The following is a 288,358-nucleotide window of genomic DNA, read 5'->3' as shown; positions in this document are numbered from 1 at the left end:
AGTTTCCACGGAGATTGGTTCCAGGACCCCTGGGGAATACCAAAATCCAAGGATGCTCAAGGCCCTTGTATAAAATGGTGTAGTATTTGCACATAACCTGTGCACATCCTCCAGTAAACTTCAAATAATCTCTAGCTTACTTGTAATACCTAATACAATATAAATGCTATGTAAATTGTTACCAGCTTGCAGCGAATTCAAGTTTTGCTTTGGGGAATTTTCTGGAATTTTTCTTTCAAATATTTTGGATCTGTGGCTGGATGAACCTATGGATATGGAACCCAAGGATCCAGAGGGCCAACTGTATACAGTTGCCTGAAGATCTGAACTTTGGCTCCAGAGATGACCTTCTAGGGAGGCCTATCTGAGGAGAAATCTGCTGAGTCCACAAGAGGCATCCCCACGGCTCTCACCTCCAGGCCCAGGTCCTGCTTTGCTGTGTGCCCCTGTTGCCCTGCAAAAAGAAGAAATCATTTTCCCTGATCCTGTATATGTTTAAGTAAACGTTGGACAAAGATCGAAGTCAATAGGTGTCTGAAAAAAAAATTGAAAATTGGGGCTTCCCTGGTGGCGCAGTGGTTGAGAGTCCGCCTGCCGATGCAGGGGACGCGGGTTCGTGCCCCGGTCCGGGAAGATCCCACATGGCGTGGAGCGGCTGGGCCCGTGAGCCATGGCTGCTGAGCCTGCGCGTCTGGAGCCTGTACTCCACAACGGGAGAGGCCACAACAGTGAGAGGCCCGCGTACCGCAAAAAAAAAAAAGAAGTAAAAAATTGAAAATTAATAAATGAACCCAAGGAAGGAAAGGCACCCTCAGATTTTGAATTTCTGAAATTTCAAATGCATGTTGTTGACAGAGATGAACATTGGAGACAGAATTTTAAACCTCACAGCAATGCTTTTACTAGGTAGGCGATGCACATGACCAAAGAATCAAGTATATAATCAGTTATTTCTGGAGTATATTTCTGTTCAATTTATTAGTTAGTTTTATAAAACTCTGATAAACATAAAGGGGTACTCACTGAATATTCTGCAGCTTGAATTCTGCATACACACTGTTGACAAAAAAAAAAAAAAAAGCACAACGTGAGAGTTGCGAGTTAGGTTTTATTTGGGGCAAAATGAGGACTGCAGCCCAGGAGACAGCATTTCAGATAGCTCCGAGAAACTGCTCCGAAGAGGCAGGGGGGAAGGTCAGTATATATGTGATTTTGGTGAAGGGGGAGTACATGCAATCGAGCACATATTCTTTTTGCAGAAGGTTTCTGTCAGTCACAAGTAACAGTCATCACCATGAAGGATTTTAGTGTTTTTCTAGATATGAGGAAAAACAAGAATTGGGCTCATAAAATTGGCACCTGAAAATATCTCTCTGAAGACCTGCTCTGCCAGTTTCTCCCAGAGCACAGAATGCCTCATTTCAGCTCTCCACCCTGAAGTCCTTTCAGGGGGTGTTGAAAATCAGCAGCTGCAGCAGCACATAACTAAATCCTTGTAGAGGTAGCTGGCGAGTGCCAATGGCAAGGGCCAATCTGTAGTTGACAACACACACATACACATACAGACACATATGCTTCTCTTTTTCCCTCCTTTTAAGCATATTTTTCTCTCCCTCTCTCACTCTCCCATACTCTGGTCCCCTGACCCTCTCACACACATATCTCTCCCCAACCTTGAACTCTGACAGATTCCCTGTTTCGCTACCAGCCACCACGAACTGGACCACCCCTCTCAGAGTATAAGTTATGAAGAGGGCTAAAATGTCATCATCATGACTTAGACAAGCAGAAGTTTTCCATTTCTATTTCAGTTGGGTATCGTGTGTTTAGTGGTAGTTTTCTTGTACTGGTTTTCTTTTGCCATCGACACCACAAGAAGTTGGCGTTCCCTCCATAGTCCTACCCTAGATTCCATTTCTTAACTTTATGCATCACTCGTTCCAGAAAATCTCATTTACTTTCGTGGCGTCAACTACCATCTAGGCCTAATAAGCCAAGTCTCTCTCTTCATACCTCTTTTCTGAGTTCCAGAACTATTTCTAAACCCATCTAATTAGGTATCTCCATGTGGAGCTGTACAATTTTGATGGGTCCAAACAGAATTCATTTTTCATCCCCTCTCCCAACTCACCCCTTCCTAAACCCATGCCAGCTCTCGCATTCTTGATATTAGTTCACTGGAGGAGAGAGGTCTTTTAAAGTAAAGGACTGATGGAAAGTCAAAATAACCCTGGTCCCAGAATTCTATTGCTTTAACAGAAGTTCTTCATCCTCATACAAGAAGGGGAGATTTGGGACTTTTTAACCAGAGAGTTGGTCTTATTAAACACTTTCAATAGCAGACTGTGTGGATCACCATGCAAAAGCACCCACCATGCTGACTGAAAAAAAAAATCCTTTGGACTGCCAAATTCGGCTTGATCCCTCTCTTTCTTTCTCTTATGTTTCTGCTTGGTCTATGAATTTCAGCAGGCCAGTAGAGTCAAGTGAGAGCCTACCTAAAATGTGAAAACAAAAAATAAAGTTTCACTGAGGACTTCAAACCCCTTTAGCCCAAAGTTAGGACTCTTTAAAAAAAAAAAAAAATCCTGTCTGTTATCCCACTCTGTTCATCTAAAAAGCAGGTGCTCATTTGTAAGTATCTGTGTTCTCCACCAAACACCTTCTAGGCAGGCACACAAGGAGAGCTTGGGTTTGAATGTCACAGCCTGGTTTGATAAGACACATCTAGCCTGTTAATTGGTCTCTAGGCTTTATTCATCTATCTCTTAGCACTAAACTTGCTGCTCCTGAAGTGGAGACACAGAAAATTCTCAAGAGCTGGTGAGTAGCTTTATCAGGACTTGTAGCATTCTGTCAGTGTCTATGGTACTCAGCTGAAGAGGACCAAACTCTGGTAGAAGAGAATAGCATGGCAGGGAGAATTTCTTTTTCCCCATCTGTTATGAACTGAATGTTTGTGACCCGCTGCCAAATTCATATGTTAAAATCCTAACCCTCAATGTGACAGTATTAGGAGGTGGGGCCTTTGGGAAGTGATCTTATAGAAGAGACTCCAGAGAGCTTTCTTAGCCCTTACCCTCATTTGAGGACATAGGAAAACAACGGTCATTTCTGACCCAGGAAGTAGGCTCTCATCAGATACCAAATAGATAGCAAATCTGCCTATGCCTCCATCTTGAACTTCCCAGCCACCAGAATTGAGAGGAATAAACGTTGTTTTAGCCACCCAGTCTGTGGTATTTTTGTTATACCGGCCCAAACTGACTAAGACACTGCCCAAAGATACCACTTGGCTCAGAGACATAGAAAGTAAATTTTTAAGTTATTACCACTTCATCTGAAAATAATAAATGAATCTCAAATGTCCAGTAGTCACTGGAGTAGGCAAAGAAAGTACCACACTATATGGTTTAACTTTCTAAACTATAAAATGTCTGATGCAGTGTTTGACACAGAGCAGATACTCACTAAATGTTCTGCTCCTTTCTATCCCCCCCTTCCTTCTCTGTTCCCTCCTTTTCCTTCCCTTTCCACCTGTTTCTATTACTACCTTGCTGTACATGACTAAAAGGCAGAAAATAGGCCGAAGCCAAATGACTTTAGCTCAGTAAGATGAGAAGTCCTATTCAAGACATGAATACTTAGAAGACTTCAAACTCTTCTAAAGAAGTGTTGGAAGGCTAAGGGGAGGAACACAGTTTCTTGGCCAGGCAGCCTTTTACGCATCCTGCAGGAGAAACTATTTCTGTATCTCATGTAGATGCCACTCCCCAAATCTGAAGACCCTAAAATCTCTGTTTTTCCTTCAGCAGATGGAATGGCCTTACATCAGGTGAGAAGAATGACTAAATGCCAAACAAAGCCTGAGCAAAGGGCTTCCCTGGTGGCGCAGCGGTTGAGAGTCCGCCTGCCGATGCAGGGCACACGGGTTCGTGCCCCGGTCCGGGAAGATCCCACATGCCGTGGAGGGGCTGGGCCCGTGAGCCATGGCCGCTGAGCCTGCGCGTCCCGAGCCTGTGCTCCGCAACAGGAGAGGCCACAACAGTGAGAGGCCCGTGTACTGCAAAAAAAAAAAAGCCTGAGCAAAAGACGAAGTGGGAAAAACTTACATTTCGCATTTTTACCTCTCCTCTTACAATGCTAATCCTACAATGCCTAATCCTGGGAGTCTATCCTGCACCCTTTGCTTTCCATAAAATAAGAACTATCCTTTCTTCGTTATTCTTTAAGACCACTGATGTCTGTCACAATACTACTGCCTTACATCAATATAAAGCTTTGGTGTTTGACCAGGGTTATAACTGATAATTACCACTCTTGGGCTTCACAACTCTGCAAAACAAGGAAAGCGATTGCCCCCATTTTGCAAATAGATAAAGTGAAGCTCAGGGCTTCTTCAAGGTCATATGGCCATAAAGTAAAAAATAACGTAAGGGAGCCTTCCTATCTGCCTCCACTGAGACGACAGCACTAAAGGAGCTTTGTTTGGAAGGGTCTCTATTGCACCATAAAGAATGGAACATGATTCCAACATGAAAGTTCTACTCTCTTGACTGTCATCTTTTCTAGGACTTTCTGGTTGACCTTCTCAGTTTATCTCTACAGCATTAATACAGTGAATTTTTAAAAATTTAAAAATTGCTCCAAAAATAAACTACCCTAAGAATTATGTTGGGTACTTGGGTTTGTTTCACTGAAACGTCTTCTCAAGTTTCTTATGATGCTCACGCGTAGACTCTACTACCTGAAGAAGTTTACAGGAGAGATCAAATGAATCCAGTGGCTATTCAAATGAAATGAAGGAACTTACCTGTCCCCTACCCCTCTTTTATCTCAACAACCTAGATTTGGTAGTTGGTGTCGAACAAACTCATAAACACTGATGTATAAAGGTCTTTAACATACTCGACTTTAAATTACTCAAATAAGGACTAGAAATTACTAGAAAGCAGGTCGTTCCATTTACAACTTCGGAGCTAAGGGAACATGTGTAATCTCTATCCATATATAAATTAGTATTTCCCACGCAGCTCCTGTGTGATAGCTGTCACAGGGCTGTCCCAGGCTGTCACTCCAGAGCCTGTGGATTTAAAAAATGGAAGCAAAGATGGGAAGAAGGAGGAGAAAGGAAGAGAGGGAGGGAGGGAAGAAGGAAGGAAGGAAGGGAGGAAGGGAGGGAGGGAGGGAGGGAGGGAGGGAGGGAGGAAGGAAGGAAAGGGAAAAAGAAAGAAATCTTTAGTCTTTATCTAAATACTCAGTATTGAATAAGGCATTTTGAGAACTCGATAGCAGAGTCAAATCGCCTTTTTGAGTCTCGAAGTAAATTATCAGCCTGGTACAGACCTAGGCTAAGACAGATATAGCATTTAACTTCACGGGTGGCTATAATTTCTGGATCTGCGAAAGAGTGATTCCTACTTAGTATATTCCGAAAAGGACATGGAGTTTCTTAAAGGCCCTGTATAGATCAATTCACAGTCACACTCAGATAGTTTGACTGTGACTCCCAAATGTCTGAGTTTCATTTTCTCCCTGTTAAAGATGAAGCCACTGACAGCCATTTTTTATGGACATTTCCAGCTAAAGACTTCTTTTGGTGAGTTAAAATTTGAAGAGCATGAAAGAGAAATTATTCTGATTTATGATGACTTCCAATCAGGACCAATTAAGAGAAAATGAACCAGGGAAATTGGAGTGGGGAAGGGAAATAAGATCCTGGAAAGTGAAAGTATTTAAACCTAAGTTTTCTTGCCTTTGCTATCCCCTGGGTAGAATTAAGCAAAGGCAGCCTCAGGATCAGGGTCCTTGTGCCCCCAGGCCTCACCCACATTCGGCTGTTTCACCTCTAATCTTGCTCTAGGCACAGACAGCTTCACCCGGAATTCAGCTACACCTGTGCTACCCTTTACCCAGGAGTCTATCAGACATACAGAAATGCTTGTCCTTTATTACGACATTCAAGTATTAACGTAAGCGAATTCTTCTAATAGTACCTCGTGCTCCAACTTATTTCTGACTTGGTTCCCACCTAAACACCTTCTGGCTTCAAGCTGAAAATCCAAGCCCTCAAATTTTACCCATTTTTTAAAAGTATTTATGTCAGTACTCAGATCTGAGCACAAGGGGCCACAGTACTGGGTCAGGGCTTTAGAGGGTCCCCATAGCACACTGCGTTCATACACAAGAACGCACATACCCACACATACATACACAAACACACGCACATTTATTAAGGACTGCATGGGCGCTTCTGTCTCTCGGGATATGGCGCTGGCATGGGACAACTTGTATTTTAATCATCCACCCTCGTGACCAACGCTGTTAAGACCCCAGAGGAACACTCTTCATCTCCTGCCCACAACTTCTGCACAAAAGGTGACTTCACTCAATTACTGTAAAAGTTCGTGGGTTGTGCCACTGCTGATGAATGGACGCTGCTTTAGAGCACGGAGGAGATTCCAGTGGCCAAAGTACTTAAGAGATGAGGCAAATTAATTAGCCTGTCAAATCCTTCCTCTGAGGGAATGTGAATGCGACAGATTATTGAATAACAAAGTATCGTTTCCCAGTAATGCTGTTTTGGGGTGTTTTCTTTTTGTTTTTTGGGGTTTTTTTTTTTTGCTTTTGTGTTCCAATTCATGGTTCCAGAGGTATTCACACATTAGTACAATATGTGCAACCACTGCACCTGGTAGCTGAGAAACATTCTATAATCTTAAATGTTCACATTACTCTTACATCTGTGTGTATATAATTTGGATATATAAATACAAATATATACATACACACACACATACACACACACACACACACACACACACACTCAGATTTCTCAACCTTGGAACTGTTTACATCTGGGATAGGATAATTCTTTCCTTTTGTTGCTGTGGTTCCTCCTGTTGCAGAGGGCCGGTGCTTTTCTGTGCGTTGTAACCTACTTAGCAGCATCTCAAGCTTCTCTCCACTAGATGCTAATAGTTTCTCTCCCCAGAAACACTTGTGAGAACCAAAAATATCTCCAGAAATTGCCAGATCTCCCCACATGAGAAGCACTAGGCTTGACATTACCTGTGAAACATGACATGGTTTCACTACATTGGTAACCTGATGGGTATTGAACTCTAGAATTGTGCATTGTTCTATCTTTATAAAAACATTTAATACGATTGAATTAAATGTTTTAAAATTTAATTTAAAATGTCAGCTCTCTTAAATTACATTTAAAATTTTGATATTTATTCACTATATTCTGTATTTTACTTTTTTTTTTTTTTTTTTGCAGTACGCGGGCCTCTCACTGTTGTGGCCTCTCCTGTTGCAGAGCACAGGCTCTGGACGCACAGGCTCAGCAGCCATGGCTCACGGGCCCAGCCACTCCGCGGCATGTGGGATCTTCCCGGACCGGGGCATGAACCCGTGTCCCCTGCATCGGCAGGCGGACTCTCAACCACTGCGCCACCAGGGAAGCCTTGTATTTTACTTTTTAACAGACTACCTTGAATGTTTAACAGACTAGTTTGAATATTTTAGGAGAATATAAAGCCTATATGAAAAGAAATTTTAATTTTTGGTTTTACATTCACCTTAGCTTACATCTTTTGATAAAAAAATATACTGGGCTTAGCTCTTGTAGGGTTTGTAGAGATGCCACAAATGTGACTGCCTAGTGACCTAAACAAAGAGAAAAGCATTATTTGTTTCAAAATCACAAAATGCCTATCAGAAAATAAAAACTACTAGTTGCTCAGGAAAAATGTACCTTTTCTAGAAACCGGAACCTGAGAAGAATCCATTCTCAATTTTTGGAGCTGAAAATCATCTGTTGTGTATAGACTGCAATTAGCATTTGTAGCCAGAGGTTTTCTACACCAAACATTAACTAAGAAGTTCTTTCACATTATGGTTTCCCTTCGTAGGATGCACTGGAGCCAACGGTGCAGCTGTTCTCACCCCTGCTTACTGTCACCACTACTCAAATTTCCCAGCTGGTTTCAGGGAGAGGGGATGATGAGGGGCAGCTGGACCAGTACTAATGTAATCTTTAGTTGGCAAAAATGCACCTCGACTGACACCATTGCAGTCACCAGGTGATTGCAATGGCAGTACAAGCACCATCCCCACCCCTTCTCCATCTTCCCCGGGTTCCGAGCACAGAAAATGACCTCTAGGTCAGCTTCTGGATGTTAACTGGCATCTTATCACTGAACAAATGATGTTACAGCTGAAAATTACAGAGGGAGGCATCACGGTTTACATATTTCAACTCACACGTTTTTGCTCAATAAAATTAAATGCTTCTGTTATCTCTACAGCAAATGTCACAAAATAGCAAACTCAGTGCAGGAAGGACAATGTGTATTACATCGTCCAATAGGAACCACTCTTTTATAACCGATTAAACTCATTGCAGTTGAATATTCTAACAATTGTCACCAGTGCACATTTCAAGTTACCACCTCAGTACAATTTGTTTACAATTATCAGGGTTACAAATGGCCTTCCAAATACATCCTGGGGAGGTCTGACAAAGTTTTCTGTCAAGTATGTACTGGCCCAGCAGGGCAATTTTCAATCGGGCCCCAGAATACTACAGGAGGTCGATTTCCAAGTTACAACAAGTATCTGACCTATACATGCTTTTTATGTGATGTGTGAGTTGTCAATTCCACACTGGACCACCTCCTCTAAGGCTACTTACTATAACTATTGTTTCTTCCAGCTGTGAAACAATTTTAAAGGCACTCACTGATCTTTGATAAATTTTAAAAACCCTCCCCTCTAAAACAAAAAAACAAACCAAAAACCCACCTGTTTCTGAAGGCTTGATATTACGCAGAAATTATTTTCGGAGTGGCTATAATTCTCCATCTGCTTCCCCTAACTAAGCCTAGTTTCTCTACTGTCCTGGTTGTATTTAATAACCTTTCATATTTAGTGAGTGCTCATTCTTGCCAGGCACTGTCTTAGGTGCTTTGCTTCACACACAGTACGTCAGTTTATGTGCAGGACAATGCTATGAAATTATCTCCATTTTACAGATAAGGAAACTGAAGCTTGAGTGAATGACCTGAAGAATTTGTCCCCGTTAACCCAAATAAGATAAAGATCTAGGATTCAAACTCAGGTTTGTCTGAACACAGATACTACATCTTTAACGATTATGCGCCTAACAATTGTGCTATAATTTAATATTGCACATGCATGTTTTGCTGAGTTAATCAGATTTGTATATGTGTATTACACGTATACATATACACACATGCATACACATATTTGTACTGTATTTCATGTATATAATAAGTTAAATAGACTTTTGGGACTAGCCAAAGAACCTTTCAACCATGCTCATTTTAATTTTTTAAATAAGGTGTATTGGGTTTCCCAATTTAAATTTAATATCTCCTCATTAGGGAAATTTGGGGATATGCACAAAAGAAGAGAAAAGAAAAAAATCATCCAAATTCTTATGTTTAAAGCTGAATACTTTCTAATATTTTGTTAATCATAAATTACAACATTTTGGTTAGGAAAACATTCTATGGGAATGCACATTTTAAATGTTAAAGGCATGATCTTATAACATTTTGGATATCAAGTTTAGCCAACACAGGAGTCAAAGAGACATAGGTTCAAATCCCAAAGCTACCACTTACTGGCTGGTGACCTTAGGAAGCGGTTTGACCTCTTGAGCCTGAGTTTCCTTGTATGTAAAATAAGAAGAAGAATTATTCCTATCCCACTGGGATGTCCTGAAAGTTGAAGGGGACTTGGCAAACACTTAGTGCTCCAGAGAAGATGGTGGCAGTGGACGTGCCATAATTTTCTTCTTCTTTCTGAATCGCTACATTAAAACAGATAAGACAATTAGGTAGTAAACCAAAAATCCATGGTCAACATTTACTGTGAAACTAGCTGACTAGGTTTCTTTAGAAACCTCAAAATATCAGCCAGGGAGGACAAATCACCAGTCACAGGACCAGAGTGGCACCAGCATCTAGGCAGCAGAAAACAGAGAGAAGCAAAGACAAAGCACCACGGACCCACTTGGGAACGGCCACTGAAACCAGGAGGGCTGTATGCAATCCAGCAATGGGCAAGTGCAAGGGGGCTCTCGGTAGAAACTGGGACAAGAAGAATTGATCACTTATGAGATTTCTTCTAGGACAGGGGTCCCTTTCAGGAAAGGGCCCAGCACTAAGGAGAAACTTCTGGAATGTAATGAAAATTGAACAGAATTGGCCCAATTGAGACAAAGGAAAGAAAAGATCCAGATAAAAGTGGAGGTGGAGGGCTTCCCTGGTGGTGCAGTGGTTGAGAGTCCGCCTGCCAATGCAGGGGACACGGGTTCGTGCCCCGGTCCGGGAAGATCCCACATGCCGCAGAGCGGCTGGGCCCGTGAGCCATGGCCGCTGAGCCTGTGCGTTCGGAGCCTGTGCTCTGCGGCGGGAGAGGCCACATTGGTGAGAGGCCCGCGTACCGCAAAAAAAAAAAAAAAAAGTGGAGGTGGAGAACAGAACCAAGAAGTCTTGGAAAACAGCAGAAGAGGGGATTCTCTGAAGTTAGAAAAGCTAGCCTGAATTAGGCCTCTAAAATTTCAGAAAACTGATTTCACATAAAAATGAGCTGCAGAAAACAAAGTCAAGTCCTATGCAAAGTTATTATATGATAAAAGAGAATAGAAAGCAGAATAACATCACTATAGATAATAAAAGCATATCAGAAAGACAGGGACAGATCAAAACTGTAACCTATTTCAAATAAACTAAAAGACATTAAGAAAATGATACAAGATGTAAAAGAACAGTATAGTCAGAATTAGAAAAACTCAGAAATGAGGTGACAGAGCGTAGGAAAGAATTATAAATAAATGAAAAGACATTTCTGGAACAAAGACTAAACTGGAAGGAACACAAAAGCAAATAAGCACAAAATACACCTTAAGAAAATAGCAGGTGAAAAGAAGGAAGGTTTTAAAAACCACAAAGAAATAAAGAGATAAGGATTAAAGAGAAAGTAACAAAGGAATATAGGCAAAGCAGATTCAAATTACACAATATAAGAATCCCTGAGGAAATAAACCAAAGCAAGAGAGAGAACAAATGCCAAAAACAATAATTTAAGAAAACCTTCCTGAAATTAAAAAAGAAAATTGAAATTATATATTGAAAGAACACACCACACATCCGAGAATATCAACTCAGAATGACCAACACCAAGGCATATTCTAATAAAGTCATTGGATTTTAAAGAAAATTAATTATTTGAGCATCTAGGGGAAAAGGGCAAGTGATTTATAAGGGAAAAAATTAAGTTACCATAAGACTTTATGACAGCAATGCTTTATGACAGGAAAAAAAAATAGAGTGACCTAATTAACATACTCAAGGAAAGAAGTGTCTAAAGGAAATATAAAGAAGATAATTTTTATTTAGCAAAACTGACTTTCAGACATAATGAGCATACACAAACTGTTATCAACCTGTAAAAACTCAAGGAATATTACTCCCATGAGCCTGCCTGAGGAATATTCTAGAAATGAGCTTCAGAGAACCAAAATCACTAGAGACATAGACACAAGGACTGATGGTGAGAACTAAATATATAAAACATATAGTTATTATAGAACTATAAGCAAATGAGCATTAAAAGGGGAAAGTAGAGTATTAATGGCTATACGATTAGGCAATATAGATATAGTACAGCTATAAAAATTAATGGGAGATGGGGAAAGTTCATGCAACAAAATTTGTGGTTATTTTCAATGATCATATTGCCAGTGGTAGCATTAATATCATTTGTGTATATACTATCGGAATTGAGTAATGATGATGAGTAATGATGCAATATTCTGATTCTATCATTCCCTGTGTCCTTGAGAACTAGGATTTTGGTATGGAAGAAAGGAAATAGAGGGACTCCCCTGGTGGTTCAGTGGTAAAGAATCTGCCTTCCAATGTAGGTGACACAGGTTCAATCCCTGGTCCGGGAACTAAGATCCCACATGCCATGGGGCAAATAAGCCCGCGTGCCACAACTATTGAGCTCTCATGCCTCAACGAGAGAGCCCGCGTGCCACAAACTACAGAGCCCACGTGCTCTGGAGCCCACGCGCCACAACTAGAGAAGAGAAAACCCGCACACCACAACTAAAGCTCGAGCAGACCGCGCACCATAACGAAAAAGATCCCACATGCCTCAACAGAGATCCTGTGTGTTGCAACTAAGACCAGACGCAGCCAAAAAAAAAATAAGGAAAATAAACAAATTAAATAAATATTTTTTTAAAAAAGAAAGTAAATAGAGATGCAATACAGAAGAAGTTAAGTAAAAAGCCCTGTCTTCCTGAATTTAAATTCGAACTATTAGTATGAACTCATAAAGTAATGTGTCCAGTGAAGAAGCCTTGAAACAATAATCATCCCAAGCAAAGAGATTGTGGTTTTGAAATATCATTTTCCCTGAAAAAATGTCCAAAGCTTCTTAGAGAAGTAGCTATTTCCATATCTGGGGCCAGAAATGTACAAGATAAGCCTGGAAAATCTTGACACACCCAATAGCAAAGAACTTACCTAAGAGTCATGTAAAGAAGACTCAGAGGCCAACTTGAAGAGGCCCCCGCTAGCCAAATACAGGACAATTTGAGCTTCAATAAAGATATCTGAATGGATAGAATGGGGATTGAAATCCCTTCACTTGCAGAAGGGATCAAACACAAGTCTGGTCAAGTGTGGATCCAGCTGCCAATTTTTAGGGAATACAGAAGAGAGAAGAAAACGATAAGGTGAAAAATCCAGACTATGGGAAGCTGCAGATCAAATGCCCCAAGTTCTTCAACAGATACTGTGTGAGGAAAAGAAAGGGATGGAGGGGGAAATTGCAGATTCAAAGAAATTTGAATTTTTAAAAGCAGGCAAGACAAAAGTACAGTGTCTGGGGATGCACACTTTTTGGTAAAACTCTAAAGAAGTGCAAAGAGGTGATTATTATAGAATCTGGGTAGCAGTTACTTTGGAGAGAAGGAGGAGAGTTGAGATTGGGGTGGGGTACACAGAGGGGCTGCTGGAGTAGCAGCCCAGAAGACTTCTATTTCTAAACCTGAGGAGGGGGTTACACACATACACACAGTTCACTACTCTTTGCTTTTCTGTGTGATTTTCTGTATCCGTGTTATATTTTACAATAGAAATGTCCACCAACTAATAAGTGCTAAATAAATATTAGCTATACTTAAAATTAAACTGAAAACATCTTTAAATGTCCTAACATCATAATAAACAGCCAAGTGGTGGAAAACAGACTCAAAATCAAGACATTCTGAGAAAGTCTCAAGAAATACCTAGATTTGGCTTGAATCTTGGGAACTGGACTCTAGGGAAGATATGAAATCGAAGAGTTTTGTTTTCTTCCTGGGTTGGAAGGGGAAGTTGACTATCCTTCAGGATTAGAGCTCTCAAAAGGAGGAAAAAATTAACTCTAAGTGCTGGGAACAACAGGAACAAAAGGGGAATAACCTTAGGAACAACGGAAATAATCAGGCAAAACCAAGCAAGGTGCGTGTTGGCGCTGCGAGGCACGGACACGTAGCATCCAGCAGATGCGCGCTGCAGGTGTGAGGATGTGACCTCCTCTACGTGACAGGACAAAGACACTTGTTCTGACCCACGCAAGCCAAGCCAGGCCCCCTTGATTCTCTGGTTCCCATTTTTAGTATTTTGGAACACGCAGGTGCCTAGCACTGAGCTGGAACCAAGACCCTCAGTCTAACGCTCCTTGGAACGCTTTAGCGCTTAGAAGACTGCCCTCTTGTCTATCTAGAAACAGTAAGTGACATAGAATGTCTCAGGTCAGTCTCCACAGCAGGACGACCCAGAAACCGAGAGCTGCATGCATGAGGTTTACAGAGAGTGCCCACAGGGACCACCATCCGTGAGGGAGTGAAGGAGAAGAATGGGGCAGAGAAGAGACTGGAGTTGTGATGCAGGCAAAATACAGACTACAGACAATCCCACAGAAAGCTCTGGAGTTGGGCTAGCTATTCAGACTTGTCTCACCTTGAGGTAAGGGGCATATGGGACTTCACTCCCACCACGACACCAGCACCCCTACCACCCCTACCATTAACCACTCACTGGATGTAGGCTGCTCCTGGGGAAGCGGTGTGACCTTAGGCTAAGTAGCTCTGTCTTCCTTTGAGGGCAATTCCCTGACAGTCCCTCAGGTAAGAGCTGTTAGTCACCAATATCTCCAGGTGCAAGGACAGGAGTGCCTCCGTCCTAAGGAGGATAGGGACGGAGCACCACCTCACTTCTCTTCAGTCAACCCGTGAACCATGCATACTGTGTCTCTACAAGCTTGCATTTCATCTGGCCCCTTCAGTGCCTTTTGGCCTTATGTTCAGAAGAAGAGTTTTGCCTTAAAGTTCCAAAGATGCCTGGGAATTTGGCCTTCAAAGAATTTTCTTTGCATACTGACCTTCAAGTGAAGACTGACAGTGCATTCCTAGGACCACAGCATTCTCATCCACTCATACAACCAATACTTATTGAATGCTTTCTGGGTGCCAAGTCCTGGGAGCTAAGCAGGAGGACCACAGTGGTGAATAGAATAGAGTCGCCTTTGGGCTAAAGCTACCTGTCATTCAGTGTTGTTCAATTCTGCATAATGATGATGCTCTGCATCTGTGCACAGTAATCCTTCATGTTACTTCCCTTCTGTGCTTGACTGCTACAGAAGATAATTATGTCATTCTTGAAAATTCCATGACAAGATTCTTCTGAGACATTTCTTCCCAGAGCTAAGTGGAGTCTTTGACTTGATGTCTATTTGAGACAGTAGGCAGATGAATTAGGCAGGAGCTTAAGACAGCAATTCAGGAGAGCGTTCCTGACACCTTTATAATGATCAAGTTTCACTCTTTGGGACAGTTGAAAAAAAATCACCACCTGTGTTTGTAATCATCTGATATTATTCACTTTCTTGCATAAATGCATAGAATATATGTTAGGATATAATTCTCTATGATCTTTCTGTAGGTTTAAAGCCTAAATCTAATACTTGGGCAATGGAACATATTTCTCACTTTGTAATATTATTACTTCAGATTGCATTATATTCTAATTATTTGCATACACATCACTTTCCTTTCAGCCTTTTTCAATATCCTGCCCTATTAATTAATTCTTCTTCCCATTTGTTACTTCAATCATTTGCTCTTCACAAATGCATCCGTCTCAGCCAATAAATATTAAACATACTCAAATTTCCTTCACCTTAAAAAAATCCTCCTCAACTTATCTTTCTCCTGAATGTGTTGCTTTCTCTCTTCTCTTCCTTCTGCAGTCAACTAACATTCTTGAATGAGCAGTCTGTACTTAGTGTCTCCATTCATTCACTTTCTGTTTATTTCTCAGTCCTTTGGTATCTGGATATCACCAGAACCACTCATCTGGAACTCCTCTTGGTAAGGTCTCTGGTCACCAGTGACTTTTCTCTGCTGTGATAGAAAACTCTATGTATCAACTTGCCTGGGCAATGGAGGGGGGGCTGAGATATTTGATTAAACATTATTCTTGGCGTGTCTTGGGAGGATGCTTCTAGACAGAATCAACACTTGAATTGGGAGATTGAGCAAAGCAGATTGCCCTCCCCAGTGTGGGAGGGCAACATCCAATCCATTGAAGGCCTGATTAGGACAAAAAGGCTGAATAAGTAAGAAGTCCCTCTCTCTGCTTGACTATCTTTGAACCAGGGCATCTGTCTTCTCCTGCCTTCGGACTCAGACTGGACTAGACCCTCAGCTCTCCTGAGTCTCCTGCTTGCCAAGCGTAGATCTTGGTACTTCTCACTCTCCATAACTGCATCAACCAATTCCTATACACACACACACACACACACACACACACACACACACACACTGTTTGTTCTGTGTTTCTGGTGAACCGCAACTAATACAATCACTAGGTCCAACTTAGTTCTGCTTCACATCCTTATGGCATATGAAGTCATTCACCAAACTCTTCCTCTTCAAACTCTTTCCTCTCTTAGTATTGTCATGCCCCTTTCTTTTACTTCTTATCTTATCTTTCTGACTCCAATTCATTGGCTCTCCTCCTCTCAAATGTTCACTAAAGTTGATATTTTAAAGTGATTCCTTTTTCTTTTTCCGTACTCTGTTCCCCAGTGGAATATTATTTCAACTTCAACTACTGTGTATTTGCTTTGTCTTCCAAGTCTTCACCTTTGTAAGTATTCATCCTTCTGATCCATACACCTTCTCCCTGTCATCTAGGAGGTGTTTCTCTCTGGATGCCTGCATGCACTTCAGACTTAACGCATTCAAGAGTAAGCACATTGCTTTGTGACCACCTAGAGGGGAGGGATAGGGAGGGTGGGGAGGGAGGGAGATGCAAGAGGGGGGAGATATGGGGATATATGTATATGTATAGCTGATTCACTTTGTTACAAAGCAGAAACTAACACTCCATTGTAAAGCAATTATACTCCAATAAAGATGTTAAAAAAAAAAGAGGAAGCACATTATTCCCATCATTATCATTATCATCACCATCATCATCATCATCATCACCATCACCATCCCAGTCATCCAAAACACAAAGTGACTTCAACCCTTCTTTACCAGTACCCTACATTCAGCGATTACCAAATCCTTACTATTTTACCCAACTGGCATCATTTAGATTCATCCCCTCCTCCCCACTCTTCTGCTTTATTTCTCATCCTTTATGACAATGACCTCCCACCTCCTGCGTCACAACACTGCCAACAGAGGTGTTATTCTAAACAAAGACAAGATAGTATCCCTCCTCTGCTTAAATGTCTTCTAAGGTTCCCCACAGTCAAAAGAACAAAACGTACGTTCTGACTCCAACGTGCTTTCCAGCTTATCTCTCACTTCACCCCACCAGACACCCCACATGCAGCCAAACCCGGTACTCATGGCTGTTGCTCTTTCACGGCGACTCCACCATCCCTCTGCCAACTTGTTCTCCATCTGGTGAATTTCTACTCATCCTTCAAGGTCCTCACTAAAATGTCACTTTATCTGAACAGATTTTCTCAACACCTTCAGGTATAATCAGTCACTGCTTCCTTTAACTACCCGTATACTGGACACCCTCTCTGGCTTTTTGTCATGATTGAGTTACATGTTAGTGTCCCCCACGTTATTAGGAACTCCTCCAGAGTAGGGACTGCATTGTATTCACCTTTTTATCTCCAGTCTTAATGTGGTCCCTTGAAGATGGGAAGGACTCCATAAGTGTGCTAAATATTAATGTGTTAAGCATGTTAAAATGAATTAAACTTGAAGACACAGAACTGCAATATGATGGTAATATCTATGAAATTTACATACTTTAACACAGCAAGTTCACATCTAAGAACTTATCCTAAATAATCTTACTTGTACACAAATATGGAACCAAAACGATGTTTGAGTTTTTAATTTGTTTATTTCTCTAATAAACAAACTGGATGGTCCCTGTTATCTTTAGTCACTGCACTTCCTCTAATTTAGAGAATATATTTTGTATAGAAAAAGGGTTTCCAGCATGACCTAATTTTCATTTTCCAAACTCAAAAAGAAACAAAACAAACCAAAACTCTACTTCTGGAAAAAAGGTTAGGTATTTATTTAGGTAACGTATGGCTTTTAGTTCTTCAATACACAGAGATTTTTAGGAATAGGTGATTCTTAGAAACTGATGAATAAGCACTTAAAGACGTATTGTTGAGGGAACTCTACTCAGTACTCTGTAATGACCTCTATGGGAAAAGAATCTAAAACAGAGTGGATATATTTATAGGTATAACTGATTCACTCTGCTGTACAGCAGAAACTAACACCACATTGTAAATCAACTATATGCCAATAAAAATTTAAAAAAAAAATAGTAAACATTCAGAAAATACTTACTGAATAGATTATCTTTCCAGAAACAAACAAACAAACAAAAAAGGTGTAATATTGATCCTTTCTGACAATGGCCTCTTACTCTACCTTCCCACCTCCTGTCCTTCCCTTCTCTAGTCACAATATCCTTAGTTTGACATCCTGATTTGGCCTGTGTATTTGTTGGAAGACAGTACTTGTTCTCTTTGATAAGAAGCCAACATTCATATGATTTTGTAAAAATGAGGTACAAGAGGCGACCTGCCATTGTTCTGTGATACCACTTCACTAGAGCAAGTTGGCAGAAGAGCTGCAGGCTGGGGCCCCTTAGGGAGCCCCTCCACACCCATGAGGGAGAGATGGAAGGCCTGGAGGAGTGGACGAGCTGGGAATTCTGGTGGACTAACTTCTTGGTGGACTGTGGGCACAGGTGGCTGCTTCCCCTCTTCCAGCTGTCATCTAACTATAGAGAAAGGGATCAGCACAGACTCTCCTAAGAGTTCCTAGAACAATCCTCTTTCCCCTTCTGGCCCAGGTGACTGCCATGGGCTATTTCTAAATCTTCTTGAACTGGAGTCAGGTTAAACTGTGTATCAACCCCAATCTCTCCTGGCACCACTACCAGGAACACTTAACTGCAGGCCCAGCCTGTGGCAGAGACCACACGCGCCACACCCTCTGCATGCCCTGGTCATAGTGGTAGTAAGGGTGGTATTTAGCTCTGCCGTCATCAGCTACTTCCAGAAGACTATGTGAGGAGACTAGCCTTAGGCTCATTTAATAGAAAATTAGTCCACATTTGCAAATGGATTTCTGTTGAAGAGAAGGGAAATTCTTCTGAAGGATTTATTTTAGAATAGTGTTAATTAATCCCTGAAGCTAGACACGTGTGTTGTTTCCTTCTGTTCCTGAGAAAGCCTCCCTCAAGGCACCAGCACTTTCCTCCCAGCTCCGAGGTTCAAATGCTCAATGAAGCCTGCGGAGTTGCATGCTGGCCACCACCTTGGGGCAGAGCCCACAGAAGTGGCCTCTCTACTTTTCTCGAGCAGCTTAGCAGGTCTCCCCAATATGGACAGAAATATATATAGGGGCAAGACAGGATGCAGATAGAACAGTTTAGGAATTCCAGAACTTGATAAAACTGAACAATTTTATGGGCTCCGAATGAATCAATACACATATACATAACTTCAATTCTCTTTTTCCTTTATCCCATGGAATTAGGGGAGTAGGTCCTGTAATTACAGAAGGTACAATATTTCAGAGTCCTGGCCTTAGGGATAAGTGCCCAAATTTCCCTTGTCTTTCACAACTGGAAGTCACAGTAGAAATATTAAACTGCACTTTGGCTGGGGCGCTTCTTTAGGGAAGGAGAGAGAAGCGAAGAATCCATGAACATAGCCATTTGCATGAAAAGAAGAGAGGCGAGAATATGATGAAAACTTAGGAAGACAAAAGAATCAGTTCTTGCAACCAATATTATTTGCAAGTCAAGAAAAAAAGGAAGTGGCCAGGGAGTTAGATTGTGAAAGATGAACAGGTACCAAGGCAAGGAGGGCCTTTGGGACACAGAGACTAGCATGAGGGAAGGTGGAAAAGGGTGAATGAGCAAGTACAGTTCAGGGAACTTGGAGCGTGGATGTTGGTGAATAGGGATGGTCACCTGAGATGAGGCTGGAGAGAGCAGGGACCTGGACACTTGGGACCCTTTTGCCAGAGTGAAGACTCGGGAGATGGGAACTCAGGTCAACACCACCACCATGCACTGAGACGTAACCAGTAGTTACAGGAGTTTAAGGCTAGAGGAATAACATGTGCTGTAGTGGACTTGCTGAGAGCCACGTCCTCACAAGGGGGTGTATGAAAACCCACCTCTTCACTGCAAACCCACCTCTTCACTGCCCTAGGACCAGCCTCGTGTTCCGAGGTTCCGGGCCCAGCGCTGACATTTATTCACTACCTGAGCAAGTCGCCTCATCTCTCTGAAACTCTTCATCCTTTCAAGCGGAGATATTTATAGCGATTTCACAGGGTTATTGTGACAATTAAATGATTCTATAATGTAGGTAAAAGCATATAACACAGTGCCGGTGTATAAATACTCAGTAAATGCTGTTTTTTCCCCTTTCTTCTTTTCCCTTTGCTTCTACATTTTCATGTTACCATAACCCTACTGAAATGAATTTCCACCCCTCCTCCCCTCGTTAGTCAAATCTTACTTGACTTGTTTATTTGTTGTTTCATTAGTCCATTCATTCAGCAAGGGTTATTAAGTGCTTGTCACGTACCAAGAAATGTGACAGGGGTTAAAGATGAACATGGCAGTGCCTACTCTATCAGAAAGGAGAAATAAATAAATACACAAAGGCAATGTAAAAATAATATGAAATCTTCCTTGACTACTCCAGTTGTAAGTGATCAATCATTTGTCTGACTCTTCATGCCGCTTTCATCACTTATGGCAACACTACCTTGTAATGCAGTTCATTTTTCAAGTGGCCGTGATTCATCTCCCCAACCAGATGTAAGTTCCATAAGGACGGGAACCATATCTCATCATTGTAGTTCCTTCGGTGTCTTGATCATAAGAATTTAATAAATACATGTTAATGCTTGTAATGAGATGGAGAGGCAGAAGCTTATTCATTCACACACTTACAGTTAAATTCCTATCACTAATACACTCACACTCTGTTCCCCCTTTTTTTGGTCTCATCATGGAATTGACATGAAAGGAAGCAAGGCACGCATTAGCATTATAAGGTTTCATTCCAGGTACTGATGTGTTCTCTCCCATTCCCTACAAACGGTCCCCTTACTAAACTTTAACCCTTCTCAAGCCTTCAGCACCACCCATGACCTCCTTATATTCTGCAGATGGGTGATCTAGCTTTTCTTTCCCAGAAAAAGTAAAGTGTATTGAATGAACATTTCTCAAATGGTCTCCCCCCACCCCCGTTCCTTATCAATCTACGTATTTACATCCCCATCTATTTCTCTCCCTCCCCCGTCCTCTCGTCATTCTTTCTTACCATTGCACTCTTCATCTCTTCTCCGAATCTGATTTTCTCCCAACTTCAGATGAATCTTGCTTCCTCTCTTATTCCTCCCCGTCCCACAACAAGTCCCCAGTATTTTAAGCCTTTCACTGCTGGCTCCTTCCTCCAAGCAAATAAGCATGTTCCAGGGTGTCTAATTAACTAAAGAGGAAGAAGGGGAACAGAGGAGGGAGAGGAAGATGAAGCAAAGGAAAACCATTCCCTGACTGATTCCCTCCACTAACCGCCTTATCTCTGTTCTGCATTCACAGCCAGGCTTATTTTGGGTAGAGACAGCATGTTTAGTGACTTCTCCCAAAATTACAAAATGAATATAGTCTCAATGCAGAAGTCTTAGAAAACGTGTTGTAAGCATTTCTTATGTCTGTATATTCCTTTCAATATAAATTTAATGGTAGTATTTTTTATATGACTGAACCATAAATTACTTAACCAATGCCTTATAATTGAACATTAAAGTTGTTTCCAATTTTGTATCATTATAAATAATGCTGTGATCAGTATTGGTATATGTACATTTTTGTGCTTATCTCAGATAAGTTCCTTAGGAACACAATACGATTTCTTGGCCAGAGACCACATTTTGGAGGGTTTAATAGATTCACAGCTAACCTGTTTTGAAAGGGTAAACTTAGCATGTACACTTCTTTCCCTGACATTCACTCCTTTTCTTTTTTAAACTAACCATGTAACCCTTTATTTACTTATTTATTCATTTGTTTGTTTGTTTTTATTGAAGTATAGTTGATTTACAATGTTGTGTTAGTCTCTGGTGTACAGAAAAGTGACTCAGTTATACATATATATATATATATATATATATATATATATATTGTTTTTCATATTATTTTCCATTATGGTTTGTTACAAGATACTGAATATAGTTCCCTGTGCTATACAGTAGGACCCTGTTGTTTATCTATGTTATATGTAGTAGTTTGTATCTGCTAATCTCAAACCCCTAATTTATCCCTCCTTTCCCCTTTGGTAACCATAAGCATAAATTTGTTTTCTATGTTTGTGAGTCTGTTTCTATTTTGTAAATAAGTTCATTTGTATCACTTTTTAGTTGCCCCATGTAAGTGATATCATATATTTGTCTTTGTCTAACTTACTTCACTTAGTATGATAATCTCTAGGTCCATCCATGTTGCTGCAAATGGCATTATTTCATTCTTTTTTATGGCTGAGTAGTATTCCATTGTATATATGTACCACATCTCCTTTATCCATTCATCTGTCAATGGACATTTAGGGTGCTTCCATGACACTCATTTTTCAATCCACTGAAGTCTAGCTTCCACTTCCATCACATTATTGGATTTTTTTGAATTGTCCTGTCCAATTCCTACATTGGTCTCCCTAACCCCTCTAAAGCCTTTGGCACCATTGACAACCACTCCCCAATCCCATGAAATTTTCTCCTCCCCTGATTTCTGTCACATCACTGTCCCTTGGTTTCTTTCTTGCCTTTCTGTGCCCCTACCCCCTAATTCAGTTTTTCGACATTGCCTACGCTTCCCATTAAAATTGTTCTTCTGCCCTTACCCTCTTTTCAGTGTATTTGACCTTCCTGGTCAATCTTATCAACTCACATAGTAAACTACTATATAAAAACAGATAACTCCAAAGTCTCTACCTCCAGTTTAGAAAGGCCTCTTCTTACCTCTAGACCAGTATATCCAACCACCATTGGATGTTGCCTATAGAATAGACAAACTCAATATTTCCAAAATTGAACTCATTATCTTTCCCCCAAATTTGTTCCTTTGCCAGTATTTTATATCTCAGTTATGAGAACTCTTAGTTGCCCAAACTGGAGATCTTGGGGCCATATCCACTTCTAGTTATTTACCAAACCCTATCCCTTTTCTTTTTTCTTTTTCTTTTTTTTTTTTTTGCGGTATGCGGGCCTCTCACTGCTGTGGCCTCTCCGGTTGCGGAGCACAGGCTCCACGTGTGCAGGCCTAGCGGCCATGGCTCACGGGCCCAGCCGCTCCGCGGCATGTGGGATCTTCCCGGACAGGGGCACGAACCCATGTCCCCTGCATCCGCAGGCGGACTCTCAACCACTGCGTCACCAGGGAAGCCCCTCCCCTTTCTTTTTAGAGTTCTCCTTTCCTCTGAACGGTGCCTGTCATAACTTATAATACCTTCATTTATATAGCACTTTACACTTTGATATATGATTGGCCTTTTTGTTTACATTTTTCTATAAACTGTTTTTCTGTGGCCTTTGGGTCTATGTCATGTCCACACTAGGAACTGGGTGTGTATCATAAACACAAAAATCCTTTTAAGTATGAGGAAGGACAGAAAATAATAAATTATGTGTTTACACTCAGTAAAATCTTGTTGGCTTGAATACATGAATGGATGAATGAGTGAAGACATTACTGCTCCTTAGTAAAATTCTGAAATTGGAAGTACATCCTTGGGTCCTGCTTTCTTTTTCTGCATCCCTTCTATTATTCCTTCCTTTCCCAACGTCCTCAGGCCTTTCATGTTGACCAGTCTCTTTCGTGAAAGAGAAGAAATGATCTGATAGTGGTACCTCTCCTAGGAATATTTGCATGTTGAGAGGTCAATGCGATCACACAATTTCACAAAAACAAATCAGTGACAAGGGGATTTAGTGTTTATCGTCCACTAGACAGAAACCATGGACGTAGGTTCATCCTCTGTGTCGCCAACTCAGCGACAGGGGTTGTGCTCTGAAAGTTGGTGGAGAGGAAGCCTCTCCCTAAGGGCTAACAACGAAGCCACATTCACTTTGTCTAAACTGCCCCTGTGGTACATGGTTTTGATGTCAATAAGCCACATATCCCAACCTCAGAAATTCTTTACAGTCCTTTCTTCAATAGTTTAAAGGAGAAAGAAAAAAATTTCAGACATGCTAATTCTGTGCACAGCTCTTGCATTAAGTCATTAAAATCCCTCCTTAAAGCTTTTCAGGTACTTAACTGGATTTAAAAGAAAAGTGTAGGACAGTTTGTATTTCAAGAATTATATTATACTCAGTGGGCTTAGTCCATGTTTTTTATTTTTTCTAAACTCGAAATAGCTCCCAGCTCTATGTGGAGAATAATAGTAATGCTAGCAGGCACAGCAGTCTCCCATTTTTTCAGGCCGCAGGATTCCTCGTTACACACAGCTAAGATAATGTTCTGCATGGATACACTGGGTGCTCCCCAAACATCAAGGCATTTATGCAATATGTCGTTTCACTGGTGAGGAAAGAGAAATTTCAGGGTGGGATCAGGGCAGCAAGAGACTTGGAAGTGCTACGACATTATTTCACAAACTGTATATCTCCATCCAAAGATATTTCATACTGTAGACACTATCAATTTCACCCCACTGTTTTTTTAGCATCTGCTAAAATGTATTTGCTTTTATCCCTATGACGACATTAGCACGAGGAACTGAAGTGTTCCCATTCTGCTACGTAGCAAAGCTTCATTCCCCTGGCACCTACACCTGCCACTGTTGCTTTCTGAACCTTCAATACCCAACAAACGATGTAACTGAAGGCTTCATCTCCGTTATCCCCACCACCAGGGTGTGGTATGACGAAGGTAAATACAACTCTGCTTCTCCTCCTCCCTTGTATTTCTTCTCAGAGGTATCCCTTCCAGTACCTCATTCGCTTACCTGTGCAATACTTATTGAGCACCAATTGTGTACAAGAAATTTATATTCTTCACTACGATTCAATTCTCTGACAGGGCCTTTTTGGTGTGTGCTGGTGTTGGTGGTGGCTGGGAGATTCTAAGAGGTAGTCAAGAATGTCTACCAAACTCTTGGGAGTTTGGGATTGACATGTACACACTGCTACATTTAAAACAGATAACCAACAAGGACCTACTGTATAGCACTGGGAACTTTGCTCAATACTCTGTAATAACCTAAATGGGAAAAGAATTTGAAAAAGAAAAGATACATGTACATGTATAACTGAATCACTTTGCTGTACACCTGAAACTAACATAGCATTGTTAATCAACTATAGTCCATTATACAATTTTTTAAAAAAAAAGTATGTCATAGAGATATCCACTTCTAGCCAAGATGAATAACAGTGACCAGACTTAGCCTCCTGCCTGAAACAACTAAAAAAAAGACAAAATATATTTTAAAAAGAGGTTTTCAAGAAATTGGACACCAGAAAATTAAAGGTAACCATCACTGAGAGACAAGAAAGAAATGAGGTGAGCCTAACAATTGTCCCAGTTTCCTAGTTGGGGAGAGTTCCCAGGTTGTAGCGCAGAAGAGGAGACCCCAGGTAGAACCCTGAGGTGCGCCTGAGTTGAGGAAAGGAAGCTGGAAGTCCACATAGGCCAAGGCAGCTAGAATTCACAAAGAAGGGTAACCAGAGAGGAGAGAGCTGCAGACAGAGCTCTGAAGATCTACAGTGGATCGCCCTGGAGTATAAAAGAATTATACCCCATAATGGAATTCTGCCCAGAAATGACACAGGTGACAGGATTAGTAATAGACCAGAACATTGAAGCAGTTATGACAACTGTATTTCCTATGTTCACTATGACGAAAGATTGAACATGTTAAGCAGAAACATGAAAATATATAAAAAATGCAAATCAAACTTCTGGACGTGAAAACTATAATCCCTGAGATGAAAAATGTACCATATGGGGATGATAATAGATCAGATGCTGTAGCTGAAAACAGTACTGAATTTTCAGACAAAGAACTGGAAACTATCCAAAAAGAAACACAGAAAGAAAAAAGACTGGAAAAAAAGGAGCAGATCTTCCATGAGTTGTGGAACGTCTTCAGGTGGCTTAATATACATGTAATTGGTATCCATGAAAGAGACGGGGCAGATAAAATACTTAAGGGTATAATGATCAAATTTTTTCCTAATTAGATGAAAACTATAAACCCACAAGTCTTAGAATCTCAACAAACCCCAAGCACAATACCCATGAAGAAAACTACACCAAGGAACATCACAATTGGGATGCTTAAAACCAGTCATAAAAAGAAAAAAATTTAAAGCAGCCAGAGGAAAAAAAGACACGTTATGTACAGAAGAGCAAAGATAAGGAGGATAACAGACTTCTCACTGGAAATAAGACATGAGAAGACAGTGGAGCTGCCAAGTTTAAGGTACTGGAAGAATGAAACCGTCAACCTACAATTTTATATCCTGTAAAAATGTACTTCAAAAATGAAGGCAAATATTTTTTAAATGCAAAAGCTGAAATAATATTTTAGAAACTATGTGGATAATATAAAAACTTTTTTCTTATTATACAATGCTCCCTAAGAGATCATTTGCATTTAAAACAAAAATAAGAAAAATGTATTGAACAGATTTTAAACATCATTAGTAGTTCAGGAAATGCAAATTAAAACCACAATGAAATACCATTACACACCTATTAAAATCTCTAAAATTAAAAATACTGATGGTAATCTGCTGTAGAAAAAAATTAAATTTTAAAAAATACTAATGGTGTAGAGCAACTGTAACCCTTATGCACTGCTGGCAGGAACGTAAAATGGTACAACCACTTTGAAGAACAGTTTAGCCATTCCTTAAGAAGTTAAACATACACCTACCAGCCATTTCATTTCTAGGTATTACTTAAGATATATGAAAGCCTAAGTCCACAGAAGTACTTGTACACAAATGTTCACTGCAGCTTTATTTGTAATTGTCAGTAACTGGAAACAGTTCAAATGTCTAACGACAAATGAATGGATAAACAAGTTGGTATATCCATATGATGGAATTCTACTCAGCAGTACAAGAAATGAACTACTGATACATGCAACAACATGGATGAATATCAAAATAATTATGTTGAGAAAAAGAAGTCAGACAAAAAATAGTACATATATGTAAACTGCTAGAAAATACAAACTAATCCATATTGGTAGAAAGCAGATAAATGGTTGTTTGGAGACTGAATGGGGTGGGAAGGGGATTCCACAGGTATTACGTATGCTAAATTGCACTACTTTAAAGTTAAACTATATGCTTTATATATATGAAGCTTATTGTGCCAATTATACTTCTATAAAGCTGTTTGTGAAATATAAAAGAATGGCATTTAAGACATGGAAACAACCCAAGTGCCCATCATCAGACGACTGGTTTAAGAAGATGTGAGATATATATATATATGATGAAATATTACTTAGCCATAAAAAAGAATGAAATATTGCCATATGCAGCCACATGGATTGACCTAGAGGTTATCATACTAAGTAAAGTAAGTCAGACAGGGAAAGACAAATATCATATGATATCACTTATATGTGAAATCTAAAATATGACACAAATGAACTTATTTACAAAACAGAAACAGACACACAGACATAGAAAACAAATTTATGGCTATCAAAAGGGAAAGGGAGGGGTGGAGGGATAAATTAGGAGTATGAAATTAACAGATACAAACTACTATACATAAAATAGATAAGCAACAAGGATTTACTGTATAGTACAGGGAATTACGTTCAGTATTTTGTAATAACCTATAATGGAAAATCATCTGAAAAAAATATACATGTATAACTGAATCACTTTGTTGTACACCTGAAACTAACACAATACTGTAAATCAACTATACTTCAATTAAATATATACAATTAAATATATAAAATATATATTTAATGCCATTCTCTTATACATACACGTATATACATACATATATATATATACATATAAAAGAATGGCACCAAATATAAATTTATTGGCAGGGATTTTTTCTTTTTGGTCCATCTTAGCTGTGGTTTTCCAACCATAGATGAATGGCTGACACTTACTATATACTTATTAAATATTTTTTGAATCCAAAATACTAGAACTGGCATGTGGTTACAGTTGTCACATATATCTGTGCCATGTTGCTTTTCCACAGATGCCCATTCTATTAAGATATGCCCTTGCTGTAAATTTTTCCTAGCCAAGCTAGTGGCATTCTATCATTTAAAAAAGCTTTAAGCTTAGCAGTACTTTTTTGATTCTTTTCACTTGGTTACTGGGGATTCTTAAATACTGGATTTTTAAAATATCACATGGACCCTTATTTGCTTCAAACTTGGAAACAACGCTTAGGGCTGGCAGAGATAGCTAGCTGTCCACCAAATATTTATGATTCCCTTCCATAATGTAGAGCAATTGTTGGGAAGGGGCTGCCCTGTCAAAGAGTACATTTCTCAGCCTCAGGCCCCAGTAAATAATTTGTGTGGCCTGGTGTAAAATAAAAATGCTGACCCCACTTTTAAAAAATTATCAATAATTTCAAGATAATGATAACAGAGCATTAAACCCAGCACGGCACCCTTCTAGGCATGAGGCCCTGCGCTGCACAGGTCATTAGCCTGTGAAGCTATACCTGCTCAGCCCCCATTGCATCTGGAGAAGGGGATAAAGAAGGGTGTGATTAGTTCTTGTCAACGGAACGTGAGCAGAAGTGGTAGATATCACTTCAAGCCAAGATCGTTAAGAAACACGTGTGTCTTCTCCATCCTCTCTCTTCCACCAGCTGAATATCACTGGTCAGAGTGAGCTCGGATGCCTGGGTTGTGCATGTCAGAGCCTCCATGGTCCCAGATCTCAGAATAACTGTGTTCCACGGATCCTGCTTTCCCCACCCTCCACTTCAGCTGGTACCAAACACAAAGTTTGGATGTTACTTAAGTAAAAAATAAATGTTTGATATCATAAGCCCCTAAGACTTGGGAGTTTCCTGTTATGGCAGCCAGCAATACCTTAACTAATATAAGAGTTGAGGAGATAAAACTCTGAGCTGAAATCCCTTAAGACAGGCAGAGGAGTCCACTGTTCTGCTCATACTAAGTCTCAACCTCCAATTCTCCTCTCTGTTCCATGCCTGCTTTGAACATATGTTAGGTTCTTAAAGCACATTCATCCATTCATTATTTCAACAGATAGTTTTGAAGCACCTCCCATGTGCCAGCTACTGGGTACTAGGGATTCAGCAATGCACAAGACAGATGAAGTCCCTACCCTCATGAAATGTACATTCAAGTGAAAGACGCTGTTGAATAAGTGAATGAAAGAAGAGATGAATATATCAGAAGAAAAATAAACAGCACCCAGGTCAGAGTGGATGGTTTTACTTCCCAGAAACTGTCGTGATACATAAGAATCACCATAACATCAGTTAAGACCATCTTACACCACCGTAGGAGCTTAGCAGTACTTTTTTGATTCATAACCCCCTATGGGTAGCAAATGCCCCAATATATGAATGAGTTCTAAACCATCATCCAGGAAACCTGCAACCACCCATGATAGGAGAGAAGTAGTAGAAAGTGGGGAGAATTATTGATTCTCTTCCTAATCCAAAGTTAAAAGCTTAGAGAAATACCAACTGAGAAATAGCCATTTTTGCCCATAAACCAGATTCCATTCTGCCTGGCAGTACCATTACCTTTGGAAGATAAGCACATACTCTCTTAGCATAAAAAATACATAGTATTTTGGATCTTGTTGTAAAAATCTTACAGAAATAGCTACAACACAACTGTATAATAATGAACTTACAGCAGTATGACAACCATATATGGTACAGCAGGCTTTCAAATTCAACATCTGAAGCAATAATTTTTAATTACTGTAATTTTTTTTACATCTAAGCAATTTTAACAGCAAAATATTTTTTAATTAGTCACATGCAGAAACTATACAAATTAGCTTAAGCCCCCATTTCCCCAAACTCAAGAGATTTCTGAAGGCCTTGCCCAAACTCAGACATGGCCTTTGATGTAAGTCCAGCCTTTTACTTTCCCTTTTCTCACACTGAAAAATCAGTCCCTTCAACCCCAGCAGAAATAAACTACTCTCGAATGTTAATTATCTACTCTGTCTTTTTACTTCTTTAAGCACAGGCATATACAAAATATGCAGCTCAGTGATCTGTCTCAATGGGAACATACCCACATAAGCACTTCCCAAGTTAAGGAGTAGAATAGTCCTAGACCTCAATCCACTTCTGTCCCTTCCCAATCATAATCCTTTCAGTCCTTCCCAGAGGCAACCTACATCCTGATGTCTAACACCATAAATTGGTTTTGTCTATTTTTGAAATTTATATAAATGGAATCATACCATATGTATTTTTTGCTCTCCTGACTTCTTATTTTGAAAACTTTTTAAGCCTAGAGACAAGTTATGACTGTATTTTTAAAAATCCATATATCATTAACCTAGATTTACTAGCTGTAAATATTTGACCACACTTGCTCAATCTACCTCTCTCTCTTTTGATAGATGCAGGATTGGTAGATAGATGATAGACAGATAAATGAATTATTAAGAAGTAAATTACAAATTATGGACATGACACCTCATTTTTAAATACTTCACCATGCATGTCCTAAGAATAAAGCCATTCAATTACATAACCATAATATAATCACACTTAAGAAAATTAACAATTCCATAATATCTAATATCCAGCCCATATTTACTTTTCCTCAATTATGCAAAAAATGACTTTTATAAATTCATTTTCTATGCAGTAGTCAATCAATTCTCTCTTATTACATTTGGTTGTTAACTGTCTCTTTAGTCTCTTTTAATCCAGTACCTAAGCCCACTCTTTTGCCCTCCATGACCTTTCCTTTTAAGACAGTCTAGACAAATTTGCCTTTAAAGCAACACACACTCTGAATTTGTCTGTTTCTCTATGGTGTCCCTTAACTTGTGCCTCCATCCCCTGTATTTCCTCTACTCTACAGATTAGGTCTAGCGGCTTCATGAATTTGGGTGAAATATTTTTGGCAAGAATACTTTATAGAAGTCTAGCCTATGTTTACATCTCTCCAATACACTTTCATATTCACTCTTCTCATATAAATTCCTTCCCAATCCTCTGTGGCTCCTTCCAAGAAGAGTAGCAATTAAGCCAGGAAACCTACAGTAAAACTGAAGAGGTTCGCAGAAAGTATGGAAGAAAATCTTGTCAATATATGTATAGCATTTAACTTAGAGGGCTGCAGCATCTTTTTTTTTTTTCATTGAGGTTTTAGTTCCCCGACTCTCATAATGGAAAAACGGAGTCTTAAATTTCATGTAAGAAGGACAGCTTTCTCTGTTTTCTTACTATTTTAGAGAGAGGTAGCCAAGTCTGATTTTGCAGTTACCATTTATTAAAGACAAATATTTAACAGTGCATTTCATGTCTATCAGCATCAAAAAAAGGCAGAAAAAGAGAAGTGAAATAAAATTAGAGAATTAAGAGGTGAACAAAAATAGTATAGAGAAGTGACTTTCAAGCTTTTTAGACCATGACTTACAACCAAGTATACACGAGAATATATAAAATGAAAAAAAGTCATAAAACCATACATAAAACCCTCATACGTGTGAAGAAACCCTGACACTTTATATCCTAGTCTCTCATTAATTTTTTAAAAAGAAAAGAATCTGTGTTTTATCCCTAAAATTTTTATAACCCCCCAATGGTGCATGCCCAGGAGTTGGGGGAAGAATGCATTAGGCTAGCTAGTCGAAGTGGTTAGCAAAGAAATAAGGAGGAATTGGAGTACGAGTAATAGTCCACCTCAGTAGAGCATTATATTTTAATTATTCAAATCAATGTTTTCCTTCAGTTTAGCATCTTATAAAAAGCAACTAGAGTCAAAAGACTTGAGTTTGAATTCTCGCCTAATTATTTTCAGCTACCTTGAGCGTGTCCCTTGGACTTTGGGGGATTGGAGTCCTCTGCTGTGAAATGGACATGATATCAACAAGTAAAAGTTAAAGGAGAAAGGGATGTGAAAGAACTTGGCACAAAGCAACAAGTGAAAGCTGTGTTATGGTTCTAGGAAGTTAGCTCTAAAGCCATAGTACTACAACCACCCTTTCCTTGAAGAAATCAGAGCACGTAAATCATGTGAGCTTTCAGAATTATTTTCAAGTGTGCCCCTTTGCCCTGATAAACCATCACTTCTGGTGTTTCAGACTATTTGGAGAAGAGTAAGTTAGACAGTGAAAAGCACTGGGCAAAAAAGGTCTCCGTATATAACTAAATCCTCCCTGACTGACAAGATTTTTGGATCAAGAAATGATGGAAATTGGCACAAATGACCAGCTCAAATGATGTGAATTTCCTGCGATGAAAACAGTAATTGAAAACCAGTAAAATGGTTTAAGTTTGTGCTGGTTTATTCCTCTAAGCGGATGTGTCTCGCTTATCATTTGTTTTAATTATTCCTGATGTGTTGCCTATCACATCACAAGCTCCTTCAAAGGGAAAGGAATAAGCAGTTGTCATAACAACAAAGCTCTTCATTACCCTGGGAACCTTGGACAGCTTTATTTAAAATGAAGGAGAAAAAAGAAGCCTAACCAATTAGCTTTATCAGTCTGATTCATGTTCTTAAACTGATAACAGTGTTTCCTGAAGAACTTACAATTTGATGGGGAATGTGTCATGAATATTTATGGTAACATAAAACTCAGAAAAAAATTGGCTAGCTAATTATCACTTGGAAGGTGCTTCTGGTCAAATTTCTGCCCAGTGATCCATTTGATTTTTTTTTAAATGACTTTTATTAAACAAATCGAAGAATTAGTGGGACTTTTGCCAACATATATCCACTGGTTCAAGAACAGCAATGAGACCTATTTAGGTTTAAACTTTAAAGCCCAGGCTTCACCCTCAGCTAATGTGATTTGTGTTAAGTTTGCATTGTTACACCAGAAATGTTCTCACCTGCCTTCCACCCTTCCTTCTCTGTGCCAGAGATACAGAGGAATTCCCCAGAGAGTTTTAATTCCGCCCTTCTCCGCAAAATTAAAAAAGCAGATGTTTTCTTCTGGCTTCAGCAGATAAGACTGAGAAGTAATTATTGTTCTGGTCCCAAATCCCACAGGTGTTTTCATTCCTACCCTGTGACCACAGGAAAAATAAACAGTAAACCTAAGAAGGTCTAGGTGGGGCACTCTTCAAGTTCAGACTTGAAGCCAAATGTCTGACTATCTCGTGCAAGTGAAAAACTATGCAGAAGTAGGCAAACTTTGTCTGCAAAGAACTAGACATTAAATATTTTTTGCTTTATGGGACCTAAGGTTTCTGCTGTCACTACTCAACGTCGCCATGCTTGAGTGAAGCAGTCTTAGACAATAAGTAAACCAGTGGGTTTGGCCTGATTTGGTCCTGCCATTGTTTGTTGACTCAAAAGGGTTCCCAAGAAATTAGATATCAACCACCAAAGGAACAGTGCGTAAGTTCTTCAAATAAACAGCGGTGAACACTTGGAAAGCATGTTCACAAAGTTGTTTTCACATACATTATTTCATTTAATCCTGAAATGAGGATTACTCTAAGAGGCAGGCATATCATTTTTTTATCTTACACATGAGAAAACTAGTCCTGGGGTGCTCAGGTAACCTCCTTGCTTTTCAAACAGCTGGTCTCTTTTAATGATCTTTCTACCACACACCCAACTGTCCTGTAAACAGTGCACTTCATATAGATCAAACAGAAAGAAGTAGGAATGATAACAATTTCTAATTCTTATCATTATTCTATGGATAAATGTACTTAGCGCTCAAGTGAGTGAAAAAAAAAAAATCCATCAACACTCCTCAAGCTCTGCTGAGTCCCCCCAGTACTAACTCAAGCATTAGGCCAAGCTGTGAGTGACCAGAAAGCCAGAAAATTCTGTGTTCTGGGTCCCAGGATCAGAATTTAACCACATAGGCCTGGTTTGCTCTAAACTACCTACCTTCACAAACTGAAACCAAGAAGGACTTCATCGATTGTTTGGGGTCAAAAAAGGAAATCTACCAGAAAGAGCCCACACTGAGTCAAATGCAGGAGCATTTATTCATCAGGATTGGGACATTACCTTAAACTCCACATAGAGGAGAGATTCTTTTTTACCAAAGGTTGTGCAGGCAACTATTACTTAATTGTGACAATGATACAGAGTCAGGATATTGCATTAGGAAACACAGATGCACCATCTGTTAAAGAAAAATGATTTAACTGATTTTTTTCCTAGACTTTAGCCTTGTAAATGTTAACTGTACATGGTTCAGCTCAAAAAAGAGTATCCATGAAAAACACTGCCCACAGTGCACCTGTAAGTCATATCTTCCATATCCAATTCATTTCAGTTCTACAAGCACTTACTGAAGGTCTAAGTGTCAGGCATTAGCAAAATAATCTCTGCCTTCAAGGATTTCATACTGTTAGCAGGAAGAATAAAACACATATATAAATGAATAAGACACAAGGAACACTTTGGTGTAGGAAAGGGTTTACTATTACATGGATCCAGAGGATAAAAAAGAGATCTGGAGAAAAAGAAGGAATATTTCATAAAGAAGAGGATCAGGGGAAGTTTCAGAGTGAATTGGAGAGAAAAAAGGGAAGACGGCTGTCCATGAACTGGTGTGAACAAAGACACAAGGGCAGAAAATTGAATTGGAGGTTGGGAGTTAGTTGGTTTAGAGTTTGCCATAGCGGTTAAAACCAAAAGTTCAAGGACCAAGATGCCACTGGCTGAAGGCTTTCCCCGCCCACCCTGGCTCTGCTCTCTCTTTCGGGACCTGGCCAAGGACAGGGCGCCGTCATGGAGTTGACATCCCCATAACAAGGACGGAAAGGTTTGACACGAGGAGCCTGATAAAAGAAATGTTCGCATACTGAGATATAGGGAAGTCATTCTGGCTCATACATGCGTTAACTTGAATTTTATGCTAACTAAGATAGCCTGTTGGTGGCCTATCAAACACACATTATACCTCTGCTTTAATTATTAAAGAAAAAGGGCACATTGACCAGAAGTAAAGAATGTCCATGTTAAAAGTAAAGACTAAATGCCCTCTTCCTGGGACACCAATGCTGGTCCTCCTTTGACGATAAGACTCCCTTCCCAGATGCCACAGCCATGCTGACTCACTGTGTATGTTGTTTTGTGTTGCTTTTTTTTTTTTTGAAAACTTGAAGAAATGTAACCCTGACTTGTTTGTTTGTTTAATAAATTTATTTATTTATTTTTGGCTGCATTGGGTCTTCATTGCAGTGCACAGGCTTCTCATTGCGGTGGCTTTTCTTGTTGCGGAGCACAGGCTCTAGAGCGCAGGCTCAGTAGTTGTGGCGCACAGGCTTAGTTGCTCCCTGGCATGTGGGATCTTCCCGGATCAGGGCTCAAACCCGTGTCCCCTGCATTGGTAGGTGGATTCTTAACCACTACACCACCAGGGAAGTCCTAACCCTCACTTGTTTAATGTTCTTTGTTCTGACAAGATATAAAACCGTGCTGAAAACCCTGCTTCTCCAGAGCGGTTTCTCAGACTAATCTGGGAAGGGGGCTTCCAGGATAGTCCTCAGTTTGGCTCATATAAAACTCTTTTCTATTCTTATTATTGATTGTTTATTGATTATTTTCGTTGACAAGCCCAAGAGCCAGGACATCTCCTTAAGGCTGTTGGCCAATCTGTACAGGCTTCTGGACAAACTGACTCCACCTTCAACCAGGTTGGCCTGAAGAGGCTGTTTGTGTGTCGCACCCACCAGCCGCCTCTGTCCCTTTACCAGATGATCCGGAAGATGAAGTGTCCTGGCCAGGACACTGCGGGCAGGCGGCCGCACCAGAGCCACATCCCCAAGGCCAGGGGCAAGATCCTCCCCCTTGACCAGCTGGCCCTGGACGCCCCCCTCCCAAGGGCTGTGGCCCTGTCCTCCTCTCCAGTCCTTGAAACGGCCGACAGGTGTCCAGGCATCTCGGTAAGGCCCCAGGAACCCCACACGGCCACATATGCTCCAAGGGCCCAAAGGCCAACAGGCCAGCCGTGGCTACAAAAACTAACTCCAGATCCTGCATTGTTATGAAGAAGATTTCAGATGCTGAAAAAAGAAAAAAAAAAAAATGATGAAAGCCCAAGGACCATATTTAGCCTGGAAACTGTTGATTCTCTTTTGGAGTTTACATAGTATTTTTTTTTTAAAAATCAATTCCCACTTTCAAAAGTTGGAAATTTCACATAAGAGTTAGACTTCGGGCTCCTCTTAAAGAACTGGAAGAGCTAGCAACCAGGAATTGTGCAGAGGCTCACCCTCAGACAGGTGTGTCCTTTCCCATGTGTCTGGTCCCCTCCAGATCCACTGTATCTACTTATGTTACCTACACGGCCTGCGTAGACATCTGAAGGGCAAAAACTAGTCAAGAAGAAACATATGAGATATTTTCTAAGAACCTGAAAGAATTTCTTTCTGATTAGGAAGGTGCTTAAAATTATTCTGTTCACTTCACGAAGAAGTAACCAACTATTAAGTTATAAGTCATGAATTAATGAAACAGGAAAAATAGGTTGAGTCATCTATACTGTGGAGCAGCCTGGAATAGATAACTGAGTTGCCTATAAGCTGAAAATTGTTCATTTGATTCAATAAACAATGGTCAGCAGTGGGAGGTTTTTGTACAGATGGAGCTAATTTTGACTTTTTCAAAAGATGTTAATTCTAAAATAAATTTTTTCATGTTTAAGCTTTGTTTCAGCGGCTAAACAGGTTATTTTGTGACTGTGTTGAAAATAAATGTACTGTGAGGTACACTTATGTTTTGATTTATAATTTGCTTGACCTCATCTTGAATCATTTGTGCTATAACTTTTTTTCAGTGCTCTACATGAATTTCAAAACACTTCCCCTAAAATCAAGCATATGTGGAATCACAATCATTAACATACTTTAGTTTTACAAGTTGTGTGTTTGCCCATAACTTTCCTTTTCTTTATACCACTTATAGGCAATTATTTCCAAACAGAAAACAATTCATGCCGAATATATTCTAAAGTGCATTTATAAGTAAAAGGCAATCATTTCTGAGATATATGTTTTCTAAAATTCTTTGCATTTGCTGTTGACTTTTTTTGCAGTTCACTATAAAATGCCAGTTGACTACATAAGGAATTTAAAGTGATTTCTTTTGTAACATTTATATATGCAGAGTCAGCCTTTTGAGTAAACAGTATCTCCAACAAGGACTATTTTTATCCTATATTTAAAACATTCGTGTTTTCCTTATATACTGGTATAATAATTTCAGTAATTTATGGCTTACAATAGAGTTATCTTTTTTTAAGTGAACCAGATAATTTTAACACCTTCCTGTTGATCATTAAATTAGCTCAAGCTCTCTCATCTTTCCTAAGAAACTATGTCACTGAATGCGCACGTCTCACCCTTCAGCCTCGTTTGCTTGTTTTTCATTTCTTTCTGCATTCTATTACCTCTCCTCTCCCACTTGGGTTATTGGCAAAGGCTAAGTCTAGCAACAACTACTAGTTATCCATCAGCTAAGGTTATTTTTCATTTCTGTTGCCTCTAGAACCATTTGTTTTTAGAACTATAGTCTCTTTAGCTCATTACAACTGAGTTTGAATTTGACACTTGTATGTGAATTGCACGTATTTTTATTTCCCGGATAGGGCCTGCCTGATGACAAATTTTAAAATAATCTCATTTTCAAGGCAAGGGATCTTAAGCCAACAAAAGCTTATCCTTGACAAGAGAACAGAGAGAGAAGACTATAATTGTTTTGATAATCATTGGGTTTCTGTATGAGATGCTCACATGTGTGCACAGATTTAGGTGGTGACTGTACCAGGCACACCTCATAAATCAATCTGGCAGGTCCTCATAACCACTTGTGCTTTTCACATCGGAATTTCGTACGTTTTTCAACGTCTTCCTTGTGCTGAAATCCCGAGATCATGTGTATTATTCCAAAAGTGTTTCACCAAGGAGATGTCAACAGACTTGCCTGTTTCCCTTGACGCATAATGTGATTTCTTTGTTTAGTCTAAAGTCATATTCTTTCTTTTCTGCACCCCCTCGCATTCCATGTTCATATGAATTTGTCACCAGTTATAACCCCAGTCCATTTAGCATTACCAAGTTTTTCCTCCTACTTGAATATCTGTGTTTCATTGCACATTTTCCAAATACAATAGCTCCATTTATCAAAACATCACTACTTGGAATAATTCTCTGTATATCATTAGTGGGCAAATTTTCTGTTCATATTTTATGCTCATCCACACTCTAGTAGGAATTTGGGGGTGATTTCGAGGAGCCCCTCTAACAAATAATTGCATCAAATTCCAAAAATATAACTGCTACTGAATTTCCTTTATGTGGACGTCTGGATCTCTAACTTCTTCCAGCTTAAGGTTTTAAGTTCATCTAGCATCACTGGAATTAGATGATTTCTACATCTTCATGATCTATAGAGTAAAGCCATCTCTGTGTTCAAGAAGGAATCCGAGACTCTAAATTACTTACAACAGAGATTGACGGTGCGATATGCTAGGTTTGTAAGGACTATCACTGATCACATATTATAAACAGCTTTGGTACATATCTTACAATAATGTCTTGCGTTGCCATTCAAGTCTTATATTTAACTTTTTATGTCTTGTCTCCTCAAATAGATTCTAAATGCTTGAGAACATGGTGTGTGTGTGTGTGTACATGTGAGGGTGCTTCTTGGGATTTTCCACAGCTTCTAGCAACATACAGTGTACATAACAGAGGCTTAGAAATACATGAAGAAAGAAGGAAGGGGGGAAAGGGGATGGAAAGAGGCGATGGGAATCAGAGCCCTTGAATAATACAAGGATGGGAAAAGCAGGGGGTCCAGGGATTACTGATCATATTACCAAGTCACCTGTCACTAAAATTTCAATAGGGAAGAGAAGAGGTAGATTGCGAGAGGTAGACCAATCATATACTGCTTATGCTCTTTGGAAGAAAAAAATCAGTGATACTGTAGAGAAAAGGAAAATTCGCAGCTTTGAAAGAGGCTGGACCAAACATGAAATATAAAGGGTGGCTGGATAGCAATAGCTGGATATTCAGCACATTCTCGACAGTCACTCAAGTACACAGCAGGGACTCAGCACACGTTTAGGATCCATTAACAGTAACATCTCACCATTTCTGTGAACTTAGCCGTATGCCAGTCACGGTGCAAAGGGTTTTATGTGAATTATCTATCGTGAAAAACTCATGAAATTTATATAAACAGGTAATCAATTCATTTTATATAAACACTTATTTAATGTATGTGACTCCCCTTATCGGATTCTTGCTACAGCTCTATATTGTAAACACCCTTCTAATCTCCATGTGTACGTTTATGCAGATGAGGAAACTGAAGTTACAAATGAGGAGTGACTGACCCAAGCTTTTACAACTCGCAAGTAAGTGGCTGGGCAGAGTTCAAACCCAGGTGCTCTAACTGCAGAGCCTGAAATCAGGCATGACACGTGATCTCCCGGGAGTCTGTCACTTAAGTAACGTGCTTTATCAAAACAGAACGATGCACTTCTGTTTGCACATTCTTAGCCATGCTAGGCACCGTAATACTAACTAATAGTTGGGTCCTACATATGACTGTACCCGAAAGGTAGCCTCGGGACTTCATTAAGAGATTTCTGGGGAATGCCTGAATTCATACACAGGAATGAGAGCTATATACATTGTGCTATTCTTAGGCCTAATTATGGACAACAAATTATAAACACTATATGGTGGAGATAACATACCAATTCCTCTTAGGAACCTTAAGCTCGTATGAGCAAAAGAATAGCTTCTGGTCTTGAATCTTCTTCACCGTGTGTTGCCCCAGTTCTACACTCTTGTGCTGTGGGATTGTCTTTTTTGTTTTGAGGTCTCTAGGATCAATTCTCAGTCTTTTCATTTGCAGCTGCCTGTAGTTCTCTTAAGTGTCCCCTTTCTGAGTTTTCTGGCAGGCTTTCCTCCCCTCCAGTAGGTAGAGTTTTTTTTTGTTTTTTTTTGGTTTTTTTTCTGCAGTACGCAGGCCTCTCACGGTTGTGGCCTCTCCTGTTGCGGAGCACAGGCTCCGGACGCGCAGGCTCAGCAGCCATGGCTCATGGGCCCAGCCACTCCGCGGCATGTGGGATCTTCCCAGACCAGAGCACGAACCCGCGTCCCCTGCATCGGCAGGCGGACTCTCAACCACTGCACCACCAGGGAAGCCCCAGTAGGTAGAGTTTTAGGCACTCGCCCTCTTCACTTGTTTCTGGCTCAGAGTAGTCTGTCCTGCTACAGCTCTCACAGCCAGTTCCTGTCTCTTTGGCAGACAGGATCAGAGTGTGTAGATTTTAAAGTCCACTGCCGTTGGCATCAGGAATGGCTTCCTGCTCTGAAAACATCTTTCCCAGTGTCCTGTGCCACCCTATTCTCTGTCAGTCTACACATCCTGCTGGGGGCAGTGGCTCAGAGACATTCTCTTCCGTTGCTTCATACCCAGCATTGTGTGAGCTCCTTATCTACTTTAGAATCTACCCTTCACACCCTCAAATCCCCTCCTTGTGTTCCTTAGGACCAGCCTTTATCACTGGCCCATGTCAGTGCTCTTTGTTCCTTTTCCATCCTTTGAGATTTCCCAGTCCTGTGGTCCCGGGCCAGAGAAGAAGCCTTAGATAAGCCTCAATTCCAATCCGTGACACACCAGACTGTCAATCTCTCCTGTGAAAAATTCAACAATTCTGCCGTGGTTCCAGTCCTTTCATTTACATTGAGACCATCTTTCATCAATCTTTCAGGTGTTAGTGAGAAAAAAAATGAAATGCCCCAAATGCTTTCTTCTGAAATGTGAGAATCTTTGCGATCTGAGCTAAAGAAGCTGTAACTTCAGCCACTCAACAGGTATTTTTTTATGTACCAGAAAAATGGCAGTGAATAACACAAGCAAGGGCTCTGCTCTCATAGAATTTACATTCTATGACTTTGTCATTAGTTAATATTTATCAACTACATTTGATAGGGAAGACATATGTTAGGTGTGTAGAGCAGCCAATACATGACATCCCTCTTTCCCAGTTGAATTCAGAACCAATTTAGAGACAGAAGAGATAGACAGATGGAGATCAAACCAACAGCTTTATTACTGTTAAAGCTGATTGGAGAATGTGGCTTTAGATCTGCCTTTATCGGTGAATTTAAAAGATTCTTTATTCATGGGATAGTTTGACAGCTGCAGGCCACTTCCTCCTAGAAACAGAGCCTTTACCACATGGCTGAGGGTGGATGGGAATTCATGAATCCTGTGGACAAGTTCACTCTGAAAAAGAAAAGTCCAGAATGTGTTGAGTCCGGCTCGTTCAGTTTCTTCTCTTGAACTCACCAATTGGAGAGCTGAAGCGAGAGGCTAGGAGTATCATTCTAGCAGAAATCTCATCACATGGAAAAGGAGACCAGAGTGCTGGTTAAACAAACAATAAATGAGACTCTGAAAGAAAGTAGAGTCAGGGAAAACTTATGTGTCCTTGGAACACTTTACTGAGATTTACTGAGACTTTGGATGGTCTCTAAGAGTCACGGGTCCACGAGTTCATTAACACTGATTTGGAGAGCCTGTGCCATGGAATGATTTCTGTAAATGGTCCTAATACTAACGGTGAGTTTCATTTTGAAAGCAAAAATTGCAGGTGAGGCAAAGATGTAGAGTTGCAAAGCTTTCCATTTGCATCTGAATGAAAATAAGCAGTCATTTAAAGTACAGCCTATAGAACAGAGAAGAGTAATTGTGACAGTAATTGGAGGAAATATTTTTAATGAAGCATTACATGTAGAGACAAGTTGTTTGAAGAAGCCTATCACTGGAAATTCGGTATCGCCTTCTTGCAGGCTTCTTAAAGGTTAGGATTTATTAAACTATTTTCCAACAGAATCTAAGGAGAAACAAATGGTTTTCAACCATAACAACTAAAGTAATCACCAATAAGACCTCAAGTTACGTTGGATGATGACTCTCTCGCTCTGAAGGCTGCTGCAAACACAATCTTATTCGAAAGCTGTTGCTTGTTTCTAAGAGATCAGGTCACACTGTTGAGTCTCCCAATTTATTTAAATCTGTTATTTTATTTCAAGTGCTAATTGTCTCTCACAACAAACAGAGACTCCTCTCAGCTGCAATTATTGGCACTACAATAGATAAACAGGGAAGCCTGAATGCGGAGCCAGAAGAGTTGCCTTGGTTACAAACCTGCGATGCTTTTGGTTATTACAGTTCTAGCCACGTTTTGAAATTTCCTAAAACACCCCAAGAGCAAAGTGTTGCATTCTTTTTTTTTTTTCTTCTTTGTGGCCCATCTGAGTTAGTTTTAATCAATATGGAGGCCTAGTCTTACATGGGTATTTGTACGAGTCCTCTTCAATAAATAACCATACAAAACAAAGCTTTCATTTAGAACATTTGGATATATGTGTTCATCCACTTTCAGAATAATGAGAAGGAATCAGAATTATCGTTTCATGCTAGAGAAGCATATTATTATCTTTCCTGTATCCACAATTATACAATGCAGCCATTACACTGCATTATCCTCTCATCTCTCTCTTTTTAAAAGCAAAGAGAAAAATAAATCACCTTACAGCCCATCACTGTTCAAGTCCCTAAACGGTATTTTCCCTCTTGAGTGCAGACTGGGTAGGGCTAGTGGGGCAGGCCAAAAGGTCTCTGCTAGTAATTGTTTTGTTTTCATGCTTCCCATTTATTTAAGAAACTGAGCTGTTTTTTTGTGTGGTTTTTTTTTTTTTTTTTTTGACGGTACGCGGGCCTCACTGTTGTGGCCTCTCCCGTTGCAGAGCACAGGCTCCGGACGCGCAGGCTCAGGGGCCACGGCTCAGGGGCCCAGCCGCTCCGCGGCATGTGGGATCTTCCCGGACCGGAGCACGAACCCGCGTCCCCTGCATCGGCAGGCAGACTCTCAACCACTGCGCCACCAGGGAAGCCCCAAGAAATTGAGATTCTGAAAGTTAGGATGATTATTCGGATAATGATCTATTAATATAACTAACGGCTTAAAAAGAACATAAGAAAATCCATGCTGTCCTTCCTAGCTAGCTCATACTAGGTCCAATGGACCTCCTGTCCATTGTTGTTTAGCAGTCTGTATTAGTGGCTAGTATGAGCTCTCCCTTTGCTCATGCATGAATCCTGGTTACAGGAGGTATTTTTGTTTATTTCCAAAATATCAAGTGAGTCACCAGATGACTTACCTTTCACCCACCTCAATAAAGATATTCAGAAGTACAAATGACAACTACCACTTATTAAGGACTTAATACATGTTAAACCTTGTACTAGAACTTTTAACAAATGTATTATCTAATCATTACAAACATCCTATCACGCAGAAATTATTATCCTTATTTATAGATAAGGAAACTAAAGCTCACAATATGACTGAAAGAGATTTTTTTTTTTTAATCCAAAAATGTTTTTACTAACAGTGTAAACTGGAATGCTTTAGAGTCGGGATACTGGGCTAAAATCCTAGCTCTGCCGCTTGGGGCTGTGTGATTATTTCCAAGTTACTTAACTCATATCTGTCATAGACATTTTTATCTATAAAGTGGGTAAAATAAGAGAAATAGGGTTCTGCTCAGAACTAAGTGAGTTAATACATTAAAGCCCTTAAAACATTGCCAGGAACATTGTAATTATCCAATGTTACCTCTTTAAATTTTTGGAATATTGTATAATTTCCCAAGGTGATGATGTTTTAATGTTTCAATTATATTACTATCGTTATTTCTTATATGTACAATAAGTTTAATCATTTTTATCAGAGTCACTGAAGATTACAAAGTATCAGCGTGGGTATAAAGTATTTCTACACCGTGCTTAGCTGGATAAGCAATACAGATTTTAAATATAAGTGTATATTATTGTTTTGTTATTTATAGATTTACTATTTACCATTAGCTTTAACCTTTCTTTGTTACTATTATTATCTAGAGGCATCAAAGCTGATACTGTACAAAACTGTCACAAGGATGCCTTTCTATTCCACTGTCCACCCTCCTGTAATTTCATTCATGCTCCCCTCTAATACCACTAGAATCTATCTATTTAGGTTTTCTTCTCCATCAAAACCTGTTTTAAAATCTTTCCATTCATAATGGTTATTAAACTACTATCTCCCAGATGTAAATCCAACCCTCTATATTATGAGATGCTAAGACTAGGACTTGGCAACACTGTTTATCCTTCGTCTGTTACGCATAACCAATAGAGGGCAGGAGAGAGAGAGACAGGAGAGATGGAACATGGACTTGCTTTTTATATGCCAGGTGTTCATGTGTTGCCGGCAATAGCCTAGTGGACCCAGTCCCCAGCCTTCTTCATCACTCCCAGATACCTGAGAGGTGAAGCTGGGAATTTCTCCCACTCAAGTGTCTGAGTCCTGCATCCATGGGGCCACTGCTCTGACTTCTATGTACCAGATGCTGCTAGATAGCTACCCGTACCAAGAAGTCTGAATTCCAACTCTGCATGGCCTCCTCCCTAAGCTTGTAGATTTAGATAACTCCAACCTCTTCCTTTTGTTCCTAAGGGGACTACTTCCTACACTTACTATCTTGGTGTAACATAAACATTCACCCTTTGCTTTTTCATTCTTCCAACATTTGCTTAAGCAATTCTTTATCTTAAACTCTGTCTATTGAAACACCTAATGTGGTTTCTAATTTCCTGTCTGGACGCTAACTGACCCCAAAATGCTATAAATAACTATTCAAAATGTTATATTCTTGGAAGTTTTGGAAATATATCAAGAAGGAAGAGAGAAGAAGAATTTTAGGTATCTATCAGTAGGTAGTAAAGACTTTTGTGGGGTTAGAAAAAGAGACGTTTTCCCTGCCCCTTTCCCCAAATAATTATACTCTACCAAGGCAGCCAGTTCTGCCCATAGGCAGGAGAAATTCTCTTACTTGGGGGAGAATCAGACTTTTTGTTCTGTTCAAGCCTTCAAACTATTGAATGAGACCCACCCATAGTAGGGACGGCAATCTGCTTTATTCAGTCTACCAATATAAATGTTAATCTCATCCAAAAACATCCTCATAGAAATACCCAGAATAATGTTTCACCAAATACCTGGGCACCCCATGACCCAGTCAAGTTGATACATAAAGTTAACTATCACATTTGCTAACAAAATAAGTGACCAGTTGAGATTTCATCGACAGTCAACTCAAATAGCTGTAACTGAGGAACTCTGGGGTAATTCAGTGTTCATCAGAGCTTCCTCCTTCCATCCTGCCCCTGTTTTGTGAACTGCATGTGTCTTTCCTGTTTGGGATTTTTGCCCTGTCGGCCAGAGCTTCCTGTATCTTTCTTGGCCGCTGGGATGGCTCTTCAGTCCTTGGGTCTCTACGGACCATGAGTGCAAGTCAGTACCAAAGCACTGAGAAAACGTATAAGGAACCAAGAAATATCTTGGGAAGAATGGACTAAATAAGGAGGTATAAGGCCCCCCAGGTTATCTTAAAAAATTATCTATATTTTCTTTTAAATGGACAGTGAATTTTAAATGTGTATGATCTTTTCCTAAGAGCTATACTAATCCAGTTAGGGTACTTCTCGAAAAAAATTAGACCAGGAATCAGCAAGATGGACTTCCTCTTCATTAGGAGTTTTCGATGACTCTTCCCTTTGTTAATTATGTCAACAGCAAGTAAAACACAGGGTCTAGTAGCACACGAAATTTTAAATTATTCAGAGACTGATTATATGGCTTGGGAATTACTGTATCTCTTTTCATATCTCACATTTCCCACAGCCATTAGCATCTCCAATAGGAGTGTGTATTTGAGGACTGAAATTCATAAAACGGGATCTTTTCAATCTGAAAGAGATTTTTAAAGGCTAACCATGCCTACTCCCTAACTATGCAGTGAGCCAATTGTCTTAAGAAGGGAAGGTAAATTGCCAAGGCATGTGAATAAATTAGTGGAAGGGATTAAAATTAGGCAATTTGTTACTTGTAAACTGACTTGCTTACACCTCTAAGGTGCTTCAAGAGAAGACTATGACAATAGAAATGAGAGTAAGGAATATGGAAGGATTCTAATTTTCTGTCTTATTCCTTCTTCTATGGAAAATTGGAAATTGACTTTAATGGATTGCTTCTGCTCCTGGAAGAGACATGTAATGTGTCCTAATCCAGGGTCTCAGACCTAACATATATGTGTGTGTATGTGTGTGTGCGTGTGTATAATTTGTTTATGTTTATATTTATATATATAAAATACAAAATTATACTATGTATCTATAATACATATAATATTTGTGTAATATATTACACACACACACACACACACACACACACACACTGTTGGTCTTTATCTTTGAAAATGCTAATGTCAACAGTTTTATTTTCCTTGCTTATGATTACTGCAGAAAAGACTGAAGAATCCCCAGCTGGCCTGCCACACAGACACTTGTATGAAACGGCCTTTTCAGAGCAGTGATGTCCCTTGACTCCAGCACTGTCACTGACTGAAGCCGATGTCACTTAGTCTGTTTTCAACCACAGTGCCTGCAACACCCAGCAAGCCAGCAGGCCCATAACGGGGGCTTCCTAGGAAGGCTGTAGGAACCGGGAACATAACCTCTCAATTCACCCTGGCCATGCCTGTTATGCTTCAGATGTGCTCAAGGACAAGAAAATGAAAGAAGGAACAGAGAATAGGGCAGGAGGTCCACAATGAAGGTATTTGTGCTTCTAAGAAGAGTTGGAAATTAACACTGCAATAGGTACACTGAATCTGAGTGGCTTTCTTTCCAGGTACAAGTATTAAAAATCATTACCCTGATTAAACTTTGTCCATGGCTACCCATAGCCTCCAAGCAGAATGCTGAACAAGGTCCTTTGTGATTTTTACCTCTGACAATTTATCCAGTCATTTCTCACTGCATTTGCCCAGCCCTACCCTCCTACCTCAAAACCCTGAATTGTGTAAGAGAATGACACTTCAACACTTGCCGTACCTTTCACCTTCCCATACATTTGCACATGCTAATACCTTTGCTTGGGACATTATTTTACTCTCCACCACTTGCTACTGCAGCCTGCCATTCCCACCTCCAATACTCTCTCTGGCAGGAAGCTTTCCTCCCGCTGCTTTGTTGTAGGGGGTCTGCAGTGGCCAGTCTTTACAGTGGCCGCTGATTATAGTACCTCCTGCTATTCACACTCGTGCGGTCTCCTCCTAAATTAAGTAAGCTTGACCTGTGTAACCTATAGGAAATTGTCAAATATGTGATTTTTTTATTGAAATATAGTTGATTTACGTGTTGTATTAATTTCTGCTGTACAGCAAAGTGACTCAGGTATATATATATATACACATTCTTTGTTTTAAACATTCCTTTCCGTTATGGTTTATCAAAGGATACTGATCCCTGTGCTATACAATAGGGTCTTGTTGTTCAGTCATTCTCTATATAAAAGCTAACCCCAACCTCCAGTCCATCCCTCCCCCAGCCACCCTCCTTGGCAACCCCAAGTCTGCTCTCTATGGCCATGAGTCTGTTTCTGTTTTGCAGATAGGTTCATGTGTGTCATAGTTTAGATTCCACGTATAAGTGATATCATATGGTATTTGTCTTTCTCTTTCTGACTTACTTTACTTAGTATGATAATCTCTAATTGCATCCATGTTTCTGCAAATGGCATCATTTCCTTCCTTTTTATGGCTGAGTCAAATATGTGACTTTTCAGGCTATGTCATAATAAAAATACTAAATCCTACCTTGCTTTCTCTTCTATCATTTACTCTGGGAGAAGCCCACTGTCTTATCTTGAAATCATTCAGTCAGCTCTATGGAGAGGTCAGTATGGTGAGGCCTTATGCCAACAGCTAGTATCAACTTGGCCACCAAGCAAGTGAGTCATCTTAGAAGTAGATCCCACAGCCCCAGTTGAGCTTTTAAGCGACTGCAGCCCTGGCTGACACCTTGACTGTAACCTCATGAGAGATCCCAAGACAGAATTGTCCAGCTAAGCCACTCCCAAATTCCTGACGCATAGAAGCTCTGTAAGATAATAAATAGTTACTGTTGTTTTAAGCCTCTGTGTTCTGGAATATTCTATGCAGCAATATAATCGGGGTCTCTCACCTATGCCTATACATTTCCATAGTACCTTGTGATTCCCTCCATCAAAGCCTATTTCCCATTGTTTACTTGTCTGTCTCTCCCACTTAGCCTGAGGGCATCTTGAGAGCAGAGACAGCAATGCATGCTTTGATTTATAGAGTGTCAATGGTTCATCAAAGGGCAATTCCTGATAATTGTACAGGTTATGCAAGCACTCGAAGATGCCTGCCAATGTCCTGAAGCAAATGGGTGCGGAAATTCAGCCCTTGCTCACCCAGCAAGTGGAATGTCCTGCTGAGGGCTGCTGCCATGGGGGAGAGAGGAACCTTTTCCTTTGTACTCACTAAATCTTATCAAAGGGCCACCACTCTAATTCATCCACTGTGTCAGTCGGGGTCCATTCAGGACACAGAAACCATATATACTGTGAACAGGAAAAGTTTAATATACAGAATAATTAACCACAATAGAGGATTGGAGTAACAGGTTAGCTACCAAGGGTAAAGAGAAGTCGAAACAATACAGAGATCACTGATGTAGGCATCAGCTATTACCTCGATGACTGAGGCAAAGCACCCAAATAAGGAATGAACCTAGAAGAAAGACGCCTGTCCACCAGGGCTGACACACAGACTTTGCTGGAGAGAGCACTGCGGGGGTCCACGAAATGGCAGAGAAGTCGGCTGAGGTGCAGCCAGAGCAGACCTTGCTGGAAAGCCACCCTCTGGAGAAGTGGAGGGACACACGGATGGGGAGGTGACTTACTGCCAGAAGAGAGCACACACCCGCACCGGGGCTTTCTCCTCCGTGTCTCTCTAGCACCCTCCACTGACGGGCTTAATTTAGTGCCAGCTGGGAAGGAAGAAATGTGCCAGAGTCGTTAGCAGGGCGAGGAAGAGTGGATCCGTGGCTGAGAGGCCATAGACTGATAACTGGAACATCCAGCTGGACAGCAGCCTTCTTCTAACTTGTCCACCCATAGGGATGCCTTTTTCAGACTCTCATGAAGGCACTCTATGGCCCTAGTGGTTTTTGAAAGAGTCGTGGAAATATGCTTTGGGGTACCTGGCGTTCAAAGGTTGTTCTTAGTCTGGTTTGCTCTTAGCAACTGTTCTGCTCAGGTGGCTGCCTCTTGGAGAAAATTTGTGGGAGTGTAATCTCTCAGTTATTTTCTATTGACCACGCCTTCAAACTGAACTTAGTAACCTCTTGGCACCCCTGCGTGTCTCACGTCAGACTGAACTGACCTATGTGGCAACTGGTTCCCTATCCTAGTGGCTTCCTCTCCAACGACACAGCAGTCTGTGCTCTCTGAGCTTTGATGTCAACAGGACACCTGGACACCTTGTTATTACAAATGTAGGCCTTGCAACTGACCTCATGTACATCAAGTAAGTGTGACAGATGAAAGACGAAACCCTTCCCCATGCGGAATCTGTTGAGGATACAGGACTTCTGTCATTTTGAGGCTGACTGGTTCTTAAAAGCAGTTTGGCTTATAACATCTGTCAGGAAAGGGTAATGTTTTGTGACATCAAATCACAATTGTATCTCCACTAATAAGGACATTATAGTAATTGATACCTGCCTAGATCTACACAGCATGAAACTATGGCTTGTCATTTCTTCCTATTTGTATTACTTTTCTCTAAAATGAAATCATAGCATTACTATAAACACCTAGCAGCCTGTTTATCCTGCTGATCTCAAGAAATACACTAATTATATGTTGAAGGAAAGGTTCTCTTTCTAATGTATTTAGGGCAGAATAAATGTCAGTTAGTTCAGTCAAAATTTATGGAGTCTGGCGAAGTTACAAAGAAAGAAGAAGAGATTATATCCTTGCCCCAAAGTAACGTACAATCTAATATTTCCTGTCATGGCTTTCTGTTGGATTCTGTATACTGCACTTTTATTTTTACATTATTTCCCCTCTTTTCTATGATGCTTTGATATTAAATGAAAGCAGAAAACTGGAGAGCTGCACCATTGACTATCCGGATTTTATGAAGCATTACTATCAACAACCATCTCCTTTATTTTAAGATATATATATCCCCATTTACTAAAGAAACTCAGAACAGGTAAACAGTTGGAAAGTAAACTTAAATCTAGTTCTATTAAAATGTCTTTGATAAGCAATTCTTTATATGATAAAAAAGTGTCACACAAAACAAATTTATACACAAGCTTTAAGTGTTTTGCTATATTTCTTGGAGAAACAGAGAAAAAAATAAGATTTGCAAGCAAATAAGATATAGTGGGCCTAATAACCATTACTTTTAAGAAAAGGAACACAGGCAGCTACTGTAAATCAAACTTACTCATCAATAATATCTTTCCACAGAATCTAGAGAATAAGCTTGGTCAGTACTAATCCAAAGATGTAGAAATGATGTCATTGAGAGAGGAAAGGGGTCAGAAGTATAATGATGCTAATAAAAATGATAATTAATGCTAACATTCCCTGAACTCTTTCGCTGAGCCAGGCACCGTTCTTAGCCTCTAGATGGTATATTAGTCAGGGGTCTCCAGACAAAATAGAACCAATCTGTTTCTCTAGAGAACCCTGAAACAGATATAGGTATAGATATAGATATATACTGATAGATACAAATACATATACAGAGGGAATTATTATATATATTATTTAATATAATAAATCTTTCTCCATGGGGTGGGGAGAGAGAGAGAGATTGATTATAGGAATTGGCTCAAGTGATTATGGAGGCTGAACAGTGTCATGCCCTGTTCTCTGCAAGTTGGAGACCTAGAAAAGCTAGGGTATAACTCAGTCCAAGGCCAAAGGTCTGAGAACCGGAAGTGCTGATGTTCAAAGGCAAGAGAAGATGGATGTCTCAGCTCAAGCAGAGTGAATGTGTCCTTCCTCCACCTTTCTGTTTTACTCGGGCCCTTAAGGGATGGGATGATGCCCCCCTCACATTGATTAGGACTTTCTTCTTTACTCAGCCTACCAATTCAAAGCTAGTCTCTTCCAGAAACACCCTACAAACACATGCAAGAATGATGCTTTACCTGCTATCTGGGCATCCCTTAGCCCAGCCAAGTTGACGTCAATCTGATAATGACTGACGTCATTATCAGTCAATCTGACACCCCTTTAATCACACTGCTCCACTGCATGTTTCCCCAAATGAAAACAGAGACACACACATTAACACACATTCACATATTTATGGAAGAACGTGAGATTTCCATTGGTTTTAACCTACAAAATATAGAACCCACTGTTGCTATAAGGTTTACTGAATAAATGGGAAGAAAAAGAAAACAAACATTTAAGGGACTCTGATCTGTCGAGCACCATGATGGGTGATTTGACATATACTCTCTTGTTAAAACCCACATAGCTGTGCCGCCCGGCTTGTGGGATCTTAGTTCCCCCACCAGGGATCGAACCTACGCCATCGGCAGTGAAAGCACGGAGTCCTAACCACTGGACCGCCAGGGAATTCCCGGCATCTTTGTTTTTACCCTCTGTCAATCCTGCCTTCTGATGACAGTACCAGTGTCGGGGGGGATACAAAGGTGTTTTGGAAGCCCACGAATGAACATGTGTTTCGGTGTAGCAATTCAGAGTGGTTTGGGGTGAAGCAGAACAGAATCCCCTCAAAGAAGAATCAGAGTTTTCTTTAGAATCATTTGCTTGTATATAATATGAACTCACTCAAGCATGGTTAAGAAAATACAAAAAGAGGCTTGGTAGAAAGCCATAGGGGTCTCCCATGGAACTCAATGTCAAGAAGGACATCCAGGTCTCTTGCAGACAAGAACTGGGGAGTAAAAATGCTGCTAGTTTGCTCTTTCCTTCTCACCAAGGGTTCCTCTCATTCCCACTGCTCTCTTCAGTGATTCTCCTTGTCAGCCTCCTGGCCTCGTCTCCTTGGTCAGGTGCCTCTGGGCCACCCCAACCCTAAGATAAGCCCAGCAGTCTTGGGAGAAAGAAAATATTGGGCCCATTCCAGCCTTTAGATGACCCACCCTTTATAGCCAATTATCTATGACCTGAGAGGTCAGAGTCATAAAGTATAAATGTGAGACTGTAATGGCTCACCTGGGGCTAAGGAGTGTATGGGGGAGAGGGGAGCTCAAGGTTCAGAAGACAAATTAACCAACACCTATTTTTCATCAATACTCGAAGAAGGTTGCTGCTACTCTACTTCCCAAGGGAAAATGAGTAAGATAGTTAGTCTCGGTGTGCCTCAATTTCCTCATCTGTGAAATAGGGACAGTAAATATTTTTGTGTGAGGATTATGTGATTACATTTGCATGACATGCTTAGAACAGAATACACTTTACCTATTATTATTAACATCTGTTGTTATTGTCTGCATCGACTCCTAACACCTGTAAGTTCACTAACCTAGAAACTCAATACCATTCAGCACACTCTTTATTTTACTGGATAATTTCTCCTTTCCTATGTGAAATATCGAGTGTTACATAGATTTGGGGGTGAAAATACTGAAAGATTCCAGAATAAGAGGAATGGGAAGTTGAACTCTTTTAAAAACACAGCATTTTAAGTCACTCACTCTTCTACACTCTTTAGGCATCAATGAAAATATTGGTGGTTGATAAACAATGGAAAGCTTTTGGGTTCCAAGGAGGAACATATAGAAAAATGAGTCTTGGGCAGTGGTCCTTAGGGCAGTTGGAACTACTGTAATGGAACTGGCCAGTCAGTTAGTTCCAGCAACCAATTTCACTGGCTTTTTCCATTTAATTGACTGGTAGCTTGACCACTGTTCAGAAACGCTCTGGAATGCAGGCATTATTGAACAAAGCAAAACAGAGTGACCCATTAAAATAGATCGCAATGAAAGGAACAGGGCTCTGCGGAGAGGTGGTTCTAAATAAGCTGCCCCATTTTGAATAGCAGAGGCTTTCCTTTCAAGTCTTCCTTATTCAGAGTTATTTTGTGATTTCTGGTATAGATATAATTTTGGCACTCTTCTCTGTCCCCCAAAACAATCTCCCCTCCATTTCTGTGTAACACAGTTGACAATTATTTTAATTCTAGTCAGTCCCTTAGTTCTTATTCTTTCTCTGAAACCCGACATTATACTCTGTTTTAAGAATTTAGATAACTTCCTGGTTTGTCCTATAAAAGGGAAAACTGCTTCTTTTTTTTTTTCTTTTACTAGATTGGTGTCTCTACACCCCACCTCCCTGTATTAACTTATCATTCACTTTGTACTGCCTTCTCACTGTCAAAAAAAAAAGCAACTCCTTTTTTTTTTTCAGTCTTTTCCCTCTGTACTGTCACTCCAGATTCACAGTTGCTAAGTGTTCCAGGAGCCCACCAGAGGGACTTTCTAGTGGTGTGATCTGCAAACTTTGAAATAACACCCACCAGCAGAAGCGCCATATGCTATGCAGTTATACAGTAAACTGACAGGAACATCTCATTTGTCATTTGAAATTCAGAAAATGTCAGCAATTTTCATACCCCGCAATTGCCTAAATGCCTCTCTGGTTAGCAAGGAGTAACGTTTGCTATAAATGCACGTGAAAACGTGAAATTTTATATTGTGCTTCTAGAGGAATAATAATAGCAAAGCCAGGATTAAGACTTACACAGCTCGATGAGCATATGGACAGACATATCGAATTTCCACACTCACTTTATATCTTATGTGTGCATCTCTAGGTGGATGGTTTTGTACGTAAGGTTTATGACATTTGGACTATTCACATTCTATAACATTGGTGATTCAAATGTGCCTTTTTATGACAAAATGTAATACCGAAGAATATTTTTTAATCCATTAAAGGCAAATTTAACGTAAAACACAAGCTGTCCCCTTTGTAATTAAGCTGAATTTGCATCCAGCTGCACTTAGCCAACAACAGACACAAGAGAGAAAACTACTTGGCAATTCTTCCTAATTAAAGGATATTAATTACTGCTAAATACCATACACTTTCTATGTCATAAAAGTTCATCTAAATCAATGTTATTATGGTACTAAAGAAATTAATAATGATTTCAAGTCTGGTAAGTGTGGTCAAACTGCCCATTAGTTCATACTTTTAAATGACTTCACAATGAAATATCTGAATTGGTTTCATATAAAGACCAGAACATCCATGGCCTCACACATTTAGCACATCTTTTATGTATTAATTATAGTACCTGGTGCTGTCTCTTCTTCATACCTGATATTGATGATGCAATAGAAGCAGAAGCAGAGACTGTGAAGAGGAAGAATGAAACATAGTAAGACTAGGTGTTTCCTTCACTCTGAATTTGCCTTAGGCCAGCCTCACCTCTCTGGAGTAGAGGATGTTAGACGGCGTTCTCCACCATCTCCATGACCAATAGATCATGACCAGTAGGAACAGGGAAACTCACATTTACCGAGTCTCACAAGTTTTCTCATTTGATAAAACTGTCCTTCGGGGTAAGCATAAATATCCCTTTTTGCATATGAGGGTTTTAGTGCTCAGAAGTGGAAGTTGCCAAGTTTATACAATTATTAGCTGGCAGTGTTAAAGTCCAGGCTCTCTGACCTCAATTCACAGGTTCTTTCCACTAAATCATGCTCCCTGATATGTAAAGGAAATCGGAAAACCTCATTTTGTTTTATGAGCCAATACTCTTCCTTCCCTTGTCATCTGGTCACAAGTCCTGCTGTTTATTTGAATTTTGGCTCAAAAGGTGTCTCGTTAGGAAAGAACTCCAGACTTGTCTCTGCTCTGATGGAGTGACCTGGGAACGTCACTTCGTGCGTTTCAGCCTCAACGTCCTCACCTACAGAAAGACTAATGACCCTAAGTCTCTCCTAAGATTGTGGTGATGATCAAAGGTATTGAGAAAGAAGGTGTTTAGAAAAATATAAAGTGCAGTAAAGGTCAGGTACTTCGGTCAAGTGCTACACAGGAGAATGAATAGAGAGGGAGAGCAATTTGGACACTTTAATGCATAATTGATAATCCACTCTTTATAATCCACTAATGGTTATGGGCAGGCAATTGCATAGCTGAGTTACTACAGTACTGAACTCTTGGGAATGTGAACTCAGGAATCAGACAGCCCAGAGTTCAAATCCAGGCTCCTCCAATTTCTGTTGGTTTGAGCTTAAGTATGTTACTTAACTTCTCAAACCATCACTATCTCATCTGAAAAACAAAAAAATAAAGTACTGCCTTGTAACCATGCCCGACTTCTTGGATACGTAACCTGAGTAGTTAGTTACACAGGACCCTGTGCTCAGCAGGGGCCCGCACTTGGTTTAATGCTCTGATGTCACTAACTTGAAATTATTAATAATTTTCTGTTTTAGCTTGTGTTTTGTAAGTGCAGTCCAAGGTGACAATGGAGCGTGCCCGTGGGCAGAGGAGACACGCACAATGTGTGTGCTATTCAATGTGTGTGAATGCCCTGCTCTCCCACTGGTGTAGCACAGTCAGGATCCCAGTGAGCACAGAATTCCAGTGGACCCACCACGCATGAGAGTTCAGTGAGATTCAAAGCAAGTACACGGTGAGCATATTATGTCTATGACTGACTAAAAGTGGCAGTACTGACAGCCTGAGAGGGTATTCTTACTCTTCAAACCAGAACTTGTTTGAAATAGAAAGAAAGAATGTGTACTCTGGAGTCAGACTGCCTATGTCTAGGTAAAAATCCATGCTCTTCCTCTTTGTAGCTGTGTGATCTTGGTCCAGTCACTTAACTGTTCTGAGCCTTGGAAAATAACAGGCAGACATCACACGGTTGTTGTAGAGAACCAGTGAGTCACGTGTAGAATAAAGCCTATAGAACATGTAAATGCTCATTACATTTTTGCAACTATTAATTTCATTGTTGTTTTTGTTGTTGGAATACAGAGAAGAAATTAATCATGGAGAAATCAAGAAAGGCTTTACAAGCTCTAATTTGAAAAGATATGTGCACCCCAACGTTCATTGCAGCACTATCTACAACAGCCAAGACATGGAAGCAATCTAAGTGTCCATCGACAGAGGAATGGATAAAGAAGATGTGGTACATATATACAATGGAATATCACTCAACCATAAAAAAAAGAATAAAATAATGTAATTTGCAGCAACATGAATGGACCTAGAGATTATCATACTAAGTGAAGTAAGTCACACAGAGAAAGACAAATATCATATGATATCACCTGTATGTGGAATCTACAAAACAGTACAACTGAACTTATTTACAAAACGGAAACTGACTCATGGACATGGAAAACAAACTAATAGTTACCAAAGGGGAAAGAGTGGGGGGAGGGATAAATTGGGAGTATGGGATAAACAGATGCACACTACTTTATATAAAATAGATAAGCAACAAGGATTTACTGTATAGCATAGGGAACTATATTCAATAACTTGTAATAAACAATAATGGAAAAGAATTGAAAAAAGAAATATATACATATATATGCATAACTGAATCACTTTGCTGTATACCTGAAACTAACACAATATTATAAATCAACTATACTTCAATTAAAAAAAAGGCTTTATAGAGGAGATAACATTTGAGCTGTCCCTTGTGAACTTCACATTCATAAAGTTAGTAGAAATGAAAAGGCAGCTACATAGATGGCTTGAAAGGAAGGGCCTGCACCATTCACTCACTGTCATGGGCCAGCCACATTCATCAGAGCCCTCTCGAAACTTTCAAATAACTTCTGTGAAACTGTTTAGGCTAGCACGCTCTTCTCTTTACATGTTGATTTATGCTCTCAGGAAGACCCTTGTAAGAAAAAATAAAACTCTTTAAAAACACATAGCTGTCAGAAACAATCCGAGATTCCCTCACTGGAAGCCTGCATAAGAGAACCTCTTAGCAGAATACAGTTGCTTCTTAATGTGCAGGCACACACAGGAATCAATCAGCCCTTTCCTGCAGCTCTGGTCTGCTCATTTTATATACCTGCCCAGTTTGACAAGAAATCCAGGGAAGGGCTAAGGAGTGTTGTCAGCATAAAGATGGGAGGAAAGTGATGTACTAGGCTACTAAAAGGACTCACAAACGTCCCTGAAGTCATAAATCCTTCTCGTGGCTTTTAAAACCTGTTTCCTTTGTAGGATTGCGATGATGCAGCTTTGACAGCGTGCCCTTTCCATCCTCTCCCCTGCATGTCAGGAACCCCGAGCTCAGCGTGTAGAGAGAAAACAGAATGCAATACAACTTCCTGCCTTCACTGTTCTCTCCCTCCTTGTGGGTCTGTGGCAGCCTTGCTGATGAAGACAAGGCCCCTGCTGCCCGGGCGCCCCGACCCTCTCCTGCCTAGGCTGCCCTGCCCTGCCCTGCCCTCCCATAAATTCTCAGAGTTGCCCCTTTCCCACACATGCTCGGAGAACCATCTGATTTTCTGAGGCATTAGCCGAAACCCTGGCACTAGGATCTTAGTGTTTTTATTAATTAGGTGGTTTTCTTTTTGGTTTTATGTCAGCTTCTTCAGGGGAAGCTGGCGTGAGAAATATTGCAAACCACGCACTGGATTTTGACTTACCCCAACATAGGATCCAGGATCCCACAAAGAGGTCCTCTTTGCGCGTGAGCAGTGACCACAGTGTTGAAAACAAGTCAGGAAGAGGATGTGACTGGTGGCTGACCTATGAGCTGGAGGGACTCAGGCAATCAGAGGCTTCTCAGCCTCCTGTCCTGGGAATGCATTCGGTACATTCTGCCCCCCATTCCTATAGCTGGGTCCATTTCAAGGACACAACCTTGAGAGACTGAAGTGGTGTTGAGACCACCTGGACAGTACATGTGACTGAACCCCACTAAGGCCTCTATGTAAACTCCTAAGATTCTGGCTGGTGAGGGCAGAGATCTACTCATCGTGCAGCTGCCCGCAACAAGCCTGGTTGTAAGTGCCCTTGCTTGTGAAAGCTGCCACCTACCAGTCTGGAGGGGGTCTGCCTCTTTTTTTGTTCTCTCCTTACCCTCCATGTCCAGGTTCAGATTTCCTCCCAGGAGACTCCTAAGACTGTGAACCAACACACAGACATAGTCAGTTTCCTCATTTCTATATTTGGGATAATTTGTTTTCCTGCACTTGGAAAATATAACTTGTGTTCCTATCAATTCAGGCAAAATGCAATGAGGAATATAAGTTGATAAATGCCACTATAAAAATGTACTATCCTCTATGACAAAGCGAGAGAGAGGCATGGACATATATACACTACCAAACGTAAGGTAGATAGCTAGTGGGAAGCAGCCGCATAGCACAGGGAGATCAGCTCGGTGCTTTGTGACCGCCTGGAGGGGTGGGATGGGGGGGTGGGAGGGAGGGAGACGCAAGAGGGAAGACATATGGGAACATATGTATAACTGATTCACTTTGTTATAAAGCAGAAACGAATACATCATTGTAAAGCAATTATACCCCAATAAAGATGTTAAAAAAAAAAGTACTATCCTAAAGAAAACATTAATGTATTTTTATTGTCGGCGTTTTTATTTACTGTTACGTAACTTTTCCTTCTACAGTGTAAATATTTCAAAGTTGCTGGAGATAGGAACAGAAGAGCCCTCCACGCAATAAAGATATTTAAAAAAAACCAATAGAAATGTAGCCTTCTGAAATAAATCTAAATGAGTTTTCCCTTCAACCAACTACGGCAAGCCGTGTGTTTATTCCAACTCTACGTCGGTACCCAAAATATGTGTGAGTGCGTGGTTCGCTATGTCACATTTTCCTCCGTCAAGAGACAAGGCCCAGCAGCGTGGGTCCCAGGAAGATGTGGAGCAGAGCCTGAGCTGACCCAACTTTAGTGGGAGCAACAGAGGAGCCCACGCTGCCATGCAGGCAGCATCCCCTAGGCTATGGGGAGGGATTCAATGCAGCCCTCAGAGCCACGGGACAACTCTAGTCTCTCCACTTTACAGCCACTTTTCAACCTTTATTTTCCTTATGCAGCTTGAGCTGACATGTCATTCCCTACATGTCTGTCGTTGGTACCAAAGGACCGTAGGCCCTTTTAACAAATTAATTTTGCCCTTAGATGATGAGGGTCACTGCCACCGAGTCTTTAGCCGCCGTTCCGGGGATGATGGATGCATTGGGTGTGTAGTCGTGTGTCCTGGGGGTGGGCGGGAGAATTGTTCCTGGAGTCAGGCTAGACAAAGAGGGTTTCCACCTAGAGCTGCCCATAGCGCCTTAGGCACAAGACAGGTCAAGAGCGTGGTCGGGGAAAGGAGTGAAGGTTACCGCTAAGATTGTGGGCTCGCTGTCGTGTCTAAATTACAAAATGAGATGCAAACGTGAGATTAAGTAATAAATTCAAAAACCAGGAGGATCAGAACTGGGTGGGGATGTGGAGTTAGAAGAGACCAGAATAAGGAGTCTGAGACTTAAAAGCAGTCAAATGGCAAGGAAGTATTTGAGGCATACTTTCTTAAGGAGACACAGGATCCTGAAGACATTCAAAGGAACGCTCCGGAGGCTTTGAAGTCAATTCCGAAATAGCAATTCCAACAATGTTTTTATCAGTGACAAAGTGACATTGAAATAAGTGTATAAATATCCCGAGACGCCTACTTTGAGGGGAAAAAGCACCATATTTGGGTGTGTGAATTCTGGCATATTTGTTAAACATCAGACATATCCCTTCAGAGTGACTCTTTAAATATGCAGTATTTTCAGATACAGGAAAAACCAACCTGGAACACTGGTGTGTTTTCTTTTTTTATTGCTAGACGGCCTATCCTTTTCTTTGTTGTTTTTCTCAAAACACAGAGTCTTCGTATTTGAAAATATTTATGTGTATGCAAGAGGATAAGAGATTTCTGTGTATCGTTCCTTGAAAGTTTTGTTTCCTGCATTATTGCATTCTCACATATCTTTTTCCATGGGGCAGAATGACTCTGTTTTTCTTTACAAATCCATGGCGGCTCTACACGGCACGCCTCATGATAACTTTCTAGTTCTGAAAAGATTTAGGGGGAAACGATATTAACTTTACATGAGCAGATGAAGCAATGTGACTTTATTTGAAACCTTTATCAGTCTGACCCCCTGAGGAGAGGTACCTTGGTTTGCTAGGCTGTGGTACGTCTAAGGACATATCTGATGACTGTGATTCAAGTTACAGCCTGCGTTTCTCCAGTTCGCTTTGAGATTTGGGCTAAGTCACTTCGCCTTCTGGAAATTTTGGTTTCTTCTCCCAGTGCTTCCCATCCATTTCACAAAGATTTTGTGAATATCAACATCAAAAGACTTTGAATTCTCCTAAAGAAAGGAAGGCCTCCAAGTATGGAGCAACAAGTAATCTGAAAAGCACCATTTCATGATTATCATATAAATAATCAGGGGGATTTTACCAAGAGAACCGTCACTTTGTACTAAATCTAGCTAAATAATGAAAAAAAATGCATGGAAGAGACAGAAACTTACATATGTCCTCAAGGTGTATATACAATAACACTTTGGGGTGGGAATAAAAGTGAATCGATAAGCAAACTGCTTGTAGGAGGTATTTTACACAGCTGATGTGTTTGACTTTACATTATCGTCATCCTCGTTTGAGGACATCAAATTAGTGCAGAAGACAAAAATCTGACAAAATACTTAACATCATTAGTCACCAGAGAAACGTAAATTAAACCACCACGAGATAACGGAGATAACGACACATCCAGTAGAATGGATAAAAGCAAAAAGATAACATCACCAAAGTTGGTAAAGACGTGAAGCAATCAGAACACAAAGAAGCTGCTGGTGGGTGTTAAGTGGTGTTAAGTGATGTGACTCCTTTGGAAATGGGTGCAGCACTTTCTTATAAAGTTAAACACAATCTACACAACGACCCCACAATTCCATTTCTTAGGTATTTACCTAATAAAAATGAAAACATATATCCACAACAGGACCTAACACAAGGATGTTCATAGCAAATTGACTCATAATAGTCCTAAACTGGGAATAACCCAAACATCTCTGCACAGGTGAATAAACTGTGGTATGGTTATACAACTGAATACTACTCAGCAGATAAAGAGGAGAAAACTTCTGATACAGCAATAATATGGATACGCCTCATAGATATTATCTTGCGTGAAAGAAACCAGATAATGGAATGCGTCAGCTTGGCAATAACTATTCTGCTATTACATCCACAAACATTCTGTCCCATTTCCAGTCATAAAACATATTTATTGTCACACACACACACACACACATACAGATTGTAGCATGTAACAATGTAGAATTATTACATTAAGATTAAATCCATAAAAATAATTTTAAAACTTTTGAGTGCTTTCTCTATGCCAGGCACTATGGTAGTTGTTTAATATGCATTGTATCATTTAATGGGTAAGGTACTATTATCACCATTTTACAGACAAGGAAACTGCGGCTTAGAGAGGGCAATGAAGTTACACAATAAAAATGAAGAGCTGGGACTCAAAATCACGCCAATCTCAGTCCAAAACCTGTAGAAAAACCAGTGCCATCAGCTGGCCCTCCACTGTTTAGTACTAGCCTTGTATTTACAGAGATACAGAACCTAGTCTATCAGCCCTTATTAACCATGGTGATTTATCACGTTGTGAGAGAGAGAAAATGAGTCATGAAATGTAGACTGACTACTGATAAATTTGTACATTTATCAGGATGTACTAGTCACAAAGAAAGGGAAAGTCCCACCCAATCTGGAAACAAAGAACACAGGTCACTGGCAAGAAAAGGTTCTGAAAGTGATGGCATAAGAGAATTGACTGTGGGAGTCGAATACAGGAACTGGATTCCACCCATGGGCTGCCAGTTTCTAGGTTGCATCCACCTACCTTAGTTCCTCGCCTTCTGCCTCCGCTGAGGTCACAGCTACATCAAATCATCTTCATTCTCACACCACACAGCTGAGTCAAACCATCTTTGTTCCCACATGGCATTCAAAGACTCAGACTTCAGTTCCTCTAGGAATTAAGGCAAGGTACAAGAAGCATTTAAATAAACCTCCATTCTTCCCACAACATACATACAAATGCATACATACATGCATATATACATATATATGTACGTACACACATATGGACATAAGTACATAAATCCATGTATACTTAGAGGGGCTTCATATTAGACATTCTTCCATGTACTCTGATGCTGACCAATGGAACTTCCCAAGTCCCTTGGCTGACCCCCATATCCTAGCATCTGGTGGCCCAGGGGCAACCACTGGCGTCCACCGTACAGCCTTGGGAGAAGCTCCCCTTGCCCTATGTATTAGGTCTCAGGAATGGGTTGCCACTTTGATTCCCCCCGCTTCCTTCTGCTCTTCCTGGCCCCCCTTCTTTGGTGACTAAAGCCTTATCTCTTAGCCTCAAGTAGTGGTTCAAGCCTTGCTATACATGGGGAACCCCTAATTAGCCATGTTTTTCTGCCCACCTGGCCATAAAACCCCACAAACTAGGTTCCCTTCTATGGGTCTCTATGCATGGAATGTACTCTTTTTTTGAGAGCAGTGGTGTTCTGGTAATGTTTTAAAATGGATTCTCCTAGGAAAACACCCTGATTTATAGTGTTTATCAACTCCTGTGGTATAAATACTTCCACCACACCATGAACAAATTCAAGCCACCAACATGGTCTCAGTTATCACAAAGTTGGGAAGAAATAAACAGCAGTACTTAATATACAGTATTTCTACTGTTCAGATACAACAGAATAAAGAACCTCAGGAGTATCAGTGATAGTAAAATGCTGTAAATAAACTGGGAAGGAATAAGTATTGAGGGTTTATTAACTTTATTTACAATATAATTTATTGGTTTTGCTAAGGTCATATAATTTAATTTTCTTACAATGGCTCTGCTTAACAACCGGCTTTCAAAAAACTCCTGAAATTTAAACAACTGACTCTCACAAGGAAATGCTAACTGGCTCCAGCACACCACTGCTTGAGGACACGGGTCCCCTTGTTACTCGTTACTGTTAAGTCCTACATTAGGGCACATGTAAGCATTTGGTAAACCTGTTACAATCAAAGAATTAAAGGAATACACTTCTAACACACTAAAAGGAGGCTTCTGTTTGATATGCTCTTTGGAAGTTGTATTAATAAACATTTCACATAAATAAATATTGCAACTGAACATTTATTCACTCCATAAATATTCAGTGAGTAGCTACCACGTGCCTTACACTGTTCCAGAAGCTGGGATGGCAAGAGTGAACAAGACAGGGAGTGGCCAAGATGGCAGAGCAGAAAGAACCTGGGCTCACCTTCTCCCATGGGCACATCAAAACTACAACTATTGGGCTTCCCTGGTGGCGCGGTGGTTGAGAGTCCGCCTGCCGATGCAGGGGACGCGGGTTCGTGCCCCGGTCCTGGAAGATCCCACATGCCGCAGAGCGGCTGGGCCCGTGAGCCATGGCCGCTGAGCCTGCGCGTCCGGAGCCTGTGCTCCGCAATGACGGGAGAGGCCACAACAGTGAGAGGCTCGCGAACCGCAAAAAAAAAAAAAAAAAAGGAACCATAACTAGAGAGGTAGGAGGGGCAGAGCTGCAGTATAATCAAGACCCATACTCCCAGGTAGGCAACCTACACATGAGAGGATAATTACAATTGCAAAGGTTCGCCCCAAGGAGTGAGGGGTCTGAGCTCCACGTCGGCTCCCCAGCCTACACGTCCTACACTGGGAAGACGAGCTGCCACAACATTTGGCTTTGAAGGCCAGCGGGGCTTTCTTTTGCGAGAACGCGAGGGTTGTGGGAAATAGAGACTCCATTCTTAAAGGGTGCACACAAAATCTCACACGCTCTGGGACTCAGGGCAGAAGCAGGAATGTGAAAGGATTATGGGTCAGATCCACCTGCTGATCTTGGAGAGCCTCCTGGAGAGGCAGGAGGTGACTGCAGCTCCCCCTGGGAAGACAGACACTGGCCATAGCCATTTTGGGATCCCATCCTACCACGGGGACACTGGCAAGCACCACTCTGGAATCCTTCCTCCGGTTTCTGAGCACTGGAACCTGGCCCTGTCCACCAGCCTATTGGCACTAGTACTGGGATGACTCAGGCCAAGCAGCTAGCTGGGTGGAGACACAGCCCCACCTACCAGCAGGTCTGCTGCCGTAAGGCTCTCTGAGCCCACAGTCACCCTGGGACCTGGCCCCGTCCACCAGAGGGCCCAGAACCCAGACCTGTACTTCAGTGGGCCAGCACTAGCCACGGGACCAGCCTCTCCCACGAATGGGGATGCACCAGCCTCAAGTCATCCCCGGCCCAAGCCCCATCCACGAGAGGGTCAAAACACCAACTCCAGGATCCCCATGGCCCTGAAGCCAGAGACCCCAGGACGTACCAGTGAGCCAGCACAAGCCCAAGCATCTGGCCTCGCCCACCAGTGGGTGGGCACCAGCTCCAGGACCACCACAGCCCTGCAGCCTGCCACACCGGGACCCAGAACACACGCCAGCAGGCCGGCACCAGCTACAGGACAGCACGACCCCTCAGCCGGTCACACTGGGATCCGGCCGCACTCACCAGCAGGCTGATACCAGCTTTGGGACGCGCCGGATCCCACAGCCAGTAGCCTCATGACCCAACCCTGTCCACCAGTGTCGGACAGGCTGGCAGCCTCTGCACAAGGCAGCGCCTGGCAACCAACCGAACCGGGGCGCCTGCTACACCTACCAGGCTGCCCACAGTAGTCAGGCTGTCATACAGAAGGACCCACACAACCCAAATAACGGGCACCCCTAGAGCATACAGCTCTGGTGACCAGAGGGGACTGCGCTGCTGGGACATAAAGGACATCTCCTCCAAAAGGCTGCTTCTCCAAGGTCAGTAAATGTAACCAAGCTACCAGGTACACAGAAATAAAAACAGCAATGAAGAATACAATAACTGAAATGAAAAATACACAAGAAGGAATTAACAGTAGACGAGATGATACGGAGGAGCAGGTCAATGAGCTGTGCAAATCACTGAACAGAAAAAAAGAAAAAAAGAATAAAAAGAAATGAGGAGAGTTTGAGACCTCTGAGACAACATCCACCATACTAACATTTGCATTAAAGGAGTCCCAGAAGGAGAAGAGAGAGAGAAAGGGGGCAGAGAACATATTCGAAGGCATAATCGCTGAAAATTTCCCAAACCTAGGAAAGGAAACAGACATCCAGGTCCAGAAAGCACAGAGAGTCCTAAACAGGATCAACCCAAAGAGAAACAAACCAAGACACGGTGTCATTAAAGTGGCAGAAATGAAGGATAAAGAGAGAATATCAAAAGCAGCAAGGGAAAAGAAACAAGCTACATACAAGGGAATTCCCATAAGGCTATCGGCTGACTTCTCAACAGAACATCCTCAGGCCAGAAGGGAGTGTCATGATATATTTAAAGTGATGAAAGGGAAAGACCTAGAATACCCTGCAAGGTTTTCATTCAGATTTGATAGAGAGATCAACAGTTTTATAGACAAGGAAAAGCTAAAAGAGTTCAGCATCACCAAACCAGCTTTACAAGAAATGTTAAAGGGACTTGTCTAAGCAGCAAAAAAAAGGCCACATCTATAAACATGAAAATTATGAAAGGAGAAATCGCATTGGTGAAGGCAAATATATTCTAGTAAAGGTAATAAATCAGCCATGTATAAAGCTAATAGGAGGGTTAAAAGACAAGAGTAAAAAAAATCATCTGTATCCAGAATGAGTAGCTGAGAGATAAACAGAAAAGAAAGATTTAAAATATGACGTCAAAACAGTAAAGTTGGTGGGGAAGGAGTAAAAATGCAGGGTTATTAAAATCGTTTGAACTTAAGAAATCAGTAACTTAAAATAATCAGATAGATAGATAGATACGTACATTGTGGGGAATATAGTCACGACTACGTCATATCTTTGTATGATGACATATGGTAACTAGACTTACTGTGGTGATCATTTTGAAATGTATAGAAATATCGCATCACTACGTTGTGTAACAGGAACTGACACAGTGTTGTAGGTCAATTATTCTTCAAAAACAAACAAACTCACAGAAAAAGAGATCATATTTGTGGCTACCAAAGGTGGGTGGCAGGATGAGGGGGAACTGAATGAAGGAGGTCAAAAGGTACAAACTTCCAGCTATAAGATAAATAACTGCTAGGGATGTAACGTACATAATAAATATAATTAACACTGTTGTATGTTATATATGAAAGTTGTCAAGATAGAAAATCCTGAGCTCCCATCACAAGAAAAAAATTTTTTCCCTATTTCTTTAATTTTGTATCTATATGAGATTACGGATGTTCACTAAATTTACTGTGGTAATCATTTCATGATGTAGGTAAGTCAAATCATTAGGCTGCACACCTCACACTTAGTGCTATATGTCAATTATATCTCAATAAAACTGGAAGAAAAAATAAAGAGTGAACCAGACAGATAGGTACCTGCTCTCAAGAAGCTTAATTCCAGTGGAACAGCAATAAATATTTCAGCAAGTTTCCCTTTTCCTTTTCTACTGTAATCCCCCTCCCTCCCCTCCTAACCAGAGAAGCTCTAGTGAGCTCAGGGGGCAGCTCTCTGCCATTTCATTGCAGTCTTTGTTAGTTTCCTTCTTTCTCCCTCCCACGACATCCATCCCACCCTATCTGACTCCAGTCTGGATAACTTATGACCTCTTACCTCTTCACTGCGTTTTTATTTTTCTCTTTCCAAACTTTTCAAGATATGTTTCTTTTATTGCCAAAACTCTCTTTAGGAAAGGAAACTAACAATTATTGAACATATTCTGTATACCAGGCACTTCTGTACCTTATTTCATTTAATTCTCATCATAGGTCAGATGACGGAAGTATTATTACCCCCATTCTTAGATGAGAAAACTGAACTTCTTTTTAATCTTTAAAGGTAGGGGACTTCCATGGTGGTCCAGTGGTTAAGACTCCATGCTCCCAATGCCAGGGGCCCAGGTTCGATCCCTGGTCAGGGAACTAGATCCCACATGCCGCAACGAAAAAGATACCGCATGCTGCAACTAAAAGATCCCGCATACTGCAACTAACACCTGACGCAGCCAAATAAATTTTTTTTTTTAACCTTTAAAGGTAGGATTTAAGGCCAGATCTGACTGACTGCCAAGTTCACATTCTTTTCTTTACACAAACTTCCTCTTAGCTCTCCTATAATAACTCTACTAGATTATATACGTGTTTAGGTGTTCCTGCCATCTTATATTAGCTTATCCTTTAGATTATAAGCTTTAAAAGTATAAAAGAGTATTGTTCCTGTATGACCTAGAATAATGGGAGTTTAAGAAATCTGGTTAACAGATCTTATTATGATGTTTTATTTATTGCTTTGCTTATAAAAGTAATACATGACCAACATTAAAAGATGAAAACCTAATACAATCACAAAGAAGAAAATAAATCATACAGGATTCCACTGCCCCAGGATATCCAATTATGGCTATTTTGTTATTTCCATGTTTTTTCATTATGTATAAACTTTGGAAGTATAATTGGCATCATACTGTACATATCCTTTCATATTGTTTTTTAATTGGATTTTTTATACTTGGCATCATTTCCCCATGCCATTTAATATTCTCCTACAATGATGATATTCTGCTATAGTTATCTAATCATTTTCCTATTATTGTTCCTTAAGATTTTTATTATAAATAGTGCTTGATGAACATTTTTATAGATATATTTGTGTATATCCTATTTTCCTAAAAATAAACTCCTGTATATGAAATTGCAACTCCTTGTGACTTTGTGTGCTATCCAATTGGCTTCCTATGAAATTGTGCCAACTCACCCTTCTACTAGCAGTAGATGGAGTGCCCAATTACCTACATGCTTGGCAGTGTTTGGTATTATTATGTTCATTGTTAATCATTAACAGGGTGATAAATAGAAAGCGATATGTCTTCTGTTTGCTGTTTCCTGGCTGAGTGAGTTTGAACAACTTTTCATAAATTTAGCCACCCATGATTTGCAAAATATCTATTTATGCCTTTTGCCTACTTTTCTGCTAGGATGTATTGTTTATTGCTTGGTAAGCTTTTTATATATCAAAGCTTTGATTCTTTTCTCCTTCTTGTGTTGCAAATGTTTTTTCTAGTTTCATTTACTTAAAAGAACTTTATTTTTAAATAGTTATAGATACTCAAGAAGTTGTAAAATATAGTACAGAGTTCCTGTGAACCCTTCATCAAGTTTCCTGCATTGATAACATCTTACTTTAACTGCAGTACATTACCAAAACCAAGAAATTAACACTGCAACAAAACAGTTAAAGAGACTTAACATTGGTACAAAACAGTTAAACAGACTATAGACTTATATGGATTTCTTCATTTGTTTTACAGTCTATTAATGGAAATTTGAATCATAAATTTTAATGCATTCATTCTTTTTTTTTCCTTTTTTTGCGGTACGCGGGCCTCTCACTGTTGTGGCCTCTCCGGTTGCGGAGCACAGGCTCCAGACGCGCAGGCTCAGCGGCCATGGCTCATGGGCCCAGCTGCTCTGCGGCATGTGGGATCCTCCCAGACCGGGGCATGAACCCGTGTTCCCTGCGTCAGCAGGCGGACTCTCAACCACTGCGCCACCACGGAAGCCCTAGAACACCTTATTTTTAACAAGACCTAACTTCAAGGGAAACTGGTTAACGAAAGCCTAACTTACTCAGGTATCATCAGAGCCTAACTGACCTGGGGAAGGGAAATATCCAACTCCAGCCCACCCTAGCCACCCTATGCCACCTAAGGTGGGGTGGAGGGGAATAAAACCTGAGAAACACTTGTGAAGTTCACAGTCCAGAGGCACAGGCTCACTAAAAGACTGAGACCCATCCACAGGACTACAGAACACTTCCCCTACCCACACTTCACCACACAACTAAAGGTCTGTTTACAACAGTTCCCTTTACCTGGTACAGCACGTCTAGCTATCAAGAAAAAATGACAAAGCATACCAAAATGCAGAAAACACAATTTGAAGAGACAGAGCAAACATCAGAACCAGACATGGCAGGGATGTTGGAATTATCAGATGGGGAATTTAAAACAGCTGTGATTAATATGGTAAGGCACTGTGGATAAAGTAGAGAGCATGCCAACAACAGATAGGCGATGTAAGCAGAGAGACGGAAATCCTAAGAAGGAACCAAAATGAAGTGCTAGATACAAAGAAACACTAACAGAAATAATGTCTTTGATGGACTTATTAATAGACTGGACGTGAATGAATAAGGAACCTGTGAGTTAAACGACGTATCAATACTACCCTTGAAAACCAAAAAGCAAAGAAAACAAAGTCTGAATAAAACAGAATAAAATATCCAAGGACTGTGGGACAACTGTAAAGGTGTACCATATTCATAATGGAAATGCCAGAGAAAGAAACAGAAGAAATATTTTAAACAGTGACTGAGAATTTCCTCAAATTATTATCAGGCACCAAACCACAGATCCAGGAAGCTCTGAAAACACCAAACAGGATAAACGCCAGAAAGACTACATCTAGGCATATCATTTCCAAACTACGGGAAATCAAAGATAAAAAATCCTGAAAGAAACCAAAGGGAAAAAAATCTTACTTATAGAGGCACAAAGATAAAAATTACATCTTTCTTCATTCTTGAGGTTACTAGTAGCCCATTATATTTATGTACTGTAATTTTATGAACTCCTTATTGTTGGATTATTGTTGGAGATTCTTGGGGAAATACTAAATGGGCTTGAAAATTCTGGTGCCAAACATGCGAGCTTTCTTTTCTTCTTTTGGGAACAAATCTAATATTGTCAAGGATCACTATGCTCTTACACTAAGAAATCTGTAGGTTTGCACTGTTGGAAAATGAGTCACTGCTGTGAATCCTTTGATTAGAACCTGTGTACTTTATGAACTATGTTTCTTTTCTAAACATATATATACGAAGTTTTATGAGAAACTCACATTTTTATATCCTTAATATGTCAACAGGAAGATGTAAAAGAATTTTATTGTAGAATTTTATTTAATCACAGGAAAGGTAGCCCAGTCAAACCTGCAAATGTACAGCTGTGTGGCCATGGACGATTCTCACTCACTGCTATGCTCTCTCAGCCTCTGGGGGAACAACGTCCGCTCTGGGTGTCTGGACCCTTTGGACTTTTAAATCTCTCACCTTGAGGGAGACGGCTGAACACAGTGCAAGTAAGTGTGGGATATTATTTGGGTGCTGACTCTGATGGAGAACAAAGGGTACATGAGATCCTTTCATCAGCCTCTACCTCTTGAAATGCTGAACTCTCGATCTCATTATAATTAAAATAATCAAGGCTCAGTGTGGCCCCGGAAGTGGAGTGATTTCCAAACCTTGTAGAACCTAAAACATGAGCATTTAGGTCATTTTCTATTTTTTTCAAAGTATTGTAAACAATACTACAACAAATATGAAAACATAGTATTTATATCTTTAATATTTGTTCAGTTATTTCCTTAAGGATAAATTGCTGAAAGTGCGATTCCTAAGCCAAAAAGTATGCTTATGTACAGTCTTTTGGTACATAGTGCCCAAACACCCTATTTAAAGGCCATACTAATTCATATTCCTACCAGTGGAACACTCATTTCCTACATCTTTACCGACACTGGGCATGGCCATTCTTTGTAACTTTTGAAGAATTAAATATCTGATATGAACCAGATCATGTTGATCCCCTACTTTAAAACCTCCAAAGGTTCTCTTTCATGCATAGGACACATTCTCAAACTTGGTCTTAAAAATTATTGAGGGCCCCATACAGCTTTTGTTTGTGTGAATTATGTTTATTAATATTTGCTGTATTATAAATTGATATATTATTGTAAGTTAATATAAACAAAAATTTTAATTTTTTATTTAATTCATTAAAAATGATAAATCCATCACATGTTAATGTAACATTTTAATGAAAGTATTTTTTAAAAAACGCTAGTGAGATACGTAGCATTGCTTTACATTTTTGCAAATCTCTTTAATTACTGGCTTAAAAGAAGATGTTCTATTATAGTAGAAGCTGAAGTCTCATATCTACTTTGAGACTCATATGTACTTTAGTCTCATAACTATTCAATTTGTTGCAATATTGCACATCCTGTAGCCTCTGGAAAATTCCCCTGTACACTCATGAGAAAATGAGAGTGAAAAAAGTAAACAATGTCTTAGTGTTATTATGAATGTAGTTTTGGGCCCCCCCTGAAATGTTCTTAGAGACCTTAGTGGTCTCCAGACCATACTTTGAGAACCATAAAATGCAAAGGATAAAGGCTAACTCTTTAGCGTGCCATGAGAGTCCTTTCTTCATTCAACCTTAACCCTTCCTCGATTATCCTCTGTTGTGCTCATTCCTGCAGCCAGACAGAATTCTGACATTATGCATTTTCAGTTCTATATGCTTTCACATGTATTATTCTCTTCCAAGAATGCCTGTCTCTGGTGGCTATATTGGGATGTGAGGGAGCTCAATAAATTATAACCTTATCCAAGTTCTGAATAAACTGAGAGACAAAACAAAAAAGCAAACAGAGAGAACCAAGTTACCACCTTTATTACCAATGCAGCTGATTTTGAAGAGTGTAATTTACTAGATGGCGACAGTGGGCTTTCCCATATTCCACCCCCAGAACTTTACAGACCCACCAGCCAGAGACACACGGTGCTAGACAACAGCAGCTCTTCCCATATACAGCCCCCTGCTCCATTATTATATGCTGAGAATGGAGAAAGTGCTCACTCCCAAGAGGAGAGGAGGAATGACTGGAGCCACAGTCAAATCCCCAGTTCCTTATCCAATAACCAACAATCAGGTAAATCACTCCATGTTTGCTGAAGAGGGATGACTCAGACGAGAAACCACAAGTGGTAGGCTAGCGGCTTACTTTTATACAAAAGAAAACAGGAATGGGGATGAAGAGTATCTCCCACCCCACCTACACACACACACACACACACACACACACACACACACACACACACCACAAAAACATTCTCTACCTATAAAATCCCTAGTCATACTCAAACATTACTTATTGTATGAAGCTTTATGTAACTTCCTGACATAGTCTCCCCTCTGCTTACATAACATTTTGTACATATAAATTCAACAAGTGATAGTAAGACCGTAACAGGCAAGGGACAAAGGATACAAATAAGGTACTACTTCTGCTTTCAAAACCTTAGGGAAACAGTATCTACAACAGCAGCTCCAATATAGCTCTCAGATTTTTATCCCCTACGTTCATTCTGTCGACAAATTTGGAAGCACGAAACACACAGGCATCCTTTTTCTATGGAATAATTTAGGCATGTCATCACAGCATCTGAAATCTGTCTACATCATTTGACCCTCGCAAATCTGTACTTGACTTTCACGATGCCCCTGAAATCTTTCCAAACTACTCTCATTTACTATCAAGATCGAGCCACACCAGTGCCACCAGTAATTATCCCCCAAACCTAACAATTCATTTTTTGTCCTTCCCATTTCCCTAGTAATTTTATACTTGGATGGATGCCTTTGTGTGTTTGTGGGTTTTGAATTTACAGCTATAATGGTAGAAACCTGCAGTAACACAGCTCATTATATAAGGATTCAGAAACAACATGGGCCACATCCCAGATCTAAGACCCAGCAGTAAATATAATAAAAGCCTGATATAGCATGTTTAACCTATAAGGAGGGCACTGTTTCTGTCCCTGAACAGCTCATTATAGAGACTCTACTGCCTTGCTATTCCTCCCCGACCCCATGGCAGCTTGCAGACTGCTTGAGAGCACTATCATTGGCTGGATGGTTAGATTAAATGACCTTTGGGGGTCTGTTTTTATCCCCTGAAATTCTATAATTCTAGTGAGTTTCCTTTCCTTGGAAGTATGGCACAAAGTTAGCATTTTACCAAAGTGCCTGGCACATACTCTGTCACTGTAGTTAAAAGTACAAAGCAGAAACTAACACACCATTGTAAAGCAATTATACTCCAATAAAGACGTGAAAAAAAAAAGTACGGATGCTGGAGCCAAGAGTAACTGGCCTCCCATTCCAGCTCTGTGTGCGCCCTTAAAACAAATCACTTCATTTCTCTATGCCTCCATCAGCTAACTCATCTATACAATGATGAATATAATCACACCTATCTCATAGGCATATTGTGAGGATCAAGGAGTTAATACATGTAAAGCACTTTAGAATAGTGCCTACCACATACTAAGTGTATAATCAACTGTCAATTACTAGTCCGTACCAGCGAATATGTGTTCAAAGAATTCTACAATTCCATGAATTCCCAGTAACTTAAAATATACATTTATTAGGCACTCGGGAAATGCTGGAGAGTGATCTTGGGTCTGAATTTTATAGATTTATCTGAATCCTTCTAAATGCCTGTCTCATTAAAATGAAAAGGTTTTAAATTAGAAAGGCAGTTAGTCTTTTTTGAAAATGAATTCTCAGCATATATACCAGGCATATACATACTGAATCTACCAATAAAATCCTATTATAAGACCATGTTTGCATAATTCTTTTATATTATATTAAAAATACACATATTCATTTTTTTTTAGAATAGAATCAAGCATCTACAAAACTGTACTATCTCTTCTTCACAAAATCTTGCTGTAGGTGTATCAAATGTTCTAATCAGTCCACCAGGTACAGACACTGACTGCAGTTTAAAAGACATAATCGAAGAGCATATTAAATAGTTCCATAAAACATGGAAAGTGAAGCTAACTTTCAACCATGGAATGGCTAAAGCAGTGGGTAAACCTGGCACGTTTGCTCTTAAGTCATTTTAAAAGCATTAAAACATATTTCAAAGATTTCAAACACGCAATTATTTTTGCTGCCACTCAAAACATGAAATAAACATTGCTTTAAAAAGATACGTGCTTTTTTAACCCATCAAAACAAACAACTTTGCATAAAAATTGCTTTCCCAAACCATTTTTCATACATTTGCAACTCATCGACAGTTTTAAGTCTGAAATTACAGAAACCACTGGTAAAATGGATCACTGATACAAAAAATGAAAATGCATTAAACTCAAGGTGTGGACCTTCTATGAAAAACTCCCCTAAAAGTATGTATCATGCATTTACTTTGGAATTCCAATCACTAGCCAAGCTGTACTTTTGTCTACCTAATGGTACTTTTTTTAACTTATCTTGTGGATCAGGCTTATTTTATAATCATACCCTCCCTGTACTTATCCAAAGTGATAACTATCTTTTAAATTAATTTAACAAATAAATCTGGAGCACCTACTCTCTGTAAGGTACTTTGTTGGGTATCGTACGGGGTTTAAAGCCGGCTGCAACAGTGTTACCCCTGAGGGTTCCCACTCAGGGTGGGCAGAAAGGCAATGCGGACAAATAGACTGAATTCAAGACAGTCTGCTCTGTCCCTGTCACTTTACAAGTTCCAGGCCATGGGTCACCATGAGGAAGGGAGAATCCACAGGCTAGCCACACTTCTGTCCTAGACCATCCCTGCTTGACCTGTTTGCCGCACACCCCCAATTTCTTATTCCGTGACCTCTTACTTTAAAATCTGGCTCCCTATACCCACCCTAGGCTGGTGTGTTTGGTGACACACAGTTAGAGCCTCTTCGCTCAGGTTTCTCTCCACTCTCAAGTCCCAGATTTGCAAAACTCCAGGTAAGAGACCTGCCAGTTCTGCTTTGTCCCTCCGGATCTACAGAGGATTGGTTCCCAGACCCCCGCAGAATACCAAAATCCGAGGATATTCAAGCCCCTTATGTAAAATGGTGTCGTGTTTGCATATAACCTACACACACCCTCCCGTATACTTTAAATCAGCCCTAGACTACTTATAATACTGAATACAATGTAAATGCTATGTAAATACAGGTATACCTCAGGTACCGTGGGTTCCGTTCCAGACCACCACAATAAAGCAAACACTGCAGTAAAGTGGATCACAAACATTTTTGGTTACCCACTGCATGTAAGTTATATTTACACCACACCGTTTATTAAGTGTGCAGTGATAGCATTAAGTCTAATATGGGGATATATGTATATGTATAGCTGATTCACTTTGTTATAAAGCAGAAACTAACACACCACTGTAAAGCAATTGTACTCCAATAAAGATGTTTATAAATAAATAAATAAATAAAAATACAACGTACATGCCTTAATTTAAAAATATTTTATTGCCAAACAATGCTAACCATCATCTGAGCCTTCAGCGAATCTTAATCTTTCTCTGGTGGAGGGTTTGAAATATTGCAAGGATTACCAAAATGTGACACAGAGACCCAAAGTGAGCAAAGGTTGTTGGAAAAATGGTGCCGATAGACTCTCTTGATACAGGGTTGCCACAAACCTTCAATTTGTAAAAAAACACAGTATCTTTGAACCACAATAAAGTGAAGTGTAATAAAACAAGGTATGCCTGTAGTTGCCAGTGCATGGCAAATTCAAGTTTTGCTTTTTGGAACTTTCTGGTACTTTTTTTCCTAACATTTTTGACCCACAGTTCGTTGAATCCAGGGAGGCAGAACCCCTGGACACAGAGGACCAACTGTACTTAGCCTAGACCCCTCCCCACCCCTTACTTCTCCCTCCCCGCAAAACCCGCCTGCCATAAAAGGAAAAATAAAAAACACACAAGGCAATAATTTTATTATAAGAATGATAGAAACCAGCCATTACAGTAGGTCATAAGAGTGAGACATGGCTTCTGATTTTGAATCTTCTGATGTTGCTTAGTGATGGTTTTCAAGGATCCCAGTAGGAGGAACTGGAGCAGAAGGGGCACGTTTATACTCGAAAACATCAGATTTGTATTTACCAAAATAGTATATTTTCACACATGTGATCTTCCACCTTTTTTTGTAGTGTCATCATGGTAACAGAGAACTAGAACCCTTTGAATGGCTTCTACATGCCAGGCACTTTCCAAGTTCAGATTTATTATTCTCCTCCATCTTCTCATGGGGAAGATGTTTTATCTAAGGGTGAGATAGTGAATAATACTAGATGCCTCAGGTGCTACGACTTCAACTCCCATTTCTTAGCACTTTTCAGTTTTAGAGTTCAGATTTCAAAGTGAACCAGAATTTGTATTCATCCCAAACACAATTAACAACTCTTCCTCTTCAAATGTAATAGTCATATACAAATTTCAAATCCTTGGCCTCAGACAAAGGCAGCAGATCAAAGAAGGTGGCATATCCATCCATAACTTCTATGGATCAACAGGGGTAGGTGCACAGACTGTCAGCAGGAGTTTTCCTGGACCCAGTTTGGCATAAAGAAAGCAGAGGAGGGCTTCCCTGGTGGCACAGTGGTTGAGAGTCCACCTGCCAATGCAGGGGACGTGGGTTTGTGCCCCGATCCGGGAAGATCCCACATGCTGCGAAGCGGCTGGGCCCGTGAGCCATGGCCGCTGAGCCTGCGCGTCCGGAGCCTGTGCTCCGCAACGAGAGAGGCCACAACAGTGAGAGGCCCGTGTACCGCAAAAAAAAAAAAAGAAAGCAGAGGAGATAGGTCTAAAAGAAAAATCATACAGCATCCCCATATTTGCAGGAAGCAGTCTGTTGTTGAGGCAGCACCAGAGAACAAGAATGCAATGTGAGTAGCCCGAAAGTCATTGATCTCTGGTGGCTAGGGAGAGTTCAGGCCAAAAGAATTCACTCAAAAACACCATCTTGTGTCATGAAGAACTTATGTGTCTGTGAAGAACCTGGACATGACATCTCTCCCACACAAATCTCTTGCCAGTAGCTGGTCCAGAAAAAAACCTCATCTCATTCAAAACTGAGCATCTCTGCATAGCTACTACAAGAAAATAAGAGAACAAAACCAGATAAAATGGAAGACAGGGACTTCCCTGGTGGCGCAGTGGTTGAGAGTCCGCCTGCCGATGCAGGGGACACAGGTTCATGCCCCGGTCCGGGAAGATCCCACATGCCGCGGAGCGGCTGGGCCTGTGAGCCATGGCCGCTGAGCCTGCGCGTCCGGAGCCTGTGCTCCGCAACGGGAGAGGCCACAACAGTGAGAGGCCCGCGTACCGCAAAAAAAAAAAAAAAAAAAAAAAATGGAAGACAGATATGCACCAGGAAAAAATGTTTCCATACAGCAGATAAAAATTTGGGCCCAACATATTGCCATAAACTTAAAAACAAAGAAAAAGACCAAAATAAAGCTACCATATCTATAAAGCAAGAGATCATATCAAATATACAAGAGCTCAGGGAAGATGTGGCAAGATGACAGGAAGTGAAATGTGATTTGGCAGAGCCCAGGAAACAAATATGTCACTGGCAGCAACCAGATTCTGCTAAAAACATGGAAAGAAACAAGAATGTCAGAAATGGAAAAAGAAGAAGTAGAAAATTCAAAGAAGTAGAAAAAAAGGAATCCAAAAGAATTAGAAAAAAATAATAGTGAGACAGGACTATTAAAAACGTTTTAACATATGCAATAACTGGTATCCTGAAGAATAGGTAAAAACACAACAAAACAGGAAAAAAGTTAAAGATATACTTCAGAGTAACTTTCCAGAAATGTCACAAATCTACAGACTGAGAGGGCATGCTGAACCCTAGGAAAAACGGACACAAAACATTCAACACTGCATCACATTTTAGTAAAGTTACTGGAATTGAAAGGAAAAAAAAAAACAAAACTGTTGTGCACTGAGGCAAAAAGTTTGAGTCGGAATGTTACTTTCCACAGCAACGTTTAACGCCAGAAGACATTGGAGCAGTGGTACAAAGTCCTCGGGGACATAAAGCGCATGATTTAAGAACTGTGCACAGTCAAACAGTCATCAAAGAGTAATGAAAATGAACATTTTTGAACTCGCAAAGCTCAGGGAATATACCCCAAACCCTTCCTGAAGAAACTACTACAAGCCAAACTTTGAAGAGCCCAGATAGATGGAATACTGGTCCTCAGTACTGACCTCATTTAACTGCAGGACTAAAACTAAAACAATTTTGGCGATTATGGTCACAGAACAGAATTTAAATGTTATAAACGCTAATGATGTAGAAATAATACAGCAAAGGTCTGGAGGGGAAGAGGACAGATGGTGGGTGGTAATGTCAACGTGATGATTTTCTCGTCTGGTAGAGCAGAGGACTGAAAGATTATTGAAGCTGATAAATCATGAAATAGACCTGTAAATACATCTCAAAGTCTAAAGAATATGATATGAAAAATTATGTAATCATCAAGCATCAGGTGACTTTGGGAGAAAGTGGAAAAAACTAATTTTACCATTACTCATGTCAGGAAGTCAACAGACAGCTGTCTAAAGAAATACAAGTTTAAGTATTTGGGGGGAGGGGCACTGTCATATATTGCTGGTGAGAAAGGACATCATAGGACATCTTTAGACCTGTTGTATGGGACCAACAGATAAGGGGCAACTTTGCAGAGTTTAGCTTTAGGGACTGACTGGAAGTGAAAATACAGTTGAGGAGAATGAGTCCTTCCCTACCACAAACCATCCCTCCAGTACCAACTTGTTATACTGTAGTTGACAACTATCATGACTAGTGACCATCCGACATCTTTGGAATACTATGGCCACTTCTCCACAGAAAGGTCAAAGTTGCTTTTCCAGTTTCCTTTACAGCTAGAACAGGCATGTGACTGAGGCTCCAACCATCAGACACAACCACACCAGAGTTTGACAACCAAGAGAGCATCTTTGGCCACTGGGATAAATGAGGGTCTCAGCTTTCAGGGGTGGCAAAGGCAGAGGTTCTGGGTTCAAGTGTCCAGAGGTAGTAGGAATGAGCTTCCACTGGAGTGGTTCTAAAGAATGTCTTGGGTGTTATTCCAAGCTGGCTGTCTCTGTGCCTATCTGGCCTTCCTAGATATTCTGTAAGGTACTCAGTATGCTTTAAAAATACTTACTTTCTGGGCTTCCATGGTGGCACAGTGGTTAAGAATCCACCTGCCAATGCAGGGAACATGGGTTCGAGCCCTGGTCCGGGAAGATCCCACATGCTGCAGAGCAACTAAGCCCGTGTGCCACAACTACTGAGCCTGCACTCTAGAGCCCGCAAGCCACAACTACTGAAGCCCACGTGCTTAGAGCCCGTGCTCTGCAACAAGAGAAGCCACCGCAATGAGAAACCCACGCACTGCAACGAAGAGTAGCCCCTGCTCGCCGCAACTAGAGGAAAGCCCGCGCGCAGCAACAAAGACCCAACGCAGCCAAAAATAACATAAATAAAATAAATAAATACAATTAAAAAAAAAAAGCCTTACTTTCTGCTCAATCTAGGTAGCAGGGAGCTCTGTTATTTACAACTAAGAACAATGCCCGACTATGTATAGTACTGGCAGAACACACATTTGAAAAACAAAACAAACAAACAAGAAAAACCCAAAAACAAAAAAATTTAAAACACCCACTAACCTTGAAAAGACCAAGGACCTAATGTTTTCATTAGCTCCCAGTCTAGAGATCACGTATACACAGTAACTTCACACTAAGACACCAAGTATCTGTGATATGTCCCTCTCCTAGAACATTATATCTGTTTTAAATATAAGTTAAAGAATGGGCTCTGTTAAAATAGGTCTTGGTTTTAAGTGCAGTTATATGAGAAGCATCAAAAGTTAAAGCATTCCTAAGAGGTAAAATCAAATACCGCTGAATCTTACTATCCAGACTTGCTGAAATCCTTTGGAAGATTTCATGGGTGATGATTCTAAACTCATCTAAAAAGTTTAATGCTAATCTCCAAAGCTTGCTTTTAAGCCCGAAGTGTGATCAAGTTCACTGTCTACTGTGAAAGGATTAAGGAATAATGTTACCTCCATTGTTCCCTCTCTTGTTCTTGGCTATGAAAAGCGATCAAGTATACACATTTATCCTGGAGTTTCATGATAAAGAAGGGCTGCTGCTGGTGGACTTTACCACTGAACGGATACAGTTACTTTGGAATCTAGGAGCTGCATACAGTGGTTCTCAAAGTGGGGTTCCTGAATCAGAGCATCGACATCACCTGGGAATTTCTTGGAAATGAAAATTTTACTGAATTGGAAGCTCTGGGGGTGGTGCCCAGAATTCTGTGTTATAAACTCTCCTGGTATTTCTTTTCTACGCTGAAGTTTGAGAACCACTTTCTTTGGCAGCACAACTAAACCACCCCAATCAAAGGAGAACTTACTTCTGAGGATGGAATAGCAAGATGTACCTTCTCAATTACACATTTCAGAGCATTAAAGGAGTTCTTCCCTAGAACTAGCTTAACTTCACATGTAGCATAAACTCATTTCTTCTTCATTGAGGGGATACAGGACTCTTGCTTACTAAGATCCCATAGGGAAGTTTCTTTTCCCGGGGAATGTTAGACATCAAGTACCCTTCAATCTTCTCCTCAGGCTAAATAACCTCAGTCCCTTTTACCTTTATTTAAGACTTTTTAAAAACTCATCATCCTTGTCAAGCTAGAGTAAAACATAACCTCATTTGACTGTTCAGTTTAATTGAAACACATTTTCTATCACGGAACCATAGAAATTAACGCCAAAAAACCTAGGTTTCTTATATTCTACCTATGTTTTACAGTATGAGATGTACTTCCTAAAATAAAAAATCAAATTTTAGGTCTGTCCTTTCTACATATTCTGATTCCTCCTCTTCACCCCGTTCCTCTTCTTAAAAAAAGTTTTAGTTCATCGTAAGGTCACTAAGTATTTCATATATATTGGATTAAACATTCTAATCCTCATTTGCCCCATTAAATAAGAACTGACCAGATGGACATTCCTCTCTCTCTCCTGAGCAGGGTTTAGTTAATTAAAAATGATTATTTTTACTATGTATTTTATATATCAGCCAGATGTTACCTGCGGTCATTTCTGGAAAGGATCATTTGGTGGTGGTTATAAAATATATATTTTCCTTTGGGAAGCAAGACTCTTGAGCACGATCAGGAAAACAAATGAGAAATGGATTTCACCTCACACCTTTTTCCTAGTGCCAAAATGGGCATAACGTTTCATTTCCTTTGAAAGTAGGATCTATTCAAATTCTTTCTTCTTCTAACTCTGCATCCTGGTCCTATTTATGTTGTGTCAAAAAAGGATCAAGTTGATGGAAGAAAAATTCGTGTTGGTTTTGTCTGTACTAGAAGTGTAAGTTGACTTTTCCAAAGAAACTGATTTGGTTTAAGACATATGTGTGTGACATAGCCACTGTTCTGCTCAATTAGGACGGAGACTCCATTGTGTCACTGTGAGGCTGCCCTTCCACATAGATATTGTAACAGTTCCTGTTTTTGCACAGGTCTCCTTAGAAGCTATAGTTCATGCAAACTAATTTGCCTATATTTCCCATTAGTGCTGAAACAATCCAGAATGAGGCAAAGATACTGTAATTACAAAATTGTTTTGTGATTACACTAGTCATTTTCTCTCCATTGGTAGACCAACTAGAATTCAAATAAGTGCTCCCTCTTTTTTCTTAAAAACAAAACAAACAAAAATAACCCGCAAAGGGACTTCCCTGGTGGCGCAGTGGTTAGGAATCCGCCTGCCAATGCAGGGGACACGGGTTCGAGCCCTGGTCTGGGAAGATCCCACATGCCGTGGAGCAACTAAGCCCGTGCGACACGACTACTGAGCCTGCACTCTGGACCCCGTGAGCCACGGCTACTGAGCCCACGTGCTACAACTGCTGAAGCCCACGCACCTAGAGCCTGAGCTCCGCAACAAGAGAAGCCACCGCAACGAGAAGCACACGCACCGCAACGAAGAACAGCCCTCACTCGCTGCAACTAGAGAAAGCCCGTGCGCAGCAACAAAGACCCAACGCAGCCAAAAAATAAATAAAATTTTAAAAATAATAACTCACAAAGTAACATTCAACTCTCTTTAAAAAAACAAAAAACAGTCAATTCTTGAGATCACCCAAAATTGTGAAAGTCTAACAGATTAAATTAACCACACTATCGGTTAGATTTAGATGGTTGGTCTTCTCCAAGACACCATTTAGAAGATGACTAGAGACAAAAGTTGAGTCTTGAAAGTCTGAAATTCACATGACAACAAACATAATATCTGGTATGGCACAGTGTATGAACAAGTAAGACACTTTTAATTCCAAAGCCCTGGCTCTGTCCTGTGAAATACGTCATGGCATGAGGGGGATCTAAGTTCCGGGCTCAGCTCTGACTTTCTGTGTGACCTTGCATAAGTGACATCCCCACTTTGGGTTTCTTTTCTCATGAAAACGTAGAACTAGATATTCTCTAAAGTCTCTTTAGACCCCTAAACTATATGATTGGTTGTTTAACACATCTTTAAGGCTTAAATATGCCTATTGAACAACTGCAGTAATTTCTGTGAGAAGGGCTGGGGGTTGCTTTCATTAACTTAGAAGCTTTAAACACAGCATAGGGTGACTCATCTCCTGATTGTATAAGGCATCTGGTCCCCGTGTCCTGAAGTATCCAAATCGGCTTGTAGTAAATCATGGTCACCTCAGAAATGACCTCTTCCTCTTATGTTTTCATGGCAACCAACATTTACTACTGTCTTCCTGTTAAAGTCATCTGTGTTATATTTGATTTCAAGAGCCAAGTAAGGGGCAGACATTCCTGATGAAGTGTCTGATAGTCCTTGGAATAAACTGTCCTCCCAAATATATGATTACTTACCTTTAGATCAGGCCATGTTCATCAGCCTCTAATAGGTTTGAGGGGCTCACTGGTCTTAATTTCCTATGTGAATCTATAATTGTCCGCAGAGGTCAATTTCAGTGGACGCCTCATATAAATTAGAACTGAAGATAATGATGCCTGTTCACTTGATCAACTGAAATGACCAGCTGGGTTTAATGGGAGGAAAACAGAAACCCCTGTGAAATTGGAATAGCTTCAAAGGTGATGGAATGTAATTACTTTTCTGAAAAGTTTCTTCTCCAAAGGTGACTGGCCATTGTGCTGGTGGGCACGTGGACCAGCATGTTATGAAGGTGGAAACGGCATTCAGAGCCGCTGACCACATCCAAAGGCCTGCGTCAAAAGTTCGCTTTCTGCTAGGGTGTGAGGGGAAAGCAGAATATCTTTTCTGCTCTTATTTTTAATCATTTCACTCACAGTTAGAGAGGTGCTCTGAGGGATGTGCCTAATTGACTACTGAGAGGCAAATTCTAATTTAGATTGCTGCAAAAGTGTTTTCTCTTTAGAGCCATGTACCATTTTCTTGGATGTGTTATCATTATCTTTAAGGTAAGAAAAATTGAACTCTGAGTGAATCTTGATATCATCTGCATCAACCCCTTTATTTTACAGATGAAGAAACTGAGGTCCAGAGATGTGAATAGACTGGACTAATGTCACAAAGCTAGAAAGAGGAAGAGGCTGGGCTAGAATTCAGCAGATGAGAAGATGAAACCAAAACCAACTCCTCAGTCCAGAGTTTTCCATTTATGAGTAGCTGGAGACTTGTTCAGGGAGGAAGAAAAAGATGCTCTCCGTGAAAATCACCATTTAAGAAAACTTAAGTTCTATAATGTGGCAGAGGTGCTAGCAAGCCAAAAAGGTGGAGGTGGGCAGTTGAGAGAGACAGTAAAGGAACCGGTAGCCCACAAAGCAGATGACCATTCCCCATAGCTGACCGGGGGCTCTGTCTATGGGTCTTTGGGTGCCAGGGGACAGTTTTACATACCTGGGGCGACTGCACAGACTCAGGAGCCAGACTGCCTGCCTCGGCTTGATTCTTGACTCTGCTAATTCTGAGCTCTGTGACCTTTGGCAAGTTGCTTAAGCTCTCTGTGCCTCAGTCCCTCATCTGTATAAAAGGATGATAACATCAGTACTGACTGTTGTGAGGATTAAAAACGTTACTGTACTAATCTTACTGTAACAGAGATTAAATAAGGGTGAAATAAATTGATATACATAAGGAGCTTAGCACATACTAAGTGCTGTTAGTGTCTGCTGTTTCTTCCCTATTCACTCTATCAGAGAAAGTTTCAGAATACAGACATAAGTTGTATTTATTAGTAATGTACTGAGGTGCTTTATCTGAGATAAATACCCAAGGACTCTACTAGAAAGTCATTGATAAAACCTCTTTATATGTTTAATGGATTAACTTTTCAATATGTATTACTACAATTGAAAGGTTTTTTAAAAATAAACAACTACAGGAATTTTTTTAATTAAAAACTTCAATGATATCCATAGTTTCACATAACAATGACAGAAATTTCATTAGCAAAACAATTAGTAGAAGGGCGTATCTGCTGCAAAAATTAAAGACGGATTTTCAGGGCAGGAAACTAGTGCCGAGTAAGTGAATCTTGAAGTCAGTGAGAAAACAAGAGTGGTTCAGGGGTGCTGCATTTTCTTTTGCTACAGCATGGTTCTTGGGCAAGTCAACCTCTTGCTTCCTTAGAATTTAATGTTGTCAAAGCTATCATTAACAATTTACTCAGAGTTCTTAAGAGAACACCTTCACAAAATTAACAATGGAGATCTTCTAGTAATCAAGACCATTTCAGACATGCCTGAAACGGGGACCATGTGTGTACACACCACGTGTGTACCTGGCTTTTCCCTTTCATTCTTTGAGTTAAATTCAATGGAAATTTTAAGGGAAAAAAGTCAGTTACCTATTCCCTCATTTTTTTAATGAAATAGTTTTAGCAATCACGCAGAAAAATGGTAAAGGACTTTTCTGGAATTCGTCGCTGATTTAAGACATGGGAAGATCATGATAAGCTGCGTATCTTCCAGTCACGTGATGGTAAATCTGTGGGGAAAGCAGAGTTTAATTAGTCATTAATTATTATATTACTATACATATCAATTAATAATTACAGTATTACATAATAATTTTAGTTAACATTTCATTATAAAGCCCCACCTTATGTACTCAGCAGAATCTCCATCCAACCTATTGAGGTGGAGGTTTGCTTGGAAGAAGGCAGAGGCTGTGTACAACGAGGTCATCAGATGAGTTTCCATCTCCAGTTCTCACAACCCAATAAGTGCCTTTTTATTTCTTTCTCAAAAATACTTGTCAGTTTGTTCCAAGGACAACGGGTTGCTCCTCACCTGCCTCTCGATGTCCACGAGCAGAGTGCTGGCACCTATTCGAAAGAGTTCTGGCTTCAGCCACTCATCCCCTAGCTCCTCCTTTATGAGAGAGAGCCATGCAAGGGAGTCCTTCGCGCTGCGGATGCCTCCTGCCGGCTTAAAGCCTACCTAAAAGGGGAGGTGGGAAAGAGAGCAATGCTTAGCATTGTTACTGGGTTGCTTTAAAAACTGGTCCCGTGTTAATACGGGGTCTCCATCCTCTCTTTTCTAAAGCCTATTTCGCGTGTCCCCCCGCCTCCCCCCAGCCCCCCGCAAAAGACCTTAGAGCACTGACTCATGCCCATTTACACTACAAAACGACTTTTCCAAGATTAATGGGAAGAATGTCACTGCCTCTGAGACACTAATGAGAGAGTTAATGACCCTCATTAACATTTCACTTACTGGAAAGTCATAAACCTCAACCATCTAGACCATAGCTGTGAACCTGGGATAAACTAGAGAGGTGTCAATAAACAGGAAAACATATCACAAAAGCCCATGCATTCTCCGTTTCTACCAGGAGGCCAGAAGAAATGTACACCTTCCAGCCCTCCATCCTGAGCTGCAAAAGAGACATATGTGGGTTTAAAACAAGAGGAGAGACTCAGTGAGGCCACACTAAACAAATTAGCAGCAACCAGCAAGGAGAGGTGACAGTTACTTTAATCAACTTAACTGCAGGGACTCTTTTTCTAAGTTGTAAGTAGACCAAGTTACGTAGAGCAGCCAAACAGTTAAGAAAGCACAGGTGAAAAAGACGGTGTAGGGGACCTTTACACTTCAGTAGTCTCTGAAGGTGACCACAAAACGGCACAATTCGGCCAATATCTGATGTTTGCAAATGATGTCCCTGGGTCCATTCGAAAATGATAAACGTGTCCTATATACAGTAAAACCTGCTTATTTGGATATGCTTGTCTCAAGAACTTGACTGTCCGGTACAGTAAACACCCAAAGCCCAAGAACTAAAGCTCATGCCTTCGACCACTCAGAGTTTGGCTGCTCTGACAGGTGGCACCAGCAGGGGGCGACTGCTAACAGAATGCCAGAGAAGGGACACGATAAATGAATGGTCCCATTATCAACCTGTAAAAAATGATTAAACAGAAGCCTTGATTAAATAGAGTCGGGAGACCAGAAGCGGGGGTTCTAACTCCTGGATAACAGAGCCTGACAGGAAGAAGAAAGACTCCTTTTCTGCAAAGGACTCAGCCAATGAAAAGACCCGGACTCCTTGCTTAGTATATGCTGTCTTCCTTTTCCTCTCTATAAAGCATACTTCTTTCCTTGCCCTGCAGGGACTTGCATGTGGCTCGCCATGATGGCTGATCTCCAATAAGCCCAGCTTTAGCGGAGAAATAGCTAGCGGTCTACTTGCTTTAGGTCAGGAAACCCAACCCAGAAACTCCTAATAAGCTGGACTCCACCACGTCCCTCACATCACATCCAGTGACCCACCAAGTCAAGTCCCACCGATCCCACCCTCTGAACTCGTCTATCTCCACACGTATTTTCCTCTCTACTCTCCCTTCCACTGTTTTAGTTTAGACTCTCATCAGCCCTCACTGGAACATCGGGAGAAGCCTCCTAACCGGTTTCCCTGCCTCGGACACACGTCACACAGCTAAGCAACAGCCGTACAGAGATTCGAACCATATCTGCCTATCGCTCTGGAGCCCAAGTGACCCTGTAAGAGTGAGGGGAGGGACTTCCCTGGTGGTGCAGTGGTTAAGAAGCCGCCTGCCAATGCAGGGGACATGGGTTTAATCCCTGATCCGGGAAGATCCCACATGCTGCGGAGCAACTAAGCCCGTGTGCCACAACTACTGAGCCTGCGCTCTAGAGCCCGCGAGCCACAACTACTGAAGCCTGCGTGCCTGGAGCCTGTGCTCTGCAACAAGAGAAACCACCGCCATGAGAATCCCATGCACCGCAGCGAAGAGTAGCCCCCGCTCGCCGCAACTAGAGAAAGTCTGCATGCAGCAACGAGGACCCAACGCAGCCAAAAATTAAATAAATAATAAAATAAAATAAAATGATATTTCTTCAAAAGAACAATTAAAAAAAAAGTGAGGGGAGGTGTGGGGAGTACGGGGAGATAGGTAGAGTCAGGTTATTTATTGAGATGAGGCAAAAAAAAAAAGAATAAATTTTAGCTCATATTAGCATACACGTTAATCACAGGAGCATTTTCTGTCAATTAGGCAGTGCTGCATATAGATTTTTCTATACAATTCAGTTGTGTCAGCAAATCTATTTGGCAATGTTTCGAAAGACAGTTTCTAGCGTTAAGTTTATCCTTTTTTTTTTTAAGGGAGAGAATATGGAAAACATAAATCTGCAGTGAAATCAGCTCTGAAATATCAAGCCTCTGCTTCTCAGGAGTGACACTAATCATGGTCTGGAAGGCGGCCTGTCACATTTTAAAACACCCCTTAAATCAATGATGTGGAAGCTTCACAGTCTAAGGGCTGCCCGGGCAGCTTGTCAACCATCCAAAAAAATGCCCCTGATTTGCAGATACACACACAGGTCCTATGTGAAATCAAATGTGATCAAGATGAATATGAATTGACTTGTACCTGTTTCTCAATAAAACCAGGATGAACTTTATTTATTAGCTGAGGAAAGGAGGGATACAATTAAAAAGAAAGTAATGAAAGACAGCAAAATGTTCCTCCCTCACTACCCTGATCTAGAACACTGAACACTTAAAACTTTTATTGCAATTCTTGTGTAAGGGCTCTTTTGAGAAGGGGCATGTTCACTTTTGTATCCCTAGCACTTAACATAGGTTAACATAGCACACAGGTAACGACTCAATGAATGTTTACTGAAAACAAAACAGGACTTGGGCCCCCACTGGAGAATCTTAGCCCCAACTATGGAGCTTATGAAATGTAGAGATGCCTGAAGACTGATCCAGGACTGCCGGGGTGAGGACCCAGGCATCTGGAAGTATAAAAAGCTTCCCATCTATTGGGATGTTCTTTAGCTGAGAGTAAGAACCACTGATCTAGTGAGTGGTGGTGGTCTCATTTGGGGGGCCCAAAGCTGGAGTTCTCATTCTTACAGCTTTTCTTATAATTTTTTTTTTTTTTTTTAATTTGGACCATTGCAGAAAGGCTACCAAGTAGAGGTTACTCAAGTTGGGTTAACTTTCACATGTAGGTCACCGTGTAGGTATTTATCCTATTTGTACTCTTCTAAGTATGAAGGTATTCTGAAGGAGCAAATGCTGCAAGGAGTTCCTTTCCTCTCAAACCCAGGTACCTTCTTAAAAAGGTCTCCGATTCCAAAATAAACTGAAATACAGTCACATATAAAGTCATCACAACCAGCTGGCAAAGGATTAAAGTTCTTTTTTTGGGTTTCTATTCAGCAGAAATCAAGAGATTGGTTTTAAAAGATGCCTTTCAGGAAGGGAAAGTCTCATTTAAAAATAAAAATTACCTTTCTCGCCAATGATGTTAAAAAAAAAAATCCTTTGAGATAATTTGCAGCTAAACAAGCAACTTGAAGTGAAAAGGAAAATCCAAACTCATTTAAAAAAAAAAAACACCTCATACGCATTTTTCCTTTTAAATTCATGTTTCAAAAATATGTATTATTTTTCGAAAAGCGACCATATACCCTCCTCAGCTTAACAGTCTTCCAAAGAGCACCTCCAGCTGCCATAAAACGCAAAAGTGGATATTTAATTCAAGAGCTATATAACGTCTAGCTACCTTTTCCCTGCTGTTTCACAGCATTTCATTATTTTGTTTAATAAGTTCATCTCCTCGAGAATTTTCTCTTCACCTCATATTATTAAAAGTAATAAGTTTTTCTGGACCGGGGGTTTCCTAACAGAAAAACCAATTTATGTGTGTCCTTCAATAATGACAGGAAAAGATTATTTCCCATTATATTGCATACTTTTCATATCACCACCACAGCTTATCATTCAATAAATGTTACTCTGCAATTCTTTCCATTCCTCAAGAAGTTTAATTTCTGCATTAACCTGTTTTCTCTGGCCAACGCCTTACCAGAAAGTTTCTGTGTTGCAGCAGAATTAGTTCGTTAAGGAACGCATTTAGGAATCTCTCGTCAGTGATAAAATTGTCTTCGGTTAATAAAAGGACACAAGGTGAGTTTACACCTTGATCACACATCCTAACGCCCACACTCATACTCACTTTCTGTGAATCGCACAGTTTCCCCCCGAATGTATGCTTTGGTAGTGAAAGGTAAATTAAACGTTTATCTTAATACAGGTGACGCACTCACACCATCTGCCTATAATGCCTATAAAGACAGTTATCATGGCTGTGACGAGCATTGTAAATAACATTATCTTTACTCCAAAGAAAGATTTGCTGGCAATAATATACCTTGTTTCCAGTTTTCCAGAAGAAATCCCTAATGGCCCGTAGCATGACTATAGCCACTGGGAAGGTGGCATTTACTGTTTCTTTTCCAGTAGAGGTCTTAATAAAATCTGATCCTAAAACAAAAGGAAGAAAAATCTCCATGTTAATTAAAAAACTTATTTTTTATACTTTTGAGTCAGTGGAAGAAACGAGTTGTGTAAATTCTTTTTCCTGAGAAACACGACTTTATTTTTCATCAATTACTTGAAAAACTAAAACCAAATCTCTCTTTAAAATCATTCTGTCCACATTTTTTTTCCTCTGACCATACGATGGATTAAATTAGGCACCAAATGGATTCTCACTGATCTCTGGAGCTCTTGTCTCTATATTTCCATATCAGCAATTAAAACCAAGTTGGTTTATTTAACGCAAAACTGAGAGGAATAGAAACAATTTCATGCCCTGTGCTTAGCATCATATATCATAACATTTTACGACAAAACCGGAGGGCCTACTCATATTCTTACGTGCGATAGAAAGTACACAGTACAGCTGTGACAACACAAGGAGAACCATCATTAGCTGATTCCTACTGCATTGTTCGTTAACGAAAGCTCTGTCTTCCAACCAGATTGTGATTTTCATGAAAGACACCATGCATTTTCAACTTGCAAATATTTTGTCTCTTAAATGTATCTTAAACCTATTGATGTAGGTTTCTGCAGAATAGAAACCCAAAACAAAATAGCACAAGGAGACAAAGAGAGGATAATAATAGTTAAGAGTCACTGAGTGCCGTGCACTATGCACTATTCTAGGTGCTTTGTAAGTACTGACTCAACCGATCCTCACAATAACTGTGTAAGTACTAATATGATCCCCATTTTTAAAGAGGAAATTAAGGCACAGAAGTGTAAAGTAACTTGCTTGAGGTCACACAGTAAGGGCAGGGGGTAGGTAGAATTCTAACCAAAGCAATATAGCTTAAGCCATGTGCTATAGAGTCTCTAAGAAACTTACTGAGGGTCACACAGTCAGACAGCCAAACACAGACTCCATCCTTCAGGTGGTGAACCATCCTCACAATGCTCCGTGCAGACCACAGATCAGCAGCACAGGCACTACCAGGGAACGTGTTTAAAACGTAGACTCTCAGACTTCCCTGGTGGCGCAGTGGTTAAGAATCCACCTGCCAATGCAGGGGACACAGGTTCAATCCCTGGTCCAGGAAGATCCCACATGCCGCGGAGCAAATAAGCCCGTGCGCCACAACTACTGAGCCCACGTGCCACAACTACTGAAGCCTGCGTGCCTAGAGCCCATGCTCAGCAACGAGAAGGCACCGCTACGAGAAGCCCGTGCACTGCATTGACAAGTAGCCCTCGCTCGCTGCAACTAGAGAAAGCCCGCACACAGCAACGAAGACCCATCGCAGCCAAAAATTAACAAGTAAATTAAATAAAATAAATTTTTTTAAAAAGTTTGTTTAAAAAATAAACAAATAAAACGTAGACTCTCAGGCCCTACACCAGACCAACTGAATCATAATCTGAACAGAAACAAGGTTCCTAGGTGATTCCTGGGCCAGTGCATGGCCCTCGCACACAAAATCTGTGGAACCCTACGTAAGACTAATCTCTGAGATTCTCCCAGGTCTGTCAAAGAAATGGTCAAAAGAAGTGGAGACAAGAAGTGGCCAAAACTCTCCCCTCTGGTTTCAACTGCAAAAGACACGCCCAGGACTACCCTGTGGATAGAAAGGTTCAAATCAGCACACCTTCAGCAAGCACACTGTGTGAAAGGCACAGTGGGAAATATAAACACATATCATTCAAGCCCTTTCCCTCAAAAGCATACATGCTATGAGCAGGTATAGAGGAAACATAAATCCTGGGTAATCACTTGGTGAGCCAGAGGTCAGGAAATCTGGTTTCCAGCTCTGCCAGATACTGTATTTACCTTGCAAATTCCATCGCCTAACCTTTCTCATTTATAAAACATGTCTGGAAATTCTTACTTGCTTCATAGTGTTACACAAAGAATCAAAAGAGACAATCTCTGTGAAAAGACTGTGAAAACTGTCAAGTGTTATACAAACAGAAATGGAGCAAAGACCTAGGTAGGGCTGCAACCTGTGTAAGAACCACAGGAATTCTGATCTATCCAAGCAGGTCACTGGAAGCCTTCTTTCCTTTGGGCCTGTAGGCCCGTTTGGGGAAATGGAGATGTGCCTGTCATGCCTGCATTCATTCAAGAAGTACTCACTGAGCGCTTTCTATGTGCTGGATGCCGTTCTACATGCTGGGAACAGATCATGACACAAAACCAAGTTCTTGCCCTTGTGACTAGATTCTCTAGAAGAAAAAGACAATAAACACAGAACTATGTAACAAAGGCCAGGTGAAGTGTGGTGAAGAAAAATAATGCAACATAACGAGAAAGAGAGTGACAGATTTGGGGAGAGGTAGCTGTATTTAAATCGTCACCATAAAGGCACCTCTGATGAGTAAAATTCAGAGACTGATGAAGGGACTCTGTGAAAAGAGCACCACAAGCAGGGAAACAGCAAATGCAAAGGCCCTGAGGTAGGCATGTGCTAAGGTGATGAATGAGTGAATAAATGGGACTCCACGACCAATGCCTGGCACCTACAACATCAGAAATAACAAGCAAAGAGAAGAAATGAAAGTCCGCAAACAGATGTAAGAGGTGAGAGGAACATTACTAAAAAATTCACACTGCAACCATGATGTGTTTTCCTAACAGGTGACACTGTCTTCTGATTCACTAGAAGGCTTTTGGGTACAACACTGGATCTATCTGAATTCTTCTAAGCATCTCAGAAGAGAAGATTATTAAGACAGAAGACCAAGGCCATATTTAGAGGCCTAAAAAAAAGGTACGGTCACTTAAAAATCACACCATCTAAAGTTAACCAAAAGAGCCAAACTCCCTTACGGAGGAGACTGTCTTCCTAATACACCTAGAAGAAAACACCTACCGTGGTAGCGATAGCAGCCCCGGAGCTGTAATGGTGGCCTATACATTGTTTGTGCCCCTTTCTTGACTGTATTGTTTGAAGACAGGTGCTATACCTTTCCTGTGCACTTCTGTATCCCCAGAGCGTGACACACATGAGAAGCTTAATAAATTTTGGATGGGTGGATGGGTGGATGGGTGGATGGGTGGATGGGTGGGTAGCCACAGTTACCAAGAAAAAGCAAATTATAATATTTTCCATGTTTAACTGACTAATGGGGAAAAGGAAGACAGTTTGGGGTTTCATTCCAGTCCCAGTAACAAAATTGGGCAGGTGGCGTAGAAGAAAATATCATTTTATTTATTTATTTTAAGTTCAGAACAGATTTAGATCTACAGCAACATTTCGAGGACATGACAGAGAGTTCCCATATACCCCACACTCAGTTTCCCCTATTATTAGCAACTTATATCAGTATGGTACATTTGTTATAATTAATGAACCAATATTGATGTATTATTAAAACCAAAATAATACTTTATTTAGATAAATAATACTTTATTTAGATTTCCTTAGTTTTACTCAGAATCCAATTTCATCCAGGATACTATGATACATTTGTCATGTCCCCATAGGTTCCTCCTGGCTGTGACAGCTTCTTAGGCTTTCCTTATTTTGATGACCTTGACAATTTTAAGGAGTACTTGTCAGGTATTTCATAAAATTTCTGTCAACTGGCATTGTCTGACATTTTTCTCATGATTACACTGGGGTTACATGTTTTTTGGGGAAGAAAACCACAGAGGTAATGTGCTATTTTCATCACATCACATCAAGGGTACATATTAACAATATCACTTCCCACTGTTGAAGTTGACCTTGAACACTGGTGGAGGTGGTACTTGCTAGGTTTCTCCAGTGAAGTCACTCCTTTCCTCCTATTTTCCATTCTGTACTCTTTGGAAAGAAGTCCTTAGTGTGTATCCCACACTTTAGGAATGGGAGCTGCAAGCCACTTCCTTCAGGGAGGAGCAGCTACATACATTCTTTGGATGTTTTTGCATGGGAGACTTGTCTCTTCTCCATTTATTCATTTATTTATAATCATTTATTTATATGAATATAGACCCAAAGATATTTATTCTTTACTTGGGTTTATAATCCAATATTACTTAATTTATTTTGTTGCTCAAATGGCTCTAGGTTTGGCCATTGGGAGTTCTTTCAGTTGCTTCCTGTCTTCCTTTGACACACCACCATAATGTGGATTTTTTGTTTTTTTAAGCACTTACTTTCTGGTACTACCAGATGCTCCAGGCTCGTCTTATATGTTTTCCACCCCAGTCCAAGAATAAGCCATTTCTCCAAAGAGCCCTGCTTCCTTTTATTGGAAAATAGTGTTTGAAACTAAGATCTTGGTGGTAGGTGCTCATTGGTATTGCTAGGGGTCTTGCTTTTAGGCCTTCTCAGCTGACTGAGCAAGGAAAAATGTGTGTGTGTATTCTAACCCATTGATATATACATATATATTTACAATTCCATATTTAACTATCTACGTCTATATTAAACTAAAGACGAGTTATACTGATGTCTCCAACTCTGACCCATTACAAGGATTGTTCTAGCCCTCTCCCTTTGCTTATCTGTAAACTCCCACCCCAACGGTGAGAACCTGGCACCCACCATCCATGATCCATTTATTTAATGCACATCCAGTATGCATGTATCGTGTTCTCTGAATTGTTAACCACACCATTAAGGAAAACCACTGCATCAACGACTGTCTAGTGCTAACGTGCAGTTTCACTGGCCTCTAAGCTTTATAGACTAAATTCATTTATAAAGATACGTAGCTCAGCACCTTTTCTCCCACCTCCTTCAGTGAGGCTGTTTCGTACATGTGTAATACAGTTTGATTCTTTGGCCACAGTGCGCGTTCCATCCTGGAATCCCCTGACCCTCTAAATGGCTGTGGTCATTTGCATAATTAAGGTTCACGCGTAGTGAATCTTCTAGTGGTTTTGAAAAATGTATAGTGTTATATATCCATCTTTACAGTACCATACAGAATACTTCCACCACTCTAAAAATTCCCCTATGCTTCACATTTTCATTTCCCCCTTACTCCAGCAATCACTGAACTTTTTACTAACTCAACAGTTTTGCCTTTTCCAGAATGTTATATAATTGGAATCACGCAGCCTTTCAGACTGGCTTCTTTCACTTAGCAACATGCACTTAACATTCACTTCTGTCTTTTCCTGGCTCATTTCTTTTTATTGATAAATAGTATTCCATTGCATAACTGTTCCACCATTTGTTAATCTATTCACCTACTAAAGGCTATCTTGGTTGCTTCAGTTTGGGCAAATATGAATAAAGTTGCTATAAACATTCATATGCAGGTTTTCGTGTGGGCATAAATTTTCAAATCAGTTGGGTAAATAACTGGGGGGAAATTGCTAGATTTTACAGTAAGACCATATTTGGCTTTGAAGAAAGCTACCAGATTATCTTTCAATGTAGCTACACCATTTTGCATTCCCAACAGTAACGAATCAGAGTTCCTGTTGCTCTACATCTTCAGTGGCAATTGGTGATGTCAATTTTTGAACTTTAGGCAATCTAACGGGTATGCGTACAGGTCAAGTACAGATTATATTTTGTTAGATTAGATTATACCAACTATGTCAATTATGAATTACTATTGTAAATGGTAGCTTTCTTAAATTTCAAATTCTGTTTGCCCGTTACAGTAAACAGGAAAGAAACAGATTTTTGTATATTAATCTTGTATCACGAAACGTTGGTAAAGTCACTTAGTAAATTCAGGAGTTTGTTGTTTTGGAGAGATTTTCTCCATAGACAGGGAGGTCATCTACAGAGAAAAACAGTTTTATATCTTTCTTTCTGTATTAATATCTTGTGGCTGTTGTAACAAATTATAACAAACTTGGTAGCTTAGAGAAAAAGAAATTTATTCTCTCACCGTTCTGGAGGCCAGAAGTCCAAAATCAAGGTGTGAGTATGGCTGCCCTCCCTGTGGAGGCTCTCAGGAGAACATGTTCCTTGTCTCTGCAACTTCTTATGGCTGCCAGCATTCCTTGGCTGCATCACTCTAATCTCTGTCTCCACCTGCACATTGCCTTCCCTTCTGTGTGTGAGCTTAATATTCCTTTGCCTCTCTCTTATAAGGACGTATGTGATGGCATTTTGAGTCTACTCGGATAAGCTGGAATAATAACTTCATTTCAAAATCCTTAAACACATCTGCAAAGGCTCTTTTTTTCCCCCCCAAAAAAGGTAATAGTCACAGGTTCTGGGGATTAGGATGTAAACCTATCTTTGGGAGCCATTATCAGTCTACCACACTTCCCAATCTTTATACATTGTATTTCCTTTTCTTGTCTTATTGCACCAGCTAGGACTTCCAGTAAAATGTTGAGTAGGAGTGGTGAGAAAGAACATCCTTCCCTGTTCTTAGAGGGGTCTTAGGGGAAAAGCATCCAGTTTCCCAGCAATTAGCTAAAGTCTGTTTGTAGGTATGTTTTATCGAGCTGAGGCGGTTCCCTCTATTCCTAGTTTGCTGAGAGATTTTATTATGAATAGGTGTTGGAATCTGTCAAATGCCAAAATTGTACCAATTGTTATTGGCATACATTTTTTTCTTTTTTAGCTTGATACGGTGGATTACATTACATTGAACCAGGCTTGCATATCCAGAGTAAATCCCAGTTGGCTGTGGTATATTATTCTTTTTATACATTGGGCTCATTTTGCTACTATGTTATTGAGGATTTTCACATCTATGTTCATGAGTAACAGTTATCTATAGTTTTTCTTTCTTGTAATGTCTTTATCTAGTTTTAGTACTACGGTAATGATAGTCTCACAGAGTGAGTGCTCTCTCTTCTATTTTCTGGAAGAGACTGTGGAGAATTGGTATTATTTTCTTCCTTAAATGTTTGGTAGAATTCATCAGTTAAACCATCTAGAGCTAGTACTTTCCTTTTTGGAAGGTTTTAATTATTTTTCTTTAATAATTTATTAAAGTATTAAATATCATTATATTATTAAATAAGCAAATTTATTATGTTATAACACTCTATAATTAAAACATTTTATAAAATAAATAAAATTAAAATAACATCATTAATAGACATAGGCCTATTCAGACTATTTCCCTCTGTGGGAGTTTTGGTTGTTCGTATCTTTCAGGAAATTGATCCCTGTCACCTACATTATCAAACTGTGGGCAAAGAGTTGTTCATAGTATTCCTTTATTATTCGTTTAATGATCATAGGAACAGTTATGATCTCTCGTTTCTGATATTAGTATTCTCTCTTTGATTCTTGGTTATTCTGACTAGAAGTTTATCAATTTGATTGATCTTTTCAAAGAACCAGCTTTTAGGATTTTAAAATTTTCTTTATTCTTTTTGTTTTCAATTTCATTTAATTTCTGCTCTAATTTTGATTTCTGTTGTTCTGCTTGCCTGAGACATAAATTATGGTTCTTTCTCTACGTCCTAAGGTAGAAGCTGAGATTATTGATTTTTGATCATTCTTCTTTTCTAATATATGCATGTTATAAATTTCCTTCTAAGCTCTGCTTTTGCACCATTTCACAAATTTTGATGAGTTGTATTTTAATTTTCATTTAATTCAAAAGAAATTTTTAAAATTTTTCTTGAGAATGTCTTGAACTATGTATTATTTAGAAGTATGTTGTTTAATTTTCAACTATTTGGGAGAGCTATCTTTCAGAAAAAGAGCTGAAAGATCAATATCAATAACAGAAAGAGCTATCTTTCTGTTATTGATTCCTAGTTTAGTTCCATTTCAGTCCAAGAACATACTTTGTATGGTGTCTATTCTTTTAAACACTGAAGTGTGTTTTAAGAGCCAGGATGTGTCCTTTCTTGGTGAATGTTCCATTAGAACTTGAAAATATGTATTCTGCTGCTGTTGGACGGAGTTCTCTATAAACATCAATTTGATTATGTTGATTAATAAGGCTACTCAGGTCAACTACCTCCTAGCTGATACTTCTGCCTTCTTGAGCTATCAACTACTGAAAGAGGGGTCTTGAAGTCCAGCTATAATAGCAGATTTGTCTATTTCTCTTTTCAGTTCTACCAGATTTTGCCTCATATTTTGATGCTCTGTTGTTAGGTGCATACATGTTTAGGATTGTTTAGGATGTCTTCTTGGAGAAATGAGCCCTTTATTATTGTGCAATGTCCTTCTTTGTCCAACCCCTGAAAATGTTCCTTTTTCTGAAGTCTGCTTTGTCTGAAATTAATACCCCTACTTCTGCTTTACTCTGATGTTAGCATGGTGTATCTTTCTCCATCTCTTTACTCTGAACCTTCAAAGTCTTTATATTTAAAGTGGCTTTCTTACAGATGACATATAATAGGGTCTTACTTTTTATAATTAATTATACCTTTTTCTATTTGTTGTATTTTTTATTAATTGTTACACCTTTTTCTACCTTCTCTGGTTTTAACTGAGCATTTTATCTGATTCCATTTTATCTCCTCTCAGCATATCAATTATACTTCTTTTGTATACTTTTTTAGAGCTTTCAATATATATTTTTAACTAATCTACCTTCAAATAACACTATATTGCTACACAAGTACTGCAGTTACCTTTCAACCAAGTATTCCTAATTTCTCCCTCCTATCCCCTATAACACTGCTGTAATTCATCTTCACTTATCCATATGGTATAATCTTTAAACAGTTATCTTTTAGATCAACTGAGAAAGAAACATAATTTCTTTTTGTTCTTCACTTATCCTTTCTCTGACAGCCTTCCTTTTTAATGTAAATCAGAGTTTCTGACCTATATAATTCTCCCCTTTCCAGAAGAACATTTTAACATTTCTTATAGGGCAGATCTGCTGGCAATGATTTCCCTCAGTTTTTAATATGTCTAAGCCCTTCACTTTTGAAGGGTAATTTCCTGAATATAGATTTTTAGGTTGGTGGGGTTTTTTCCTTTGATACTTTAACTATTTCACTCTACTTGCTTCTTGCCGACACGGTTTCCAATGAGAAGTCCACTGGAATTGTTTCCTTTTCCTTTTCTCTGGCTCTTTTCTGAAATTTTCTATTTGTCTTTGGTTTTCTTCAGTTTGAATATTATATATCTAGATGTAGTGCTTTTTGTTTCTGTTTGTCTGTTTGTTTTTGATATTTATTCTGCTAAGTGTTTGAGCTTCCTGGATCTGCAGCTTGGTACCTGTCATTAATTTTGGAAAATTCTTGGCTGTTATTACTTCAAATATGCTATCTACTCAATTTTCCCTTTCTTCAAGTATTTCGGGTACATGTGCCACACATTTTGAAATTGTTCCACAGTTTTTGAATGTTCTGGTTTTTTTTCATCCATTCTTCTCTTCACATTTCAATTTAGGAGATTTCTTTTGACCTATCTTCATAGTCACTGATTCTTTCCACAGCCCTATCCAGTCTACTGATAAGGCATTCTTCACTTCTGTTTCAGTGTTTTTGATTTCTACCATTTCCTTTTGAGTTTTTCTTAGGGTTTCCATCTCTCTTTCATTCCTTCATGTTGTCTACTTTTCCCATTCAAATCATTAACATATTAGTCATAGTTACTTTAAATTTCTCTTTCTGATAATTCTAACATATCTGTCATATCTGACTGGTTCTGTTGTTTGTTTGTCTCTATAGATTCTGTTTTTTCTTGCCTTTTAGGATCTCTTGTAATTTTCCCTTTTTAAAAATTTTTTTTAATTTTATTGATTTATTTACTTATTTATTTTTGGCTGCACTGGGTCTTCATTGCTGCGTGCAGGCTTTCTCTAGTTGCGGTGAGCAGGGGCTACTCTTTGTCTCAGTGTGCTGGCTTCTCATTGCGGTGGCTTCTCTTGTTGCGGAGCACGGCTCTAGGCACACGGGCTTCAGTGGTTGTGGCATGCGGGCTCAGTAGTTGTGGCTCGTGGGCTCTAGAATGCAGGCTCAGTAGTTGTGGTGCACGGGCTTAGTTGCTCCACAGCATGTGGGACCTTCCTGGACCAGGGCTCGAACCAGTGTCCCCATGTAGACAGATTCTTAACCACTGTGCCGCTGGGGAAGTCCCGCTCTTGTAATTTTCTGTTGAATGCCAGTCATGACATCAGGTAATAGGAATTGAGATAGACAGGACTTCAGGGTGAGATTTTATGTTAATCTGGCTAAGAGTTGGGCTGTGTTTAATGTCTGTTGTAGCCACAGGTATTGGAGACTTCAAGTCCTATAACATCCTGGTTTTTGTCTCTCATGTTTACTTTAGGCTTCCTAAGTCTTCCTACTTAGAGACAGTCTATGCCTTTTAGATCTGTCAGCCATAGTCCACTGGATTACTGGAGCCCTATTGCTGTGATGATAGTGTACGGGAGAGAAAAAGTATTTTATAGTCTTATTAAATTTTAGTCTTTAAGTGGGCCTTTGTCCTTGGGCTGTAACCTTCATCAGTATGTCTTGGCTTTTCTCCCCTACTTTGGTGAGGTAGGAAGACTAGAGTGAAATGTCCTCCCAGGTAGGATAAGGTTCTAATAACGTCTTTTGCCCTGGAAAGTGGACCTTTGACAGGGAGAATGCTCTGGGCATATTTCATAATGATTATCTTCCCCTTCCCCTGCCACGGCCAAGAGAGGATCTTCCTTGGCTCTTCACTGTGAGAACCTGGGGTTCCTGGAGGGAAAAGCCACAAAAGTGTGGGGGCCACATGCAGCCTCCAGCACTTTGTCAAAATTACCGTGTAAGTGTTCCTACCAGTTTATGGCTCTAGCAGGTAAGCAGATCTCAGCTGTGACCCTCAGGATCTTCCTGTCTCTACAGATTTCAAGGTGGCAGTTTGCCCTGTGACTTAAGCTCCTTAATGGGTCTGAGAAAAGTCACTGATTTTCAGTTTACTTGGCTTTTTCTTGCTCCAAGGACAGTTATGACAGTTTCCAAGCTCTTCACGTGTCAAAGCTGATACCAGAAGTCCTTAAATTTTAATGCAAGAAGTCCTTAAATCCATATGGAAATCACATATGGATCAAGATACAAATTATATACAGTATTTACAGTGTTTTGGACAGACGCCAAGTAAGTATTATAGTCAACAAGAAATGGAGAGGTTCAGATTCACTTTAGCGAAAACAAGGGAAGGTTTCATAGAACGGGGAATTTGGGAGAGACCTTGAAGGAGAGAGAAAATGTGAAGATGAGAGGGCAGATGGAAGAAAACCACCATTAGAAGAAACACCAAAAGCACAGAAAGTGCAAGACACATCCCAACAATAATAAGTGGATGCATCTAAGGAACCTCTGTGAGGGACAGGGAGCAGAGAGACAGGGAGTGGTGATATTTGGGGGTGTGTGTCAATGCATGTTTTAAAAACTGACTGTAAAAATCCGTTGATCACCTGAGATCAGTGTTTAAGATACTAAATTGGGTGTCTGTGCTGGAGAGGTTGAGGAAGGACAATTGAGAATCAGAGACCACATAAGAGATTCAAATAGCAGGGAGGCAGGCACCCCTGGCTATCTCTTTAAATCCAGAAATAAGGCCGAGCTTTAATTACACAAAATACTTTAGAAAGTACACTCGTATTTTACAACTGTCAAAAGAACAATGGATTTTCCAGTGGGACTAGATAGGCACACACTTTGTTTTACTTATTTCAATATTGCTTCCCTTGCCCCCTCTGCTAAAACAAAATTACCTTAGAGAAATAAATGCTAGATTTCGAATTACCAACACCACAGAGCACCACAGGTTCTCCTCAGAGCTCATGTAAATCCGACATTAAACCAAGCTCACCTCTGCTCAGCTTGGGGAAAAAAACCTTATGAGAATATGAGAAAATATCTCACAATTAAAATAGCTGTCCATATAAATGTTCTTTCATCAGTGCCCATAATTTCAATGAAATAACTAAAGTAGGAGATGAAAGGCCTGAAAAGTCAAAAGTAACACATTAAATAGACTAGTATTCAACTGTGATTGGTTGAAATTAAAATTAATAATAAATTTATAGTATGATATTATATTGTATTTTTTTATTTTCCGAATTTGAAATCTCTAACACAAGACTTTTTTCCTGGTCTAAAGCAACTCAAAGCTTTTCTAAGGCCTATAATTGCAAGTCTCCATGGTACAGTTTCATTAAAAACTTTCATTAAGCAACAGCTGCCCTTGTATACGGTCTTCTAATCAATTCGGTCAAACAGAATGACTTCTAATCAGCTGTTGATAAAAATAGAAGATGAAATTCTAATTCTAATAGATTAACCACAAACTCAAGACAGTCTTCAAAATCCATCTAGCTCTATTCTCCAGTGGATTTAATGACTATTCAGCAACTCATTACTAAATAGAACAAGATGAACATTTTCCAGTTCATTAAAGAAATGTACTATGTATTTTTGCATTGTCCTCATGATTCGTTACAGGGAGTCTTAATTACAAGATAATGGATAATGGTTATTAAATGCAGACTGCAGTAATGAAGCTCTATTCATTTGAGAACCTCAGAGACTGCAAAGAGAAGAAAATAAAATTACTAGCTTCAAAAGATTAACGGATCAAATTATTATTCAATTTTGAAAATCTCATTCAGACTTCACAGAAACAAGAAGAGATTAAAAACTAGTATTAAGACCAAAGTAGTACATTTAAAAAAATAATATCTTAAGGCTATTACTGCCTAATAAGCTTCAGATGTGATTATTAGAAAAACATACAGCTAACAATGGGAAAACATACATTTTTATTTCCTGAACAAATCTTACTTATGAGATAGGAAGTAACTGGTAGGATCTTAAAGGGTGTCTTGGTGAACATGGAAGATATATGCTACTAGGCTACAAAAGAACAGCACAATGGAAGGTATTATGAACATTTTATACCTCACTAATGAAAAAGAGGATTTAAACTCAACTGTCGCTTGAGAAAGCTTGTCATTAAGCGGAATTCATGCCAACCCTATAATAAGAGTTTCTGGGCACATTATTCATTAGCACCATGTTTTCTATTGCTCTGTAAGAAACCACCAATTCAAGTCAGCAAGCGAGTTTTGTATGGTAATTCTGACAGTAATTTATACTTGCAATCTGCAATGGGACACTTTAAAAAAAAAACAAAAAACAAATGTACTGTACAAAAGTATGAAGCCCCCAATTAAAACCATATTCTTAGATATTATGTTCTTTCACTCATCGTAGGCTTGAAAATAATTTGGGGTGAGATAAAAAGATCCAGTCTATGGCTGAAGAACTGGCCAGAGGAAGGATGGAAGCAGAGGCCCCTGTGGAGATATCAACATGGTGCTTCTGCTCAGTCTGGAAGTACAGCACAAAGCCATCCTTATGTGATCCAGGGATACCGGCTAATCTTGTGAAAAGTGGCGGAAACGTTTTCCAGAAGAAAGACGAAAGCCTAAGAAGGAAAGAAAAAAATAGAAACACAAGCTCTCTCAGTTTTTTCCTTCAATCTGAAGAGTGAGCTCTGGAAATACTTCTCATTTGGTCAGTCCATCAAGTGAAAAAAGCAACAGAGCATCACAGTTAAGCAATAAGGCATGTTCAAGCAGAAGGGCAATCAGAAAGCAACCACAATCTCAGAGTTGGAAAATATCTCCAATACCCTAAAGGTAAGATTGGCTCATGATAACCACATTCCTTGCAGTTGCCTTCCTCTCAATAAAAACAAAAATGTGGCCATTTAAAACAATGCAGAACAGTATGATTCAAATGAAATGCAAGGTGGGAACTGACTATATAATCCTTGGTAATTGACAATAATGTCCCTAGGAGAATATTCTAAACAATTATGGTAACCATACAAAGATATATGGTAGAATGGCTTGACACAAACAAGAGTCCTGGAGCTATGTCTAATATGCCCGAAGTTTCCTTTCACTTCTAAAACTTAGGTTACTTCAAATGAGTTTTAGAACTAGAATAATGCTAGAGATGAGTAACCAATCAATGCAAATAACATCTATTTTATTTAAAGCCATCTTATCTTAAAATGACACAACCATACCTAACACATCTTTTTCTCCTTCCCATCTGCTGGGAGGGAAGAGGCAGATGCAACCTCAATACAGGGTAAAATGTGATTTGGTATCACTATACTTTGGCAAAGAAGAGTAAAATGAAGAAGTGTTTTAACAAAATAACAGCTGAATTTCATTCTGATTGCGCTTTCTATTGTCACTAACAAGTTTGGAATATCTAGAATATATATTAACATTAAAAGTCAGGAACGCTTGTGTGGAATCTATTAACTCAAGAGAAAATTACTCAAACTGAAGAAAGAGCTGCTTAAAATGGACTTAGAAATACATTTTACTGAACAAAAGCAAACTAGAAAATTAGGCTACTTTATCAGGATTAGAAAGTGCTATGAATTTTAAACACAAAGCTTTTAAAAACAATGCAGAGGGCTTCCCTGGTGGCGCAGTGGTTGAGAGTCCGCCTGCTGATTCAGGGGACACGGGTTCGTGCCCGGTCCGGGAAGATCCCACATGCCGCGGAGCGGCTGGGCCCGTGAGCCGTGGCCGCTGAGCCTGCGCATCCGGAGCCTGTGCTCCGCAACGGGAGAGGCCACAGCAGTGAGAGGCCCGCGTACCACAAAAATAAACAAACAATAAAAAACCAATGCAGAGCATATTTGAGATTATCATACCTCAATGTCGTCATAAATCTTTTTTTTTCCCAACAATTGATGATAAGTATGTAGAGTGACTTTTTACAGTGACCTGTCTTTCATAAAAGAAGTTGTGTTAATTTTTCTAAGGGGTGTTATCTCTAGGTGACTGTTTCACTGTACCTGGAGATTCATCTGCTTCCCATTAGCAGATCCATAGATGGGTGAACCTTGAAAAGCTCTGAATGGAAAGTATTTACCACGTGGAGCTCTCTGGCCAGCCACCTGGGTTATGCAGTTAGCACTTACCAACCACTTACAAAGACAATGCCGCCTCTGTTCACAAACTGTTATCAAGTTTAAATTCTCGCTATTTTTCAACTAGTCACACCTTCATTTTTATCTTTATTCCTTTTCACTCAGCCACCACCAGAGACCTTGAGTCGTCAACAAAAGACAGACATGCTGGTAAAAGAAAAAATGACAGCCCAGCGGATCTCATCTGTGGGTGCGGGTATAATCAGAACGGGTCACCACAAACTTTTGCCAAGTCATATGCACCATCAGGATGTTAGGGTCATTCACAAATTCCTGAAAACACACAGGCAGAGAAAAGGAGGAAGAAGAAGTCTGTGAACTGGGCAGGAAGAATGGTTCTGACCTAGACTGTGCGAAAGCCATGAGTTAATACAACGTGTCTGCATGCTGGATCCATTTTACATATTAACCAGAACTCATGTAAGACCTCCCTGGATGCCAACTTCTTTTCCCCCTCAAGGCACTGCTTTGACAGTGAATAAATAAATATATACGCTCATATCCTGTATTCCCCTCATAGCAGAAGGGCTATGGGTTCCTTTTCCAAAACTCTCAAATAGAAATTGCATATAACCACATGGTAAGAATATGTATTTCAGACAAATAGTTTACACCACACACTAAATACAGGGGCTTTATCTGTCTTTCACAAAACTTCCTATTACAAAACTAGTAAGTCTGATTTAAGGCTGCTGCATTTTAGGAGATCTCCTCCCCCAAAAAGCAGAATATTAATAGTTTCTTAATATGTATATGTTAAGTCTTCATCTACATTCCTTTTAGACCTATATTTAAAAATTTTGACACATATTTAATGTTTTTAATACTGCCTGTATAATTGCCTTGAGTGTAGCATTTATTTCCTCCCCCTAAAGTACGTTTTATCATAGATGTTAATTTCTCCCAGGTATTTCAGGGGAGTTATTAAATGTCAAAATTCAAAGTGAATATATAGGTAACTTTAAAATGTAAAACCTCAGTGAAGAAAAAATTTCAGCTGTTAAGTTGATTACCAGAAATGGGAAATGGGATTCACAGTGATAACCTATGAGGGAAAAAGGCATTTAGAAAACTGGGTTAGAGACAGCTAACAGTGTCAGCTTGTGCTGGAGATCCATTTACTTGTGTTTCTGTCACAAATATCATAAATTTATTCTTGAGAAAGAATAAGGTTCTCTGGGTTGACTTGGCCCAGGTTTTTATATTTAATACATGGAAATAAAAGAGCACAAAAATTTTTAAGTATGAGGAGCTAAAAAGTGTTGAAATATGGAATGAACAGGTAAGGCAGGTTTAATTGTGGCATTTTTTCATTTCAAAACCTTCAACTGCTTAAAGAGTAAAATCCTAGAATTTCCGCTCTCCAGGATCTGAATTTAGCCTAACTGTTTCCTTCTGCTGCTCGCCCTAAAGTATCTTGGACTCCAGCTAATTCTGATGATGATAATATAACAACAAGAGGAGGAGGTCTTTTTTTTTTTCTGAGAACTTACTATGAGCTTGGATTTATGTATCTATTCTCAACTAATCACAATAACTTGAAAGACAGGTACTCTTACTATCTCCATTTACAAATGATGAAACCAGGTGATATAGATATTGAAGAAACTGTCTAAGACAACAGTTTTTAAGTCTCATAAATGGGGACTTCCCTGGCACAGTGGTTAAGAATCCGCCTGCCGGGCTTCCCTGGTGGCGCAGTGGTTGAGAGTCTGCCTGCCGATGCAGGGGACACGGGTTCGTGCCCCGGTCCAGGAAGATCCTACATGCCGCGGAGTGGCTGGGCCCGTGAGCCATGGCCGCTGAGCCTGCGCGTCCGGAGCCTGTTGCTCCACAACGGGAGAGGCCACAACAGTGAGAGGCCCGCATACCGCAAAAGAAAAAAAAAAAAAAGAATCCGCCTGCCAATACAGATGACATGGCTTCAAGCCCTGGTCTGGGAAGATCCCACATGCTGCAGTGCAGCTAAGCCCGTGCGCCACAACTACTGAGCCTGAGCTCTAGAGCCCATGAGCCACAACTACTGAGCCCACGCCTAGAGTCCACGCTCCACAACAAGAGAAGCCACCGCAATGAGAAGCCCACACACCACAACGAAGAGTAGCCCCCGCTTGCTGCAACTAGAGAAAGCCCGCGCGCAGCAACGAAGACCCAAAGCAGCCATAAATAAACAAATAAATTTATTTTTTTTAAAGTCTCATAAATGGAATAACACAGCTTTTTCTAACTCAAAGTCCAGGCGTTTCACCACTACACACTTCTACCTCCTAAGTCAGACTCATTATTGTTTTGCAGAAACACCCTCTACCTTATCAACTTTCTACTCTCCATCTTTGCTCTCCGTCAAAATCCTACCTGGCCCAGTTCAACTGTTTCCTTCAATATGAAATGGCACTGATACTGCTTTCTCCCCATTTTGAATGTAAATGTGATGACTGGAGCTGTGGCAGCCATCTTTCAACCATGAGGGAAAAGCCAAGAGAATAACAGAGGCACCAATCTTGACAATGATGATGAACTAACAGCAGTGGCTGGCTACACCTCCAGACTTCTTGTTATATGAGAAAAATAATTCCTTATTTATTTGAGCCATTGTTGTCAAGTTCTGTGCTATTTGTAACACTCCATCCTAACTGATGCAGTCCCTAGACTATTTACTTTCCCTCTGCTGACCTAGAAATTCAATGGTGCACTACATCTTACATCTGTTAATGTCGCTCTCTCTGCAGTCACTCTCTGCAGCCAAGGACACAAAGTATCACCCCCTACACATGCTCTGCCCTGCGGGGCTGAGACCTATAGGAAACTACCACCTACGCCTATCCGGGCCCCTAACTCTCCACTCTATCCACATGGGCAAATCAGACAGAAGGAATCAGAGCCCAGCTGAATAAAACGTGGAAGGAAAAGTAGCAGGTAAACAGGGATCCGAGAAAGCTGTCAGGAATTACTAAGAAAAGCTAAAAGGACAAAATCACAGAACAGCAGAGATTTCTGGTGGAGAAGCAACCACCTACGAGACTCGTGGACAAAGCTTCAGTACACCAATCCATCTGAACAGGTTACTCAAGAAACAGACAGAAAGGAACTGTTTTATTAACAAAGGGAAAATACAAGGAGCTTGAGCAAGAGTAAAATATGGAGGAAGAAACTAAAATTCAAGTCTTTAAATCTCACTGGAGAAGATACTGGAAGTGAATAAGCTGAGAAATTTCTCTATGGACCTGCCCCTCACTCCCCATCCAAGTGAACTACACACCCACTCGTCATCGTGATATGGACCACATCTCGGTGGCACAGCGGTCAAATCATAAACTTAATCAATACAAAAGCTAAATGAATTCAGTGCTAGGCAAGCTTTAATAAAGCATGATGTCTATACTGAACGTAACTAAACTCTTCCACAGCTGCCTACTTGTATAAATAAATGGGTTTTTACTTCTTTCGTCTCCTTAATAAACACTGGCACAGCACTTACCATGTGCTGGGCATCGTCCTAAGAGCTTTATACGTCACCTGACATATCTTGAAAAATAAATCAGGTATCTGACACTTCAACCTTCAACTGAAGCTATCTTGCTGCGGAAGTCCAGGGGTCAAAGGAGGAGACATATTTGTAAAGCTAAAGTATCCAAGAAGAAATCTTGAGAAATCCCTGACGGCAGCACAAGCTTCTGCTTCTGGTTCCAAGGAACTTGCCTTGGCCTAGTCTGTCCCACCACAAGTACTTGTGAATGACTGCTGTGTTCTAGGCTGTGCTCAGCGATGATTAATACCCTCCTTTCTGAGAAAGAGGCAGGCGTATGTGCTGGGTGGTGTGTAAAAAGTGCTGGGGAGCACAGAGCAGTCAACAGGTGCAGTCAGGGTGCAGCGGCAGATCTGCCATCCACAGGGGCTATAACGTGAGGAAGTGAAGGGCTGAGCTTTCTGTCCTCGGCCGGTGGTGAAGTCAGAGGAGCAGTGAATGGGGAGAGAGCCAGTTAGTTCCAGCACATTCTACATTAGGGCTCTCCACTAACTCACTGGTGAAATTTGCATGTTGTTTTTCTGATTTTAGTCCTAGTTTCATTCAGTTTAACTAAGCAAAATTATATTAAATTTTTTTTTCTGCTCTCCGTTTCTAAGCTTTTTATTTAGTCAGAGCATTCACGTAAAATATCTTGATTGGCAACACTGTTGCAGCCTAAGGAGAAATTTTCTCTTTTCTTGAAGAGTTTCTGATTTTGGTTGGACAAATGTCCTGACATCTCTTCAGTGGGCGGTCCCACCACACACACACACACACACACACACACACACACACGTGCACGCGCACAGTGAAGAAGGGATTGGGGACTGTAACCTCTGGTTTCAACTCAGTGGATTTTTTTTTAAGTCAAATATTTTCAAAAAGTCCACATCCAGCGCTCTTCTATTGACTGGTTTGGCACAAGTAATGTACACAGTTACTGAACCTGTGGCCTCCTCCAAATGGATTTAAATTTTCATAGGCTTAAACTAAAAAATGAGGCTCTAACAGGGGGATTTCAGACATTAGCCACATGAGCAGGGAGGGGGGCGATGTTTAAAGAGACTGCAAGGGAGGTTTTCTAAAACTGGACCACTTACACTGGAACGCTTATGCTCCCGCAGTTACATGTGCACTGAAATCTTCTCTCAGTGCCACAGAGTATAATCTTCTGTGTCTACAGGACCTCACAGAACCTAGTAAGCATTCACTGACTCTATTCTTTGGTTCAATATTAATAATGATACACAAGAAAAACTTTGCCACACTTAAGTTTTGTACGATGGGTTTAAACAAAAACGCAAAACTGTCCTTTTTGTGAACTTTTGAGGTCCTTGCTAAGTACGTGTGCACTGTGAATGGCTTACAGGGTACATATAATGCAATGTCCCCAAAGCTGTCTGACCATGAGACCCCTTCGGCAGAGTAGTTTTCAATGAAATAGTGTACTCCCTAAATTCTAGCTTTACTTTCCTTATTTAGAACTCATTTGTTAGGGATTTATTGTGTCTTCCCCCAAATTCACATGTCAAAGTCCGAACCTAGCCCAGCATACTGGAATGTGACTTAATTTGGAAACAGAATCACTGCAGATGTATCAATAATTAGTAACTGGAGTAGGGTGGACCCTTAATCCAATAAGACTAGCGACCTGTAAAAAGAATGCCATGTGAAGACACACTGGGAAAATGCCACGTGAACATGAAGGCAGAGACTGGGGGGATGTTTCTACAAGCCAAGGAACTCCATCAGACCACCAGAAGCTAGGGGGAGGCATGAAACTGATTCTCCCTCTTCACCCTCAGAAGGAACCAACTCTGCTGAGACCCTGACCTCAGGCTTCTGGCCTCCAGAACTGTGAGACAACAGATTTCTATTATTTAAACCACTCAGTGTGTGGCACTATTACAGCAACCCTAGGAAACTGATGTAAGAATCCATTAAAAAAAAAAAGGAATCACATGCACAGGTGATAAGAAGTGGGTCTTGAACAGTTCAAAGACTAAGATTATGTCACTTATGTTTCAGAACAAATCCAAACAACTCTCCAGGGTGTTTCACCAGGTAGGAGACAAATAAAGAGATGAGAAAGGACGGCACAGCCAACAAAGCAGCACTGGGCTGTGCAGGGCATCAGATGCAGAGGAAGAGAAGACAAGGATGGGGCTGTCCTGCCCAAGACAAGGTGGAATTGCAGGAGACGACAAGGAAAGAGTCACAGGCAGGGAGTAGCTAAGGAGGTAGGAGAAGGGGAGAAAAAGGCCACTCCCAGAGGGCAGCGGGCTCTGAAGAGCCAGGGTGTCCCCATGTCCTCTGCCATTGCTCTTGCTAGTTCCTGGTTGTGCATAAAAGCCACACTGAAGTCAAGGTTATAAACACTGGGTCCTACCTGATATTTCTTCCTCCAACTGGAATCTCTCTAGCAAATAATTCAGAATTTATAACCTTGCTGTTATAAAGTGCCCAGTAACAATTATCCAACTTTCATTTGATTGGACCTATTTGGGGCACTAAGGAAAGGAATGTTTTGTCTGAAAAGTCCACACTGGAATTTCCTTTCTAAGCTCCCAAAGCACCTGAACACTTCACGAGTCTCCAGCCAAACACCTCCTCCCCCCATTTCTGACCCTGGGGAGCACGAGACACAGCATTCAGTGTTAGGATTCTCGTACTAATTATCTCGTCCTCTTCAGAAGACTCTTCCTCTAATACCATTTACTCTCTTCTTCTCCTTCCTCAGCTGCATTTTCCCTCTTCCTACCTACTAACACCGTTCAAACAGACCTAAATTCAGGCAAATCCTCTGGAAATTGGTGGGGTCCAGTAATCCCATATGGGTGTACAATTACCCGAACAATGATTGAATACATCCTTTTTTTTTTTTTACTTAAACAACTTTATTGGAGTATAATTGCTTTACATTGCTGTGTTAGTTTCTGCTGTATAACAAAGTGAATCAGCTATACATATACATATATCCTCATATCTCCTCCCTCTTGCATCTCCCTCCCACCCTCCCTATCCCACCCCTCTAGGTGGTCACAGAGCACCGAGCTGATCTCCCTGTGCTATGTGGCTGCTTCCCACTAGCTGTCTATTTCACATTTGGTAGTGTATATATGTCCATGCCTATGTCCATGCCACTCTCTCACTTCATCCCAGCTTACCCTTCCCCCTCCCCGTGTCCTCAAGTCTATTTTCTACATCTGTGATTTTATTCCTGTCCTGCCCCTAGGTTCTTCAGAACCTTTTTTTTTTTTTTAGATTCCATATATATGTGTCAGCATACAGTATTTGTTTTTCTCTTTCTGACTTACTTCACTCTGTATGACAGACTCTAGGTCCATCCACCTCACTACAAGTAACTCAATTTCATTTCTTTTTATGGCTGAGTAATATTCCATTGTATATATGTGCCACATCTTCTTTATCCATTCATCTGTCTATGGACACTTAGGTTGCTTCCATGGCCTCACTATTGTAAACAGAGCTGCAATAAACGCTGTGGTACATGACTCTTTTTGAATTATGGTTTTCTCAGGGTATATGCCCAGTAGTGGGATTGCTGGGTCGTATGGCAGTTCTATTTTTAGTTTCTAAAGGAACCTCCATACTGTTCTCCACAGTGGCTGTATCAATTTACATTCCTACCAACAGTGCAAGAGGGTTCCCTTTTCTCCACACCCTCTCCACCATTTATTGTTTGTAGATTTTTTGATGATGGCCATTCTGACCAGTGTGAGGTGATACTTCATTGTAGTTTTGATTTGCATTTCCCTAATGATTAGTGATGTTGAGCATTCTTTCACGTGTTTGTTGGCAGTCTGTATATCTTCTTTGGAGAAATGTCTATTTAGCTCTTCTGCCCATTTTTGGATTGGGTTGCTTGTTTTCTTGATATTGAGCTACATCAGCTGCTTGTATATTTCGGAGATTAATCCTTTGTCCGTTACTTCATTTGCAAATATTTTCTCCCATTCTGAGGGTTGTCTTTTCGTCTTGTTTATGGTTTCCTTTGCTGTGCAAAAGCTTTTAAGTTTCATTAGGTCCCATTTGTTTATTTTTGTTTTTATTTCCATTTCTCTACAAGGTGGGTCAAAAGGATCTTGCTGTGATTTATGTCATAGAGTGTTCTGCCTATGTTTTTCTCTAAGTGTTTTATAGTGTCTGGCCTTACATTTAGGTCTTTAATCCATTTTCAGTTTATTTTTGTGTATGGTGTTAGGGAGTGTTCTAGTTTCATTCTTTTACATGTAGCTGTCCAGTTTTCCCAGCACCACTTATTGAAGAGGCTGTCTTTTCTCCATTGTATATTCTTGCCTCCTTTATCAAAGATAAAGTGACCATATGTGCATGGGTTTATCTCTGGGCTTTCTATCCTGTTCCATTGATCTATATTTCTGTTTTTGTGACAGTACCATACTGTCTTGATTACTGTAGCTTTGTAGTCTGAAGTCAGGGAGCCTGATTCCTCCAGCTCCGTTTTTCCTTCTCAAGATTGCTTTGGCTATTCGGGGTCTTTTGTGTTTCCATGCAGACTGTGAAATTTTTTGTGCTAGTTCTGTGAAAAATGCCAGTGGTAGTTTGATAGGGATTGCACTGAATCTGTAGATTGCTTTGGGTAGTATAGTCATTTTCACAAGGTGGATTCTTCCAATCCAAGAACATGGTATATCTCTCCATCTGTTTGTATCATCTTTAATTTCTTTCATCAGTGACTTATAGTTTTGTAAATACAGGTCTTTTTTCTCCTTAGGTAGGTGTCTTCCTAGGTATTTTATTCTTTTTGTCGCCATGGTAAATGGGAGTGTTCCCATAATTTCTCTTTCAGATTTTTCATCATTAGTGTATAGGAATGCAAGAGGTTTCTGTGCATTAATTTTGTATCCTGCTACTTTACCAAATTCATAGATTAGCTCTAGTAGTTTTTTGGTAGCATCTTTAGGATTCTCTATGTATAATATCATGTCATCTGCAAACAGTGACAGTTTTCCTTCTTCTTGTCCAATTTGGATTCCTTTTATTTCTTTTTCTTCTCTGACTGCTGTGGCTACAACTTCCAAAACTATGTTGAATAACGGCAGTGAGAGTGGACATCCTTGCCTTGTTCCTGATCTTAGTGGAAATGCTTTCAGTTTTTCACCACTGAGAACGATGTTGGCTGTGGGTTTGGCATATATGGCCTTTATTATGTTGAGTTAAGTTCCCTCTATGCCAACTTTCTGGAGGGTTTTTATCATAAATGGGTGTTGGATTTTGTCGAAAGCTTTTTCTGCATCTACCGAGATGATCATATGGTTTTTCTCCTTCAATTTGTTAATATGGTTTACCACATTGATTGATTTGTGTACACTGAAGAATCCTTGTATTCCTGGGATAAACCCCACTTGATCATGGTGTATGATCCTTTTAATGTGCTGTTGGATTCTGTTTGCTAGTATTTTGTTGAGGATTTTTACATCTATGTTCATCAGAGATATTGGCCTGTAGTTTTCTTTCTTTGTGACATCCTTGTCTGGTTTTGGTATCAGGGTGATGGTGGCCTCGTAGAATGAGTTTGGGAGTGTTCCTCCCTCTGCTATGTTTTGGAAGAGTTTGAGAAGGGTAGGTGTTAGCTCTTCTCTAAATGTTTCATAGAATTCACCTGTGAAACCATCTGGTGCTGGGTTTTGGTTTGTTGGAAGATTTTTAATCAAGGTCTCAATTTCAGCTTGTGATTGGTCTGTTTATATTTTCTATTTTTTCCTGGTTCCGTCTCGGAAGGTTGTGCTTTTCTAAGAATTTGTCCATTTCTTCCAGGTTGTCCATTTTATTGGCATAGAGTTGCTTGTAGTAATCTCTCATGATCCTTTGTATTTCTGCAGTATCAGTTGTTACTTCTCCTTTTTCATTTCTAATTCTGTTGATTTGAGTCTTCGCCCTTTTTCTTCTTCATGAGTCTGGCTAATGGTTTATCGATTTGTTTATCTTCTCAAAGAACCAGCTCTTAGCTTTACTGATCTTTGCTATCATTTCCTTCATTTCTTATCTGATCTTTATGATTTCTTTCCTTCTGCTAACTTTGGGGGTTTTTTTGTTCTTTCTCTAATTGCTTTAGGTGTAAGGTTAGGTTGTTTATTTGAGATGTTTCTTGTTTCTTGAGGTAGGATTGTATAGGTATAAACTTCTCTCTTAGAACTGATTTTGCTGCATCCCATGGGTTTTGGGTCGTCGTGTTTTCGTTGTCATTTGTCTCTAGGTATTTTTTCATTTCCTCTTTGATTTCTTCAGTGATCTCTTGGTTATTTAGTAACGTATGGTTTAGCCTCCATGTGTTTGTATTTTTACAGTTTTTTTTTTCCTGTAACTGATATCTAGTCTCATAGCATTGTGGTTGGGAAATATACTTGATACGATTTCAATTTTCTTAAATTCATCAAGGCTTGATTTGTGACCCAAGATATGACCTATCCTGGAGAATGTTCCATGAGCACTTGAGAAGAAAGTGTATTCTGCTGTTTTTGGATGGAATGTCCTATGTTATTTATTTTCATTTTGGATGATCCGTCCATTGGTGAAGGTGGGGTGTTAAAGTCCCCTACTGTGATTGTGTTGCTGTCGATTTCCCCTTTTATGGCTGTTAGCATTTGCCTGATGTATTGAGGAGCTCCTATGATGGGTGCATAAATATTTACAATTGTTATATCTTCTTCTTGGATTGATCCCTTGATCATTATGTGGTGTCCTTCTTTGTGTCTTGTAATAGTCTTTATTTTAAAGTCTATTTTGTCTGATATGAGAATTGCTACTCCAGCTTTCTTTTGGTTTCCATTTGCATGAAATATCTTTTTTCATCCCTTCACTTTCAGTCTGTATGTGTCCCTAGGTCTGAAGTGGGTCTCTTGTAGACAGCATATATACGGGTCTTGTTTTTGTATCCATTCAGCCAGTCTATGTCTTTTGGTTGGAGCATTTAAATCATTTACATTTAAGCTAATTACCGATATGTATGTTCCTATTCCCATTTTCTTAATTGTTTTGGGTTCATTATTGTAGGTCTTTTCCTTCTCTTGTGTTTCCTGCCTAGAGAAGTTCCTTTAGCATGTGCTGTAAAGCTGGTATGGTGGTGCTGAATTCTCTTAGCTTTTCCTTGTCTATAAAGGTTTTAATTTCTCCATCGAATCTGAATGATATCTTTGCTGGGTAGAGTAACCTTAGTTGTAGGTTTTTCCCTTTCATCACTTTAAATACGTCCTGTCACTCCCTTCTGGCTTGCAGAGTTTCTGCTGAAAGATCAGCTGTTAACCTTATGGGGATTCCCTTGTATGTAATTTGTTGCTTTTCCCTTGCTGCTTTTAATATTTTTTCTTTGTATTTAATTTTTGATAGTTTGATTAATATGTGTCTTGGCATGTTTCTCCTTGGATTTATCCTGTATGGGATTCTGTGTGCTTCCTGGACTTGACTATTTTCTTTCCCATATTAGGGAGGTTTTCAACTATAATTTCTTCAAATATTTTCTCAGTCCCTTTCTTTTTCTCTTCTTCTTCTGGGACCGTGAATACATCCGTAAAAGCATCAAATACAGCATCACCCAAGACCGTAAGACTGTGGCTTCCCAACGTCTGTCTCCTCTTTGTTTCCGAGGCTGAATCTCTTCCCTATCTGTGCACGAGCTGCTTTTTCTCTGAGTCAATTGCTTGAATAAAAATCCCAAGCTTTTCCAGTCTAGCCCTCAAGGAACAACCAAGGAAAACAGTAGTGGAGAAGGGTGGGTTTAACTGAAAAGTATAGTGAATTATAAGGGAGTCCCTGATCACCTCATGGGAGTCCGGATGTTAAAAAGCAAAGCGGGAAGAGAGAACCCGCCATGCCTGGGTGTGTGCTTATGGACAGAAGATGAAAATGAGAAATGTACTTCAAAAATAATTTCAGCAGAAAAAATATATTTAATAACCACTCAATTTAGAAAATACCACCTCTAATGAAAATGTCTCAAAGTAATAGTTTTAAGGATTTTCATTTTATATTTTTGAAAGGCATTATAATAATGAACACGGTGAGATGAGAACACCTGGAATGGCAGAAGAAAATCTGCTTTTTAACTGTCTAAGTTATCTAGTCTGCAATCCTACTCAGAAACCTCTACATCTCTGAATGTGACTACACATAATATTATAAACTCTGAGGTAATTTACGTGCTTTTCCTTTTTATTAAAAAATAAACAGGAAAATTTTAATTATTCACTAGAATGTTAACATAAAACCAGTGTGATAGCAGCTAACATTCTACAAACAGCCTTTTGCTGGCTGCATGTGACATGGATGATCTAAATTCTTTCCCATTTCATTGACTGTTCAGTGCCTCCCCCATTGTCCCTGCCGAACTTAGCAGCTTTGTAACATAGGAAACTTAACTTTCAATGCCCTAGTTAATGATATTTTTTTTTACAAAAAGCATATTATAACACTCAATCTTGGGTCACTAGGAAAGCGAAGCATCATCCTGATAACTGAAGTAAAAACATGAATTTCCTTTTCCTCCGAATCACCAAAATAACTGTATTCATTCTCCATTTTGCTTTATGTGCTTTGTCTTGCTAATGTTTTTAAACCGAAAAATAGCCTCTCTTTTATCTTCATAGTCTTGCTCAGATTTCCTTAAAAACTCCTTTCCTTGTTACAAGAACAGAAGGGTAGGGAAAAACTGGTGAGACTACGGTGGGTTCTGCAACAAGCCGACAACAGAATGAGCAGGTGGAGGTCTTGTAATGGGAAGCAGAGGCTCAGCTTCCTGGGCTGGAAAAAGCCTTGTTTCTCTTGAATTCCCTAACCTGATAAAGTGCACCATGATAAGTTGTTCTGTCCTCTCCCTTCCCTGCTCAGCAGACAACCATTCACCAAGTACTATCCATTCCGCCCCCTTAATACCCGCCACGGCCGTCCACTCCTCTCCACCCCCCCGTACTGCCCCGGTTCAGCTCCTCGTCCTGGTTGGCCAGACTGCTACAACAGCTTCCTAACAGCTTCCCCGCCTCCAGCCCAAATCCATTGCCCCTAAAGTGGAAATCTGATCACTGCTCCAGTACTGCAGAGAGCAGTAAGGGAGGAAGAGGAGCCTGGAGTAAGGATGTCTTATTGATCTCTATCCCTTGTGCCTGGCACATGGTGGAGGAATAAATGGATGAATGAATTAAGCGATTGCTCATTTCCCGGCTATAAACTTTCAAAGGCTAAAAACTCTCCACACCCACAGATGGGAACACAAACTCCACAGCATGGCCATAAGCCCCAGACAGCTTACCTGCTTCCTCCTCCGCTTCTCCCACCACTTCTCCACCCCAAACATACCAGCGTTCTCACCATGACATGCTCTTCACCGGTATAAGAGGGCACGTGCTTCTCTGCCTGAAACGCCCTTCCTCTACCTCTGCACCTAATGACTCCTCCACAAAGGCCACTTGCTTTGCAAACCCATCCATGAGTCCTCCAGAGGGTTCGCCAGGTTCCTGCAGCCCCAGCGCAAGAGTCCCTTTGGCCTCTGGGTTCCCGACAGGGCAAACCATAAACCCCATTTTCACCTCCTCACCAGACTAAAAGATTTTTAGTGTTTAAAGGGAAGGAGCTACATCTTACTTATTTTTCTCTCCCTCATCCTTCTCCAATGTCCAGAATAGCACTGATAAACATTAGATGTTCATGAAATACTTGCTGGATGAGCCCACTCGAGGGAAACAAACACCCTAGGTATTAGGATGACAGAAAACCTAGCCCTTCTCTTCCCAACTAGCCCTTCCCCCAGCCCCTCCGTCTTCACCACAGCTGTTACCACCCCTCACCCCCTCATTTCCTCCCATCCCCCCAGCACAGCTTGGAACTGTGGGGAGTCCCCATTCAAACCCTAAACCTAATAACTTGCAGATGGAAGGAGGAGAGACCTCAATACTATCAAGGCGGCAGAAGGATGAAAAATATTCCTAGACACCTAATTAGAAATACAAATTCACGTCCTTCCAAAAAAAAACCATTGTCACGTGTCAGTTAGGACGTACAGAACTACTGCTGCAGAGCTAAACTTCAGTTATTCTGTCTGCTAAACTCAGGCCTGGCAGAGAGAGCAAATAACCACTTATGATCTTGTTTCTGTGGGAATATAGGTTCAGAGTTCCCAACAAGCCATCTGTAACTACAGGGACAATCAGCCTGTTCATTGTGGAGTATCTTCGTTAAAGGTTTTTCCCCTTGAATTTGAAATTCTCTCTCTGAATAATTTCTAAACTATCAGGGTGAGTGGAAAAACTTCTTGTCTTAACACCAGGAAACCTAGATTCCAGATCAGAGGCTCTCATTCCTGCCTACACAGTAGACACACCAGGAGAAGATTTTAAAAAGTACTGATTCCATTCAAGACCATTAAAATCAGAACCTCTGGGTGGTAGGATCTTTTCACCAGTTTATGGAAGAAGCACTTCAGGATATTCTGATTTGCAGCCTGGGCTGAGAACCTCGTTCTAGACCGTGTTTTGACTTATCTGTTCTGGGGTAAATTCCTTCTGAATCTGACTTTCCTGGATCTCGGTTTTCTCACCTATAAAATGAAAGCTTTGAGATGAACAAGATTCTTTATGAGCCTTCCCAGTTTTCAAAGCATTTAGAACTTTTATGAGTTAATTTTTTAATGTTTAGCTGCTCTATTTCTCTTGGCTTATCTGACAATGTACAAGTCAAGAAAAAACAGTCAGGAATCTGCAAAGACCTTTTAGTGACTGAGACAGAAGGAGTTGCAGGCAAAATTCCAATTTGAAAAGTATGTTGCCCACATACTCAACTAGTTCCTGGGAGGACAAAAGTTACATATACAATCACTCAATTTTATAGATTTTTTTTTTAGAGCCATTATGTTCAAATTTTTAAAAAGGAAAAGAAAAGAAAAAAGTTTCCATACTATAATATTTCACTCCCTCAGATATGTAGTTTTATCATTCTAACAATGACTTTTTTGCACATGCTTCCATTAAAGCCATGACTGCAGAATAAGCTGATGATTTCAATAACGCCCCCTCGCTCCTGAAATCTTTTTGTTCAATAGCTCACTGAGCAATTTAACATACAGGGTCCCTAATTTCTTTATTCTAGGGATGGCATTATAACCTTTGTCTTGCTTCAAGCAATTTTTCTCTTAGTTAACACATCTTTCCAAGTTTAAAATATTTTTTTTCATTGATTTGGCTTATAAAGTAAACCTAGAAACTTGCAAATATTTTTTGAAAAACAAAGAAATGCAGAAGAAAAGAGAATACAGGAGAATTGCTTGCTCCATTTTATAATATTACAGCACATTGTGTAGTCTTGTGTCAGTATTTATTATCATTTAGTTTACGATACATAATAACTTTGGATTACTGACGCTTGTAGTATTACTCACTCTGTGTCTTGGACTGTTTGAAGATCTGTATTTTTATTACAAAGTCCAATAAAAATAAAGTGAAAAACCCATAGGTCCCAAAGCTGATTCCTGGCTTGTGCTGTATGTCACTCCTTTCCAATCTAAAAAGTGTTTCCTTCTACTGTTAGTCTCTGTCTCTTGCTCATAAGCAAATTTATCTCCTAATGCCTCATTCTTTATTTTAGCCATTAATCTCCCATTGAGAACCTTACCAAATGCTTTTTGCAGATAAAAATATTCAGTATCTACTAGATTTCCCCTATCCACAAAGCCAACCAACATTGCTTAGAGGGAAAAATCAATCTTTTGTACCTGAATTTAAGTTTGCTGGTTTGACTCAAAGTATTTTTCTCGAACTTCTTCAGGTCTTTACAGGAAATAATAGAACCACAGTGCAAGAACCCCACTTCTCTTGTTATGGGTTGAACTGTGCCCCCTAAAAATATATGCTGAAGTTCCAAACCCCAGTACCTCAGAAAGTGACCTATTTGAAAATAGCATCATTGCAAACGCAATTACTTAAGTAAAGGTAAGGTCTTACTAAGTAAGGCGGGCCATTACATGGTGGATGTCCTTATAAGAAGAGAAGAGATGCAGAAATACACAGGGAGAAGATGACCATGTGATGATGGAAGCAGGGATTGGAGTGATGCCTCTATAAGCCAAGGAATGCCAAGTATTGCCAGCCAGCACCAGAAGCTTTCTAGCAGGAAAGGATTCTCCGCTGCAGATTTCAGAGGCAGCACGGCCCTGTGGACACCTTGATTTTGGACGTCTACCCTCCAGAACCATGAGAATAAATGTCTGTTGTTTTAAGCCACCGAGTTTGAGGTACTTTGTTATGGCAATCCTAGAAAACCAACACCCTCCCTCTTTTCCCATTAATTCCATATTTGGGGGCCCTGTCTAGAAATCTACCCAGAAATTTCTCACACATGCACAACCTGTGTGTGTGCGTGCGTGTAAAATATTTTTCTCCTCTAGGATCAGACGCGACTCCAAAGGATCACATTTAATGTTTAGGTCCAAAGATTCACATAAAACGCTTCTTCTTCTAGGATCACACTTGACTCCAAAGCAGAAAGCACCCCAATGGTTGCTGAGTATCTAACACTGGCTCCATCAGGCTGTCGCCCAGCCTGTGCTTTGAACACCTCCTACCTCCTGACGTGGCCCATCCAAGTTCCAGAATACTTGGACTTTAACAAAACTCTGCTTTATACCAGGCCAAAATCCATCTTCCTATAACTTCTAAAAGATGGTCCCAGCCCTCCTACCTTGGAGTAATAGATAACAATCATGCTTTTTCATCATTTTTTGTGTATATATGTGTGTACAAGTATTTGAACACAATACCACAGCCCCAATGATCGTGCTTCTCCTAAATAAGGCGCCCCTATCTTTTGCATCACTCTTCATGGGAAGGTTTCAACTTCCCTCATCCCACGCTACAATACCACACGTTCCAATACCATTCCCGTCCTCTGCACCCTTTCACCTCATCCCTCTGCTCCTTCATTCTTACACTGTCCTCAGCCTTGTCCTCTCTCCTTCTCCTTCCTCAGGTGGACAAGAAAAAGGTCCACTTCCACTGTCACTCCCTAGCTGTTCCCTGGGCACCCCAGGGAGGGGAATCTGAAAACAAACAAAAACCTTAGTACAGAACTCAAGTAGCAGTTGATAAGCATGACCCTGTTCACGTGCCAAGTGTATCATCATGGAACCATCAGCAGCGCAGGTGGACACAAAATTACAGTGGAAGCTGCCTGAGGTCAGGGTCCTCTTGCAACTTTCCTTTCCATTTCAACGAGGATTTGCTGTGGGCCCATCATAGGCGGGGCTCTAGGCTTGCTTTCAACTTGCTCTTTCATGTGTACTTCATGTCCACCACCCCCTAGAGTTTTTCTCCAAACGGTCTATTGTCTTATTTTTCTTGTCCTCAATAGAAAAGTACAGCTCAATATATAAATCTCATTCAGTGACTCCAGAAAGACATCTGTGCCTCCAAAGGTTAAACACAGCTTAAACGTATCTTACATGATTCAGATCAACTGCAGGGTGGAGAGCAGAACTGCACGATAACTAAAGCATGGAATTTGGAGTCCAGAGTCCTCCAGAATCCTGCCACGTCCTAAATGCGTGGCCCTGGTCTCGTCACTTAACTTCCGAGCTTCAGGTCTCCAGCCACTCAACACTGATAAGGTACCTCCCCTACTTCCCTCTTAAAACAACCGCAAAAAGAACTCAGTAAACTACTAACTTCACATGATTTGCTAACCTTTATTCACGAAATCATTCAACAAATATGTTTATCAAGTATCTACCTGGTACAAAGTACTGAGGGACCCATTCGAGGATTCCAATTTCCCAGCATTTAAGAGTTTGCTAAAAGATCAGTAACTACCTGGCACAGACGTTAAAGAGTAAGTAACAAAAGTTAACGTGTTAGGAATTAAAGACAAATGAATAACAGAATCTCAGAGACATGAGCAACTACCTATAGGTCTCACCTCTATGTCGTATACCAGAATTTCATTAAGAAAAATCCCTTATTCTTTTGCTGAGAAAATACAAATTTCTTTAAAAAAATGAATTTTATGCATGTTGTTTACAAAGGTATCTATTGATGTCCTTGTACCTGATAACCTAACCCATCAATGAGCATTTTCTAGGCACTTGTTACGTGCGAGCCTTTGTGCCGGGAACTTCTCTAGGCAAAGCCAGGTCTGTAGAAGGCAGTCATGTGCTTTGGGAATAAGGTGGGTTACATTTAAAAAAAATTTCACACAGTAAAATTTTACACAGGCTAGTATACAACACACAAAAAACTAAGCTTTCAAGCTTTCCCTTTTTTTTTTTCCCTCCAGAAGCCCAGCCGTGAAGAGCCACAGAAAATGCTTTATGCTTAAATGTATAGACTTAACCTTTTATAAAAATGACATGCATAGACCAAAATGCACCATCAGTAGTTCCTGTACTGCTGGGAGGCCAGAAAACATGATAACTCCTCTCTTCTGCAGTTTTTTACTTTGCACTCAAGAAAGGATGGGGAGGGCGTGGGTGAGTGAAGGTAAACTTTCTGATATTTTTGCTTGGGGCCTTGAATTTAAATTGACTCCTTGAATGAGATGGCAAGTTAATTAGTTTTTACCCTGTAAGTGGTTTAATTTTCAGGGCTAGTTTAAGGAACTGTAAATAAATTTACACTTTAAATTCTTTACCTCTTAACCTAATGCACATCTATATTCTTATGCTTTCCCCTGTGATAAACTTTCAACTGAAGCATACTTTTTCATAAATTAAATGCTTTCCTATGAAAGGCAAGATCTTACTTAAAAAACAAAAACAAACAAACAAAAAAAAACAGGCTGGAACACCCCAGGGGTCTGTATGTGCCATCTGGATCAATACTCCTCGAGAATACAAAGATTTGCAGCCTAAGATGAAGGACTCAGTGTGACTTCTGACAATCTTTAGAAAAATAAATCTACACGGTCTTTTATTCTACTATTTGGTTCATATTTTTAAATTTTTTAAATGTTTTTAAAAAAATCTTAGATGTTAATTTGCTATTAATCATGGCATTTTTTAGGAGTTTGGTTTCCTTTAGTCATAGCAAGTTTCCCACTATTTTCCCCCTTTATTTTATTTACTTAATGGCTTCCCTCCTATTTTTGTCTATTTCTTTGCTTCGTCTCATTGTTTCTGTATTACTTTGATCTTATCGGGTTGAATTTCGAGTATTCCCTCCCCTGGTTCCTACTTTTTTCATTTTTCATCTCCTATATGTTGCAAAACCCCAGCCAAGCTCAAAACTCACTTTGCATTCCCTTCAAGGTCTGCTTTTCTCAAGCCCATATTTTTATGTTAGTACTCTTCCCACAGATCTTCATCAGCAGTTCAAACCTGATGACATTATGATTGCATCCTTAGTGCTTTTCTACTCCAGCCTTATTTATCATGCCTGCATTATGTCCAAAGATAAGGTCTAGCATAACTTCAGAGCAGAGCTTGTTAGCTGTTGCATGTGTGCAAACAGTCCAGGCTACTGAAAGATAAAGCCACTTTTCTACATTCCGGCCTTATTCTTAATGTGTGCATTTGCTGGGCTGAAATCCCTTAGCAGGTCAGCTTTTTGACTTCTCTTTTCTATAAGCATGTTTCCCTTTCTATCTTACTTCCTATCACCTTGTTCTTGGCTTGTTTGATGAAAAAAATATGGCTCTCGTTTCTCTTCCCTGATTATTTTCCCTTCAAACCGTATTCCCACCTCACCTTCTCCTTTATTTATATTTCTCTCACCACATTTCCACTAATGTAAAAGTAAGATCCATTTTCAATGACCAAAAAGCCAAGGTAAAAAGTTCTCCTTGGTCTTTTCCTTGCTTCTAGAACTTTCTGAGAATCCTACAAAACTTTTATACATCATACCACTGCTTCGATTGCCTAAGCCATACTTTGTATATATAATCTCCTTGTCAAAGGTATACATTTTCTATCTTTTTTTCAATTAAAATAAAAACTCTCAAAATAACATGTCCAAACTTTACAAGGTGGTGGCACATCTGGGAAGATGAATCTAGACCTAATCTAATCTAATTTCACTTTGCCTATTTTCACTCTTCCTTACCTCTGTCTGTCTTTCTCACTGACTCATTGGTGTATTCCAAAATATTTCCTTAGGCTCTCCTAGATGTCAGGCAGGGTAGCAATCAAAGGGGAATACAGATAAGTAAGATAATTCTTGGCCTCAAGGAGGTTCATAGTTTTATAAAAAAAACTAAGAGGTAAAACAACTGATGGTGATACTAGATGACAAATGCTACTGGTATTTATATACCAGTATTAATTCTCCTGGTATTATATACCTAAGAGAAGGACAGTATGAACAATTAATTCTGCCTTTAAAGGATAATAGAGAGATTTGACAGAGTAGGAAAAGTTCACTTAAATCTTTAAAAACAGCTAACAGGAGGGGAGAAGGCTATAACAGATACAGAAAATGATATAACAAAGACAGAAATACCTGGGATGTTACAAATAGCAAAAATGACCGTACAGAATAGCAGCAAAGATAGCCTTTTAACTGATGTTCTTATTTTACCATAGGAGAGTACCTACCTCGTAGAGTTGTTGTGAAGGTTAAATGTAAATATATATGAAGCCCTTAAAATAGTACCTGTCACACGGTAAATGCTCAAGAAATGTTACCTATTATTACCGTTGTATTATACATTATACCACATATATTTCATCTATGCAAAATGTTTTATTGACTTATTTTTTTCTGGTTCCTGGCTCGGTTCTGGATCATTGTGGCTGCTGAATAAGTGACCGTATACATGTCTGAAGAGCTGAGGTGGCTGCTACCGCTTCCACTGTAAAAGAATCAGGAGCAATGACAACCATGGCTAAGAACTGTGCCGTAAGAAAAAGAAACTGGGCCACGTCTAATTGCGATTCTCAACGAATCAGATATCCTTTGCACCTTTCTTTTTTAAGACAGAGTCAAAAGCCAGCAAAAGAAGTTCATATGTAAGACTCAATGAACAATCCTATGAATACAGGAAGCTTTGGGATCAGTACACAGTGTAATCCAGCTCAATAGCTTTCACCTCCTACACTTACACCACAGGTCACATACATTACTTCATCTGAAGTTATAATCAGATTAATTTATTTGTTCAAGGTCACAAATTCTGCAAGATAGAGCAAGAGTCCAGGTCTTCTAACTCCTATGAACATGGCTCCTTCCCCTAAAACATTCTGAGAGATTCCTAAACAAGAATAAACCAAAAGGAGGCTACGAATCACTTATTTGAGCAAAAATATAAACACACCCTGGCTAAGATTTTACTGACAATGATGTATGATACTAGACTAACGTAGTTATGTATTTCCACCTTGCTCTCTTTAGAGAACTGTGTTTGAGAGAATAATCGAAATGGCTATCAAAGTTGTAAGATAAAAATTATTATGAATGTAAATGACAAACCCCTTTCCTTTTGAGATTTATGATGCTAAATTAATGGGAAAACAAAAGCCATGAAGAATTCCAGACATGTGAGAAGAAATGTTACCAGACTTGCCCTCCTGCTATAAATAACTATATAACTGAGCAAAATACATAAGGCAACTATTTTTAGGCATTGGGAAATAGGCAGCTCAAGATACAGACCTTAAGATAATTAAGATATACAAATAAGCAGACAAGGACTTTAATCAGCTGTTACAGATATGTTCAAGGATTTTAAAGAAAGAATGATCTCAATGAGTGAAAAAATGGGAAACAGCAGAAAAATTAGAATTCTAAAAAAGAATAAATGGATTCTAAAACTAAAAATGTTCAGGAGCATAAATTTCAATGGATGGGCATAAAAGTAAATTTTAGGTGGAAAGTAAGGGTCAATGAACTTGAAGAAAGATCCACGTATATTAGCCACACAGAAAAACAGAGGCGGGGGAGAAAGATTAAAATTAAAATGAATAGGCGCCAGTAAGCTGTGAGACAATATCTAACACTCAGGTGCTTGGGTCCTAGAAGGAAAGAGAGTGGGGCAGAGAAGTCCTAAAACAACAACCTACAAATCCAAGAAGCTCAGCAAACTACAAGCAGGATGAATACAAAGAAACCCACACTTAGGCACCTCACAGTCAAATTAGTGAAAAACAAAGATAAAGAGAAAATACTGACTGGGTAGTTGATAAAACATTACTTATAAGAAAACAAGAAGAAATAGAATTCCAAGAAATGGAATGATATGGTTAAGCACTGAAATAAAAATAAAACTGTAACCTGAAACTCTATATTCAGCAAACCATCCTTGAAAAATGGGAGTGAAATAAAGACATTTTCCAATGAACAAAATCTGAGAGAATTAATCACCAGCAGACTACAGGAAGGATAAAAGATGGAAATGACATGTAGAAGACTAGTTTTACTTAGTTTTTTTCCTTTTAATTTCCTTAAAAGACAAATGACTGTCAAAACAAAAATCACATCATTTTGAGGAATAGTTTATAAATAGTTGGAAGAAGAAGTACATTAAAATAATTCAAAGGACTAATGAGGGTGCAAATGGAACTGCTGTAAGGTTTTTACATTTGTGCCATTTGAAGTGTAAAGTGGAATACAGGCATACCTTATTTTATCGTGCTTTGCTTTACTGCGCTTTGCATTATTACACTTTACAGATATTGCATTTTCTACAAATTGAAGGTGTGTGGCAACCCTGCAACAAGCAAGTCTGTTGGCACCATTTTTCCAACAGCAGTTGCTCACTCTGTGTCTCTGTGCCACATTTTGGTAATTCTTGAAATATTTCAAAAATTTTCATTACTATTATATTTGTTACAGTGATCTGTGATCAGAAATCTTTGATGTTACTACTGCAAAAAAACATTACAACTCTTTGAAGGCACAAATGATGGTTAGCATTTTTTGCAATAAAGTATTTTTTAACTAAGGTATGTATATATTTTTTTGACATAATGCTATAGTACACTTAATAGATTATAGTACAGTGTAAACATAACTTTTATATGAACTGGGAAACCAAAAAATTCATGTGATTTGCTTTATTGCAATATTCGCTTCATTGCAGTGGTCTGGACCCAAACTTGCACTATCTCTATGGTACATGTGTAATGTTAATTCTAAGTAGACTGTGATAAGTTAAGAATGCATACTGTAATTTGCTAGAGCAACTACTAGAAAAATACAAAGAGGTTGTAGATAAAAAGCCAATAGAAAAAATAAAAATGAAGTGCTGTATCTGATGAACCCAAAAGGTGGCAGGAAAAGAGGAACAAAAATAGATCAGAACAAGGAGGAAGCAAATGGCAAGATGATACAGTTAAATCCTATCATATCAATAATTATGTGAAGTGTATATGGACAAAACATTTAAATTAAAAAGCAGAGAATACCACAATGAATTTTTTAAAAATCTGTCTCTAAGGGATAACTTTAAATATATAAACACAGATGGGTTGAAAATAAAAGGATGGGAAAAAGATATACCATGCAAATGGTAAGCACAAGAAAGCCGGTGTGGCTAGAGTAATATTAGACAAAGTGGGGGCTTCCCTGGTGGCGCAGTGGTTGAGAGTCTGCCTGCCGATGCAGGGGACACGGGTTCGTGCCCCGGTCCAGGAAGATCCCACATGCTGCAGAGCGGCTGGGCCCGTGAGCTATGGCCGCTGAGCATGTGCGTCTGGAGCCTGTGCTCCGCAACAGGAGAGGCCACAGCAGTGAGAGGCCCGCGTACCGCAAAAAAAAAAAAAAATTAGACAAAGTGAACATTCAGACAAAGGTCTAGTACCAGAGATAACAAGGGACATGTCATAATGATGAATATGCTAATTCAACAGGTAAACATACCAATCCTAAAAGTGTCTATACTTAACAACAGAGCTCCAGAGCTCCATAATAAAGTTAGAAAAAGCTGACAAAACTAAAAGGATAAGTATGCAGATCCACAATCATATCTGGAGATGTTAACAGCCCTCTCAGCAATTAATAGAAAAAGGACGCCAAAGGGAAACCAAGCAAATCAGATCTAAAAAGTGTGATCAACCAACTTGAACTCTTTGAAAAGACTAATAAAACTGGCAGACCCCTAGCGAGACTATTTTCTACCAAAATGAAACAAAGAACAGTAACAACAGAAAACAAAAATGACCAATATCGGGAATAAAAAAGGAGACATAACCGTAGACCCTACAGACATCAGACTAACAAGAGAATATTACAAACACTTCAGACCAATAAATTTAGCAACTCATATATGTGTACAATGAAAAGCCACTAAGCAAACTCCTTATACATAGAACAACGTGACAGATCTCACAGCTATTACCTCGGGGGTGGGGGAGGGGGAACAAGCACAAAAGAGTACATACTATATAAGTATGATGTTCTAAAACTGGCAAGCTAATCTATAGTGATAAAATCAGGTCAGTTATTGCACCTGGAGCGGAAGGTAGAAAGAGTGGAACTGACTGCAAAAGGGAACAAAGGATATTCTGGTATGATGGAATATACAAATTGTCAAAACTCATCATATCATACACTTGAACTTTATTGAATGTAAATTTACCTCAGTGAAGTTGATTTTGAAGAAAACAAAAACAGTTTTAAAAAATACTACAGAAATAGGATGAAACATGAGTTTAGTCCATAAATTTTTTTAATTTAAAAAATCTTTCAAAACATACTTCGTTTATGTTATGTACCTTCTTAACAAAATAGGAAGCATAAACTGTGGGCCAGGAAGTGCATGATACTTCACAAAGATGTGCCTTTAATTCATGATAAGACCTAGCACAGTGCCTTGGGAGACAGCTGGGTTACAACTGAAAAAGCAATACACCTGAAGCCAGAAGACCTGGGTTCAAATAATGACTTATGTGATCAATTAGCTGTGAACCTTAGGCAAGTCTCTCCATCTTAAGTTTCTTCATCAACTACAGGGCTGGTGTGAAGGTGAAGAAATATTATTATAACGTATCTAGTAAAACACCTCACAGACAAAGTTATATTACTCACAGTAATAGACGCTGATTAGATGAAGAAACGAAGGAGATAAACAATGACATGGACATGGATACAAGCCAACAGGAACAGGGGAGAGCGTGTTTCTAGTCACATTTCTGTTTGTGGCTGTGATGGGTGGGATGGAGGATGGAACAGAAGTGTCCAAGCACGAGGACCTAATACCATGTTCCTATCCTATGCAGTAGGTGCAGGGAGTAGGACAGGGTTGGCTGCCGGCCCAGAATGAATATACTTTCACTGTGACCTGGATCCCGGCATTCTGGGCTAACTCCCTTGTCCTGGTGAGGAGCGTGAAAAGGGAGGCTACTTGTCTACCTAAGACTCCAATGGGCTTTGCCCAGGTTCCTTCTATTACTGGGGGCCTCTGAAATGCCAACATAACTGATGACCCACTCTTTAAAGTGATCCACTCTTCCCTATCCTTGGGTTTTCAGAGATTCCGCTCTAAATAAAACAAGCAGAGCAGAGATCTTTTGGATACAGCAGCAGTGAACAGAGTAACAGCTTCATTAATGCCTAGTTGGCTGATAGAGTTCCAGGGAACGATGCTTCGTCTGAGTCTTCAAAAAGTGCACGAGTAGAAAAATCTAGAGGGTGACCACAACAAAGGCCCAGATTTAAGACCTGAGAAGTCACGTATCTTCCAAACATGGAGCCACTAGTAGGGCACCTAAAAATCCAATACTGAGTCACAGGATAGTATCTGATAGAGGTTTTAACAGATCACTATGAGGGCATGCAGAGGGGATAATAAACCAAGTGGTGGGGGAGGAAGCAGTATTGGGGAAATATCCTCGAGAAGAGTGACAACTACGCTGAATCTAAAGATGTTCAAGAGCTATTTGGGCAAAAGGCATTCCAGGCAGGGATACCGCAGGTACAAAGACTCCAAAGGATTGGACGGTGCCATGTGCAGAGCACAGCGGGTAATTCCAGAGAGCTGGAGCATATGGTATGCAGGGAAAAGGAGGCGATGGCAGAGGCACAGGCAGGGTCTGGAGAAAGACCCTTTCTATTTTTATTTTTTTGGCCGTGCCACACAGCTTGCAGGATCTTAGTTCCCCAATCAGGGATCGAACCTGGGCCCCTTGCAGTGGAAGTGTGGAGTCCTAACCACTGGACCACCAGGGAATTCCCTGGGAAGGTCCTTTTTTAAAGTCGGGCTGAAGGAATTTATATTGTATCTTGAAAATGAAGGGGAGCCACTGAAGGATTTTCAGCAAGCAGTACCATAACCAAACTGGCATTTTAAAGAGATCATTCTGGCAGCAGTGTGGAGAACAGATTGAAAGGGACAGAAGTAGAGACAGGGAAAACGAGTTAGGAGACCGGAAGTGATCCGTGTGGGGAGGGACAGTGGTCTAAGAGAGCAGCACACAGAACGGAGCGAGGACATATTAGATACGGTAAAAAAGGAGAACTCCCGAGAATCGTTCACTGATTCACATGAAGGTGACAAAAGGCAATCCAGCAGGACTCCCAAGTTTCAGGCTTGGGCATATGACTGGCTAGACATGCTGTTGGTAAAGATAAAGAATAAGTCAAGCTACATTTCAAAATATAAAAAACAAGGACACTGCCCTAAATTTAAGAAGAAAAAATTAACACAAACAAAGCACAGGCTGCCTTAGACAGTATGGAGATGGATCTCTGAGAAAAATCAAACCCTAAATTCACAGAGGGGAAGAAGTCAGTTAAGGAAATTTCTGTCTAACATATGTTGATGAATGAATAATCAAAGAATAACACAGAAGGCAATTCACTAACAAGAGAGCCATCTACTGCCTTACAAGGATAGTGCAATGATAAAATGCCACTAAAAAACGTGGAAGAAAGCCAAGTTTGCGAACACTTCCCACTGCACACGTATTCATAAAGTATCTGACGCCCCACCAACACAAACTCCAAGTGGTCAGCACTTGCAGCTAACAGCCAAATGCTCTGACTCACTTATTCCTTCTAAAAACATCAATGCAGTATATACCATCATTTCAATATAAAACCTGGCTTACCTGCCATCATGGCTATCATACTGGCTTTATAGACGTTCGTAAGAGATCCAAGTTCTCCTGTTGCTAAGATGGTTTTGAGACGAGCCTCCCCACAGGCCTTGCGAAACTGACGAATCTCATCATACAGGGCTGGGGAAGGAAATAATTGAGGCAGTTACAAAGCAGGCAAGTGATAATGTAACCTGGCAGCCGTTCAGAGCTGGTAGAACCCATCTCAGACTTAGGAAACATAAACCATTTGTCACTTTCTAAAAATCACCCCAATTTAATATCACCTCAAGCGTTCTGTTGCAGTTCACATCCTGTTACAAGGAATGCTTAGTTTGCTATCCTGAAACTCTTTCTATGCCCTGGCCCAAGGTCCTGAGCCATGGAACTTTTAAAATATCATTATAATGACATGGAAATTACAAATAGTTTTTACTGCTTCCATATGATGGTTACTTACAATAAAAAAGAAATCCATCTACCAGATACACAGGGGTATGCTACTTTGCAAACTGAAGAAAAAAATCCTCAGGTCCTTATTAATTCTCACATTCACACAAAATAAGTTCTCTTGTTGGAATATAAAGCAGGCCTTTCCTGAGAGCTCTGCTAATGGTAATAAAGACATAAGAGCTTGCCCCACTATCTGCCAGGGTATGTGTCTATATATCGGACTAAAAAGTGTTGAGCCAGGGAGTGATGGATATATGTACACAAATCCAGCTGTAGAGGAATTCAGAGATGCAGCTTTGAATCTATTAACCTCTGACCCCAATAGCACATTTGGCTTTCTAGAACTCCATATAGGACTCTGAAAGCAGCTGGATTTAAAAAAAAAAAAAATTAGTCTCAAGTCAGCAAACTCAGTCAAACCATGAAAGTTATAATAAGATAAACAAAACTTGTCTTCTCAATCCTAGAAAACTTGGACTTAACCTGAACCTCGACAGTGAAAACTGAACACAAATAAAGGCAAGGATTCTATTACAAGATGCACAGTAAAGTCCAGTGTTCGTTGCCTCCAAGAGGTACCCACAGGCTTTTTAAGAAAGAATTGAATAGTTTCACAAATCCCTAATAATCAATAGTTTTGAGTATTAGAGACCATCTGAGATGCCACACCTCCCACCTTACCCTGTGCATCCCACATAAACTATGACAAAATCATCTTACCCACACATCCAATATGACAACATGTGAGAATGGTATAAACAGCCAAAGAATATGTGGCAATAACAATTTATATTCTCTGAACTCAGAGCATGAATCTTGGATGGAATGACATTTATTGAGTTACCAAATCTAAAAAGAGAAAGTTGTCCACTAAGAACTAATGACAAGGAAATCTCTTGATCTAAAAATTCAAGAAGGCTAGGGACTTCACTGGTGCTCAAATGGTAAGCCTCTGTGCTTCCACGGCAGGGGACAGGGGTTTGATACCTGGTCGGGGAACTAAGATCCCACATGCTGTGCTGTGTGGCCAAAAGAAAAAAAAAAAATTCAAGGAAATCAAAAAATAACTAGAAACAAATGACAATGAAAACTCGGTGACCCAAAGCCTATGGGATGCAGCAAAAGCAGTTCTAAGAGGGAACTTTATAGCTATAAAAGCCTACCTCAAGAAACAAGAAAAATCTCAAATAAACAATCTAAACTTACACCTAAAGGAACTAGAGAAAGAAGAAAACACAAAACCCAAAGTTAGCAGAAAGAAAGAAATCATACAGATGAGAGCAGAAAAAAATTAAATAGAAACAAAGAAAATAATAGCAAAGATCAATAAAACTAAAAGATGGTTCTTTGAGAAGATAAACAAAATTGATAAACCATTAGTCAGGCTCATCAAGAAAAAGAGGGAGAGGACTCAAATTGATAAATTAGAAATGAAAAAGGAGAAGTTACAACAGACACCACAGAAATACAAAGCATCCTGAGAGACTACTACAAGCAACTCTATGCCAATAAAATGGACAACCTGGAAGAAATGGACAAATTCTTAGAAAGGCATAACCTTCCAAGGCTGAACCAGGAAGAAATAGAAAATATGAACAGACCAATCACAAGCACTGAAATTGAAACTGTGATTAAAAATCTTCCAACAAACAAAAGTCCAGGACCAGATGGCTTCACAGGTGAATTCTATCAAACATTTAGAGAAGCGCTAACACCCATCCTTCTCAAACTCTTCCAAAAAACTGCAGAGGAAGGAACACTCCCAAACTCATTCTATGAGGCCACCATCACCCTGATACCAAAACCAGACAAAGATACTACAAAGAAAGAAAATTACAGAACAATATCAGTGATGAATATAGATGCAAAAATTCTCAACAAAATACTAGCAAACAGAATCCAACAACACATTAAAAGGATCATACACCATGATCAAGTGGGTTTTATCCCAGGAATGCAAGGATTCTTCAATATCCACAAATCAATCAATGTGATACACCATATTAACAAATTGAAGAAGAAAAACCATATGATCATCTCAATAGATTCAGAGAAAGCTTTTGACAAAATTCAACAAATGAATCAACAGACAAAGGATTAATCTCCAAAATATATAAACAGCTCATGCAGCTCAATATTAAAAAAACAAACAACCCAATCCAAAAATGGGCAGAAGATCTAAATAGACACTTCTCCAAAGAAGACATACAGATGGCCAAGAAGCACATGAAAAGCTGCTCAACATCACTAATTATTAAAGAAATGATAATCAAAACTACAATGAGGTATCACCTCACACCAGTTAGAATGGGCTTCACCAGAAAATCTACAAACAACAAATTCTGGAGAGTGTATGGAGAAAAGGGAACCCTCTTGCACTGTTGGTGGGAATGTAAACTGATACAGCCACTATGGAGAACAGTATGGAGGTTCCTTAAGAAACTAAAAATAGAATTACCATATGATCCAGCAATCCCACTACTGGGCATATACCCAGAGAAAACCGTAATTCAAAAAGTCACATGCACCCCAATGTTCACTGCAGCACTATTTACAATAGCCAGGTCATGGAAGCAACCTAAATGCCCATCAACGGCCGAATGGATAAACAGAAGTAGTACATATATACAATGGAATATTACTCAGCCATAAAAAGGAACGAAATAGGGTCATTTGTTGAGACATGGATGGATCTAGAGACGGTCATACAGACTGAAGTAAGTCAGAAAGAGAAAAACAAATATCGTATATTAATGCATATATGTGGAACCTAGAAAAATGGTACAGATGAACTGGTTTGCAGGGCAGAAATTGAGACACAGATGTAGAGAACAAACGTATGGACACCAAGGGGGGAAAGCGGAGGGGGGATGGGGGTGTGTGATGAATTGGGCGACTGGGATTGACATGTATACACTTGATATGTATAAAATTGATGACTAATAAGAACCTGCTGTACAAAAAAATAAATAAAATTAATTTTTTTTTAAAAAAGAAGAAGGCTAATGTGCAGTTAACTTATGATTTAATTAATGATTTTTCTTCCTAGTACAATGTTGCCATCAAAAGCAAGCTTAAGAGTGAAACCAATGTGGATTTAAAACCCAACTCCGTCACTTCCTGTGTGACCTCAGGCAAGTTATTTCTCTCAGCTCACTTCCATCCTTAAAGAGTCAATAACAATATTTACTTTATAGGGTTATATGAGGATTAAAAGAGAAGATATATATACAGTGCTTCACACATTGCCTGTCTTACTGTAAGCACTCAAAAAGTTTAATCATCAAGCTCAGAATTCTAGTAAAATGAGTTTTCACTAAGTGTTGTGTGATAAAAGTCAAATCGTGCTGCATGGCCTGACCCAGCCAACTCTTTGTACTGCACCGAAAGTTTGCTATACGGATTAGTGCTTACAACCAGTGAGCCATCAGACAAGGCTTGAAAATATTTTATCACAGCATTTGTTAAAGTGAACTTTGGCCTGTAGAGCAAAATTCTTAAAACATTGATCCTGGGCATGTTTATGAACAAAATTACCACCAGCCTTTTTCTGAAACATATTACCTTTTGACCCAGTGAATTTCTTCACCTACAGTTAAAATTAACCAGAAAAAACAGATGTATGTTATGACTCAATTATCAGCCACCTGGAGTTTACGCTTTTTAATCCATGATCCAAACAGAACGAACCAAAAATGGTCACTTCAAGCTTAACTGGATTTAACAAATATGGAACTAGTGCCTTCTGATTCTTTAACTGCCAACTCCTCAAATCATTTTACTGACCTATTTCACCACATAACAGGATCAAGGTTTTCTGAGCAAATAACTTAAACCTTTAAAGATCAACATTGGGAAAGTTGTTATTTGTTTCTGTTACCATTCTGCCCAGGGTATACCAGGACAATTACATCAAGAAGCACACACCAGGTCTAGCCTTTTTAAAGCGTTGCCTGGGCTCCATCAAATGAATGCTTCTCCTTGGTCCTTTGAATCTTACTGAGTGATGCAAAGATGAAGAACAGTTAGGGGTTTTCATCAGTACTGCAGCAACAGCAATGGCAGCCGATCCAAGAGTCCAGTGGCCACCAGCCAGCAGCACGGTACCCGTGCTGGCCGGTGGAAGCAACACCGGCAGTGGCCCTGTAAGCAGACTCTTCCTGTGGCACAGCTGGCTTATTCTCAGCTCCCCACTCTTTCATGGTCCTGCTTGTTTTCTAAGCCTGGTTCTCCAGGCTTCCCACTGATTCAGTGAGCTACTCTACATCCTCCTAATGAATCCCTTTTCAGCTTAATCAGAATTGTTTTCATTAGTTTTTAACCCACGACTCCAGTGTAACACATACAGAAGACTGGGGAAGTATGGTGTAGTGGGCAACAGTGTGGGTGCTCCGACGGCCTGGATTCAGATCCTAGTTCTAAACTAATGTGTTGTTTGATCTGCACAAAATTACTTAACCGTTGCCTTGGTTTTCTCATCTATAAAATGGGGATAATAGAGGTTCACATATTTTGTGGAGTTATTTCGAGCATTAAATAGGTTGCTACACATTAAAAGTTCTAAGGACAGTATCCAGCACCTAGTTAACAATCAGGGAACGTCAGTCACTTGTTCTCCTGCTGCTGGTAGTGGCGGTGATGCTGTTACAGTTTCTGCTGAGTGCTTATCACGTTCAGAGCACAAAGGGACTGACAAAAGCAGAGGACACCATGATCTACGTTTCCTAAGGAACAGAAGATCGACCGCTTTGGGGCACTAGAGCAGGAGTCTAGTTTACTATATCACAAACTTCTTTTAGCTTTGTTTAACTCAGAGCCGCCCGTGCTCCTTTGGATAGCAGAGACTGCTGGTGTAAGACAGTTCTGGCTACTTGCTAGTCATGTAAACTTGTAGGAATTACAATTCTCCAAGCCTAAATTACTTAGGGGGCTTCAGTTTGCTCAGATATGTGGGGGGAGAGTAAATAGAATACATGCAGCTAGGGGTACCAGGCATTTGCTAAGCATTTAGTTATTCCACTAGTTTTCTATATTTTTCCTTATGTAGTTTCTGAAATCCAAAAATTACTTTAAAAAACAAATCAAAGCAAGTACTGTCCTAATACTTATAAAAATATACTTAGAATTTACAGATCTTACCTACAAAAAAAATAAATAAATAAACCATTTCACTCCAACACAAACCATGGAAGCCACAAGAAGCACAGGTAGCTCTGAACACCTGGCATTGCAGTAACAGTCACCCTGGAAACTAGATAAATGCCATATGCAAATCAAAGCAACTTGATGGCTGAAATGTAACCTTGTCAACCTCAAATCATAATCAAATCAACTTTCACTTTCCTTTCAATATGAATAAGCAAAACAATGAAAAACCTAATGGGTGGGTTTCCTCCTCATTTGCAGGAAAGGACAGCAGCAGGATGTACGTTTATATAATTGCTACAGGACTATATATGTGGAGGAAATTACAAGTGAAGTAATAAGTTCAAGAGATCCTCCTTCCAAAAAATTCCTCATTAGGAATCATTACCCAAAAGAATTAAAAATCCTCCAAGTTTTCAAAGCATCTTCCTTCAAAAATTCTCAAAGTGTTGTCTACACATTGAGGGACGCTCTTACCAGTGAGGGTTGGGAATTCTGGAAAACTTGGTAAGCACAGCCAGCCTGAGTACGCAGTACTGGGCCAGGGAGACAGCCTGCAGGGTCGAGAGACTGCTACATACAAGGGAATTGAGCAAATAAGTAACTATACTGATGAAAATGGGAGGAAAATTTCTCACTGACAAGAAAAAGAGGCATAAATATAGAAAAGGAGAGGGCAAGAATAACCATGTGCTGCTGGCTTGTAATGGAAGTTATCCGTGCGAACTCATGTTTCTAAGACAGATAGATAGATAGACAGATGTATGCGTGTTTTATGTGTATTGTATACATTCACATATTTTGTAGAGCTTTCCACTGAGAAGGCCTAGAAGCAACAACCCTGTAGCAATGAGCACACCTGGCACCCAGATCTTGGTTTCTAAATACCAGTCTTTAATAAAAGGAAGCAGAGCTCCTTGGGAAAATGGCTGATTCCAAGCTTGGGGCAGAGAAAGCTGAAAGTAAGCCGGAAATCTCTTGTATAAGAATTACAAGGAAGGTCTTAGAGAAAAACGGAAACATGTCAAAAGGACAGAGGGGCCAGTCTGAAGCAGCTGCCACTCCCCATATCTGGGACAATTGGAGTACCAAAATAAATAGTGACAGTAATGGATTATAACCAACTGAGTAAAATAGGCATCCATGAGTTCTTACAGAGAAGAAGAAAGGGAGGGAGGAGAAGGTAATGCTAACTAGTAAGTACAGAAGAAATGATGGAATTAGAAAATCACCATTTGGCAACTATCGGAGTAATAACTGAAGAATTATCAATGAACACTAAAACAACTGAGTAAAAGTTAGATAAGGAACAGGATATTAACATAGTCTCAAAATATCTCCATTCATAATGGATGTTAATTACCTATTAAAATACAAAATACTTATTAATTTTACAACGGAGAAACTTGGCAGAAACCGTATTAGCCAAGTAAAAAAAGTAACATCATCAGTAATGGGACAAATCAACATGTTGGGACTCCTGAAATAATGCACTGAGAAGAACAGAGCAAAAGTTCAGTGTTATTCCTATCAAAAATACCTAACTTGAATCTAATCATGAGGAAACATGCAACACACCCGAACTGAGGTACACTTTACAAAATAATAGACCTCTATTCTTCAAACACAAGGAAAGATTGAGGACTATTCCAGATTGAAGAAGCCCAAAGAGACATGTAACAATTGAATTTGGACCTAATTAAAACATTACTAGGATAATCTGCAAAACCTGAACGAAGTCTGTGGATTTAATGGTAGTATGATAGTGCTAATTTCCGGACTTTGATGGTGCACTGCGGCTTCATATAAGAGCGTCCCTGTTTTTAGGAAATACACACTGAAGTATTTAATAGTAATGGATCAAGAGCTCTGCAACTTAATCTCAAATAATTCGAAGAAAAATTATATCTAAATCTCTATCTATCTATCTATCTATTGATATCTATCTGCCTACACACAGAGAGAGGGAGGGAAGGCAAAAAGATAGACGGGATAGAATTTTATAATTGGGGAATCTGAGTGAAGAGTAAACAGGAGTTTTGTGTACTATTTCTGTAACTTTTCTGTAAGTTTTAAATTATTCAAAAACGAAAGTTAAAAAGTTACAACAAATGCTGTTGTAATTTATTTAGCATCCAGGTATTTTTCTCATGGGAGGGCTTTTGAAACTATCAACCATTCTACTGTTTTGTAAAGAAAAAAATGCGTGATTATATGTGGCACATATTATTTTATAACCTGCTTTTTTTCCCTTTGATATATCATAGACATCTTTCCAAATTAATAAATACAGGTCTGTAGCACAATTTTTAATGGCTGTACAATCTTCCATCGCATGGTCATAAATAATGTATTCAATCATCTTTCTATTATTGGATATTTAAGGTTTCAGGTTTTTTGCTCTTATAAACAATACTTCAGCAAACACCCTTATAGTTAAGTCTTTGCATACATCATGACATATTCCTTAGAGATTTATTAATTTTTCTGCTCACATACTCATAGTACATACTCATTGTTAAAAATTCAAACATTACAGAAACAGAAAATTCTCCACTTAAAAAAAAAAAGAAAGAACAATTCTTTCACGTACCAAAAAAATAATAATTTGGAAGGCTATTATAAAAGATGACTGACAAATGAAAATGGAATTCAAATACCACGACTGCACATTAGTCAGAATAATGCAAAATTTAACAAAACACACACAGCAGAGAAGTGGCTGGCATAGTGATGTCACATTAAAAAACCTGATAATAAATGTTTTGACTTGTAACGAGGTTTTTCAGGAGTAGTAAGAGTGGGTATACGAGAAACCCAGGATGGATTACATTGTAGATGCTTAATCAATACAACGGCACAACCAGCAGAGGTGTGGCCTCCTGTCTGTCCCGTCTCATCCCTCCTACTGGTGTTACACTGAGGAAGAGAAACGGAGGTCACAGCCTGACCTTCAGCTTGTCACTGCCAATGGGAACAACAAGCGGGGCTGTGCTGGTGGAGTGGTCCCTGGTAGGACTCAGAGAACTCAGCCACTCTGGGAATGGCCTGTGTGCATGACGATGCGGATCCAAGGGGTGGAGGGGCTCACGCTGCATCAGTTTTAAACAGCATCCAAAACAGGGCGACCACTGGCTCTACCTTCTGCCTCCCCGTGTTAGCAGCAACTCTCATCTAAAGCATTCTACGTTTCTCTACCTAAAATTATCCTCTTTCTTTCCAGCTCCCACCTAAAAGGAAAACAGATTCCTAATTTTGTGGCTGCTGGCAACTTGTTAAGTTTTCTGGGAAAAGCACTGCTGCAGACATAGAAAACTATGTTAGTGAAGCTTTCATGTACAGGAATTATGAACTGAGTAAGAATCCAAGTGTTAAAAGCCACGAAGTAGATTTCCCTTTACATTTCATGCTATTCAAAGGCACTTAAAAAATAATTGTTAACGAACATATCTAAGCAATTATTTTTTGAGTACCGGAAAGATGTTCAACACTGCACATGAGTGGCATGAAAATAACTCTTAAGATAATTATATGTACAGTCAAACACTTAATATAAAATTATACAGCAACATTTTAATCTAAAAAAGCCACAAAATGTTCAAGAACAGTTTTCATCCACTAAGGCAACTAATTAATCTTGTAAGACTAAAACAGAGATGAGCTAAAACACGAGGTAGTAAAGTAACCTGCAAGAGATAAAACACACACATTTTTGTCAACAGTATTTGAAGTTCTGAAGAATCATAGCATCAAAAAAAATAATAATAAAATAAAAGCATACAGCTACCGTAAGTATCTCCAGATTTCTTCTTTTATAAACAACCCTCAAAACAGAAAGCAGAGATTATGGGTTATGTGATTCCTCCCCAAAAAGTGTCTATAGATTTAGAGATTGCTTTTCTCGTAAGATACTATGATTAACAGCTCTCCAAAACAAAGAAAAATCCTAACTTCTTTTAAGAGATGTTCTTTCTACCACCCTTCTTTTGTAAAAATAAGCGAATAAGAAAAATAAATAGTTGCCCAGAGTCAAGATTTTCAAGATCTTCTTGCATGCAACACAATGATAGATACTGTGGCTTTGGCTGGAATATTTCATTCTCTCACCCTAAAGCTCCTGAGAGTCATGAGACACGTACTCCACAAACCAAATGTGGGAAAGCAAGTCAAAGCTGAAGAACTGAATGGGGTAAAAAAAAGTACGTGAGGCTCTGGATACAGAAGACGAACAGTATTTCCAGTTGTGATTCTGAACACACAATGCTGGAAAAATGTCACAGAAGTAGCCACCTCTGGAGTCATGTGTGCTGGTGCTTCAGTGTGGAATGGGTTTCCAAAAACTAGTAAAGCCAGTTCTAGGTCCTAATAAGCTCAAGGTCCTGGAAGATTCTTGAATCTGATAGCATTTCCATGTCACTGGTAATGTATTAGGTAAATATATGCAGCAGACAGAGAGAGGTCATAAAAAAGTGAAAAATGAACACCTTTGTATATTTACAGAACATGGAATGCATTTAATTTTCAAAACCTGCTCAATAAGGTTTATAAGATGATGAACCTCTTCTGGTGAATTCTTTCTTCAAAGAACTGTTTATGGAATGCAACTGAGGTGTCAACTTCAATATCATCATAAAAAATACCGTATTACAAGTCCTTATCATTGGAATAATATACACAGACAATGAAAACACCAAATATAAAATCACAGGCCGTGGTAGCTCTAAAAGACTGCAGAAGTCCTTACGTCTTATCCCCTCACTGGTAGCTTATTTAAATGGAGGCAGAGAGAAGTGTTTGCCCAAGGACTCAGTGTAAATTGGCAAAATTATAAATACTAAAACCCGTGTGAGTTCCTCCTCATTAACTCAATGCATGTGCTGTGTCGATACTTCCCTTGACAACATACTATCCTCATCAGGAGGAAGAGGGGGAAAGAGAAGAAACCGCAGTTGGCAAGGAGGGATTCATCTGGGCCAAGCAACAGGATAACCAATTTACGTACATTATCTAATTTAATCCCTATTATGACCCCATGAAGTAGATACCGCTATTCCTATTTTACACAGAAGGAACAGAAGGTACAGAGAAGTTAAGTAACTTGTCTAAGAGCAAATAGCTACTGACGATAGCACCAGGATTCCAACCAAGTTCTGTCTAATGCAAAGACCCTGCACAGACCAACTATTTCGGGTCTCCTAGAGTGACCCCCCTTCTTCCTCCACAATGTATCCCTTCTGGGTATGTTCTGGGTCTGTGACTCCAATGACAGTTGACCCATCTGGCCAGCTAGGTACCCCCTCTCTCTCCCGGTACAGCACAGGAGAGCTGCTCTCTTCATCTCAGAGCACAGTCTTCCCAGGGAGAGGAGAACCATCCGCCCAAGAGCACAGAAGTAGATGTCTTTCTGGCTAAACACACCATAGTAACGCTGTTCCTTAAGCCTCCTGTTCACGGCTAACTGCAGAGCCTCCTGTTCACGGCTAACTGCCATTAAATAAATGGCAACACATGGGAGATATGATTGGTACTAATTAATCAATATGTAAATCCAGCAATGCTTCGATTACGCGGCACCTAAACTATGTCGAATCAAGAACTAGAAGCTTTGGGGGACTTCCCTGGCAGTCCAGTGGTTAAGATTCCACACTTCCAATGCAGGGGGCACAGGTTCAATCCTGGTCGGGGAATTAAGATCCCGCATGCCACTTGGCAGGGCCAAAAAAAAAAAAGAAAAAAAAAAAAGAACCAGAAGTATATTAAAAGCAAACCAACAAACAAAAAAGATGCTCCAAGTTAGTGCTTCTCCTTAGGACTATGGGATGGCAGGGGAAGAAGGGGTGGAATTAAAACCACCTAGAGTGATTTTCAGTGTAGAATCTCACTCCTCCCTTACATCCAACCCCCAATCCTGATAGTACACACACTCAGGGGAATGTGCTAGATTCTGTGAGGAAGGGAGCTGGGGCAAGTAATCAGAAAGCATCTGTCAGATAATTCTGAGAACCAGCAGTACATTCCACACCCTATCCAGTTAAAACCACTGTCCGGAGCGATAAGTTAGATGGTGCACGTTTCTGTACCCAGATGGAAAGGAGTGAGGGAAGGACAGTATAACGAGCTGACAGTAAAAAGCCTAACAGCAAAGGAACCAGGCACGACAACAACAACAAAGATGTTTAAATAAAAAGATACAAAATCCAGAAAAAAGCACAGCAGTCTGGACCGTTAGCTATGGGGCAAGTCACCTTGGAGACTTCAGTAGCCCCTAAGAACGTCACTGTATTCCAGGATAATATACAGGCAAACCTCAAGAGATACTGCGGGTTCAGTTCCAAACCACCACAATAAACCAAATATCAGAATAAAGCAAGTCACTTGAATTTTTCAGTTTCCCAGTGCATATAAAAGTTATGCAAAAAAAAAAGTTATGCTTACACTATAGTTTAATGTATTAAATGTGCAATAGCATTATGTCTAAAAGAACAATGTACATACCTTAATTAAAAAATATTTTATTCCTAAGAAATGCTAACCACCATCTGAGCCTTCAGCAAGTCATAATCTTTTTGTAATGGTAACATCAAAGATCACTGATCACAGATCACCATAATAAATATAATAATAATAATGGAAAAGTTTGAAATATTGAGCATTTCCAAAATGTGACAGAGACATGAAGTGAACAAATGCTGTTGGAAAAACGGTGCCTACAGACTTACTTGACACGAGGTTACCCCGAACCTTCAATTTGCAAAAATCTGTGGCGTGCAACAGACAGAAGTGAAATAAAATGAGGTGCCTATAATCACTGATACAATAGCTCTGAATGATCTAGAAAAAACTGTATTTAATAGAAAGTGTAAATGAAGTCGGGGAAATGTAAATATTTTTTAATGAACTTCTTTCTAAAGTGGCTAAAACTCTGCTTTGGTCAAGATTCACTGAATTTGAATGTCTGCTTATGTGAAACTAATCGATGAAAAGCATCGTTTCATGGGGAATCATTTTGGTGGGGAAAGGGAACACGGATTCCAGAGTCAGACAGATGTGGGTTCCATGCTCTGGAGGTTTGGTCCTCAGCACAGGGAACAGCCGAAATCAGTGAGGATAGGAGGTTTCCAAGGGAGAGTGTGCAGAGTCTGAGAAGTTTGAGAGTTTGCTGGGACAGAACTTGAGTGATGACAGAAGAAGCGGAGGAGCTTGCAAACAAGACGCAGCAGTATTCAGAAACACGGAGGAAAACCTGAAGAAAGCAGGGTCACCAAAGCCATGACAAGAGAGTGCTTCCAGGAGGAAACGGTCCACTGTGTCAGCTGCTGCTGCAGGACAAAGCTAAACGACTGAAGAGTATCTCCCGGGCATAGCAAAATAACAGGGCATTGTTATCTTGGAAAGAACAGATTCAAGAGAAACAAGTACATACGGCTCTTTTAAGAATTTCAGCCACAAAGGGGAGAATGGAAAGGGAGACTCAGCTGGGGGTGAGGAGGAATGGTGACATGTAGGCTTTTTTTTTTTTTTTTTTTACTGGATAAGAATGTTTGGATAGGGACCTCCCTGGCGGCACAGTGGTTAAGAATCCGCCTGCCAATGCAGGGGACATGGGTTCGAGCCCTGGACCGGGAAGATCCCACGTGCCGCAGAGTAACTAAGCCCGTGCACCACAACTACTGAGCCTGCGCTCTAGAGCCGGCGAGCCGCAGCTACTGAGCCCGCGTGCCTAGAGCCCGTGCTCCGCAACAAGAGAAGCCACCACAATGAGAAGCCCGCGCACCGCAACGAAGCCGCGGAAAGGCTGGGCCTGTGAGCCATGGCCGCTGAGCCTGCGCGTCCGGAGCCTGTGCTCCTTAACGGGAGAGGCCACAACAGTGAGAGGCCCGCATACCGCAAAAAAAAAAAAAAAAAGGCCCAAGGCTGTGAAACTATGGGAGGAGGTGGGAGCCACAGCACGGCCCAGGGACTGGATTCAGGAGGAAGGAGAAGAGGAGCAGCAAGGGGAGTAGATTTGATGCAAGGACACCGAGAAGTTCCTGCGTAACAGATTCTACCTTTCCCGAGAAGCAGCAGGTAGGTTGTCTGCCAGTACTTAAGGAGCCTCAAGGTGGGTGGAAAAGTTACAAGTTTGAGGGAGTAGATTTTAAATGGTCGTCAAGGAGAATCCAAGAAGAGGAATACGAGCCCTCTCCAGTCTCCCCTTTGAGTTCATACGCTAAACTGTGGACCCTTGTGACCATACACAAGGGTCACAAGATACACTCTGAATGGCCAGGTTTAGAAAACAAGATTCTTTCTTTTGTGCTTTAACCAGTGTCCTACACACCTCAGTGCACAGAGAAGAGGAGCCTGGATTAGAAGGTGCAACAGCCTCACAGACACTTCCATCAACAAATTCCAAGAAATCAATGTTAGGCTCATATTTTAGTAAAGAGCTAATATTAAAACATGACACCGAAAAATACAATACGTAATCAAATTGAGAACTGAAATTAAGATAAAATACTGCAGTGAAAAAAGGCCTAAGACATTTGCAGTTTTCTAGTTAGAATTAAATTTCTAGTATTAAATGTTCCTTTTCAATTTGTTTTGGGTCAAGAGGTTATTAACACCATAAAAAGAGTTAATAGAAAAGTATGGTCTGGGACAAAGATGTGTTATTATATTTTGCATGAATGTTTGTTATTGGGAAATTATCAGTTCTTAAAAACAACCATTTCTAGTTCATTAAGGGAAAGGCAATTACATCAAATCTCATCTCCTATTGTATTTTATTTTCCAATTAGTAGTATTCTAGAGACAAGAGCACAAGTTATAATATAAACTATACTTCTATATCTGTAACTACTTAATAAAAGATAAAGGACATAGTTTTTTATCCAACTAAATGACATAGAGTTTATTTCTAGATTTGTTTTAAGTTATTATGCTGACTCATTTTTTTCTTACTCTAGGCCTTAAATCTTAACTGAAATCTATGACAAGGAACAGACAAGCAGAATTAATATACAGGGACAAGGGACATCTACTTCAAATAAGCCATTTAAGAATGATTGCAACTGCCCAAAGCACACATGAACTATAAGAAAAGGATCAAAAATCAAAAGCACAAAAAGATATTTGTGAACTGTCAAGAATTTAAACCTGGCAAGGCTTAAAAGATGTTGGTAAGTACAGATGGGAGTATCAGGCAATGGGCATGGCCTGACATTTGTTTTCCTAGATCCTTCAGAATTGCTGTGTGACTGGATTCTCCTTGAATACAGGGATGCTCCCAGGGGCTACTGGAATCTCTGAGATGACCTGCCTCATAGCTGAACAGACAGCTGTGCCTTCTGACTTCATAAACCTTTTTATTTAAACACTGTTGTTATTGTTGTTTTGCCTCAACCTTTGCTGTGAGGCTTTTTATGATCGCATCCTGTTTGGCTCACGCAGCCCACTCTCTTTCCCTGCCAACTCCTTTCCGTTAAGGCACAGAAATGTGCACCAACTAACATATTAAGAATGTATGGGGGGACTTCCCTGGAGGCACAGTGGTCGAGAATCTGCCTGCCAATGCAAGGGACACGGGTTTGAGCCCTGGTCCGGGAAGATCCCACATGCTGCAGAGCAACTAAGCCCGCGTGCCACAACTAGTGAGCCTGCGCTATAGAGCCCACGAGCCACAACTACTGAGCCCGTGTGCCACAACTACTGAAACCCGCTCACCTAGAGCCCATGCTCTGCAACAAGAGAAGCCATCACAGTGAGAAGCTCGCACACCACAATGAAGAGTAGCCCCCGCTTGCAGCAACTAGAGAAAGCCCGCATGCACCAACAAAGACCCAGAGCAGCCAAAAATAAATAAATTTAAAAAAAAAAAAGAATGTATGGGAATGTAGCTAATATTCCAAGCCAAAAGACTACCTTTTCCAGCTTCACTTGCAGCCAAGCCTGGCCATGGAACTCACTTAGGGCCAATGAGGTGTAAGCAAAGATGGTGTGTGAGATTTGGGGACCGGACAAGCCCCTATTTCCTGTTGTCCGGGAGATGAATGTAAAAGCTGGAGCTTCAAAAGCCATCACAGACAATGGAGTGTCCTTGAGTATGAGGACGGAAGCCACGCTCTTTGGAAGTGGAAGATAAAAGTAGTCCAGGTCTCCAAGAACTTTGTATTTCACCACACCCCTGAAACACCTACTTCCCAACTTCATGTGAGAGAGTAAATCCTTGAGCATTTAAACCACTGACTGAATCTTTGTTGCTCTATAACCAAAAGCAATTCTTAATGGATGAACAATGGAATTATAATTTACAGAAGATGAGATAGATGGATTGATGGATAGAGTCACAGATATCCATGAGATATTGGCAAGACCGATAGGTAGGTTAAGAAAAAATACATTAAATATAGTCCTATTTTTAATTTTAATTTTTTCACTTTTTAAAAATTTTCATTTTAAACTTAACAGAAGGATGGGAGTTGCATGTGTGTATATGAAGAGAAAAAAGTTTGCAGAGTTGTGCACTGCAGTGTTATCAAGGGTTATTTGTAGAGGATGAGATTATGTAGCACATCCACTTCTTTATTACTGGTCAGAACTTTTGTTTTTAACAGTGAGAAGGTATAACCTTTGTAATTAGAATAAAATACGCCAATTATTTGATATTCACATATCTAAAGAGACAACACGTTATTCTGGCTTAATTCTATGACTGTGTTAAAAATTTTTACTTAAACTACTTGTTACAATGATTTTTCTGAAATACAGAATTGTACTTATTTTAGCTATCAACAATCTCTAAGTATACAAAATACATTTAAGGCAGAGGTAAAATCAATTCCATCAAAAAAATAATAGCTTGTTACTGGAATGGGAAATGCCCTATTATAACTGACATGATAGTAAATCATGAATCTCGACGGTGAATACGTAATAATACCCAGAGGAGCTACGTTCAAGAACAGGAGTAAAAACAGACTTAGCAGACTAATTAATAATCCCACATCCTCCAAACTCACAAAGATTAACATAAAAAAGGGAAGCTTCCTCCATCATATTAAAATAAACTCTGCATAAAAGACTCGCCTGGAGTGATTTTTGTATTGAGTAGCAAAACAGTAGAGAATAGAATAAAAGTTAATAATCCACTGCATGGAAATAACTAATCACCTAAAGGGATCTAAAAAGTTCATGCAGGTGGGCAGGATGAGCAATCTTGGTCGAGTTTTCTCCTTAATTCACCCTCTGATCTAGGGACTTGTAATCTAGAACAGTGACTTCCACGCCATGCTGCCTCTTATCAGATCCTTGCCATCTGACTGACCAGGGAAGAACCAAATCTCCCTCTTGGGTAAGGATGTGTGTGCGCTTACCTTCCCACTGGCCTGTGAGCACCAAGGTTCTGTTAATTACCACGTCAATTTCTGAAGCTCCATCTTCCACAGCCAATCTGATCTCTTCTAATTGTGTTTTTAAATGAGTCTGCCCAGCTGGAAAGCCAGTGGCCACTAGTAGAGAAAGAAGAAAACAAAAAAAGAAAGGAAGGAAGGTAGTGAGGGAGGGAGGGAGGGAGGGAGAGAGGGAAGGAGGGAGAGAGGGAGGGAGGGAGACAAATTTCAATTGGTCAGTATCTCAACAAAGAATTTCAGACCAAAAAAATTAGCATTTAGACCAAAGCATGAATGACACTTCAGAACTTCATGCCTACCTTGCAAAGTGAAGTGTAAAGAAACTGAGTGCAATTTTATATAGTACTGACGTTAGGATAAATATTAGTATTATATCCTTTGGAAGACCTGAAATTAAGTTGCTACAGAGATGCTCATGGGGGTGCTTTAAGTAAATAGCAATTAAGAAGATATGTCATCGTCAAAGTGAAAGTCATAAGATAGTAGCTACAGCCCTGTCTTGATGGACACTAGTCAATTCTGGATCCTACTCATGACCAAGTTGGCTATCACTGTCATGATTTACTCATTCCCATTTAGAGCTGTTGTAACCAAATTGTAATATAGGTTCCTCCCACTGCCCATTTTAAAGTGAACAGCCAAGCAGATGAGAATAAAGGGGAGATGTTGCACGATGGAAAAGCACCTAATTCGCCCACAAAACTGGGGCAGGGGTAAACTGGGAAGAGCAAGGCCACGCATAAATAAAAGGAAAATAAACACACAATGACACTTTGGAAAAAGTATTAACATTTTTAACATGCTAATCATTAATTCCATTCCTGTGTCTAGAGATAACCTTTCATGTTTCCTTGATGTTATTAAATTCCTTGGGTCTGTTACCTTAGAGGAGAGCATGTTTCCCTGTTGTATAAAGGAAAAGCTGAATTGACTGAGGCTAATGAAAAATGAAGGGTGATAAAGGTGCAGCTAGCTAACAAATACTCTGGGAATCTTCACAAATAGGTTGTATATAAATACTGTATAGCCTGTTTCTTTTGATGTATCCCTAATAAAATAATGATTTTCTTAGCTTCCTTCTTTAAAGCACCAGGATATTCCTCTAATACTGTTTAAAAGGAGAATCTAATTTTATATGTATCTATCCATATGTAAACACACACACACATACAGGGAAGCTTTTAGTAAGACTTTTCCCTCCCTCATGCCTCGTTCTCCTACTCCAGCTATCTTAAGTCAGTAATCTTGTTTTCTTTTTAATATTTATTTATTTGGCTGTGCCAGATCTTTGCTGCCTTGTGTTGCAGCATGTGGGATCTAGTTCCCTGACCAGGGATCGCTCCCCTGCATTGGGAGCGCAGATTCTTATGCACTGGACCACCAGGTAAGTCCCTACATCTATCTTAAGTCAAAAACTCTTGAACACACTCTCTTTTCTTTACCTTTCAGGCTTGGGGGTGGCTCTCATCATCTCCCATGTGGCCCGTGATGAGTCTAACTAACTCCATTTCACCCCTCCATAATTTGTCCACTACCATCCCCTAACTTAACTATGTCATGAAGCGGATCATGGTATGTCTCTGCTTAACATCTTTTGGTATCTTCCCCGTCACCAAAATAAAACCCAGATGCCACGGCCTGGTATGGTTTCCCCATGGGATCTGACCCCAATCTGCCTCTCCAGCTTCAACTCCCAAGCTCTGCCTTTGTCCTACCTTAGGATCCTACAATTACAAAGCCATTTCAGTTCCCTGAACTGTGCTTCTGCACCTTCACATGTGCTAGTTCCTCTGTCTAAAACGCCATTCCTTAGCTTATCAACTCTCTAAACTCTTCCTTAATCTTAAGACCCAAGGCAGGGGTCTTACTATCTCCTCTGTGAAGCATCCCCCTACCCACTGAGTGTCGTCAACCTCTGCAGAATAAATCACTACCCACTCGGGGTTACAACTGTACCTTCTGCATATCTTTATTGTTATATTTTACATATAAATAATAGTACATGTCCTGTGTTACAATATTTTTTTAAACTTGACTATTCCTCCTAAACAGATAAGTTTCCTTTAAGGACAGAGATACAGTTCTATATTCTTAGGAATTAATACATATAATGTCTGCTACTCAACAGGCAATTAATAAATATGAAAATAATAGATAAATACAACCAATTAAATATATAAAACTAATTAAAATCATAGAATAAAACTACAGAGATACTACTCCAAAGTGTCTGAGTTGAAGAACGGGAAACATGTTGATTAAACGACAACAGAAGCCACAAATTTTACCTGATGCCACTGGGATATCACAGCCTGCAGCCTTTAGTGCTTTCACTGCATCACATACCCGGGCAGGATAAACACAAACGGCAGCTGTAGTAATGCCTATGAAGAAAGAAATCATAACAGCCTAGTTTATGTGAAGTTCAAGTCACACAATATGCTTTTAATTATTATTTATACTTCAACATTGGCAGAAATCAAAATGAGAGAAAAAATAATTCCCCTACGATGCTGCAACAAATTAAAAGGCTTTTTACTTTCCACATTCCCTTCTGGCTCTTGACAACGTGGATCATTTTCTCATTATCACCGTAACGGAATAAAATAGATATATATTTTTAATTTTATTATATTTTTTAATTGAAGTATAGTTGACTTACAATGTTGTGCCCATCTCTGCGGCACAGCAAAGTGACTCAGTTATACACATCTAGACATTCTTTTTTTTAATATTCTTTTCCATTATGGTTTATCACAGGATATTAAATATAGTTCCCTGTGTTATAAAGTAGGACCTTGCTGTTTATCCATCTTATATATAATAGTTTACATCTGTTAATCCCAAACTCCCAATCCTTCCCTCCCCCAGCCCCTCCCCCTTGGCAACCACAAGTCTGTGCTCTATGTCTGTGAGTCTGTTTCTGTCTCGTAGATAGGTTCATCTGTGCCGTATTTTAGATTCCACATATAAGTGATGTCACGTAATATTTGTCTTTCTAACTTAGAATGATAATCTCTAGTTGCATCCATGTTGCTGCAAATGGCATTATTTTGTTCTTTTTTATGGCTGAGTAGTGTTCCATTGTATATATGTACCACATCTTCTTTATCCATTCATCTGTCAATGGACATTTTGGTTGTTTCCATGTTTTGGTTATTGTAAATAGTGCTGCTATGAACATAGGGATGCATGAACCTTTTTGAATTATAGTTTTGTCTGGGTATATGCCCAGGAGTGGGACTGCTGGATCATACAGCAATTCTATTTTTAGTTTTCTGAGGAACCTCCACACTGTTTTCCATAGTGGCTGCACCAAATTACATTCCCACCAACAGTGTAGGAGTGTTCCCTCTTCTCCATACTCTCTCTAGCATTTGTTATGTGTAGACTTTTTGAAGAAGGCCATTCTGACTGGTGTGAGGTGATAACCTCATTGCATTTCTCTAATAATTAGTGATGGTGTGCATCTTTTCATGTGCCTACTGGCCACCTGTATGTCTTCTTTGGAGAAATGTCTATTAAGGTCTTCTGCCCATTTTTCAATTAGGTTGTTTGTTTTTCTGTTGTTGAGTTATATAAGCTGTTTGTATATCTTGGAGATTAAGCCCTTGTCTGTTGCATCATTTGCAAATATTTTCTCTCATTCCATAGCTTGTCTTTTTGTTTTTGTTTTTGTTGTTGTTGTTGTTTTTGTTTCTATGGTTTCTTTTGCTGTGCAAAAGCCTGCAAGTTTGATCAGGTCCCATTTGTCTATTTTTGTTTTTATTTCTATTGCCTTGGGAGACTGCCCTAAGAAAACATTGGTACAATTTATGTCGGAAAATATTTTGCCTATGCTCTCTTCTAGGAGTTTTATGGTGCCATGTTCTATGTTTAACTCTTTTTTTAAAAAAAATATGCAACGCTTCACGAATTGGCGTGTCATCCTTGCACAGGGGCCATCCTAATCTCTGTATCGTTCCAATTTTAGTATATGTGCTGCCAAAGCAAGCACTGGAATAAAATACTTTTGATACATTGTTCTTGGAGGTTAACATAGTGCCATTTGTAAAAAAATTCCTAAACAGTAAACTTGGTGGCCTTGATCCAATGAAACTGTTTTATTCCATGCAGATAATAAAATCCAGGTTTTTACAGAGTTCAAACAGGACAGCAGATGAAGAAAAATGTAAGTGAACCTTACAGGGTAGTACAGGCAGACCCTGGAGATAGTGCGGGTTCAGTTCCAGACCACCGCAATAAATCGAATATCGCAATAAAGTGAGTCACGGGAATTTTTTGGTTTCCTAGTGCATATAAAAGTTACGTTTATACTATACTGTAGTCTATTAACTGTGAAATAGCATTATGTCTAAAACAAGTACATACCTTAATTCAAAAATATTTTATTGCTAAAAAATGCCGAAGAATTACAATGGTAACATCAAACATCACTGATCACAGATCACCATAACAAATATAACAATGATGAAAAAGTCTGAGGGGCTTCCCTGGTGGCACAGTGGTTGGGAGTCCGCCTGCCGATGCAGGGGACACGGGTTCGTGCCCCGGTCCAGGAAGATCCCACATGCCGCGGAGCAGCTAGGCCCGTGGGCCATGGCCACTGAGCCTGCGCATCCGGAGCCTGTGCTCCGCAACGGGAGAGGCCACAACAGTGAGAGGCCCGCATACCGCAAAAAAAAAAAAAAAAAAAAAAAAAAAGAGTCTGAAACACTGCAAGAATTATCAAAATGTGACAGAGACATGAAGTGAGCAAATGCAGTTGGAAAAACAGCGCCGATAAACTTGCTCAACGCAGGGCTGCCACAAACCTTCAATTTGTAAAACACATAGTATCTGCAAAGTGCAATAAAACAAGTTACACCTGTTTAGCAAAACAACATTTACCTAATTCTATTCCCTCTTTTGCAGAAAATAATAAAATCTGGATCTGAAGCCCTCATTTTGAGGAATAAGATCTTAAACTGAAAAATCAAATAGCCACTGTAAAACAATAACATAGGACTCATACAAAGCTGTTGCTTTTCAGTGGTATAAATGGTAGGTGTTTTACTGTCAACTCAAAAGAAAAATACTACTTTTCAAAAGCTGTAGGTTTGTTTAGGTCTATAAGTTATCTACAAACTCTTTGGGATAAAATACCTGCATTGGGCCAATGCAGCATCTCTAGCTGCATTCATTATAGACAGGCACCTGGGAACCATGAAGGATCCCTTCATGGTTTAGATCTGATTCCTAAAACAAGCCCATTGAGTAACAACACACATTGTCCTGGAAATATCATTTCGCCTTCCAGGTCTCAAGTTTCCTCACTTAGAAACAAGGGCATCGACTCTTAAAATCTCCTCCATTTCTGAAATGTTAAGGTTCTAAACTTACGGCAACTTTAGAAAGTTTTTTCTTTCATGTATACGAAGAGAGTGAGTATAACTTTTTTTCAAAAGACTTAACCTAATATACAAGCTTGCAATATATCCCATTTGTATTTTATTCTCAAAAGCATTTCATTTACTCACAGAAAATACTTTATGTATGAGGTGTGATTATTAAGTAATGAGACTGGCTTTTTCATATGTGGCTATCAGAATAGCCACATATAGGGAATCAGAATCAGAATCAGTATTTGAGAGTCACTAGATAGAAAACTTCCAAAACTGAAGAACTAGAAAGAAAAATAAACTCAATACTTGCAACTTTAATCCATGATGGGAAAGAACTGACCTAAAAATGAGACTCAGATTCTTCCTCTGCTGTTTCTCGGAGAAGAATCTCAATTATTTCTCTATGTACACAATTCTATCATGGATTTTATTGCTACCATCATTTTAACAGCTGAATCTTAAGTGCTCTTAGATTTAGTAACTGTTATTGTAAAAACGGTAAACACCAGACAGACTACACGTTACCTTTATCGTGCATATTTAAAGCTTTTAAGAGATCTTCCCGGATTGGATACTTGGCTTTATAACAGAGTCTTTGAATGTTGGAAGATGTGTCATCGCCTGCAAGTGTAGTAAGATCTATAAAGGTAACAGCTTTCAGGAGCCAAGCAGCCTGGTTTGAAGAAAAGTTAAAAACAAGGTTTAAAAGAATAATTCATCTCCAACCCAGTTAGTTAGTAAAGAACCATTAGGCACATATGGGTGCTAAAATCTCTTGTCTATGCTGTTCTAAGGCATATGTTCTGATATATGCTCAAGAGTGACCAACAAGATGAAGGTTACATAGAATAAAATAAAAGGGGAGAAAATAGCTTATAAATGTTTTTTCTCCCATAGGTAACCCAAATTGAAATCCCTAATAGATCAAGTCTCCCCACATGTGACTTTTCCATTTCATTCACAAGGAGCCTCAGAGGGCCACCCGCTAGGGGAGAACTTGGGAACAAGAGTTTCTATCGTACATTTTACCTCCAGCCTGGGGTCTGGAATGAGACACTGTAAAAAGAGTCTCCATCTTCTTTGTTTTTTGGTTTTTTTTCAATTTAATCCAATTATAATTTTTAAACAATATTCATATTTCACAACTCATTCTGATGAATTCCTTTTATCTTTTCAATCAGATTATTTCTAAGGATGAGCAAAATGTGACCTGTCATCCTAAAGGATTCAATCACTTGTGAAATAAACTCTGAATGCCCTTTAGTCCTGAGATGCATAGCACATCTGTCGTTGGTACACACTGAAGAATATGCTGACCACAAGTACTTTATGAAACATCATTTTTCGAATTTTGAAAAATGATTTAGGAAAATTAATTAGTATGGTAAACATGATGGTCAAAGAAGGTCAACTCATACCTCAGGGCCTCAACAGCGGACACGCCAGGTTTAGGTGTTACGGTTTTAAAATTAAAATAGAAGCCAACCAAAGAAGGTATGTCTAAGAAACTGAATAAATACATTGACAAAATATGCCATTTAATTCACTCATGAATAAAGATGCCTCAAATTCATTTGTGGCTTTGCCACTCAAGAGTGATAAGATTTTTAACTTGTTTGGATAAATGTGTTATCTTTCTCCAACCCATCATCATCATATATGAATTATGAAAATAAGTCATGGACAGCTGCAATCTTTTAAGTTGAGATGCATCTTGAGCAAAATTCAATCTCGTGGCCTTGAGGGAAGAGACCAGGGCTGTAAACGACAGGGAGAGAATTCTCAAGAAGAACCCTTACTTGCCACTCCTTTTTCACGGGTCTGCGGGCCTGGATTTGTTCTGCACGCCTCAGAACTGCCGGTTGATTCACTTGTATTTTGGAGATCCAGCTAAGGTCTAAAGGCAAAAGAAGAACACTTTAAAAGTTTTATTCAACATATTCACCTGCTTTTACATGGTCCTTGAAAGGACAGATTTATCACTAAGTAGCAAAGCTCTTTTAAGCCTTATATTTCTTTTTTGCTGAACTACAAATAAATAACCTCGTTGAAGGAAGCCCAGCCATGAAAAGGCCTACTTCGTGTAAAATCAAGTACATTTGGAACTAGGAGAACCTGTACTGATTCATTACACAGATATGTCTAACAACGGAGGAAAATGTGCTACTCATGCCACGGGCCTCACTTCTGCCAGCAGAGACTTATTTGTGAGTGTCCAGTCCAGGAGAATGAATGGTTAATAAACACATAGGTGAATTAATATTGGGGGTTAAAGGAATCCTTGCTGATAAAATTAATAACTACTAGATGCTGATAGGATACAGCCCATTCTTTCCTCAAGGGAGAATTTTTCAAAGTGTATTAGAAATTAGTGTACTGGGGCTTCCCTGGTGGCGCAGTGGTTAAGAATCCACCTGCCAAGGCAGGGGACATGGGTTCGAACCCTGGTCCGGGAAGATCCCACATGCCGCGGAGCAACTAAGGCCATGCGCCACAACTACTGAGCCTGCGCTCTAGAGCCCGTGAGCCACAGCTACTGAAGCCCGCGCGCCTGGAGCCCGTGCTCCGCAACAAGAGTAGCCACCGTAATGAAAAGCCTGAACACAGCAACGAAGAGTAGTCCCCGCTCGCTGCAACTAGAGAAAGCCCGCACACAACAACAGACCCAACTCAGCCAAAAATAAATAAATAAATAAATTTATTTTAAAAAAAAAAAAGAAATGAATGCACTGACATAACAAAAGTCAGAAGAGGGAAAAGAAAAAACAAGCTGTTCTAAATTCCGGGAAACATCTCTTTTCTTCTGTTTTGAAATGCTCTCTCCTACCTGTATTCCACCCTCCATCCTCTTCTGGTTGACTGTAATTTCTATTTTAAACCCAGCCTAAATGTTAGCTTTTGTGAAACCACCGCCTGCTTCCCAGATAGAACTAACATTTGGGTAGACCTCTACTACAGAGCTATAACTAACATTTGGGTAGACCTCTACTACAGAGCTTGTATTTCATCAAGGAGTCGTAAAATTGTCCCTTGTACTTAAGACAATGTGAGCCATGATCGTATCCGTCTTTGCGTGTCTAACACCATAGTGTCTGGTGCATGTGCATTTCAACTTCACCCACAGACACTCTGTAACAAAAGTGGCCTCCTCATAGTAAACTGGACACACACCCATTTATCTTCTACAACTAAACTCATTTCTGTATCTCTCTAGCAACCTCACGTTCCTGAAGAATCATCTTAAAAGAGCCTTAAAAGACTGCTGTGGGGGGCTTCCCTGGTGGCATAGTGATTAAGAATCCGCCTGCCAATGCAGGGGACACGGGTTCGAGCCCTGGTCCAGGAAGATCCCACATGCCGCAGAGCAACTAAGCCCGTGCGCCACAACTACTGAGCCCGCGCTCTAGAGCCTGTGAGCCACAGCTACTGAAGACCGCCTGCCTAGAGCCTGTGCTCCGCAACAAGGGAAGCCACTGCAATGAGAAGCCCGCGCACTGCAGCGAAGACCCAATGCAGCCAAAAATAAATAAATAATTTATTTAAAAAAAGAAAAAAAAAAAAACTGCTGTGGGAAAGGTGATTCATTAGGAAACATGTCACAATTACACAATTCTTTATAACGTGATGGAGAAAACTGCTGAATGCATACTGTACTACGTAATAACACATATCATAATAGTAATAAAGTATTTGCATCCACCTCAAAGATAAGACCCCAAGAAAACCAGTTTCTACAAAAGACATTTTCTCATTTTCATTCAATTCTTCTTATCAATATTAACGGTATAGAAATTCCAAATTAGAGTCTGAGTGATTAATAATGATATTCTTGTATCACTGAAGAATGGGAGTTCCCCGGTGGCCTAGTGGTTAGGATTCCCAGCTTTCACTGCCATGGCCCAGGTTCAATCCCTGGTCAAGGAACTGAGATCCCACAAGCTGTGCAGTGTGGCCAAAAAAAAAAAGGAATTTTAAAAATTAAAAATAAATAAATATCACTGAAGAAGGAACAAAGTTTGAGCGCTTTTTTTTCTGGTTAAATTATTCTGTTAGTCAAAATCTTGTAACAAAACAGATTTTTAATGTTTCAATCCATCTGCTCCTTGAAGACACTATATGTTTTCCAGCTTGTCTGCTGACCCAGCTTCACAGAGGAAATGGGAGTCTACGGTCAGGGACATGAAATCTGCCTCTTTTTCTCCACCCAAAGACTGATTTGGGTCTAGGTAGAGCCCAAGAGAGTCAGACCAGGCAGACATGCTAGACTCATCCCAATTTATCTAAGACCTGTAACAAGCCCTCTCTACCCAAAGGCTGGAGAGGCTTTTTTAAAAAAAAAAAAAAACTACTAATAATGGGGCTTCCCTGGTGGCGCAGTGGTTGAGAGTCCGCCTGCCGATGCAGGGGACACGGGTTCGTGCCCCGGTCTGGGAAGATCCCACATGCTGCGGAGCGGCTGGGCCCGTGAGCCATGGCCGCTGAGCCTGCGCGTCCGGAGCCTGTTGCTCCGCAACGGGAGAGGCCACAACAGTGAGAGGCCCGCGTACCGCAAAAAAACAAACAAACAAACAAACAAAAAACACTACTAATAATGGTGATTAGGTTCCTGGTAAAGATTGTTTCCCTGCCAACAGTCAAAATTACTGAAGTAAGGAGTGGCGTGAAATACAAATCCGACCGCCAAGCCACCGCTGACAGTGGCCGAAAGAGGGAAGCCTAGGCGGTAGGGCAAGGCTTTGAGGTGTGGTCCTTAATCAGTCACATGACACCTCCTAGAAGCTCCCCTCCCCACCCCCAGGCCCCGCTGCAGGAGGGAGGTCTCAGGCTATCCTCGGACTCTTCACCATCGGGCTCCATCCTCCCTCACGTGCCATTTTCTCCCTCTCCACCCCGCCTAACCCTGAGGCACAGCCTTCCTAAACTCCTGGGAGCTCACTGACACGTCACATCGGGTTCTGTCTCTGGACCTGTGTGTGATGTTTGCTCCCTCCGCCTAGAATGCCCTCCGTTATCCTGACGATTCATTTGCCACCTTCTCTGTGAACCTTCCCTGAACTACACAGGTTGAGCTACTCCTTTGCTTCTTTGTGCTTCCATGCTTTCAATACTTACAGTCCATCTTTAGTGCCTTCTGAATGGCACTGATTTGTCCAGATGTTCGTATTCCCAACAGATTTTTAAAACTCCAAGCAAGGTACCTGACACACGGGTGGCATTCAAGAAATAAACTAAGGTTCCCAAAGACCAGAAATGATCTGGGTGATGTCTTTCCAAATTGCTTCTTCTTGTTTTTTTTTTACTGCTTACTTTTTCCCCCCAGCCTGGTTGAGGTATAGTTGACAAATAAAAATAGTAAATATTTAAGGTGTATGCCCTGATAAATGTACACACTGTGAAATCACAGTCTAGCTAATTAACATCATCTATTGCGTCACACATTTTCTGTATCCTTTTTTCTTTTTGTTTTTTATGTATGCTGAGAACATTTACGATCTACTCTCTTAGCAAATTTAAAGTATACAACAGAGCACACTGTTAACTATAGTCACACTGCTATACAAAAGATCTCCAGGAACTCCTCATCTTGTATAATGAAACTCTGTACCCCAATTGCTTCTAATTAAAGGCTTTTGGATCTCCACAAGAGAAGCTGGGACAGAGACAGGAATGTAATACCTGAGGACATTCCCCTTAAAAACTAATTTTTAGTACAACTCCTCACCAAAGGTTAGAACCCACGAGGCCTGCTCTCACACATTTCAGACAACACTTGACAGAGAGGTCCCTGCAAACCATCTCTGGGAGAATGTAACAGGATTACTTCTCCCCCAGTATCACGGCTAAAAATATCTTTAGTGGTCAAAAAATCATCCAGCCCCATAGTTAATCCAGCCACAGAATTTGCCTCTGTGATCTCCCATGGTAATGAATTATATAAGTGACTATCCCATTTTATTAGCACTTAATTTGCTACTCCTTAATTTCATCAAATAACCCTTGTTCTCCTATTATGGGGTCTGGGGAAAAGAAAGGACTGACTGGCCTTTGTTATGTCCTTCACCATTTTTAATATCTTATTCGAGTACCCTTTAGCGTCTTTTTTTCCAGGAGAAGTGATTCTAAGGCACACAATCTCATCAGGATCATAGAAGCTTCTCTTACGGGGCCAGGAGGGGTTTCGAGTACACGGGCCTTTGGGGAGAACAGACGTGACGTGAAGCCACAATTGGAAGGTGATGATACTCCTTTCCAAAAACTCTCCCGAGAAGAAAACCCCAGTGTTCCTCTTAGTGTGCCATTCTGGCGGCTCTCAGGCCCTCCTTTCAGTTATAAATTTGCTCTCAAATACTCCTCTCACAATTTTTTATTATTCTTATTTTTCCTATTTAAGTCTCAGTGGGGACAGAGATCATTTTCCCTGCAAATGTACTTCATAGCCTTTCCATCACTTCCATTTGTCTGCAGGGACACACCTGTACTTCTGTACAATATTCCTAAAACGTGTAACACCAATGACAACTCCACGAAAGGAGGTTTATGTTGTATTTTGATTTCACCTTTGTTCTCAAAGGAGAAAAATCAATTGTGATAATTCATTAGAGACTTGCCCAAATTTGGAAAAGAAAAACTAAACTTCCTGTGTTTTTACTTCTCATTCTTTCTGGGTTTTTACATTTAATTGTACCACCCAAATTTCTGCCTTAGTGTTGTCTCCAGTCATTTCTTCATATGCACTTGTGCAGTACATTTTTTTTTTATTAATTTCTATTGGAGTATGGTTGCTTTACAAAGTTGTGTTAGCCTCCACTGCACAACACAATGAACCAGCCATACACATACAGATATCCCCTCCCTTTTGGACCTCCCTCCCATTTAGGTTACCACAGTGCATGAGGTAGAGTTCCCTGTGCTATACAGTACGTTCCCATCAGTTGTCTATTTTATACACAGTATCAATAATGTATATGTGTCAATCCCAGTCTCCCAGTTCCTCCCACCCCACCCCTTTCTTGTGCAGTACATTTTTAATCCCAGAGTCTATTACTGAGAACCCCTTCCTACTGTAGGCACCCAGATGTCTATTATTTCTGTGTTGTTTATTTTCACTTCTAATTTGCAACTTCCCAGGAATCAGTTACAAGTGCCTAGCACAGAAATAGGTGCTCAATAAACCCCTTGCATCACAGGAAATTTATCTTTTACCTCAGACACTGAAACTGGTGAAGTATCAACTTCATCATGTCTAGTCTTTCAAACTTAGCCCTGGTTATCTTTGTTAAAAAAAAAAAAAAAAAAGGAGCCCTGAAGGTCAATATATGCCCGATCCAGCCAAGCTAAGAAGATATTCAATTTACATAAGTGAGGAGACTCAGCCTTGCCCAGATCCTAAGCCATAAAGATACAAGACGGAGACTGTACTGGGAGCCTCATCCTTTCCAGCAGGTGGGGTCTGGAATGAGTCTTCTTCCCAAGGTCTAGTCTAGCATCCAGTACACCCTGGGTGAGCCCTCCAGGCATCCATGTCCCCACTGGGCATTAGCCAACCCTTCTAACATTCTACTGTGTAAGCGCAGTCCTTAGAATCCAGACGGACAGTCCAGAAACTAAAACAGCAGCAACCTAGCAGCATATATGGCCACGGCCCACAAAGCCCTGCTACTATGATATCTCCCCATAGCAACTCTGCTCCTAAATCTCTAAGGCCCGACCCACATACATTCACCAGCCAGACCATTCTTCAGGTTACCAACCCAAGCCCAGGTGAGTGATGAGTTTACTACACCCTCTGAAATACTTCCGTTAGACTGCTGGCACCAAGTTGAAGGCCAACTTGATCTGCCGATTGGTTTCCTCTGCACCAGTCTTGTCTATCCTCTGCTTACACTCCTCTTCCATCAGGCGGTCTTGCATCCCCAGCTACATGGGTTATATCACTCTTTCAGAATACCTCATCAGAGCGGAAGATAGTTCGGGTTCATGTGACAAGGCGTGTGCATTCCTGCACCTGGCTTTGCACAGCAGTGTCACATCAGGATTTTAAAGCTTCCTCACTTTCTTTTTATCCTTCATCCCTCCTTGAGACATCAGCCATTTCTCAACTATTGCTGCTCTTTGGTAATCAGCTGCCTCCTTCGGTCAATCATACTCCTCGATTTATTAGCTATTGTCAGCAGGTGACTCTGGACACTGAAAGGAGAACCCAACCATTTATTGTGGCACCTAAAATACTGTTTGGTCCAGTCCTCAGTTGGCTATTTCAGCTCCACTTGTTCCCAGGATGCCCATAATCACTTGGTTATCAGCCTCAAAAGCTTAGCAGCAGTTGGTGGCTGCAGTTACGCAGCTAGACGAGCATAAATCCTTGGTGGAACGAAGTGCCCACGCGCAAGTCCTACAGCCTCTGCGCTTAGCGTTTCCTCAGTACAGGCACTGTGCTAAACGGCGTGGGGAACGCGATGGCAGTAAATAGGTTGTTCCTCTCCTGAAAAAGCTTGGGGAGGAAAGGAAGTGAATAATACAAAATGTAAGCCCACACATGAGAGCAAAAAGCAATGCTTTCAACCAGCGGTTCCCAACTGATCCCACAGGTTCCATCAGTTAGGAATCTTTCAGTTGAAAAATGATGAAAACTGACTTTGCTGACTGAAACAAAAAAGGAAAAAGGAAGGATATTAAGAACTCAGATAATGGAGGAGAGAAGAATAAGCTCAGAAAACAGACGGAACCAAAGAGAGCCAAAAGCTGGAAGAATAATGCCAGCGTTTAAGAGCAACAGTCTGGACAAGATGCCACCAGCGGCTGCTGCCGGACACCACTGCCATCTTTAACTCACTCGGGGCCCCAAGTCCATATAAACACATCCGGTACTTGACCCATGCGTGACTGCGGGGCCCGGTAGGAGAGGAAAGATCTACTCCTTCCTCTGTAGTAGACCCAACCGAGTCTACATACTAGGAGATCTCCCAACAATAAGGGGATGTGAGTTGGTTGTTGAAGAGCAGAAAAGGATAAATGTCTATGACAATGATCAACAAGTTCGGGACATGCTAGATGGGAAAACTTCTCTTGGAGATGCAGAAGGTACAGTAGCTTATTAAACTCTACAAGAAAGCCCACATTTAAGAAACCTCTGGAATTTTCTTTAATCCAGCACTTCTCAAACTTGACCGCTACATGTTTTTTCCCTATAACATACTTACCACACTGGCTGGACAATAAGGCAAGTTCAGATGAAGGGTAGGTTAGAGTAGGCTCATCCAGTTGGCCAGAAAAAAACCCTTCATGGATAAGCAGAGATTTGAAATTGGCCCTGAAGTATGGCCCTCAACCTGGAGGCATTTTTGGTTGTCACAGCTTCGGGTGGGAAACTGCCACTTGCATCTAGTGAGCAGAGGCCAGAAGTGCTGGTAAACTTCCTACAATGCACAGGACTGATGGTACCACCTTCCACAATAAAGAATTATCTGAGCCCAAGTGTCAATAATGCCAAGGTCGAGAAACCCTGCCTGAGTGATGGGCAGACTTCACGAAAAATATAGAGGAAGTACAAGAGGTTTGTGGGTAACAGGAATACCAGGAACAAATGCAGGTTGGCTCTATTTGATTGACAGTGGCTTACCTGTAAAGCTCCTTAAGTACCAGGCTAAGGAGTCTAGATCTGTGCTAGCCCATCAGTAGCCACTGGCCACAGGCAACTCTTCGAGAACTTGAAATGTGGATCATCAAAATTGAGATGTGCTTTACGTACAAAATACACAGCAGATTTCAAAGATTTAGTACAAAAAAGGCATGTAAGGTATCATTTTACCTATGTTTTGATACTGACTACATACTGAATTGAAATAATATGTGGGACACATTTGGTTAAATAAAGTGTTATTAAAATTATGTTCACCTGTTTCTACTTTTTACAACATGCATACTAGAAGATTTTTCATTACTTTGTGTTGCACATTATATTTCTATTAGCACTGCTCTAGACTTTATCCTAAAACTGATCAGAGCCACTGAAAATTTCCAAACTGGGCTGTAACAGAATTAAAGAAGTATTTACTAAAAATTAATCAGCATACAGTATATGTCCCATAGAAATGCTTACACGAGTATGCAAATGCAAATATGAAAAGGTATTTATGGTAGTATGGTTGCAAATGACACCAAGATCTATGATCAGCTCAATGAAACACAGCCAATCCATAATACAGAATATGATCCAGCCATTAAAAAGAATGAGGTAGATCAGTAAGTATTGTCACGGAAAACTGATTATGATTCATTACTAAGTGAAAGTAAGTAACCCGCACAGCAGTGATTTTTTAAATTAAAAATGTTTTAAAAAACCTAAAAGTACAAAACATATATCTGTTGGTATATGTGCAAAAAAATAATAGAATGTATACCAAATTGACAAAAGTGTTTCTCTTCAGAGGTAGAATGACATTAAGATTTCTACTTTCATTTACATAATACTTTAAATTTTTTACAAAGAGCATGCATTACCTTATCGAGCAGTAAAAACAAAATATACTTAACTCTTTGGAATTAAGAGGCACTGCCAGGTAGCAGTGTGCAGGACAGGTGGAAAGGGAGGGAGACAAGAGTAGGTAGACCAGTAAGACGGCTGCTGCTGTAGCCCAGACATCAGCATGTGCAATGTTTCCCTGGGGCATTTCACCCCACCAAACCTTTCACGACCAATACTTGGCCACAGAGATCTTCCACAAGCCCGGCCTGACACAACGGCACAGTGCCAGGCAGAAATGATAATACCAGATGCCACTGTTACTGCTCCCATAGAAAAGATCACCAAAACCTTAGCACCATGGGCCACCAGACAGAAGCTGATTATTACATGAATCCTATATGATACCAGCATCACACCTGGGCAAGACACTCTAGAGAGCCTGCTCTGCTCTGGCCCTCCCATAGCAGTGCCCTTCCCCGTAGGTAAGGAGTCTGTGGCGCCGAGAGTACAGACTTTCCCCAAGATCACATTCCCCTTCTGGTCCAGGCTCAAGGTGCACAGGACCCCAGCATTTCCAACTAAATGGCTCTAGGCCTAGTCTACGGGGGTCTCCATCCCAAAGTCAACAGCTTATACGTAAGATAAGAGACAGATAAGGGACTTTCTTCATGGGAAGCTTGCTAAATGCAATTCTGGCTATGAATTACATTTATTCATTCATTCAACTAACATCAAAGGAGTACCCACGATGGCGCCAGCACTGATGTAGGCTCTGCGGATTCAGCAGCGGATGAACAAACAAACCCTTACTCTCACAGAGATTTTTCTAATGAGAAGAGACAGATAAACATATACATACATATTGGTCCTCACTAGGGGAACCTAGTTCACCCAGGACATGCCCAGTGTACACCCCCTGTCCCATCTGGTTTAGCATTTGTCCCGTATATTTTGTTTTTTAATAAACCTTAAAACAAACCAGCATGGGTTTGGTAGACTCCAGCTTCTACCACCATCACCAGTAAAAGTGTGTGAGAGACAAGAGCAGTGAAGAGATCTCAGTTGGACATGTGGGTCACTCTGTAAGGCCAAAACTTCACTCTTTTCCCCACCCTTCTTGCAGCCGTTACAAAACTAACACGACCAGCATTTTGGACATACGTTGATGAGGACAGGTACTTGCAATACTGGCGGCGCCCTCCAGCCTTGGGCGGTGGTGGGAGAAATACGCATCATGTTGTGCCTCTGAACATACCAGCTGCTTGGGCCCTGGCCTGAGCCCAAGCCTGCAAGAGACACAGACGCACCATGCCAGCAGTCAGCAGGGCATGAGAAGTAAGAGAACCTGTAGGTTAGGTGACCACGGCCTATGTGTAGGGGACCTCTAGATTCCCGAAGGACAGCAAACTGAAAGCATTGCTTTTATCATTTTTATATTCTGTAAGCCTGAAAGTATGTATTTGGGGTTAGGCTTTTTTATTTTGGGAAAAAAAAAAATCTATCAGCAACAATGAACTCAGAAAAGTATGTTTAGGGAATTCCCTGGCAGTCCAGTGGCTAGGACTCCACGTTTTCACTGCCGAGTGCCCGAGTTCAATCCCTGGTCAGGGAACTAAGATCCCTCAAGCGTGGTGCAGCCAAAAAAAAAAAAAAATGTTTAATGAAAAATTAAATTCTGGATTTCCATTTCTTGGAAAAGTATGATCTATAATTTACACAAAATGTTTTTGAACATCTATCATAGGCCAGCATATCTCTACAAGACCCGAATCTGCTAAATAACATTCACATTTACTTAAAAAATTAGCAGTTAAGAAGCCTGTGCTTAAAGATGGCAATTTAACAGAAGCCTCAGAAGATACAGTTACATAAAACTCTGAAGCATGACTTTTCATTGAGATAAAATGAGTACTCTAAATAGTGCCTGTTTTCACAACCAAAATTCTACTGCATGTACAAGAAGAAAAACAGTAGTTATTAATTTGTTGGCTCCAGAAGCAGAAGAATTTCACAAACAACTAAACAATATAAGTTTTATATAAGTCATGGGTGCTTTAAAGAGAAAAATGAGTTAAATTAATTCAAATATTGGCTCATTTTTAAAAACCTAACATTAAATCAAAGAAAAAGATTTCAGAAATCTATTTGTTGAAGGTAAAACACCTGACATTATTGTGACCGCCAATGTAAATTCAGTTAAAGAGGTTAGCACTGAACAAATAATTATTTGATTTTGCAGAGATGACACAGATGCAAATTTTGTTGGAGTATAGCATCACAATAAAAACAATGTTCTTATTAAGAAACCCAGGGAGCAGAAATATACTTGAATCTGGTTGTGACAGACACCTAACTTATAATTTCATCCAAATAAGCTTCCATAGTCTAGTCTAACAATCAAAACACAAGCTATAGCTGTCAAATTTTAAATATTTTATATATACACAGAATAAGTGAACTACCTGATCTTTGTGAGAAAGCTGATGTTTAATTAAAAATAAATACTTCTTCCTGGCAGTGTGCACTATCTCTTTGCTGGTTATCATCAGTTGATTATTAGGAACATTTGACTGTTTGAAGAGGAAGAACCATTTTGTCCATCAGCCTAAGCTGACACACACAAGTCTTGAACTATTTTATAAATGAGACCTTTAAATGTTGGCTTTACTTTTTTTTTCAATATCAGTTGAAAAATCTTTTTTTAAAAAAACTTATTAAATAAATAAAACACCCAAAGCCTCCAGCTTTTGAAACTTAGTGAACTACAACTATTGTTGACAACCGTTTGTAAATATTGCAAACAGGAAGACACTGAAATTTATCCCTCTACAAATGAGAGGACTTGGACAAATTAAATGAGATTTCAACTAGCGTACAGGTTGAATTTTAAAATTCTAAAATTGTACTTTGGAATATCTCGACTGAGCTGTTTTGCTTACCATCTATCCCCATGTAACAAACCACCACAAAATGTCATGCCGAAAAACAGCAAGCCTTTTATTATTTATCCGGATTCTGTTGGTTGACTGGGGCTCAGCTGGGCAGTTCTACTGCTCTCACTTGAGATCTCGTGTGGCGGCCACCAGATGACGATGAGTCTGAAACATGCGAGATGGCTGCACTCACATGTCCGGTGCCTCAGAGGAGCGGCAGGAGACTGGGCTCTGCCGGGACACCTCCATGTCGGTCCGAACGTCCCCCTCTCCACGTGCCATTTCCAACAGGGCAGCTGAACTTCTCACAGAGCAGCCGAGGGCTCCCCAATCATACAGCAGCTCTTATCACTTCTGTCACCTTCTGTGGTTATAGTGAGTCTCGGGTGAGCCTGAGTCAATGCAGCAGAGGACGACACAAAGACGTCAATCCCGGAGACCTGGTCCATCTTTGAAGACTGGCTACTCTAAGCTCCTATTTTAAACTGCATACATTTACTTTCTGTACTGGAAAGAACTTAAGGGTTCTACACCTAATTCCAATGTGGGGAGAAGGGGTTTCCTACACTACCACAATGCTCCAGACACCAGCTGGATGTCCTACAATTCAACTCAGTTCTGACACTATCTACCCAGAGATATTATCATCAGATTCCCCAGGTTAAGGGCTCAGTCCCACAAGACTGCCCAACCCCCTACCTCCCCCCCCCCACAACTTTAGACCTAGATGCAAGTCCAGGTTACCACCTGTGTTTCTGACCTACCACTGGAGGTTCCAACAACCCCCTCCGTGGATTCGATTAATTTGCTAGACCAGTTCACAGGAATACTAGATTATCAGTTTATTATAAAAGGATATAACTGAAACAACTACATGAAAGAGATGCAAAGGGAAAGGCGGTGGAAAGGGCAAAGAGCTTCCAAGTCCTCTCTAAGAGAATGACTCCCTGAATCACCACATGTTCACCAAGCCATAAGTTCTCCAAACCCTAACCCTTTTGGGGTTTTATGGAGGCTTCATTACACAGGCATGATTGATTACATCACTAGCCATGATATGCGATCGAACTCAACCTCCAGCCCCTCTCCCTAACCCACAGGTCAGTTAAGGGGCGGCAGAGAAAGTTCCAACAACCTCATCAGTGGCTGGTTCTCTAGGCAACCAGGCCCCACGCTTAGGTGAGGCCCAAAAACCACATCGTTGCCATAACCAGACACCTTTATAGCTCACATCATAGGAAATGTGAAGGGTTTAGGAGCTCTGTGCCGAGGAAGGATGAACACTAAATATATATTTCTTACTATAAATCACAATGTCACAGAAACGAAACTGAGAGGGCCTGTGACGTTACAGTATATAAACTTAACAAAACCTTCAAAAGAATAATAAACTGAGACATCTTATTTGACAAGTTTTGTCTTATAAAAATATATATTATTTTGCCTCAGAATGGAGCGAAGTACATTAATGGTGAAACTACTTGTGCTGAAATATTTACACATTTCAATACAAAAACCCATGAGAATTGAGAATACCCGCCATTTACAGAATGTGTTCTAAGTTTACCAAGTACCTTCAGCATTTGTAAATATTTTGTCAATTAAAAATATTATGTTCCACAAAGAAAAATCAATTGAAGGTGTCAAGGCTTTCAAAGTTAAGAAATATAAAATGAAAGTTTGAAAAAACTGCTGAACATTTTAATACTTTAAGAAACTGAAAAAACTATTCTTCAAAAAACTACCAATGGCATATCAGAGATGATACAGCTAAGAAACTAATTAAAGCTGAGTAATAATTCAACTTATGTTATTTTATAATGCTGAAAAATTAATAGGAATACATTTTTTATTTTGATGCACGTGAATATATTTTCCTTTAGGATGAATTTTTTACAAGTTTTTGAATAGTTATTTTCTCTTGAATAGAAGGCCCACCAAAAAATAAAAACAATTTGTTAATCAATAAATATTTTTCAATTATACCATTTTAAGTATTCATAGTGCCCCTTTTCACGATCAAAAGTATTTAGTTTGAATGCTAGGTCACCCCTATCAAAATCCAACTCAGGCCTTGTTTTGTGCCTCATGATATGATATAAAATGAAATAAACAGCACCACTTATGCAGTACTCTTATCAGAACTGTTAATCTGAATCTAATCAAGTTTTAGATATGTGATGGTTAATTTTATGTGTCAACTTGACTGGGCTGCAAGGTGCCCGGATATGTGGTTAAACATTATTTCTGGGCGTGTCTTGTGAGGGTGTTTATGGATGGGGTCAACACTTGAAGACTGAGTAATGCATACTGCCCTCCCCAAGGTGGGTGGGTCTCATCCAATCTATTGAAGACCTGAATAGAATAAAAGGCTGAGTAATAAAGAATTCTCTTTCTCTACCTGACTGTCTCTGAGTTGAGACATCAGTATTCTCCTAGCTCTGGACTTGGACTTGGACTGGAACTACACCATAAGCTCTCCTGGGTCTCCAGCTTGCCAACTGCAGGTACTGGACCTCTCAGCCTCTAAAAATCACATGAGCCAATCCTTATATTCAATCAATCAATCTCTCTCTCTCTCTCTCTCTCTCTCTCTCTATATATATATATATATATGTATGTATGTATATAACTATCTATCTATCGATCTATATATCTATCCATTTATCTACTATTGGTTCTTTTTTTCTAGAGAAGCCAGACTAACACAAGATACAACTTCCAAATTAAAGAAAATACAGAAGATAGAGAAATAAGTTAAACCACATCGTGAGGAAATAATCAGATACATCTAGAAGTTGGGGCAATCTACAGGTCAGGTAACCTGGTATCATCGAGCTCATGGCAGTTAAAAAAAAAAGGGGGGTGTTCCAGATTAAAGGAGACAAATACAACAATTGAATATAATGCATGGTCCTTCTTTGGATCCTGGCTTGAACAAACCAGCTATAAAATACCCTATGGGGACAACCAAGGAAATTTAAATGTGTACTTGGTATTACAGGATATCAAGGAATTATTTTAAATTTGGTTATTGTCTGGACTTCCCTGGTGGTGCAGTGATTAAGAATCCGCCTGCCAATGCAGGGGACACAGGTTCGATCCCTTGTCTGGGAAGATCCCACATGCCACAGAGCAACTAAACCCGTGCGCCACAACCACTGAGCTTGCACTCTAGAGCCCGCGAGCCACAACTACTGAAGCCCACGTGCCTAGAGCCCGCACTCCACAACAAGAGAAGCCACCGCAGTGAGAAGCCCGGGCACCGCAACGAAGGGTAGCCACCGCTCGCCTCAACTAGAGAAAGCCCGCATGCAGCAACGAAAACCCAACGTAGCCAAAAATAAATAAATAATAAGTAAAATTTTAAAAAATCTTGTTATTGTCACAATGGTATTATGGTATTGCAAGAAAATACCTTTATTTCTTAAAGATGCAAAAACTGTAAGTGAAATGTCACGATGTCTGTACTTTTAATTTAAAATGTTTCAGAAAAAAACTGCCAAAGTACACAGCAAATTATTAGCAGCTCTTAAGTCTAGGTGATTGGTATATATGGGTGTTCTTTATATTAGACCTTCTACTTTTTGGAATGTTTGAAATCTTAAAAAGAAAAACTATATACAAAAACAAGCTAAATAAATAACACAATGAATAAGGGAAACCAATATAGTCAGCCTCCAAAATCACCCTCTCTGATTCTTATCTCCTGATATTCACGCTCCTTCCACAATGAATAGGACTGACCTGTGTGACCAATAAGATACTGTAGAAATATCAGTCTGTGACTTCCAACAATTGGTAATAAAACGCATTGAGGCTTTTGCCTTACTATCTAGGATCTAGGAGAAGTCAGAGGCCATGTCATGAGGACACTCGAGCAGCCCTAGGGAGAGGTCCACGTGGCCAAGAACTGAGGGCTCTCACCAGTTGCCAACACTAACTGCAAACACTGGAGGGAGACGCTTTGGAAGTGGAACCCCAGGTCCAGTCAAACCTGCAGGTGACTGCAGCCTGGGCTGATAACTCGACTGCAACCTCATGAGAGACCCCACGCCAGAACCACACAGCTAAACCACTCCCAAATTTCTGACCCACAGAAACTGTGTGACATGATAAATGTTTACTGTTGTTTTAGGTCATTAAGTTTTGTAGTAATTTACTTCATAGCAATAAATAACATACACAAACCAATATGAAAAGCTTGTAATAGCAAACTGCTTCACAAGTACAAAATGGCAGACTAAGAACTATTATTTTCCTTCTCAAACTTTAAAATGTAAATATTTGACATTCCACTAATACAAATGTGTAAATCAAATTACACTGAAACTCACTTATATAGGTATGTAAAAACTAAACAATACATTTATGATTAGAACACCTTACTGTATATATTATGCCCTGCTAGCTCTGCATGTTTGTGCCCTCCCTCTACCCTGATTCATATGTTGAAACCTAATTCCCAAAGTAATTGTATTTGGAGGTTGGGGCCCCTAGGAGGTGAACAGGTCATGAGGATGGAGCCCTCATGAATGGGATTACTGCCCTTATAAAAAAGGCCCCAGGGCTTCCCTGGTGGCGCAGTGGTTGAAAGTCCGCCTGCCGATGCAGGGGACACGGGTTCGTGCCCCGGTCCGGGAAGATCCCACATGCCGCGGAGCGGCTGGGCCCGTGAGCCATGGCCGCTAAGCCTGCACGTCCAGAGCCTGTGCTCCGCAACGGGAGAGGCCACAACAGTGAGAGGCCCGCGTACCGGGGGAAAAAAAAAAAGAAAAAAAAAACACTTTGATAAAAAAGTCCCCAGAGAGATCCCCTGCCCATTTCCCTTGTCAGGTTACAGTGAAATCACAGCCACCAACGAGGAAGCTGGTCCTCATCAAACATCGAATCGGCCGGCACCTTGACCTTGGACTTCCCAGCCTCCAGAACTGTGAGAAATAAATTCCTGTTTCTTATAAGCTGCACATTCTACGATATTTCTGCTATAGCAGCCTGAATAGACTAAGACATACCTCAATTAAATGTTTTTAAAAATTACAGTGAAACTCTATAGGTTAAAATAGCATAGCAATGTGTGCCCCTGTTTTTAAATCCACCTCAATTTATTTACAAAGCTAACATATTTTTCACTTTTCAAAACACCTTTAGCTTGATGTCCATCAGTTGTTCTTCTAAGCTCTCCTGCAAAGAGTTCTGTTAGCACTGAAAATATTATTTGCCATTATAAAACTGGTGTCAACCAATGACCGACCTCCCTGGGGAACAAACAGCCGCTATTTCCCTTGTACTCTTACCTGCTATTGTTTAAACATGTTGAAATCTATGAAAAAAGCAGTACTTTTTACTCTGTTGGCATTTTTCTTAAACTCTTAGGGGAAGCATTATCAAAAGGTTTTTCAGAAACTACGTATTTCTCCAGGTTTCCAGTAGGAAGCATTCATTAACTAGTTCAAAGAACTGTTAACCTGCCAGGTTGGGACTGTATAGTTTTCCTCAGCAGTCCACTTATCAAAGCTGTTTGAGAAATGTCCTCTTGGCGGTTAAAATCCAAGAGTTCCCACCCATTTCGTTTTTAATTTACTAGAGTTCCAAGTGAGTTTACTGTAAAACTTTTAACAGCACGGTGGTAACACGACTGATCCCACAGGCCATCTACCGAGGCCTTGTACTAGGCTGCCACGTTAGGAGCTTCAGAGGAGCACGAGGGGCACCAGCTCTGGATACACAGCACTGCCCTGGAAGAAAGGGATTCCAGATTCTGGTTCTGTGATATGGGCATTATTGGATTTGGAGTTGGAAAACCACGGACAACTGTTTATGGAGCACTGACTGTGCTGGGCACATTTACAATGTTTTTATAGTACAGCTGGTGTGATGATATAGGTCTTCGCTGATTAACTTCCCCACCAGGTTAGAAAGCCATCACTGCCAAGGAGGAAAGAACCAGCCAGCTTGGTGTGACAGTCATCATTCAATGGATCTGGGCAGGAGTGGTAAACAGAGGACATGACGGTACAGAAAAGGGCAGGACACTGGGTTCTGGCTCCAACTCCGTCACTACACTCCGTCACTATGAGAAGGCTAGGCCGGCCAAGGAAGCTTTCAACAGTCCTACTTGCCCTGATAGATGAGCAGAAATTAACTGCAAGTCAAGGAGAGGGAAGACATTTCAATGGGTATAATATGAATAAAGACCAATATAGGAATGGTGATGGTCTGTTCACAGAACAATAACAATGACCAAAAGTTGTGTCTGGGAATAAAGATATGGTGGCATAGATAAGGTGGTAGCAGGTCACAGAGAATCCTGACATTTAGACAGAGGACCCCACATGTGAATTACTGGAGAACCCCTGTTAATTGATTTGATCAGTTGGTATGTAAGATAGAATGGAAAGGGGGGAAAACTACGGCCCAGTTGCTGCCAATTCTGTATAACGAACATTTACTTCTTTCAAAACCTGGGAGGAAAAAAATAAGTTAGTTTAAAACAGTTGAAAGAAATAGTCAAAAGGAAAAAAAAAAACAGGGCCAAATGGGTAGGCTCTTTTGCCTTTGATATCAAATTACAATGTCAAATACAGAGGTAAATAAAATGGGGATATTAGAACACATATGCATTCTCTAAAGCAGACTGAGAAAACCTGAAAACAGATCATCGGGAAAATAAACAGGAATCTGAATTCAAGTCAGCTATAAACAGATTTAGTAAGTCCTATCACACCAGGTGCCAAAATTAGTTAGATAACCTGCAACCAAGAGAATTGAAAATAAGAGTAGAAATGAGGACCTTAAACCTTCTTCTGCCTTTTTAATGAGTAAACAAGGGGCACGGTGCTATGGAAGTTTAAGAGAAAGTGAGCGTTTGCTGGTGGGGGAACTAAAAAAAAAGTCATATTGGAAGAACTGCACCAACAGCTATGAAGAGGTAGAGATGGAGGTGGCGGGTAGCTGAGGAGGCAAAGAGCAGCATTGGAAGCAAGACCCTAAGGCGGAAGAACTCAAATTTAGTTCAGGAAAAATCCAACTTTTTTTTCTTTTCTGAAGCATCAAGTACATATCAGATAGAAACAGAAACAAAGCCTGAAAGATGAAGATTGGTAGATTGAGACAATTATATCTAACTCAACAGAAAACCGGGAGACATTTCAAAGTTTTAAACCTGGGAAGTGTCATTATAATCTGCCCTAGGATTCTAAAGGCAAATTCAAAAGTTCTTGCAAACCATTAGTTTGCCATCTGAATACTTAGGTACAAGGAACAGCTAATCTAAATTTCAGCATCTATTTAAAACTACTCTGATTGGTCATATTACCACTACAAAAAACAAACCAACCTCAAGTGACATCTAGAAGACAAAGGCAACAAGCAACTTAAGACAAATTAACAAGAACACTTATGACTAATGTAAACATTCAACTCTTCACAAAGTCCAACTTCTCACACCCCATGTGGTAAGTTTAAATCCTGACTCCTAAGCAAGAATTTCATTTAGGACCTCACTGCCTTTATTTACATATCTGAAGAAGACATGGTATTAATTAGTTAATATTACTAACCACCAAAAGAGGGATTCCCTTCAATCTACAAATCACCTTTGGTATTACATCCCTGGTGCCACTTTTCTGATTATATAGACGGTTGTAACAAATTGACAACTTACTTGCTCCCCTTTCCCAAGTAATACTGATATATCTACTCAAATTTATAAGCCTTCTGCCCAGAATACTATTCCCTCATTCTCACCTGGCAAGCTCCTTTCTCATCCTTCAGATATCAGTTTAATCATTCTCTATGAAGCCTTCCCTGACACCCCATGTACATTAGGTGTCCCTAATCATGTGCTCTCTCAACACCCTGTACTACTTCTGCCGTCAAGATCATCATAGAGAAAACAGAAGGAACAGTGAAAGTTGAAATCCAGAGCTACCACCAGCTCCCTTCCCTTCCTCTACCCTCAGAACACTAGCAGTGTAGCTTCTGTTCCCCCAGGCAGAAGACTGGAGGATTCAACTCCGCAGAAACGGACCAGGCCAAGAAGACAGACCCAAAGTTAATGAACAGCTGGGAGTCTTTCAATGAAATGCCCCAGCAGGATCATCCTATAGTTGAGAAACCCCACTCATGCCCAAAAAGCATCTAATGCGCTTTTTACTGATAAAAAAATTGGAGGAATTTTCCAAGGACAACACTCATTTCTCACATCAGTTATAAGTAGTGGGGTGGGGAGGCCCCCAAGACCACCCTCGGGTTTGATAATTTACTAAAAGGGCTTCTGGAACTCACTGAAAGCTAAAAAGCTGTCAATAGTATACTCACAGTTACGGTTTATCACAGCATAAGAATATGGATTAAAATCAGCCAAGGAAGAGACATACGAGGCAGAGTCCAGCAGAGTTCCAAACACAGAGATCCCAGCTGTCCCCTCTCAGTGGAATAACGAACAGCTTTAACTCCTCTCGGCGACAATGCACGGTAATATGCAGAGTACTGCCAACAAAGGAAGCTCACCTGGGCCTCGGCATCCAGAGTTCTTATGAGGGTTTGGTCACAAAGACATGGTTACCGTGCCCCTGATACCCACGACCCAAGGCATTCACCATGAACCACACTGTTAGGTCATCTGGTGTGGCCCCAAACCACTCCTATCAGGCAGGACATTTCAAGGACTTAGAGATTACCTCCCAAAGCCAAAGGCAAAAACTAGAACTCTCTTTAGATAAGACTAAATTCTCTATAGTAATTCTCTAAGTTCCATCCCGTTACAGGCAGACCTCAGAGATCCTGCAGGTGCAGTTCCAGACCACTGCAATAAAGTGAATATCGCGATAAAGTCATACAATTTTTTGGTTTCCCAGTGTATATAAAAGTTATGCTTATACTGTACTGTAATCTATTAAGCGTGCAATAGCATTATTTCTAAAAAAAATGTACGTCTTAATTAAAAAATAATTATTGCTAAAAAATGCTAACCATCATCTGAGCCTTTGGTGAATCGTAATCTTTTTTGCTGGTGAAGGGTCCTGCATGAAGCTGATGGCTGCTGACTGATCAGGGTCCTGGTTGCTGAAGGTTGCAGTGGCTGTGGGAATTTCTTAAAATAAGACCACAATGAAGTCTGCCGCATCAGCTGACTCTTCCTTTCACCAACGATTTCCCTGTAGCATGCAATGCTGTGACAGCATTTTACCCACAAAAGAACTTCTTTCAAAATTGGACTCAATCGTCTTAAACCCTGCCATGCCTTTATCAACTAAGCTTATGTAATATTCTAATTCTTCTGTTGTCATTTCAAGATTCTTCACAGTATATTCACCAGGAGTAGATTCCATCTCAAGAAACCACTGTCTTCGCTCATCCATAAGAAGCAACTCCTCATTCGTTCAAGTATTATCATGAGATTGCAGCAATTCAGTCACATCTTCAGGCTCCACTTCTAATTCTAGTTATCTTGCTATTTCCACCACATCTGCAGTTACTTCGCCCCCATGAAGTCTTAGACCCCTCAAAGTCATCCATGGGGGTTGGAATCATCTTCTTCCAAACTCCTGTTTATGTTGATATTTTGACCTCTTCCCATGAATCATGAATGTTCTTAGTGACACCTAGAATGGTGAATACTTTCCAGAAGGTTTTCAATTTACTTTGCCCAGATCCATCATAGGAATCACATGGCAGCCTTACAAAATGTGTTTCTTGAATAATAAGAATTGAAAATCAAAATTACTCCTTAATCCATGTGCTGCAGGATGGATGTTGTTGTCAGCAGGCATGAAAACAACATTAATCTCATTGTACGCCTCCATCAGAGCTCTTGGGTGACCAGGTGCATTGTCAATGAGCAGTAATATTTTGAAAAGAATATTTTCTTCTTCTGAGCGGTAGGTCTCACTGTGGATTTAAAATAGTCAGTAAACCGTATTATAAACAGATATGCTGTCATCCAGGCTTTGCAGTTTCATTTATAGAGCACAGGCACAGTAGATTTTGCATAATTCTCAGGATTTCAGAATGGTAAATGAGCACTGGCTTCAAACTAAAGTCACCAGCTGCATTAGCTCCTAACAAGAGAGTTAATTAGCCTGCCCTTTGAAGCTCTGAAGCCAGGCACTGACTTTTCCTCTCTAGTTATGGAAGTCCTACATGGCACCTTCTTCCAAAATAGGGCTATTTCATCTACATTGAAGATCTGTCGTTTAGTGTAGCCACCTGCATTATCTGAGCTAGACCTTCTGGATAACTTGCTGCAGCGTCTACATCAGCACTTGCTGCTTCACCTTGCACTCTGATGTTGTGGAGATGGATTCTTTCCTTAAACCTCACGAACCAACCTTTGCTAGCTTCAAACTTCTCTTCTGCAGCTTCCTCACCTCTCTCAGCCTTCGCAGAATTGAGGAGAGCTAGGGCCTAGTTCTGGATTAGAATTTCACTTAAGGCAATGTTGTGGCTGGTTTGATCTTCTATCCAGACCACTACAATCTTCTCCATATCAGCAATAAGGCTGCTTCCTGTCTTGTCATTTGTGTATTCACTGGAGTAGCACTTTTAAGTTCCTTCAAGAACTCTTCTTTTGCATTCACAACTTGATTGCTCCGTGCAAGAGGCCTAGCAGCATTCCTCTCTCACCAAGCTTAATCATTTCTAGCTTTTGATTTAAAATGAGAGATGTGCGACTCTTCCTTTCACTTGAACACTTACAGGCCATTGTAGAGTTATTAATTGGCCTGATTTCAATACTGTTGAGCCTCAGGGAATAGGAAGGCCTGAGGAGAGGGAGAGAGATCGGGGAACGGCAGGTCGGTGGAGCAGTCAGAACACACACAACGATTACTGATTAAGTTTGCCATCTTATACGAGTGTGGTTCGTGGCGCCCCAAAACAGTTACAATAGTAACATCAAAGATCCCAAGTCACAGATTACCGTAACAAATAAAATGACAATGAAAAAGCTTGAAATGTTGCGAGGGTTACCAAAACGTGACAGAGAGACAAGAAATGAGCAAATGCTGTTGGAAAAATGGTGAGGATGGACTTGCTCGACGCAGGGTTGCCACAAACCTTCAATTTGTAAAAAGCACAACCTCTGCCAAGTACACTAAAGTGCAATAAAACAAGGCATTCCCATATTGCATTTTCCCTCTATTTCAGAAATGTGATTGGAAAGTATACCACTGTACTCCTAAAAGGCGCAGCATCTCCTTTCTGTAGACCACCAGAACTCACATTCTGGACTCAGCCTTAACACATGGACTTACAGTATAACTGACATTTCACCATATCCCAGACGCTTTGCTTTGTAAGGATAGCAGAAAAAAATCTAAGAAGGAAGAAGACAAAAAGTCCTTTACGTTTTCTTTTACATTCTACCTAGCCTATTTTTTGCCTTTATAACACAGACTCACTCTATCAGCCTAAATCAAGCATTGGTTCTTCAGTCTCTATACCTGTTACTTTGCCAGGCAAAGCAAGTTAGGAACCTCCATGGGCTCGTATATGCTTGTCGAATTTGGAAACCACATGTCTTTCAGACAAATTAACACCTTAAATAAATGTGTTAACAGTTTCCCATATTACAAGACATTTCATCGCGAGGATCTTGGTTTTACCACTCTACCGTACACTCTCGTAAAGACACATCAGCAAACTTACTAAACCACATCTGGATTTCCAAATACTTAGCCTTTCAATTCAATGTACTCTGAGAAAGCTTCTAAACAGTTTCTCCAAGCCCCTCAGTGTGCCTAGTGTTCAGAAGCGATCGTTAGACCTCGGAGAAGTTCATCCAGCAGCTGGAAAACTTCGGCCCCCTATTGGTAAAGATCCACCTCTCAGTCCTTTGGGAAGATTTGATTAATTACTCTAGGAGCCAAGAGCCTCAGAGAAAACCTATTTAACTCTTTCCTCCCGATGACAGACTTGATTACAGACTTTCCTAAATTAAAATCGGAAAGCATCCCAAAATGCTCTGGGCATTTTATTTTTTTAATGGAAAACATTATTCATAAAGCTGCTACCCATGCTGGACGTCATGCTAGTCGCACAAGCTAGAGTCTGCAAGGATCCTTACATGCTAGAACAGACCTGCACACAACTAATCCTATCAAAATATCATAAGCATAATTTAAAGGCTACGTAATAGAACTACAAATAATAATAAAAACTACTTGCTTTAAATTTACATAAGTATGTTAATCTCCCCCCTAAAAAGAAAGAATAAATATGTTAATGGAAGTTTATGAGTTCATATTATTCCTGACACTTCACCTTTTAGGCAAATATTTTTTAAATGACCTCTGGAGAATCACTACGATTTTGCTATTAAAATTTGTTTATTTCGGGACTTCCCTGGTGGCGCAGTGGTTAAGAATCCACCTGCCAATGCAGGGGAGACGGGTTCGAGCCCTAGTCTGGGAAGATCCCACATGCCGCGGAGCAACTAAGCCCGCATGCCACAACTACTGAAGCCCGTGCTCTGCAACAAACAGAAGTCACCGCAATGAGAAGCCCGTGCATCACAACGAAGAGTAGGCCCCGCTCGCCGCAACTAGCGAAAGCCCGCATGCAGCAACAAAGACCCAACGCAGCCAAAAATAAATAAATAAATTAAAAAAAAAATTTGTTTATTTCGATTTTGAAACCAATGTCCACTTTTACCAAAAAATATCGCCGTTCTCAAGTAATAGTGTATGAGCACTTGTCTGTGATTAGTTACCTAAAATAGTCATAGGATGGCACCAATGAGACTTATCCAATAAACACTCTACAGTCTGGCGATTTCTCAGTTTTCAAAAACGCTGATCACCAAAATAAATAAATAAATAAATAGAAATTTAAAAAATAAAAGAACTTAGGATGGATAAATTCCCATTGGGGGGAAAAGCCCCCTTTAATATATTTCCATATGAAGGGAAGCAAATCACTATAAAGGTAGTACTGAGTACAAACTTCAACCCCATTACACTCTAGTACACACTGGGGCTCCAGCTGCCCTAGACCCTTTGAACTTCTCCCTCACAACCCCATGTTATATTCCAGTTGACAAATATCCTTGTTCACAATCAGTTATTCTTCGGCGCTGAGGTCAGAACTTTCCAACATTCCTATTATATCCTGTGTAAAGAGAAGGGTAAGTAATCCTTATTGTAGCTCACAACGTTCCAGGCACCATGCCTGCTGCTCTACATGTAATGCCTCATTTAATCTTCACCCTACGGCCTAGCTTTTATTCACCACGTTTTTTTAGGTGTGAAAACTCAAAACTCATGGGTAGAAGAATCAGGATTTGAATCCCAGGCAGTCTGACTTCAAAGGCCAATTTCCTTTCAAAAAAGTGGCTATACTGGACTTCCCTGGCAGTCCAGTAGTTAGCACTCCACACTTCCACTGCAGGGGGCCCAGGTTTGATCACTGGTTGGGGAACTAAGATCCCACATGCCGTGCGGTGCAGCCAGAAAAAAATTTAAAAAATAAATAAAAGGCTATACTTCCCAACATATGTATTTATTTGCAGAAAAGTTTAATCTGGATGGTCTTGAACTACATACCCAAATTCTCAAACTGGGACACGAGATCAACCTTTGAGCCCAAAGTGAACTAAGTTTTGAAAGAAAAATAAAAATTTTTTAAATAAACATTTATTGCATAGCTACTGTACGTACCATACATGCCTTCTATCATCTTCTCACTACCTTCTTATTTGCAGAAAATATCAAACGCTTTCCACATCCCTACATACCACAGTCGCCCACTCTCCAGTAATGCCTTTATCTATGTTTAAATACATAATTTAAACACATGCAGAAGGAGCTTGGGATGTAGTTGTACCCCTAAAACAGCAGGCATCTAACATGTACTAAAATATGGATAAAGAAGATGTAGCACATATATATAACGGAATAGTACTCAGTCATAAAAAGAAATGACATTGAGTTATTTATAGTGAGGTGGATGGACCTAGAGTCTGTCATACAGAGTGAAGTAAGTCAGAAAGAGAAAGACAAATACCGTATGCTAACACATATATATGGAATCTAAAAAAAAAAAAGCAGGACAGGAATAAAAACGCAGACGTAGAGAATGGACTTGAGGACACGGGGAGGGGGAAGGGTAAGCTGGGATGAAGTGAGAGAGTGGCATGGACATATATACACTACCAAATGTAAAATAGATAGCTAGTGGGAAGTAGCTGCATGGCACAGGGAGATCAGCTCGGTGCTTTATGACCACCTAGAGGGCTGGGATAGGGAGGGTGGGAGGGAGACGCAAGAGGGAGGAGATATGGGGATATATGTATATGTATAGCTGATTCACTTTGTTATACAGCAGAAACTAACATACCATTGTAAAGCAACTATACTTCAATAAAGATGTTAAAAAAATAAAATAAAACACTCTGACTGTAAGCAGACAGGGCTCCAGTTGACACTGCCTTCCAAAACCAACAAACCAGCCCCGTCACATTATGGAGCACCGTGACTGCCAACACTGCCTGGGAACCTCTGTTCAAAACTGAATTCGAGTGGCAATCACCACGTGCTGGGTGCTGATTCAAAACACTGCTTCCCAAGGCAGCACCTGATAGCCTTCTGCAATTTCGGGAAGAAGTTCTTTTGTGGCACAGGTTTTTAACAAGGGGGCTGGTTTTGCCGGGGCTTTGAGGTGCTCTGTGACAAGTCATCAAAAACGTGAAAGCACCAGCACCCCTACTTTAAACAAGAAGTGATTAGACTTGCCAACTCGGAAGTTAGGCTGAGTCAGCTCTACAAGAGCATCTCTGCAGCCACGCTCCTCGGGAAGCATTCCCCCTGGGGGTGCACCCCAGGAACACAGACCCCCCTCCCCAATCCACCCCCCACCCCCCCCACCCCGCCTGCTCCAGAACTGAAAGCACCTGTTGCAGTCACGTGACTGAGTCAGCTCCCCACAGGAGCTGGATCTGGTCCAAGTTTCGCAGACAAGGCGACTCCGGTCTGCAGGGGAGGATTTAACAGCTACAGACCTAGAAGACTGAGAGACTTACGTAAGGTCAGCTATACCCAGCAGAGTGGACAGAAGTCAAAATGGCAAGATTTCGGGAAGAGCAAGAAGGCTCCCCACCACCCAATGTTCCCTCTGGTTAAACGTTTCAAATTGCACAGCTGTCATTCCTTGGTACTTATTAAAGGTAACTTTCCTAGGAGAAGTGGTTCGTTACACCATCCATCTCTCACACGTTGGTGGGAAGGGAATTTTCTATTCTTGTCCTAGACAGCTCTTAAACAAGGGGAAAGGCACCCTCCAAACAGACAGCTCAGGGGAAAGCTCACAGCAAGAGGCAGGTGCCCCAGAGGCAGAATTTCCCCTGCTCCATAAGCAGTATCCGTAACACCAGCTGATTAAACCAGCTAAAGCAGCTGAACACCTGCTAAACCCTTGATTACCCAGGGGTTAATGATCCAGACAGGACGCTCTAGGCCCCTGGCCGTTGCCTGTTCTCATTGCTTGCCCATGGCATGTCCACCATATAATCCAAATTATAAATATATAAAAAGTTGAATTTTAAAGTAATCATTTTTTGTCTCTTGTTTTTAAACCCCTATATAAGAAGAATGAGTAAGAATTTTAAAATTATTAATTAAAATAACATTTGGACATTATCTATAGATTTCCTGTCTACCTTCATTGGTTTCCAATTAAGACTGGTAATTAGCAGTTGGTCATATATGGAATGTGAGGTTTTATGAAGAATAACAAACGTAAGTATGAAAAATTAAAAATAAGTATATAAAGAGGCAAGGTAGCTCTCAGGTCAAGAGCAGTCTCCCAAGTCACACAGACTAGGGCTGAGTCCCAGCCCACCACTCTTGCCAGCTATACGATTATAGGCAAGATGCCTTACCTCTCAAAACCCAGCCCCCTCACTTTGTAAAGTCAGGATAAAAATGGTACTGACTAGGGCTTCCCTGGTGGCGCAGTGGTTGAGAGTCCGCCTGCCGATGCAGGGGACACGGGTTCGTGCCCCGGTCCAGGAAGATTCCACATGCCGCGGAGCGGCTGGGCCCGTGAGCCATGGCCGCTAAGCCTGCGCGTCCGGAGCCTGTGCTCCGCAAGGGGAGAGGCCACAATAGTGAGAGGCCCGCGTACCGCAAAAAAAAAAAAAAAAAAAAAATGGAGAAGGGCTCTGATCTGTGAATAGAGGTTTCACAGCATCACAGATGGCGTTTATGCACCCGACGCACTGGAGAGCCTTAGCCTTTCTTAACCACAGTTCCTCATCTGAACCAGAGAACAAATAATAAATCTGAATGACTACTTTCTCATTCCTCCCAGGAGAGAACTAGTACCCTTCCAAATGCATCAGAGAAAAACTGTTTCATTATACATGATGGATGCCTTAGGGCATTAAGGCTTAATTCTCTTGCAGACCCCAACTGTGGAAGGCCACTGGAACCTCCACTCAGAACCCTCTTGCTCTTAGTTTTCTCACAATTCTAGAAACCTCGATGCTCTTGTTTCTAGCCTAGTGCATATTCAAAACAGCAAGTCAGAAGGTGGAGATCTCCATAGCAGAAGAGTGACATCCTGATCACACGAGAGGAATCAAAAACTTGATTAAAATACACTCAGTGAACCAGAAAAAAGCAGAGCAGCCCAGGCACTTTAGAGAAAAGTGGCTCTAAAGGCCTCAGGAGTCCATTTATACCTTTTATTACTAAAAGTTACTATTTACTGAGTACTTACGATACAGAGTGCTTACAAGGACTTAACATGCTTGTAATGACGAGCCTCCAAGTCGCCAGAAAACAATTAAATTTTACCCAGTGCACTCTACTTCACACAGAGACTAAACCTTCAGAGCTCTGCTTCTCCATGGTATGATAGTGGGCAAGTTTAATTTCATTCTATTTATACATTTTTTAAAAATTTCTATGATGACTATATACTACCTATTAGGCAAAAACATCTTTTAGGGCTTCCCTGGTGGCTTAGTGGTTGAGAGTCCGCCTGCCAATGTAGGGGACACGGGTTCGTGCCCCGGTCCGGAAAGATCCCACATGCCGCGGAGTGGCTGGGCCCGTGAGCCATGACCGCTGAGCCTGCGCGTCTGGAGCCTGTGCTCCGCAACGGGAGAGGCCACAACAGTGAGAGGTCCGTGTACCGCAAAAAAAAAAAAAAAAAAGATACTTAAGTTTAGGAAAATTTCATCCTAAATGGCATAAATTTTAAACATTTTTCATTCATACTTTGAAAGAGTAAAACCTCCACACTGATTCATTTTCCCAAGTTTTCAGATAGGTATGCCTCTTATGTAGGAGTTATCATCTTTGGTGTTAAGGAACAGGTAATCAACATGGTGAGAAGCAAAGTTACAGAGAAAAAAAAATCAAAATAATTTAAAAGACATCTACTAAACAAGAGAAATAAGAGAAGGTTTCAGGAGAGTGGAGGGATTTAAGCTTGGCCTCCAAGGGGGAAGGTGTGGGTAACAGGAACAGGCCAAATGATCCAGGATCCTCAAAGAGAGAGAGCAAAATGTCTGGGCTTCGCACAACAGGCATTGTAAGTTGCTAGAAAAGGCACTGATGCTTCTTTATTCATTCACTTAACAAACACTAATACAATTACAGGCACCATGAAAACTACTGTTCTATGTAATATGAGGGACACAGAGACCCAACAAACACAGATGCTACCCTCGAGCAGCTTATTATATAAAGCATCACTACAACATGCAAACACAGGACAGAAATCAGTAGGTGCCATAAGACAAGGCAAAGGACCTCAGGAGATGAGTAGTGAACAGCAGAGGAAACGAAGCAAGCCTTTAACAGAGGAGGTGGAACAATGAAAGCTGTATTTTCGGAAGATTACTGGAATAATGGCTACCATTTATTGGTCACTCATCAAGTTAAGCGTGATGTAACTATATTTCTCATTGAATATTCACACTAATTCTGCCACGAAGACATCAGGTCCATTTTGTAGATGAGGAAACTGAACCTCAGAGATTAAAGTACTTATCCAAGGTCACACAGCACATGTCAGGGCTAAGATTCAAACAGCTCTCTATGATTCCAAACTCAAGCTATTTCTACGATGCCGTATATAAAATCTTTAGAGTGAAAAGCATATTTACTTAATTCAACTATTTGACATGCAACTTTAACAGATTTTAACAGACATTTCCACTTCCAGTCTTGTAAGAGTTCCTACGTGGCTAAACGCATTCATCACCTCCTGACAGCACTATTTTTTTTTTTTAATATATGGTTCAGTTACTTTAAATGATTCATTCCTTTTTTTTAACTTTTTATTTTATATTGGAGTATAGTTGATTAACAATGTTGTGTTAGTTTCAGGTGTACAGCAAAGTGATTCAGTTATACATATACATGTATCTATTCTTTTTCAAATTCTTTTCCCATTTAGGTTGTTACATAATATTGAGCAGAGTTCCCTAAGCCATACACTAGGTGACAGCACTATTTGATTGTCCCCCCAATTCAATTACGCCTTTCTACTAAAGACCGCAATTACATTAATTTGACTAAGTCAGATTTTATATTTTTCATGAAATGGAAATACATCTTAAAGGAGCCAAATAATCAAAATAGCAAATATGAGAAGATAAGCTGTTATTCTATTTGAATAAAAACTATAAGGAAAAGTTTAATCAAATATGGATTTTCCTGGGGCAGATGAGAAAGACCACTGTCATGACTTAGATATGCGATAGAATGAGCGAAGTGTAGGAACAGAAGAAAAGAGGAAGAGATGAATCTACAAGGTACTTTTTATGAATGAAACACTAAGACTATGATCAATACTCTGCCATGCAGAGGAATGAATACAAAATAAAAGGCTCTGCTTGCGTGAAAGACCTGTGAAGTCCAGATGTACATTCATGAAACATCTAGGGAGAAAGAAAATACATAATAATGTATTTCATTGTGTCCAATCGTCACAGAATGCAGGGTGGGGGATAAAAACTGATCACTGGAACTCAGAGCCTTGAAAACCCGGGAGGAATGTGATGACCATAGAAGGAGGGAAAGGTATGAATTCCAAGCACAGAGACCATCGCAGACCTACAGTTCCACAGAATGGTAACTCTAAGCAATGACCAGAAGACTCAAAGAACTTCAGAACTTCAGAAGGACTCTCAGAGATCATGTGACTGTATTTTGTTTTGTTTTCTCAATAGACTTCATACTTTAGAGAAGTTTGAGGTTCCCAGCAAAACTGAGTGGAAGGTACAGAGACTTCCCATTTACCCCCCGCCCCACACAGGCATACCCTCCCCATTACCCATGTTTTGTTTTCTCAGTAGACTTCATTCTTTAGAGAAGTTTGAGGTTCCCAGCAAAACTGAGTGGAAGGTACAGAGACTTCCCATTTACCCCCCGCCAGAGTGGCACATCTGTTACAACAGGTCAACGAACATTGTCATATGTCTTGTTTCACCAATTTGGAAAGCACAAGCCAGGGCACTGGAGTCCCCTACCCAAGGTCACATGGCCAGATGCTGTCAGAGAAAGGACCAAAATGCCTGGGTCCCTCCCAATCCTGTATCCTTTCCTGATAAACCACAATGCACTGGGTGAAGCATACATGGCCAGGTACAGATCCCCCGACATTCACTCCACAGGATGCCTGATTCCACTTGACATGTAAACGTACTCTTGTCGGCACCAAAACAATTTAACTCTCTTTCAGAAGCAGAGAGAAGTCTGCTTTTTGTCTGAGGCATCTTCCGTATTACCAGCACCAATGCCTAATGTCTAGACTCTACATGCTAGTCACTTAGTCCCACAGCTTCTCTATTTTATGTAGTTACTGGCATAATATTACAACCAGTCAAACAATATTCATCTGCAGAACGAAACTGATTTTTTTTCTTCCTGGAGCCAGATCCATGAGGTGTTTTCACTGATAAAACCCATACGAGATCTCTGCCTCATGCAAGAGATTTCCTACAGTAGTTTTAAATGTTAGGAATAAATATCAATACAATGTTGACGGGTTCATTGTTTGAAACAGGGCAACGGCATATCCCAAGGATGAGCAAAGTCTGCTTTCCTTGGCAAGAGTAAAGCTCTGTGCTTTCCCAGTGACACTTCAAATTTTGACGAAGACAAGTTTCTCAAGGGCGGGGCCTCCCACCTTCTGTGGCCCTCGTCTCTTTCACAAAGACGTGGATAGTGCCAAGTCCGCACTAGGTACTCTCCACATATGTGCTGGATGGAAGGGTTTGAGAGTAAAATAATAATTACCTCCTGAAGAGCCAAAACTTTTTGAAAAAGGAAAATAAACTCTGCTTATAAAGATACAAGACTAAAGTACATTTCTTGTTTCTTTGGAAAATTATCAGAAGCATTTCGGTTTCTCCCTAAATACGGAAGAGAAAAAAAAAAAATCTCCCCCCAAAACGCCAAAATATACGGAGCTGGAGCCACTTTGCCAAATACAAATATATAGAGGATTGTCCCCTTCCTCCCTGAGTCCACGACACCAACTTAATAGTCTCCAAGGAAATATGAATATGTTCTTTCTCCCACCAGAAAACTAACTAAATTACCCTTCCTGGTAGACAATATCACATCTGCGGGTATTGGGATCTTTAGGGTTTGCCCCCTCCAGTCTCTGAGACCATGGAGAAGATACTCTCGGATAAGTCTCCAAAATCATCATCAGGACCACTGTTGGACTATATTTTTCCATTTAGCCACGGCATTATTTGAATAAAATATGCTCCATTTCAGATACAATGCACTTTTCAGATATATACACCTACTTAACTGCCTTACACTCCTGATTTTTCTGATATGCCTTCACAATATGCTTTGCACGTTTGGTGACATATTTCGACTAGAAAATAAGAGGCTACATTGTCCCCAGATTTGCTTGCAGAAGCTTTGGTAACCAAATACAAAAAACTATGACATATAAAAGATATTAATGTAAAGGTAAAAGTCACAGAGAAAGGATTTCTCAAAAAAAGTAATCCAGTCGTCCCTCAGTATCCACAGGATTCGTCCCGGGAGTCCCACGGATACCAAAATCTATGCATGCTCAAATATCTTACAGAAAATGGCACAGTACAATCAGCCCTTCAGGGATGCAGAACCCGCTTGTATGCGGATACAAGCCAACTGAATACAGTAACGGAAGATGCCCTGAAACTCTAACTGATCTGGGTCACTCTGGCTTACTGCAGGGTTCTGAATCTGCAGTGTTCATGAGAACCATCTGGGGAGCTTGTGAAATGTAGATTCCGGGGCTCCTCCTCTCATATGGGTAAGGAAAGCTATTGTGGAGCTCAGGAATCTGCATTTTTAACAAGCATCTCAGGTGATCCTGATTCAGGGCCAGAACCCAGCCGAGCTCCTACAAAGCTAATGGTAAATGGAGGTAACGCAATGTATTGGAATAAATCAGCAAAGACAGAGCCTGAGCCTCAAGTCCAGTACTGCCTCTAACCAGCCCTGTGACCATAGCTTTACCTTCCTTAGGTCCCCATTTACTCGTCTGTAATACAAGGTATTATCTGTGAGACTGATACCTAAGATGCCTTCCTGCTGTGAAACGGTGACATGTTTAAAAAAAAAAAAAAAGGTAGTTTTATAAATGCGGACACTATTTATTTCCCTAGGAAACAGTGTTTGACATATTCCTAAGTAATGTTTATACAAGGATCTCTACATCAGAGATAATAGTCTGTAGACCTTAAACATGCCAGACATCTAGTTCAACGCCAAATGTTAGACACTGAATGAAATCACACACACACACACAAACACACCTCTACCTTGTGGCTATGGGGCAGGTGTGTCCACTAGGTGTTCAGTTGCAAAGCTTACCTGAATCTGAATTACAAGAGCAGTTAATTTGGATATTTTTACCAGACATTAAACACCACAATCTTGACATTATTAACCACATTCCAGGAGAACCCAAGCACCACTTAAGTAGCACCTTTTTAGGAAGTAATTACCAGAGGCTGCTCTTATCTCAGACTTTGCTTTAGGGGAAGTAGGCCTGACTCTACAAAGACAGAAGTTGCAGCCCGCAAGAGTCTCAACACTTACAAATCTGTATAGTTTGCTGGGGCGGAGATGAAACATTTATCTCTCCCGTGCGACCACTTTGGTTTCCAGGGAAATGACTATTCATGGCTGAGGCAGGCAGAGGAGTGGTACATCCACAGATGCACACACACCACACACCGAAGTTAACTGAAAAATTTCAAAGTGCCTTTTTATGCCTTTAACTCAAAGATGAACACATTTCAAGGTGACCCAATCCTCCAGTGACAGGCAGCGTTTTAAAAGGGCCAGCGCTCTCCACTTAAACAATTTCTAGTGACACGTCTAAATCGCATCCTCCAGGGCTCTCTCCGCTGTCTCGTTGACTAGTCTTTCTTTCCCGGCAGAGGTATCCCATTTCAAATGAGCGCCTGAACTTCGTGTTCCCTCCTAACAATTAAAATCCACAGAGCTCAGATGCTTTAAAAAAATTTTTGTTTGTTTTTTTTTTTTAATTAGCAGGCACCATGGAAAACTTTTATTTATTTGATTATACAACAAACCCAAATAATTATAGTTCTTTCTGTTTACCAAAACAGTATCAGAATAATAAAACACAGTCTCATCACTCATGCTTATAAGCAAATGGTAAGACTTCTAAGGTAAAAATCAAAGTTTGAGTTCAGAAAAGGATGCCCAATTTAAAACCTAAAAGCGTACACGATCGTTATATTGACTCTGTGGATGAATTTCATACATAGAATACGAAGGGTTTTTTTCTTCTTTCTTCACTAAAATATTACTGTTAGCCATTACAGAATGAGAAGATTACACTAGAAATCTGAAAATTGGGTTCCTATAGTTAATGAAACATGCCAGGCTGTTTTGGGTAAGTTCCTTTGCAGAAACTACTCCCTGTCAAAAACATCCTTTCCAAAAACCTCCCCTGGACTACCTGTAAATTCCTCCATCACTTTCCAATCTGATTACTTCTATACGGTCACCTGTATCCTCCTGTGATGATGTACATGACAGTGTCCCTTCGTTGACTGTAAGCTTCAGGAAAGCAGGGACCAGGCTATGGTCACTCTGGTATCCCAGCCATTACCACGAGCAACAAGTAACCAGTGCCAGGAACAGCAGGAACTCTACTTTGTTTTGGGGTTTTTTTAAAATGTGTATAAATTTATAATACATAAGAATAAATTTTTTAAATGCATTCTGGTCCCCTCCCCTCCTAAACAACTGTCCTAACCCCCCACCACGGGAGGGTGGGAGTCATTTGAGCCAGGTCAGGAGGGGGACTAACTATGGCCCAGAGTGGGCTATGGGAGCCCAACAAGTTAGGGGGGCACTTAAGCACGGGGGTTAGGCCAGAGTCCAATCGCAACACAGAGGGTGTCTGCACGAAGGGAAGGGGTAGCCAGACATGGGAGTCGAGACAAGCAGGAAAAGGAGGCTATCTACGTGGATGGGCAGCCTGGCCCAGAGAGCCATAGACCTGCTGCGGGGTATCAATGTGGGCGGCAGCCTGATGCAAGCAGTTGGAGCCCAGGCTGGATGAAGGTACCCAGCTCAGAGTGTCAGAACCTGAGTAAGTCCAGAAGAATGTCTACTGGCCGTGGAGTATGTACAGCCCAGCACGTGAAGGGTTTCAAATATGCAAAGAGAGAAAAATGGAACAAATCCGTGGTATTGTACTGGAATTGGAGGAATCGGTCTGACTCCTGGTTTTCACTATATAGAGAGATATAGACAGATGATAAGTAGACAGTTACAGAAGTAAACGTGTGGGTGTGTGTGTGTACACATTCTCTAGCTCTACCAAGTAAGGGGATTCGGAGCAGAGACATTCCAGTCACCATGTGCATACCCACCGCCCAGATCGTGGCATCTAAATACCATTATCCACTGAAAGAAACATTCCTTGGAGAAAGAGCTGACTCTAGTGCTGGGGCAGGGGAAGTGTAAGATAAGCCTGGGACACCTTGGTAAGCCAAAAAAGAATGAAGTACTTCAAAAATAATGGTACACGTCAGAAAGAGAGAGAAGCTAGGATGAAGGGGCTCCCCTTAGCAAAATCTAAACAATTTGAATATTAAATAATAATAGTAACAATTACAACCCATTTGGAAAAAATAGGAAACCTCAAATATATACTGATATAAACAAACATAAATAAACTGAAAATCTGCAGAGGAACAGGGTACTTAAATAGTTTCAAAGTACCACCACACAAAACACACATGAATTACAAAGGTTAAAAAGTAACTTTACAGCAGTGAAGCCTAGGAGACAGCACCTTAATCGAATAATCGAAATGAACACCATCAATAATGAGACAAGTCAATATCATGTGCTACCTAACAGGATGCAGTGAGAAGAACACAGCATCATTTCTGTGAAATTCCTGCCAGAGATGCATAATCTGAATCTAACCATGAAAAAAACACTACAAACAGAAACGGAGGAACATCCTATAAAATAACTGGCCCGTATGCTGCAAAAGTCAATGAAACACTGAGCAATCATTTCAGCCTGAAGGCTAAAAAGACAGACAGTTAAAGGCAACATATGATTGTGAAACGGATCTTTTTGAAATAAAAAACATTGTTTGGACAACTGGCCAAACATGAATGAAGTTGGTGGATTGGATGGTAATAATGTATCCACGTTAAAGGTCCCACTTTGAGGACTTCAGGGTTATTGCAGCCTTTGAGGAAACTGTCCTTACCCATAGGAAATACTCAAGTATCCAGGGGTGGTGGTGCATCGTGTCAGTCAACCGTGTTCCTCAGGTGGTTCAAAGGAAAAAGTTCTTTCTACTGCACTTACAACTTCCGTAAAAGTTTGACATTGCTTTAAAGTTAAAAAAAAAAAAAAAGTACAGCAAAAAACTTTTGTTATTCTGGTTTATAATCAATACAGGTTTCCCCTACTATCTAAAAGTAGAGGGCTCCTAGGAAACCTTTGGTCAGCCGAACTGGCACAAAGTGAAAAGTATCACCCACTTTCCGAAAGTTCTCATTATGCCATTTCGCTTTTATGGAAGACCTATATTAGTAGGTCTAGTAACTTTTCGTAAAAGCAAAAATTCTTTTGAATTTCTTTCCGTTAGTGAAAACAGGTACTAATGCAGGCATTTCATAAGTGAAGTGGTGTAAGGTCACCAAGTGCAGTGGGATACCTGTACTCAGTGGAAGATAATAAATTCATCATGTGTAAGATCAGAATTACATAAAAATAATTATTTTCATATTATCTTTCTTCCCTAGTACCTAGAGTATTACATATACACACAGAGGCAGCTATGGAGTAAAGCAAAGAATAAAGACCTTGTACTCAGATGTTCTGGATTTGAATCATTACCTATGAAGTGAAAATAACAACTCACCCCAAAGGATTACTGGGAGAATTAAAAGAGGTAATGTTTGCAAAAGTATCACAGCAAACCTAAAGAAATATACATATACTAAGTATTAAAGAGAAAAAACATTGGATTCAGATATAAAATCCACACCAATTTAAAATATGGCACAAATCAATTTTACAGTTAAGAGGAAATCTCCAGTTAACTCCACTTGGGAAATCCCCTGCAGAAATCTAGTAATTTTCAATTCTATTCTTACCTAATCTTCAATGCCCTTCTGTCTCTCAAAAAATAAACAACAAAAGGGATTCTGGAAAGGTAATTCACGTTGTTTCTCACCTGAAATCTATAGACTCCTTAAACTGCCTTGTTTATAACTAAAGAGATTCCAGTTCTCAGGAAACTATAAAAAGAGGTCCCAAAATTAGAAATCCAAAAAAAAAAAACCAAAAAAAGACAAAAGACAAAAAAGTTACCTGAAATCAACAAAAGATCATTATCAAAATTTTTCTCCATCTTCCTTTCTTTCTCTCTCTCTCTCTCTTTCTTTTTCTTTCTACACCTAAAGATCACATCAAGAGACAGGATTGTTTTTTAAACCCAGGAAGCCAAAGTAAGCCCAAAGACTAGAGTGTGAGAGCTGGGGTTTTCAAAAATACAGAGAGACAAGAAAAAGAAAACAAACCAACTGACAAAGAAAAAAAACCTGACTGCTTGGAGCTCACTCCCAGGTCCCCACCCCATGATGCTCTGAGGCACATCAGCACACCTACCTGAAGAAATCCCAGAGGAAGGCTGGCTTTAAGATGCCACCCCAGAAATTTTCTTATTCAGTTACATCTAAGCTTACTCTCATAATCCACCAAAGTTTGGATATTTCCATTCTCCCTCAGGATAAACTTCACCTTCCCCCAAACAAATTGCAATGGTTAAGATGTGGGTTATGCAACAAGACCTACTGTATAGCACAGGGAACTCTGCTCAGTATTACGTAACAACCTAAATGGGAAAAGAATTTGAAAAAGAATAGATACATGTGTGTATGTATATATATATATATATATATATATATAAAACTGAGTCACTTTGCTGTACACCTGAAACTAACACAACGTTGTTAACCAACTATACTCCAATATAAAATAAAAAGTTAAAAAAAAAAGAGATAGGTTACGGTAATAAAACAAAAATCTTTCACACAGACACAGGCAAATCAAAGCTAAGAAAGTCACAGTAAAATTATTCACTAGCTATCGACTTGCCTTCTCTTACATCACAGATCGAGTGCCCCAGGCAGCACATATAGACCAATTGCAGTGGTGAAGCACGTAGTGTTAGCACCAAACCATCTAGGTGTGAATTCTGGCTCTGCCACGTTAGCTCTGCCTAACTGGCTTTTGGCAAGTTACTTCAAACTCTCTATACCTCAGTTTGCACATCTGTAGAACAGAGATCATAATGAAATCTTCACAGGGCTGTTGTGAAGACTAAATGAGATAATGCAAAAAGCACTCAGTATAGTACCTGGCACAAAACTAAAGCTCTATGGCAACCACCATCATTATACCCAGCACCTAGGCATAGTGTCTAGTGTTAAATAAAGAATTATTGTGGAAGCAACCCATGTTTTGCCTAACTTTAAAGTTTAAGATTCCAGTCAAAAAAAAAATGTTTTTAACTTTTCTAAGATAACTTTGCAATGGAAAAATCACCACCACCAAAATCAGAAGCATTCTACACCAAAGTTATGCCTTAGCACAAGTGGCAGAAATGAGCTACTTACATTTTGATTCTCATCTAAGTTATTAAAGGGAAAATAAAAGTTACAAGGCCAAGATGGCCAGAACTCTGTTACGGCAACTCATTTAAGGTACAGTTTAGGCACAACTATCTAATTTCTTAAATAGACAAACATAAATGCAAAGTAACTGCATATCACATTTGCACTTATTTTAATTGTAGTTTTGGCTTGATGCCCAGCTAGGGATCAGACCTAGCTCTGTGAAGACAGGGACTACCCTTGTCCATCTTGTATCCCCAGAGCCCAGGGTAATACTACCCAGTTGACAATTGGTACTCAATAACTACTTTTTGGATGAATAACAGTGCTTTGTAAAATACAAAATCCCGTCTTCCTTCTTGGTTTGGCAACTAATCCAGAACTGATCTCGTTTATCTGTACTTTAAGCAAATAAACTGCCCCTTCTGTTTGTTCTGACTTGGATTACAAAAAATGCCCCTACAGAGCAAAACATTCCTCAATAATCATGGTCCCTGATCATTCCAATTGTGGATATATGCCTAAAACAATCTCTTTTTACTGCAACACAGGAAATTCCTAGAATTGTCCCCATCCCGTCCCAGTTAAAAATCAGTTTTCAATTAGTTTTTCTCTGTTTTTCAGATATCTTTGTAAATTTCCTTTCTGAACACAAGACCTTACAGATATACAGACAGATACAGAGCAGAGACCCTTAGAAGTCACCTAATACAAACACCCCCATTTTCCAGATGCCTCCAAAGAAAATCACATTTGAAAGGAAGCCACACTGCCAACATCCTTCATAAGCCTCTTGAGATCTCTTTAAAGACAGAAGTAACAAAATTGAATTGTAACGTTATTCAGAAAAGAGGGAGAAGGTAGAGACTGCACAGCACCTGTCCACACACAAGGGCCCAGGTGGACACCCCAGTGCTCCCAAGCAAGGAGTAGTTCTAAATTCACTCCTGCATTCAGCAGGCATGTTTGTGGGCCTTCCGTGTGCCAGACACTATCCTAACTGCCTGGGATACATCAATGAAGAAAAGAAAGATCACTGCCCCTGCTGCACCTACATTTTAGGCAAAACTTAAAAGGCGTCTAGCAGAATAAGGAGAAGAACATCATCGGTCCATTTTAATAGAATGCAAAGGGCCAGAAGCACTCCATAGAGCCCTAAAGATCTTTAAGCCAGTGGTTCTCCAATCTGAGTGCATTTCAGAACCACTTTAAAACCACCAGAATGCCAGGGCCCACCCCCAGAGTTTCTGACTCATTAAGAGATCAATGTGGCCTGAGAATTTGCATTTCTAATGAGCTGTCACCTAACGTTAATGCTGTACGTCCCAGAACCACACTCTGAGAACCGCTGATCTACCGTTCAAAGAAAGCAAGTAGCCTGGCCAAAGCCACAGGCTGGAGCTAGACCAGATTTAGGGTTCTTTTTCCTTCTGATTCCAAACTGGTCAAGCCTTCTCCATAGGAGGACACAGCTGTCACCTACCCACTTAATGGCAAACACTGCCCAAAGAAAAAGAGGTTTTTAGCTTTATGTATAAGTTGGAGAAAATCAGAAATTAATGTTTTAAGTAGAAAATATCTTAAACAGATAGGTTTGATCACTAAACACTGACATAAAAATGAACATTAGAGGGTCTGTTCTTTCTTTCTCATGTCCAATGGGTCCATAAAAGAATGTTTTCCTTGAAGTTTTTATCATGAGGGTCAGATTCAGTCTCAAATGAACCTATTTATTAAAAAAAAAAAAGTCTATTAACAAGAAGTATATACATGCACTACAATATAAATTAGTGACTGTATCAGTAATAATTTTAGTTCTTTTGTTCCAACTGTATTTTCTAAAATTTTTACAATAAACATGAATTCCTTCGTAATAAGGGAATAAAAGTTTATTTCTTTAAAAAAGTTAGTGTTTATTTTAAAAGACTATTAATTAGAAAACTCTATAAAAGGCATCAACTAATAAACTGCATAAATTAATACTGAATGGTTTTTTTTCCTAGTACATAAATATTTCAAATAATTTATTTTAGGCCAAATCTCTGTCTGGATTAATGATTAATACCAGTGAAGGAAAAACACCCTAGAAATATATCTGATGTTATTTAAACAAAGAAAATAAAACAAAACTATGATCATTTAAACAGCTGCATAAAAATCACATTTACTATTATTCTACATAGCAATTGATTTTTGTCTATACTGTTACTTTTCAACAAATGAATGGATGTGATTCTAATTCTTGCAAATAAAGTAAAAAAAGTTCTATGTCAACTATACCTCAATAAGAAAAAGAAAGAGAAAAAGGTTTGTGTTTCTTGAAAGAAAAATAAACTGCTAAGTTTTGGGGAAATAACAGTGCATCAAATGGCGAACAAAGTCACGCAGCCATACCCTGAAGATACCAAGATGACTAAGACCCACAGCCCATCCCTATCCCCCATCCACCATCTTTCTGGATCTTCCAATCTAGGGAACTCCTTTATTACTAAAGTCCACATTCCAAAGACAGAACTAGAGTTTAAAATATAACCTGCTAAAGGGCAGTGAGTAAAGGCGAATCAGTTCGGTGAGGAAATCACCTGCCTTTATAAAGACAAGCTCTTACCATTCGACAAAAGTTCTGGGCCATCTCATGAAGCCTAGACTCTAGTTAGAACAGTCACTTTTAAAGAAAAAAGTGTACCCGTATGACTTACATACAATTTATAGCTAATTTTCTCAAAACTGGCCCCTAAAAACAGAATTCACCTTTTAACACTATTACTGTACATACTTACTTGGTACATTGTGAGTACCTAGTAAACTATTACACACTTACTATATATATATAATACTATTATATACTTACTATGTACTCACAATGTGCCAAACAATTAACATCCTCTCATTTAATCTCCAAACCAATTTATGAGGTAAGTGCTATTATAATCATTTTACAGATTAAGAAATTTAAGCACAGAGTGATTAAGTTATTTGCCCAAAGTCACAGAGCTAAACTGAAGATCCAGGATACCGATATGCAAGCTATAATACTTAAACTGAGATCCTTAACCTTTGGCTCCATCATGGTTTTGCTATGTTTGAATTGCGAATTTTTCACATTTTGGGAAATCAAAACTAAGTTTTCTTGCCAGAAATATTTTAGAACATCAATGAAATGAAATAAATGAGGAAATAATCCAAGCACTTTTAAAAGTCGCTGTACTTCTAAAAATCATACAATTTACATTAAGTTACATAGTCCAGAGACAACTTTTCCAACAGCACGATCACTCTGGGGATACGGCTGTGTTAACAACTACCTATGGAAACCCGGCATTAAATCGCACAAGATAATTCTATTAGGAGCGTGGAAGGGAGGTTTTCATCTGGTTTGTCTGGGGGTCTTTGGGGTTTTTTTGCTGTTGCTGTTCTTCGCAACCAGGTGAGCTAATGAGTTGGAAGATAAAAGTCTAATCCATTCCTATTCCTTCCGCTTATAAATATAAGGCTTGTGAGTCAAGGTTTGCGGGGTCCACGGGCGCAGGGGCTGTGTCTCCCAGGTGCGGCCCCCAAGCCTACGCCTCCCGCCCCGGGGAGCACGCGCCCAGGGACCCCTGGCCAGGGCACCGGGCGGCGCGAGGCTCGAAGAGACAGGGGACCGGGAGTAACGGAGAGGGGAGAGAGAGACCGCGGGCCCTTACCGAGCTCCGTGCCTCGCTGGTGCGCCGACATGGTAGGGCCGCCACTGCACCGCCCGCCCCGCGCGCCCGCCAGCCCGCCCGCCTTAGCTCTGCCCTTCCTGCTTCCGCGCGCGCGCGCGTGCACCGCACGCCCCGCCCTCTCCTCTCTGGGGGCGGAGCCCCCGGCCGGGCCGCGGAGGCGGGATCCCGGGTCCTTTTCTCTGCCAGGAAAATCCGTTGCGCGCATTCCTCGGTCTTCTCCACCAGGTGCGGAACTCGCGTACTAACTCCCGTAAACCATGCTGCCAGAACTAGTGGTGAAACCCTTAAGTTGCTGACTGTACTGAATAAAAGCATTTGGAGACTTTTCACAGTAGGATTACAGAACAAGAAGGGAGAGGATCCTTCCAATTACTGCCTGAGACCAGAGCTCGAGGACCCCACACCTGAAACGGGAGCGGTGATCCCTTAGCCTGGTAAGGGCGGCCAACCAGCAAACTGGGGCCCGGTGCCATGTGACTTCTACGCTTGGCTTCCTGAAGAGAAGCAACTCTGTGGCCTGAAAAACCAGAGGGCCTAGGAGTGGGAAGAACTGGGGTCTCAGTTTTGCTCTGGCAGCGATTAAGTGTGACACTGGGCCATCAACTACCCTTCTAAGCTTCATTTTCCTTATCTGTAAGAAAGCACCTTGACAACATCTTTTCTTTTTAATTATTTATTTATTTTTGTCTGTGTTGGGTCTTCGTTGCTGCGTGCAGGCTTTCTCTAGTTGCGGCAAATGGGGGCTACTCTTCGTTGCGGTGCATGGGCTTCTCATTGCGGTGGCTTCTCTTGTTGCAGAGCATGGCCACTAGGTGGGCAGGCTTCAGTAGTTGTGGCTCGCAGGCTCAGTAATTATGGCTCACGGGCTTAGTTGCTCCGTGACGTGTGGGATCTTCCCTGACCAGGGCTCGAACCTGTGTCCCCTGCGTTGGCAGGCGGATTCTTAAGCACTGCGCCACCAGGGAAGTCCCTTGACAACATCTTGGAGCTCTAAAATTCTCATTCTGTGATACTAAGAATTTTTTCAGGCTTTTTTTGTGAGTAGCAGGTTAAAGTTATCTGGAGTCACTCAACACAGGCTACTAATCAACTCTGTACTCACGGTCAGAGACAGCTCCACTCTGCTGAAAGAAGGAACTCTCTTAGTTATGACTTGTTTACCATGAGCCAGTTACTATGCTAGGTACTTTCAGAGAGATGATAGCATTCGAATCCCAGAACAATCCTGCCAAGTATATACTTTATCTCCATTGCTCTACCTACAGACACCAAAGTTATGAACAGAGGCATCCTGATGTAATGGAGCAGACTCCAAACGGGTCCAACTCAATACACCAACAATTCCACCTAATGACTAGCTGGTTCCAGGAATGTTACTGCCTGTAAAATGGGGATGTTCAAAATAGATTTGACTTGCAAAGGTGCTGTACATATGTAAAGCATCTAGTACAACACACTTCATGGCACATAGTAGGTGCTCAACAAATGGAAGCTACGATTGTTACTGTCAGCTTCACACAGCAATTATAGGCTACACAGGAAAGGTAATCCCAGTCTTTTCCCCCCACACGTAGCTGCCTCTCAGCCTTGTCAGCACAAAGCCATTGCCAAACATTTTGAAAGTGTCTACATCCCATTCATTTATATAATAGCATTTTACCTATTTCTGTCTTCACCCTGAAAGCCCCGAGCTGGCCTAGCATTCACAGCTAGACCACCGTGTTCCCCAGTAGAACGTAAAACAATTTCACAGAACACCAACATCAGCCAAGGCCATTGTGCCCCTGATAAAAAAACAAGGCACCTTGTAATCACGTCTGAACACAAAAAATGAACGTTGTCCAAACCACAAAAATGACCAAACAGCCCCCTAATCCTGGCTGTTATAAGTGACTGTCACTTCTTTACTTGTCAGTTTTAGCCTCACCAATTCTTCTTGTATTTTAGATAAGAATTAAAATGCCCTGTTGGAATTATCACCCCTTCCTGCCAACATCAATGCAGAGCGATGGCCCACTTCCTTGAACTTTCCCCAAATCACCAGACACAAGCCCAAATCCTATGTCATTTCTGACACCCTCTTAACTGAGACATCTCACAGTTCCCCTGGTGAGTATTCTCCCTTACTGCAGCAAGTCAGTAAACCCAAATTTATTCCTGGTGATCTTTGGCTGGAGAGGCCAGAAATCCCTAAAAGATACAAAGGCAATAAATGGAATTCTATTTTTTAGAGGCAGATAACAACTCTAAGCCAGATTCCAAGCCATGCATTATGCATTCATGGATAATGTAAATGTATTAAAAGAAACCAAAAAAAGCTGTGAGATCCTAACTTAGTTGGAAAACCAGAATCAGGACAGCCTCCTGTAGCAAACAGTTTTGCAATATATCTGACAAGAATTTCTCAAGGATTTTTTCTAAAACTGGCCTGTTGCACAGTACTAATCTGGAATTAATCTCTACAGTTTGAACGTATGTCAAATTGGCAGCATTCAGAGACACTAGGGATGGAATGCAAAAAGTGAGGGTTTTTTTAATGAAGAAATGTTGCTAAGTTTCACTTTGTGGACTTCCCTTTTAAATTTATTGCTTTCTGAAACTTCTGAAGTATCCATCCTTAAGGTAAGGCCTCTTAGCTCTTTGGACCACTACTACATTGGAATCTCCCAAAAGTTTTTTTCCTGAAACAGATTCTACGCTTCACCACAGCCCTACTGAATCAGAATCTCTAGGACCAGGCTTCCCTGGTGGTGCAGTGGTTGAGAATCTGCCTGCCAATGCAGGGGATACGGGTTCGAGCCCTGGTCTGGGAAGATCCCACATGCCGCGGAACAACTGGGCCCGTGAGCCACAACTACTGAGCCTGCGCGTCTGGAGCCTGTGCTCCGCAACAAGAGAGGCCGCGACAGTGAGAGGCCCGTGCACCACGATGAAGAGTGGCCCCCGGGCTTCCCTGGTGGCGCAGTGGTTGAGAGTCCGCCTGCCGATGCAGGGGACGCGGGTTCGTGCCCCGGTCTGGGAAGATCCCACATGCCGCGCAGCGGCTGGGTCCGTGAGCCATGGCCGCTGAGCCTGCGCGTCCGGAGACTGTGCTCCGCAACAGGAGTGGAAAAAGAGTGGCCCCCGCTTGCTACGACTAGAGAAAGCCCTTGCACAGAAACGAAGACCCAACACAGCCAAAAATAAATAAATAAATTTATAAAAAAAAAAAAGAATCTCTAGGACCTTGGAATCTGTATTCTTAACAGATTCCCTCTGACGATGTTTATGCCAGCTAAATGCAAAGAATCACCAGCCTAGAGGCAGAGAAGCTATGCATGCAATCTGGAGCTAGAGACCAAACTGGCTCTGACAAGAGTAACATTGTCTTTATTGTATTCTTTTAACCCATTTTGCATGCCATTCCTTTTTGTGGATATGTTTTTAAATAAAAAGTTACTGGATAAATTACTTATCTTCCCACCCCCACTTCTCCTTCAGTGAAAATTAAAGCTCTAAGAATATGTCATATTTATCTTGAAACCTCAAGAACATACCTGGCCTGGAAGACAGGAATAATCCAAAAGTTAAAGGTCAAAGGGCATGAACTATTGGGTTGGCCAAAATGTTCATTCAGTTTTTTCCGTAAGATGGCTCTAGTGGCACTTAGTTGTCTTTAACTTCATGCAAAACAATTTTGTGGGACTTCCCTGGTGGCACAGTGGTTAAGAATCCGCCTGCCAATGCAGGGGACATGAGTGCGAGCCCTGGTCCGGGAAGATCTCACATGCCGCGGAGCAACTAAGCCCGTGCGCCACAACTACTGAGCCTGCGTGCCACAGCTACCGAAGCCTGCGCACCTAGAGCCCGCACACTGCAACGAAGAGTAACCCCTGCTCGCCGCAACTAGAGAAAGCCCGCGCACAGCAACAAAGACCCAACGCAGCCAAAATTAATTAAAAAAAAAAAAAAAAAAGACCCACAGTTTTTTTAAGATTGTATGTGACAGCTGTCCTATCAGCATGCATTTTAAAAAAGACATCAAGGGGCTTCCCTGGTGGCGCAGTGGTTGAGAGTCCGCCTGCCGATGCACGGGATGCGGGATCGTGCACCGGTCCGGGAGGATCCCACATGCCGTGGAGCGGCTGGGCCCGTGAGCCATGGCCGCTGGGCCTGCGCGTCCAGAGCCTGTGCTCCGCAACGGGAGAGGCCACAGCGGTGAGAGGCCCGCGTACTGCAAACAAACAAAAAAAGGCATCAAAATTGGTGAAGTTTTGTATACCTATTTTAATATTGAAGATGGAAGAAAAAAAGCAACATTTTCAGCATAATATGCTTTATTATTTCAAGAAAGGTAAAATGCAACTGAAATGCAAAAAAAGATTTGTGCAGTGTGTGGAGAAGGTGCTGTGACTGATGGAACGTGTCAAAAGTAGTTTGTGAATTTCTCCCTGGTCTATGCTCCACAGTCGGGTAGACCAGTTGAAGTTGATAGTGATCAAATCGAGATATTAACTGAGAACAATCAACGTTATACCACGTGGGAGATAGCTGGCATACTCAAAATATCCAAATCAAGCATTGAAAATCATTTGCAACAGCTTGGTTATGTTGATCGCTTTGATGTTTAGTTTCCACGTAAGTTAAGCAAAAAAAAAAAAACCTTCTTGACCATATTTCTGCATGCGATTCTCTACTTAAACGTAATGAAAATGTTCCATTTTTAAAACAAATTGTGACAGGCGATGAAAATGGATACTGTACAATTATGTGGAACGGAAGAGATCGTGGGGCAAGTGAAATAAAATACCACCAAACGATTAATTCCAACAAGTACTAGTTAGACCAACTTAAAGCAGCACTCGACAAAAAGCGTCCAGAATTAGTCAACAGAAAACGCGTAATCTTCCATCAGGATAATGCAAGACCACATGTTTCTGTTTTTTTGTTTGTTTGTTTGTTTTTTGCGGTACGCGGGCCTCTCACTCTTGTGGCCTCTCCCGTTGCGGAGCACAGGCTCCGGACGCACAAGCTCAGCGGCCATGGCTCACGGGCCCAGCCGCTCCGCGGCATGTGGGATCTTTCCAGACCGGGGCACGAACCCGTATCCCCTGCATCAGCAGGCGGACTCTCAACCACTGTGTCACCAGGGAAGCCCGCTAGACCGCGTGTTTCTTTGATGATCAGGCAAAACCTGTTACAGCTTGGCTGAGAAGTTCTGATTCATCTGCCGTATTCACCAGATGTCACATCTTTGGATTTCCATTTATTTCGGTCTTTACAAAATTCTCTTAATTAAAAAAACTCCAATTCCCTGGAAGACTGTAAAAGGCACATGGAACACTTCTTTGCTCAAAAAGATAAAGTTTTGGGAAGATGGAATTACAAAGTTGCCTGAAAAATGGCAGAAGGTAGTGGAACAAAAGGGTAAATATGTTGTTCAATGAAGTTCTTGGTGAAAATGAAGACTGTGTCTTTTATTTTTACTTAAAAACCGAAGGCTTTATGATTTCTTAGAGCAGTCCTTCACAGGTTCCTTAGGTAAAAATTCACTTAGGTTATGGACTGTCAACAGTATTTCTAAATCGGATGGGGGAAAGTGTAGAAACAGGGAGGACTAGGGGAGAGTATGAATATTAGAGTCAAAATATTTCAGAACTGCAGAGAGACTTCTAGAACATCTAGTTCCTACTTCATGGTGAAATAAGAAAAATAAGAATTATACTGAGTCTTTTATGAAGTTTTATTCAATTTAAAGAACAGTCCTGACACTATGCCCTTCACTACCAACTTGGATTTTAAAATGACCTTTCTTTCATGAATATTGTGCTGGTAGATGTTTTCATAGCCTCACTTGGCAAAATTAGAGGCAGACCACTCAGTCTTGCCATCGACCCCCACCTAACCCCCCCCCCTGCCTTTTTAATCTATTTTTCCACCAAATCCCAAAGTTGGGAAATCACTGATAAATACATAACACTAGCTAATATTAAGTGCTTCGTATGAGTTAAGCCCATTCCATCAATTATTTGATCCCTCCCCACCAAATCTGTTCAAACCCAGGCAATATAACCTACAGACCACACACTTACTGTTCCAACTATTTCTTTGAAGCCAAACTCATTAGACAAGTCATTTAACCTCTAAAATAGTTTCCCATATGTATAATGTAGATACTACCTATCTCCACTGGGTTATTGGAGAGATTAAAAAAATACTATTTCTACACACATCTGTAAACTTTCACCAGTTCTCTTCCACTTGACCAAGTTCCATTCTCTCATTAATTATATAAAGTGATTCAACCTATAAAGGATGGTTACTGCTCATTAGCTATCATTTAGATGCACACTCCGGCCTTGTTTCCACAGGTAAATTTGTTAGATGCCTCATTTGTTTCTCCAAGAACTCTGTTGATTTTAAAGTCACACTGATCTAGGTGACACTGTCACACTGTGCATTCCTATAGCTAAGCAAAGAAAAGCTAAGCCTATCTGAGAATGTTCTTCCTCCAGTGATTCTTTTTCTTCAGGAATCCCCCTAGTGTGAGACCCACATGTAACTCAACAGAATCACTGTTTGTCCGAAAATATTCAGGTGTAAAACATCAGGTTCCTACAAGAGAAATATTTCCCCTTGGTCTGCATTTTCAATTCCCCATTCTGTCGCTCCATCCTGAACAGTTACATCCATTTGCCTCCACCTTCGTCTCAAAACCAGGCAGCTAAATTAATAATTACATTGAATTTGAACTATTAACACATGTAACCTTTAAGTTATTATGGTACATCTTTACTATTTTGTAGACATTAAAACGAATATGTTGAACTTTACTGACATGAAAAATTCTCAAGAGAATTGACTGCACTCAACCCTGGTTTCTTAGAAGAAACCTCTAGATGACATGGAGACGCAATGATTCGTAGGGTAAATTACTAAAACTTAGGCAGGATTTGAGCTACCATGACGTTAAGACAGAGAGGAAGTGCCAGAGGAAGAATGGAATGGGAAGCAGGGTGGAGATGGGGAGACTGTATCACACAAGCTGAAGTCCTCCTAGGTTATTGGACCTCAAGTCCGATAAAGCTGTACATGAATTCACTGGAGAGGCAAGTGCTCTGAGTAGGTTCCGGCCACGTCTGACTCTTCAGTGGAGAGGATGGTCTGCTGCATAACTGAAAAATAATCTTACTGGTCTGGTAAGATCTGGTGCTCATTTAGGGACTTGTTTCAACATCTATTGAGCACTTATGATGTACCAGCCACCTTTCTAAGCAAAGCAATATTGGTGAAGACAAAAAATATACGAGGTAATTTCAGACTGGTAAGAACTCTGAATAAAATAGGGCAAAATAGCAAGTGACAAGAGGGTCACAGGACTTGAGACCTGAATCACAAGAAAGGGTCAGCCATGCATATATTTAAGAGTGGCTCCAGTAGCAGAAATAGCAAGCCAAGTGAAAAGGCCTTGTGAAATGAAGCCACTGAGGCTAGAGCAGGACAAGCAAGGGAAAAATGAAAAGTCATAAAGGCAGCAAGAGTCAGAAAATAGTAAAAACATGGTATAATAGGAAGACACTATGGATTTAAACGGGACAGTCACTCAGCCTCTTCAAGCCCTAAAGCAATTACCTTTCCTACTGTGTAGAAAATGGATGGGATGAGGGCAGGGTGGGGGAGTAGGGGCAAGAGGGGACAGTTAGGAAGGCACTGCAGCCGTCTACGTGAGAAACAGAGGGAGCCTGGTCTAGGGTGTTAACAGTGGACATGAGGCAAGTACAGACTCAGGAGAACCCACAGGACTTACATATAGACTAAAAATAGGGATAGGAGAACAGACTCAAGGACTTTATGTCTTTCAGTTTAGGCAGTGCCCATTATCAGAATGGGTAACAAGTTGGGGAAATAGGTTTGGTTGAGAAATTAAGATTTGTTTTCCACAGGTAAGTCTGAGATGCTTACTAAAGGTTAAGGTAGAACATCAACTATGCCATTAAACTCTGGTGCTCAGGGCAGCAGGCTGGATATATGAATTTGAAAGATTTCAGAAAACACTGAAACCCACAATGAGTTTTCCCTTTGGAGAGCAGAGCTAGAAAGTATAGACCAGACCTGAAGCAGAAAAGGAGGAATTGGCAAATTCAGAAGCAGTCAGAAAGATTTAAGTAAAACCAGGAGTGTGATAGAAGCTGCAGAGAAGTGAAAAAAATAAAGTATTTCAAAAACAAGGAAGTAGACAACTATTGAATGCTGCTGAAGGTTTAGTAAGATGAGAAAAGTGACCACTGGGTTAGAAACACACAGGACACTTGAGACTTTGACAAATGCAATTTTCGTAAATATATACTTTAACTTTTTGCTAAATTTCTACTATAGGATTCTACCATTAGAAGGTCTGGTAAACAGACTAATGGCCCCCCAAAGATGTCCATAGCCTAATCCCTGGAACCTGCGAATGTTGCCTTACACGGCAAAAGGGACTTTACAGACGGTAGTAAGTTAAGGATCTTGAACTGAGGAGTTTATCCAGGTGGGTCCAATGTAATCACAAACGTCCTTTTAATAAGTTAAAGAGGGTGGCAGGAGACTCAGAGATTTGAAGATGCTATGTTGCCAGCTTTGAAGACGGAGAAAGAGACCACGAGCCAAGGAATGCCAGTGGTCTCTGGAAGCTGGAAAAAGGAAATAGATTCTCTCCTAGTTTCCAGAAGGAATGCAGCTCTGCCAACACCTTGATTATAGCTAACGATCATTAATCCGGCAAAACCTAAAATGACTTGACTGGGTAACCAGAATCTAAAAACCTAAAGCCAAAACCTAAAATGACTTGACTGGGTAACCAGAATCTAAAAACCTAAGAACTTGACAATACGGTCAACCAGAGATCTGACCAACATGAACTCGCTAATCACACAAGTATAAGTTATGGTATGACAGAGCTCCATGGCCTGAAATTCTTCAACTCATAAACTTAAAACAACTTTTACAGATTTCAAGCTATATGCCACCCAGTGATGGTGTAAGTATGCACCTTTATTTTCTTTTTTTTTTTACTCTGAGTTAACAGAATCATGTTCTTTTTTTGTTGCGGAGCATGGGCTCTAGAGCGCGGGCTCAGTAGTTGTGGCGCACGGGCTTAGTTGCCCCGCGGCATGTGGGATCTCCCCGGACCAGGGCTCAAACCCGTGTCCCTTGCATTGGCAGATGGATTCTTAACCACTGCACCACCAGGGAAGTCCCTGTATTTTCTTTTGACTTTTATGAAACCTGAATAGAAGAGACTTGCTTTGGTCATAAACTTCATAAATACCAAGCAATTTCAAAATGCCAACCTGGTGCATATAAATCTCAACTGTATTTAAGATAAGTCAGACTAGGATTAGAGTCTGTGGTACACTGACAATACTGCTGCTGCAAAGCAGAGAACCAGGCATGTAGCAAGTTGACAAGAAAACACCCTCACGCTGTGAGACCCCGTGTGAATTACCAGTCGGCTCTCCCCATGACACACCTCTCTTGGCCCTCTAAGGCAGTCACAGCCTACTGTGCTTTCCGCCAGTTTACCAGAAATCCTCAAAAACTTATTTTTTGGTTGGTTATTCCTTTTAAGGAAAGTTATCAAGGGTCATTCACAAGATAGAGAAAAAGCAATTTGGCAGAGATGTTATTTATTTCTCTAAAGTATTTACAAACTACTAGTTCAATATTCCTTCCATATTAAAAAATAAATGTATCACAAATCTAAACTCAGTTGATTCATTTTATTAAAAGGTTGGTTAAAAAAAAAAAAAGGCTTTCTGAATACCACCTGAACTTAAAAGGATAAAGTAAAACAAACATTGCAGGTCTACAATTACCCCATTTTTATAAAATCTTTCCTATCTATCTGCATATACACATTCAGAGGTACACTCATGTGTGTTAATGTTCACTCAATCTTAACAATTTTTTTGGGGGTAGTGGGATTTTGAGTGATTTTTCTGGTATCTTTCTGCTATTTCTTTTTTTTTTTTTGCGTTACACGGGCCTCTCACCGCTGCAGCCTCTCCCGTTGTGGAGCACAGGCTCGACGCGCAGGCCCAGCGGCCATGGCTCACGGGCCCAGCTGCTCCGCAGCATGTGGGATCTTCCCGGACCGGGGCACGAACCCGCGTCCCCTGCATCGGCAGGCGGCCTCTCAACCACTGCGCCACCAGGGAAACCCTCTGCTATTTCTGAATTGCTTTTTTTTTTTCTCTTTTAACCAGCAAGTATCATTTAAATAAGTCATTATTCTGAAAGTTTTTTTTAAAAGGCAGGTCAAGTACCCCTTTCCAGTCTAGGAGGAAGAAAGGTATATACAACCCTACCAAAGCACATAAAAATTTCAAAAATCCAGTACAAGTAACTGAATTTCAAAATCAGGAAACAATTTATGTTCACTACAGAATCTTTAACCGGGCTGTCTTTCAATATAGTTATGATGTAGAAAAACTTTCTGGCAATTTCCATTTATAAAACTCAAACCTATCAATGCTTCCTAAGAAACAAACACAGTTTTGTTTTAGAGGCATTTTATTTAGACAACTAAAAACAATTAGATGTTCAGAAGCAGTGTACAATGAAAGAGAAATCAAACCAGTTACTTTATCATGTATTCCCCCTCTTCTTTATAACTAAAGCAAAAAAAATGGCTTTCTGCTTTAAGGGAAAAGTCAGAAAAATAGGCCAATATATTTTCCCTCTTCATAATAACATAAACAGCTACAAGAAATCTACCTGTAATAAGAGAAGTTGGATGTTGGTTTGCACATATTCATGAAAAAGACAACAGACTATCGTACTACAAGAGTATCACTTCATCCGCCTTCAGCTGATACTCTTGTGTTTTCACTTACAGGTATCACCAAGTTGGTTAGTTCCAGCACTGGAGCTAATTCATATTCCTCATTATTTACTGCTCATGTTTGCCTTAAGCAGAGAGTAACTCTGGAGGCTGATGCTTTTCTCTGTTTGTTTTAGTCCATAAGTTGTGTACATCTGCCTGATGCTCAGGCCTTAACCTCAGGAGTTGAACTATAGATGGAATCTGAATTCTCTGAAGCAATTTCTTCTAGTTCCTCTTCCGCTGTCTCTGGAAAACTGATCTTCGGCTTTGCCAGCTCACCACTATCTTCTTCTATGAAAATAAAAGCAATGATGATTATGTGAATTATAATATCACTAGCAATTTCTAGCATTTAACAAGCAAGAAGAGGACGCCGAGACTATGCCAAGCGATGAGCTACAAAACGTAAGAGGAACAGCTTTCTTAATAATTGTGGTTCTAAAAAAGTATGTCTTTTAGATTCCTACTTTTAAATCCATACTACAACTACTCTGGGATCATTAACTAAGTATTTTTATTAAAAAAACATGTCTACTTTACTAGTAAGAATCACTAAGTAGTATTATTCAGAGATTAAATATATTTACTTATAAGTTCTTTATACTGTCCTCTAGCAAATTTTGAATTAGGAGTATTCCATTCACCAAATGATCTAGGGTAAAAATTTAGGAACAGAATATATCGTACAACAAAAAAATTTAAACCAAAGAACACAGTGGATGATTTACTAGTCACGGGCTTCTCCTTGCTGTAACCATATTATATACTTTAAAATCTATAAAGACAGAAATACTGAAAAAATTAACAGTGCAAAATGATACAAAATCATGAATAAAAATTCTTACCAGGAAGCACACATTTCCAAAGGCCGTATGTTTTTCCTACCACAGTCTGCCATAGTCGCAATGTTCCATCTTCAGAACCACTAGCATAGAGTTCTCCATCAGGACTAAACCTCACACAGTGAATGGGACCAAAGTGTCCTTTGTAGGATTCTGAAAAAGAAGAGAAGGGCTTTTAGATAATTTAATTCTTAAACATGACATTTAAGTATTGATACACTAGAGAAAATATTGTCTACATTATTGGGAAGATGTGAAATTCATGAGGGCAAAGTCAAAGAACTATACCTAATTAAAAATAAAGTGATTCTCATCACACACTGGTTCATCATGTCTACCATATCTCTGTAAGATTACTCCTTTGCAATCCTAGCACATACTATGGTTTCAGACTGTCTCTAAAAAAAGAAAATGCAAAAAACTGAGGCGTCATGTCCCAATAAAAATAAAGAAAGGGAGTAAATGAAAATCCCTCTAAAATCTACAGAAAGCAGATCTAAAGTCTGTGAATTCAATCCCCATTTCCAAATCCCAAACTCACTGTCTGTTTACTAGGGAACCAATTCTTACTATGACTATAGAGAGCCACCAGATGGAGCTCTTTTACACACTCTGCCTCTTCATTTCCCAGCCATCTACTTAGAGTGCACTAGTCGTTCTGTCACAAAGAACATGAAGATACAGGATCAATGCTGATCCTATATGGAGTTTAAAGAGAAAATGTACAGATTAGTAGTGGTGTTGTTCTGTTTAAGGCACATCCTTAGTTATGAACTTTTCTCATTTACTTTCTAATGCCTTATCACCTTATCAGTTTTCAAAGCTGTTTACTAGACAAGTGATCCTGTTCTGTCTCCATGTCTATTCAACTCAAGGACACTCACACACTAGCTTCCCCCAGAGAATATCATGATCGTGTTACCATGAGTGTAAAAAATTATCATGAGAATAGAAAGAATATGAGATTTTGGAATAAGAATGTCTGGGTCCAAGGTTCAGTATTCACTAACTGTGACCTCAGATACCAGGCAAATAATTTACTTCTCTTTTTCAGAGCATAAAACATGTGGCCAAAACATTCTAAAACTTTGAAAAGTGACATTAAATAAAAACAATGGAAAAGAATCTCTTATTTCAACATCACTTATAGGGACTTCCCTCGTGGCGCAGTGGTTAAGAATCCGCCTAGCAATGCAGGGGACAGGGGTTCAATCCCTGGGCCGGGAGATCACACAGGCTGTGGAGCAACTAAGCCTGTGTACCACAACTACTGAGCCTGCACTCTAGAGCCATAAGCCACAACTACTGAGCTCAAGTGCCACAACTACTGAAGCCTGCGTGCCCTAGAGCCCACACGCTGCAACTACTGAGCCCGTGCTCCGCAACAAGAAAAGCCACTGCAATGAGAAGGCCGCACACCACAACGAAGAGTAGCCCCTGCTCACCGCAACTAGAGAAAGCCCATACACAGCAACGAAGACCCAATGCAGCCAAAAATAAATAAAATTTTAAAAGTCACTTACATTCAAACAATAAAGGATGAACCATAAACAATTAAAATAGATTCTATTTAGTCTATTCACCAAGGTTTGATTTACCCAACCCAAATCCATCAGTTTTCCCAAAGAAACAAAACATAAAATTGTCTTTTATTCTTTGTGTATAATTCTAACAAGTTTAAGTTCATTGGACGGTAAAGCAAGACAGCTAAAAGCAAAGTAGCAGCTAAAAAATTGGCTGAGGTGTTAATCACTGAAACCTAACATTTCATCAAGGTACCTACATTTTAAGAAAAAGAGGACAACTCACCTAATTCTTCTCCACTATTATAATCATACTTATAAAGTTTAAAATCTTCACCCCCTGCAACAAGAAATTCTTTCTCAGGATGAAGAGATGCAGAATTGATGGTTGCAGGAGCTTCAAAAGACTTAATTGGGTCCAAACTAGAAAAAAAATTTAGATAATATTTATAAATTTTTATTAGTTAATAAATAAGGAAACAATTATACATTTAAACTGTTCCTAAACTCTGAAACTCAAGGAATAATCCAATATTCATTTAGTCAAACACAGTGATGTTAAAAAAAAAACCCTCTAGGTGTGCAAAAAAGGGAACTCTCCTACACTGTTGGTGGGAATGTAACTTGGTGCAGTCACTATGGAAAACAGTGTGGCGATTCCTTAAAAAACTAAACATACAGTTGCCATATGATTCAGCAACCTCACTCCTGGGCATATGTCCAGACAAAACTATAATTCAGAAAGCTACATGCACCCCTATGTTCATAGCAGCACTAGTCACAATAGCCAAGACATGGAAACAACCTAAATGCCCATCGACAGATGAATGGATAAAGAAGATGTGGTACATATATACAGTGCAATACTACTCAGCCATACAAAAGAATGAAATGATGCTATTTGCAGCTACATGGATGGACCTACAGATTATCATACTAAGTAAGTCAGAAAGAGAAAGACAAATACCATATGATATCGCTTACATATGGAATCTACAATATGACACAAATGAAATTACGAAACAGAAACAGACTCACAGACACAACACAGACTGGTGGCTGTGGGGCGGGGAGGAAGGGATGGAGTGGGAGTCTGGGATTAGCAGATGCAAATTATTATATAGAGAATGGATAGCAACAAGGTCCTACTGTAGAGCACAGGGGACTATATTCAATATTCTGTGATAAACCATCATGGAAAAGACTATAAACAAAGAATGTATGTATATGTATAACTGAATCACTTTGCTATACAGCAGAAATTAACGCAACCTTGTAAATCAACTACACTTCAATTTAAAAAAAAAGAGTAAAAACACCTTTAAAAACCCCTCTAAATAATATTAGCAAAAAAATAAAAAATTCAGAAGGATACTATGCCCAAGTGAAGTTCATCTGCAAAATACAAAGATACTTCCACAGAGGGATATCCACACTTTGTGCAGTGAATGCCTTCCTGAAAATGACTGGGCTGGCTAATTAAAACAGTATGGCTAATATACTGGGACTTTTGCTTTGAAAAAAATTTAATTCTGCATTGTCTGATTTTTCTAGGACAAGCATACATTGTATTTGTAAATAGAAAAGTTTTTACAGTAAGTAATTAATATAAAGGATTATTTGTATATTATTTTCAACTGCTGAGAATTTATAAGTTTCTGCAACAGGAAAAACCTTTAATACTGTGAAATACAGAACTGCTAAAAATGGATCAGTTTTTAACTATCAGGCTATAAAACAATAACTAAATCCGAGACTACAGCTACATAACAAAAATCAATGCATAACAGTAGCATCACCTGAATATCAATGAGTTTGGACATCGGCTCTTTTCCAGTCTAACCCTAAAAATCCTGAAAGGTTTCCAACACACAACGTTAGAGTCCTTCAGCTCCGAAATGTTGCCATCCTATTCCCACATCACACACTACAAAGCATGAAAATTAAGGCTGACTTACGCAGGATCACTGAATAGCAACTTTCTGACTTAAATGTTAGAATATATTAACAGGCCAGCAAACCTCCACCACCAACATTTCAGGCAACGTTCTACAGCAGGGCTGCACGCTGCCCAAATCCAGAAACAATGAACGTAGTTGTATCATTTAATGGTTCTGAGCAATAACATTATTATTATCAATAACATTACTATTATTATCAATTCACTGAGTGTGTATGAACTCTTTTACATTCTTAATTGCTCATGTCCATTATAACTGCCTTCTCTTTCCTTCTGCCATTCAGTGAAGCTTAGCTCTGCAGATGGCCCTTTAGAGGAAAGGTTAGGACTGCTGGTCAGAGTATAATGTGGTATATTCCTTATGGAAATCAAGTAAGTGGCATGTTTACTAAGAACTTTAAACACATTGCCACCCTTTGTTTTGTTTGTTTCAAACTAGTTTATTTAGGGGTTCCATTTTCACTCCTCAATAGATTTTATGTATTTCTCACATGCTTCTTCACCCATTAGTTCATCTAATTCTGAAGGGTTTACTCAGTGTCGTCTTGATCTTCACAACAAGATTTATTGACAAGTCCTGGCTTTTCTGCAAGGGCTTCATTAATTTCACTTACTTCTCCTGATAGAGGAGAACAGAGTTCACTAGCAGTTTTCACACTTTCCAAAGCACCAAACTCATCTTGTTTGTTCAACTTTGTTCCAACTTCAGGCAGACTACACTAAACAACATCTCCCAAAGCTTCCTGTGAAAAACTGCTGATCCCCACTGTTCCAACACCATGTTCTGCTGTCATGTTTCTCTGTGAATCTACCCACTGGAGAGCAGATTGCACAGCGTGTGGAAGGCACCCACCCAGGGCCGTGGCAGGCAGGGTGGGTCAGGTGACAAAGCAGCACGCAGGCTGCAGACTGCTCCAGCCATGACCTTCCTAACCTTTGAATTGATGATTCTACTTACAGGATTCTCTTGTAAAGAAACATTTAAGAGATGTACCACAAATCTCACTGCAGTGTTAAAACAGGGGAACTGATACATGATTTAGTATAACCTATGATGCAAAACACCTAGTAAAACTGTTTGCAAAGAATTTTAATGGCTAAGAGTATTTTAGAATAAAAAAAATAGGGCTTCCCTGGTGGCGCAGTGGTTAAAAGAGTCCACCTGCCGATGCAGGGGACACGGGTTCGTGCCCTGGTCCAGGAAGATCCCACATGCCACGGAGCGGCTGGGCCCATGAGCCATGGCCGCTGAGCCTGCGCGTCTGGAGCCTGTGCTCCGCAACGGGAGAGGCCACAACAGTGAGAGGCCCGCGTACAGCAAAAAATATAAAAAATAAAAGTTATATTCATTAGGGTACTAGTAACTAAAGAAAAAAACCCACAGTAATACACACACACGAAGAAAAAAGACTAGCAAAAAATATAGCTATCACGAACCTTCTGGCTGTAGGACTGTAGGTTTTTAAAAATTATATTTTCTAAGTTTTCAACGTCAGCATTTAATACATTTACAGTCACAAAAATTAAGTCTGTTTTTTAAAAAATCATTAGGTCTATACCATACTTGGAAGCAGAAAAAAAAAATCACTAATTTCTCTGAAATTTTAAAGTGAAATAAATAGCAGAATCAAGATCACAGAGGTTTTATAGAGTAATGAACAATATAAACTACAGCACCAGTCTAGTGATCCTTTTAAGAAAAATACTGATTAAAAATTGGTGAATTTTACCATTAAATGTCCTAAATATCTGGAAATTAATTTGATTAATTCCTCTGATTAAAGTATACCAAATTCTTAAAAAACTCATTATTATTGGGTATGGAAACACTTCCCTCCATATTACATAATATAGGCCAAAATTTGCCTTTAAAAGAGTTAAATACCTTAGCATATGCCTTCCAATTTTTAAGTACCTTAAACTGCCCCTGTATTACCAGAAAAGAAAAAGAAGGTATTTCTTAGACATACCTTACTGCACTATGAAAAGCAATAGATCGTCCATAAGTTATTACCAATATCTCTCCCTCAGGAATATATTCCATACTGCTAACAGACATATTAAAATTTAGAGATTTCACTTCTGTCATAGTAGCATGATCCCAAAGGCTGAAGAAAAAAAAGAAAAAGAGGACAGTAAGGAGGTATTTACTCATTTAAGAAAAACGCTTACAGCTTAAATTACATCTGCAGGTTAACCAATGAAATAACCACAATTGTAAAACAACCTCTACTCCAACTCATAAATTACAGATGATACTGAGAAATTTTGGGATCCTATAAAACATCAAATTATTTGGTAGCTTGTTGATGAAATCAAAACTAATACTTTAAATATACTTCCCAAATGATTCAGCAAAACTGTGCTATTAAGACACTCCTAATCTAATCAATTTCAGCGTTGCTCTAAATAATGGTTCTTACACTTGATTTTTGTGAGTCTGATAATTATCTTTCCACAGAAAAATACATTAGGTGTCAGCTCACAAAACTGTGTACAGAATTTCAGGGGTTTACTGACACCCTGTGGCCAGTCTGCCCACTGACCCAGGTTAAGAGCATCTGCGTATAAAGGTGTCAGTAGTCTTAATTGTCTTGTGAATTCTGCTCTATGTTTATAACAGTAAATGGATAGCTTCGGAAAAATGTGACCCCTGCGCAGCCAAAGTTGTAATGTTCAGACACAATTCTTCCTACATAGTAGTTATAAAAAACTTTCAAATATAAGCTCTAAGGTCAAATATTTTTCAAACTTTAAATTATTAAAGAAAAATTACTTACCGAACAGTTTTATCATCAGCTGAAAGGATCTGTTTATCCTCACTGCACCACAGAGCCTTTTTAATACCAGAGGTATGACCACTGATTTCCTTAGGGTCTTAAGATAAAACAATTTAAAATACATTTGTTAATATTTGATTTTTAAAACTAAGCAATATTTGAACAACTATGTAAAAAGAAAAGAAATACTATGTTTTAAATTAGACTGCAACTTTTCAAAGCACCACAATTTAAACTTGATGTTTACCTAGGATACATTTAGTTTTTCCATACTGAAACAAAAATTTATCTGCGTGATAAGGAACCCAAGAACTATACATGTAGATGGGACTGAATACACCACTCCCTCCAGCTTACTTTTCTGCTTTTGAAAGCACTGTCGTACTTCAGTGAAATAAAAGAATAACTAAGGTGGCATAATTTAATAAGAATATGGACCCAGGAACAAGACAGCCTGAGCTAATTCTAGTGCTAACACTAATGCTAGGACCCTCTTCCAAGCCACTGTTGGCAGAGAAAAGCATCAAAAAGGTGGGAACCGGTCTCTGTTCGAGACTTTCCAAAGACTTAAAAAACAAAAACAAAACCACTTGTTATCTCTGGGCAAAAGGAGAAGTTTGAGGCAATAACATTCAACACAATTTTGACTTTGGGCAAGTCACAACCTTTTGAAGACTACATTTCTTCACTTGGAAACTGGATTAACAATAGTTACTATACCCTGGATTTGAGTATAAGAATCAAATGAGAATATACATTCAAAGTTTCGTTTTTTGCCTTTTTTTTCCTTTTAAAAAAAATACAGAGTTACTAGAGGTATTTCACATTAAATTCCCCCAAGCGACAATATCTCTATTCCCAAAGTTCTGTGTGTGGGAATTTGGAGGCTGGCCAGTGGTGGATATGTCCAAAGAGACAACACTACACAGTACTATGATCCCAACTTACTCTTTGGCTGCATGATGTTTGAGTGGATAGCAAGAGCTGAATGCAAAACACAGACAGACACTGCTACCAAGACACAGATGAAAACCATGCACACGTTACAGCAGCCATCATCTAAAGTTTCTAATCGGGTTTCTGACAGACAGTAAAAGCTCAGTTAATTGCTCTTCTTTCCAATGCAAGACAGTGGAAGAGCCACTTTCAAAAGGCAGCTTTGAGAAAGGTAAAAGACGACGGAAGTTGTCTACCTGAGCCCTGAACTATCTTGCTGAGTCAGACAGATACACTGATTCAGTGAGGTCAGAGTAGTTTGCTATGTTTTGGCATAAAGTTATTAGACAGAATGAAGAGAAAAATTACCAGGTGCCAAAGGACAATAATCCACAAAGGTAGTTTGTTTCCTCACCTTAGAAGTACTTTTAGAAAAAATATTTCAAGAACAACTGTTTAATTTCCAATGTAGCTTTGACTTTCTTACAAACTTCAAAAATTTATTGACTTATGAATAAACAGTAGTACCCAAGATACAAAATTTAAGACCCTAACTAATATATAATAAATAAAACAAAATTCTTTTGTCATATTTTGGTAACTTTTAACATACATAGTATGTGACTAGAAAAGCACTGAAATACTACAAAATAGAGGTGAATATCTGACTAGGGAAGAAAAGGTATATCTTACAACTTCTGTGCAATGAGAGAATTCATAAAGGAAATGATAGGTTTTACCACCCAATTTTTAAAAATGTGCATACCATAAACCTTACTGACAAAATTTAAAAGCAAATGACTACTGAGAATACAATAAAGAAACTTTAAAACGAGTAATAAAAAGATGTACAGGTGCTTGGTTCACAGAAGAAGTACATTAAAATGGTATTCAACAGTATTTTAATCTCATGAATAATTTTTCAAGTGCACATTAATAAGACAATCATTTCTCTTCTATTAAATTGGCAAAGATAAAGCTAGTTATCAGTGTTTGCTAGAACAGGTTAGTTATAGATACATTTTTATACTTCACTGGAGGGCCCTTTGGTAGTATCTATCAATGGCTTCCAAGCATACCTCCTTTTTGTCCCAACAATTCTATTTCTATGTAGGTATCCTACAGAAACAATTGTGGAAGTATATGCAACTATAAGGATGTTAAGCACAACACTGCTTATAATCTTGAAAATTTGTAAATAACCAAATAAGCCATAATAGGAGATTGGCTAGTTCACTTACCCACAGAATAGAGAGCCACACAGTCATTAGAAAGAATGAATAGAATATTTAAAGACATGAAAAAACTATTATTACAGATTTTTAAAATTCTTCTGAATAGCTAATATACCTGTGTGGTTCAAAAGTCTAAGTATGTATACACACTGAGAATTCTTACCCTTCTCACCTTCTACAGATAATAATCACTCCTTCTAACCAAAAGGTAGTTAACACTGTTACACACCTTTTTAGACTCAGTATCATAACAAAAATTTACCATGATAATTTTTTAAATTGTAGGAAGGCTATACAAGCACAATGTAGTAAATAAATTAATATTTCAAAAGATACCTGCATTAAAAAAAGAACTGGAAAAACATGAACCAAAAGCTAAAGATGTTATCAGCAATTAATAATACTGGATGATGGACTATATTTTAATTTTTTTCTTTGTGATTATCTTTATTTTCCTAATTTGAGTACTAAATATGAATTCCTTTAATCAGGAAAAGTTACTTAAATTAAAAGAAAACAAAACCACAAATACGTATAAATTACACTTACCTGCTTCAGGTTTGTTCAAGTCATATATGCGTAACAGTTTATCCTGTCCCCCGGTTAACAAGTAATTACTATCCTGAAAACACACATAAGTAAGATCTTACTAGATTAACCATTTTAAAAGCTACATCTCTTTGAAACTTCTTCAACACCAAACAGAATCCAAATAAGGCTCACAGATGTCACAAGGAGATGCATACAGACCAATTACTCCTGAGAAAATACTGCAGAGCATTTATCTTTCTCAAGCCCTGTAAGCTTCCCAGTTCAAATGTCATACCACCTCCACATGGCTTCTCTTAGCGGCCCTGATCCGGCTGCCTACTGAGGAGTACATCTGTGATGATCTCAAATTTATCCTCTCCCTTTTTGAAAGTGGCTGGGAAACATTATTTGGGCTTTTCAGATGTTTGTTGCTATTGCTGAAGTATTGATACAAGAGTTCCAGGGTTCTTAAAAGCCTCATAGGATCAACTAAGAAGAAATACTCATTGAGTTGAACAACAAAGGGATCAGGGGACCCACCCTCCACACAGTCGAAATCCACGTATAAGTTATAGTCAGCCCTCTATACATGTGGTTCCTCCCACATGCAGTTCCTCCACATGTGCAGATTCCACAACTGTGGACCATGGGATACTGCAGTATGCAGTATTTATCAGTGAAAAAATCCATGTTAAGTGGACCTAGACAGTTTAAACCTGTGTTATTCAAGAGTCAACTGTAAAGGTGTACAGTTTAATCTACAGTCAAATCAAATATAAGCCAATATACACCAAATATTCCCCCAGAAAACCAAATATACAAACCAATCAAATATAAAACCATTGTCATATCCTATAATAACAGCAATTTAACTTCCTAAAACAAATTACATTTCTGATACCTGCGTAAAATCCACAGTCTTGACAATGTGTTTATGAGCCAGGGTCATCAATTCATCTCCTGAGACAGCATCCCACACTTTGCTAAAAATAAAAAGTAAAATTAAAAGATAAACATGTGGTAATTTTGACAATTAATTACCAAATAAGTTAGATATTTGAAATGTTATATAACTACATGATAAGGTAAAAACAATATAACAATCTAATTTTGACAATGGAAAATATCAAATTTTAAGTAAACAAGTTTCATGAAGCAATCCATTCTTACTTTCATTTTAGCCTGTAGCCATAATATCCTTTTAGCAAGACTGTAAACATTTTAACCAGTTCAGTTTCACCTTTCCAATATTTTTTCTCTATTCTTTACTCTCGTGTACATGAGAAACAAGAAATGAAAAACAAGAAGTCCTCTAAAAGAATTTTACAGGAGAATGAAAAGCCTTGACAGAAGTTACATGAAATTTTAAAACAAGACAGTAGAGAAGAAAATATTCTCCCCATCTCTTCCTCAAAGTTGACTCTTAAATTCTCAAATCCTAGTCCAATTAACTTCCACACAAAGTAACAGCCTTTGATTATATAATGCTAATGTTGAGAAGATTTTAAATCTCTCAACTGTTATTTTCCCTAACCCAACCCAAAATATGTATGTGATTACACACACATACGTATGTGTGTGTATACGTTGGAGGATAATGATGAAATAATAGTTCATAAAAATACTGTAAGGGGTTCCCCAAATAAAAAAGCTTCAACAGTAAAGAAGGAGAAAAAAAAACAATTCATTTTAGGTCAGAAGAGGTCATTGAAAAATAAACAAGAAAACTTTCCACGCAGGAAAAGAAACTGTTATGAGGAACAAGCTACGCTCCCTAAAGATTTCCATTTTAATGTAATTGACAGTTATTTTTAGGAAAAAAGTGAACAATGAAATAGTGGAGAAAGAAAAACAGAGAAAAGCAAGGAGTATCTTTTCTTCATTTATTCATTAAACACACAATAAATATATCAAGTATGTCACTCTAGACTCAGTACTAGGGCACAAAAGGGAGAAAAAAAATGATCCCAAAGAAAGTTCCTGCCTTAGTAGAGCATTAGCTTTAGCTGAGATGAAAAAAAAATCCATTAAATAATACATTTAAGAAATATAATTAAATGACAAACACACATGACTATAGAAACACAAAAAACACACCACTAATTATGCCAGAAAGTCCAGAAACTCTAAGCATCAAAACCTGTAGCCTTAAAGAGCACGTAGAAATACGTCAGGGGAAAAAAAAGGTAAAGGCCATTGTAGATAAGCATTAATAGCATGTGCAACGGTAAAGAAACATGAACCATCTAACAGGAATAAATGCTGATGATACAATAGAAACCTTGCAAATTATATACTTGAGTCATGAGTAGCTGAGTAAATATGTTCTGAGAGAAACAATGTCAACTATGAGTGGTACTGCTACTAAACTCTCAAATATTAATTTCTCTTTGCACAGGAAACCTGTTCTAATCTCCCCCGTTTCCAATTCAACTCTCTTGGTCCAACCCTACTTCCCCCACCTCATTCTGTATTATTTCTCCTAATCTAGTCACACCAGATTATAGACCACTCCTCAAACAAGCCATGTATTTTCTTCCAGGCTCCTCTGTCTCTGCTCATATTGTTCTATTAAGCATGTATTTTACATTCTCAGCTATCACAGTTCTACTCACCCTTGGTTGATCACAAATGGTATCTTTTCACTAAACCTTCTATTTATCTCGCCTCCATTAACCATTCCTTTCTGTTTTTTCCACAAAGCTCAGCTTATACTGATTACTGTGTTTAACTTTGCTTTGCTTTAACTTTTGTTTACATATGCTTACTCTTAATCACAGGGAAATCAGTGATAAGAGTTTACAAAGATTAGACTGCTGCAATAACAGAAGGTGTCAAAAGTGAAGAAAACATCAAATGTACCTGAAACCTCTATCCTGTTCATATGATGCCATGCCTCAAAGGAACTCTGGGCAATGTCTTTAGAAATACTAATTTCAAGTATATTCAATCATCTTCCCCAAACTCCTTAAAATCTTAATATGCTGCTTAGACCATGTCCATTCACTGGTGAGGAGGAAGGCACTGGAGTGACTGGAGGAGTATCATCCAGAAGCCCCACGCATCTAGTTGTTTTCCTCCTATTTAGAAACACTAGTAAAATTGAGTTCGGCACTCTCGACAGAGCATGTTCTAGTCACTTGTACTAGATCTACTTAAGCACCGTCTGGACAGAGCACAGGCATCTTCCTTACTTTTGGCACTCTCCAGATGAAGACAGTAGAGGGACTGAGAAGAGGATCAGGAGATGTAGTGCTAACATTAGCTCTATGAATTAAAAGACATAAAGAGGATGGTGTTTCAGGGACAGTGTACACATCAGCTGACTTGACTGCCCGAATTACCTCAAGTTAACATTCTAAACTGACCCACGGACCGGCTCTGCTGAATATATTTTCTCCACAAGAAATAGGAACAAAATTATCCTTTAGATAAACATGAAATTAATGAATTTTCTGAGAAACCTAAGAATGAGGGAACAAAAACAATCACCCAAAAATAATTTATACCAACTACGATTAATCAGGTAAGCTGGGGAGCTCTTTAGTTGGGTCAAGTTCCATAACAGCAGACCCCATACAAGTCATTAAAAGAGAAGAATATAATAAACAAAGAATGCACGTACTCCCACACCTCACAGACAGACACAGAGCAATTGAAGGGTAAGACTCAGCATCCATTAACCGAGTACCTACTATGTAACAGACACTATGCTAGACTCCAGGCATGTAAGTGGAGAAAGATCTCTCTGATTTGCACAAAAATCAGACTTACACTCATTTCACAGATGTGAAAACCGAAGTTTAAGAAGCATCCCATGATCAAACTGAAAATACACAGCATGGCTAGTTCATAAACTCAGGCCTGGCTAATGTAAACGCTTACATCTTTCTCACTGTATGATGGCACCTGAGAGCCTTAACTGAGGGGGGAAGAACCCAAAACTATTCCCTCTTGTTATTTAAATCTACTCAAACTTCCTTGCATGAAACCGAAAGGTTTCATGGCTTTAGCACAGAAGTTCCAAAATAACACATGATTTTGGTCTAGTAGGGGTGGTAGCTACCAGTGTTACCCTACACATGTAACACTTACATAGTTATTAGATTTTAGGCAATATTCTAAATATTAGAAACATATCAACTTATTTAATATTCACAACCAGAGGTAGGCACTATTACTATTCTCATTTTTATAGATGATGAAACTAAAAAAAAAAGAGATTAAATAAAGTTCACAAGGTCACAGAGCTATTAAAGGATGGAGCCTGGGTTCCAACACAGACAATATGGCCCCATTAAAATTAATGCTTTTGGGCTTCCCTGGTGGCGCAGTGGTTGAGAGGCCGCCTGCCGATGCAGGGGACACGGGTTCGTACCCAGTCCGGGAACATCCCACATGCCGCGGAGCGGCTGGGCCCATGAGCCATGGCCGCTGAGCCTGCGCGTCCGGAGCCTGTGCTCCGCAATGGGAGAGGCCACAACAGTGAGAGGCCCGCGTACCGCAAAACAAAAAACAAAAAACAAAAGCTTGTCTCTTTTAATGCTAATGTCTATAGTGTCTAAGATCTTGTTACATTTATTACCTAATTATATTTAACTTAAAATACCACTTTATTAACTATTAACTTACCACCAAACTGGGACCTAGTTTCAATAATGACATTTGTAAAATCCACTTACCAAATATCTGAAATCTAGAGCTTTTAATTCCAATTTTCCATCTCTGTTATAAAATCAATGACATTCATTCCCAATGACAATGCTCCTACTGGACTGGGCAAAAAACAAACTTTGGAGGAGTTAAAGGGAAAAAAAAAAAAAAAAAGCTGAACTCATGGCAGACACAAATGTCTTAGAAGCAAAACCAAGATCTATAATTTGTCCATTCTTTATCCTTCTACTTTAGAAAAATTCCTTAAGTTATTTATTTGACAAACATAAAGTACTGAACAAACCAGGGATACAAAAAAATATAAAACATGGCCCCTGGCCTCAAAAAGCAATGACACTGAAGTCAATAAGTACTGTAAGAGCCAGAAGTTTAACACAGGGAGCAGTGTGAGCAAAAAGAAGGAATGGGCACCTTCACCTTCCAACACTCCTCAAGTCTTCCTCCTCTGAGAATCACTTTTACTTCCTATTTTTCACCTCCCATAATTAACAATCAAAGGAGTCTCTGTCACATTATAAGCATACATGCTGACATCTACAGCAACATTTGACCTGAAGCTGTTGACATTACAGGACTGACATAAAACCAAGCAGTTCCTTATTTTACCAGAACTTCATACAATCACAGTAGGGCAGCGTGCAAAGCCTTACAATGGTTATTCATGAACATAATAACATCTATTCATTGAAGGCACAGAAAAAAAGTTCATACTGACATTTACAACTTTTCTTACTGCTCTCATCGTCTCAAATTTAATCCCACATAAGCATGGGATTATATCTCCCTCTCCTTATTTTAAAAATTTTATTTTTAAAAACTTACATATAGTAAAACTAACTCTAAGATATAGAGGTCTACGAGTTTCATCAAATATATAGTCATGTATCCACCACTCAATCAATCTGCCTTCATTTTTCATAATAAACTTAGTATGTTTAATTTGCTTAATGCAAAGGAGCAACAAACACATTTACAATTGCTCCCTAGTGTGAAATTCTGTTAAAAAAAAAAAAATCAACAAGACCACTTTTACTCTCCAGAGCCTCAAATCTTTAATAGAGTATTACATGTGCAACAGCCCTTGACATTGCCTTCCTTAGTTTAAGCATTTAAGTGCCTGCTAAATCACAAACACAATTAGGAACTAGAGGTACCAAAGTTATATATGACACATGTTCAGATGGGGAAAGTGGGTCACCGCAAATCACTTTAATAACATACGCAAACGCCAAAAATCAGAATAGGTAAGGTGTATTCTGGCAACAATATTAGTATAACTAGACTGTGGGGCATACGGTGTGCAGTGCCAGATGATGATAATGATGAACTAGGATGAGACCAAATTTTCAAGAGCCAACAAGTGAAATTTAACCTTTAGGTCAGTGGTTAAAGGCTGCACATCAGAATCACCTAGACCTTCAAGGAAAAGAACTGATGTTCGGGACAGCACCCCCAGACCAACTAAATCAGAATTTCTAGATACATGCATCTGAGTATTTTAAAAGCTTCTAATGTACACCCAACATCATGGACCACTGACAAAGCACAGGGAAGACAAGAGATCATGAGATGGAGAACTGACATGACGATATTTGTATCTGTGTTCACGAATACAACTGGCAGCACCAGGGAGGATGAACAGATGGGAAAGGACAAGTATTAGGGACCTAAACTAATATGGCAGTGGCCGAGGCATAACAAACAATGTGGTCAGGAAACATTCTGCTGGTAGAATCAACAAAGAAGATGATAATCTAGATGGAAGGGAAAAATCAAGAATGATTTAGATTTCAGCCTTAAAAAACTTAAAATATGAAGAATAATTGAGTTGGGGAGTTTTAAATATGTCTAACAAAAATGAGAGTGAAATTGGGCTAAAAATGTGGGGTCATTAAGCACTAGGAAGTCATAGGAGTTAATGATACCACTCAGCCAGCACATGTGGGGCAGTATTTGGAAGCATGACCATCAACATTCATTATCTGAAGTGTCTGTTAATAATGCAGATTCCTGGGTCCCAATCCAGACATGAAGAATTTAGTCATTTAAGTCTCTGAACATTGTGAGAACTATTTAAGAGAAAGAAGCAAGCAGGATCAGGGTGGAATTTTGGTGAGATCAAACACTATGTGTTCTATATGGCAGGCAGTGAGAATTCTATGAATACTTTGATTGAAGTTTTGATCATTTCAGAACACAATCCACAGACAACTCCAAAGGTGGCCATTTTTGGCGGCACTTACGCTGTGAAATCTGCAGCTGCTGTAGCTGCTTTGGTGGCGTCCTTATTTAGTGTTGCACCCCAAACAGCACCCTTATGACCCAAAAATGTTCCAATCCAGTCTCCTGTATCTCCCTGGCGTAGCATAGGTTTACCATCTAAAAGATATTTAAGAAGACATGTGATTTACAAGTTTAGATTACTTAAAATTTAAGATTCAAACATAAAATGATCATATTGAAAAACAAAGTGGAAAACTGCTTTTGTTGTCTAACTAGTCTCACTCACAGGGATCACTAAGGAACGTCCAGAAATAAATTAACTGAAGAACCGAGCTGGACACTCTCTTTGGGAAGCATTTGTAATTCGGTGAGAAGACTACTGATCTGCATCAAAACAATCTAGATTTGCGTCTTATTTTGGACAAACTTCTTAACAGTAAGTCTCAGCTTCCATTTGAAAAATGGAAATGAAAAATTCCATACAACAAACAGTATCCTATGAGATAACAGGAGTAGCAAGTTTTTGTAAACTAAGGTGTAAAACAAGGCCTGGCCTAGTTTCTGCATTCCCCGAATCCTTGAAAGATTTACGGTGTCTGCTGGCCGGGGCGTCTAAGCAAGTGCACAGTTCAGCTTCTCCAGAAATAGCAATAAAGCTAAAATGAGAGACCTTGGTTAGGGGCATTACTTAGTAAAGCCCCTCGGCGTCAGCTGAGGAAACCCTAACACTACTCCTCTCCCCATCAGCCCACCGTGGACCCTAACCTCAAAGGCTGCGAGAGCCGCAGTCCGCTCGGCAAAGGGGAGTGCTGGTCCCCACTCCCCTTCCGCCCAGTCCCAGCCGTCAGGGGCCCGATCAGCGGCCCTGCTCACCTTTGCAAGCGCTTATCAGGAAATAGCCGTAAGGCGTGATGCCACTGAAGGCCAGATCCACCACGGGCCGCGTGTGGCCCGAGCAGGTGAGTGGCGTCTGCCTCATCGCCATGGCGGCTGCGAGCCGTGCGATCCGGCGGGGGAGCCGAGGGTCGTCTGGTCTTTTCTCTCCTCCGTGGCACCGCCTCCGCCTCCTCAAGGCCCCCGCCCTGACTCTGGGGTTGGGCCGGGAAACGGGAAAAGGCCAATCCGGTGGCCCCGAGGTCAGAAAGGGGTTAGGGACGGGTCAGGGAGTCTGTGACGGACGACCGACCGCCGTCGAGGGAGGGAAAGGGAGGGAGGGAGGAGAGTAGGGGAGGGGAGAACCGCAGAATCCGCGGCCACGACCCACACCCTCTACACCGGTACAGGCAGGAAGTGACGACACCAACCACGCAGAGCGTACGCCGGAAGTGACGATCCGGCGGGAAGGCGGGTTCGCCAGGTAGAAGAGGCTTAGTGGAGCCAGAAGGACGGCAGCGCGCAGGCGCGAGATTAGCGTTCTTTGAACACGTGACGCTGGACCTGCGCCCGCTACGCACGGCGTCTGGCAGCGCTCTAGGCTCTGGATAAAAGTCCCGGTGAGCAACTTTGAGCGGTCGGTCGCGGCCTTGCTGTTCTCGGGCGCAGTTCGGGGCGGGGGTGGGGGGGCGAAAGCGAGTCCTTCTCCGCTCAGACCCTGAAGCTGGCGGCCCATGTGGATTACGCACCGAGCAGTCCAACCAGTTGGACTCTGCTTAGTATCAGAACATTTAAGCTGAACAACCAGAGTTGTTCCCAGCGGCGCCCCAAACCTGCAAACACTAAGAACTTTTTTTTCAATCTTTATTAACAATTATATAGGCACCTCCTCCGGGATTGTCTACAAGGCCTTTAAGAAAAGTACTTTCCCCAGCCACCCCTAATGCTGTGTAACATTCCTCCATTGCTAGTGTTTTAGAAGTGTTAAGTAACTTTCAAGACAGTTAAATTTAAATTACTTTTTGTTTTGAGGACTTCGGAGGACTCTAGAGCAGTGGTCCTCAAATTTTTGGATGAAATACCCACATCAATAAAACTTGAGTCCACACTCCAAGTCTATGGATAATAATTTGTAAATTACGTTCATGTTAGTGCATAGACAAAAATAGAAATACTAGAAGAATCTAAAAACTAAATATAAATAGAAACGCTGGTATTATCTTCCTGCAGGCTGCCCACTTTGGATATCGCTGCGTTGTGTGGCATCCAGAACAGTTGATGGAGTGCTCATACAAAAGCTGTACTGAGCAGGAAAGGTCTTTTCTCTGGGCAAGTTGTTTCTTTCCTTTGATGTTGGTTAGAAAGTCAATCGAAAACATCAGAGATTTTTGTGGCCTATTCACTGCTTTATCCCCCAGGCCATAATGTCTTGGCATATAACACATATTTAATCCGCACAAAAGTCTCTCAGTGTTTCCTTCTGCATCATCTTTTGGTGATAAACATGTATCTTCATTGAAGATTCAAGTCTAATTACTTGAAGGAACACTTGAACTACTTCCCCATTTTATTTCCTTAGCATTTTGTTCATTCATCTATAGTAGAGCACTTACTGTATATGTTTTCCATTATCTTTTGTTCTCTCTGTGCCAACCTCACCCTGTGGTCCAGCCCGCACACACACTCCATTCACATTTAAATTATGAGCTCCTTAATGGGAAAGGTTATGTTTTTGTCATCTTTGTACTCTTATTACCAGAAGAGTGAATGACATTTAGTGAATGCTCAACAAATGATTATTAAATAAATAGATGCATTACTGATGGAGGTAAATAAAGACACAAATTAGAACTAGTCAGTAAAATATTAATATATGTCCATTTGTTGCTTGTTGTGTGTAGGTAAGTTTTACAACTGAAAACTTCTTTGTCTAAAGAATGTATAGTTCCTACTCATTTGGATTCTGAGTTCTAAGAGTATTATTATCATGATCAATCGTGTGGGGTTCAAAGTCAGTTTAACATTAAAAGACAGATTACTTCAATTAATACGATTATCCACATTAAAAGACTAAAAAAGAAAAATGATATCAATATGTATTTCATTGTATTGTATAAAAAATTGTAGACAGAATTTAATATGCATTCATTCATGATAAAAACTTAGATACCAGAACTAGAAGGGCCCTCCTTAACTTGATAGAATATTTAAAGAAGCAGCACACATAATGATGAAACACTTAATCACCCTCTATTAGGTCAGATACAAAATGAGAATGATTACCACTATCACTCCAATACAGCATTGAACTAGATGCTTAGGTAACCCAATAAGGCATAAACGTTGCAAAGAAAATTACAAATCTGTGATTATTTAAAGATTATTTATGGAGATTACATATAAAGAAAAATATATATATATATATATTTTTTTTTTTTGCTGTACACGGGCCTCTCACTGCTGTGGCCTCTCCCGCTGCGGAGCACAGGCTCCGGACGCACAGGCTCAGCGGCCATGGCTCACGGGCCCAGCCGCGGCATGTGGGATCCTCCCGGACCGGGGCACGAACCCATGTCCCTTGCATCGGCAGGTGGACTCTGAACCACTGCGCCACCAGGGAAGCCCTACATGGCATATTTTTAAATTACATTTTATGTTTGTTGCTATGAGCTTTTTTTTTTAAATTTATATTCCACATTTAAGAGAAATCATACAGTGTCTTTCTCCATCTGACTTATTTCATTTAGCGTAATACCCTCAAGGTCCACTTACGTTGTCACAAATGGCAGGATTTCATTCTTTTTTATGGCTGAACAATTTTCCATTATATATGTGTATATATATATATATATATATATATATATATAAATTTGGCACATTTTCTTTATCCATGCATCCATCAATGGACACTTAGGTTGTTTCCATATGTTGGCTGCTTGTAAATAATGCTAAAATAAACATGGGAGGACAGATATCTCTTTGAAATACTGATTTTATTTCCTTTGGATATATACTCAGAAGTGGGACTGCTGGATGATATGGTAGTTCTGTTTTTAATTTTTTGAGGAACCTCCGTATTGTTTTCCATAGTAACTGCACCAATTTACATTTCCGACAACAGTGCATGTGGGTTCCCCTTTCTCCACACCTACACCAACACTTGTTATCTCTTCTTTTTGATAGTAGCCATTCTAACAGGTATAAAGTGATATCTCCTTGTGGTTTTGATTTGCATTTCCTTGATGATTCGTGATGTTGAATACCTTTTCATGTACCTGTGGGGCATTGTATGTCTTTGTTGGAAAAATGTCTATTCAGTTCCTCTGCACATTTTAAAATTAGATTGAGTTTTTGCTATTGAGGTTTATGGGTTCTTCATATATTTTGTTTTTAACTCCTTATCAGATACATGGTTTGCAAATATTTTCTCCCATTCATTTTGTTATTTCTTTTACTGTGCAGAAGCTTTTTAGTTTATGATTTTAGAATGAAATCCACTGCTTGTAGGGTATGAAATCTCAAATTATATTCCAAGTGAAGAGAAGGGAGACAGTTAATATGGATAATTTTGATATTGCTCCTACCTTAGTGTTTTGGACGAAAGATCAGCTGTGGTGGGTTTTTTTTTTTTAATAACATCTTTATTGGAGTATAATTGCTTTACAATGTTGTGTTTCTGTTGTACAATAAAGTGAATCAGCTGTATGTATACATATATCCCCATACCCCCTCCCTCTCGCGTCTTCCTCCCACCCTCCCTATCTCACCCCCTGTGGTGGTTTTGTGGATGGAGACAGAGATAGAAAGTGATGGAGATAGAGATAGAGACAGTTTGATGGGATAAAAAAGATCCCCTTCCTCCACCATCACTTACACTTTTCTGAGAGGAAATATTACATTGTCAGAAAGAATCCATTTGAGGCTGGCATTTTCCCTAAGTGATTCATACAGAGCAATTCCTAACTAAAGCGATGGTTCTAGTAACATGGACATGCTCAGGAAAAAGCCAGAAGGTCCATATCTAGGAATTCAAAGGTTATTTTTTCCCAAAAAAGTAGAGTCAAAGTCACATCAATATGAAGATTATACCTTCCTCATATAATGCTGGATTGTGTTGTCTTGGGAAGAAAACTCATGGAAGTGAGTTGCTTTTGTTCTTTTTTTTTTTTTTTTTGCCACACCATGCGGCATGTGGAATTTCCCTGACCAGGGATCGAACCCGTGCCCCCTGCAGTGGAAGCCTGGAGTCTTAACCACTGGACCACCAGGGAAGTCCCCTTTGTTCTTTTATAAATCAAGTGGAAAATGGTAGGAGTGCCCCACTGATGAAGAGACCAATCTGGAATCAGAGCACTCACCATCTTTGCCCCACAAAACCTCAGGGCCTCTGGCAAACTCCTCTGTCCCTCTGGGAAACCTCAGGCCCAGGAAAACCCCATCACCTTGTGAACAAAGCCTGTGTGTTTAACCGCACACAAGAACGTGGCTCCTTTCTCAAGTGGCGAGAAGTTGAATTTCCCTGAGAAAATGGGTGGAGACCCTTGATGGTGGAGGCTTGAGCAATGTCTGCAGGAAGAGGGTTAGAGTTTGGGGAGATAGAGTTCAGAAACAAAGGACAACAATCTGAAGCCCTGAGGCTTTCCCTCTTAGAGAAAGAATTAGGTAAAGCCACAACTTCTAGGTTTTTATACTTTGTAGTGATTGGAAATGCTTATTTAACTCTTCTATAAAAAGAGCTGCTGAAACGGCCATTGTAGCTCAGTGTTTATTTAGTCTAGAATATAGAGTGGTGGCCCTTAGAATGAGGGTCAGGCCAAATTAGGGCTGAGGGTGCACTTTTTTACCCAACGTGGCCCTCTAGGGTCAAGTCAGGAGATAGATACTACACAAGTTATTTGAGTAGAAAGAGCTTAATATAAGGAATAGTCATATAGATATAAAGGTGATAACAACTAAATGAGTAAAAAGAGAACTCTAAGGAGTCGTGGAAATAGCAACTTCTGGAAGCATGTACCATCCCTAGGCCTGAAGGAGCAAAGGGAACAAAGAGAAAAACTTAGAAATTTAGAGAGGGGTCCCTGGGGTGCTGAAACCCAGACCTCTGAGGAGGAGACACCGGATTGTTGGCCGCTGGTGTCTGTGCGGGGGTGGGGTAGGGATGAGGCTGGTTCTACAAGTGCTGAAAAAATTGCAAATTGGAGTCAGTGGTGGCTACAGATAAGGCATGATGTCTACAGGGGTGAAAAATGTGTGGCCTAAGCGATTTTCAGTAGAACCCCTGTCAGACAGGGGGCCACCAAAAAGGCAAACCGGCAAGAGCAAATCCCTCTTCTTTCCCAGTGTTTCAGTTTTCCTCTCATGCCCCTGCTGGAAGAACCTAGTGGAGGAAAGATGTGATTTGTAATCTGGGTCCCAAGGTCACCAAAGGAGAGAATTAAAGGGTGGGGTGGAGCTGAGAGACATTATCTGGCCCAACAGGCAAACAAAATATATCTAAGTGTGTTTGTGTCATTGGTGATGAATCTAAAGGGAAATTGTAGCTGCTGCTTTTATTTTTTTAAATAAATTTATTAATTTTATTTATTTATTTTTGGCTGTGTTGGGTCTTCATTGCTGCTCATGGACTTTCTCTAGCTGCGGCGAACTGGGGCTACTCTTTGTTGAGTTATGCAGGCTTCTTATTGGGGTGGCTTCTCTTGTTGCAGAACACAGGCTTTAGGCACGTGGGCTTCAGTAGTTGCAGCATATGGGCTCAGTAGTTGTGGCTCACGGGCTCTAGAGAGCAGGCTCAGTAGTTGTAGTGCAAGGGCTTAGTTGCTCCGCGGCATGTGGGATCTTCCTGGACCAGGGCTCGAACCCGTGTCCCCTGCATTGGCAGGCGGATTCTCAACCACTGCGCCACCAGGGAAGTCCCTGTAGCTGCTTCTTAAAACACTTTCTGATTCCCCCACACATGCCCAATCAGCTGTATTTCCTGCTGACACCATCTGCCAAGATACCATTAGAGAATAATCTTTAATTCTTTTGTTTTTCATACTTTGTGTTCAATTAATTATCAACTCGCGTCAATTCTACCGCTTACGCAACTTCTCCACACCTCTACTGTCACTAACCTAGTTTAGGCACACATAATTTTTCACATGACCTAATTAATGCAACTCCCTTCTTAGTGGTATTTTCTGTCTCTGGTTTCATCTCTCTTTAGTCTAGTGATTCTCACCCCAAGCTATATAATAATACCATCTGGGAAACTATTTAAAAGATCTCATTCCCAAGGATCTTGATTTAATTGGTTTGGACTGGAGTTGGGGATCAGTATTTTTTTTTTTTTTTTTTTTGCGGTACGCGGGCCTCTCACCGCCGCGGCCTCTCCCGTCGCGGAGCACAGGCTCCGGAGGCGCAGGCCCAGCGGCCATGGCTCACGGGCCCAGCCGCTCCATGGCATGTGGGATCCTCCCGGGCCGGGGCACGAACCCGTGTCCCCTGCATCGGCAGGTGGACTCTCACCCACTGTGCCACCAGGGAAGCCCCAGGGATCAGTATTTTTAAAGCTCCCTAGGTAGTTCTAAAGTGCAGCCAGGGCTTCCCTGGTGGCGCAGTGGTTAAGAATCCGCCTGCCAATGCAGGGGACACGGGTTCGAGCCCCGGTCCGGGAAGATCCCACATGCCACGGAGCAATGAAGCCCGTGCACCACAGCTACTGAGCCTGCGCTTTAGAGCCCGCGAGCCACAACTACTGAGCCCGCGAGCCTAGAGTCCTTGCTCCACAATGAGAAGCCACTGCACAGAAACAAAGACCCAACACAGCCAAAAATAAATAAATAAAATAAATAAATTAAAAAAAAAAATAAAGTACAGCAAGCTTTGGAGAACCATTATTTCAGTCTGCTCTCCATATTAGTATCAAATTACTTTTTTTATTATTGTGTGCTATCCATATCCAATAACATCAGTCCATTACCCCAAATTCTTCAATAGTTATCCCTATCAACAGACAACATATCCAACTGGCATACCCATGGTTCTTCTTGGTCCAGTTTCCACATACCTCTCCAACTCCTGTTCATTCTTCTCACTGAACTTAAACGTCTAACTTCACTTTCCAACAGTATTGAGCCACTCGCAGTTTCCTAAACATAAGATATTCTCTCACTTATCCATGCAATGCATAGTTTATTCCCTCCAGGAAAGGAACCTCCCCGAACAATAGCAAGTTTTAATCACATGGTTAAAAACACGTAGTGTAACTTTAATGTTTTAAAGCACCCTTCAAACATTACTTTCTGAGATGTCAGTTATATGAACATTTGTGAATGCATAGAAAATGAGTTGAAAGAAATTCATTAAAATGTTAACTGTGTTGTCTCTAGGCAGCAGGGTTATAGATTTTACTTTCTTCTCTGTACCTTTCTGTAGTTTAGAAATTTTCTACAATGGCATGTGTTACACTTTTAAACAGAAGAAAAGTAATAGAATGTATTGGCAAAATCATTTACGTGTTTTAAAGCACTGTATATATCAAAATATCTGAATCTACTTGATTCTGAATTAAGAAAGAAGTGTTTGGTTAATAAAATAGTATAATGAGGAATGCTAACATTTGCTTAAAGGGTTTTAACCCTGCCCCCCACTTCCTACACAAAAATGTATTTTTCCTTTATCCACTAGATGGTGCACTCTTCCCATGTATTGCCCCATTTATAATGCTGAAGAAACTGAAGGGATTGTGCCTGGTTTACATAAATATTTTTATTTTTAAACTGACACATTATAATATATTGTTTATATTTATAAGATATTTGAATACACACTAAGAAAATTGTGGTTTTTAATTATCTAAAATTTACATCAATTTCCTTATAAACACCTCACATTTATTTGTGTTGTCCCAACCAATTCTGCTCCAATTAGCCCCATATCACTACTTAAAAGGTGGCAGAAATTCCCTTCACCCTTGAATTCCTTTTGCTTTTCTTCTTGATTTACACCTCTGGGCTTGCAGATGATACCCAGAGGAATTACTTATCTAGCTGGTATTATCAAGACTAAGAGACCGCCACCAGCCTTCTGCGTATAGCACCTCTGCGTTGGCAGAGACCTAAGAGTTGGGTCAAATTGAACCAAACTTCCCAAAGCCAGAGAGTGGAAGGAGAAAAGATATTCCTGTGGGGAATGTCCTGAAGGCACATATCTGTGTCAGAATGATTTTAAATCTTGTCTGAAATAATGTATTCAAGAGTATTAGTGAATATTCCCAAGATTTTAGAGGATAATAGATCATTAGGCAAAATCTAAAACATTAACTGTTGCCCATTTCTCACTGATGCTTGCATGTAGGGTATTACAGGCATCAAAGAAATCTCCGATTCTTTCCAGTTAGTTTCTCTTTCTCTAGCCCTTTCTTTCCAAAGTCCAGTTGCCTGTCAAAAGTGGTTCCGCTCTCTGACTCACTTTTCTTAGATGATGACTTATCTGCCTGGCAGTACATTTTCAATTTACAATAAACAGCACTAAGGGAATGAGTCAAATTCAGTAGCCTTGGAGCTGTTTTTCTGCCCAATCAACTGGGCGTTTTGCTTTCGAACACGTGAGGGACATTTCTAATGTCTAAATTTAAGGGCTGAGCATTATATGTACTAGGAAAAATATAGAAACACATTATAGTTGTCATATTTTTTTCTGATTAAAAACTATACGTTCTTGGGCTTCCCTGGTGGCGCAGTGGTTGAGAATCTGCCTGCTAATGCAGGGGACACGGGTTCGAGCCCTGGTCTGGGAGGATCCCACATGCCGCGGAGCAACTAGGCCCGTGAGCCACAACTACTGAGCCTGCGCGTCTGGAGCCTGTGCTCCGCAACAAGAGAGGCCACGATAGTGAGAGGCCCGCGCACCGCAATGAAGAGTGGCCCCCGCTTGCCACAACTGGAGAAAGCCCTCACACAGAAACGAAGACCCAACACAGCAAAAATAAATAAATAAAATTAATTAAAAAAAAAAAAACTATACGTTCTTTGTAAAATTTTTGAAAGACTCTAAAAGCTCAAAGAAGGAAAATTAAAATTGCTCATAATTTCCCCATCCAGGGAAAGTACCCTATAAGAAGCTATTTAAACCACCTATAAGGATTTGCATTTAGAGAAGTAAGCCTAGTATCTCTGCATTCTCATCATTTTTCCCTAGTGAAATTTTATTACGTGGAGTTCTATTGCTATTGTGAATGATTTTAAAGGCAGTAACAAAAATATAGTCTGTTTTGGTCTTAAACAAGATGTCAGCCTATATTTAAAAGAAAGCCACTTTTAAATTATGAACATTTTATTTTCTCTGCCTTACGTTTAAGGTTAAATATTCTTCTTCATTTATGTTAACACTTGGGGCTTACAAATGAACCCTGAGGCATGCACTGTAGCTATTTGAATCGATCTTTCTTAGGATAACAGAAACTCTGAATGCTGCTCTTACTATTCCACAATTTTCTGTAGGGCCTCAGCAAGTTAATTATCTTCTTTGTGTGCTTAATCCTCTTAGAGTGCAACCCTCATCACTTCTGCGTGCCATGCCATTCTGCGAGGATGAATGTTTCCCTTTATCCCCTGTGTATAGAAATGGGGAATAAAAGAGAGAGATTTAAAATAAGAGAACAGGGAGCCTCAGTTTTGCATCAACCTAAGAAATATGGATTCAATGTCCATGGAATTGAAAATGTCTGCTTCAGTTCTTTAGGACATTTCAGAGCATAATTTGAATTTTAAAATAAGAAGATTAGAAATCAATATTCAAAATGAACATTGGTTGCTTTCAATTATTTTCCTCTTTTATTCAAACAAACAAACCTAAAAGTAACACCATCTGTGCCTATTAGTTGCTATTTGCTGTCAGTGTAAAGTGAATTTCAAAATAAATGGAGCTATAAATTTCTTTCAAAACATTTTATATTAATTCATTCAAAGAACATATATGGAGCACAGAGATAGGTGAATAAAACAGTCTTTACTTAGAGTCTAATGAAGGAGTCAGAAAACTGTAGAGTGAAATGTATCAAAAAATATCTGTTTAGTGCTGCTGTGGTCCAGGGGATGTCTTAAAGATTGGGGGTAGAGCAGTGAACAAAACATACAAACATTCTGCTTTCACTGCACTTATGTTTCAGCGGGGGCAGACAGAGAGTAGATAAATACAGGGGTCCCTTGGTGTCAGCAGGGGATGGGTTCCCGGACCCACCACAGATACCAAAATCGGCAGATGCTCAAGTCCCTTTTATAAAATAGCGCAGTACTTTTGTGCTATGTAAATAGTTGTAAATCCAGTGTGAACGCTGTGTAAATAGTTGCTGGTGCAACGCAAATTTAAGTTTTGCTTTTTGGAACTTTCCCAGAATTTTGTTTTTCAAATGTTTTCCGTCCAAGGTTGTGAATCTGCAGATGCAGAACCTTGCGGGTGTGGAGAGGCAGACTAATCAAATAACATGTATGGTGCGGCACGTGGTGGTGAGAGATATGGAGAAAAACAGTGGGATAGAGGGAGGGTCGTTGATTAAGTCACATTTTAGCAAAGTCCCGAGGGAAATTAAGGAGTGGCCCTGTGGCTACCTGCATGAAGAGCATTTCAGGGGATGGGAGGGGCAAGGAGGCCACCGAGGCTTGAGTGGAGTGATCAAGGTGGACACGGTAGCAGGTAACCATAAGGGAGGTAGCGGGTTGCTGGCAGGGGCACAGGGGGAGGCCATGTAGGTCTTTGTGAGCATTGTAAGGACTTTGGCCATCACTTAGAACGAATTGAGTAGCCCACTGGAGAGTTTTGAATGAAAGAGTGAGAAGATCTGGGGTAACACAGGGACACAAATTAGGAGCATACTGCAATAACCCCCAGGAAAAAGGATGGAAACTTGTACTAGAGCGGGAGCAGTGAGGGTGAGAAGAGATGGTCAGAGTCTAGATATGCTTTGAAGGACACAGCCAAAATATGCTGGTGGATTGGCTGGAGGCTGTGAGAGAGTCGAGTTTTGTTTTTTAATAAAGACATATTGGGAATTCCCTGGTGCTCCAGCGGTTAGGACTCCACGCTTCCATTTCAGGGGGCACAGGTTCCATCCCTAGTCAGGATCCCCGCAAGCCACGCAGTGTGGCCAAAAAAAAAGAGAGACATATTTACATGTATGAAACGCCCCTATTCTGTTGTGTAAAAATACAACTTGCGTTATTCTTTGACCAGTGTTATTCCAGCAACTTCCCAGAAGTTAGTTTTCATTTTTCTAAAACCTAATTTCTTATGGTTTTATCACTCATTTGTCCTGCTAAGTCTTCCTACAGCAAAACTTTGCAATTCCAATGGAATACAATTGAGCACATGGGGATCTAAATTTTGTCTGAAAAGACGATATAATTTAAAATCCTGACTCATCAAATTATCCCTGGAAAGCAAATAAACCAATTCTCTTCTCATTTATACCCAACATTATATAATGAACATTGAGGGCTCCTCTTTTCATACCTATTTCTACAATTTTCACAGAAGAGGACATGTATCCTTCTTTAATCTTATTACGGGAATCCATCACAACTGAAAATGCATTCAATCCTCCAGGAAGCAACAACCTAGCCACTATAGTAAACCCTCTGAGAAGCAAAAATTTTTTGTGCTTCTTTCCCTATGTAGTGAATGCTTTGCTCAGAGGAAAATTTTGTTACTATTTGGTTAATCCATAGATGGGCATGGCAGCATGTAGAGGAACCCATATTAGTTTCTCTGGGCTGCCAAAACAAAGTACCACAAACTGGGTAGCTTAGAATAACAGAAATTTATTCTCTCACAATTCTGGAGGCCAGACATGCAAAATCAAGGTGTTGGCAGGGCTGTGCTCTCTCTCAAAGTTCTAGGGAAGAATCTGTTTTATTTTTTTTCTTAGCTTCTGGTGTTGCCAGCAATCCTCAGTGTTCCTTGGCTGCAAATGCATCACTCCAGTCCTCGCCTCTGTCCCCATGTGATGTTCTGTCTCTGTGTCTTGTGTTTTAGATTACTTCTGGTTTATTATAAAAGGATATAACTCAGGAACAACTGGCAAAAGAGATGCACAGGGCAAGGTGTGTGGGAAGGAATGTGGCACTTCCCTGCCCTCTCTGGGAGTGTCACTATCCCAGCACCTCCACGTGGTCACCAACCTGGAAGCTCCAGAGTCAAGATTTCTGCTCCAAGTAATACCATCTTTTAGTTAATGAGAAGCTGAGTTGATAATTTTATACTATGGCATAGCTCATGTAATTTCTTTAAAACCAAGGTCACAGGGACTTCCCTGGTGGTCCAGTGGTAAAGAATCCACCTTCCAATGCAGGAGATGCGGGTTCGATCTCTGGTCGGGAAACGAAGATCCCACATGCCACGGGGCAACTAAGCCTGTGCGCTTCAACTACTGAGCCCACGCGCCTCAACGAGAGAGCCCGCCTGTCGCATTCCACAGAGCCCAGCACCCTGGAGCCTGCGCACCACAACTAGAGAGAGAACCCGCACGCATAGCTAGAGAGAAGCCTGAGCACTGCAACAAAGAGCTTGTGTGCCACAACAAAAAAAAAAAAGATCCCAAACGCCACAAGGAAAACCTGACACAGCCAAAAATAAAAAACAAAACAAAACAAAAAAACCAAGTTCACAGATTCTGGCAAAAAGGGTTTATTTTCTTACCAAGCCATAATTTATGAAACACTCTGTATAATTGGTTAAGACTCCTGTATTCTTCAATCAGAAAAAGAACAAAAAGGCCTTGTTCTGATCAGGCTCCAACACTATTTCTACGGAAGATCCTACCAGATCTTCTGGATTAGTTCTCAAGTCCCCAGGTCATTCACCAGACCCCAATACAGATTTGGGAATGAGCCAAGTGGAAGACCATCTTCATCTACTACATTTAATAAAAGTAATTCAAAACTTTGGTTGCATCGTTCAAATGGTGCAATGTTCCAGACGCTAGTGAACCAGCGTTTTGCATTACCTGTACGAAGAGACAGTGCTTGTCTGGGGAGTACTACCTGGCAGATCCTCGCATGTAGGCAAACCTTGTCTAAACCATGCAGGGATGACTGGGGCCTCATTAACTCTTTCAGTCATGGCTCCAACAGCTGTTTGAGGCTTTCCTTCCTCATGCCATTATTGGTTTGGGAATTCATTAGGACTTAAGCCTGCAGGTGGGGCCTCTCTGCGAGCAGAGGGGGCTGGGGATGGCAAAGACAAAGGGAGTGAGGTGGGGACTGGCACCTTATCACAGTTGTTCCTGAATGTCACCTTTTTAAACATTCAAAAGCCATCAGCAACTTTACTAGCTCTTTAAACGAGGGGCACTGGGACACATCACTTCTACTGCCACTGTCATACCTGGGCCCTCGGAGGTATAATGATTCATTTAAGAAGTACTTTCTGAGTACTTAAATTGACTCTTGACTGTCCTGGGGCTAAGGATTCAGTGTGAACAAGAGCTCCACTATCATGGTGCTTACATTCTGTCAGGAGAGACAAACAACAAACGAGTATATATGTTAATTACATTATTTCCCCAAATGATAAGGACTGTGAAAGAAATAAACAGCGTGATGTCGTAGAGTTACTTTGGTTAGGGGGTGGGTAGGGCTGAGGAGGCTTCTTGGAATCAGTCAACAGAGAGGTGACATTTGATATGAGACCCGAAGGGTGACGAGGAACATGTCATGTTAACTTAATAAACAGTCATTTAAAGTCCAGTGCGCATAAACCTCGTATTAGGTCTTGGGAAAGGGGTACTGAGATTAAAATATAAAGATGAAGAAGACGTGCTTTTTGCCATCTGGAGCCTAATATCTAATGCAGAAGACCAGTATAGTATATGTTGATAACCATAATTCACAGTAGAAGTGCTATAAGAGAGATGTAAACAAAATGCCAAAGTAGTACAGAAATAAAGGGGTGGTTCTCATTAAAGGATTTGGAAGATTTGGGAGATGAGCTTCGCAGATGAGGTGACAGCTGAGCTTGGCAATAACAATATGGCTCATAGTCATCAAGCCCTGTCTATGTGTCAGCCCCTATGCTAATGGGATTTACAGGAATTCTCCCACTTAATCTCGCTAACCCTAAAAGGTAGATACTATTAATCAGCCTCCTTTCATAATAAATACATGAAATGGGGTTTGAACCCAGTTCATCTAAGTATAGAGCTCATTCTTATACAGATACTATGCACCTAAATAAGATAATCAGTTGGTTAGCTATGTTTTTCTCTTTTTAACTTATTCTTTTGGTGTTGTGTATCATCTAAACAGTTCTTACCACATAATTCTGAGTCATAGTATCATTCCCCAAATAGATGAACATAATAAAAACATTTCAAACAATGAGGCAGAGTTGATAGCTCCCCAAACTGAAGAATGCACAAGTTATTAGGATGAAGTGCATCACAGATGTCTTGGTTTACTGTTTTCTAAACAGAGTTTAATTTTATTTATTTCACCTGAAATTGATGTTTCAAGTAAATGCTTATGTGTAAACAAAAAGGGAAGTTAATCACTTTTTAAATTCTTTCTGCAGACCATCAAGCTACAAACAGCAATTCTGTAAACCCACAAAGCCAGTAAAAGATCCATAACCTGGGTAGGATGCCAGTGGATAGAAATGGGACTCTTACTGGAAACCTAATGTGTGGTCTTTAGACTTGCGTTATGCTTTCTTGGGAAAAAATTTCACAATTTGTATGGAAACACAAAAGACCCCGAATAGCCAAAGCAATCTTGAGAACGAAAAAAGGAGCTGGAGGAATCAGGCTCCCAGACTTCAGACTATACTACAAAGCGACAGTAATCAAGACAGTATGGTACTGGCACAAAAACAGAAAGATAGATCAATGGAACAGGATAGAAAGCCCAGAGATAAACCCATGCACATATGGTCACCTTATCTTTGATAAAGGAGGCAGGAATGTACAGTGGAGAAAGTACAGCGGCTTCAATAAGTGGTGCTGGGAGAATTGGACAGGTACATGTAAAAGTATGAGATTAGATCACTCCCTAACAGCATACACAAAAATAAACTCAAAATGGATTAAAGACCTCACTGTAAGGCCAGAAACTATCAAACTCTTAGAGGAAAACATAGGCAGAACGCTGTATGACATAAATCACAGCAAGATCCTTTTTGACCCACCTCCTAGAGAAATGGAAATAAAAACAAAAATAAATGGGACCTAATGAAACTTCAAAGCTTTTTCACAGCAAAGAAAACCATAAACAAGACCAAAAGACAACCCTCAGAATGGGAGAAAATATTTGCAAATGAAGCAATAGACAAAGGATTAATCTTCAAAACTTACTAGCAGCTCATGCAGCTCAATAACAAAAAAACAAACAACCCAATCCAAAAATGGGCAGAAGACCTAAATAGACATTTCTCCAAAGAAGATATACAGATTGCCAACAAACACATGAAAGAATGCTCAACATCATTAATCATTAGAGAAATGCAAATCAAAACCACAATGAGATATCATCTCACACCGGTCAGAATGGCCATCAGCAAAAAATCTAGAAACAATAAATGCTGGAGAGGGTGTGGAGAAAAGGGAACCCTCTTGCATTGCTGGTGGGAATGTGAATTGGTGCAGCCACTATGGAGAACCATATGGAGCTTCCTTAAAAAACTAAAAATAGAGCTACCATATGACCCAGCAATCCCACTACTAGGCATATACCCTGAGAAAACTATAATTCAAAAAGAGTCATGTACCACAATGTTCATTGCAGCTCTATTTACAATAGCCAGGACATGGAAGCAACCTAAGTGTCCATCATTGGATGAATGGATAAAGAAGATGTGGCACATATATACAATGGAATATTACTCAGCCATAAAAAGGAATGAAATTGAGTTATTTATAGTGAGGTGGATGGACCTAGAGTCTGTCATACAGAGTGAAGTAACTCAGAAAGAGAAAGACAAATACTGTATGCTAACACATATATATGGAATCTAAGAAAAAAAAATGTCATGAAGAACCTAGGGGTAAGATGGGAATAAAGACACAGACCTACTAGAGAATGGACTTGAGGATATGGGGAGGGGGAAGGGTAAGCTGTGACAAAGTGAGAGAGTGGCATGGACATATATACACTACCAAACGTAAAATAGATAGCTAGTGGGAAGCAGCCGCATAGCACCGGGAGGTCAGCTCGGTACTTTGTGACCACCTAGAGGGGTGGGATAGGGAGGGTGGGAGGGAGGGAGATGCAAGAGGGAAGAGATATGGGAACATATGTATATGTATAACTGAGTCACTTTGTTATAAAGCAGAAACTAACACACCATTGTAAAGCAGTTATACTCCAATAAAGATTTTTTAAAAAAAGAAAAGATCTGTATTGGGTCTTTTTTTCATAGAAAAATTTTATATAAGTCAAACTTTCCACGTAATTATTCAACTCTTTAATTGTGCATATATAAGTTTTTGCAACGTTTCCAGCCTTTCTAACTTTCCATTAATTTTAACTGTGAAGAAAAATCAGCGAATATTAATTTTTCTAAGTCTAGCATTTTCCCATATGTTCCATTCTTTTTCTAGATATCAGAACTAATCTTATTGTCCTTAAGTTTAGCTCAGGACTGGGCTGTGATCCCCTGACTTGTCTGGCCAAGAAAACTCCAAATTCATTGGTTACCTTTCAAAAGATCAACTGATGTTCCTGCTAACATTTAGGAGTCTGTTAGTCTCCTGAGTCAAAAGGCATCCAACAGAGATAGAATTAACAGCAAACTTGATTTCTAAACCACAGCTTAATGCAAAAGAGAAAGTAAACAATTCCTAAGAATGTGAAGAAGCAAAAGTCCTTTGAGTAAAGGCTTATCCATAGGACATTTTCTTCAAAGTCAAGTTCTAACCTCTAAAGAGATACACTACCATTCTCTAGCAAAGCTACAATTCTCAAATTACACTGGCCTTTAGAATACTCACATCAATAAACCTGAACACCATAACTTCATGAATGATTCAGTTGCTAACCTAATTATTATGTTGATTAAATCATTTGTTTTGATTGATTCTAAGTAATTCCTTTTTAGAGAGTATGGATTTCTTTTGAAACAATGATGTAAGAGAAACATTAAATTATTTGCTGCCTGCAATCAAAAAGACCTACAGTGTTTGCTAAACTTATTGTAATATGCTGTAGTGATTGGTTAGTCAGATTTTTTAAATGTATTTATCCATCTTATTTATAAAATACATCTATTATCACAATTTATTTTTTAATATTAGAAGCAGTAATGTTGCTCAAAAGTTTTAAAAAGTTGGAAAAGGGTTCCAAAGAACAACATAAATGGATCCTCATCTTTCTGAGTAGCTGGAAAATAAAGATACTAATTACCTGGGGTACTGCATTGCCTCAAAGATCACTCTTATCTGTGACTCCAACTCAGTGATTTGTAACGCTGGAATATTTACTGGAGATTAATACAATCAGCTGCTCGAATTTCTTATAATGACTCCCCCTTTCCATTTAAAGTAATCTTTTAAATATAAATGCATAATATCCTCACATTAAAGCTATAACCTACTAAATATAATTTTATAATTTATAAGTTAAATTTGATACTTTTATATTGCTTTAATGATTCAAAATCTTAGAAAATTTTAAGATCACTATTTTGAACATTAATTCTAATTGAACAAAATTAGAATTTTGTTCTAATATCATCTCTTATCATCTCTTTCAAATAACTTGTGTTAATCTAGGTGCTCTGAGAAGCAGATGCCAAGACAGCATTAAATAAGGAAATTATGGCCAGTGTAAAATGCTTGTGCTAAAAAACAATGGGGAGAGGTCAGATATGGTTGGGAGACAAGTCAGACCCTGATGCAAGTCTGATCCCAAATGAGGAAGAGAGAAGAAGAATGGGAAGAAGGAAGTTTGGCTGGGACCTTGTAGACTTCACTGCAGTCAATGGAAGGTTCAGCAAAGCTATGGGTGAGTCCTTGAACCAAAGTTGGCCGACATTGGGATGCTTTGCCTTTCTTTCTTTCTTTCTTTCTTCTTTCTTTCTTATTTTTTAAAATTGAAGTGTAGTTGATTTATAATATTGTGTTAGTTTCAGGTGTACAGCAAAGTGATTCAGTTATATACATATACCTATTTTTTCCAATTCTTTTCCTTTATAGGTTATTACAAGACATTGAGTATAGTTCCCTATGCTATGTAGTAAATCCTTGTTGTTTCTCTATTTTATGTATAGTGGTGTGTATCTTAATCCCATACTTGTAATTTACCCTTACCCCTCTCTTTCCCCTTTGGTAACCATAAGTTTGTTTTCTGTGCCTGTGAGTCTATCTTGTAAATAAATTCATTTGTATTATTTTTTAGTTTCCACATATAAGTGATATGATATAATATTTTTCTTTCTCTGTCTGGCTTACTTCACTTTGTGTGATAATCTCTAGCTTCATCCATGTTGCTGCAAATGGCATTATTTCATTCTTTTTTACAACTGAGTAATATTCCACTGTATATATGTACCACGTCTTTATCCATTCATCTTTCAGTGGATGCTTAGGTTGCTCCCATGTCCTGGCTTTTGTAAATAGTGGTGCTATTAATATTGGAGTGCATATATCTTTTCGAATGAGGGTTTTCATCTTTTCCAGATATCTACCCAGGGGCGGGATTGCTGGATCATATGGTAACTCTATTCTTAGTTTTTCAAGGAAACTCTGTACTGCTTTCCATAGCAGCTGCACAAATTTACATGGAATGCTTTGTCTTCTTGAGCTGGTCTGCCTTAGTATTGCTACTGCACCTGCTCATTGTCTGGAAGTCACCTGTGAGATGTATGTCCTCAGCTCCGATACTGAGGTGACTTTACAGTCCAATAGCTGGGACCTTCAGTTAATTACTTTCCCTACAGTAGGACATTTGTCAGGCACATTCCTGACACTGGTGGCTGACACAACCACCAAATCAGCAGCTCCAAATCTGGCCTCTTTCCTGCTCCTAAATTGTGAACTGTCTACTGGAAAGCTCCATCAGAATGACCTCTGACACCTCAAATTCAGTGATTCAGTGCATTCCAAAATGAACATTTAGTTCTGTCCTAACTCATACCACCATTCTCCCAAGTACCAACAGCAACCTTTACCTCGTCTTTCCTTTGCCTTCCACATCCAAATAACCAATGAATTCTCTCGATCCAATCTCTACCCTATTTTTCTTTCTCTTCTTTTTTCTGCAGGGCCCCAGTGTTACTGCTCAGGTTTAGACTTTCATCGTATTTATGGTACATTATGTGCACTCCTGGCCTCTCTACAGGTGTCCCCCACCTCCCAGAGCTCCTCTCTAATCCATTTAAAGTGCTGCTGCCAGGTTAATCTCTATCAAAGGGCAGCTATTGTACTATTTCCATTCTTAAAATAAATATCTTCAGAGATATCTGCACACCCATGTTCACTGCAGCATTATTCACAAGAGCCAAGATATGGAAGCAACCTAAGTGTCCATTAGCAGATGAATGGATAAAAAAGATGTGGAATATTAATCAGCCATGAGAAAGAAGGGAGTCCTGCCAAGTGCAACAACATGGATGGAACTTGAGGGCATTACGCTACGTGAGATGTCAGACAGAGAAAGATAAATACTGTATGATCTCACATATGCGGAACAGGAAAAAACTGAACTTGTAAAAACAGAGAGTAGAATGATGGTTACTAGGGCCCAGGGATAGGGAGATATTTAAGTGTACAAACCCCAAACAAGTAGATAAATAAATCCTGGCGATCTAATGCACAACACAGTGATTATAGTCAACAATACTGTATTATAAACTTCAGAGTTGATAAGAGGCTAAATCTTAACTGTTTTCAACACACAAAAAATAATAATAAGTATTTGACATGATAAAGGTGTTAACATGATGGTGGTAATCATATTGCAATATATAAATTATCAAACCAACACACTGTACACCTCAAACTTACACGATGTTATATTTCAGTTAAAGCTCAATGAAAACAAAAACCCCTTAAATGGCTCCCAATTTCTTACAGAATGAACTTCTATACTCACAGCCTCTCATTCAGGGTCTCCATGATCTGGCTCCACGATCTATTTTTTCAATTTTTCCTCCTAAAATTCCTTTTATACACACTGTTTGTAGTCTTCCTGAGTTACAGCGGGGCCACAATTATACGCTGAACTTTCCTACCTTCGTGAATTTTCCTCCTAGACTTGCTTTTATTTTCTCAGTAAGTCCTGTGTTGCTAAAAAACCATCCATCACAGCCCAGCTGAAATGTTACTTCCTCTACAGATCTTTCCCCAAATCCCTTAACTGGAAGTGCTCTATTTGCTGACATTTGCTGGTATAGAAAATATGCCTCCAGTTTATAATGAAATTTGTGTTATGGGATGTGGGGATGAGTGCACATTATCAAACATGTATTGAAATTGATTTTGTGAGGAAAAATGTATTATTTGGTTCATGCAAATACCAATACTGTAATCCAGCAGGAAGGCATCAATTCTGGGTGTGCAGAACTCTTAACCCTGAAAGATGGCAATTGCAAATCTCAAAAGAAACGCTTTGATTCCCTGGAATACTGCCGCATAGCAGGCAGCCACACAGCAAGTTTACTGGTAACTGGAGATCACATAATACAGTAAAGCAAATGCCACTACAGTATTTCAGCAAGTACTTTAACTAATACCGAGCCACAGTATAAAGTAAATGTGGCTGGATTATTATACAGATAGCTGAAGTACATTTAGGAAAAAGTCATTGATCATGAGCCAGAACAAAAGATAAACCACAATAATACAGCTGAACGAACTTCAATATCGTGTTTATACGTGAAATGTTTGTTGAATATTAGTACCTAGCAAAAAAACAGTAAGAAAAGGAAATACATTCACTTGTACATGATATTATAGCAACACCATTGCTGCATTTAGCTATGGCTTATGCTAGGAATAAATTTAAATATGTAATGTTTGGGGAATAACTGAGACACTATATTGGATCAGCCTGCAGTCTGTGGTTTTAAATTTCTGCTAAGAAAGATGGCAATAGGATGCAAATGCAAAAACCGTTGTTTTGTTTCCCTCTTCTGAACTCTCACAGCACAGTGCCAGGCATCTCTCGGTACATGTGCCCATTTCAACCTGCTGCTGTATTTACACTGAACTCTGCTGGACTAGGATTCTTGAGGGTAGGCTGTGTGCTAATTCAGCTTTATACCTTCACAGTTATTTGCTCATGGATGAATGAAAGAAATGAGATCGACTGAGTAGGCAGTCAGAAGAAATAGAAGGACAAGTAGAGGTTGATCAGACAGACAAGGGAGAAAAGGGAATCACAGGCTGAGAAGAGCACGTGGGGAAGACATCCTCGTGTGAGCAGGACGTTCAGTATATGGCGGAACTGTGAGAAAAGCAGCTGAACAAGTAGAAGCCGAACCACAAAAACTTCCCACGTCACACTGAAGAGTTTGGACTGTATTCTTTAGGCCAAGGGAGATCATACAAGGAAATGGAAAGATAAAATTTTTAGACAGATCTTTCTGGCAGAGCAGAGGTTGGCTGGGAGTGTGGGGAAGGGATAGACATGGTGACAGTGGGGACAGGGAGACCAGTTAGGAGGAGGCTAGTACAGTATTTCAGACAAGACACGGTTAGGGTTTGTCTTAAAGCCAAAGCAATGGGAGTGAAGCAGTGGAAGGAATCTGTTAAGTATCTAGAAGCTTTAAGCAAAGAGACTTTGTAATTGACTACACAGGCCGTGAAAGAGTGGGAGGAGGATGAGTCTTAGGCATTTGGTGGTGATGCCATCCATGAGAGCAGTGTTTTAGGAAAGATAATGAATCTGCTTTGGGACCTGAGGTGTGGGGAAATAATGGGACTCATAAGCAAATCGAAGAAAGGTGATTCAAGAGATAGCTAGAGAGCCGAGAGAGAGCTGATTATTATATTGCACTTAACTGGGCTTTATCTTTCCATACCTTGGGCTATCATTCTTCCCTTCCAAGAATTTTTTCAGGCTTCCAGAATCTCTTAATATTCATATTCTGTGTAGAAGATTGCTTTCAGAATCCTCTATTTTTCCCCATATGTAAAGGCTCCTTGACCTGGTGTACGTTTCATGTGTTTCACTGATCTTATAGAGCCCATCCCCATCCCTTTTACCCCAAGGATAAAATTTAGAAAAAAACGGGTAGGCCACTAGGTCATTCTAAAAGGAGATTATTGTTCAACATATATTGAGCATATCTTGGACATTCCAGAATCCTTAATGGGTAGCACTTTTCCTATATATTTTTTGTATCAAATTGTGAACCAGCCTTTTTGGTGAGCATGAGTATAAAGCTTTATAAAATTGAATTTGTGAATTCCTAAGTACCAGTCAGAATCTCTGAAGATAGTATTTTCATAAGCAAAAGATGCCACTATGCTCCTTAAAAAAGAAAAAAACAATGAACCTCTACATTTCTAAAGCAGTACATTATCTTTCACAACAGAGAGTTATTTCTAAGGACAGGACTAGAGGTTTGGATAGCAAATTTAGTTGATGTTTAAAGTAAAAAAAGAAAGAAAGAAAGAAAGAAAACATTCTTAACTGAATATTGACCTGTTTCTCCATTCAAAAGCAAATGTGGGAATTCCCTGGCAGTCTGGTGGTTAGGACTTGGCACTTTCACTGCTGGGGCCCGGGGTTCAATCCCTGATTAGGGAACTAAGATTCTACAAGCAGTGCACCCCCACACCCCCACACACAAAATCAAACGTGCCTGCAGAAAAAAGAGAAATATTGTGTATGATAAACTCACAACCAACATAAAAAAGCTCACTGTCTCAAGAAATTTACTTTATCTTTTAAAGGATAAATTTATCTTTATGGGGGTCATACATTTTTTACATGAGTAAAAATTTCAGGAGATTGCACCCAGTCCTGTCCCTTACCAGCACAAACTTGAAAAGTACCTTGTTCCTTATTCAAACTTGTTTCTAATGAAAACGAACTCTTGTACAAGGCACCTTTCTGTAGTGCTCAAATATCAATCATAACCCTCCTGAAGTCGCCATGCAACATGCTGAATCTTTCTTGCTTATTAAAGAGTAAAATTTAAATGCCCTCATTTCAATCTTAATACTTGGAATCCTGAAATGGTCAAGATCACTTACAAGTTTTAAAACCCAAGGGGCTAAAATGGCCAACAAGCATGTATGTGAGAATCATTGATTTTTACCAGTGATGTGAAATCACCTCTAGGCCACATAGTCTCGGATAGAACTAAATTGGTGTGTAATTTCTCTTAAAGCAGAAAGTGAGAAGCTTTCAGCTGCAGGAGAATTTCCAAATTTCAGACAACACAGACTTACATTGGAATGTATCCCAAGACCTTGGAACAGATACTCAAATTATCTATGACACATAGGCCAGAATTTAAGCACTTGAATTCTCAGCACAGAGATCATCTTATGTAGATGACAAACAAATTCACAGCCGCCAAGTTTTATGATTCAGTCAGGAGACAATTTATTGAAACTTTCCGCATGATCTCAGTATCCTTGGACTTTACTGTGAAAAGCTGGGAAGTTGGAGAAATAGTAAGTTGTGGAATAATTTAAAATATGAAATATTAAAAGTCTATTTTTAAAAAATATTTATTTATTTACTTACCTATTTTGGCTGTGCAGGGTCTTAGATGTGGCATGCGGGATCTTCAGTGCGGCATGTTTAGTTGCAGCATGTGGACTCTTAGTTGTGGCATGCATGTGGGATCTAATTCCCCGACCAAGGATCAAACCCGGGCCCCCTGCATTGGGAGCGCCGAGTCTTACCCATTGGATCACCAGGGAATTCCCCCTAAAATTCTACCTTTCAAACACCGGGATAGTAACTTGAATTCTTTGAATTCCAATTCTGAGCTGTGCAAATAAAGTTTAGTGACTTTATTCTCTTGGTTTTGATTCCTGGGTAATCACAGATGTCCAAAGGAGAGTTTGGCTACACTGTGTTTCCATAGACTATTGCATAATATTTTTCACTTGTTCCGAATGGTGAACATTTTTTTTCTTACAAACATTACTGGTCACTTTGACAATGATAGAAGAAATTCTCTATTTCAGAGGCTTGTTAGGAAAAGAAGTACCACAAATGCTTAGCATCTTCTATGTTCCAGGCAATTGTACGGGCTATTTTCATTTTTGCTTAATTGAAATGACTCAATTACATTTTATGAAATTCATTTTATGAATTCAATTTATGTCAACTCTAACTATGAGAAGTATATTAGTTTTCTATTGCTGTGTAACAAATTAAACAAATTACGACAAATACCACCCATTTATTAGCTTATTGTTGTGTTGAAGTCTGGACAGTCTGGGCATGGTGTGCCTGGATTCTCTGCTTAGAGTCTCGCATGGCTAAAATCAAGGTGTTGGCAAGGCTGTGTTCTCAACTGGATGTCATGATCCTTTTTCCAAGCAGAATTCAGTTCCTATGGCTGTAGAAATGAGGCTTGCACTTCCTTGCTGGCTGTCAGGAGGGAGCTTCTCTTAGCTCATAGAGACCTCCTACATTCTTTGCCACGTGGCCCTCTCCTTCTTCAAAGCCACCAATGGAGAATCTCCCTTGTGTCGAATACTCCTCACACTTCAAATATCTCAAGGACCGACCTAGTCCCTCTTTCAGCTTCACTTAATTAGGTTAGGCCAAACTTGGATAATCTCTCTATTTTAAGGTCACCTGATTTCAGATCTTAACCGCATCTGCAAAATCCCTTCATAATAGCACTTAGCTTAATGTTTGATTGAATAACTGGGGGAAGGTGGGTGTACACCAGTGGGTAAGGAGTCTTGGGGACAATCTTAGAATTCTGCTTATCAGTCTCACAAGTCTGTAATCAAAATGTCAGCTAGGCTGTGTTCTCATCTGGAGGCTTGATTGGGGAAGTAAGTGCTTCCAAGTTGATTCAGGCTGTTGGCAGAATTCATATACTTGTAACTGTGTGATTGAGGACCTTGGATTTTTGTTGGTTGTTGGCTGACAGTCACTCCCAGCAGTGACCCACAGCTCCCTGCCATGTAACCATCTCCATAGGCAGTTCACAACATGGCTATTTGCTTCTTGAAGACCAGTAAGAGAGTATCTTTGTCTAGTCTACTAAGACAGAATCTTATATGATGTAATCTAATCATGGGAGTGACATCCTATTATCTTTGCCATATTCTTTTAGTTAGAGCAAGTTGCAGTTTCCATTCTGCAGTCAGAGGAAGGAAATTATACAAGGGTGTATGACTCATTGAGGGTCACCTTACGTTGTATCTGCCACAAAAAGTCTGTGCTCAGAGCAACTTTGGAAGAAGTTCAGATCAAAGTGGCTTCCAGGTTTTTAAAGAACAGGGCCTTGTTGAATGTGTAGTAGCTGCCATCAGATGTAAACCCACGTGGTTAAATGGGTATCCTGTTTTCAAACTCCAGACCTGATGTCAGATTTTCTTGGGTGAATCCCAGTTCTTCCATGGATTAACTGTGCAACTTTACCTCTCTATGCCTCAGTTTCTTCCTCTACAAAACGAAGATGACAGTACACCCCCCCACCAAGGATCATTATGAGAATTAAGGAGACATCATTTAAAATGGATCCTGATATACAGTAAGTGCTCAGTAAGCATTAGACATTATTTTATATTCCTGCTCTCCCTCTGGATGATTATATTGCATCTTTCATTCATGAATTTATCTAAATCTATTCTTAAACCTACGTATTGTTCTTTTTTTTTAGATCTTTTTTTTTTTAAACAGAACTTTCTTTTTTTTAATTTTTATTTTATTTGACTTTTTAAATTTTTGGCTGTGTTGGGTCTTCATTCCTGTGCACAGGCTTTCTCTAGTTGTGGCAAATGGGGGCTACTCTTCGTTGCGGTGCATGGGCTTCTCATTGCGGTGGCTTCTCTTGTTGCAGAGCATGGCCACTAGGTGGGCAGGCTTCAGTAGTTGTGGCTCGCAGGCTCAGTAGTTGTGGCGCACTGGCTTAGTTGCTCCGCGACATGTGGGATCTTCCCAGACCAGGAATCGAACCTGTGTCCCCTGCATTGGCAGGCAGATTCTTAACCACTGTGCCACCGGGGAAGTCCCCTATGTATTGTTCTTGATATATCCTTATCCAGTCTTTTCAACTTTAAGAGCTCCTCTTTACTTCTTTTCGTGCATTTGGTGAGGTAGTCCACATTCATTCTCCGTTCACATATTATGATGCTGATTATGCCTTCTCAAACACTTTTAATTTTCAAACTATTAATAAGTCTCTTGAGGGAAGTGAATCTTAATGTAAATTTCCTTTGACATATTTTAATTTTATGTGTCTTGTTCTTTAGATGAGATTCAGTGGTAGACTATGGTTAAATGGTGATTAAATCTGGTGAGTGTTGGTCGTTAAAAAAATATATATATATACAGTTTGTAGTGGTGGGTGAGGAGATATATATGGGGGTGATCATTGATCACAAAAACAAACATCCTGGGAATTTACACAGTCTGTATGTTGGAGGGAAGCTGAATCAATTTTACTGAATTAAATTGAGTAGCACTAGTTCTGTGCTCGGCTCTACACCAAGCTCTATACAAGAGCGAAAATGAGATAAACCTTGTTTTCTATTCTGAGGCTTACAGTGTTGCTAGGGAAACAAAGCTCATGCATATTAGACAGACATACTGTAAGATGGCATAGGATTACATTAAAGTTAGATAGATGAGTATATAATGATGTCAGATCTCAAAGGAGGGAGGATGGATTAGAGAGAGCTTGCTAGGGAGGCTTTGGATTAGAAGTAGAATTTGGGGAGGTAGAAAGTAATGAAACACACCTTCAGGGATGGGAGATATTTTGAGCACTAGTTTGCCATTAGAACTGACCCTTATCTCTTACAAGACAACAAGGAGAGCAGAATAGGGATTTATGTTAGGAAGAGCGTAGCAGAGCTTTTACTCTATCTGATCTTTATGAGGTGATCATTGCTCTTATTTTGTGACAGTGGACCTTAGGGTAATGGGAGTTAAAATACCTATTTGAAACATGAAAATGCCAAAATGTGAAGTGACATGCTCAGTGTCATACTACAGGATGTTAAGGGAGGATTCAGTTGTCTAATTTCTTTGTTCATTTGTTGTTTGAAACAGAAAGCCCTACTGTGAATCTTTTCCATATTTTATAACTTAAAAAAAATTGTGGCTAGCCTTGCATGTAATTGCAAATGAATACCAGAGACAACAAAACAGGGTATTATAATTAAAAGATGTCATAAAGTATAAAATGCTTCATCTTGTCTTACAATTATGTAAGTTGAAAAAGTACTTTCCAGTCCACACTTTCTTTAGATTCCTACAGCAAACCTTTCAAAAGAAAGCATGGTTTATAGGTAGCTACTTTCTATTGTAATAACCTATCTAAAAAGCTATATTTCACTATGTGTAATAGAAGAATGTATTTTAAGTGGCTATTTATAAATTGCAGTTGCACTAAACCATAAGGCAATATTATTCATTGAGAAAGCTAGTAATTGAATGTTATTATCCAATTGTTCATGACCTTCTCATTTTTCAGAGCCTCTCAGAAACCAGTTTTCTACAATGAGCTATTGGAGCAAGGACAAAGACAGTTAGAAATTCCTATAAGCTGAAATCTACTTCTCCCAGCTATAAATTCTTTGTCTAGTAAATACTAGCTCATCTTGTGCTCATAAAGTAGGGCACTACACTTCTTTTCAGCTATTTTAGTACATCTTGAATGTGCTTCCTCTCCAACTGAAAAAAGATTTGTGCTCATAAATTCTCCCTGAATTCCTGAGAGCCCCAGTAAGCACGGCCTACAGAGAATCTATTCCAGTAGATAGACCTGGGATCAATATTGATTGTGACATTAAATAAATGGGTTTGATCTTCCCTTTTCAACACTCAAGACTACAAGAAATGCAATCTCAAAGAGACAGAACAGGAAAAATGGCGTGGGAGTAGGGAATCCAGGTTTATGTCGTGTGCCAGAAAATAGACTAATTGCCGTTTTGAAGTGTCTATTTCTAAGTCAGGCAGCAAAAAGGAGTGGAGCCTCCCAATTCATTTTAAATGTAGCTAGAACCTGAGGGTTGCCCGGCTTTGTGTGTGTGTGTGTGCACTACCCAAGGGCACCTGCTAAGGGGGCAAGTGGGGTTAAATCCAGCTCTCAGTTGGTTTAGCAATCTATGTGCCTATGTGAGAATATATCTGCTTGGATGAAGGGGGTGTCTTTTTCTCATTCACACAACTGCTCTTGTGTGGAGTGGTTGTGGCCCTTCTAAATACCACCCCAGTGGCCCGCAAAGCGAATGCACTAACCGTGCCTGGGGAATCTTGAACCACTGGGATAAATGTCTTCATTCTGCTTATTCTAGTTAAACATGTGCCTTCCTTTCTCTGTGTGAAGACCATGTTAAGAAGAAATTCTCAACTTATGCTGAAGACAACTTTCAACTCTCTTCAACAATGAAGAAAGGAAAAAATATTCCACCTTCATAAAAAGTTACTGTTTATGTTAATCCTCCCTTTCTGTAATGAAATTTTAAAAAATATTTAGCTCCGAGACAAAACAGAATGTCACTAGTTTCTTACATGGATCCTTATCACCTGCTAAACAGTTCTGTCATGGGACTTCCAAACACACTTTGTCATTCCATAGTTGACATTTTTTTTTTAACATCTTTATTGGAGTGTAATTGCTTTACAGTGGTGTTAGTTTCTGCTTTATAACAAAGTGAATCAGTTATACATATACATGTATCCCCATATCTCTTCCCTCTTGCGTCTCCCTCCCTCCCACCCTCCCTATCCCACCCCTCTAGGTGGTCACAAAGCACCGAGCTGATCTCCCTGTGTGATGCAGCTGCTTCCCAATAGCTATCTATTTTACATTTGGTAGTGTATATATGTCCATGCTACTCTCTCACTTTGTCCCAGCTTACCCTTCCCCCTCCCCATATCCTCAACTCTATTCTCTAGTAGGTCTGCGTCTTTATTCCCATCTTGCCCCTAGGTTCTTCATGACCATTTTTTTTTAGATTCCATATGTATGTGTTAGCATATGGTATTTGTTCTTCTCTTTCTGACTTACTTCACTCTGTATGACAGACTCTAGGTCCATCCACCTCACTACAAATAACTCAATTTCGTTCCTTTTTATGGCTGAGTAATATTCCATTGTATATATGTGCCACATCTTCTTTATCCATTCGTCTGTCAATGGACACTTAGGTTGCTTCCATGTCCTGGCTATTGTAAATAGAGCTGCAATGAACATTGTGGTACATGACTCTCTTTGAATTATGGTTTTCTCAGGGTATATGCCCAGTAGTGGGATTGCTGGGTCATATGGTAGCTCTATTTTTAGTTTTTTAAGGAACCTCCATACTGTTCTTCATAGTGGCTGTATCAATTTACATTCCCACCAGCAGTGCAAGAGTGTTCCCTTTTCTCCACACCCTCTCCAGCATTTATTGTTTGTAGTTTTTTTTTTTTTTTTTTTTTTTTTTTTTGCGGTATGCGGGCCTCTCACTGTTGAGGCCTCTCCCGTTGCGGAGCACAGGCTCCGGACGCGCAGGCTCAGCGGCCATGGCTCACGGGCCCAGCCGCTCCGCAGCATGTGGGATCTTCCCAGACCGGGGCACGGACCCGCGTCCCCTGCATCGGCAGGCGGCCTCTCAACCACTGCGCCACCAGGGAAGCCCTAGTTTGTAGATTTTTTGATGATGGCCATTCTGACCAGTGTGAGATGATATCTCATTGTAGTTTTGATTTGCATTTCTCTAATGATTATTGATGTTGAGCATTCTTTTTTTTTTTTTTTTTTTTGAGCATTCTTTCATGTGTTTGTTGGCAATCTGTATGTCTTCTTCGGAGAAATGTCTATTTAGGTCTTCTGCCCATTTTTGGATTGGGTTGTTTGTTTTTTTGATATTGAGCTGCATGAGCTGCTTGTAAATTTTGGAGATTAATCCTCTGTCAGTTGCTTCAATTGCAAATATTTTCTTCCATTCTGAGGGTTGTCTTTTTGTCTTGTTTATGGTTTCCTTTGCTGTGCAAAAGCTTTTAAGTTACATTAGGTCCCATTTGTTTATTTTTGTTTTTACTTCCCTTTCTCTAGGAGGTGGGTCAAAAAGGATCTTGCTGTGATTTATGTCATAGAGTGTTCTGCCTATGTTTTCCTCTAAGAGTTTGACAGTGTTGAGTTTATTTTTGTGTATAGTGTTAGGGAGTGTTCTAATTTCATTCTTTTACGTGTAGCTGCATAGTTGACATTTTTATTCAAACTCAGAAAGCTCTCCTTTATCTTCATTGCCTTTCAAAATTCCCCTTCCCCTATCATTCAAAGCTCAGGACAAATTCTACCTTATCAAGGACCATTTCGTTTTCTCTCTTCTATGCTAGAATATTCCTCGACCCTATCTGTTCATCTCCATAACATACAATTGATTGATACAACCCAGGACCCAGGCTATAGCAAAAGAGCACGTAATTCAGAGCATGTCAGCTTGGATGTAGTGGGTGCGGCAGTGGCAGCCTCAGTAGGAGGAGAGATTGGGCGGAGAGACGAAGCTGGCGGCAGCAACAACATCAGAGAAATGCCATGAGGATGAGGAGATGAAGCGTGTATCATAAGGAACAGTGTTGCATTAGTCTGTTGTCTCAGCAGAGACTACTGCCATTAGAGGTACCCATAGGCCAATATGGAGAGTTCTTGGGTCCTCTGATACTGCCCGGGAGAGGATAAGAGCTCAGGGAAACGGGAGGATAGCTTTCATCTGGTGGGTACTCATCCAGAGCCTCTTTATAGTGCGTGCCATTCTGTTACTCTGTTGCTCATAGCTCTCTCTGATTGTCTGGCCTCAGGCTGATGAATGAGGAATCATGTAAGATTCCAACACCGCCCACACCCTCAAATTGCCTTTGTGCAACTCTGCCACCCCCTCAAGCTTTATTTACTGCTTTACTTTATTTCCTGCTTTTTTTTTTTAACTGCATGTTTACTTCCTTCTCGGTCTTTCCACTCCCCCTTTTATGGCATGATATTATTCCTTTTCTCTGATATTAGGATTAGTCCTTCAGTGTGAGGAAAATATTGGTCAAATGGTCCTGCTCTGTGAGTAGAGTAGTAAGTTCGTAGCTGGGCACCAAACAGGCCCAAGCACACCAAATTATCCTACCCACTCTCTTCGGAATATGCCCTTAGATGTTCTCTGGTGTCCCCGCTCATACAAGTCCAACTACCTTGACGAGTTTTCCCATTCTGCTGCCCTCTTAAAATCAAACCCATCCTTTAATATTCAAGTCAAATGCTAATTCTTTCTTAAAGTATTTCCTGAAATACAATATTTTACTTCCTCTTAGCATACATCTTACAGTTTTTTAAAATTTATTTATTTAGGCCGTGTTGGGTCTTTTGTTGCTACGCACGGGCTTTCTCTGGTTGCGGTGAGCGGGGGCTACTCTTCATTGCAGTGCATGGGCTTCTCATTGCGACGGCTTCTCTAGTTGCAGAGCACGGGCTCTAGGCGCGTGGGCCTCAGTAGTTGTGGCGCACGGGCTCTAGAGCGCAGGCTCAACAGTTGTGGTGTACGGGCTTAGTTGCTCCGCAGCATGTGGGAGCTTCCCAGACCAGGGCTCGAACCCGTGTCCCCTGCATTGGCAGGCAGACTCTCAACCACTGCGCCACCAGGAAAGCCCATCTTACAGATTTAGAAACAACTTGAGGCTGGATGAGTGCATGGAAGGCCAGATGGATGAGAGCCAGGATGCCAGTTCCCAGACAGCAAGTAGGGATCTAAAGGTTGGGGAGATATCCAGACCACCTCCGGCACATTAAAGCTAAGAATGGTGAGCAAGTGGGATGGCAGGTCAGGATCCAAGAATTGAAGCCAAAATTGTGGATATAAGTAGGGCATTGGGGCCAATGTAAAGAATCTGTGGATGATCCAGGACTTTGGAAAAAAAAATTTTTTTGAAGTTCATATCTAGCTTTTGATGAAATGTTCTTACTTCCCAAAGAATTGGTGTTTGTGAGATAGTTCCAGAATTTTCTGTTCTTAGTTTGCTCTTCTCTTATAATGCTTACCACGCTGTACCCTGTACCTTGCAAGTGCTCATCTCCCTTACTAGCCTGTAAGCTTCTTGAGGGCAGACACTGTGGTTTACTCTTGTTCACCTCACCTGCATTGTCTAGGGAGTGCTTTTTACATAGGAATGTCAATATCTCTTGATATTGACATTGAAATATCTCTTGAATTGTAGTTTTGAAGATGAATTGAATTTGTGGAGACTACTATGATTTTAATTTTACACACGTCGAGATTATGGCATTCAGAGGGAAATATCCAGCAATCAGCTGGAGTCGAAAGACTCGTTATATAGAAGGAGTGGATGGATGGACAGATATATTTAGGCGCTTTCCATATACGGATGAAAACCTAAGAAGTGTGTGAAGAGTTAAAAGAGCTCTAAGTTGAAAACTGAATAGAGGAGGATACAAATTTATTTATCCAGCCAACATTTACTAACCTTTTAAGGTGTTCCAAGTACTTAGGTAGGCACGATTATAGAAATACACTTAATGGAGTAAGATAGTCTCTACCATCAAGGATCTTCAGTCCTCCAGTGCTGGCAACACACTAGTGAGGAGATGACTGTAAATATCAATATATTAAGTGGAGAAAGAAGAATATGCAAGAAAGTGCGTGTGACTAACAAGGATAAAAAATGCTTTTAAAAATGAACTCAAAAGACTATTTTATTTGGTTGTAATGAGATCATTGGTCATCTTCAAAAATTCTGCTTCAGAGCAGAAGTGAGGCAAATCTGCATTAATGTTTGTCATACTTGTTATGTGATGACATAAAAATACATATACATTTTAGTAAGTCCTGTATTGTTATTAGGTGCAACACCTCCTAGGAAAATTCACATATTTCCACGTTTCTTTTTCTTCAAAGGGCATTGTTTTTTCCACTAAATGTGACGATCTGAATAATCTAAATGTTTTAGTTGACCTTCATTTATAAACATAGGACTTAATTGGCCATATTAGTCCAAACCCCAAGGCTCCAGAATCCTATGTGAGTGAATTGTTTAGAGAAAGACGAAAGAGTGGTGGTAAAAAGTGTAACGAGGTTACCCACATGGACCCAATTTACTCTCTTCATAATAATGTACTTTTCAGCTTCAATATATTTTTAGACATCTAGAGAAGATTATTCAGTAAGATCACTTCAAGGCAACCGCCATATTTAAAGACTTGAATTAAACATTGATGACCCATTTTGCTCACTGAAGTTTTGTTCCAGTGTTACTTGTGCCACTGCTGGTAGTTTACAGTTTCACATTGTTTGAAATAAAAAGGAAGTTCTCCATTTCAGCTAAAACAAATTCTACAACCTCTCACCAGGAAAAGAAAGTTGCCTTTCCCATAAATTAGTAAATATTTAGAAAGGTGTGGAGCCCACATTGCAAAAAGTGTTGCAACCTATTGAGAAAAATACAATGAGCCAGTTGCAGAGACTTGACACCTGCCAGGTGTTGCTCAGAGATTCTGCATCACTGTGGGTGTGAAAGTACATAGCAGAGACTGGTATACCACACATGCCTTGCAAATGATAGTTCAAGTCTAAATTGTTTTATTTTTTAGTATATAACTGGATAAAGATTCTGCTGACAGGTATCATTAATCAGTGGTTATTTATTTATTGATAAATCAATTATAGATAGAACTGAGAGGATTATCCATGAGGTCTTAATGTCAGTAGCTTCAGAGGTTCTAAGACCAGTGTCTTCCTTAGGGTGAAGGGGAAAATTAAGTTGTTTATTTTCCCAGGGCTTCTTGATCTGGATTTCTGGTCTGGGTAAAATTAGTGGTGAGAGGTCTTTTTTCATTTCTTTATTAATTGGTATTCACTATTTTCATAAAACACATTTAAAAAATATTAGACACATGAAATTAAAATATGTGATATATAATATAATTAAGATTCTGATGCTTTCCCTCAAATATCTATCATAACTGATTAGCACATGATTTGACAAATATTTAGAAATTATGAGCAGCATTTCTTAATGGAAATCTCACTAACTCCATTTTATTTGAATTTGAGCAGTGAACACCTAGCGTGATCCTTTAATCAGGAATAAATAAATAAATAATAATATATACATGTGATTTCACAAGTATATATCAACTATTTTAGTGCTCATAAATGAGGTTAATAGTAAGATAAAGCAAATTCAAATATTCATTAAGTGAGGGACTCATTTAACAACTCGAATGACCCCTCTTTGCTGGGTGTTATTCTAAATGCTGGGAATAGAGCTGAGGAAGGGGCGGGAATTTACTCAACTTTCACGCTAATAAGCTAGCCTGTTATTGTGTCTGCACGCTGACAAGAGACATGAGACTCTTGGGTCAGAGATGAAGGACTATATTACTCATGGCACAGCGGGCAGCGTGAGCTTTCTGTTTGCTTCTGTCAGTGTCTCACGACCCCCAGTTTCCACAGGATGACACAGGCGGGCCTACGTGGTTGCCTACACAGGCGTTGGGTTGCATTACAGGAGAGGAACACTGTGCTTGGAGAATCCATCACTTTCAGAATGAACAAGTCTGTTCTTTGTCTGGAGGGAGGTGTTACCTTTTCCCTCGCAAGTTACTTGCTACAAATATAACCCAGAAAAATGACCCAGGTAAAGACCAGTGAAGACCTGGTATTCTTGGCATACTTAGCAAGACTGTGCAGGGACTCTTAGGGCCCATTAGCAGATTGCCTCTCCTAACAAATCCCTAGATCCTTGCCCTTACAGAGCTTATATTCTATTATTAGGCTTCTTAGTGGTTTAAGGGATTTCATCCTTGGCTGTTTTATTCCTTCTGAATTACTGTCAACATTACCTTGAAGCTCGCACTTGGTCTTTTCCCCATTTTTACTCTTTATACACACTCTTGCTTCGTGTTCCATTGCTATTTCTATCTTCCTTGTTAAGTCTCATGCATGAGTCAAATTTTGCCTATATGCTAGGAGCCACACTGCTATCAAAGACTGGACTGAGTTCCTCAAGACATCTCCAGGCAATTTCCTCAAAGCCTCACTCTCCGTTCAGGGTATCTCTCTTGGCCTAAAGCCATTGTCCCATGTAGGCCTGAAGCCTCAGGTCATTCAGAGTTTTGTCCAGGCCACCCTGAGCTGGGCCTCAAGGCTCTGAGCCCCTCTGTCTGGTATGTCCAGCTAGCTGTCACATATTTGTGGTAGGAGAGAGAGGACTGTCTGTCTACTTACTTTATCCCTTTATGTTTTCCTATTCTCAGCTCTGGTTCTTTATAGCATGATCGTGCTCTGAAATTTTTCATTGAGTGGTTACTAGTGTTAGAAAGAAAAGATTTGTCTGCTTTACAGTTGCTCTGCTCTGAAGAATCTGAAACACTGAAGCCTACTTCCAAGAAGGAGTATAAAGAGGCCTAAATTCACCTCTGCTCTCTCACGATGTAGACAGGGTGTTCTGGGGTAGAGCAGTAGTGCTGAGGGATAGAAAACAAGTGTGGCTTCTCAGAAGGGTGACTTGAAGATGCCCATATAAGGTTTATTCTATATCTTCTAGTAAGATGGTACATAAAAATAAAGAAATATTTTGCACTATCCTCTGATGTCCAATGGTGTTCATTCTGGCAAAGTACTTCATCTGAATACTGTTCCAGGCAGTGTTGGGTACAATAGACAGGTTACCCATCAGTACATCATAGTACATCATCCATCAGAGACTATGTACTCATCATAGTCTGGTGGTGATGAACATAGTTCAGAAGGAGAAGAGAGGGAGAAAGATCAGAGAAAATAGAAGTGTCAGAAATTGTAGTTATGTGGGTAGACCTGTACTGTATGTTTAAATCAGCAACAGTTAATATATATGTGTGACTTTGTATGTCTGTACATGACTCATGGTTTAAAGGTGGTTATGCATTGCAAGTATATCTGTGTATACACACATGTACATGACTGAAATAACTAATTTATAGTATATTAGCTCCAAGATACTATCATGGTTTTAGAAAGCTGAAGCAGTTATTTCCTTACCAGTTTTATTACGTCATATAGAAATATACGTTCTGTGTGGGAGAGAAAAAAATGTTGTACAGGCAAAAGAATTTGTATGAGAAAGACAGAATATTTGGAAGAGACTTAAAACCTGTGACTAAATGAGAGAAGGAAATGACATTTCGAATACAATGCCCCTGTCAGGATATGCTAGAGAAAATTTATGTCACTGACAAGCCAAAGAAGGAGGCATTTGTACGCTACTGACGGTTGGTACAATATGTATGTGGAAATGAATTTAAGTGTGGGGAAAAAAAGGAAAAAGAAAACTGAAAGAAAATAGACTATAGAGAAAGAACAGCCAATCGAAACAAATGTTTAACCATATGTAACGGTTCTTAAACATTATCGCTTAAGATTCTCAGTGATGGATCTGTGCTGACATGGTGTCTGAGATTTCAGACCAAGTACTCAGGTTCACTTTGGGTTAAAACCAATACCCCAGACGTGAGTCAAGAGCTCACCTCTATTGTGGCAACTCAGGTGTTAGCCTCATGGAGTATGAGAGTGTAAGTTGATCAGGAAGAAATCCTGGTTTCAGAATAGAATGGCAAAGTTATAAAGCCCCCATGGAGATGACGCTATAGTCAGAATTGAAAATACTGGCTGAATAGATGGTTTGGACACAGAGTTTCAAGCCAAGAATCTGGATAAGTGCTATTATGAGTTAACTAAATCAAGGAAATCTAAAAATGTTTCATAAAGTTGCAGGATGGGAATTAATTTTTATACTACCTTCCACAGATGCCCACTTACTTAAGAAATTGATCTTTTTTGGTGGTTGTGGGGGAAAGGAACCACCTCTGGGATTTATGTGACTGTGCAGCTTGCAGTGAAATAGGCTTTGAACCACTGGTAGGAGGAACTCCCTCCCAGAATCCAGAGAAATTCGAGAGGGGTTAGAGAAGTATGAGTCATGTTTGGCACATACCGAAAAGTGCTGCTAGGGAGGTGGGTTTGGGAGGCCAAGAAATTAAGGAGATGAAGTGAGAGTCTACACGTTCAGCATTGGGGATTATTTGGCTAACACATACTGAGCTCAGGTAGACTTTTCATAAATACTTGATGGTTGAACCCGTTGTTTCAGTCTAAGTATTTTGTATCCCTCATGAACTATGGAAACTGAACTGGATTTGGTATGTTAATGTCGTTGCTATTTATGCATTACAACACTGAGCAAACAAGTGAGCAACTATTGTTAGTAAAATATCAAACTCTTTCTAGTTGACAGGGATAGAAAGAAATATGAGAAATGACCCTGTCATTAAAGGCTCTTACTTTGCGAGACAAGACATACCCATAAAGGGAGAACTAGTAAAGCAAGAAAATACCAGATTAGTTGTGACTACATTTGTTTCCTTACTCTCCCCAGAGACTTGGAAGGCAAAGCTTTAGCCCTTTGAGCTAGTTTCTCTTTTTCTTTATCCCTCTTCTCTCATCCTTTTACCATCCTCAACACTAAGTGTTGAGTTGAAAAATTTAGATCATTTGTCAGTTCCGATCATAATTTAATTTATTTGAGAAACACAGTGTAGGCAATAATTGTGGAAGGTGGTAGTGGCTGGGCCCTTTACAGAGAGAGTGGGACTCAGATAACTAGAAATATGTGGGATGGATATTGCAGGAAGGAGGGAGGATCTGAGTGGGCCATGTCTGAGGAATGAATGAGTAGATCTGTTTTGCTGAAATGGGTAGGACAGGATACTCTGGGAGAGAAAAAAATGTTGGAGGGATTTGGGGCAGTCGGCAGATTGTAAAAGATCCTTAATAGGGACTAATTGAACCTATGAGCCACGAAAAGTCAACGCAAGTTTGTACATATGTGTGTAATTTATACCACGTAGGATTTAAGACGAATTCTGGACTGATGTATAGGATGGACTGAAGAAGTGAGGAGGTAAGAGGTAGACAGTCTATACAGTAACCCTTACAAGGGCTAGAAATAAATGAATTAATCATCTTATTTAACTTACCCGTTTTCTGATAACGTGAGAATGTGGTGTGTGTGTGTGTTGTGTGGAGGGCGAGGAAGTTTGGCACAGAGGTTCCCTTAGGTCACAAGCTAATTAATAGCAAAGACAGGCTAGAACCCAAGTATCCTCACTCACAATTTAGGACTGCTTACGCCGTATCGTGGTTAGGAATCTGTTGCAGCATCCAGAGCTAACGAATGAATGCCTGAATTAGATACTGCCATTTGGAATTGAGATGAAAAAGACATTTGAGAGGAAGTGTAAAGTAAGAACCAATGAAGACGTGATTGGTGAGTGGACAGTGTATTTGTTTCCCATTGCTGCTCTAACAAATTACCACAGACTTGATGGTTTAGAAGAACACAAATGTATTATCTTACCATTCTGGAAGGTCAGAAGTCTGAAATGGGTTCCCCTGGACTAAAATCAAGGTGTTGGCAGGGCTGTATTCCTTCTGGAGGCTCCAGGGGAGGATCTGTTTCCTTATCTTTTCCAGCTTCTAGACGTTGCCTGCCTTTCTTGGCTTGTGGACTCTTTCTACCCTCAAAGCCAGAAATCACCTGTTGAATCTTGCTGAGGCTGCATCACTCTAACACTGACTCTTCTATCTCCATCTTCCACACTTAAAGGACTCCTGTATTACATTGGGCCCACCCATACAAATCGGTATGATCTCCTTATTTTACAGACAGCAGATCCTTAATTCCATTTCCAACCCTAATTTCCCCTTGCCATGTAACATAAGATATTCACAGTTTCCAGGGATTAGGACATGAACATCGTTGGGGAGTGGGAGAGGGAGGTGCCATTATTCCGCCCACCATAGATAGATTACATGAAGGTAAAAAATCAAGGCTAATTCCAAGGTTTTGAACCTGGGAAACTGTAAAGACATTGATACCAATGAGAGAAATAAGAACGCCAAGAGGGGAAACTGACATGTGGGCAAAGCATCTTGAGAAATGTTGAGTTTTAATTAATGACGCTGTACTCAGAGGAGATTTCCCAACAGGCAATTATTGGGATCTCAGTGTCAGAAAAGTTGCTATGTGGCTAGTACTTATTACTACTATGGTAAGACCGTTTCCATGTTCTTAATTTTTCTATCTGTATATTTCAGTATATTCAATAATTTTTACCATAAACATTTAAACATAAGTGTGTATGGATTTTTCATGCACTATAGAAACTTATATTACTATTAGTGTGTCTTACTATTTCAGAATTTGGTTATTTTGCCTTTAAAATAATTATTCCACATACACATAGTTTTATATTCTAAAAAAACTGAAAACAAGGCTTTCTCACGTCACCAGTATTTTAACAGAGTTCTATGCATCTTCAGATGAAAATCCTTCTATCAGTACGTGGTAGGTACAATATTCAATATCCAGAGGCAATTTCCTTTGTAAGCCAAAATCATAGCAGCTGGTCATGATTCAAAATATTTTCAGATTGGGCTTCCCTGGTGGCACAGTGGTTGAGAATCTGCCTGCCAATGCAGGGGACATGGGTTTGAGCTCTGGTCTGGGAAGATCCCACATGATGCGGGGCAACTAAGCCCGTGCGCCACAACTACTGAGCCTGCGCATCTGGAGACTGTGCTCTGCAACAAGAGAGGCCGTGACAGTGAGAGGCCCCCGCACCACGATGAAGAGTGGCCCCTGCTCGCCGCAACTAGAGAAAGCCCTCGCACAGAAATGAAGACCCAACACACCCAAAAATAAATAAATAAAAATTAAAAAAAAAATTTTTCAGATAGTTGCACGTATCACTAACAGGTACCACTGTGAATTATCCAAATAACATTCCAAAATCAATGCCAACATCTTATCATTTTGAGAAATCTATTTCCTTAAGTATTTTCCTTCACAAGTTTATTCTGTAACTGGTCAAAACATTGCTGATAGGGTACCAAAAAATAACCAGATAGCAAGACTTATATGATATAGTAATTAAAACAGCATCGTATTCACACAAGAAATGATAAATAGACCAAGGGGAAAGAATCAATAAACCAGAAACAGCCAAAAATCTATACAGGGAACTTGATGTATAACAGTTATTAATCAATTGAGGAAAGGGTTCTGGGATAAGTGCCCATTTAAGGAAAAGGAGAAAAATATTTCTCTACTTCATACAATACAAAAAAAATCAATAAATTTCAGGTGGATTATATGACAAGTGAAACCTTAAAATGTTTAGAAAAAATGTAGCAGAATTTGTTCATGTCACTAAAAGCACCAGCCATAAGAATAGATTGTTAATTTTTTTAAGTAATTAATTCATTTTTGGCTGCACTGGGTCTTCGTTGGTGCACAGGCTTTCTCTAGTTGCGGCGAGCGGGGGCTACCCTTCGTTGCAGCGCGCGGGCTTCTCATTGCGGTGCAGAACTCGGGCTCTAGGCGTGTAGGCTTCAGTAGTTGTGGCACTCAGTCTCAGTAGTTGTGGCTCGTGGGCTCTAGAGAGCAGGCTCAGTAGTTGTGGTGCACGGGCTTAGGTGCTCTGTGGCATGTGGGATCTTCCTGGACTAGGGCTCGAACCCGTGTCTCCTGCATTGGCAGGGGATTCTCAACCACTGCACCACCAGGGAAGTCCCTAGATTGTTAAATTTAATGATATAAAAGTTGAAAACCTGCATCTGACAAAGATGTTATTTAAAAACTTGAAAAGCAAACCAAAATTGGGAAAGATGTTTGAAATACATATATTAACTAATAGACGATTACAATCCAAAATAGTGATACATGAAGAGTTCCTGAAAACCAGTATGAATACGATAAATAACCCAATAGGAAAACAAGCAACGGATAGGGAAAAAATATTACAGAAACAACACCCAAAATACAATGAACACAAAGATGCTCAATCACACCTGAATTCAAAAAAATAAAATTAAAATACAATGAGATATTAAACACTGTTATCACGTTAGCAAAAATTTGAGGTGATTGACAATACCAAGAGATGGCCATGGTGGAAGGAATTAGTATCCTCAGACACTTCAGCAAAGGTGTAAATTGATACAAATGTTTTGGAAATTATTTAAACTGACCATAACCTCTAACCCAGAAACTGTCAACTTCAAGTAAGTATACCTCTAGATAAACTTCGGTAAACACACCCATAAAAGCATGTTCAAGGATGGTTTCTCCAGTGTTTTTTCTAGCAGTAAATATTTGGAAACAGCTTGAATTTTCATCACTAGAACAATGGGTAAATTAATTGTACTATTTTAACACAGTGGAGTACTATACAGAATTTAAATGGATGAAGTAGGTCTGTATGTTTACTGGACATTTAAAATTTTTAAATACCATGCCAAGTAAAAAAAGTGAGGTTTGAAAGCTATTTTTTATTATACCATTGATGTAAAATGTCAGAAACATTCAAAACAGATTCATGTTTTATTTATGGATATGCACATAAGTCGTGAAATGATCAAAATTTGCATGGGAACGATGCTCACCAGCTTCATGATAGTGGTTATTTCTGGGTTAGGTGGAAAATGTGAAGACCAAGGATTTCAACTTATTTTGTAGCCTTTTGTTTCTTAAAAAGATTTGGTGCAAAACAACATATTTAAAAATTTTGGAGATATCTGTATGGGCGTCTACTACATATTCTCTATGCAATATGTAGGGTTTTTTCATTCTATGTATTTTCTAACAGTTTTGCTGAAATATAATTCACATACCATAATATATTCACCAATTTAAATCGTGCAATTCAATGGTTTTTAGTATATTCACAGAGTTGCACAATTGTCACCATAATCAATTTTTAGAACATTTCCATCACTCCAAAAAGAAACCACGAACCCATTAGCAGTCACTCCCCATTTCCTCCAAACCCTCCACAGCCCTAGGCAAGCACTAATCTTTTTTTTTTGTCTCTGTAGATATGCCTATTTTGGACGTGTCACAGAAATGGAATTATATGTGATGTTTTGTGATTAGCTTCTTTCACGTAGCATAATGTTTTCAAGGTTCATCCATGTTGTAGCTTATATCAGTACTTCATTTCTTTTTATGGTCAAATAATATTCCATTGTTTGGATATAGCATATTTTGTCTATCTATTCATCAGTTGATGGACATTTGGATTGTTTCACTTTTTGGCCATTATGAATAATGCTGCTATGAACATTTATGTACAAGTTCTTTTGTGGACACATGTTCACACTGCCTAGAAGGGGAATAGCAGAGAGGCTAATGGGTGCTCTCCCTTAATCATTTAAAATAGAAAGATCATAAAATCTGGAATAGAAACTTCTAGCAAAACAGTTTGTTCCATAAATACATATTAAGTTAAAAAGCAAGTATTTATCTCTATTACAGACTGTTGTAATTCAATCATTTAAAATTTTAATGAAATTTGATTATTAGGTCAAGGATCAGATCAATACATTCTTCTACTCCATGAATACGGTAACAGTGCCAGAAAATGATATGATGGTGAAAAACTTATTTACAAAGAGCTGTGAATTCATAGTGGGTATGCATTGGGAGAATTAATCAAATCTTTGTTTCCTGAAGTATTCTCATTCATTTCAAATACTGCACCTCGTTTAAGGGGAAAGTGTATCTTTTTTTTTTTTTTTTCCTTTTCCAGTGAGAAAGGAGAATAAAAAAAATGTTCATGGTGGTGTGATGAATTGGGCGATTGGGATTGACATGTATACAGTGATGTGTATAAAATTGATGACTAATAAGAACCTGCTGTATAAAAATATATATATTATATTATTCAAATCATCCAAAAAAAAAGATTACATCATCTCGGTGTACAGTACTATATTAGAGATAATAGTTCCCACATCATTAAATATCGCTGGTGATGTAGCTAACATTAAAAATTCTAACAATGTGATCATAGGCTTCCTCAATGAAGAATCCAGCCTGGGATATAAGTTCACTGAAATTATGATATGCTCGGGTAGGAGGTTTTGCAAGCAAATGAGGCAACAGCTTTGGTAGGCATCTTCAAAAGGCCATTGGTGAGAAAGAACACATATTTCAACCCTCTTTGAATCCTGTATATTAAAATGTTTAAATTAAAATGTATCTTAATGTCAGCATAATCAATAATAAAATTGTCTTCTTTCCATTTAATCCCCTCTCCCCCACAACTAAAAGATTTGCTAGCAGGTCTTTATTTTGCACATAGAACCTGTTACCAATTCCAAAGGGACCTAACAACTTTAGTAAAAAGGGAGTAATCCCATCATCATCAAAATGCTTTGTTAGGGCTTCCCTGGTGGTGCAGTGGTTGAGAGTCCGCCTGCCGATGCAGGGGACGCGGGTTCGTGCCCCGGTCCGGGAAGATCCCACATGCCGCGGAGCGGCTGGGCCCGTGAGCCATGGCCGCTGAGCATGCGCGTCCGGAGCCTGTGCTCCGCAACGGGAGAGGCCATAGCAGTGAGAGGCCCGCGTACCGCAAAAAAAAAAAAAAAAAAAAAAAAAAAAGACATAATTCCTTTAGGAGCTATGTTGAAAGCAGTACATAATATATCTATATTTTATACATTTGGACATGTCCTAAGTATCATCAATTTAATTCATATAATACATGAAAATATCAGTAATAACTTCAATGATTATAACTAAGGAAGGGAAAAATACATTGTCAAATTTTTCTCTTTAAGTCTTTTTCTGCCCTCCTCACTAATTTCAATTTTGGCCAGACTTATTTGCAAATTTAAGGAAGAACCAGCCTACATGACTTTTACAAAAGAAAGGGCACATGCAAATCTCCTAGGACTAGAGCAGTGACTATGCATGACCAAGAGCATTACTGGCCATTCACTCACTCTACAAATATTATCGCGTCCTGCCATAGGCCAGGCACTCCAGATGCACATGGTGTAAAAAAAGAAGTAGATAAGTAAACAGATCATAACAATGCAGAGTGATAAAGGCAAAAGGTTAAGTCTCCATAGAGTTTTAAGGGTGAATAGGGGTACCAAAGCTGAATTCTAGTCCTGAAAGGCTTCTTAGAAAAGATGACCCTTTTAAAAAAATTTTTATTTGAGTACAGTTGATTTACAATGTTGTGCTAGTTTCAGGTGCACAGCAAAATGAATCAGTTTTATGTATACATATATCCACTCTTTTTAGGAAAAGATGACTCTTGAGCTGGGCCCCAAAGAATAAATTTCAGAGACAGAACTAGGTAAAGCGTTTGAGGAAGTGAATTACACACAGAAACAGTATCATATATCCAAACGCAAAAGAGAAGAGCACATTTGGAGAAATGCTCATAATTCAGTATATTTGAACTTGAGGGCCTGTGTGTGGTGACAGAAGACTGGTGGGAGAGGACATTGGCAATCGGACTGTTCAGGAATTGCCTTGCTTGTGCCATGCTAAGGAATTTGAGCTTCCTTTTGAGGACAGTATGGAGGTACTAAGGATCTTAAAGTAGGGCATTAATGTGAGTAATGTGATTTAGAAGTCTAGGCCTCAACAGCCTGTGACTAAAACTAAGATCATATTTACTGTCAGTGATCAAATTGTGTCCATCACAATGACAAGCATTTATATGGCATTGCCTCTGTGGCACCTGCTGTTCTCGGTATACAGCGTTTATTCATCTGTTTAACCCAGGCTTCTCTATTTTGAGCCCACCTGTTGCCTCTGACCTTCATGAGGTATCTACCTTGCCAGGGAGAGCTTCCTTCTGTTCACTGCCTTTGCAACTCCAAGAATTAAGCACAACTTCTGCACAAATCCCACCTCTTGTCCCCCTTCTCCGATCAGGCAAACACCTTGACTAAATCCATGTGCCAGGGGCAGGTCATCACTTTCCACCAAAACCATTTCATATCTCCTTTTTTGGGAGACAGAGATCGACTGCTTTCTAGCCCAAGAGATAGGAAACTTCTCTCTCCTCACATCTTCAGCTGTCACTGGTTCTCCGATTCTCAGTTATGGACATGGGGTTTACTTAGTGGATAGATGATTGACATGGTGAATATGTAGCCCCTTCAGGGAGTACACCATTCCCAACTGCTGCTCTCACGATCCCAAGAGCGTGATCACAAAATTTAGCCTCATCCAGCTACCACAGTTAAAATGGAGTTTGATTCTGATGTGATTTCTAGTTTCTCCTCACTAAGGGACAAAAGAAACATGGTCAAACATGGTTAAAGAATTATTTCTGTTTTAGTGTAATAGGGAAGAGCTTGGGTTTCCAAGTCAGACTTCAAGACCTGGCTCTGTCACTTACTAGACTATGTGACTTTGATAATTTAATTAACTCCTCTAAGACAGGTTCTTCATCTGTAAAATGGGATAAACAATAATACCTATATTTAAGAGTGTTGTGAGAATAGAATGAGATAAAACATATAGAGTTCCAGCACAGTGCCTGGCATATAATAATAAATAGTAGAAATTATTATTATTATTATTGTAGCTATTTATAATTTTGTTTCTTCCTTTTCTGCTGATTATTCTGTGTTTCACATTGTTCCACATTATTATTTTCCTAATATAAAAACTTTTATACAATAGCAAATAATTTTCAATATCTTCTGCCTCTGTAATTGTTTAGAAAGTTAATTACTTTCATTTGCTTTTTTCCAATCATGTTTTCTGAAAAATTTCTGGTTTTAATTATTACATAGGAAAGCATCTGATTCTACTTATTTAAACCTGACAGACTGAACTTTTTTTTTTATTGTGACTGGATTTCAAAGTGTTACTTCTTCTGGGTATCTAATTTTAAGTCTTTTCTCTCTCAAAGTAAAGTGTAGTACTCTCTCAACACAGTTTTAGAAGTTAATAAGCATTCTATATTTAGCATAGTTTATCTTCACATTTTTCTTCCATTCATACTACACAGTTTAATTGGTAGGTTTTGTGGAGGGTTCTGCAGCCAGATGCTGCTGGTAATAAGTCGTGGTTCTTCCTCTCAAAGAACTCATGCTTTTCTGCAGAAGATGGACATGCGAAGGATTATAGAAATACAATCTTGTAAGTGCGATAATAGAAGTTATGTTTTGTTTAGGCAAAATTGGTAGCACAATACATTTAGCAATAACCCACCTGCAGCAGAGGTGGAGGGGTGAGGAAAGCTTCAAAGAGAGGGTTATGTTTACACAAGGTCTTGGCAAACAGAGGCACTATAACTATGAAGAGAGGCAAGGAATAATTCCATTTAAAAGGGTGTGTGTGTGTGTGCGCGCTTATGAAGGTATGGAGGCCTGAAAAAATACGATGTTTCTTTCAGGAAACTATGAATATTTGGGGGAATCAATGGAGAAAAAATATAATAGAGAAGAAGGCAAGGGCCGTTATCATGGAGGGTGTATTATATTTGATGACAGAGACTGGACTCCACTCTATAGGCAATGAAGGAAGATGTTTCAAGTATGATAGTCACGTGATCTTAGTTGTATTTTGAGGACAGTCATTTGGGCAGCAGTTTACAGGATGGTTTGGAGCGAAACTGGAGATAACTTGACCTGTAAGGAGACCTTTGCAATGATCTAGGAAAGAAATATAGACCTGAAAGACGTTAGTGGTAAGGGGGATGAAAAGGATCTGGCAAACATGCGTGTGTTTTAAGAAGAAATTGATAGGACCTATTGACCTAGTGGATGTGGGTGAAAGGGAGCAACTGTCAATGATTTAGGAAGAAGGATGACATCCTGTAGGACATATAGACAGAAATGCTGGCTTATAGGTGTGGAACTCAATAGAAAAGTTTGGGCTAGAAGTCAGAATATTAGGAGTTGTGATCAGGAAATGTAGAATTATGGCAGAAGAGGAACAGGTGCAGCACTCTGCAGATGTGACAGTCTCCAGGTAGAAAGAGGAGGTAGACTGTTGAAGACTGCAAGGAAGCTACTGGTTAGGTAATATAAAGCCTGTGGGAGAAAATAGCAGTATCATCACAGTTTTCAAGGAGGAAGTGATGTTCTGACTGAGCACTAGAAACTCTGAATAGCTTATCCTTGGAAGGAAAAACACTGCCAGTGCAAATACCTACTTATTTTTTTATCCTCTCTATTGCTTTGACTGCTCATGCCTAATCGTGCACATTGTTGTTGAACAATAAACGACAAACAATAATAACGATGCCTGTAAAACTAGAGAACAGAGAGTTTTCTCACAAATCAAAGAAATAAAATGGCATTTTCCTCTATACCAGCAAAATGATAAGTAGAAGAAAGCCCATAAGATTTGTCATTTACTGTGTCATGAAACCTTTCAATTTCTATAAAATCCAAGCACATAATCCTCATAAAAAAAGTTAATTGAAAACTACCTCAGTGTGCCTGATGTTGAGTTAGCACTATTCTCTCAGTATATAATAATAATTTTTGTTTATTTACCATCAGAAGTTATCTTGCAAGTTCCATTTAACTCCAAATAGAAAAATTTCCTGTTTTAGTTCACTTTCTTTAACTAAATATCAAAGTACAATTTAAAAATATTTAACAGATTATAGAATTAAAATGTTGCTTTTTAAAAGGAAAAAATACCTTACCTAATTAAGAATTATTGAATCAAAACAAAGAAGTGTAAGCAAGGGACATTTCTTACTTAGTCATTATTACCATATTAAATAACACACCAACATTTCTCTGTGGTGAGAATTTGTTCTGACCAATTTTCTGAGTAGAAAAGCATTAGTTGGACCTTAAGCTTGAGTCCTGACTCTGTTGCTAATATTTTTAGTAATCTTGGAAGAAAAATTAATTAATATACCTAGGCTTTTGTCTTAAAAAATGTGATAAAGATAACTTTCCCAGTATATGTTTTAAGGGGATAAAGATAACTTTCCCAGTATATATTGTAAGGGGAGAAAGATAACTTTCCCAGTATATGTTGTAAGGGTAAAGTGACGCCACAAAAAAGACTCAGAAAAAAACTGGGTTTCTATAATTACACGTTGTTATTAATTTCGCTTTCAAATTTGCAAATATTTCCAAATAACTTTAAAGAGAAAAAAATTAACTTGTGACTTGCTAATACTCAAAACCCAAACAAAATAATTATCTAAAATAATATGCAGTATTAGCATAATTTATAAAATACAAAGTGCACAATTTAATTTTAGATATCAGAGGATGTTGATGTTTCCAGTTAAAGCTTTAATCTAGACTTTTTTTTTTTTTTTTTTTTTTTTGCGGTACGCGGGCCTCTCACTGCTGTGGCCTCTCCCGTTGCGGAGCACAGGCTCCGAACGCGCAGGCTCAGCGGCCGTAGCTCACGGGCCCAGCCGCTCTGCGGCATATGGGATCTTCCCAGACCGGGGCACGAACCCGTGTCCCCTGCATCGGCAGGCAGACTGTCAACCACTGCGCCACCAGGGAAGCCCTAATCTAGAGTAATCTTCAGGGTTTGGCCATAACATATCATAAAGAATAGAGAATTTCCATGGGAATGAACCTTGAAAATAGAACCAAATCCTCTTTCCAGTCTATGGAGATTAAAAACGAGACATGTCTTTAATCTAGGTAGGGTTTGTGTGACTACTACAACGCAGCAGAAGTGATGTTATGACAACTGCTGGGCCTAAGCCTTAAGATATGGACAGTTTTCTATTGGAATATTAGCTTCTGGAACCCAATCGCCATGCTATGAAGAAGCCCAAACAGTCCTGTGTAGAGGCCCACATGGAGAACCTCATGCATAGTGGACCCAAAGTACCCAGCCAATAGCCCCAGTTGAGTTTGCAGCAGAGCTAGTACACTTGCCAGCTAAGTAAAAGAGTCATGTTGGAAGTGGATTCTGCCCCAGTTAAGCTACCCAAACTGATGCTGTGGTGGACAAGAGCAAAGCCCTGCCCAACCTGTAGACTCATGAGCAAAAAAATGATTATTGTTCTTTTAAATTGCTACATTTTTTGGTGGTCTGTTATGCAGTAATAGATGACTAGAATATAGCCTTAGAAATATCATAGTGTAAGTGAAGAAGATTCCATAAATAAAATATTTATATTGCTGTTTCAAAGACACATGATGTTAAAACAAATTCTTCTTGCTTTTTTTTTAATGGTTAAAATAGTTCTCTCATACTATGCATAATAAGAGTAGAGTTACTACTTTTAATGTTCGGACTGAATAAAGTGGAAAGCTGGAACTCTGGCTAAATACAAAAGGTATAAGAAATTAAAACACTGAATTCAGTGTACAACACTGGCAGATACAATGTTTCCAAATACGCTAGCTGTATTAATTTAATTCCACTGGCTATGTACTTTCTCTGACACTACAGTAATGGCTTGACATGGGCCAGTTTTCATTCTCAAGTTCCTAGTTGGAACCCACTAGGATCACAGACTGGGCAAAATGACAAAGAAATTAAATATAACTTTACCTCAATGAATTACTATTTCCATCTAAACAATAGTTACTGTTTCTTGGCTACTAAAATTAGATTAATATACCTTTGATGGACAGAACTGTAGCCATCGTTGACAAATAGAAAACTATCGTAATAATTCTTTTAATTTTTAAATTAAAAACAGTAATTTAAAAATTCTATTATCCATGCAAATATATTGTTTATTTAAATTGGGGACTTGAGAGATGGCGAGGAGGCAGTGTATGTAGTTGTTACTATATCGTGACAACCCTATTCCCCTTCATGATTGATTGCTCTAGGGGAGGGTATGTGAACCAAGTCTGGCCAAAAAGACATGGGGAAAGTTAGCTGGGGATGTTTAGAAGAGATTTCCTTTCCTATTAACAGAGGCCCTTAAGGAGAATACCTCCTTTCTTACTGTTTTTAAACTTTTTTGTGTGACTACACGATGCTAAAGAAAGTTCTTTAACCATCTTGCAATCACAAAATTGGCAGAAGGTAAGGATGGAAAGAACCCATGCTGTTTATGATTTTACTGAAAGTCTTCCTCTATTTTTGAACTGCCTACCTCCAGACAGCTTTTTGAGTGAAATAACTTAACGTCTCACTATTGCTTAAGTAAATTGTAATAGGATATTTTAATGCTTGCAGCCAAAAGCAATCCTAATCAATTCAGTAGTGCTATAAACAGCCTCCACTGTGTCTGAAAAATAGCTTGTGTTTAAAAACTTCGATTATTGCTCCTGTAAGTAAAATATAAGGTAAAATATAAAGATAAATATGTCAAAATCACCACTGATTCCCACTGGCTCTTCATAATCCTTCCTCACTCTGAAATCTCCAACTATTTTGTCCTTTTATTATTATTTTTTGACAACAATCACAAATGCTTTGAATTTGAATCATTTGGGCACATGATTTATATTGATTACAGGATTAAAATCTTTCTTTTGTACCACTAATTGCCTTATATCCAGTAGATACTCAACAACTACTTGTTGAATAAATTAATGATTACATCAGTGTATTTAAATGACATAAATATGCAAAAAGCAGACATCATAATTTCCAAGGAGGACTGTATTCTCAATGTGTGTTTGTGCAGCTTAACAAAATGACACAATAATTAATAAATTTTCTGGTAGTTTTATTTCTGTTTACATTTTTGGACCCTACCATTGACTAAATTCTAATTTTGACTTCAAGATGGAAGCTACATAAGAAAATTTAAAGGCATTTGTGTATCTCAACTAGGATTCTTCTTAGGAAATAGAGTGGAGGTCAGCCTAGTCCGGTGAAGTCTGATCGAAGATGGACAACCAGGTTCCTGCCAAGGTGCCCCCCTAAGCTTCTATTCAGCTCAATTTAAGTTCACTGCTTTTTTTTTTTTTTCGCGGTACGCGGGCCTCTCACTGTTGTGGCCTCTCCCGTTGCGGAACACGGGCTCCGGACGCGCAGGCTCGGCGGCCATGGCTCACGGGCCCAGCCGCTCCGCGGCACGTGGGATCCTCCCGGACCGGGGCACGAACCCGTGTACCCTGCATCGAAAGGCGGACTCTCAACCACTGCGCCACCAAGGAAGCCCAATTTAAGTTCACTGCTTTTGGTTACAATAATTGCAGAGACATTTTGACCACAAAATCATGATCAAATAATTCTAGACTCTTCCAGCTTTTCTGTATTAGGGAAGAAGTGTTATCTAATAAGCAAGTGTTCAATCTCAAAATCTCAAGTATTGTGAAGCAATGAGATGCAAGATTGCTGAAGGGAAATCAGACTTCAGTACAGCTGAGGATAGCTGGCCATACAGATCCAGGCACATGGGCCCTGGGTGAGGGAAGGAGTGTCCACAGGACAAGCTTTTGGAGTTGGTTGGGATGGATAAGTCAAAGGATGTGGGCACCAAAAGTTAGGTCTTGTGGGCAAAGGAAAGAAGAACTGAACATCAGTTGTATTTTTAAAGTTTTCTTCAGGACCAGCCACAAGAGAGAGAAATGGGAAAGAAAGAAATTTGTATGGGTCATGTTTATCTCTCATTTTATTCAAAGAGCCTTCTTTGGAGCTAAATATTGCAACTTTCTACCTGTGTAAATTTGGATCGGTTACTTCCCTCCCTTTCTGAGTTTCTGCTTCCTCAATTGTAAAGTGGGGAAAGCAATACTTACTTGAGTTCTTGAGAAGATTACGTGGAATATATGGGGTGTGCCTGTGTGTGTGTGTGTGTGTGTGTGTGTTTGTAAAATTACTTAGCATAGAGACTGGGACATAATACTCACCGACCCCACCCCTCTATGGAGTGTTAGATTTATTCAGCAAATGGTAATTGAGTGCCTAGCAGCTGCTCTGCTTTGGGCACTGGTAATGCAGATGTGGGCAAGATGAAGCCTACATTCTAGGGGATGAATGCAAAGAAGTTTGGTTATTAGAAATGACTGACCAGCTTTAGCATCTAAAAACATACTTAAAATACAGGTTCTTGCTGTTTAGAAACGTATGTATAATATGAAATAAACATATAAAAGGTTGGCAAGTATTTATAAGGGAAAATACATACTAAATTTTAATGCACAATTGATTTGTTCTGTTTAATTTAGAATTTCCTTTTAAAACATTTGCATTTCTGGATTGTAGTGGACACGAGAGTATGATCTCCTGGAGGATTTCGTAAAGAAGGCAGAGGAAAAGTTGAATAGAACACAGAAATGGAAGGACAACATAGAGGATTTAGATCCAAACAGGGTTAGGAAAAACAACAGAGACTGAAGTCAGTAGGTGTAATGAGGCAGAAAAAAGAAATATTGTATTGCTTGGCAGCCGATCATAAAAGAACAAAATAAAAGTAGTCTCTTTAAATTATGTAAATATTAAGCAAGAAAGCAGCAGCTGGAGGCTAACTAGGAAGAAATAGCCAAGGCAGAAGCTAAAGAAGGCTGAACAGTCGTTAATATAAAATACTTTTTATGCTATTTAGGAGTTTTTTTTTTTTTTTTAAATCAGATCCAGTAAGATAAAATGTAAGCGGGACATGCATATATTTACCAGGAAATCATTTATTGAAAGCTGGGGAATTGACAAAAGAGCATAAATAGTAGTACTAGTTGCATTCAGAAAAGTGGAAAGAATTTTCTATTCGCATTCCAGTCCCTTCCGAGAGACTATGTATATACCTGTCTGAATGCATATCTTAAAAAAATTAAAAAATCTATAAAAGACCGTTAATCTAGGGGCTTCCCTGGTGGCGCAGTGGTTGAGAGTCCGCCTGTCGATGCAGGGGACACGGGTCCGTGCCCCGGTCCGGGAAGATCCCACATGCCGCGGAGCGGCTGGGCCCGTGAGCCATGGCCGCTGAGCCTGCGCGTCCGGAGGCTGTGCTCCACAACGGGAGAGGCCACAGCAGTGAGAGGCCCGCATACCGCAAAAAAAAAAAAAAAAAGAAAGACCATTAATCTGAGGCCATATGTAAAATATTTTGGTATTACAGATTCGTTAAGAGAAATATTTTTATTTTCTTTTATGTCACAGACCTACATGTTTTCTTAGTAAATTAATTTTTGAGTCAGAGCAGATCCAAAAGGCTGCAGTTGTTTAGAGCTTTCAAAACATCTGGGAAGTTATTCTGGCAAGTAGAGTCAAATCCATTAGCAAAGCAGATGTTTTCCACTGTGGCTGGAAAAGACAACTTTCTTATACGTACTGCATATGTTCCAAAATCCACTTCAGAAACAAGATTCCACCTCATAAAGGGTCTTGGGACCACAGTGGTCTCTTAGACTCTGCCAATAAAGGTATGGCCAAGGCCATTTAGGTGTTTGAAAGTCAGTAGTTTAGAGTAATATTTTTATCTCATGTTTTATAAAACAAGAGGAAAAAGTTATACAACTCTAAGTTGCTTCTCTAAGCCCTCATTTAAAAAGTTGGATTAAAACCAATGGGCAATCTTTGGCAGGACCCCTGGGAGCTAAAAGCAGGGAAGGACAAGAGGTCATGAGAGAGAATAGTGGCCTGAGAGTTGTTCTGGCCTTTCCTCCCAGAGAAAGTGAAAGGAAGCTTCTTCTCACTGACTCTTAGGAAGGAATATCAGAAGCTCTAGGAGATGGGTCTTGTCAAACAGCCAGAAACGGGCTTCCCTGGTGGCGCAGTGGCGCCGATGCAGGGGACACGGGTTCGTGCCCCAGTCCGGGAGGATCCCACATTCCGCGGAGCGGCTGGGCCCGTGAGCCATGGCTGCTGAGCCTGCGTGTCCAGAGCCTGTGCTCCGCAACGGGAGAGGCCATAGCAGTGAGAGACCCGCGTACTGCAAAAAAAAAAAAAAAAACCAAAAACACAGCCAGAAACTACTGTGACCCAGAAATACAGGAAATTCAAAAACTCATTTTGGGAAAAATTTTCCTTCTACAGATGCATCTTACGTTCTCATATACAGATGAATTCTCACTATTAGATGGCATAAATCACGTGTTCTAGATATATTTTGCCTTTGTAAAAATAGATATAAAAGTTTAATAGAGAGAAAGCATTTTGCATTGGCCTTTTGCAAATTAATTATTTTTAGCTAAAAAAGTTCCATATTCTTAGCCAATGCAATATTTTCCTGGTTTGACAATTCAGTTTTAGCTTATTTTTAATCAAGAACAAGCAGAAATAAGGAAAAATAGAATGAAGATATTACTTATTTTTTTATTGTATCAAATAATGTGAGAATAATTCTTACAAAGAATAAGATGGAGGAATCCTTGCTGATTAAACTGATTAAATTGGTTGAAAATCATCAGCATTGTCAATATTTGAAAATTTTCCTTATATATAAAGAAAGAAGTACTTGGGTTGTCCCAGATCACTGCTGAGTATTCTGAACTATTTTATAATTTCAAAAGCACAGCCTGTAAAGATAAAGGGGGCAAATCATTATTTGGCTTCAGAGATATGGAGATTTCTAGAGGAAGGTTGCCTGCTGTCATGAAATGTTTTAGGTCTCTTTATAATGAGGTGCTATCATGGTATTGGCTACAGTACTGACAAAGGTTCTTTATTTGCACTCTGTTCATCTTTGCTTGGTGCATACACCTGCCAAAATAAAGACTATTATGAACGATAGGATTTGGATTCACATGTGTCAGGGAAATGTGAACAGAGTCAATTACTGCTACTAGGCAGACACGTCTTATTTTCAGCATCTTATTAACATTATAACCTGCTTCACTTATGATATCATAGCCATCTCTGTTTACTCTCATTCCTGTCTGAAACTAGCTCATCAGGAATTTTAGAGAGAGGGCCTTTGAACCTGAAACACTTTAATTATCACCTTGCTCCGGGGAATTGAGAGCTAGAAACATATCATGCTTTGGAGAGGAAAATAAAGATCTCTCTGTGAAGATTATTTGCATTTGTCTAAGAGATAAACACTATTCATCCATTGTCTGGAGGGGTGCCCAGAATAGAAATGAGCAAAGAGCACAGATTAGCTAAGTAGATAGCTTTCTAATTCCTTTTGAGACATGTCTTCCAAGTAGCGCTTTACTTTGTTTGAAGTGCTGTGATTTTCCAAATTTGGGTATGTACCAACTTTGGTAAGTGTGAAAACACATCCCAAAGCCAGAAAAGAAATGAGTCTTATATTGCTATTTTCCATAGCCAATCTCTACCCCATCTCATAGCCCTACTAGGAGATCGTTGAAAACTGACATTGTGTGGCTAGGAAAAGGAGCAACTAGAGATGGAAAAGTTGTTCAAAGGTGTGAAAAAGATAGGAATATGTGTCACTGAAGGATGTGTGCCAATAAAGGGCTCCATAAGGTAAGAATAGAGGGAAAAGGAGGGTCTAGTGTAATTTCTGGGATTGGTATGTGTCCACTACACTTGGTCATAGAGGAGGAGGAAAGGAGAAGTTTAGGAAAGAGGAAAAGTGTCTCAAGGAATAGTTAGCAGAGAAAGAATCGCAGGAAACAACACTAATGATTAAACAGTTTAGGGCATGTTGTGAAAGAAACATTATGGCTTGTGTATAACTGCCTGCACTTAAATTAATTTTTTCCTGTGCAAGGAGGGGTAGAGTACAAAAGGGAAAAGGCAATGGAGAAAAAGAATGTGAACCTAGATGACCCTGACTCTTTCCTAACCTAAGAAAAGAAAGTAAAAATATGTTCTTAGGCCAAATCTAAAGACAAGAAAAACTTCAGCTTCCTCATAAAGACAGGACGCATCACTGACTAGGATGCGAAAAGATGAAAAGCTCATGAATCATAAGGAAACTCAAAGAGGCCCCTGGACTTCTATTTATATACCTCTTTAAAAGTGTATTAAATTATTTTTCCAACTAATGTTATCAAGTGAAATCTTCCATCTGGCTGCACTGAGAAAGAATTTCAAAGTTGTGGAATAGTAGAATCAGAGCTGGAAGTAACCTGAGTGTCTTTTCAGCCAACCCCCTCATTTTTCTTTTAGCAATTCTGGGGTGTGATGTAAACAGACTGTAGCGAGTCCACATGCACCAGACTTGCTCATTAAAAACACAAAACGGGGCTTCCCTGGTGGCGCAGTGGCTGAGAGTCCGCCTGCCGATGCAGGGGACACGGGTTCGTGCCCCGGTCCGGGAAGATCCCACATGCCGCGGAGTGGCTGGGCCCATGAGCCATGGCCGCTGAGCCTGCGCATCCGGAGCCTGTGCTCCGCAATGGGAGAGGTCACAGCAGTGAGAGGCCCGCGAACCGCAAATAAAAACAAACCACAAAACGGCTTCTGACATCCCTGTGTTCCTTTCCAGCTACTATCTGTCCCTCTTTCTTCCTAGTGAACCGCCTTGCAGTAGCAGTCTACATTTGCCCTCTCCACTTCTTTGCCTTCCTTTCCCCTCCCCAGGCCACAGAGCTGCCCCTCCATTGAAACCATACTCACTCAAGGCCCCTCACAAAACTCGCTCTTCCATCTGTGCAAAGAGGCTTCAGAGCGAGATGGCTGGACTTGAAATCTTGCTTCTGTCATTTACTTTCTGTGTAACCCTGGGCAACTTCACCTCTCTGTGCCTCATTTTCTCATCTATAAAGAGGGGATAATCATCATCGTCATCATCATATCATCATCATCACCCCTGCTTCACGAGGTTGTTTTGAGAATTGAATGAGTCAAGCCGTGTGAACTGCTTAAAAGGGTCTCTGGCATGTTATAATCCCTTAATAAAATAAATCTGAGTTTTCTTAGCTATCATTATCTTTTTTTTGGCTGCGTTGGGTCTTTGTTGCTGCATGCGGACTTTTCTCTAGTTGCGGTGAGCGGCACTACTCTTCGTTGAGGTGCACGGACTTCTCACGGTGGTGGCTTCTCTTGTTGCAAAGCACTGACTCTAGGAGCGCAGGCTTCAGTGGTTGCAGCGTGCGGGCTCTAGGGCACGCCGGCTTCAGTAGTTGTGGCACGTGGGCTCAGTAGTTGTGGCTCGCGGCTCTAGAGCGCTGGCTCAGTAGCTGTGGCTCATGGGCTTAGCTGCTCCGCGGCATGTGGGATCTTCCACGGCCTGGGATGGAACCCGTGTCCCCTGCATTGGCGGGCAGATTCTTTAACCACTGCGCCACCAGGGCAGTCCCATTATCTTTCTTGATAGCTTTGTAGTCTTACTGTTAACCAGTTCCCTCCTTTCAGGCTTCCTTCCATCCCTCCCTCTTTCCTTCTTTCCCTACTTCCCTTTTTTACAAGTATTTGCATGTCTCTTTATCCTGTACCAGGACATTGGGGCTACAGTAATGAGCAAGACAGCACATGCTAATTCTCATGGGCTTAAACTCCTAGTTTTCCTCTTACCACTCTATTAGCTGCTTCTTAGTTTTCAGTGGACGTTCCTTTTCCCCCCTCTGCCTCTCGACCTCTTAAATTATCCTCGAATTTCGTCTTCTTATCCTAACATGTTTTCCTGAAGATAAAGACATCCATCCATAAAGGTATTCCAAACCTGTCTTCTGTCTTGACTTTTCTCCTAGGTCAACGCTTCCAACTACATATTAGTTGTCTTCCCCTATTACAGAGAGACTTCAATCCCAAGATGTACAACCCAGGATAGATTATCTCCCCAGCGCAGCCTCCTTTCACCATTCCTGGTTTTACCGTGTGGTCCACGGCACCACCACCCATCTGGACACTTACATCGGGATCCTCTGCGTTCACCTACTTCCCCCACTTCAATCACATCACAATTCTACTTGCTTCGCAAGTGTGGTCTCTCTTCTCTATTCCCACTTGCTTCATTCAGGCCTTCTTTATTTTCCTCTTTGTAGAAGACCAGCCTTCTCAATGATCTCTACTTCCTGTCTTCTGTTCCACCCATCTAGGCTCACACATTTTCTAAGACAAAAACCTGATCATTAATTCAATCGTGTATTCATTCACTCATTTACTCACTTGCTCTCTCACTTATTTACTTAGTAACGTTGAATGAAAACCCACTGTGTGCTGAGCACAGATCATTTTATTTCTCTCTAAATTCCTTCCAAGGTGCCTTGACTCCCTTTAATTACCCTGGTGTCTCTGTACATTCTGAGTCCTCCCTCTGCCTCCACACACGCCTTGTTCCCTTGACAAGCCACTACATGCTCTTCATAACTCAGCTCAAATTTCTCCTCATTCATTCATTTATTCATTCACTCATTCAACTCTGTCCAGTGCTGGGGCTAGAGCAGTAAATACAACTGATAAATCCCTGCTCTCACAGAATTTACATGAGGGAAACAGACAATAAATAATTGGACAAGATGATTGCAGATTGTGATAAGGGCTGAGGAAAAAAAAGACAAAGTCAGGCAACAGGGAGAAAGAGAGAGAAAGAGTTGAGTTTCTGTGTGTGTGTGTGTGTGTGTGTGTGTGTGTGTGTGTGTGTGTCTGGGGGTACCGTTTTGTTTTTTTTTTAAATTCTTTTCCATTATAGGTTATTACAAGGTATTGAATATAATTCCCTGTGCTATACAGTAGGCTCTTGTTGGTTAACCATTTTATATATAGTAGTGTGTGTATGTTAATGCCAAAGTCTTAATTTATCCTTCCCCTTGGGTGGTACAGTTGTGTTGTGGTTTTTTTTTTTCCCGGTACGCGGGCCTCCCACTGTTGGGGCGTCCCACTGTTGTGTCCTCCCCCGTCGTGGAGCACAGGCTCCTGATGCGCAGGCTTAGCGGCCATGGCTCACGGGCCCAGCTGCTCCGCGGCATGTGGGATATTCCCGGACTGGGGCACGAACCCACGTCCCCAGCATCGGCAGGCGGACTCTCAACCACTGCACCACCAGGGAAGCCCGGGTGATATAGTTTTAAATAGGGTGATTGGTCAGAGAAATCTTTTCCGATGAGGTAGCATTTGAGCTGAGACCTGAATGAAGTGAGAGAGTGAGCCCTGTCGATATCTGGAAGAAGAGCGTTAAGGGTCAGGGAACAGCCAGTGCTAGGGCTGCGGTGGAAGCAGGCCAGGGTGCTTGAGGAACAGCAAGGAGGTTCGAAGGTGATCAGCGAAGGGCAGTCAAGTGAGTCCCTGTGATGCCAGCCTGATTCTGCACAGCAGAGTTGAGCGTTCATTTCTCTGTGGCTCAGATAGTGCTTGGTATTACATTATGCTGTTACAACATGGCATATGGTTGTCTCTATTTATTTCTGTCTGTTTAATTGCTAATACTGCAAGCCCTCAAGGGTGGGGACCATTTTGTACTCCTTTTTATATCCCCAAAGCCCATCCCTGTGCTTGGCAGGTGCTTGAACCTTTGCTGAATGAATGAATCAGAGGCCTTTAGATGCTTTCTCACTAGTGAGCCATCTGATTGGGTTTCTGGGTTCTTACTGCTTTCAATACTTTTCTTTCATGTCACTCTCTTAGCACCTGGTATTGATCTTTCACTTGCTTTGGCTACTTTCCTCCTGGAAACTTGAATCACGGACATTCCTGCATTGATTCCCAGTCATGACTCTCCACTCCTCCCCAGGTTTCTTTGTCTTGCAGTGATAAGTGTGCCTTGTGTGGGCAACACCAAGGAAGGGCTCTACATATTGGAGCTGTGGAAAGCTCACAGCAGGAGCACTAATAAATGAAGATAAATGTACAGAGTGGGGTCAAAATACAGAAGGACTTGCAAGTTGAGTAAAGAAGAAAAATACAGGCGAGTGACTGTGATGATTTAGAAATGTCACCCTGAGATTGTACTTTAAGGTTTTATAAATACCTTAATCTTTATTGTCATCACTTATTTTTTGTGCAAGAGTAAATAAACTTTAGCCCTTAGCTTATTTGCATATGACCAAAAGGTCATATATGCATATATTAGAATAGCATGCTTTCACAAGATGTCCGTTTCTGAAACTGGTGACATCTATAAAATGAGACATCGTATTTTTTTTTTAGAACAGGAAGTTAGAGTTGCTTTTTTAAGGATAAAAATCTCAAAAATTGTGAATACAGGTGACAATCATTAGCAAACCAAAGCCTCTAACTTGTTGAAATAGGTGTTGTCAAGAATGCAAGCAAAATGCACATATCACAAAATAACTCTAGCGCTCCTTATGTATAATCTACTTACTCTATTTCATACATGATTATAATAACTTGGTTATCTATTTTTTTTCAGGTCATAGCCGATTAAACATAATAAAGTATCTGGGCAGGAAGGTGGTAGAGGAAGTCACAGCAACAAAATGGATGGAAGGCACACAAGAGGCAGAAGACATCAAGCCCTCAAAACGATAGCCATTTAGAGTCTCAAATGCAAGGCAAGCAAGGCAGTTCCTCCTTGTGGCACCATCATACAGGTGCATAACAGCTTTATCTGCAAGGTCAAGTCAAAGGTTTTTTAAAAAGTTGCTTGTTTGTTTTTTCAAATTTCATTTGGTGACAAAGTCTGACGACTTGTGCTTGTTTGATAGCAAATCGAATCTGAGGGGCTATGAGGCTACTTATGAACTTCGTTCTAATTTGTGTGAATATGATTTGCTGCAGAAATAATGTGTTAATTACAGACCCTGCTGGGTTGCTATGAATACGTATGTGGTATAAGCGTCACGTTACCTTCACAAGATGCAAACATCTGGTTGCAAGGGTTTGGGTAAAGAATTGTGTACTTGTGAAGTACAACCCTTAATGTGCACAATGATAACTATGGTTAGTAAGGTAAACACTCTGCTTAATAAGAAAGTGTGGAAAATGCTTTGAAAGCTTTGCATTAAAAAAAAGTGTCCATTAAAGGAAAGGAAAGTGTATTCGGAAAACCAACACGCGTTTAGAGATTTCTGTGTGTGTGTGTGTGTGTGCGCGCATGTGTGTGCACGCGTGTGTGTGTGTGTATCCAAGTTCTTTAAGATGAAAGTAGACTTGGAATCTGGGGCATATTTTTGCTGTTGTCTTGCCAAAACTTGGATTTAAGCACTGTTATCAGGAAAATTATCTTTAAGGTTGCTGGAGTTTTCTTGAGCACCAGGGCTATTGGAGTGAGAAAGCTAATGAGAGATGCGAATTTGCTTCTTAAAACCTTTAAATTTGTAACAGGAGTTCTCTTTTGTTTTGTTTTATTCCCTTCCCACCTCCCCCGCCCCAGGATTCTACTGTCAATGGAGAAAAAAACTGGGGTGCCAACTTAAGGAAACAGAGTCTGCATTTGCAATTCCAATACGGTCCCCAAAGGGAATTGTTAAATAGCCTGAGGGTTATTTTAGCTCAGTAAACTAAAGATACTTTAGACTTTAGGGATGGAAATTTTAAAACTCTAGCTGAGTTCTAGACGGAGTAAAGAATTCAGAAACACAAAATTCACAAAATATTACAATGTTAAATTTTCTCTGCCACAAAATAATACAGGTCCATGGTTAAAAATTCAAATATTATAGAATTATATTAACCGAAATAGTGAAAGGAACTCCTGCCTCCACCGTCATCTCTCTTCCTATAAAAGAAACTGTTAAAATATGGCTTGTATTTCTCTAGCTGTTATTCTTTTTTTACATAAATTCATTCCTACTACAGAGTGTACTGCAACTCACCTTTCCCCTCACCCCACTTAACAACTATATATCTTGATGTCCATCCAAGTTAGTGGTTAATATAACCACCTAATTCTTTTTCATCATGAAATAGAATTCCATTTTATGGCTTTACTGTAATTTAAAATTAACCAGTTTCTGAAGGTTTACTTTTCCTCATGGTTATTTTATTTTTCTCCTTTGATTTTCATCTGCTTTCCTGGTTAGGCACACGTAGAAAAATAAAAAGCTTAGATTTGATTAGAGAAAGCTGTAAATAGTGAGATAACTGTTTTCAAATGGCAAATTTCCAGTTCTGTGGAACGAGCAGTACAGTTATCTCAAAAAGATGAAACAAGCGATGTCTCTTCTGAATTTTAAAGAATATTCAGGTGTTACTAGTAAAGGAATGAGTAACTCTCAAGTGTGAGAATTAAATTTTCCTCAGCTGTACCGAGGCATTAGAATTTCTGGAGGAAATAAGCCTTATTGTAAAAATCAACTTTCACACTTAAAATTAGGGACAGAGTATCTGTGGTCCTGCTCGGAAAGGAGTGTTTTATGTACAGAGCTCACCAGACATTCGAAGGTCAGGGATAATAGGCGATGAGGCATTCTGATGACCTGTGTCCAGGTAAATAAGAGAACGGTAACTGGATCGCTTTCACCACAAATCAGAGTAACAATTGCTCTGTCCCTCCTCTGTCATTGTATGCAATTCAACAGTCTTTTCCTCCGCAGGAGCAAGGAGTGTAATTAAGGTGAACACCTGTGACACACATTACATTGCTATTGCAATTTATCTATAAAGACTCTCTGTTCCATTTCCCTTCCTGCCCCTCAGAAGTAACCACTATTCTTAATTTTATGATAAACATTCCTTTGTTTACATACTAGTTTTAGCAAGTATATACGTGTTCCCAAATAATATATCATTTAGTTATGCTTGTTCCTGAGCTTTGTAAAAAGGGCAACTTACTGCACATAATTTTCTGTGATCTTAGAAACTTTATGTTTCTAAGAGTAATTTATTCTGCTGAATGTGGTGGTTGCTTCCTGACCTTCACTGCTATAGAATATTTCATGATCTGACTATATCAAAATTTATTTTTC

General features: G+C 39.9%; 2 protein-coding genes, 1 long non-coding RNA gene, 2 other non-coding genes and 1 pseudogene across 7 annotated transcripts; 2 read left to right on the top strand and 4 right to left on the bottom strand.

The window, feature by feature from the left end:
- Positions 1 to 24,376: 24,376 nt before the first annotated feature.
- LOC137202711 (large ribosomal subunit protein eL18-like) lies at positions 24,377 to 35,802 on the top strand (annotated as a pseudogene).
- Positions 35,803 to 75,512: 39,710 nt separating this feature from the next.
- DERA (deoxyribose-phosphate aldolase) lies at positions 75,513 to 197,493 on the bottom strand. 2 transcript variants are annotated; one of them, XM_067695793.1, is made up of 9 exons: positions 197,391 to 197,493; positions 154,949 to 155,046; positions 153,675 to 153,822; positions 150,054 to 150,149; positions 147,730 to 147,864; positions 130,790 to 130,918; positions 89,348 to 89,460; positions 84,948 to 85,097; positions 75,513 to 84,642 (listed from the first exon to the last, which is right to left on the bottom strand). In XM_067695793.1, the coding sequence occupies exons 1-9, from the start codon at positions 197,419 to 197,421 to the stop codon at positions 84,586 to 84,588; spliced, it is 957 nt and encodes a 318-aa protein (XP_067551894.1). In that variant the 5' UTR covers positions 197,422 to 197,493; the 3' UTR covers positions 75,513 to 84,585. The 2 variants fall into 2 exon arrangements, with proteins under 2 accessions (XP_067551894.1, XP_067551896.1); XM_067695795.1 differs by lacking the exon at positions 130,790 to 130,918 and having other exon boundaries at positions 83,946 to 84,642.
- Positions 151,659 to 151,762, bottom strand: LOC137203115 (U6 spliceosomal RNA). The gene has a single exon (XR_010932944.1). It is a non-coding gene; the product is annotated as a U6 spliceosomal RNA (small nuclear RNA).
- Positions 197,494 to 207,926: 10,433 nt separating the features above from the next.
- On the bottom strand, positions 207,927 to 226,272 carry STRAP (serine/threonine kinase receptor associated protein). 2 transcript variants are annotated; one of them, XM_067695791.1, is made up of 9 exons: positions 225,835 to 226,272; positions 224,982 to 225,117; positions 218,966 to 219,047; positions 218,083 to 218,155; positions 215,363 to 215,459; positions 214,553 to 214,690; positions 210,909 to 211,045; positions 209,103 to 209,252; positions 207,927 to 208,545 (listed from the first exon to the last, which is right to left on the bottom strand). In XM_067695791.1, the coding sequence occupies exons 1-9, from the start codon at positions 225,944 to 225,946 to the stop codon at positions 208,421 to 208,423; spliced, it is 1,050 nt and encodes a 349-aa protein (XP_067551892.1). In that variant the 5' UTR covers positions 225,947 to 226,272; the 3' UTR covers positions 207,927 to 208,420. The 2 variants fall into 2 exon arrangements, with proteins under 2 accessions (XP_067551892.1, XP_067551891.1); XM_067695790.1 differs by having other exon boundaries at positions 207,927 to 208,548; positions 225,835 to 226,271.
- Positions 216,229 to 216,412, bottom strand: LOC137203050 (small nucleolar RNA SNORA23). The gene has a single exon (XR_010932880.1). It is a non-coding gene; the product is annotated as a small nucleolar RNA SNORA23 (small nucleolar RNA).
- Positions 226,273 to 226,283: 11 nt separating the features above from the next.
- Positions 226,284 to 265,140, top strand: LOC137201679 (uncharacterized). The gene is made up of 4 exons (XR_010932278.1): positions 226,284 to 226,454; positions 243,575 to 243,806; positions 251,385 to 251,481; positions 264,098 to 265,140. It is a non-coding gene; the product is annotated as an uncharacterized lncRNA (long non-coding RNA).
- Positions 265,141 to 288,358: the final 23,218 nt, after the last annotated feature.

Source organism: Pseudorca crassidens, chromosome 11 (assembly GCF_039906515.1).
Source record: "Pseudorca crassidens isolate mPseCra1 chromosome 11, mPseCra1.hap1, whole genome shotgun sequence".
Classification (NCBI taxonomy): domain Eukaryota; kingdom Metazoa; phylum Chordata; class Mammalia; order Artiodactyla; family Delphinidae; genus Pseudorca; species Pseudorca crassidens.
This window is presented reverse-complemented; position numbering and strand designations above follow the sequence as displayed.

What these genes read in the sequence shown, in the direction of transcription:
- DERA (XM_067695793.1), bottom strand. Translation starts at nt 197,421, where the DNA reads ATGTCGGCGCACCAGCGAGGCACGGAGCTCG. An exon ending in TTTAAATATGCACGATAAAG is followed by an intron (nt 150,150 to 153,674) that starts GTAACGTGTAGT and finishes CTTTCTTCATAG; the next exon opens with GCATTACTACAGCTGCCGTT. An exon ending in TATGATAGCCATGATGGCAG is followed by an intron (nt 89,461 to 130,789) that starts GTAAGCCAGGTT and finishes CTTTTGTTTTAG; the next exon opens with GATCAGATTTTATTAAGACC.
- STRAP (XM_067695790.1), bottom strand. Translation starts at nt 225,946, where the DNA reads ATGGCGATGAGGCAGACGCCACTCACCTGCTCGGGCCACACGCGGCCC. An exon ending in GCTTTTCATAGTGCAGTAAG is followed by an intron (nt 211,046 to 214,552) that starts GTATGTCTAAGA and finishes TTTTTTTTCTAG; the next exon opens with TTTGGACCCAATTAAGTCTT. An exon ending in TTGGAAATGTGTGCTTCCTG is followed by an intron (nt 208,549 to 209,102) that starts GTAAGAATTTTT and finishes TTATTTTCATAG; the next exon opens with AAGAAGATAGTGGTGAGCTG.